Source organism: Sebastes umbrosus, chromosome 2 (assembly GCF_015220745.1).
Source record: "Sebastes umbrosus isolate fSebUmb1 chromosome 2, fSebUmb1.pri, whole genome shotgun sequence".
Lineage (NCBI taxonomy): Eukaryota > Metazoa > Chordata > Actinopteri > Perciformes > Sebastidae > Sebastes > Sebastes umbrosus.
This window is the reverse complement of record NC_051270.1, coordinates 30341752-30630109: the sequence shown is the minus strand read 5'-3', so window position 1 is coordinate 30630109 and position 288358 is coordinate 30341752. Positions and strand designations below refer to the sequence as shown.

The following is a 288358-nucleotide window of genomic DNA, read 5'->3' as shown; positions in this document are numbered from 1 at the left end:
AGGCCTCCTGTTCTGTCATGCGTGCAGCCTGTTTCACTGGATGCGAGTAACATGTGGGAGATGTTCTGCTTGGTTGCACACACAAACCTGATGGGCAGAGAGGACGGCGAGGGCTTTGCCTTAGCAGGAGACCACTGCTGCACACTGCTTCCTTATCAGTAAATAGGTCACATTCACTAATTCTCTCCCACTGTGTCTACCTGTAAAGCCCCAGAGCAGAAAGACAGGCCTGGACGGACGGCTCTGTTTGTCTGCAACACACAAAGAAAGAAGATGCTCTGTAATCAAATTCTGAACATTTCTCACTGAAAGCAATGTAAAATAAATAGATCCATGGTTACAAAACTGGATGGAAATGTTGCCATGATCTAAATTATCTGCCATCTTTCCCCATTTTGTGAAGCGTAGATTTGCATCTTCTGCACGAAATGTACCCATTAAGCCTGTCTCTAGGCCACAAACGCTCTGTTCTCTCACAAAAGGGGATTACTGCGAGGTAATATTTGCTGTGTGAGAGAACAGCACACACTCAGAAGCGGTAGGCTTGCTAACAAAGCCTCAGGCCCTCACCCAGAAAAAAAAGCAAAGTGGAGTGAGTTTGTGCTTGTTCACCCTTCAAATTTGAAAGCATACTAATATAAAGAGAGCATGTCATAGTAATTTCCTTCTGCAGAGTTTGACAACGCCATAAGCACCTGGAAATTTGGGTGAGATGTGTACCTATTATCCTAAGATGTCAACAATCCCAGAAACAAAGGGAGAAATATAGAGTAGAGAGATAGAAGACCCAAAGAGAGACAGAGGCTGGCCTTATAATGAAATACTGAATCTCAAAGTATCATCCTGTGCTATTTGCATGTGCACCTGGATGTGTTTGCAAGTAATCGTCTTTCTAGATTTGGATTTTCCCTCCGTCTGTTTGTGCTTTATACATGAAACTTAGCCGTAAATCCACATCCAACACTTCTCTGCTCTCCTCTGCAGTCAGAAAAGGAACACTGAGTTCAGCTGCTCATGCATGACTAAGACCTGTTATGCAATTAAACAAAAACAGCCATTGATTTCACTCTTATCTGCCCCGATGCACAATGTTACACTGGATTCTGATTAGCTAATCAAGTCTATTTATTTTGTCATAGGGATCAATGTTGCACCACATTCTTATTTATCTCAGAAATTCAGTTTATGTAATACTAATATGCGACCGCAAATACGCTTTGAAGGAAATGCCACTCGGATTATGTATTTTATCAACACAATGAGAAAACCTGGATTATCTGCTGGTTGCCTGGTGAGCCCATGGTGGAGACAGGAAGTCATTGTGCCTGTCTAAGACATACATGTGTTACAGTTTAAAGTGTACAGTTTAATCAGATTTAATTACTTTTGGACAAAGCTAGCTGTTTCCCCCCTGTTTCCTGTCTTTATGCTAAGCTATCCTAACCGGCTGCTGGTTGTAGCCTTATATTGAATAGACAGATATAGTAGGCTAAGTGAGTGGTATATTCTCATCTAGCTCTCAGAATGCAACCGGATCTCATGGGAAGGCGTATAAATAGCACAACGTTTTACACGCCGCGGGCTTAACGGTGTGAAACGACATTTTGAGTGTCATTTAACGCCATGACGTTACTGTGAAACAGTCGCGGTTATGTTTAAGCAACAAAACTCCAGTAACGGCCACAGTTTAGAAAACTACATAGGTTTAGGGAAAACGTCATGGTTACGCTTAAAATAATACGTTAACTAGGTAAAATATGTAAGTAAACAACGTAACATAGGTGCGGAAAACATGTCACAAATGTCAAAATATCTCAACAACACTTTGGGACACGAACACCGGTCTCCTGGTTGGAAGTCTTGTGTTCCACCTCCCCTACCATGATAAAACATCACTTTTTGACGCCCTGGGAATACAAGTGATGTAAACAATATATGCCATATTGTTTTATGTTTATGAAAGAATTAACAAAACTTGCATGGAATAAACATAAAGCAACACAAGTAAATATAAGTTGCCCGTCTACTGTCTTTATTGTTACATCATGTCGGGCCAGAGGGTAGATCGAAAACTAACAATGACCGTTTATCACCAAAAGTCAAGAAAAACTGAGAAAAATATAACAGTATCAGTTTAACCAAACTACATTTATTTGCAATTATTGTGCAAGTTATACAAAACACACCATATATACATTGAAAATAATTAAAATATATAAATCGGAATTATATGGGTACATCGTAGAATACTTTGTATTCGACGTCACTAGCTCTCAGCATAGTACATTCACGCATATGCATTTGCATTGCAGTCAGTACAGATTACATGGCATGCACATGACATGCCAAAAGCAACAAAAGGCGTTATGATTAAAAATGTACAAATTATTGTGTCATTCATACGTCATTTGGTGACACCGGGCTGCAGAATGAGTAAACTCTGCCCTTAAAGATAGGCTTGGTAAAGATCTTAGAAACCTTTTTTGTTATATTAGTTGAAATTCTCATTACATCCCGCCAGCAATCAATAAATCAAATACTCAAAAAAAAGGAAAAATACGGTGTCTGTGGCTTGTATTGTAATAACCTGTCTACCTACCTACCCACCTGTCTACCTGTGTGCTCTCTGCCCGTGCACTCATTGTGCATCACTTCCACAAGCTGCTAACTTGACAGCTGTGAGTACTAACAATAGCCATGTTCGGCGTTCATGTTCATTATGATGTGTTTATGTTCGTAATGATAATAGTGGGGGAGTGGCTTTGGAGGGACGCCTGAAACGACGGACTGACGGTGTTGCTGACTTGGCGACTTTCTCTCTAAATTTAGAGACTTTCGGATCCAGTGCTGCTAGCTTCTCTCACTGGAAAGAGTTGGCAACACTGAGATCAGTTTTTTGGTTGAATCATTTTTAAAAATCTAATGTACTCTTGCTAGTTTCTCAAGATCACCCGCCCTTCTTTAATAAACAAATATTCCTAGGAGAAAGGATTGTCTTGTCTTTTTTCTTTGTGAAACTACCTCAGCTGAGCACTACTGCAGGTGTGCATAAAAACGTTTATGTAGCTGTGATCAAAAAGACAAATCCTTGATCTAAATGCAGAGAAGAAGAAGAGGCAAAATATTCACAATCATTCAGATGAGATCTTTCATTACATTCCTGAGTGTCTGAGTGGGGATTTAACAGAGGCGTAAAAAATCAGTCCTGGCTTGTCGCCTTGACCTGTCTGTGGCATTGGATTTATCTGAAAGCACATAGTCATCCATCCATTAACAACTATAATTAGAACATGCATGTCCACACGCACACACACACACACACACACTCGTAGCAAACCCAGTGTATTGATCAGTTACTGGAGCATTTAGGCTGTGACATCACAAGAGGTGTGTTCATGTAGATCGAAAGAGAAATGGTTCAGCAGGATAAACGGGGTGAGCAGAGGTAGGAGCTCCTCTGACATCTTATGTAACGATCACAGTGCGATACAATCCCTCTAGCCCAAATTCTGATGCGCTCTTAATGGGATTTTTGGGTGAACTCTGCACCGCCCAAATCTCCCTATCTAATCCTTCCTGATAAGAGTTATGCAGGCTGCAAAGAAGTGTTCATCAGATGCAAATGAGAACCCTAATCCTGTTTTATTATGCAATATATTCCTCAGTAGTGCAGAGGAGCAGAGATGGACTGAACTGCAGTGACCCATCCACCCAAAAAACTCTGCTCCAACTTATCATCCCACACAAGGGTGTACTGTGGAGCATGTAGTGCAGCTGGGAAAACACATAGGCACACACACACACACACACACACACACACACACACAAGTCTCCAGATTACCCAATGAACACACACCTCAGTTGGTCCGAGAGCTGTAGCGTTCCGTGGTACAGGATTACATGTTATTGGGAAACAAACCTGAGTCCCCTGATAGAGAGCGGATGCAGTGCAGCCGACCTGCAACAACAGCGATGTGTTTTTCCACTTCCCTTCCTATCAGCCTCTGCCATAGTAGCACAGGTTAATGATTGATACTTTGCACAGGCCAATCGATAGACTGTCACAGACCTGCTTGTCGTGTGACTGGAAAAATCCCATTTCAAAGAGGTTTTATATGGAGAGGAAGTCATATTGAGTTGACTTTCAAAACCTGGCATGTGTTTTGAAGCATTCGTCTCAGATAAGGATGCTCGGCATTTTTTGCAGCAGGTGGCCAGTTATATCAGCTGGGAGATGTGTAGATAGCCAATCCAGGCAGAGCATTGTGAATCCCTTTTATCCAGTGATTTGCATGCAGGGGTGGGCAGTGACAGCTTGGCTAGGTCAGGCCAAGATTGGCCAGACGGGCTCCCCATTAGACCCGCCACTCTGCCTGCCCATAGGACTGAACATTGTGTGCCTTTTGCCTGCTCTAGTGCTGCATCGATCCAGACACACACAGCACGAAGCAGGGAGGCCAAGGAGGCATAGGGGCAGTGAGAGCAGCTGCAGCGCGACTCACTAGACTGCAGCCACATTTAAAAGACAGGCCTGAAACCCATGCTGGTAGGCTTAATGCTGTTGGCTGGCTGCGTTCTACTCGAGCCCATTATTGCTACACGTCAGTGCACCATCCACTGTGTAGTTTAGCTGAAGGGAAACTGAAGAGGGATGTAGGCCAACACGCTGAGCAATCTGTGTGAGTTTCAGGTTCAGCTGTGATCAGCCTGTGATTAATGGCGAGTGCTGCTGTGACACACACTCTGAGAGAAGAGGCCAATCAATTCTATACGTACCGCTGCACCGGTGTGACCCGATGTGAGATGAGAGGCTTGATACTGCGGCTGTCGGGGACTGGAGAGAGCTGCTAAAAGTCAGCGAATGGAAATCTCACTCTGTTGAAGATAAGTCTGGAAGGAGAGATAAGAGGAATGTTATGTAATTGTGAAAATGAAGTCACAGATGTTCAAGATGGGAACATTATCACGACCTCCACTCGAATATATACACACAAATGCACTTGATTTCATAAAAAAACACCAGTGTTTACATGCATACATACAGTATGTCACAACACACATGTAGATAATTAACACGTGACCCACAACGTGCACAAAACAGAGACAAAAGTATGTTCAGACAGCAGAGTGCTGATAATGATGACACAGGATGTCCTTGATCTTATTTGAAACCCAAATATTATGAGTAATAAGACCTTGCAGACAGTAAGAAGAGAGTGAGAGGACAGAGGTGCAGTAGTAATATAACCACACATCTAGATAGCAGATATTATACACAGTATTTTAAATAGCAGCTCTCATATCTATCAATGTTTGTCCACCTCTGTCTCTCTATGGTGTAATGCTTTGGACAGTCTGTTCTCTGTGTAATTATCAGACTTTTATGGACTCTTTCAGACATTGAACACTGAACTTCTCCAGGATTTCCGTCACAACTGTGGAAGAAATCAGCTTCCAACTTTGACCTTGTGTTTTAATCTTTATGGTTTTATTGCCATAAAAAGAAAAAAAAAGTTTCCACTCAAGTTTGTCAATAAACTTTTAGGAAGTGACTTAGGACTGTAAGATTTTATTTTTTTAAATGAACTTCGGCTCAGGATTTTAGGTTGTTTGCAGGATTTATTTCAATCCTTTACAAACTTCTGCTCGAGAGAATGGAAGATGCTCTTTTTTCTTGGTACTACCTGAAAACCATGAGATGGGACAGACAGTTCCCTCTGAGTTAATGGGTACGAGGAAGCACATTTCAGTCAAAGACCAGAGAGTCTTAGAAATGAAGCAATCATACATGAGTAGGAGAACACATAGCGACTATCTATAAAGAAAAAGAAAAGTTTTCCACTCATCAAACTTTTGAGAAGGGACTTTCCTAGGACTGTAAGATATATATATATATATATATTAAAGGGACTGTTTGTAACTTTTTAAGCGTATAAGTGTACCGGGTCGGGATCCCATGCGCGCTCACGTGTGGCCGGAGTCTCTGCTCCTCTGCCTGCCTTCACTCACACACCACGCGCGTTCTCGCTGTCTCGCTCCACCTCTAGATGAGCATGCGCGCACACTACACACTGCAGGAGAGTTAGTTTAGCTCTGAGAATATCTAGTGAATGTACAGTGGACGTTTGTGCAGAAATAAATTCTGCAGCTCCTCCAGACCAACAGAGGTTTTCCGTGTCTTGTGAAGTGACGGGGCTCCGCAGCGAGAAACATTATCGTCTCCGACTGGGTGCCGGTGTCTCCCTGCGGGCACAGTCGGGAGGCGATAACGTTTCTCTTCCTGCTTCAGCCCCGGCACCGACCCGCTTTTGCTGAAGCAGGAAAAGCCGACACTAGGATCAGCAGTGATTCATGGAGAGGCCTTCGTCTGGTCAGCTAACATTACTGCCAAGCAGCTGAAATATAGAGTGATATTGTGGTTTTAGCTGACGTGTGTCGCCTCACTGTTTTAGGCTCGTTCATGTCTATGTAGAGCGAGCAAGCGTGAGCCTGATGCTGACTTTCGTTGACTTAACGGCCACAGGTGTCGCTGTTAACAAGCATTTCTGAAAGTTACAAATAGTCCCTTTAATTGAACCTCGGCTCAGGATTTTAGGTTGTTTAAAGGATTTATTTTAATTAGGGCTGTCAATGTTAATGCGATAATAATGCGTTAATGCAAATTAGTTTTATCTTTCGGAGGTTGTAGCGGGCTCAGTTTTAAAACTAGAGTGAAGATACTGGTCTCATACGAAAACCTAGAAAACGTCATACCTTAGCGCAAAGGAGGTTAAATAACGCTCCATACTTGCGCTCAATTTTGGTGAGAAAAAACTGTCATGGCCATTTTCAAAGGGGTCCCTTGACCTCTGACCTCCAGATATGTGAATGAAAATGGGTTCTATGGGTACCCACGAGTCTCCCCTTTACAGACATGCCCATTTTATGATAATCACATGCAGTTTGGGGCAAGTCATAGTCAAGTCAGCACAATGACACACTGACAGCTGTTGTTGCCTGTTGGGCTGCAGTTTGCCATGTTATGATTTGATCATATTTGTTATGTTAAATGCAGTACCTGTGAGGGTTTCTGGACAATATTTGTCATTGTTTTGTGTTGTTAATTGATTTCCAATAATAAATATATACATACATTAGCATAAAGCAGCATATTTGCCCACTCCATGTTGATAAGAGTATTAAATATTTGACAAATCTCCCTTTAAGGTAAATTTTGAACGGATAAAAAAGTTGGTAACATATAAAGAATAGTGAGTCAGAAGCACAACACAGATTATACCTCCAGTTGTCTTAATGTGTGCCGACAAGCTTCTCTGGACTAATTAAGGCTAGATCTAAATTTATACCAGATTAATTCTATCAAAGCCATCCAGAAACACCCCGTCAAGATCTAGGAAACGAGGACAGTTACGTTGATAACATGTTTGTTTTCTGAACCTGTTGAGTCATTTTAAACACACAAGCACCTTCGGGTGAAAGGTTTCTGTATTAGTCCTGTTAGGAAACCTCCAGATTCCACAGCGTCTGATCCTCTTATATCACCACCAAACTCCCAGTTTTATCTCTGACCCCATACAAGCAAATTCAATCACATCAAACACACAAAACACAACAATGTCCCTGCCACATCATTTCTCTGCAGAATATCCCGAGAACAGATAGTGTTTTTTTATCGTTTGTCTGAGGGCGAGGAGCAAGCAAAACAGGTTACATCACATCATAGAGAGGATGGCTCATACACCCAACACACACCCACACACACATGTATACAAGCAGAGCCCTGTAGGTCTGACGATGCTCCATTCACAGATGGTGAGAGGACTGCAAAGCAAAGGCAGATGGTCCTCTCCTCTCCTCTCCTCTCCTCTCCTCTCCTCAAGTGTTTAGTGCAGGAATGCTGGTAAAGGTCAAAGATTCAATATCTGCAGCCATGCTGATAATTGGATTCTTCCTATAATGCAAAGACATTTAATTTTATTACTACTTTTTGAAAACAAGATTACTACAAAGCACCATTCAGCGACATTTAATAATGATGATGATACTTGTTGCTGCTCTAACATCTGTTCTTTGCATTAATAGAGTGCTACAGGACAGGAATGAGTCCTACAACCCGGAAATTAGTTAGTTATTTTAGCACTTCCAGTTCCGTCGTCTGGAAGTCAGTGTGTTTTATGAATGGGTTTTTAGTAGGGCTGTCAGTCGATTCAGATATTTAATCGCAATTAATTGCATGATTGTCCATAGTTTATCGCGATTAATTGCAAATTAACTGCACAGTTTTTATCAGTACAAAATGTACCTTAAAGGGAGATTCGTCAAGTATTTAATACTCTTATCACTATGGGAGTGGACAAATTTGCTTGCTTTATTCAAATGTATGTATATATTTATGATTTGAAATCAATTAACAACACAAAACAATGACAAATATTGTCCAGAAACCCTCACAGGTACTGCATTTAACATAAAGAATATGCTCAAATCCTAACATGGCAAACTCAAGCTGAACAGGCAACAACAGCTGTCAGTGTGTCAGTGTGCTGACTTGACTATGACTTGCCCCCAAACTGCATGTGATTATCATAAAGTGGGCATGTCTGTAAAGGGGAGACTTGTGGGTACCCATAGAACCCATTTACATTCACATATCTTGAGGTCAGAGGTCAAAGGGACCCCTTTGAAAATGGCCATGTCAGTTTTTCCTCGTCAAAATTCTGCACAAGTTTGGAGCGTTATTTAACCTCCTTCGTGACAAGCTAGCTTTAAAACTGAGCCCACTACAACCTAAAAATTGCAAGTTGCTTTTATGTGCTAAATAAATTAGTGGCGTTAAAACAGATTTGTGTTAACAATTATCGCGTTGACTTTGACAGCCCTAGTTTTAAGTTAGCCTGAAATAAGGTCTGTAGTTAACACAAGCTTAACAGATTTTAAGGTTTGTTCTACAATATAAAATATGTCAATAAATATCCCACTTGTGAATTTTGAAGCTTTAAAAAAGTAGCTAAATGAGACTACTAAATGTCATCACGCCGACTCGTCCGCCTTTACAGCCTTGTTGCGTATACTCGCGCTCATGCGACCGTGGTGTAGTTTGTTTATAGCCTAACGTTAACTTTTTACTTCTGCTGATTGCATTCACACTTCAAAAATCTTAAAAGTGGTGTTCATTTGTGGAGATTATCTCATGGAACAAAATGTGTAAGTATCATCATATCATAAGTGTCAGAGTTTATCAGTAATCCAAAACCCAATGGAAAAATCCCATTGGCATTTTGTCGAGGGAACCAGAGCGATGCTAACTTCCTGGTTGGCCTACAAAAATACGTCATCCCTGGAGCACTCTATATGTTCAATTGATAAGCCTGTTATCATTGGAGCTGTTGGCTGTAGCCTACATCATCCTTTAATGAAAAACAAAAAGACTAATCTCAGGCCAGTGGTGGTGGCACTATTGTGCGTTACGTAATAATACCGTCACATCCCACTAACACTCTACCCTCGGAGTAAATCATTCAAACAGCAGAATGAGATCCCATCTGTCCTCACAGGACATAATTGTCATGCAGGAGTGCGTCTAGATTTCTTTTCTTTATACACTAACCTTGCCTTACCTTTGAACAGCGTTGCGTGAACATCCTCGGAGATGACGCAGGAAGACAGAAAAATCTTGGAACAGAAAACAGTGAGATGGCATAGCCAGTTCACTCCGAGTTAATGGGTATGAGGAGGCAGAGAAGTTTAGAAATGAAGCAATAACACATGAGTAGGAGAACGCAGAGCGACTATCTGAACATTTCACCTTTACTTATCACACCGAACCACAAAAAGATGTCATTATGTAAACACTGGTCGCTGCACTGGAGACACAATCACAGTGGAGGCCTCTTTCACAACGCTGTGAAATACCTGAGTTGCGTGGTATCTGACATGAGCAGGGTGTGTGTGGATAACACAGCTCCTCTGAGGGTCAAATGGTCACTGAAATTAAACGTGGGTGCAAGATCTCATGTCTGCTCCTGATCCGTTCTGCACCTTGGCTTCAGGTTTAGTGAGACAGACTGCCTCTTATGTAACAGCAGGGACTGTATGGAAAACAGCAGAAGCAACAGAGATGAGAATTAATCATTCTGACGGCTAGCGTTATAGAGAGCGGGCCATATTGCTTTTCTAAGTCGTGTTATGTAATGCTCTCTGGATGTACTCATTCAGGATAATCAGTGACTAATTAATTAATGGTGTTTATCAACCAAGTCCAGCATAGCCCATACAGGCTACCCTCTGAGTGTTAGTTACATTCACATGACGGCAAGGTTTACTCATCACTAGGTCGGTCAATCAATTAAAATATTTAATCGTGATTAATCGCATGATTGTCCATAGTTAATTGTGAGAAATCACAACTTAATCACACAGTTGTTATCTGTTCAAAATGTACCTTTAAGGGAGATTTGTCAAGTATTTAATACTCTTATCAACATGGGAGTGGACAAATATGCTGCTTTATTCAAATTAATGTGTATATTTATTATTGGAAATCGATAAACAACAATGAAAAATTAGAAATATTGTCCAGAAACCCTCACAGGTACTGCATTTAGCATGAAAAATATGTTCAAATCATAACATGGCAAACTGCAGCCCAACAGACAACAACAGCTGTCAGTGTGTCAGTGTGCTGACTTGACTATGACTTGCCCCAAACTGCATGTGATTATCATAAAGTGGTCATGTCTGTAAAGGGGAGACTCGTGGGTACCCATAGAACCCATTTTCATTCACATATCTGGAGGTCAGAGATCAAGGGACCCCTTTGAAAATGGCCATATCAGTTTTTCCTTGACAAAATTTTGCGCATGTTTGGAGCGTTATTTAACCGCAACAAGCTAGTATGACATGGTTTTCTAGTTTCATATGATGCCAGCCCGCTACAACCTAAAAATCACAAGTTAATGCGTTAAAGAAATGTATCACCTAGTTAACTTTGACAGCCCTACTCTGCAGACATCACAGATCATGAATCAATCTCTTAAGTAGGAGAAGTGATAATAACAGCGCAGTCAGAGGAAAATATAACACCAAACCCACAGCTCTGCCCTCATTTCCTCATATGTACATTCGGATATTTTGATAACAAGCAGCTGGTCCAGACCCTGCAGCAGTCTGGTTTGAATATCAAACACACATTTCCTTCAACAGACCAAACATGCCCGTCTGTCGAGATACCCGCAACCTGCCATATGACGAGCAGAGAAACACGGAAGGAGGGAGTCCTGCCAGCAGGACCAGTCTCGCAGGCAGAGAGTGGCAGACACCATGTGATGTTGTGAGTAAAGAGAGCAGAACAATCTGATTTGTGGGGCAGGAGGAAAATATCGTTCTGCAGAGGAGATCATCGCTGACTCTTCTCTGGCATTTGTAGATTCACAACTTCATAAACCCCCCACTGATACTGACCATTACAGCAAGCAGTAAAACACAGACATTACCCTTCAGGGGATGAACTGCAAACACATAAAAGTGTCTTCTTGTGCAGACATATATTGTAGGCTCTGCTCTTTGCAAAACAATCATATGATGACTGTCAACTGCTTGTGAAAATATTTGACTAACAATACGGTACGTGCTGTAATGTGACAAAACAATCTGCTTGCATGTATTTTTCATTTCATTCAAATGTGTTTTGGAGGCTTTTCCTAATCCAAAGAAATGCAGGACATTCAGGAGTGTGTAATCCTTTGATTTAAACTGACGAAACTGGATTTGCAAAGGTCTCACCCAGAAGCAGGAATATGTTTCAGTACTTGCCACAAAAAGATTAGTTCTGTTTCTGCCCGGACTGGACCAAAACATGAAGAAATTACATTTAGGAGCAGATCTGAAAATGAGAAAAAAGAAAGAGAGAAGAGTAAGAAAGTAGCAGTGAAAGAGAGGTGGTGGCAGTGGACTCTAATGGTGCTGGATCTGACACACACAGACAGGCCAAACCATACACAGAGCAGTCTCCTCCCCTCTCCGGCCTGGCCTATATTAACTCTCCATGGAGCTCCACCTCACAACCACAGGCACATGGAGTAGAACAACACATCGGCAAAGCTCTGACAATACAGGCACATACCCAAACACACACACAGGGAGGTACTGGACTGCGCTCTACACCTGTCTGCCTGTCGAACCGGCAGGGTTGGATTTACAGCATAAACTCTCCTGGATGGACTATTAATTAACTTCTGTGCCATGTTGCTCCGGTCTTCTCAAGAGAATGTCAGCTTCGGTAAGTGGCAAGAAGGTTTCATTTTCCATAAAGGACAAATAGACATGAATGTGTACATTTCTGTATTTGCTTAAGCAAAAAAAAGAGAACAGGTGAAACGTACAGAACATACAGTATGTCTTGTGTTATATTATAGTGAGCTAGAGGATAGTAATGCAGAAATGGGGCTTAGACACACTTGGATGCTGTGTACAGGTGAAAGTGTGTGAGAGTGAGCGTCATACCAGCGGATGAACACAGATAACAGCAACTTCATTCGTCACACAACTGATCCTCAAACAAGACCCTCGGATTGCAACAGTAGTGTTTGTTTTGTTTTAGAGCATTGCAGAAATACGGCACTAACAGTAACTGTAAGTGGCAGTGATAGACGCCACTGTCATCCCAACTAAAGTACATAGTCAAAGGACTTGACTCAACTGTTTGTCCCATGATGTAACAAGGGGAGGCCTGCAGCAGACTCTGTGCTGACCCTGGTGGAGACACGTAATTGTTTGTGATTGCAATACATATAACTAAAGAGGAAGATTATTTTTAAAACTCCTAAACAATCAAAATGTGAGGGAATTATCTCATGACCCCAACAGGTAGGGTGAGACGCAGCTGTACCTTTCTGACTTCCGTTCATTCATCTACCGCAGAGGGCAAAGAGCACTCATATGGGCAATCAAGTGCCAATACCTTATCTACCAATCTGATTTTTAATTATTAATGTAGCCTAATCAGAAACAATGCAACCAGTCAGTCTTGTGAAAAGGGGCCCGAGGCCAGTGAGAGGGAATCATATTAGCGATAATGTGCTCTACTGAAAGGGAATTTTTACACCGTATCTCTTAATGTCTGATTTGTAGAAGATGTAATGTGTTTTGGCTGCATCTGATCTACTGAAGTGCCACAGAGCAATCTGTTCTAACATGACCTCTGACCTTCCATTTTAGCATGATTTAATACATATTCATTGTAAACCTACATTAGAAAATCTTTTTGAAGTAGTTTAATTAACGTATCCTTTCTTCCTTTTGAAAAAAAATCATAATCAGGTTTATTTTGTATACATATATGGAATTTGACTCCAGTTTTTGAGCAGCGCTCTCAATGTACTTACACAGAAAATAAATAACAGAATAAAGAATACAATAAATAAAAAAAAAAATCAAATGTCTATATACAAGTCAAGTGTTATCGGGAGTTATAAACAATACAAATAGTGCAAAGAAATAAATACTGGATGGATACACGTGGACTGAATGATTATGATGTCTATATGAACACTGCGTACGATTTACATTTACAGTGCCACGTATGTACATATTATAATATGTACATAAAGTGACAGATTATATGTACATATTACAGAAAAATGTGCATTAAAGACTTTAAATTATAATCTAAAAATGTGCATTAAAGACTTTAAATTATAATCTAAAAATGTGCATTAAAGACTATAAGAATTATAGTCTATAAGAGCAGCAGTGGATGTCTGGTGTTACAGGGTTATTGACAGTGTGTGCTAAACTCAGACCTTAGACTTATACCTATAGGCTGTCTCAGCAAACCGAAAAATGAAATAAAAGCTCTAAATTGCATAAATGACACCTCCCATTTCTCCTCTCTCTTTAAAATCTATCATATACACATATATTATATTATTATATATAATATTATTATATAAATATATTAAAAGCTAACCAGTGTGAGATATTACAATCATCACTTTTATTATTCTTTGGGATTGATGCCAAAGCATCACCTAAAAAAAAAATAACAGTAGCCAGGTATAGGTGTCTTTTCTCTCAACATTTCTCTCTCTCTCTTTGTCCGACTAATAATAACCGAGACAATAATAAGTGGCTCTCCAAGTCTGTCGCATCCCTCTCAGTCCGCATGCAGCTCCTCCAGGTCTCCATCGCAGAGCCCATCCCGGCCTGTGAGAGGCATCTGCATTCTCGTGCACATGGATTCCCACATGGTCTGCCTGCGGATGCTGATGCTGCGGCTGTGATGCTGCTGCCTGCACGCCCAGCCATCCATCCATATACAGTCAGCCATTCACAGTGAGAGAGAGAGGACTAGACGCTGTATAGGCTATAACCGCAGTCTGAACAGAGAGAATTAGTGCCTTCCTTGATTTGATCTCTTGACTTTGTTTTGCTCGGGATGTGTAAAACCTCATGGAGATCAGATGTGAAGCTGCACCGCTGAGAGAGAAAACACCCTGCGCATCATCTGGTGCCAGATGGACTTTATAAATCCGCAACAAGCCGCAGTGAGTGAATGAACCGTCGATTTATTCTCACTGACTGACACGATTAATGCAATATACTGCGTGCCATAATAATCTGAAAACAACCTTAATACCCATCAAAGGCAAAAATAAATAGGGAAAACAAATCGTGGGAATAACAACCGCATATTTGCAAAGAATAAACAGACAACAACTTCTGTAAAAACGTGGATGGATGAAAAAGACTTGTTTTTTAAAGTTTATCTATCTATATATCTATATATATGTTGATCTAAACTCCATCTAGATAATTGATGAAAAATACTATAATCGGTGAAGAGACTGTTTTCTAAAGTTTATAATCTACCTCCATCTAGATAATGGCAGGCCTGCATAGACCTGCATTTTCTGTTGCGTTTGACGCAATAAAGAAGAATGTGACATTGCCAAATAAACAGCTAATAAAGAAGAAAACATAATCACTGATCTGATTGGGATATGCAACTGTCAGCGCCTCTGCAGCATTTTTGTGCATTTTAATCACCTGTTTTGGGATTTTTTTTCTTGTATAGGCAATAAATTAGGATACGGAATGTTCTTTACCCCCTGTCTCTTATCATAGATCATTTTGTTCATTTCATTTCAAGGAGTTTCTACTGGGAGTATATGTCTATTATTTTTAATTGGGCTATGACAAGATAACTATTTTTTGCAGCTGTGGCTGAACTTTGTTTTCAAGGTGTTTATCCACATAAAGATAATTATATGGCATTCTTGTTTACTGGAAGAATTTCTTTTCGGCATTTTTACTATGCTGTTATCATCTGGAGTTTGAATCCACCGCTGTCACGTGATCTCCAACTTCAGACACATGTTTTGAATGACTCCTGCTGCGTTCAGGTACTACTCGAAGCTCCAACTTAATGATATAGTCAACAATATCTGATATGTTACAGTACAGTATCTGAGACTGTCACGAATATGCATTACTAAAGGGAGCTTTTGTTTTACTTCATTATATATTTTCCATATAATTAAAAAACAACAACACTTCAACCAAGAAAGATGAGACCGAGAACGAAGGGTTTCTGAGGTCATGAAAAAATATGATAAGAAGTACATGTAAAGTTAATGTCAATTAATATTAAACTGAATTGGTTATAAAGCAGTAAATGCTGGTTAACAACAATATGTGATTGTGTTAGTATAGGCCTACTGCATTATACGCTACATGAGCACCAATGAACCCACTGAACCTGAGCAGCTCCAGAATCAGGGTCTGAAATTAACCTTTTTCCTCACCTGCCACTGTGGGAGGTCACTGAACATTTCTACCGGCCACTCAATTTTTTTGTCTGCCACTTCTGAAATCAAGGTAGAACGCTTTAAAATTGTAAACACTGAGTCAGCGGTACCAGATGGTAGAATTATGGAATATATCATGTAACCTTAATGCATGACTATATTTAATTTATGCTTTAGAATTGCTTTTAAAAAAATAATATTTCTTAATATAAGGAAAACCTGTCTGCTATGGTGGCAGGTGACCTGTATTTTCACCTGCCACAGCCAACATTTACCCTGTATTTGGCAGGTGGCAGGTGCTAATTTCATTCCCTTTCCAGAATATTATTCATAGCCAACTGATAATTATAGTTAATGCAACAATTGCACAACAGAGAAATAATTAGTTTAAATAATTAAAAAATAAATTGAGTAACTCGCTTGTAAAGGGCCAAAAAAAACCTTAACATTACAGCAAATTCATCTTATCATCTTGTGAAGGGCTCTCACCGTAGTTGTTATGTTTCCGACAGTCCATGAAAGCCGCTTCGTGTCGTCACGCTGCCTCTCTCCGCTCTGCCCAGCCTCAATGGCGACAGCAGGAGATCCGCAGAGCCAGAGAGCGGAGCAGTCAGACCTCCTTTAGGGTTTGATTTAACACACAACCAAACTAATGCGACGAATACGGACTGTAAGTAGCCTCTTATACATCGATTGTTGCTGTTATTATTCACATTAAATGCCTCTGCAGTGTATATTCGTGGTGTATTTCTCGGTTTAACGGAGGTGGTCTTTGTGCTGCTCTGAGCCGCACCACGTAGTCAGAAGAAGCCTCCGCCAACAACGACTCCTTTGTTCAGGCTACCGGCGGGTTTCTCTCTAACGTTACGTCTAGTATCCACCAAATACGTAGTGTGTTGACATCTTTGTTTTCCTAATACTATGGTTTATGTGTGTGTGTTATCGGGTGGATGTTATGTGATGTATTAAAACCAAGAAGTAGTCGTTATGAGTCCGTTACTGCTTCTTCCGCCGGCCAGTCACAGACCGGTGGAGACAGAAAACAGGCGGTATGAAGACGGAAAACTCCGAATTAAAGCTGTGTTTTTGCTTTAATGTGTGGTGTTTAAGCACCCTGGCTGGTGTTGATCTTAGCTGAGCCTCTGTGTATTATTTTACAGTTTTACTGATACCTAAAAACCGGACTAGCGAGCCTCTAACGGGCCTGGGGGGAGGGTTAGTTTCCATTAATGGCACCACGTTGAGACTGCAGCCGGTCAATGACACCGTTTGTTTGTCTGATGGTTTTGTGACATCCTCAAACACACACTGAGTAAGGGTGAAGTCTGACTACATGTTTTTTTTGCAATTTTAGGTTATTTTGTTGGGATATAATCAAGGTCTAAAATTAAGTTTTTCCCTCACTGTGGCAGATCACTGAACATTTCTACTGGACACAATTGTTTTGTCTGCCACTTCTGAAGTCTACCTAGAATGCTTTAGACTTGTAAACATTGGGGCTGTGTATTGGCAATAACCTGGCGATACGATACGTATCACGATATATTGCGATACTGTTAGTGAGCTCCATATATTGCAATTTTTTAAAATCTAATTTTAGTAAAACTACCATAGTATAAATAACACTGCTATATACAACATACAATCTGAGCATAAAAAAGTTCACTTTTTTATGCAATCAGATTAGTAGGATTTGCATATCTTTGCAAATAAAGTAAAGTATTTCCTGAGTTAATCTTTGCATGTAAACTATTAATTAGAATTCAATGCAGGGGTTTTTGAGAATTAATACAGTATCGCAATACTCAATATTTCCGTCCACCCTTAGTAAAAACAGAGTCAGTTGTAACAGACAGTAGAAATATGGATCATGTAACCTTAATCCCTGACTATTTTTAATTTAGGAATTGCTTTTAAAAACTAATATTTCTTAATATCTGCCATGGTAGCAGGTGACCTGAACGTTTTACCTGCCACAGCCAACATTTACCCTGTGTTTGGCAGGTGGCAGGTGCTAATTTCATTCCCTGGATATAATATTGTGAAACTGGACTCTTCACCCTTCTATTGTGGCACTACATTGAGCTTTTTCTGACCCTTTTTGTTCTTGTTTTTCTCTCTTGTCTTTCAGGTTATACCCAAGTAAAATGGAGGATAGTTTTGATTGCGACTGTGGCGAGCTTGAGCCACCTGATCATTGAGGGTGAAAAATTACTTTGAAGACTTAAAAGGCCAGACTCGTTTCAGTTTTATAGATCAGGTGGATAAAAGACAGATAAATAAATATAAACAAAAAAGAAGAGAAAAAGAATATCATATGAAACTGCTCAGGACCAGTCATACACTGAATGTATCGGCACTGTAAGGATGCAACTACATGCTTTTATAGTTTACTATAGTATCAGTGCTTTTTAATTGGCCTCAAAGTCCATTCCATTGCAGTCTAAAAACACTAATCCATTAAACGTGTTCCGTTAAAGATATCCACACGTCCAAGATTGGGGGAGAAATTCAACTTTTACATTTTCTCTCCTTATTCAAGATGGAACAAAAGTTCAACCTCACATTAGTTCCCCACATCTGACAGTGACGGCTAGACAGGGGGGACTCAGTAGTCGTCTGTATAGGGGTCAGTTAGCTCAGCCGCTGAACCAGTTGGGGAATTGTCAGATAAATTCCTCTGTTGGTGTTGTACTTGAAACAGGCCAGAGACCAAACGTTAGAGATTGCAGAAGCTTGGCGTTAAAGCTGAAAACAGTCGTTATGGCAGAGAAGTTTGAGTCACTGATGAACATCCACGGCTTTGACCTGGGTTCTCGCTACATGGACTTGAAGCCTCTGGGCTACGGAGGGAACGGCCTGGTGTTCTCCGCAGTTGACACAGACTGTGACAAACGTGTAGCCGTGAAGAAAATTATCTTGACGGACCCCCAGAGTGTGAAGCATGCCCTGAGGGAAATCAAGATTATCAGACGCCTCGACCACGACAACATTGTCAAGGTAAGTTGCAAAGGGTGTTTATCTTATTTTCTGGGGCTGGAAAAAATAATTTGTCTGATTTGAAAACTGGTTTTCGGCACTGACCCGTCTTCTTATGTCACCAGGTGTTTGAGACATTGGGCCCCAACGGTCGCACGCTAACAGAGGATGTGGTGTCCCTGACAGAGGTCAACTCGGTCTACATTGTGCAGGAGTACATGGAGACAGACCTGTGTCAGCTGCTGGAGAGGGGCCTTCTGTCTGAGGGCCACGCCAGGCTCTTCATGTACCAGCTCCTCAGGGGCCTCAAATACATCCACTCTGCCAACGTGCTGCACCGCGACCTCAAGCCTGCCAACCTGTTTGTCAACACAGAGGACCTGGTTCTGAAGATCGGGGACTTTGGGCTGGCCCGCATCATGGACCCACACTACTCTCACAAGGTAGGACCAGTCTCTGAGTAGCTCTTTCAGTCAGTCTGGTATTCGTGGAGACAAAATGATTTTTATGGGGTTCCGTGATGAGCGGTTTGTTGAAATGCTACACAGACTAGAGCTTAAAGAAGAGCAGACACAGCAATGTTGGCACACCTTCTGCCCAAAGCTGAGTGCTGTGTTGCTCTAACACGTGATGTTTGCGTTATTGCTCGGTAATGTGGTACCCCCCAGGGTGACGCAGTCTCACAGCAGGAAGTAAACAAGACGGGATGTGGTTCCTTTAGGTAACGCCTCTGTTTCCCTTGTCAGGAGAAGTGAGGCTGTGGAAAACACAACCCTGGGAACTGTATTTTTTTCCCCCAAGTGTATACAGTTAGAAGTGAAAATGGGCTCCATTCCAAGCCTGAATATACAAATGAGTGGGTTCATGATAAAGTGGCTTAACAAAGATGAAGATAATCCTCATTCCCGGGTGAGAAAAAACAGCAAACACTTGAATGTAGCATGCGCAAACGGGCACAGTTCAGCCTTGAGCCTTTGTCAGCTTCTAATGATAATGTTGAAGGCTCGAGGCTGCAGCAGATCTGTTATGGACATGCTGCATTGAAATATATAAATATTTATTTATACCAGAGTGTGTTTTCCCACAGTTCCATTTGCATGAGGTCATTACTTCATTTTCACACCTATGAGTCAAGAAAATTGGGTCTCAGAGAAGGCTTTTGTGTTACATACTTGTCTCTCATCAGATGCCAGCATAATGTAAACTAGGGCATTAAAAGCCAGATGTTGCCACACCAAATCTTTAATGTACACATTTTAATGATCTCTATAAACCTACATTTTGTTTTGTGAGTCATTGTAATGATAGCAATAAAGCAGGTTGCTTTAGTTCTTAGTAAGTGAAGAGTATGGATCACCCTGTCTAATTGTAGCCAGGTGGAAGGCCTGTATTGCCCTTGTGTGTCACTGTCACCTTATAAAGGGATGAGGGAATTCCAGTCCAAGGCCATATGGTGGCGTGATGTGAGAAAATCTAGGTTGGGAGGTCTCTCCCTCCCTCTGTAGCTGCTGGATCTCTTTAGAGCACAGAGATACTCGCACGTGCGTCAGATTAGTCAGTGGTGGGTCTGAAGTGGGCTCACATGATGTGATCCTTCTGCCTGGCACAGCCTCATTCATATCCCTTACACAGCCTGGACTCCTGCCACAGCATACATCACTCTGAGACAGACTTACACACACTTGTTTACCAGAACTGCTCTTTTCCACCACTATGTTTTTGTAGTTTAGTCACAGTTTCAGCTCTGACTTCTATATTTTTATGAGTCATATCTTAGGTTGAGACAATAGCTCTGTCTGCAATAGGAAGGGGAAGGTGAGACATAGTTGCTGGGAAGAAGTGAGAGTTTCTCACACATTTCCGTCACTGTAGCCACCCACCCAACGTTACTGCACTACTCCCCTACAGCAGGGTTTACCATGTGGTCTATTTTCCCTCTATATAAGCAGTTTTTCCTGATGGGAAACATGCAGGCAAGTGGGTATTGAAAAGCTGCTTGTCTGGGGTCAGCTCTCTTGTGTTGGACTATTGTCTGCCGTAGCACTGCAGCAGACTACTGCTGCTGAGCTTTGTCAAGGATACAAATGCTGTAGTCGTGTTGTCAGACTGACGTTAATAGGCTTTTACCCTGCTCTCCTTTCCAAGCAGTGTTGCAGTGTTGCTGTGTTTTGTCTGTCGCTACTATGATAACAGTGGTGTGGTGGGGGGAGGGACAAAGCTGATATCTCGACCAGACACTTTTTCATGGCACCTAAAGTCATCTGATTGAGTGTGTGTCTGGTGTCTCAGACCAAATGAGGCTTGTTTGAAAATGAACCCATCACCCCCACACGACACTATGGTGCCCAGTGGAGTGTGGAGGCGTTAACAAAACAGTTGGTTTCAGTGTTGGCCGGACATTATGGCAGAATCACTGGGGGCAAGTTTGCTTTCACAACCATCCTCTACTTCTAGTAGGCTGGGTGAGGCAGAGCAGCTGGGTGACTGAGTGCATGTTATTTGAATAACGTTGTTTCTAAATAAAGAAGCGCTCTTCGCCAGTGAACCTCGGTTTCTGGCGTAGATTCAGTAACATGTTGTATAGATTTGTACATCAGTGGTGTAGGCAAAAGGCATTTGTTCTACCTTTTCCTCCCACTTTCCTATTTTTTGGACTGCTTGGGTTAATACAAAAACATAGCTCCTCATGGTTCCCTTCAGGCTTTTATTTATCCTGCATGGCTTTGTTGTGTATAAAGCTTGCCAAGAGGACCTGTGTTTCTGTGATATCTTTCCATTGTTTTGGGAAAGCAGGCTCTTTCTGCCTGTGTGAACCTTAAGGCCAGCCCTCGTGGTGGCCCAGGATCAAGAATGACAAGAATTCACGTGCTCTCACACAACGTCTTCAACCCCGATTCCCCTCCTTTTCCCAGCCAACTCTTTGTCTTGTTGTGGGAGCCTTATTTGAAGCTGATCTAAAGCCTGTGGTCTTTTCCAGTTGTAGCCCACCCTTTAAACAAGAGAATACAGCGGATATAACACTCACACATTTAGATTTAGCATTGGTTATGCTTAAGCAAGCTGCTTTGGTTTTACACCAGGCTAACTGAGGCTTTAACTACTCCAGGATAGTGTAACACAGTTAAATGTGTTCCGTAGATAAGTGATTTTACATCTGCTCAGTGGGGCAACACATGTTTTTCAGAGGGGAAATCCAGTCTGGTTTTCACATGTCACATCATCTGAATGTCAAATCATTTGCTTTGAAAGTTAACAAACCAGTTATTAGATCTAAGGCTTGTCTTTCTGAAATGAAGAGTACAAGTGCAAGACAAACTTGTGTGGGACCTAAAGAAAATGTTTTGATGTAGAAAATGGTCTATTTGAGAGAGAGATATTAACAGGGACCTTTTCACTAGGGCTGGGACGATACACCTATGTCCCGATCCGATACTATCATGATACTTGGGTGCAGATTCGATATGTATTGCGATTTTGAAGTATTGCAATTCTACAACTATTGCAATTTTTATATACAAAATACAATTTATTGCTATTCTTTGTTAACATTTTTAACACTAGACCATGGGAAAAAGTTAAATCATACACCTCTAGGGACTTTTACTTTGGAAAATATCTAAATTAATACAGTAAAATGTTTAATTTTCAGCATGCATGTAGTCAGAGATGTCCTGAAGTCAAATATATCAGTCATTGTCAGGCATTATTTATTAAATTTTTTCAGCAACCCAAAAATCAAAGACTAAAAACATTTCCCTCACAAATTAGTGGTATTTTCTTTTTAATTTATAAGGGACTTGTCACATGTTTTATACTTCTGGTGAATATAATCCAATCAATTTTATTTCCATATATGTATTATGTATACAGTTCCCTTTGTTAACACCTTAGTTTGCAAACTGGACGTAGTCACATGTGTACAGTTTACTTAAGCTAACTTAAAGTCCGTCGCTAGCTCTCCCCATCAGCTCCGTTCTCTTTATACATCCATGGTCAGCTCCATCAGGGCCGTTTGAATGCATTTAACATAAATGTCAGTATATGGGTGCTCTACAGTTGTAGAATCGGCCCATTTGACCACGGAGATGAGAGTGATGGCTGGCTTGAGTGCACATTACCGCAATACGATAACATTTCCTGCCCATGAAAGAGTTAGCATGCAGCTTTAGCCATGATGTCTAGTTCTGCTTTTCCTGCAATGTGTGAAACCCAAAGTGTTTCCATACTCTACTGTATTTGTAATGTTTACCACTTTGGATTTAAAATGTGAGGTTGCAGGGCGTATCCACGCGGACCCTCCAACATTTACAGCTGTCGTTTCGGCTCGTTTGTTTTGGTTGACGGATACGGAATGAATATGATGCCACGTTACTCAGACTATAACAAAAGGAGCGGTAACTTCCTTCTACCATCGCATGGACTCAAATGAAGCAAATATATTGATTTTGGCATTAAAAAATCAATTTCAAAATCGTAAAAAAGTGCGATACATAGGTAATTTTTCCCACACCCAATTTTCAGGAATGAGAAGAAAGGGTGGAGTTCACAGTGGTGCTTTCTCCCACACAAGCATCCAGCACAAACCAAAACTGTAAGAACACATATTTGACCTAATTAGTCAGCCAGCAACAGGGCTGCCTGGAGAGTTGAATTATGGCTTAATGAATTTCAGAGACATGGTGTCACTCATTTTCTCGAACTTAAAAATATCCTGCAGTTTCTTGCAAGAATCATGGTGATCAGCCATAGACCAGATTGGACATATTGAAATAAATTGTTTATCCATTAATTAAGTCCATGTGTTGTGAGACTGCAGTGAATCTCCATTTAACCTGCTATTTATAGTGGTTTGCCTGTGAAATAATTCACGTGAGTGTGTGTGGGTGGTGGGTGGGTTAAAACTAAAATACATTCAGTGCCGGCAAGGAAATCTATTGTTTTAGTCTTCAGTCACTAGCTTCTGTGATCATGCAAATGTAGACTGTTCTGGGGATGATCTCACTGGTCCGACCTGTTAAAGGTTGCTGTGACTAACCGCAGCCTGACACACTGAGGGAGCCTTTTATGAGTCACTAAATGTCAGCCTGCTCTGGTCTGATCTAGATCAGGCAGTTAAGTTATTCACCAACTGTTGCCAGAGGTAATGAGATGACTGATGCTTTAATTCCTGTGTCTCTGCCTTTGTGACAAGTGGCTCACTTGGAGATCAGTAAAAGTAGCTGGAATATCCAGCTAATGCACTTTAATGCCCTCAGCTGGTAGGCGAACTCTAATCTGCTCCTCTTAGTTCAGAGTACGTCGGACACAGAATTGTCCTTATGCAATGACCCGACACTCTTTCAAGCTAACCCAATCTAAGTCTGTCGCAATGCTCTGCAAAGCTGGTTGCATGTATTTCTCCCTTGTTACCACATCCATATATGTCAGACCATTTATTGTCTGTTTCTCAGAATGGGTGCTGGACAGCCTTCAAGTTTCAGTCAGTAGGTGTGACCTGCCTTGTAGTTCCCCCTCGAACCTCTTCACAAGCTTCACTGTGAAAGCCTCTGCTAGACTCAGTCACATCTACAGCCTTCACGGTGTGTCATTTATAGGCCTATCAAAACAGGGGTGTGCATCGCAGTGATACACTCCAGGATAGTGTGACGTCAAGCATTTGCGGCTAACTTAGGGCAGAAACAGGAGCCTGGCTCAGTGGTGAGCCGACCATTTTGGTCTCACCACAAACTACCACTGCATGTAGGGGAGAGAGGGCAGCAAGGGTGTTGTTTTACCTCCTCCCATCCCCCAATGTCCCTGTGTGTGTGTGTGTGTGTGTGTGTGTGTGTGTGTGTGTGTGTGTGCGTGCACACAAACAGGTCAGTTTCCTTTGTGTTCCGTGTCCTCCTGTTCCTGTGGGTAGTCAGGCTCTGTGAGAGAGTGGAGTGCAGATTGGTGTCACTGGTGTGTCACTGGCGAGTGGAGAGTGTGGCAGCGGGGGATTATCCTGCTCTCCCAGACTGCTGACAGGGCCTGCACGTGTCTGATCTCCCCCCTTTCATCTGTCTTTTCTCTCTGGGGTCTTTGTGTCCGTGCTGTGTTGTGTACGTGACCAGCGCAGAGCAGGTCTGTCAAGGAAACGGCACGGGGGTTATCAAGTTTAGCACGGCCCAGCAGGCATGGTTTGTTCCGGGACTCGTGTTAGCAGCAGTGTTGTGTGGCAAACATGGAGGCACAGGAAGTCACGTTAATCACATTTTTATCTATTAGTTATTACTCTAACTGTGAAGGAACCAAGCACGAGGGCACAGCAGTTCATTAACTAGGGTAGTTTTTTGGAAAGATATGGTTGAGTCATGATTTCTTGTAAGTTATTTTTCCCTAAGAGTCCCACTAAACATGTCTTGTCCCCTTCTAACGCAGGGCCATCTCTCTGAAGGTCTGGTCACCAAGTGGTACAGGTCTCCTCGCCTGCTGCTGTCTCCTAACAACTACACCAAAGCCATCGACATGTGGGCCGCTGGCTGCATCTTTGCGGAGATGCTCACAGGGAAAACCCTCTTTGCAGGTAAATGTCGACAGAGTTTCTTATGTCCTATGTCACTGTAACACCTCATGTACAAACATACTGGCGAGTTGTCTTTGAAGCAGGTTAGGTGACTCTGATGAGGTAAATATTCATATAGGATATAGGTATGATGAGTCATATGTTCATCCTGCTAGTTAAAGTCAGAACGGACAGGAGATGGGCCCAAAGTCAATCTGCTTTTACTATTCTTATTGCTCTCTTTTGCAAATCCAGCTGGAGCTGGGAGAGACGGACTATTCTTATTTGTTGAAACTGCCTTGAGCTGAACACAAGACAAATAACACCTCTGTTCTCATGATCTGCCACGCTAATTCTCACTCAAAATAGACTCAAAGAAAGTGACTAATGTTTGTCCGCCCGGTGTTTCAGGAGCCCATGAACTGGAGCAGATGCAGCTGATCCTGGAGTCCATCCCCGTACTGCGAGAGGAAGACCGACAGGAGCTCCACAGCGTCATCCCAGTCTTCATCCGCAACGACATGTCCAAGCCTCACACACCACTGGCCAAGCTGCTGCCTGACGTCAGTCCCCAGGGTGAGTACCACTTATTATTCATTCAGAAGTACTCGCAGGCTCATAAAGTACTCTCATGAACACAGACCAACGGTTGGGGTCAGGGTCTCATCTCTCATCATTCAGGTTTCCTACTTGCTAATCTCAATGCCCTCCCTCTCTGCAGCCCTGGATTTCCTGGAGAAGATCCTGACGTTCAACCCCATGGATCGTCTCACTGCGGAGGAGGCCCTGGCCCACCCCTATATGGCTGACTACTCCTTCCCCCTAGACGAGCCTGTCTCTCTGCACCCCTTCCACATTGAGGATGAAGTAGATGATATCCTGCTCATGGACCAGAGCCACAGCCACACCTGGGACAGGTATGCTCGCTCACCTATTCCCTCTCAACCACCTGCTCTCTGTGACCAGGCTCGCAGATGCAAAGTTTTATATTTTCCCTGTTCTGTTCTGACATTTTGAGCTTAGTTTCAGTGGAGAATAATCCGCTTTGCTCTCTGCTGACTAAGCAGTAAGAATATGAACATGCAGATCACCTGACCAGAAAAAGAACAAGATTTTATTAATTAGTTTAATGGTTTGTTTACATAGTTAGATCCTTTTACTGGAGCTTTTTTGAGTCATTTTGTGTGTTTGTGTACTGAAGTCTCCCTCTTTTATTCTCTTGTCAGGTATCATGAGAGCCAGCTGTCAGAGGCTGACTGGCACTTGCACAGCACCCACGACCCAGACGAAGTCCAGGTTGACCCAAGGGCTCTCTCTGATGTGACAGACGAGGAGGAGGTTCAGGTGTGTTTGAATTTCGACAAACATCTGAATACTCCCTTTAAAACAATTAGTTTCTCTTCTGTTTACTTTAAAAAATACATTTTGAATGCTATAGATAAAGAGTTGTATGAAAATGTGCTTCCCAAATGTGAGGTTATATAGTATTGTTCCAAATAGAATACATAACAAAGTGAAAATAGATTTCAGTGTTGCAGACCAAAGCTGTGTAGGGATAACAGGTCTTGCTCCTGACTGATTTAAATTGACTTTTTGATGAGGCTAAATGGTTTGCTGTTGTCCGTTTCCAGGTGGATCCTCGTAAATATGCTGATGGAGATCGGGAGAAGTTCCTGGATGAGCCGTCCTACGACTACTCCACTCTGTTCCAGCCAGAGCGATCCTGGGAGGACGACCACCACGAGAACAAATACTGTGACTTGCAGTGTAGCCACACCTGTAACTACAAGGCCGTGTCGCCCTCCTACCTGGACAACCTCATCTGGAGGGACAGTGAAGTCAACCACTACTATGAACCCAAGCTCATCATCGACCTCTCCAACTGGAAGGAGCAGCAGAGCAAGGAGAAGGCGGACCGCAAGGCCAAGAGCAAGTGTGAGAAGAACGGGCTGGTGAAGGCCCAGATCGCGCTGCAGGAGGCCGAGAAGACCCAGAGTCCAGTGGAGAAGGACAGTGAGCAGGAGAAACACCAGACAGAGAAGCCTCAAAGCCAGCAGAACCAAGGCTTTGACTTTGACTCCTTCATCGCCAGCACCATTAAACTGAGCCTGCAGCCAGAGCCCTGTCAGGAGGCGGCCCTGCTCAACGAGGTGGGCCTCCTGAACGAGCTCAACTCTTCCGTTTCCCAGCTGGAGGCTCCCCGCTCAGGCTCCATGTCCAAGTCCATAAGTCAGGAGAAGGAGGAGAAGTGCCTGGTAAACCTCGCCCAGTTAGGCGGAGGAGGGTTAGGAGTCGTCAGCGGGGACGACACCTGGCCCGCTCACCCCTGGGAGAGCTTCGGCTCCGGGGAGAGAGTAGGGGAGAACGGCTGTTTGATAGATGAAGCATGCTGGGACATTCATAAAGAGGACCAGCTCCAGAAGGAGAGCACTTACACCAGCTACCTGGACCGCCTGTTCAGCCGGAAGGAAGAAGGGGCCGGAGAGACTGTGGCCAGCACGGAGACGGAGCCCTCGGAGGTGAGAGAGCTGGACGAGAGCTTCCTCGGCAGGAACACAGAGATTGTGCTTAATATGCAGCTGGAGTCTCTGGCCCTGCCTGGCTTTGACAGCACCGATGACTTGCCTCTAAAATCCATCCAGGCGTCCCTCACCCCCTGCGCGGTCAAATGCTCCCCACAGATTGCCCACAAAACATACAGCAGCATATTCAAGCATCTTAATTAAAGAGATATGTATATCCTCCCACACAGTGCAAAATCTAGGCAGTTTTGTTTTATGTTTTTTTTAATAATACGGTATATTATTGAACTTGAATCATTTCATACCTTTTTTTATTATGGTTACTTTTAATTATTTTTTTGTTTTGTTTTTTAAGAGTTGAGAGAGAGGTGATTTATTATATTTAAGGAGTTTTGGTCATCACTCTGAGCCTTGATCACCAGGCCTTCATGGGTTAATGTCTACGCCCTCATTGCTAACCTGGCATGTCACTTGCACACTTAAGTACTGTAGAAGAACGGAAAGCAGGAGAGAAGTAACTAGAAGAAAGATGGGTGGTAGGAGAGGAGTTCTGATTTAAGAGACGATGAGGTTTGGCTGTTAGGGTGTGACATAAGGAAGGATGGTAGACGCTAACATTGCCTTTCCTGGGACTGGATACAAAAGAAAAAAGGGGATGGGATGTCCTTTTTTTTATTTTTCGTTTATGACTTTATGACATTTTTCCCTGAAGAAAGCTTCCTTGATAACCCTTTCATACTGTAAATCTGACACATGATGCCAGCAGCAACCATTATCGTAGGCGTTAATGTAAATGTGTTATCTACCTCAAGGTAACAGCCGCGAGAGACACTCGAAGCCGCACTAGTGCTTTACACACATGACCATCCTGGTCGCGTAGATGAAATCTGTCTCACTTAAGCATTTAACATAGTGAGGTGTTTCAGTAATCATTATTTATTTCTAGCAGATGTGCGATATTTATTTTATCAAAATGTGTTATTTCAATGTGATTATTGAAGATTGAGGAGTTGGACAGACTTCCATTTTCATTTCGGCACTATATGGGCGTGTAAGTGTTCTTTTGTTTTATGGTAGGATGCAAATTCATCTGTTGTGTTCTAAAAGAAGTCGAGGCTTTCCATTTTCCATCAATATTGTCCAAATGGATATCATTCTTTTTATTTCATTTCGTTTTTTTTATTTATAGGTGCGTTCTGTCTTTAATGGAAAAACTGCTTTATGGTTTAAAGAAGCGCCTAAAAGTCTTAATTTTTTATCTAAATGTAATGTTTAAAAAAACGCGTGCATGGAGGCAAGAGAAAGGTACATTAAAAGTAAAGTTAATGGTGAGTATAATGTACGTCAGTTTTAATTGTACGTTTTTTGTTAAATTTCTATGTACTTTTTCCAAGGCAAGCATGATGAATTAGGTTAAGGTGTAGCATGTAGAACACTTATGAACTTTTTTTTTTGTAATCATTGGTTCCCCTGTTCTACAAAATATCTCGAAATAAAATTACTGGCAAAGAGTTTAGCTTGTGTCTCTCCTTTTCTTTTTGGTCAGGGATGACTCTTTGACCTCATACACTCAGTTAAGTGGTGTTTTTGTAACTTTTGTATGACCGCACAGCCACAGGAGCCTTGTTGGTGGAGAAGAAGTGCTGACTTCAGTGCTGCCACCTCTTGACTCAATTTTTAATGTCCAAGCAGGCAGACTAAATTACACCGCAAGCGCTGGGGACACAAGCTTTGAATCACCAGCTAAATGTAGCTCTGGCTCAGACCGCCATATTTCAGAGCTGTCGACTGCGTACACAGATTCCCACCTGCTTTTAGGTGTAAAACACTGCAGAGAGGATTACATAACAAATGCAACAGTGACGCATTTCCTTGTAAAGGAAACAGGTGTAGAAACAGTATTACGCCATTGAACATCCCATCACAGGCAGCCTGACTTAATCTATTTCCAAACTACTCTAAAACGTAAACTGCATGAGAGACAGAACTCAACGCGATGACCATCAGATGGTGTCCTGCAGGTTGTGGTGACATCGCCATGGTCACACTGAGAGTCAATTTTGGGATCAAACATACACAATACTTTTTTTGGGGCAGTTTTTGTGTCTTTATTTACTCAAAGCATATATAGCCTCGGAAATATTGAGATAGCTTGATATTTTGGAGTCGAGGTGAATTATTTCTTAAAAATGTGTATCAGGGGTACATTAAATATGTTGATGTTAAGACAACATGATATTTCGGTGAATTGTTTCTGTACCAAAGCGTGAATAGAATTTCATTAAATACTTTGGCATATTTCTTAATAGATAATCTTTTGTCCACATGCGCCAATCATGTTTAAAAACTGGTTTATAATGTGAATAATTCTCTGACCTGACCAGACGCTCTGCTGTCATTTAAACAACTCTAACCTTACAGGAAGAGAGAAGCTGTGGTACAAAGGTTGGAGCTGGTTGTCTCTCTATAATCAGCCACAGCTGGGCTCGGGGTTTTTCACTGCTGCTACTTCCTGCTGGGAAAAATTAGGCCAGCTCTGTGTTGTTTTTCTGCTCTCTTGGTAACTACAATTCTCAGAAGAGAATAAATCCTGCTGGAATACTCCAGTGAAAGGTACCTGACTTGTGCCAAGTGACAGAATAAGAGGAGTGCCTGAAGACTGAATGTAGGTCAAAATCAAAATGTCATGTGCTATTTCCACTGTTTTCATTCCCACACCCTCACATGTCCTCTGTGAACTCGTCTCGTATCTTTCCCGCAGCTTCCTCGTTCTCTCTCGGTTCTCTCTTTTACAGAAAAATGTGTGATGTTTCATATTTAATTGTCGGCATCTTTGCTCAGATGTCAACACTCGCGTCGACATCACACAGGCTTCCTCGTTATCGCCGCCATGAGACAAACTCTTCCATCCTCCCGCTCTGCTGCGACTTCATCCGCACATTCTGCTGCAAGGTACGACTAATTGTATTGTGTATTTCCCCCTATAGTCTTGCACCTACATACCTCACTTTCTCACGTTCCCTCCTTCCTTCTCCTGACTGCCACTCATCCCCTCGCCCTCTGAGGTCTCCCCCAGGTCCCGGGCCTGTCAGGTGTTGTCGGGTTAAAAATAAAATCCAGGAACACCGGGATAAGCAGCTCAACTCGCCACCCATCAGCTGACAGGAGCTTAACGCATTGCCTACTACAGTAATTCAAGGTCACGGTTGCTATTCTCTTTCCTGGAAGGCCAATTAAAACTCAATGATGGGGATTGCAGCAGACCAGGAACTGATTAGGCTTCTACAGCATTTCTTCCTCCAATGGAAAGTATTGAAATAACTTATAGAGGTGATGATCTGCTTGGCAAAGATCTTGCAGTGAGGTTGGATTCACGTGGAGACAAAGCCTCCAATAGTTATCTGCTACAACTCGAGGCTGCTCATTATGGCACCACGGGGTCAGAATGTGTGTCCATATTCAGACCAGTCATGCAGAGCGCTGGATACTAAAGTTAGAACAAAGTGCCTTTATAAATAAACATCACCTCTTGTGCACTTGTACTTTGAAAGATTTATCTACTGCCAAAGTTACAGAACGTCCCGACCATCGACATTAGATCGGTGTATCATTTTATAATACTAAGCTAGGTGCGGTTTGACATCAGATTTACTAAGTTGTTTTTTGGCCTTAGTAGGCAGCTGTTTTCTGCAAAAAAGCTCTAAAAACTACCTGCTGAGCACCAAACAGACACAGGAAGTGACTAGCTGGTGAACATAATGGGGCATTTAACATCTAAAGAGTCAGATAATTCCCTCAGGAGTTGGAGGAGACCAAAACAGAGTTAAAAGACCAGAAACATGACTCCAAATGAAGGTGTAAAAATAAATATTACTCCATAACTGCTGGACATGTACGTAAGCAAATGTTTTGCTAAGAAGTTTGACATATTACTTAAAGAGCAGCTTGCAGGTTAGAGCTACCAGTGATCAATGTGTAGGAAAAACATAAATATACACTACAGCAGGGGTTCTCAAACTTTTTGGGTTCAGGGACCCCTTAGAGAGGAGAACGTTTTCCAAGGACCTTCATAACACAGATTAAGGATAATGCTTACTACCGTTTGTACTCTTAGATGCCACTGGAACTATTTGTATACTAAAACTTTTCAACCTAAATACTTCAGGCCTGTTTCATAGTGATAAACAGAAACACGTTTCATTTTGAATAATAAATCTAGATATTTAAGTATACCAGTCTAAAGCTGACTCTCAGAAAGTGCTTCAACTTAAAAATAATGAACTTATTGCTGAGTGTCACAATCAACGTGCTAACATGTGTAAGAGTAATGGACACAATATGCTTGTTTTATTGGCACAAATGGTCTCCATCTGTAGATATGTACTTTCTAATGATACAGCACAATTTTATAATTTATAGCTAATTATTTCACGGACCCCCTGACAGAGTGAAACTGACCCCTGGGGGGTCCCTGGACCCCATTTTGAGAATCACTGTACCACAGTGACATTATGATAAGATGATGATATGTCAATGTTGTGTTCACACCTTGTCTCTGCTGCCCTCAAATGGCCAAGAAATCAGTTATAACAGGTGGATAAGTTCACAGCCATAGACTGATCAGCAACCAATCTTTCAGGCATGTATTGTTTTATGATGGACTTGAAGCCTGAGTACTTGAAAATCCCCAGGTACTGCAGAACATTATTTTAAAACAGAGCTGAGGAAAACGCAGTTGAAGTTGTATGATCAGTTTGAGAGAAAGGCATTGGTCTTCAGTTAGGCGTACGTACTCTGGAGCTGATACTGTAGCTAACACAGTCATTTGTGTCTTCATTCAAAGAAAATCATTGTAAAAGCTTAAACAGCTGGTAAAGCACATTAATTAAGCAGAGACACAGAATTTAGGTGAGAAATTTCCATAAAAGAAGATTTCTTCTTTTGTGTGCGTACAAATGAAAATCCCAAAATATGGTATCTTTTTTATCGTGTGCAATCAAAATATCATGTTGTGCGTAAAAGTTATCATCTCGTAGTAAGAATAAAAGGTTCTTAATTGTTTAAAATTAATTTGCTTCCCCCCCTTCATCCTTTATTAGAAATATAATTCATGATTGCTATAATCTAATTTTTTTTTAATTCTGAAGCACATTTTGAGTTCTCTGTCAGTTTGCCTGTAACTGTTATTGCTGCATATCTTGGCCAGGACACTCTTTAAAAAAAGATTATATAATGTCAATGAAGCTTTCTCCACAACATAATGTCTAGTATTATAGTTTTATTTTGAATACATGTACTCCCTATTGTTTCCCCTAGAAAGCAGTATTGATACTGAGTGAATTATCCTGGTAAAATAAAGTAAATTGAATTGTTCCCACATGATTAAAAAAATATATCAACTTTGGGGGCATCCCGGGTTCCTCTCTAACCTTATATAAACTGTACTCACATAACTGTGAGGAAAAGGCGTAAGGTCTGCAGGTGTTGGGCTGAGCAGGCCCATTTTCTACATTGTTGGTAGTTTTCCAAGCACCGCTCACGAGAAAGCCTGCATACATTCCCACCTCAATAACAATTCCTTGTATTTTACAAAACAAAGTTGACCTTTTTCAGGGCAAAGACATTTCCACTGTACTGTTTCACTCAAAAATACAGACATTTCAAAATAATAATAAACTTTCAGAGTTACAAGGTGCTTCACAAAAAAAAAAATTAAATAAATGAAATAAAAGAACATCATACACAGAAAATGCAATAAAAACAGGGATTTTAAGAAGGGGTCCAACATGGAGAGATCAGAAGAAAATTTCCAAACACTAAAAACATTTTTAAAAGATATTATACAAAAACCAGTCTGAAGGACTGGGTATCGGTGCTCGATACCGTATCGATTGAAATAATCCAATACTAAGTAGTATCGAAACTACAAAATGATGAATTTTATGGTTTTGCTTGCAGCCAATAACCACAACTCTTGGATTTAATGCAACGTGTGATTCGGCCATTACTACAGCAGTCAGGATTGACTCCACACAGCTCTCAACATGGAGATGTCTGAGCCGGCTGCCAGCAGCTAATGTTGCTAACAACGCAAACAGTGCTAACTATTGTTTTTTCGACATACTATAGTATGACTTTTTTAAAAAAATACTATACCATGACTTTTTTTTTTTTTAAATGTCGACATACTATAATATGACTTTTTTTTGACATACTATACTATGTCTTGTACATTTTTTTCAATATACAATTTTATGACTTTTATATTTTTTTGACATACTATACTGCGTCTTTTATTTTTTCGACATACTTTACCATGACTTTTTATATTTTTTCAACATACCAAATTATGACTTTATATTTTTTGACATACTCAACTATGACTTTTTTTCAACATACTATTCTATGACTTTTTAAAATTATTTCAACAAACTATACTATGACTTTTTATTTTTTCGACATAAGATACTATCACCTTTTTTTGACATACTATACCCGTGACTTTTAAACATTTTTTTTGACATACTATACTGTACATTTTTTTTTTTAGACATACTATATTATGACTTTTTTAATTTTTTCGACAAACTATTCTATGACTTTTTTTTAAAATACTATACTATGTCTTTTTTAAAAAAAAATTTCGACATATTAAACTATGACTTTTAATATTTTTTCAATATACTATATTATGACTTTTTTTTTTCGACAAACTATACTGTGACTTTTTTGTTTTTTTGACATACTATACGATGACTTTTTTGATACATTATACAATTACTTTTATTTTTTCAACATATTATACTATGACTTTTTTTGACATACTATACTGACTTTGTTTTGACATATTATACCATGGCATTTTTTATGACACTTTTTATGGCATGCTACACTACAACTTTTGTTTGACATTCATGATTATATACTATAATTTGACAATTTGTTATGACAATTATTATGACATAGTATAACATTATTTTTTGTTCTACCTCGTGTAGGGGTATCTGAAAAACTAAAGCACTTTTGAGGATGTATGCCTCCACTAATAACTGTGATGCTATTTTATACTTCTACTCCACATACTTCACATACTTCTACATTTCAAAGGAGTATTATTGTGCTTTTTTCTCCTCTACATTTATTTGACAGCTGGTTACCTTTTAATTTTAGATTTTGTTTTTGTAAAATATGATGTGTTGTTATAGATTAAACAGCCTATTTATAAAAATAATAGTTTGACAGTGATAAGCTACAAAATAAACTGATATATTAAATAAATTGCAATGTGTTTTACATTAAGATGTACATGCAAACACCCACCCTCACAAAGCATCGAAAGGAAAAAACACTCAGGTGCTGGAATTGTGTTTTCAGAAGATCATGTGAGTGTTGTTGCACTGCAAAATATCGCCTACATATGTATTACTTGAGACTCCTACATGAAATAAAATCATCACCTTTGTATTTTTCTTATCCATTGTGTGGGTGACATGAACTGGCCACTTCACAGTAAAGCACATCCAGTAACAGCAGATATGTTTTCTGTGGGTAAATGAATAGGTCTTATATTAGAAGGCGCAGAAAAGCTCAAAGGGCGTACTGGAGGAGAGAAGATGGCCTTTGATATTAATGGATTAACATAATTTGAACTTGAAAGTGGATTTGATTTATGCAAGAGAGCTTCCAGAGCTCCAAGGTAATTGTATGATTCTTCCACCCCCGATGACAGAAGGCAGGGTATTGTCACGACGCCCTGGTGCTGCAGTATATACAGTACAGTTGATTCACCGTGGAAAAAACACTTACCAAAGACGGTTAGAAACTGTTATTGCTTCTTCATCTACTTGTTTAGGCCTACTTGTGCAGGACAGAAATATACAGTGTTAGTGTCAGATCATTCTGTACTGAGGCTTAAAATGTAATTTCTCTTATGGGTAAAAATGATTTACCAATGCTATTTGCTTACAATAGATGACACTTTCTTTTGGAGGTTGCAGGTAAAATCCCAGGAGGTGAACAATAAACTAATAATGGCAATTGCAGGATTGTTGTGAAATGAACCTGGGAACTTTGGGGACTTATTAATTTTGTAATTTTGATCATAATCAGGCAAACCAATACTGAGAAAGGCCTGTTTTTGTGTCCTCATGTATTTCACAGCCAAACAGCTTGAAATATTACAATTCTGCTGAAGCCAAAGTAAAGGCTTATAACAGATATTTCTGTTCCCGTATGGGGAATTTTGGATCAAATCTGTAGAAACAAAAATGTGTTTTGTCAAAACACAGAATGTTGGCTGAATAATTTGGCTGAAATTGTCCACACTTTGTCAGTTAAACTGATCTTGATCCTCAATGGAAAGAGCTCTGTGAAACAAGAAGACCACTGTCATTGATTCTAATGCACCTAAAACCCAAGGCCTGTGAAAAGGATGCTGGGACACAGGCAGACACAGCTCTTGGGGTGTAACACATGCGCAGTGTAACTGAACTTACTTACCTACCAACCTTTGTAAATGTAGACTTGATGGCATATCACAATGTGGGGAAAAATAGTATTTACTAATAGATTAACGAGTGTTAAAGCTGTGGTAGCTATAACTTGATTTGCCTGTATAGGAGGTGACCTGGAGATGATGCAGGTTGGTTCAAGACGAGCTGCTCCTGACGGTCACTAAACAGCTCTCCCTTGTGGAGAATCTGCAGCCTGGCAAATATGAACTCATGATGCTGCTTGAGAGATTGTTGTGTTAATCCAAAAGGTGTACCTCTACTTCTTGGGCTGATACATCTGGGTGGGAAAGCAGATGAATTGCATTTGCTTTTATTTCATCACCAGTGTTGACGTGTATATATACAGTATATACATAGTATATATACAGTATATATACAGTATATATACAGTATATACACAGTAAATACATTGTAAAACACAGAAACATAAACGTAAACAGATGAACTTTGAACTTCTACCATGACATTCAAAACAAACAGTTACTGAGGTTTTTTATCAGACGGTTTCTTATCAACTCGAGGATTTTTAGATGTTTGGTCAGAATGCACTGAGCTCCATCTGAATGTGAAATAACTATGAGGTTAATGTGCTCATTCATAGCAGATAAAAAAAAAATAGAGAAGCACAATTTTCTTCAAGATTACACAAATATTTGCTCAGTTTAACTTTGTATGTTATCAAGATTTCTTACTGCTTGCTGTAAAACATTCTTTATAATGTAATTTGTCATTATATATATATATATATATATATATATATATATGTAATGATATATATAATGATATAGAGATCTAGATCTAGATCTAGATCTAGATCTATATCTATCTATCTATCTATCTATCTATCTATCTATCTATCTATCTGAGTAGTAAAGAAAAATAAGAATGCATGTGGGTGCTAGGACAAAAATCAGTCACTTCCACCAAAGAGACCCGGGTACAATCCCTGATACTGCTACCTTTGGTTTGCCCGTGGGAAACCAGTGAGGGGCTCATGCCCTTGTTGCTGCACTAGCGGCTCCTACTGGCTGGTAATGACACCTGCATGGAGTGGGGTGGGATCTGGGGGTCATTACAAGCACCATAGACAGACAGTGGCAATAGCAGTGAGCGCAGTGCTACTGTCACTGGCTGAAAGCTGCTTTACATGTCTTGTAATTCTTACATAAGCTTAAAAATCATGCATCTAAACAATACTCTAGAGTCCCATCTGGTGGAGTGTATGAAAGACTGTTTAGGCCTCAAATAATGAGGATATGAAGCAAACTGATAATATACAGGGTTCCTCTTAGCTTCTAAATGACTTGCTAAATGTCAACCCTGAAGTTATGCACAGGAGGACAAAAACATGTCATGAGAGCTGCACTGCAGTTTAAGTGTGTTTATAGGTTGCCATGACACAGTTGTCCGGCTACAGTGGATCCCTGGAGATTTACCTCAACAGCAGATTCTCATGAGTCACCTGAGAACAGATCAACATGTACAGCATACAGTTTGTCAAACCCCCTCTAGGATGAGAGAAACGCCGCGTTCTGCGTCTTGGTTATCTTCTCCTTTTGTCATCAAACTAAACGGGCTACAGGGAGGAGTTTCAGCCAATTTGTGGCTTATCTCTTGACATATGGTTCCAGAGCAGAGGTCTCTTTTGTGAGAGAGGCCGTCACTATTTTGAGATGGCTTTTTGTTAGACCAAGCAGCAGAGAGGCTGAGATGAAGGCCAAGGCTTTATCAGTGAGGGAGTGCACCTGGATGTCAGAGGAGTGCCACCTAGCGGATGAGCTGCATGGAGACTCCCAGAGGGACAGTTTGTGTTTACCAAACATATTCAGGTCCAAAAAAGTGAAGCCACTCACTAGGATTCAGACCGGACCCACCTACCAGGTCTACCATACAGCAAGAGAGCTCCTGCTGGAAGTGCTGGACAGAGGAGCCGTCCAGAGGCTGATCAGGAGAGCTGCTGGTGTGAAGCCAGGAGCAAACCGTCCGTCATACAGCCAGAGCAGAGAGCAGAGTGCAGATCTCTCTGAGGAGGAGTATGCTGAGGTGTTAACATGGTTCTCTATAGTCCTACAGAGTGGTCTGTCTGTAGGAGAGAACTGCAGCTTTGGCTCTGAGCTGACCCGAAAACTGGATGGATGGCAGGGTGTCCTGAAGAGAAACAGCTTCCAGACAAACCTCCTGTCTCTGACCAGGCTGGAGGACGGAGACAAGTTGGAAGCCCTCTCTGCTTTCTGTAGCCACTTAATCAGGCGCTACCAGGCCTTATATACACCTGGTCACAACCTGGCTGTGAAGAAATACACACTTTCCTACCAGCAGGGTCCTTGCTCTCTCCATCTCGCCCTCCTCTGCGACACGAGCTCCGGGTTCATCTGTAACATGTATCTGTACTGTCCAGAGCAACTCCAGAGGCAGAGTAGGAAACCTGTAGTGGAGCAGGTGGTCGGACACCTGCTGAGACCTCTCTGCAGCCACAGACACCTGGTTCAGCTGGACAGCTCTGCGTGGATGGAGGGCAGACTCACAGACATCTTCTCTGGTTTAGGGGTTGATATTCATTTTGTTCCACCTGTTAAAGGATCATCTTCATCTCCACCACTCGTGCCGCATCAGCTCCAACGCACACATGAGGTCTCACTGCCTCAGCTTGTAGCCCACCTGCAGGGCTGGACCGGACCTGCTCTGTTTCCTCTGACAGACCTGAAGGGATCAGTGGTAGATGTGTTTCTCCCAGGCCTCTGGGTGACGCTACACATCATCTGCATCAACACATTTGTGCTCCACACTCTGCAGAGCCAGGGTGGCTCAGGCAGGCAGGTCCACCTAGCAGAGTTCACCAGGACTCTGTCCTCTAAGCTGGCCGCGGACAGCAGCATCACCGTGCCTGTTCTGCCACGACTAAACAGCAGCTCATACCAAGAGACGAGTTTAACAAATCTTTCTAAGCAAAGGTTAGTCTCACTGTTTTGTTATAGTGTTTTCAAAGTCAAGCTAATAATAGCCTTCACAATATAATATTTTTTAAAAAGGCAAGCCAGTGATAACTTTTATTTTCGAAAACATTTGATGTCTAAAAATATTTGTATCGAGGCAAACTGTGGATGGCTCTACTATTTTGAATTCAATTAATTTAATTTCAGTGCAACTTCAGCTGAATTCAATTCAGTATGACTCAAAAGGACATCTACAGCAAATAATGAAATGTGTAATCACATTTTCTCAGGATGGTGCACTATTTGGGTCATTTAATTATGAGACAGTTGTGCAAGAAGAAATGTATGTGCTATTAATCCATCAATACAGATTTTAATAGTGTAGTTAACATATTGTGTATATAGTGCAAGTGAAGAGTACAAAGATACGGTGCTCTGTATGTAAGGTGACAGCACAGTAGCCTTATCAATGTAAACTGGGTCGGCATTTTTAATATTAAGGCTGCAACTTATGATTATTATTCTGGTTATTTTTTCAATTAATTGGTTATTTATTAAGTCAGTTACATTTCAGAAAATATTTCACAAATCCCAAGGTGACATTTTCCAATTTCTTCCATCCAAAATGCAAATATATTCAATTTACAATAATTTAAATGAGAGAATATCCTCACATTTGAAATGCTGGAGCCAACAAATGTTGGGCATTTTTTTCTTGATAGATTACTTTAAGGATTAATGATCAAAATTGTTATCAATTAACTTTACTAAACTAATAAACTAATCTATTCAGCTATAGAGAACATATTTAAGGTTTTAAATGGTGTGACTATTTTGATTTCTGTTCACTGATCTTGCAGGGAGAATGCTATCAGCTGCGGTCAGCTGATGGAAAATGAGAAACGAGGCTGCAGCTCTGCAGTGAGGCTGCAGGGGTGGAACAGACCAGGCGTGTGCGGTTTGGACAACTCCGGCAACTCCTGCTACTTAAATGCTGTTTTACAGTGTCTGTGTTCCACTGTGCCCCTCGTGGAGCACCTCCTTAATCGGGACTCTCGCAAAGAGCTGGGAAGGTAAGACCCCACGCCGTCTCTCTTTCTGACTCACACTTGAATGTTAACAGTTTTCCCAGCGGTTTATCCTCTGTTCAAGCAGGTCTAAGTGCCGGATGGCTGAGATGTTTGTCCGCCTGCTGGAGGAGATGTGGCTGGGAAGGAGCTCCAGCTGTGCCCCTGTGGAGGCCAGGTCTGTGCTGTGCTCCATCCTCCCACAGTTCAACAACTACTCCCAGCAAGACGCCCAGGAATTGCTGCTCTTTCTCCTCAATGCACTCCACGACGACCTCAAAAAGGTGAAACGGTATCTATCACATCTGCTCCATCAGTCAACACTCTCTGCAGTAGATCACTACACCTACAGAAAGAGTAACTGTGTGTGTGTATGTTTACAAGGTTGCAAAGCGCCAGATGCGCTCCTCAAAACGACAGCCGAGACAAGACCAGAATAGAAACTGTGCCACTGCAGCGGGGGAGACCACCACCATTGTATCACATCTGTTTGAGGGCCAGCTGGGCTACATGACCCTCTGCATGCACTGCGACCACCAGACACACAGCACACAGACCTTCACTGTCCTGTCACTACCGGTTCCAACAGACATCATCAAGTGCTCTATTCAGGTACCTTTTAACACATGATACATGTGCTATTTGTGCAACATCATCCAGACTGTCTGCATGTTCAGTTTTAGATATATTGGTGGTCTTGGCCTTGTTGTTCTGTGCTTTCTCACAATACGGTCTCTATGTTGTGCAGGATTGCCTGTCCCTGTTCTTCGAACAGACTATCCTGACCGGTGGAGAGCAGATGCTGTGTTCAGTGTGTGGGCTGAGGAGAGAAACGACAGTCCTCACTTGTTTGGATAAACCTCCCGAAATCCTCATTTTGCACCTGAAACGGTGAGTAGACACATTATCGTTATAGTAAGGGTACACGTTTGATGGATGTTTGATTAGTTATTGTGAACAAATGCATGAGATTTAAAATCCTCATTGATAAAACGGTCTCACCTGCATGATCTTCATAAGAAGATGAACTTTGTCCAGTTGCCATAGAAATGTAGAGCAATTTAAAGGGACTGTTTGTAATATTTACTGTAATAAATCATAAAATGGCCATAATATGTCATCAGAGATTAAGGAAATATGCTCAATTGAAATACTGGCTTCTCAAAAATGCTACAGCCAGTTTGTTCTGCTTTGAAATTTCCATTCTGGCCCATTTCGACACCCCGTTGCCACATATGAAACAAATTGGCATACAAACAGAACAGCCTTCTGCAGCCATGGAAACAAGCAAACAAACTGATCAACAGAGATAACATAATATTAGATTCTACTTGACCTGAAAAGCCTCGGCATATCTCTCTGTAGTCTGTGTGCAGCTGGGTTATCAAGGCAGTATTTGAGTTTGAATTTACATATTGCTCCTTTAAGGACTTTTAGTCCATGTTGGTTTGAAGTTTAGTGTCCAACTTCATTCTTGACCTTGAAAACAGCAGTTGACGACACCGTCTCATTTAATCATCATTCAATGTAGGACTTGCAGTTGAGTCATATGATAATTAAATTAAATCTGTGAACCACAGCGCCTTGTTCAGCTTCATTAAAAACAAGATAGTTTTCTTCCTGCACAAAGTCTGATTGTGCTAAAGAGACTTCGGTTTGACTTATTATCAGTGATAAACTTCTATTTCGCCTTCAAATAGTCTGCATTCGCTCTTTATTTACGCAATCATAAATAACATTGTAAGCTTCAGAAAACCTGAAATCACAATAAGTGTCATGACAGCATTATGCAAGCATGGATATTTATTAGAATAATTGGAGGAGTTTGATGAATTAAAACCATTAATTTAAGCAGCAGTTCAGAAACAGTGGGCAGAAACCATGTTGTTAATGAGAGAGGTCAAAGAACAGCCGTGTGGAATCTATGATAAAGACTATGAATACTAATTTGACAACATTTTAATCATGGATGATTTAAAATTCATACGGTAAACAAACTAACAGAGTGTCTTGAGCGTGTATTCATAATGAGCAACAGACCTTCACAATCAATCGTGTGCATTAACTCAAGAAAAGTCTTGTATTTTTTATGCACTAACATGAGTAATTATGAAGGGCGACTATGTCTAAATACTGGAGAGCTAACATTGTGGGTATTAATAGTTGTAAAAACAATAATATCTTCTTAAATCACTGTGATCTTTATCTTCTCTGCAGGTTTGGTTGTAAGGGGAAGAACCAGGTGAAACTGAGGACTAATGTCGTGTTCTCCATGAGGCTCGATGTCTCCCCGTTTCTATCCAGCTCAGTACAGAAAACCTTATATTCTTCATACCGCCTATATGCTGTTGTGGTAAGTACACATGCACACAGATATATATTAGGAACTCTACTTGCTAAATTACAATTTAGATTACAATTTATTAGGGCTGTCAAAGTTAACGTCATAATAGTGCGTTAACGCAAATTTGTTTTAATGCCACTAATTTTTTTGACGCCTTAAGGCAACTTGCGATTTTTAGGTTGTAGCGGGTTCAGTATTAAAGCTAGAGTGAAGATACTGTCATCGAATGAAACTAAACAACCTAAGGAATCATTTGACATATGACATTCAACCATGTCACACTAGCTTGTTGCGAAGGAGGCTAAATAAAATAACTCAAATTTTGGCGAGGGAAAAACTCTCATGGCCATTTTCAAAGGGGTCCCTTGACCTCTGACCTCAAGATATGTGAATGTAAATGGGTTCTATGGGTACCCACGAGTCTCCCCTTTACAGGCATGCCCACTTTATGATAATCACATGCAGTTTGGGGCAAGTCATAGTCAAGTCAGCACACTGACACACTGACAGCTGTTGTTGCCTGTTGGGCTGCAGTTTGCCATGTTATGATTTGAGCATATTGTTTATGCTAAATGCAGTACCTGTGAGGGTTTCTGGACTATACAGTATTTGTCATTGTTGTGTTGTTAATTGATTCCCAGTAATACACATACATACATTAGCATAAAGCAAACATATTGGCCCACTCCCATGTTGATACGAGTATTAAATACTTGACAAATTTCCCTTTAAAGTACATTAAGAACAGATAAACAATGTGTGATTAACTGTGATTAAATATTTTAATCGATTGACAGCCCTACAATTACTTACAATAATGACTGATTCTTTAAATCTGGAAGGTTTATATTTTTTTACACTGGGCAAATGTAAAGATAACCTAAAATGTAAAAATTGACTAAATCATCAAGGGTTTTTGTTTTTTCATAACATGATAGTTTTGGTTCTGTGATTTTTGGAGTTTATATACAACATCATTCCCTTTCGATTTCACATATTTTCATTCACAGGATGGCAATGATGTGCAGCATCTAAGTCATATGTTCTTTACAACACAATTCGTGGCTCGCTGACTGATGTTGTGCTTTAAAAGGAGAATGCTCTTGATTATATTTTTTTATATGATACACAAAAATGGCAACCGCGTTCAACACTTGCTAAAATGGGAATAAATTAAACCGAGTATAATAATATTAGCATGAAACGATAAATTGTGGACAAAGCAAGATTTGACCTTATCCACAATTTCTGTCTTTTATATAATTTACATGTAAATTAACCCTTTCCTTCTCTAGAACCATACAGGTCATCTGAACATGGGTCACTACACAGCTCTGTGCCACAATGCCCTGACTCGGACCTGGCACTGTTTTGACGACTCAGCGGTCAGGGAGGTACAGGACAGCTTTGTGCAATCTCCAAATGCCTACGTGCTGCTTTACAGCCGCAAGCCCTTTCAAAAGCCAAAGATCCACGGACTCTGAGCGCTCCAACCAGCAAGCCAAATCCATTAGGGGACTGAGTTTCAACTTCCTTTTGTGAGTCTGAAAATGTTATAAATCTGTAAAGTACTCTTTTAGATCTGCTCCCCATCAGTGGCCTGGCATCAGTCAGTTTTCCTTCTGTTCTTCCAACTTCTGTCGCAAAATTCTTTAAAGATCCAGCATTGACTTGTGTATCATTAGTATAGCCTGTTTGTGTGTAATGTTTATACACCATATTGTCTTACAGCCTCAGGAATGAAGGAACTATAAGATTAACCAGAAGGTTTCTTTCAACTGGTTTTTAAAATCGATTTATCCTGAAACACTCATTCAGACACAAACACTAATTTGAAGCAATTTTAATAAATAGTCATGAGTTGTTTGAGGTTAATATAATCGTTATATCTGAAAGAAATAAAATCAACATGTACAAGTAAAAAGAAAACAGATTATGAGCTCATGCTAGGCAATAAAACTTTACTCAGGAAGTCAAATCCTGCCACCTCAGATCTCTGGTCCATTCAGAAGAAACATCAGTATACTTTGTGCTTGCTCTCGTCAGTCGGTCAGTCAGGCAGCAAATGTTTACGCTAACACAGCCTAAGTGAATAAAGATAAATTTCTCATGTCCTCATATTATCCCAGGTCAGTACTGAACACAGAAATATAATTAATCAGCTAAATCTAAATCACAGCCTTCTGGAAACTTTCAAAACCAGCAGCACTGGTATAAGCCGAGAAGGATGCCAAGTTATCCAAGTAATTTGTCCTCTAAATACTTTTTGTGTTTGAATATACTAATGTAAAGAGTTAAGTATGTTTAACAGAGAATAAATTCTACAACAAACTTTTTATAGAAGCAGGTAGGTCACTGCCTGGACCGAGCAAGACAGACAAGCTCTCAGCATCAGTGTCGTTTTAAAGCATTCTGAGTCGAGTATTAATGTCTGCGGTTCAACAATGTGTTCTACATAAACAACTTAAATTTGCATATTGTGTAAGTGCAACAATGTGGCTAATATGAACAAGCAACAATCTCAATTCCCTCCTCTATTTGGGAAGAATGCAAAAGTCAACACTCGCAGTCTCCTCCGTCCCCTTTAAGATCATGTTAAACATCAGAAGGCTATAGAGTTAAACCCCTAAAACACACAGTTTGTCTTTATGATTATGGTGAGTCTATGATGGATGCTACTTTCAAGAAAAAAAATGATAATTTGGTCACTTAACAGATTAACACCTCGCCCTCCAGTATTTACATTTTTGAATGTGCAACATCAGCATTGGTAAGTATGTACATGCCATCTAACTGTTAACCCCGGTGTAGACACAGTACAAGAAAGCTGATCAGTTCTGCGATACGGCCATCCACACGGAGCGCAATAAATGAGAGTGAAGAGCGTCTGAATCAGCTGTGAGCCCTACAACACAACCATCAAGAAGTCAGAGTACAAGGAGCATCTGTTTAGTCACTAGATGATCAGTGGTATGAACAGACGGCATGTTTTAACAGGTATAGGGTCCTCTAGTAGCTGAAGCATTGCACAGTGTGCCTGCACCTTTCTCCGATCTGCCACACACTGGATCTCATTGCGTCATCGCGTGCACATACACGACTACTAGTTAACCCGCAACTATGTGCACCAGGTCCTCAGAGCTGTGATTTTTAAAAAGAAAAAAACAACCTCTAGGCTTCAGCGTCGCTGTTCTGGTGTAGTGTTCTCTCCTCGTGTCCGACGGCTCCATCACAGGGTGGAGTAAAACAGGATGTAGGCTGCGGAGGACTTGACGGAGGTGGTGGTCATGTCGGACACCTCGTGGTCATCGAACTTGAACCAGCGCTGTTTGAGGACGTTCTTACAGTAGGCTGTGTAATGGCCGCCATCTAACCCCCCGTAGTGGTTCTGGTGGTGGAGAAGAAGAAGGTCAAGCTCGTCTAAACAGATGCATAATTATATTTGCTGAAATTAACAATGTTATGTGTATATGTTTTTAAGTACACAGTCAATTTATCTTGCTGTCAAATGGACAAAACATTGGTACACAAGATGTAAATACATAGCAACAGTAATAACACTACATTGCTCTGTAATGTACTCTGTACTATTGTCTGCATCTCGTATCCTCCTCCTGTATTCTTGAGTAAATTTCTTGTTTTTACTTTTTGTTTCACAGCTACAACTGGATGGAATTACTTCAACCACATATGGTTTTCCTCAGGTAAAGTTAAAGTGAACATGTAAAGGATAATGTACAGCGAGCTGGTCATTGTTGTGAAATAAACCCCGACCTGGCAAAGCCCTGAAGGAGTTTATTTCGCAACAATGACCCGCTAGCCGTACATTACCCGCTTATTACACGGCTACTTACTCAAGAAATCAATTTGACAAAAAAAATGGTCTTCCAGTGTCCGACATCAGAACTGCACCCATAGCAACGGTCTGTTATACATAGCAACGGTCTGTTATAAAGAAAGACCCGACCGTAGACTGCCGTGATTGACCAATCTGAATCGATTATTCAACAAAGCCGTGTAATAAACACCTGTATTTATTTGTGATGAAATGACAAGTCATCATCTCCTGATTAGATTACCTGACACATATATACCAAACAATATCCCCAGTCTGTATCTCTCATGTGTGATCACAAAACATTACAACATTACAAAATGAATAAAGTTTTTTTCTCTAAATACATCCTCTGTTTCTTGTCTCCTATATTATAGAATGATTTGGCAAATTCTAGCAAATCTGAAAGTGTCTCATATCAGATGACTCATTTAGGCTAATCAGGATTTAATGCTGTGATGTTTCATCATTAATAGCCTAATAAATACAGGTGTTTTCACTCTGACCAGAGGAAGACCATCTGTGGTTGAAACATATCAGTCATCATGTCCACATGAAATAAAAGCAGTTTGTCTTTTTTTTCCGGTGGTCTCGAAATTTGGTCTCTACTTTCTGTCTCTCTTCATCAGGCCTCTCGCATACATATATGCGCAAATTATTAAAAAAAAACCCATTCAAATACATAATCATGATTTTTAGACAGAATTAATTTCACTTCTACTTACAGAAACTCCATAGAGGCTGTATCTCTTCATGTTCTGTTTGGGTCCAATTACGTACTGAGCCAGGTCCAGTGTCTCTAGAGGGAAGTCTACGGTCGTCTGCAGCTTCTGCTTCCATCTACCCTCGTAGGAGAACCTGCAGAAATTACACCAAATAAAGAAAAACAGTGTCAATGTTTTACTAAAGAAAAAAGCTAGAGGTACTTTGCTCATCAGTAGGCAGTGACAAAGCATTTGGTCTTAGTCTAGTCAGTGGTGGAAGAAGTATTCTGATCTTTTACTTAAGTAAAAGTAGCAATACTACAATGTAGAAGTACTCCGTTATAAGTAAAAGTCCTGCATTCAAACTCTTACGAAAGTAAAAGTATAAAAGTACCAAAAGTAAAAGCACTCCTTATGCAGAATGGCACATTTTAGAATCATATAGCCTATATTATATTACTGGATTATAATTTATTGATGCATCTCTTTAATGTTGCAGCTGGTAAAGGTGAGGCTAATTTTAAGTACTTTAAAAAGCCTATTGCTTGGTAGCTTAATCTATAATAATACACCATAATGTGTTAGTTGATTTCTATTATGTATTAATAATCTAAATCTGCAAAGTAACTAAAGTTATCAAATAAACGTAGTGGAGTAAAAAGTACAATATATCCTTCTGAGATGTAGTGGAGTAGAAGTATAAAGTAACATAAAATACAAATACTCAAATGCAGTACTTGAGTAAATGTACTTAGTTACATTCCACCACTGAGTCTAGTCTACATCATTTTTAATGCAAGCATGACTACAGACCGTTTCAAGTGCACCAGGACAATGGGTGGGACCTTCCAGATCTCCAGTTTCTTGGTGGAATCTCTGTGGGCTTTGCAGTGTCTGCAGAACACCTTGTTGTTGTCGGTCAGCTTCTCTTCCTTGGAGAACAACCTCAGACAATCCTGCCAAGAAGCAGTAAACACATCAGTCAAGTAAGACAAAGAAAAAAAAACTGTTACAGATCATAAAGCTTCATTTTTATTTTCATTGACTTTTTTGAAAAACATAGTAGTAATAAGCCTCGAAGGTGTAGTGAGATAATGGTTTATGCGTTTGTCAAGGAAAATAAACTCTGAAACAACAGTCCAGCCTTAACAGGTGAAAATGGTGTGTAATTATTCACTCATTAATCTTAACTCTGAGACCCACAATAGACTCGTTTCTGTCTTTTTTTAGGGTGTACAGGGGGTCTTTATGGGGACATAGGTCAACAGTATATGTCATATAGAAGTGGGGTACATCATCTGAAAGCTGAGAACATGATAATTAATTTGAGGTGCAGCTCAGCACTGTGTGTCAAGTTGTTCTAGTCATAAATCAGAAATAAAAATGAATTTGTTAATTAAAACGAGTGTGAAACGAGTGAAATACTGTGAACGAGTATAAGGGCTTAGAACATTATGATAGAAATATATAATGGTCATCCCCATGCTTTAATATGTGTCATAAATTGTTGCAGCAATTTTTGGGTTCATACCATTTGTTACACAGATTTGGTGCTAATCTAACTATTGTTTACCACTCGAGAGAATGGTCAAAAAGCCATGCGGTGATTTGGTTTAAAAAACTTTTGACATTTGGAGATTTCTGCAAGAATTGCATTTTTTAGCGATTGGATGGCGAGCACTTCTGTTGCGTAAACTGCTCAGAAACCCCCTTATTGTCAATCTACTAGGAAAGCGATCCATCCTCTGAATGCTCTAGATCTCTAGTTTGTGGCTGTAAAGTTTCATGAGGCTGTGATTATCCTAGAGGTCACCACAGGTCATTTTATACAGTGAGGTCAAATTTAAAAAAATGGTCTCACTACAATGAAATGGCTACTATGGGGACTGACCCTGCTCATTGGTTCCACAAGAGTCTCAGCTTTACAGTGATACCAAATATATGTAATTCCATGACTGTTTAGGGACCCCAGTATGCAGAAATATTCAAACACACCATTTTTAGAATAGGCGAAAATAAAATTTTTACTGCATTCAAAAAACTGCATGTGATTATCATAAAGTGGGCATGTCTGTAAAGGGGAGACTCGTGGGTACCCATAGAACTCATTTTCATTCACATATCTTGATGTCAGAGGTCAAGGGACCCCTTTGAAAATGGCCATGCTAGTTTTTCCTTGCCAAAAGTTAGCCTTACTTTGGAGTGTTATTAAGCCTCTTTCCCGACAAGCTAACGTGACATGGTTGGTACCAATGGATTCCTTAGGTTTTCCAGTTTCATATCTGTACATTCACTTTAGCTCAAAAACTGAACCTGCTACAGCCTCTGAAAGGCAGTAATCGGTCGGGATCGCCCACGAGGGAGAATATGTAAATATTATGTAAATTGTTTTTCACTGCCCTCAACAATGAGTGCTGTAAAGAAAACTGAAGACTGAAAGAACATGTTTTTACTTTGAGTGGCTATATGCCTCTGACAAGCTCAAAGCTTCTCACAAACTGTTAAAAACGGTTTGATACACATGTTTAATGTCTGACTGACCTGCAGGGAGCACTTGCTGGTGGAGGCCAGAGGCAGCGACAGGTACATAAAGGTCTCAAAGGTCCGCGACTTGCGATGGCAGGTCAGACACTGCACAGTGGACTTGAACTGCCCCTGGAACAGTGCTACAATGATGGACTCGTTCAGCAGCTTGTGTTTGCCCCAGGCCAAGTCAGCTGCCGCATGATCATCCAGATGGTCGTTTTCCTCCTCCTTGTACCGCTTCCTGTTGTCCGCCTGACACCAGAGATGGAAAACAAAACAACTTGGTACACAAGAGCAACTGCAGCTTAAGGTGTCAGCAAAATCTGCCTTCATGACTCATGGCAGATATATAATATACTGGTCATGACTACAATATTGCCGTTAACACTGACAAAACAGAACTAAATGAGAACTGCAGACTGAATATCTAAGTGATAGACTTTGTATTCAACACCTATCTAATTTCCTTCAGCTTCATTAGCATGCAGTTCAGCCAGATCACTCTCATTATGATAGGTAGGAAGATATGAGAGGCAGGTTAACACTTGCTAATTAATATCTCATTAATTAGACTTGACTGATTTATCAATTAGCCTGGAGAGACACAGTGGACTGGGACAGGGCCAACCTGATGGCAAGACGGGTCTGAACATCACACAAAAGGGATGTGATGAGATGGAGAGTGTTTCATGAGAAATGCATGTCATCAGCTGTTACAACCTAATTGGCATCTCATCCTTAAAATTTGAAAGAGTGAATAGCTTGATAAGTCAAATGTATTACTTCAACTCAACCCCAGGTGGAGACAGTTGTCACAGTATCTCAAAGCTGCCTGTTCTTCTAAGAACCATCTCTGACAGCTTGTGGTCTTCACTAGAAAAAAACTTATTTTAAAAACAATCAGGTTTTGATGTTTTAGCGAGTCTAAAAATAGAAAAATGTAAATATCACAAGCTATGAAATGATCTTTTTCTGTCTTTTTACCAATTCACCTAGTCCTTTCCCCCATTCAAATGCACATGAAGCCAGTAAAATCAGTCGATACAGGCAATGAGGCATGTCTTGGGTCTACATGCACAGAGGTTCTGACAGAGCATCAGACCGGACAGATGCAGACACGCCACACTCACACTGCTGCAGGAGGACCAAGGACACACAGCTATTTACTTACTCTCTAATTTGCCATCAAAATGAAACCAGGTGAAAAAACAGAAAGAAGGAAAACGATAAAAGACTGCGTTTTAATTGTTAACAAGCAAATGTGCAATAACCATAGATCGTACATAAAGATGGACGACGCGTCTCTACTTCCTCCCAGTGAAGTGAAGCCAAAATATTCCGGTTACTGGAGCTGCCATCTTGAGATTTTGACGTAATTTGGAACCAGAGTCTGCCAGTAGTGATCGGGCGGTGGAGCCGCGGTATCGAGGTCACCTGTCCGAACCAATAGCGAGCCGAGCACGGCCGCAGCTTGTCAGCGAGAGAGACTCACAGCTGCCAATCATGACGTCCCACCCGCTTTTTATAGCATCAAATAACTAATTAAAACCAAACTTATCAGAAAAATGAACACTTGAACATACATCAGCATGATGAGAACTACCTAAAATGACAGAAACCATCTTTGGGAAAAATTAGTTTGATGTGTTCTTTGACTTTTTAGTTTGGCCTATGCCCCATCCGCTAACATGGAGGAGGCGGGCTTTATGACTTATACTGCAGCCAGCCACCAGGGGGCGATCAAGATGTCTTGGCTTCACTTTTGGGGAGCTGTCATGTCGTCCATCGTTATATACAGTCTATGGCAACAACATACAGGGGTAGTAGAAGACAAGCCATAGAAAGCCATGGTTAAAATGAATAAATTACTTATTATTTATTCACTCAGTATTTAATTCAGGGTGAGCACATCTAGATGTAAATGCTTCTCCTAGCACATATGGAACGCTTTTTAAGACTTTATTTATGCCACACTGATGGTTATGTCCTAAATGTTGCATGAAACAAGTGTGTGCGTTACCTTGTTGAGGTCCTCGTGGAGCCCATCCATGAGGAACAGCAGCAGCTCCTGGGAGTCTTGCTGGTCGTAGCTAGCAAACTGGTCATTGATCTTGCCTATGGTGACCTTGAAGTCCCGCGGACTGATGCACTTGTACAGACCGGCCCACAGGGCCTTCATGATCACACCGAACTCCTCCGCCACCTCCCCTTTGTGGCCAAGGATGTTGTACCTGGCAGAGGAAGAAGAGCAGAGACAGAGATGTTAAATACTTGTCTTTACATGATTCTTTATGGTAAGTACTTCCACGTATCTGGGCCCTGACCTGTTGATGTCCTCCAGGTAGTAATTGTTGTTGAAGTACTCAGCCATGGCAGGAGTGTTACACAGACACTGCAAGATGGAGTTCATGTAGCACGTGTTGCCCATGTTACGGAGGCCAGTCAGCGATGCACCCAGACCTCCAAATGTAGGATTCAGGTTGCGAATTTTGGCAGCTGACGGACGCACAATCTCCACTTTAGAATAGACTTTACTGGAAGGTCTGCAGGGCAGAGGAGCACAATGAGAGAATACCAGACTAGTTATTGTAGAGACTAAAGGAAATAAAATGTGTAATATATCCAAAGGGATAAAGTACAGCTAGTTTATGATAATAGATACTAGATGCAGGACATTAATGGAACTAAACTTAATTGGTTTAAAAGCTACTTGCTTAACAGGAAACAGTATGTTATTTGGAGTGAAACTAATTCATCATACAGCCACATACAGTGTGGTTTTCCACAAGGTTCCATATAACGTCCTCTATTATTTCTTATATACAGTGATTTGTATTTGATATCAAAAGAAGTGCTCTTTATTTTATATAATATCTTTCTTACAGATAAAGATGAACATAGGTTGATGACTCGTATGAACAATATTCTAGATCGGATGGATATCTGTTTCAAATGCAATAAATTATCCCAACGTTAAAAAGAGTGCTTATCTGATCTTCAAACCTAAAAATAGAACCTTATTCGATCATCCTCGCCCCATTCTTGTAGCCAATAATGTGCTTGAATATGTTTCCTGTGTAAAATTCTTAGTTGTAATCATCACAGTTGACCATCCCAGAATTGACTGACATAAACCTCTGTGTGCCTTACTTTGTCTCTCTGTTGATGGTGGGTATGAGAGGAGCAGTGGTCGGGGCGGTGGCCTTCTTCTGGACCTCCTCTCTCAGATCCTGGCTGATATCAGGAGAGGAGTAGGAGCGTTTCAGTTTAGACTGTTCCCGCTCTCGTTCATGGCCGGTGTCTGACTCAGCTGAATGCGGTGGCTTCTGTTTGACTGTTGGCGGTGTGGAGGGTGGGGTCTGGGGAACAGAGACCTCAGGAGGGTACAGGTGGACACGGTTGGTTGGAGAATGGTAGTATCGGTAGGTCCCCGTCACCGTGTCAAGGAACTAGCCAAAAATGGAGGGGTGAGCATGAAAAGAAATAGAACATTAGGTGGAAAGGAACAATCACACTTAAGGAAATCATTATTTCTCATAAAATATATGCCTTTTTATTTTTTTTTTTAATTTAACTCAACATATTTCAGATTTAAACATCTGGTACCTTCATCCAACCGTCTGGAAGGCCTGGTACACTCCTACCCATCTCCTCACTCCTTGCTCGGGTCAGGGGCTCCCTCTGTGGGATAAACACACACACACACCAACTTCACTTAAAAGTTCTCCACAAAAATAATTATGAGGGAATTTCATGGTGACAGTAAAAGGAATAATGGGTATTTCTGAAGCACGTCAGGCATTGTTCAAGCATAAAACTCATCGACCAAACATCCTTGTTTTTGTGAAGCAGAAAAGAAGTTTATTTTCTCTATTTAATTCACTATAGAAGTGAGCCAAGTGTGAGTAATAAGAGTGACTATTCTGATCATAGGTTTCACTTCCTCCACGGTTATCGCCTCAGCTGTAGTTGACAACTATAGAATTCTGGTCTTAATCATATCTAACAACCAAAATCTTTACAGATGGAGGTCCCTGAAGTAAAATCTTATCAAATGGGTGTCCGTGACCAAATGTGTATCAATTTAGGGGCCCTTGACACAAAAAAGGTTGAGAACCTAAAGTTGGCATCTGATCCCTGTTGTGTGATTTGGGAATTACTACGCACTTTCCCACAGACACAGTGGTGAAACGAAACATCAAACTTTAATGGTGATCAATACTGAAAGAAAAAGAGCGCCTTTGTAGCTGAGTAGTTACGGCGCAGGCAACATTACTGCAACAGGTTTGATTCTAGTCTTGGGACCTTTGTTGCATGTCATTCCCCTCTCTCTCTGCCCATTTCCAGCCTCTGTCTCTACGCTGTCAAATAAAGGCAAAAATGCCAAAAAAAATTATCTTTAAAAACAAAGACTGAAAGAAAAAAGGACTCACCTTAATTTCACAAACAATATGGTTGGGAGCAGGTGAGTCCAGAGACATACTCTTCGAGGGAGTGTCAGAGTTCTGCTCCTTTCCCCTCCTCTCTTTCTCATTCCACACCTTGTTCTCTTTATCTTCCTCTTCTTCCGCCTTCTGCCTTTCCAGTTTCTTCTTCTCCTGAGGTCCATTCTCCTCATCTTCCTTCTTCCTCTTCTCACTTTGCTCCCTTTCTAGCCTTTCCTTCTGGTCCTTCTCCCGTCTCTCCTCCTCTACACGACGCTCCTGGTTGCGTTTCTCCTGCTCTTGCCTCGCCTTCTCCATCCCTGCCACCGCCTCAGAGTGTATCTGGCTCTGTTCTTCTTTAGACAGAGAAGTGCTGGGGATGAGGGGTGGTTTGACTGAGCGATCAGGGACGAATGGGCCGTTCGGCACGGAGTCCTTCGCTGACCCGTTCTGGCTGGGCTTCGGCTCATCTGACACCCGGACAGAGGGTTTCTTGGCACGGTCAAACTGGGACAGGAGAACAGGAGGATAGAACAAAACATGAGTGATGTTTAGATACACTTGAATGTTTAATAGTTATCAGGGTAGATAACAATACCTGTGGGAAGGCCTTGGCTGTTGCAGGTGACTGATTGGTTGTGCCTGCTGCCGGGCCCTTCTTACTAAGGTCCTGCCCAGAATTTGTGGAGACTGTGACGGTGGAATCAACAACGTCTGGCAGCTTGTCAGTAACCATGGAAGTTTTAGATGTGGGGGGTTCTGCTGGGGCAACCCCGTTCACCAGCACAGGAGCTGAGGGTTCCTGGGGCTCAGGCGTAACCTCAGGCTCTGGTTGAGGTGGGGTAGGAGGCCTTGGTTCCTCTAGGGATGGGTAGCTAAAGTTCACTGTTCAAAACATCAAAGAAAGTTTATTAATTAAGGACAGAATCATTTTCTTAGAAAGATTAGACTAAAGAGTCCAGCTACACTTGATGAGTAATTTATTGAGATGGACACAGGTAAACAACAGGTTAACATGAGTGGGAGAGGACGGACTTTGTTTGCTTGACATATGGGCCAAAGAGAACATGCAGAATATGCGAGAAAAAAAAAGTCCACAAAAATATTGACGTTTTAAAAGTAATTTAAGATTAACTGAAGAAGAAGGGATTTGTGTGCACAGTAGATCAGTGCCGAGTCAAAGTGAAAAAACGTAGACAGCAATATATCAAAGTCTGCGATTCCTTGTATAGAACTGGCAGCTCTCGAGACGAAAAAGATAAATTTGCTCAGTCGTACACGCCTCTCAGCAAATTAATGTTTTTATCTGATCTGCTTTAATTTGTACACTGTGAAACTGAACTAGACTAAAATGAAAATGAACCAAAAGTATCAATTTCACTCTGATTAAGACTAACCAAACAGACTATGGCTCGTGAAATGGCTTGTCAAAGGGCCCTAAGTGACTAATTGGATAACAATTTTTGAAACTGGTCCAGTATTGAACGGCAGACACTAAACGGGCTGCAATGTAATCGTTTGGGGCAACTCCTCACCGTCAATTTACATTCACTAAAAGTGCTTGTTTTTGCCACTGACAGGCTTAGATTGTTATTATAAGACACTGATAACATTATGGAACCCCACAGAGAAATTAAACCTTTTACTTACTTTTGATCAGGTCTGTTTGTTATTGTGTGTCTCGCTCAGGAGAAGTCTAGTTCTGAAAATTTGCACTTCATCCACATTGTCCAAACCAGCTAAATATTCAGCCTTGACATTGAAAATCTTTTAGATAACACTAAGCTATGATTTCTGTACTCCAACACAACAAACTCTGACAACACCGGCACTCCTCTCTCCAGCTCTCACTCACGTTTCTACCGTTGTCTTCCAGCAACAAGTCACATGACACAATAACATAACAGACCGGATCAAGCGTAAGGTAAAGAGAAATGTTTTATTTCTCTGTAGGGTCCTTTCCATAATAATGTCAGACACTTATAATAACAACCTGAGCCTGTCAGTGGCAAAAACAAGCACTTATAATGGACGTAAATTGACTGTGAGGAATTCCCCCGATGTGATTACATTGCAGCCCATTTAGCAGCTGCCAACTGCAGCGCTGTCGCTCAATAGAGACCAAATTCAAAAATTGTTTTCCCCATCAGTTAGGAAGATTCAAATCCAGAAAACACAAGCATAATGTGGGATGCAAGGCTCAGAAATACATTTTGTGGTAAAAATTAAATCTGAGTTTTAAGTTTGACATTTAGATAAAAATCTGTGACAGAACTAAGCCCACTTCATTTGACTAATTTATTAACTTGCTTTTATAATTTCTTAAAATAAAATAACAGCAGCTGCATTAACACAAACAATTAACAATAAATTAAACTACGTGGCCTGATAAATACAAAGAGCCAAAGCTGTAATGTGCATGCCGTGCTGGTAATACTCACACTGAGGGAATGAGCTGATGATATCCTGTCTAGGGGGGCGAACTTTAGCGTTGGTTGTGTACATGGGGTAAAACAACAGCCAGTTCTCGTAGCCTCCCTCCAGCACCAGCGGCTCACTACGCAGGATTGTGATGCTGTCCCACTGTGGAGTGTGCAAACACATTATTGTACCTCACAGGAAAGTTCTGCTGCTGTTATTAGAATCATACATAAGCACGTTCACAAATGCCAACCCACACACACACACATACAGTTACCTTATAGAGGGCATCTTTTAGGCTCTGCAAGGTGGTGCCCAGTGTAAGGTCAGTGACTGAACTGAACCAGTCCAGCAGGACTATATAATCCACAAATCCCCGCTGCTTCCAACGCTCTGTCGACACCTCTGGCAGCTTCGCCTCGATCTGATTCACAGTGATTCTAAAAAGTCATGACACACCAGTTCAGGAGGTCAGGTTTAGGAATTGACTTTTTTCTCTCATTGTTTGGCGGTTAATGACACAAACAGAGGGAACAGAAAAACAAGTTAACAAAAAGGAAATAAGATACTAGATTCATTCATATTATCACTCCAAAACCAGATTACAAATTACACATTCATCGTCAAATACACCGGTGTATCCTTTGCGGAAGGATTTTAGGCACCCACGAAGTAAAAGAGGCATGACACACAGCTGGAATAATCTCAAACCATGGCAGGACTACACATGTATCTGTTCCCTTTGTATTCATAAATTGTAGCCTCGTAATTTAAGATGATCAAACTTTCTGCCCTTTGTGTAGCTCCTTATAAGGCACTGTTCTTATCACATTACTTGACAGTTCACCTTGATATTACTTATGTTTTTATCTTGAATGTAGGCCTTGGCTGCATCAAATTCAACTGCTATAATTGTGACATGATGTTTACAAAGTGCAAACAGCTGCTGACAGCAAATTATTATATCAATAAGGTCATTCTCTTACATTCTAATTTGCTGTATTTCATGTTGTCATATAGACAGGAGTGTGTTGTGTGTATAATATAGCTGTCACTCATATAATAAAACTACTTCACACAATAAAATATATAAAGGCTGTAATGTGTTTGTAAAAGAAAATCTGGCATACATTCATTCTTGTCACATTTTGCCACGTTGTAAATTTAATTAGTAACTATAAATATAGCCTGTTGTCATGAACACTGTTCTGCTCATCTGACAGATCAGATCATAATAAGAAAACGATGGACAGCTGATGCAGCTGTGCCACATGTCATATTTAATTGACGTTGCTTTGAAATGACTGCCTCCTCCGCTCGCATCTCCCATGGGAGGGACTAAGACGGGAAGAGAGGAGTCGAGGATGTACAATCTGGGAAATGGGAAAGGCCTCTGGTCCCCAAACCCCTTTCTCACCCTGGGCTAATGGCCTCTTCAGGCACACTGACACAGGTCTGGCCTGGGACCTGAATGTGAGACTCCTCAAAGTCCCTGTGGCTGCGGGCATCCATGACAATCATTGTAATCGTCTGGTCCTTCATCATGTGGAAAAGCTTCTCAGCTGAGATCCCACCAGCTGGCACCGCAGCTAAAAGATAAAGTCATTAAGTCAACACAAAGAAAAGTTTTATCAGGCTTCTTCTGTCTTATTCTGCTTACCTTTTGAGGTTGCATTCTTCAGTTCATTCTGTTCTGCTTTTACCTGACAGACAGACAGACAGACAGACAGACAGACAGACAGACACAACAATCATCTTGTTAATACGTTAAATATTGATTTGACAGATTTAATTTCTTCTTCTAACTTCAAATGATGAAACATACCATACAACATAACAACAATGCCATACATATATTTTCTAATGAAGAAAGTAGTGTTGCTGTTATTTCTGGTATGGTCGGAACTGTAGATGTAAAACTGTATAATTTCAGTGAGTGTAGATTCAAATAAAACCCCACCATGTTGATTTATATTATGTCTGACTGGGCGAAAAAAAGGTTTGAAGGCTTTAGCTTTGTTTTTCCAAAAGTCACACAAGTATGTGGTAAATCTTTTACTATGCTCAATCAAAAACAACATCCTAAACATCCACGTGCAAAACTTCACTTTTAGAGACACGTAGAGCACTGCTGTCAAAAATATCAGAGTATTGATATATATATATATATCGATACTGAATATTTGAAATGGTTTCAATACTCATTTTTTGCAGTAGGGATACACGGGTACCGGCTGCACTTTCTGCTCTCTCTTCTCTCGGACAGCAAGTTGACACACACACCCTGCTATTTATCTTTTAATAAAAATATTAAATTGTATGCCCTCAATGTTGTGTCAATTTTTCCCTGTGGTATTGAACATGGTATTGAATATCCATATTTTTCAAGGTACTGTATCAAAGTTAGAAATTCCAGTATCATGACAACACTAACACTTGATTCCAGTGAGAATCAAGTGTTAGTGTTGTCATGATGAATATGTTTTAATATGCAGATACCATGACAGCTCATCTCTACCTTTTTACTGTCCTTCTTGTTTGCCGAAGACACTTTTGGAGAGCCTCTACCGCCCTCTTTCTCTGTTATTTCCTCCCTCCTTTTCTTCTCCTCTTGTCTCTCCTTCTCCTCAAGTTTTTTTCGAACCTCAACCTCCTCATACCTGTTTGAAATGTAAAGATTAGCTGAGTAAAATAGAAAAAAAAATTTCCAATGTCATACCTTGCAGCTTATGCATTAATAAGGCATGTACAACACAAGACAACCAAAGCCTCTTACCTGAGTTTAAGGCTTTCAGAGAGCTTCTCAGCTTCTTCAATGGCTTTCTTAAAGCTGTTTGGCCCCAGCATGGTCATGTAATACTCCTTTGTACATTGGAACAGAGAAGAGTTACACAGAAATAACTAACTCGAATTCTTGATACATTTATACAACAACTCTTTACATACAAATACTAGGGATGCACCGATTGCAAAATGATGAGCCGATACCGATGTTTAAAATAGAAATTTGGCTGATACAACACCAATGTTTTGTTGTCATTTATTTTGTTGTTATTTATTCCCCCTTTGGTGCAAGGGAAACAAAGACATCTTCATAATAAAAAATAACTGACCTGTTTTCACTCATAAAGTAATTCAGCCCTTTATTCATATCTTGAATGAGCACAAATTAAATCACACAAATTTCTGAAACAAGCTTTTAAATAACCTTTCACATGAAAAATAAGTGCTTCAAAAGCCCCTTAGCCTGTAAACAACTACCTACTCAACGAGAGGAATTCATTACCTAGCCCAACAAAAACATTTTGGGAAACATAAATTAAATCTGCAGTGGGTAGTAACAGAGCAAATGTGATTAAAAAATGTAATTTTTATATTACAACAAAAAAAAACAACAACCAATTAGAGCCGAGCTGGAGCCTTGCCGTCTCTGAGCAGCTGTCAATAACTCACTAACTCCGATCAAACATTCAAACTAGGCAGCGCTGATTAAATATGAATCAATATTCTGTTACTGTAATGCAGCACAATACATAAATATCGGCTGCTTCCAACGATGAATGCCATTTTATTGGCAGTCAACGAGGCAAAAATCGTCCGATACCAATGTTCGGCCGATAAATCGGTGCATCCCTAAAAAATACACAGGAAAAAGTTACAATTATTAACCATACCGGTTGCTGCTTGAAGTCTGGTCTTTTCTTGATGATGTCATATACTGTTAAATACTTCATGTACATCACATAAGCTCTCTCCTCATCTCTGTCCAGACGATACTCCTCTGCCAACTTGAAGATTTTGCAGGCACTCTGAACATAGCTGCAACACAGCGAATAGAAAACATACATTCATCACTATGATTGCAATATCCTTTTTTTGACTGGGAACCGTTTGTGCATGTTATCCCCATTTCTCTCCGCTCACGTAGAGACAGTTTCTCTGTGTTATGAGTGTGTTTTTTTTCACCGTATCCCATATTGGGTTGATACCGGTAAACATGAAACCTAACGTTACCTTCTGGTGCTCGTCTTATCTGGCTTGATTTCAGCCTTTTTATTGAGTTCACCCAGAGATGTGGACAGATGCAGCTCTTTGACCCCGGTGGAAACTGCAGGCATCTTGGCGGATGTGTTCAGTCAGAGCTCACAACTAGTCAGTGTTGTACACAAGCTCTGATCATCTCTGGAAAAAAAATAAAATAAAGTAAACACACGCTGCCTCTAAAAACATTCAACTAGTCCTGTTCAGAATATATTATTGAATAGCGTTAGCTAAGATATATTGTTTATTTTGTTATTGCACAATTTAAGACTATACAACATAACAAAAAAATAAATGAATAATATACAGTGCAGGAAGAGGCAAAAACCCACTGGGCTTATCTGAAGCCTCCACCTAGAGACAAGATTAATATAAAGAAATAATATGACTACATAATAGTGATAACAAACAATTAAGACAAGATATATAAGTTGCTGTTAGCTTCCAATATTATCAGCGAGATAACAGTTAAACAAATGCAATAACAATAGATCTGTGCAATATTAATACACTGAATGTGAAATACATTTGTCTGTGCAATATATATACACCTCAAGTGCAACTACCTTTGTTTACATTTTATTTATTACATCTACCCTACCTGTTTTACAAGTGCAAATATAAATACCTCTGTTTACCTTATATGTTATACTTCTAGTGTAACACTTCTGTTTATTTTTATCTATTACATCAACTCTACCTTTTTTATTTGCTTTTTAACTGTGTGTTTTATGTTATATGTTTTATCTGCCTCGTTTAGTCTTGTCAAGTATTTGTTTTAAAGCTGACCAGAAGTGGCAAACTGTGAATCTCGTTGTATTTAATACGATGACAATAAAGCTTTCTATTCTCTACTATGGCTAAATGGTAGTTTTAACTTATCATTAGCTGTCATTTAAACATGCCCTCAGTTAAGACCAGGTAAAGATGAAAACACGACATGTGGATGATCATTACTTCCAGCTCTCCCAGGATGTTGCTCTCACTGTCAGCCAACACTAGCTCTCTTGTGGTTGTTGTTGTTGTTGTTGTTGTTGTATGTCAACACTGACGACAACCAGTAATAGCTGTCTGGCTAACGTTAGCAGAGACAATTGGGCAGCTAAACAGACGGTACTCAACGTGAGAGCACAAACAGACCACAGCTTTGATATGAACACCGTGTAGCTCTGTAGGCTCCAGAGTTAGCCAGCTAAGCTAACTAGCCTAGCTACGTCAGTTAGCATGCTAACGTTCCGCTGTGAGATCACGCAGTTCTGTTAGCAGTTAGCAGTTAGCAGTTAGCTCAGCTCCTGACAGCTACTGACAGCTGTAATCACACTCAGCAGTACAGACACGTCTCCTGGTAATAATACCAACACGTATAGTCTGGCTGATTGTTTAATAAGATGCTGTTTATTTAGTAAATACCTCTTTCTGATCCGCTGCTTTCACTTCAGCTACTTTAGTAACAGCTGATTCCTGACTGCTACTTCCGCCTCCTCCTCAGCTTCAGCTTCTTCTTTGGTGTTTATAGGCAAACAACGATTTGGTGCATTACCGCCTCCATCTGGTCTGGAGTTTAGATCATTCTGGCTAATAATTACTATATCCCAAAAACAAAACAAAGAAAGAAAAAAAGAAAAAAAAACAACCTCATATTTTTCCAATCATATTAATTTGTCTAAGATGCTGAAATAATGTTCTATAACACTCATTTAGTGAGTTCTTATGTAGAATATCTATTAAATCAAAGTGTACTGTGTGATATGTTCCCTGATGTTCTGTTTTAGCAGTTACCATATTTGTATTGCTCTATCTGCTTTTATTGTCTTGTGAAGCATTTTGTAACATCTGTTTTGAGAAGTGCTATATAAATAAATGTATTATTATTATTAATCTCTTTGAGGCCTTGACTCAAATGCCTTCTTTCTTCCTCATATCTCTCACAATGCAATATGACATGCTCCACCGTTTCCTCTTGTCCAGAGTAATTACATCTACCTGTGTCATGTTTACCTATTTTAAATAGTGTGCTGTTTAGTCCAGTGTGTCCAAATCTAAGTCTTGATATGATTGTCTCATCTCTCCTGTTCCTTCCTACTACACCTCATTTCTCCCACTTTCCTTTGAACTCTGTAAAACCATCTTCCTTTCTTCTCTTCCTCCCATTGCTTCTTCCACCTTTCCCTCAGTCTCTGTTTAATGATGCTCTTCATTTCTGTTTTGCTGAAGCTAACTGTCAAATCAATGTAGTTATTTTTTTAGCCTCCTTTGCAACCTTACCATTTCATATCCTTTGACCAATATATGTGTGCTGGTATCCATAAAAATATTACTGTAAGCCCCATCATTTGAATGCTGTATAATGTTTGTTGCTGTCTGAATGACTGAACTGTAAACTAACTAGTGATGAACATGAGTCTGAGCAAATTATTGCTCTTAATGGTCTGGTCTCCTCTATCCACTGCACTGCTAACAGTATTAAGAGCATTTTTCCTGTGTAAACTGATAAATCATCACTGACCCTTTTCCCTACTATTCCTCCTCTTCTTCTTCTTCTTCTTCTTCATCTCTCACGTTTTGCGGCAGCTGCTCTCCTTAATGTTGCATTACTGCCACCTTCTGGACATAATGGTGTACTTCACTGGCCACTTTCTCAGCCAGTACTTGACTTTCTCTTGTCCTGTCCTCCTGTCCCACCTTCTCAGCTACTCAAAACTCTCACACCTCCAAAATATTAATATTAATAATATATACCAGTAGACTGAGGAACAGTTTTTCCCCCTGGCCATCAGACTTTTAAATAGATAATTCATACGACACCTTCTCACACAAAAATATATCTTATACTGTATATGTTCTTAATGTATATGTTCTTAATATGCCCTTGTACAAAGTATTTCCTTTTATAATTGTAATATAAATGATTATTTTAATGGAGCTTCCCAGCAAAAAACATTTCACACAACAATAAACATGACAATGATCATCTTGAATCTTGAATCTTGAATAGTTTTTTTTTTTTTCATCTATAATAGCTCCGTTTTTTTTATTATAGCTCAGTGAACTATGCCCTCTGTGCCACATATTTACTGTCGGGGGCAGTGGGGGGATTTGAACCTGTGGGGGAAGTTGAACCACCCCTTGTTTCTAGGCAACCATAGACAAAATTGGTCATGTGACCACACATTTTTGAAGAGTCATCAATTTTTCTGACCCTGTGATGGAGAGAGGCCCATATGACAAGTGGTGAGCATATTTAGGTTAAAAAAAACATCGTTCTTCAAAGTGTTTTTTTTATGTTCAAGTAGTCATGATTCTTGTGTCTGAACAATTACAGACAAGTTTGAAACAATGTCACACATGTTAGTACTTTAGGAAGTTACAATATGAGGCTATACTGTTAGTATGACGTTAGTTCTACACTGCTGGATGATACCAGTTTGTTAAAATGGCGGTAATATGAGCCAAGAGGCCTGGGGGATGTTGAGCCATTTATAATTATATATAATTAGATTATAGCTTCAGCTTGTTCTGTCAAGCTCAATGTAAACTGACACGGTTCAATAAAGGATGAATAAAAAGATGATGATATAGGCTAATCAACTTTTTACATTTGCTAGGATGTGTTTGGTTCAGGTTTTAGGGTGTGTCACCATCTGTCAGAAGAGCTGCTGCCTTTAGGCTCAATGTGGGGGACTTCTTTGATAACATCAGTGATAGACAGGTATGATTGATAGACTAGGCGTACCGATATGGCTCAACATCCTCTCCCGAGGCTCAACTTACCCCTCATCGGGGGCAGGTTGAGCCAAGAGACCACTTTTTGGAAAGTCATATTTTGAAAGCTTTTAGATCCAATTATTCCAAAGGATGCACCACACCCTGAAATACATGTACATGTTTTAGTTGGAGACATTACTGTCATTCACTTTAAAGACGCCTCAAGTAAAAGCCCGCTCAACTCACCCCACTCTCCCCTATGCTATTGTCACATGAATGTTTCAGATTCTTTTCATTGTTCACAAAACCAGTCAGATGTGTTCCTGCAGTGTGTAGGCTAGTGTTCAAATTGTTATGGTTAATCAGTCATATTATTGCACTGCTCTGTACTCTTGCACTACTTGTACTACCCTATCTAAAGTGAACTAAACTGTAGGTCTATATACAGTATGTTTATGTCTGCTTTCTTTTGCTGCTTGTCGATATGTGTATATTTGTGTAAGTATAGTGATGTGCACACTAGATCCTGGCCCACACTGGACTGTTGAGGCTGATACAGGATGAAAACAATATGAAGTAGATCTCCAGTCATCCTAAAGCAATTTTGGAGGCTCTAACTTTCTGTTTCTTTCCTTTCTTCAAAATGTTTCACAATCTGTTGAATGTTCAACAATAAAGATTTTATATTGGATTTAAACTAGGGTTGTCAATCGATTAAAATATTTAATTGCATGATTGACCATAGTTAATCGTGATTTATTCATTTTTTATCTGTTCAAAATGTTCCTTAAAGGGAGATTTGTCAAGTATTTAATACTCTTATCAACATGGGAGTGGACAAATATGCTTGCTTTATGCAAATATATGTATATATGTATTATTGGAAATAATTAACAACACAAAACAATGACAAATATTGTCCAGAAACCCTCACAGGTACTGCGTTTAGCATAAAACAATATGCTCAAATCATAACATGTCAAACTGCAGCCCAACAGGCAACAACAGCTGTCAGTGTGTCAGTGTGCTGACTTGACTATGACTTGCCCCAAACTGCATGTCATTCTCATAAAGTGGGCATGTCTGTAAAGAGGAGACTCGTGGGTACCCATAGAACCCATTTTCATTCACATATCTTGAGGTCAGAGGTCAAGGGACCCCTTGAAAATGGCCATGACAAGTTTTTCCTTTAGAGCGTTATTTGACCTCTTTCGCGACAAGCTAGTATGACCCACCAATGGATTCTTTAGGTTTTCTATTTTCATATGATGACAGTATCTTCACTCTCGCTGTAAAGCCCGCTACAACCTAAAAATCACAAGATGTGTTAATGCGTTAAAGAAATTAGTGGCGTTAAAACAAATTTGCGTTAACACATTATTATCGCATTAACTTTGACAGCCCTAGTTTACATTATCCAGCAGAAGGAGTTTTGCGTTGTTTGACTTAGTATATTATTTGATTTTTTTGAATAGCACTTATAAAAACAGGAAGTTAAAAACGTGCAGCTCAGGATTGAAATAAAATAACATAATAAAGCAGAATGCAATGGTGTCATTTTCACGAATGCATGATTAACACTCACACACATCCACATGCACCGGGAAGCTGCCCAGTACAACCAGTCTGATCTGCTGGCCACTAAGCGGCTCCACTGGAGCAGTTGGGGATTAAAGGCCTTGCTCAAAGGTACCTCAGTAATGAATGAAAGCAGGACAGTGCTTTTTATTTTATTTTTTATAAGGAAGCAAATAAAAGGTATAAAACTAAAGGTGTATTATATTACTGTCACTGTGAAGCAACATTTCTAAACTCAAACGTAGTTCCTGTTTAACTCTTTTCACCTTCATTCACAGACATCATTAGTCAGTGTGGCTCTTTTTTTTTTTGTCAATATTGTTTGACTTTGGGTCTGAAAATCAAGGCCACGGGCTTTTTTGTTGTTGTGATAGGCTGATGTCATGTTGATATTTTAAGCTTATTTGAATAAAAGCAACTGCATCTGATCCATCAGGAAGCACTTTGACTTTGATGTCATGCCAATTGCGCAATTATGGTTAGGCCTGCTTTCATCAGGCACAGAGTCCCAGACGTAAAGGCACACAAGGAGCACAATAGTCACAGTGTGTTCTGCTCCATATCACATAACACTTATGTTTGTATTGTACCACACACACATGCACGCACACCATTACTTTAGTCATTGCTGCTACTGGGCTCAGTGGGATCAAAAGTCTCTGTAGCAGTTATTGCTCACTGTCAAAGAACTTATGGGTTTAAGCTCAACTGAGGCAAGAATAAACTTTCAAATCATGTTTTGTGAAAAACATACGTTAAAACTGTCTGTCAAACTGTCTTGTTTACATTTTGCTGTTTGAATTAAAGTGACCAGATCCCAACAAACCAAATGTGGGACAAAGAGTATGTTTGTGTGAGACAATGTGGGACATGTTACTAATACTGAGAAGTAGTGTTCAATTTTGATATAAAATCTATCTAACTTAAACAATAAACATCTCTATTTCGCCCTTAGCTTGTAATGTCTTTGTTAGACATTACAAGCTAAGCTAAAGCTGTGGCCGTGAAATCAACGAAAGTCAGCGTCGGGCTCGCGCTTGCTCGCTCTAAATATACCTGAACGAGCGTCGCTCAAAACAGTGAGGCGACACACGTCAGCTAAAACCACAATATCACTATATATTTCAGCTGCTTGGCAGTAATGTTAGCTGACCAGACGAAGGTCTCTCCATGAACATGATTTAGATCTGATCCTAGTGTTGGCTTTTCCTGCCTAAGTGCAGGCTGAAGCAGCGGGGCTCTGCAGCGTGTCTCCTGCTCTCTCCTTCCGCAGCCGGAGAGAGCAGAGGAGACACCGGCACCCGGTCGGTAACGAGAAGACAACGTAACTCTCTGAGGAGCTCCGTCACTTCACAAGACATAGGAAAGCTCTGTTGGTCTGGAGGAGCTGCAGCATTTTTTTTATGCACAAACGTCCCCTGTGTATTCACTAGATATTCTCAGAGCTAAACTAACTCTTCTGCAGTGTGTAGTGAGCGCGCGTTCACGTTTTGAGGTGGAGGACGCGCACGCTGTCTGAGTGAAGGAGAGCAGGCAGCGGAGACGAGGCTCCGGCCACACGCGACCGTGCATATGCGAACGCGCATGTGTGCCGACCCGCTACATTTATACGCTTAAAAAGTTACAAATAGTCCCTTTAACATTGTAATTTTAAAAACACAGGTCAAATTAGCAACAGGACATTTTTATTTACCAGTTGTTTAAAGGGACTGTTTGTAAGAATCAGAAATTGGTTGTAACAGCGACACCTGTGGCCGTGAAGTCAACGGAAGTCAGCGTCCTGTTGCTCGCGCTCGCCTGTGTGCACGCGCTACGTAAAGTGTGAGTAGATATACTATCTATTTAATTTTACTATCTATCTAATCTATTAAGATCTGATCAAATACAGACGTAGGCAAAATCGTTGGTACCCTTCCGTTAAAGAAAGAAAAACCAACAATGGTCACTGAAATAACTTGAAACTGACAAAAGTAATAATAAATAAAAATTCACTGAAAATGAACTAATGAAAATCAGATATTGTTTTTGAATTATGGTTCAGCAGAATCATTTAAAAAAACAAACTAATGAAACTGGCCTAGACAAAAATGATGGTAACATTAACTTAATATTTTGTTGCACAACCTTTTGAGGCAATCACTGCAATCAAGTGATTTCTGTAACTCTCAATGAGACTTCTGCACCTGTCGACAGGTATGTTGGCCCACTCCTCGTGAGCAAACTGCTCCAGCTGTCTCAGGTTTGAAGGGTGCCTTCTCCAGACTGCATGTTTCAGCTCCTTCCACAGATGTTCAATAGGATTTAGATCAGGGCTCATAGAAGGCCACTTCAGAGTAGTCCAATGTTTTGTTCTTAGCCATTCTTGGGTGTTTTTAGCTGTGTGTTTTGGGTCATTATCCTGTTTGAGGACCCATGACCTGCAACTGAGACCAAGCTTTCTGACACTGGGCAGCACATTTCGCTCCAGAATGCCTTGATAGTCTTGAGATTTCATTGTACCCTGCACAGATTTAAGACACCCTGTGCCAGATGCAGCAAAGCAGTCCCAGAACATAACCTAGCCTCCTCCATGTTTCACATTAGGTACAGTGTTCTTTTCTTTGGATGCTTCATTTTTGCGTCTGTGAACATAGAGCTGATGTGACTTGCCAAAAAGCTCCAGTTTTGTCTCATCTGTCCAAAGGACATTCTCCCAGAAGCTTTGTGGCTTGTCAATATGCATTTTGGAAAATTCCAGTCTCGCTTTTTTATGATTTGGTGTCATCCTCGGTTGTCTTCCATTAAGTCCACTTTGGCTCAAACAGTGACGGATGGTGCGATCTGACACTGATGTACCTTGACCTTGGAGTTCACCTCTAATCTCTTTGGAAGTTGTTCTGGGCTCTTTGGTTACCATTCGTATTATCCGTCTCTTCAATATGTCATCAATTTTCCTCTTGCGGCCACATCCAGGGAGGTTGGCTACAGTCCCATGGACCTTAAACTTCTGAATAATATGTGCAGCTGTAGTCACAGGAACATCAAGCTGCTTGGAGATGGTCTTATAGCCTTTACCTTTAACATGAAGGTCTATAATGTTCTTTCTGATCTCCTGAGACAACTCTCTCCTTAGCTTTCTGTGGTCCATGTTCAGTGTGGTACACACCATGATACCAAACAGCACAGTGACTACTTTTCACCCTTTAAATAGGCAGACTGACTGATTACAAGTTTGAAAATACCTGTGATGCTATTTACAGGACACATCTTAGTTTAACATGTCCCTATGGTCACATTATTTTACATCTTTTCTAGGGGTACCATCATTTTTTGTCCAGGTCAGTTTCATTAGTTTGTTTTTTAAAATGATTCTGTTGAACCACAATTCAAAACAATGTCTGATTTTCATTAGTTCATTTTCAGTAAATTTTTATTTATTATTACTTTTGTCAGTTTCAAGTTATTTCAGTGACCATTGTGGGTTTTTCTCTCTTTAACGGAAGGGTACCAACAACTTTGCCTACGTCTGTAGGTGTTGGTCCCGGATCTTATTCCCGGCAGGATTTGGTTACAAATTATACCCTAGAGAACCATGAGAGCTCGCATGTGTGAGCACAATAGAGAGTAAATAGCACAGTGTGTGAACAGTCCAGGTGTGACTCCAGCTTTTTCCGGAGTTTAAAGAGCGTTGACCTCACATCATCTCATCTCATTATCTTATAATCTGTTATTGTACGTTCATTCATCGTTCATTTGTTTGTAATGTCACTATTTAACCACTATTTTTTTGTTCATGAAGAGTCATCATCCAATACAAATATTTGCTCTCATAATCTGCATGCGTACAGGCCAGGAGGAAATAGTAGAGCATTGTTTTAGAGGTTTATGGTGTAAATATGGGGCTGCACGGTGGTGTAGTGTTTAGCACCGTCGCCTCACAGCAAGAGGGCCCTTCTGTGTGCAGTTTGCATGTTCTCCCCGTATTAGTGTGGGTTTTCTCCGGTTAAATGAGGCCCAGAGAAGTCATATTATGAATATATAATATTTCACAAAAAAGCAAAGATTAGAGAAAAGTTAAAAAGAAAAGAAAAAAACCCTGAATACAAGTTTGTGTAGCAGAATCTTGATTTTTCTTTCTTTCCTGCCCTCATTAATCATATCACAACTCCTCAGACTTATCTCCTAACCCCTTTGAGGGGGCCTGAACTCCGGGTTGGGAAGTATGTACTGGTCTAAACTACCAAACTGTATATAAAATGTTGCTTACATATTGTAACTGCAGATTCTATGAGTATAGTCATAGCCCTGCAAGAGCTGTCGCTCCTGGGTTCATCCCGGTGCACATGCACAGTCGGGAAAATTTATTTCGTGCTCTTGTGCAACCATAGTTCTGCTCCCAATTTAAACTATAACTTTTTAGCAGGCGTAGGTGGAGCCAGAGGGGCACACAGCTTAGAAGGCTGATGTAGTCTATGCCCCACTGTGACACCAAAGTCCACAAGCAGATAACATACACCAGTTCACAAACCGTAAATGCCATGTGTCATAAGGAAGGAAGGCACTGGCCGTGCCATGGTTAACACCATGTCAGCCCTATGTAGAGAAGAAGGGGCCAAGTGATGTTGCACTTCCTACACACAGCACTGCTGCTGCAGAAGAATGGGATGTCGACTATGTACTATAATGGTCCCCCATACAGCCCTCTAATCCATGATGATTGGATTAAAGGCACAACGTTTGACCCGTGCATAAAAGCACTGGATCAGGCAACGCTTCATCTGCAGTCCAGCACATTTAAAACTGAATGAGTCAGGGAGGACTCATCTCACAGTTGGAAACGAAGAAAGGGCACGGAGAAGCCCAAGATGCCGCTGTGCAGATGTCTGCTACTATCATCCCTCTTAGGAGGGCCATGGATGACGATAAAGCTCTTGTGGAGTGCGCCCGGATGCCTTGCGGAGGCTCCACTCCCACTGCACTGTAGACTTGTGTGATGGCTTTACACAGCCAGTGAGATAACAGACTTACATTTTCAATTATGATCAGATATGAAACGCAAAATGTATATTTCTCAAACCAAACTTTTCAGTTACAGTTACACTTTGTTACTAAAATTTCATCAATAATATTTAAGATTACACCTTTAACAAATAAGTTAGTTTAATTTTCCATTTGTAAAATCTTGTTCTCTTTTTTTATCATCAAAAACAAAAAAACAACAAAAAAATGCATACATTTTCACAATGTAGTATAAGACATTTCTACTTCTTTCAAATGTACTTTTCCTTGTTGCATGCATTTTGCAGTCTGAATCATATATTAAAGATCTAGAGTAATTAGATCTTGATCAATCATCAAAATATGATTGCACAGTTCTTAACCTTGATTTTTCTTTAGCCTTCAAATATGAAGATAATATGTTTGATTTAGATGAGACCTGTTCTGACCTGTGCTCTGTGCACTCTCTCCAGGACCAACACAGGGTCAAATGTGAAACAGATCTTTAGTTTCAGGAAGGCCTGTTCAGCCTGAGTAGTCCACTGAAACTTGACATTAGCAGAGGTTATTACACGGCTGTGTTGAATACTCGATTCTGATTGGTCAATCACGGCGTTCTGCAGTCTTTAATTTCTGTATTACAGACCGTTGCTATGTATAACAGACCGTTGTTACGGGCGCTGATGTCGGACTCTGGCGGACCGTTTTTGTATCAAAATATTGATTTCTTAAGTAAGTAGCCGTGTAATTATCGGGATAATGTAGAGCTAGCGGATCATTGTTGTGAAGAAACTCCTTCAGGGCGCTGAGAGACCACTGCGCCTCGGGGTGCAGCATCGCCCTGTCGGGGATTCTTTCACAACAGTGGCTGGCTCGCCGTACATTATACCTTACTTAGAGCACTACCAAATGACAGCCACTGTACTGAAGTTCTTAATGAAAAGTCTGTATAAACTAGCAAACCCCCAAAAACACCTCTCTGCGGTTGACAGGAATGGGCCACTCTGAGACAGCACTGACCTTAGAAAGGTCCACTAGAACTCTCCCCTCAGAAACCACGAGGAGGCGCCGGAGGACATGCCGGACATTTGAACGTGGGTTTCTTCATACGGGGAGAAGATAAGGATATTGTCCCGACAGACAAACACAAAAGGTTGAGCATGTCTCGGAGGATGTCGTAAACCAGAGCCTGAAAAACAGCTGGGGAATTTGTGAATCCAAGGGGCATCAGGAGATACTTGATGGTTATGTCGTTCAGACCACGGCAATCAATGCAGGTGCGGAGAGTCTTGTCTTTCTTCCCCACAAAGAAGAATCCGGCTCTGTCAGGGGAAGACGAAGGGCGAATTAAGCCAGCAGTTAGTGAAGAGTCCACGTACTCCTTTATAGCCAGTATCTCAGGAGCGGACAGGGAATAGAGCCGACCTCTGGGTTGCGAGACGCCTGTAAACAGGTCAATGGCACAGTCATAATCAAGGCGAGGGGGCAACAAGGTAGCTCTAACCTTATTAAAAGCCTCTTTAAGGTAAGGATAGAAGGTTAGAGAGGTTAGGCAAATCTAAGTCTGGGGACCCAGAGACTGCAGGAGCAGGGGATACTGCAGCTCGAGGGATCGGAGCCAGAGGAGAGTTAGAACGGAAACAAATTTTTAAGCATTGACAACTTGTGACAAGGTAGGAGCTGGCGAGGGCAAGGAAGTGGGTAGCGGGGCTGGATAAACGGTTGGAAGAGGAGGAATGGGAGGCTGAGTCTAAGATTGCATCTTCTGCAAATTATAGACCAGAAAACAAATCTGACCACTGAAGGAAGTCATGACGGACTCCTGTCGCTCCGCCATCCCCCCTCATCTCCTGGCAAAGCAGGGTAAGTTGCTCCTCCTGATGATAAATCCTCCTCCTCTGGCTTGGAGTGCAGCCCGCACAGAGTCTGGGTCTGTTGAGTCTATGGTGGCCAGTTCGTACTATCAGACTGGAGCCAACAGACAAAGGACTCAATAGCAGACTCGGGACACAAGGCATTTCCTTTACATAAGGCAGAATTCGGTACACGGTGTTCGGTCCAAAAAACAGGCAAGTGTATCAAAAATGCTAGGCATGCAAGTCCAAAAATGCAGAAACAAGGTTTAAACACTAGAGGTATACACTGGGAAACTAGAATGCTGGAACGCTAACCACCGGCAACAGACAAGGAGAGCAAGGACTAAGGGGAGGGGAGGAAGGGTAATAAGGGACAAGTGAAACTACTGAGTCAGGTGAAACTAATCGGCGAGGTGGCAGACAATCACACAGGCGGGAAACAAACAACGGCAGGAAGTAAAGATTTCTGAAACGAGATGGGAGATGAGTATACCAAAATAAAACAGGAAATAATAACTGAAAAGTGTAAACAATGAAAACATAACCTAATCAGGAGGCCGGAATGAAACATGGGTGGGAGGAGCCAGATGTTACGCTGCATCATCATCTGCCATGCCATAATTCTGAATACCGCCTCCGTTGAAGCCATTGTGAGGGTCAGAACAGCCGTCATAGCCTTCCCAGCTTGCTCAGGGAAGAGAGCCCCGGGCTTAGTGGCCATGCCGGAAACAGCGAGGACAGCAGCGAGATGTTATTTTGCGCTGCAGCCACCTGAGCGGCACACTTGTATGAGCGGTCAGTGAGGCGAGCATAAACCTGGTCCCGAGGAGGCGGCAGCATGGGCTTACACCTGCTGCGGGGCTCCTGGCCACAGTGGGGATGGAGAAAGTTGCAAGTGCGGGGCTCCGTATCTGTCTTCATCAGCCTCCAGTGTTCCTAACGGGGAGGGGAGAGAAACAGGAAGAGATCCCGCTATGGAAGGAGCTGAGCCACAGATCCGTGCCCATCGCAGTGGTCCTCATCCGGGATATTCGGGAAGTCGCAGATGAAGATGTCCAGCTTATCCGTCGGCAAGGTATCCTGGTCTGGTCTGCCCAGCTGCCGTCCCCGCCACCTTCAACACGAAGCGCCATGTAGGCATCTGCCCGTCGCTGCAGCTCCTCCGCAAGCAAGCGAGCACAGAACTGGCAAGCGCCCTGCGGGTTAAGCGCTAGCCTGGGGTGGACAGCATCAAGGCAGGTTTTGCAGCTGGGATGAAGGTCCAATGGAAGGATGTAGTCGATCAGGCAGTCAGGGATGAACCCGATAGCGACAGCTCTTGGAGTTTGAGGCCTATAGAGGAATCCGGTGAACACATTGTGTGTTCTGCGATCTAGCGGTGCTGCCATTACTGCGGTGGCAAGTCGTAGTGACTCCTCTGTCTGCTAACCATGTTAACTGGCGACATTTCAGCCGAAAGCATCCGTGGTTACTTGTAGGAACTTATGTAAATGGTCCACGTAGTTAATAAACACAGATGAGTATGTATTTAAAATGCATTAAATTCAAATTGTAGGCTTTCACGAGGACACCCACATGTTCGGTTTGTGTATTCAACAGCTGCTGTAACCATGACCAACTACGACGCATTTGGCTTAGAATCACCAGTTAACACGGTTAGCAGACACTTAGTACGGGTTCTGTTTATGATGCTGGCCGATTAAAGATGTTTAATTTGTGGTCATTAGGTTAGTTGCCCTAGTTAGAGCAGCTAACATTACATTTCACAATAAAACTACAGTTAGTTGACCGAGTTAAATTATTCTATGGGAACGCAGCCCCCAGACAGACAAGTGCCTTTAGCTCACTAACTTTAGCTATGCTAGCTAAGCAGTGTTAACTTAGCTGATGTTATTTGTTTCACAATGTTAGGCTAACGTTAGGCAGCTGAGAACTACTCAGGTTTTACCCAAACTCCTAGACATCGTTGTCAAAAGTAACGTTACATAGAGAGTGAAGGTAAAAGTAGAAAAATGTACACTTCTTAGGCCAGCTTGCAGTCAAACGTGTGCATATTGTTAGGACACGCCACCACAGTAATGGCGAATTGGTTACTTCCGGTATTTCCCCGGATTTGTGTATACCTTATAGCAGTGATTTTCAAAGTGATTTTGACTTTACTTTTTGTACCTTCCTGTCGGACCAGCTGCATTTTTGTATATAGTAAGTTTTTTCCGTCCAGAAATGCTGAAGGCTCTGCGTGTGGAGGGGCTGTCTTGGATGACACGTCTCTTCAACATTGCGTGGAAGTCGGTGACAGTGCCTAAGGAGTGGCAGACCGGGTTGGTGGTTTTCTTCTGTTCAAAAAGGGGGACCAGAGAGTGTGTGCCAATTACAGGGGTATCACACTACTCAGCCTCCCTGGTAAGGTCTACTCCAAGGTGCTGGAAAGTAGGGTTCGGCCGATAGTCGAACCTCGGATCGAAGAGGAACAATGCGGATTCCGTCCTGGCCGTGGAACAACGGACCAGCTCTTCACTCTCGCAAGGAACCTGGAGGGGGCCTGGGAGTATGCCTATCCAGTCTACATGTGTTTTGTGGACTTGGAGAAGGCGTATGACCGGGTCCCCCAGGAGATACTGTGGGGGCTGCTACTGGAGTATGGGGTGAGGGGGGCACTTCTCAGGGCCATCCAATCTCTGTACGCCCAAAGCAAGAGCTGTGTTCGGCTTCTCGGCAATAAGTCGGACTCGTTTCCGGTGGGGGTTGGCCTCCGCCAGGGCTGCGCTTTGTCACCAATCCTGTTCGTGATATTCACGGACAGGATATCGAGGCGTAGTCGGGGGGAGGAGGGTTTGCAGTTCGGTGTGCTGAGGATCTCATCGCTGCTTTTTGCAGATGATGTAGTGCTGTTGGCATCATTGGTCTGTGACCTCCAGCACTCACTGGATTGGTTCGCAGCCGATCGTGAAGCGGCTGGGATGAGGATCAGCACCTCTAAATCTGAGGCCATGGTTCTCAGCAGGAAACCGATGGATTGCCTACTCCGGGTAGGGAATGAGTCCTTACCCCAAGTGAAGGAGTTCAAGTACCTCGGGGTCTTGTTTGCGAGTGAGGGGACAATGGAACGTGAGATTGGCCGGAGAATCGTAGCAGCGGGGGCGGTATTGCATTCGCTTTACCGCACCGTTGTGACGAAAGAGAGCTGAGCCGGAAGGCAAAGCTCTCGATCTACCGGTCAATCTTCGTTCCTACTCTCACCTATGGTCATGAGGGCTGGGTCGTGACCGAAAGAACTAGATCGCGGGTACAAGCGGCTGAAATGGGTTTCCTCAGGAGGGTGGCTGGCGTCTCCCTTAGAGATAGGGTGAGAAGCTCAGTCATCCGTGAGGGACTCGGAGTAGAGCCCCTACTGCTTTGCGTTGAAAGGAGCCAGCTGAGGTGGTTCGGGCATCTGGTAAGGATGCCCCCTGGGCGCCTCCCTAGGGAGGTGTTTCAGGCACGACCAGCTGGGAGGAGACCACGGGGAAGACCCAGGACTAGGTGGAGAGTTTATATCTCCACACTGGCCTGGGAACGCCTCGGGATCCCCCAGTCAGAGCTGGTTAATGTGGCCTGGGAAAGGGATGTTTGGGGTCCCCTGCTGGAGCTGTTGCCCCCACGACCCGGCCCCGGATAAGCGGTTGAAGATGGATGGATGGATGGTATGTTTTTTTTATTATTAATCATTGTACTCAGCCTGCTGCCTCCTCATCGTTACCTGCATTTTGGTCCAAGCCTGTTATCCCTGAAATCCTGACAAGATGACACCTTTTGACAGTATTACAGTTTAGCCTCCAGCTTTTCGATAAATGTACTCTTAGCTTGTTCACGTAATGCAGTTCCGCAACCAGTTCTTCCAGTTTTACATTTCAGTTTCCAGGTTTTTCAGCAGTGCCGAGCAATGGATTTCACTTTAATACTTCTGCATTTTCAGAAATGCTATGCAATTTAGCATTCAGTATTCACATGCATTTTTTGTAATGCATTTTCCTGTATTGTCCTATTATGCTACATACAGTATTGTGTCACTGAGATGTGAATAAATTAATAATTACATCCAGAGGGTAAATATTCAGTGCAAATGTTTGTTTTGAATCCAATGATGGAAAGAATGTGTGAAGGACATTTGTTCGGTGGTTCAAATGCGTCACCAGTTTAGGGCGTGTTCTTTACAACAGGGTCTATATAATTTTTTTGATCTCTCCTACAGAATACACAAAGCATCACTGCAGCCACCTGTTCTACACATCAAATTAACCCAAAGAGCTCTCATCTGAGACAATGCAGGCTGAGGAATACAATCGCAGAGGTAATGATAGTTTACATTTTACTATATTGACTAATTTTGTCTGTTATATTTCACTGAAAATAATGATTAGTAAACAATAGACAAAGGTGCATTATGAATTTCAATAGGAATATCATTCCAGCTTGTCTGTTTACTGCTAACTAGGAAAGGAGCTGGTGGACTACATCACACAGTACCTGGGCTCCATTAGGGAGAGGAGGGTGATTCCAGATGTAAAGCCAGGTTACATGAAGGAGCTTATCCCTGACACTGCACCCACGGAGCCGGAGGACTGGGAGAGTATCTTCAACGACATCGAGAAAGTCATCATGCCAGGAGTAAGTTCCTAATGTCATCCATTATCATATCAGTATTTTAAAACTATGGCAAGGAAGCAAATATTTTCTCATCTTTTTTTCCGCAGGTGGTTCACTGGCAGAGCCCTCACATGCATGCCTACTATCCCAGTCTGACCTCATGGCCCTCTATGCTCGGGGACATGCTGGCCGACGCCATCAACTGTGTTGGATTCACCTGGGTAAGGGGACAACCTACATATTTTTTCTTCCACTAAAAAAAGCAACAAAAAAAACATCAATAAAGTAATATCATCCTAATAATTGATATTGTCCGTGCTGGTTTTGATCAGGCCTCCAGCCCAGCATGTACAGAATTGGAAATGAATGTGATGGACTGGTTGTGTAAAGCCCTGGGGCTCCCCTCCTTCTTCTTACATCACCATCCTGACAGCAGAGGTGGAGGCATACTGCAGGTTTGCAACAACCTTGATCTGTTTATTTTAAAACCTTTAGCGCAATAGTCTCTTTATTATCCTTTTTTTCCCCACCTGACTCTCCCGTCAGAGTACAGTCAGTGAGAGTACACTGGTTGCTCTGCTGGCTGCCAGGAAAGACAAAATGTTGCAGCTGCGGCCTGAGCTCGACCAGGACGTGGACGACTCGGTCCTAAATTCAAGACTGGTGGCCTACGCTTCAGATCAGGTCAGTGACACCACGTCTTCTACAATAACTTATTAATACAAATAGAAAAATAAACTGAGAATTTGATTTGCAATTGCATTTATAGGCTCATTCCTCGGTTGAGAAGGCAGGTCTGATCTCTCTGGTGAAGATCAGGTTTCTGCCCACTGATGAGCAGCTGTCTCTGAGAGGAGACACTTTGAAACAAGCCATACAAGAAGACAGGAGGAGAGGACTTGTCCCTTTCATGGTAACACTGACGTTCTTTATTTTTCATTGTTTTCATTGTTTTTTATTTTATGCTTGTTTTTTGTATGTGGGGTTGGTATGTTTGTGAGTCTGTCTATAGATGTTACCTTTTTGTTTGTGATGAAAATAAAAATAAAAACACTGAAGGATGGTGGGTATAATCATGGTGGTGTTTAGGTGGAGAATTTACAAATCATACCAGTGTTTTAGCTGACATCACGTACTGTACAGCAGTGTTGTATAGTACTCGGAATTGGTCTTGGTCTCGAGATCGGTGTTAAGACCACATTTCTACTTGCTCTTATCTCGGTCTCAGACAAGAGGACTCAAGACCACAACTGCGGGGATATCACTAAATTGCCTGTGCATTGTCTGATTTATTTGTTAACATCATTACTGTGATTGCTCATAGAAAACAAAGGAAAATTTCCTCACATAAAATTCACCTATGCAATGCTGTTTAATTATTTTAAGACATTGTTCATGGTGCATGATACATACAGTATATATACAGTATTTATGATAATAAGAGGTGAATGAAGAGGAATCTTCATTTACTTTCTATGGGTACTTTTATTTAAACGATCTGAATACTTCTTCTACCACTGTAAATAGCTTGACATGAAATAGAAACAATGCCACCTAGAAGGTAATATTAGAATTTAATTGTACAATACCGTACAATTTGTAGGGCTAATGAACATGAACAAACATTGGAACATTTTTTTTTTTAAATAAATATATAACAAAATACTGACATTACATCTTATATGTAATTTTGTTTCTCTCCTGTTCAGCTTTGTGCAACTTTGGGGACTACAGGAGTGTGTGCCTTTGACAATCTGTCTGAACTGGGACCAGTTTGTACGTTTTCAAATTTACTCCTAATAATGTCTGTTTAAACACTGTATGTAAAGTCAAAACATTGTGTTGAGATGTTGAATTACAGTACTTGTATTTAAATCTTTTTCTTTTCCAGGTGCAGAGGAAGGACTGTGGCTCCATGTTGATGCTGCGTACGCTGGCTCAGCCTACTTCTGTCCTGAGCTCCGCTGGTCCTTGGAGGGCATTGATTTGGCCGACTCTTTTGTCTTCAATCCCTCCAAGTGGATGATGGTCCATTTTGACTGCACAGCTTTCTGGTGAGTGAGAACACTAAAACCATATCTTACCTACATAGAAATAAACATTATCTATGAAAGTAGGTCTGAAATTAAGGACTCTTGTTGGTTGGTAATATGGTATAACTTTGTTTTCTCAGGGTAAAAGATAAATATAAGCTCCAACAGACGTTCACTGTTGATCCTGTTTACCTCAGACATGAAAACTCTAAGGCAGCCACGGACTTTATGGTATCATACTATCATGACTTCACCTAATTAAAGATTCAATTATCATAGTGAATCATTTCATGCAATGACGCTGCTTTTTTCTGTTGTTCAGCATTGGCAAATTCCCCTCAGCCGACGTTTCCGTTCTCTCAAACTCTGGTTTGTTATGCGCTCCTTTGGACTGAAAAACCTCCAGGCTCATATCAGACATGTAAGTGGCACTCAGTTCTCTTCATGTAAATTGTTTTAGGAATAAATATAATATAATCAGATAAGGGACTTAGAAGTGTATTTACTGTATGAATTCTATGAAAATCCACAGAATTGATTTGTTTTTAAGTTTCAGGATTCACATGTATATTTATTCTGTCTTTTCTAGGGGGTTGAGATGGCAAAGCTCTTGGAGTCTCTCATAAAGAGTGACCCACATTTCGAGGTTCCTGCTGAGAGGCACCTTGGCCTGGTTGTGTTCTGTCTGAAAGTATGTGGCACAAAACTGTACTATGTAGTAAACTTTATCTTTCACTGACTAATCATTGTTGAGATGCACAACCTGCCCAGTCACACCTCATTCAAAGGAGAGTTACTGAATTACTAGTTTTATCAAGAAGGTGAACGGTTGAGCAATAAAAAAAGCTGAAACTTTGACGTGATGTCGCTGAAAAGGCTTCAGTTCAGTTTGGAAGCTTTGAGTATTTTGACCCTGCAACGTTTATGAATATGTTTTGTTATTGTAGGGAGGAAATGCTTTGACCCAGGAGCTGCTGAGGAGACTGACCCAGTCGGGTACCATGTACCTCATCCCTGCAGACATTCACACCAAGCGCATCATCCGATTCACGGTGACCTCGCAGTTCACTACCGCAGAGGACATCCTTAAGGACTGGAGCATCATCTCCAAAATGGCTTCCACTCTTCTGGCTGAGACACAGGCTCTGAATGATGCAGACACACCAAAATCAGGGAAAGATGAGGTGATAGAAGAAAACCAAGACGCCGACTCAGACAGCAGGTCTGAGGAGAGAGAGGATGCTGCCTCCACGCTGGACAAGGCTCAAGTGGAGCTGTGGATTGACAAGGCTTGGAATCCATCTAGGAGACAGATGCGCTCTCTTAGCTGCAGCAGCGAGCCACTGCCTTGCATCAGGCCGCTGTTTGGCTACGACTTTGAAACAAGGCCTAGTCTTAAAGATTCTGCAGGCGCCCTCCCCAACACGCCATCAACGGCAGGATCCGGTCCTATGTGTAAGATTACAGAGACGCCTTCAAATCTTCTGGGTAAAAAGGACCTCAAAAAGCTGACAAAGTTCTACAGCGTGCCCAGTTTCTGCAACCAGTGGGTGCAGTGTGGCCGCCACCAGCTGTGCTGCCCTGTGAAGATTTCACAGGCAACTCAGAAACACTTGTCCTCCACCTGTAGAAGAATGAACTGTCTGTGCTCTTCTCCTGTAGCCAACACAGCTCCTTCTCCTTCTCCACTGGAAACTGACACCGAACTGGCACCAAAGCTCCTGTAATGATCCTGAACGCAGTGCACACCGAGGTTATAATAGTGCTGTTGGTTTGATTCGATTTTAGTTTTGACTCTTCAGTTTCATTTTAGTTACGTTTTAGTTCAGAGTGTGTTTGCTAGTTTTAGTTTAGTTTCAGCTTTTAGTTTTTATATATTTAGTTTTACAATAGTTTTAGGTTGTTTTTGTTAGGACTGGGTATAATGTCTCAGAAATAAGTAGCTACATATAATATACATGGTTGGAGAACTGTGTAGGAATGGCCATAATGTTTAATGTTTAATCTTCACACTACTTTAGTGTCTGATGTGAAGCAATAGCGCCATCTCCTGGAAGGTCAAGTCTGTTCCATTTCTGTGGTTCAATGTCACGAGAAGTGACAGAAATTCATGCCGTCTCCTTTTTTTTTTTTTTTTTCGTGTCGTGATATATTAGAGCTAAAAAGACTGAAACTCAAATTAATTTAAGTTCATTTTTATTAGTTTTCATCCAGGCAATATAGGTTCGGTTTAGTTTTTCTTAAAGGATATAGTTTTTTGTTAGTTTCAGTTTACTTACAATATTTTTCATTGCTTATTTTCATTTTAGTTTTAGTTTACTATAATAACTCTGGTGTACAGTAGTTCATACACACACAAATTATGATAATTAAGCAATTTACTACTGTTCCAGCTGTGTTGGAAAATTGATCACTATCTTACCGGGTCAATGATTTGGGATTGCTTTGCTCATTTACAGCTGTGTTTTTAAAATATTTTCATTAAAAAGTGTTTCAAACAAAATGATATTTGAAGTATTTCAGTACACAATATTCCCCACAAGTAGCTCATGAAATGTGCTGTACATAAACGCTCAATGTGCAGGTCATTAATCATTATTTGGCATCCTGTATCACTTAAAACTTAAAAATCAAATGTTCCATTTTGAAATTGACAATCCAATAATAAACACTGAACTCATTCAGAGCCTGATTCTTCCCTCTGCGATGGAGTTGTATATCTCCTGAGTCATGGGTACGTAGCCCTTGGTGTCCTCCAGGAAGAACAAAGTGTCCCTGATGATGGCAGGGTTGTAGCCCTCCTCTGCCAGCTTCACCTTCATTTGCTTAAACGTCCCAGTTACTACCAGTGCGTCCTGCCAGAGAAAGATAAGTGGTTATATCAAATTCCAGATTTTTTTTTTTTTTACGTGTTATCTTATTCAGCAACACTTGTTTACCTGTATGCGAATGAAGCGTGGTCTTGCGTAGCTGGGGAGGAAGTTTTTGACGTGCTGATATGCAGCTTTGCCGTCAAAGTCCATGTCCTCTTTGAGCATCAGTGCTGCCATTCCAATTCTTCCCTCGTGTCCTAATCAGTCAAGGTCAAAGTAAAAAGAGGACTTATTTCAGGACGTGAGTATGAAGAGATCTTTATGTGTTTCATCCCGAGCATGATTCATGGTTACAATGGTTAATGATTAATGGGCATGTGAGAGGTTATCTAGGTCCAAGAGGTCTTATCAAACCTTTAAAAACCTCAAACAAACTCAAACAGATGAAAGGATTTTACTAAATGAGTATGTCATGTATAATCTTAAATCAGTGCTAACAATGTAATATTATTACCTGGCACCTTCACACCATAGACATTAGCCTCCTCAACGCAGTCCACCGTGACCAAATGATCGGCCACCTCTGTGGTTGCCACATTTTCTCCTTTCCACCTGTATTGAATGACAAAACAAAGATAGCCATGCTTTAATTTAGCGTAGGGGGGCAGTTTGTTATTATTTACATACAAACATAGTCAGACAAAACCCTGTTTTCTTTGCTTCTTTGTTTGCACTCACCTGAAAGTGTCTCCGATGCGGTCTTGAAAGTAGATAAATCCCTCGTTGTCTATCTTTAGGAGGTCGCCACTGTTAAAGTAGAGGTCTCCCTTCACAAACACATCTCTCACCTTCTTCTTCTCTGTCTGCTGATTGTTCTTGGCGTAGCCGCTGAAAGGTGTTCTTTTTCCGATCTTTGCCACAAACAGACCGGTCTCTCCTGCGGGTGAAAGCAACAAGCAAAGGATACTGTATGTATTAGTAAGCGCGAGAAGGTCAAGAGAGAGCTACAGTGTATTATTGGAGGAGATTGGCTCACCTCTGGGGACTTCAATACAAAATCCTCTGGCGTCTTTGACTGGCTCCTCTTTCTCTGTGTCGTACCTTATTAGGGCATATGGATATCCCATCTGAAACACAGTTTAAGAATAATAACTAATGGTTAGTCATATAAATAATTTTGTTTTGCACATTTAAATTCATGCAGCATCTGCATATAAACTATTTGATGATGCAATTAGCACATGTTAAATGTTACCCTACAACAAAAAAGCCTTCTGGAACTTCTTTGCATAAGGGACCTCTTACTTTGTGGAGAAAATGCTCTTTGCCAATAGCTCCAACTTTGCCAGTGTAGTTGACAAAGCCAACATTTCCTTCTGTTGCTCCATAGCATTCACAGACACAAATGTCCCCAAATCGCTGCAGGAAATCAGCCCAGACGTCGGCCCTCATGCCGTTCCCAATAGCCAGTCGGACTTTATGATCTCTGTCATTGTCTCTCTAGAGGAGAGTGAAGGAGAGGTGAGACCAGTATAATAAACATCACATGTGTTTACAACAAGCAGAGTGTCTGACAGCTGCAGGCTTTAGCTGCCCATGCAAATGTCATTAAAACTATAATGAATTTATCAATATATTGTTGTATTGTAATAGTGTTATAACCATATTATGTGATATTATACATACTGAGGTTTACCTTTGGTGTGTTGCAGAGGTAGCGCATAATTTCTCCGAGGTACTGAATAACAGTCACATTGTACTTTCTACAGTCATTCCAGAAATTGGAGGCAGAGAATTTACGTCTTAAAGCAATGGTAATGCCTGGAAATGAAGAGGCATAGATTTCAGCAACGGATAATCTCACACCGAGAGCTGTAAACTTTTAGGACTTTGAAATACAAATAGTGGAAATCAGAGCCCTACTGTTACTTGAGGTCATTTACCTGTTAGTTTAACCTTTCGTAAACTCATCAGAGTTGCTTTGCAGTTTTATGATGCCATGAATTACCTTTTTCTATGGCTCCACAAAGCCCCATCAGAAAGGCAGAACTGTGGTAAAGAGGCAGGTACACGTAGATGACATCGTCTGAGCGTACGGTAGCCACAGCCTGGAGAAAAGATGCCATCCATATCCTCTCATGGTTGATTAGTGCTGCCTTGGGAAGCCCTAAAAGAAAACATTAGAAGCAGATGTAGCATATCTTTATTGTCCTCAAGGCCTGCACTATAAAAACACAAACGCAGATTAGAAGTGAAGGTCAGACGAGCCCCTCCGATTACCTGTGGTTCCTGAGGTGTAGATGTACAGCGCAGGACTCTTAAAGTTAACGTTGGCCCTCAGCTGAGGTGACAGAGGCTGGTCTGAGGCCTGCTGAATTTTATCAGAGAGGCTTTCAATGCCCTCCACATCACAGTCCTCGCCGAGGATGAAGACACGGACGCCCTGCTGGGTCAAAGTGGGCAACACCTCCTCTACAGCCCCTCGCAAGTCTGAGAGAGAAAGGCAAAAGAGAGCAAGTGAAGGCTTCATGGAGGTCAATGCAGTGACAGTAAACATGGGAAAACAATCAAAACATATGTGGAGAACCATGAGAAACATTAAGACCAAGCCCAGGCCAATACATCTGCCGATATCAGCTTATTGCAGATATATCGGTATGTATATGTCAGCTGACAAGAAACTGCATTACAGAAATGCCAAACTAGGTTTTAGGTAATTTAAGAAACAGTCTCCATTACATAGTTTGTCCACCAGAGAGAACTGATAAATTGATTTTTTAACTGTAGATGTCTTTTTTTTTTTTTATCTTGGTCACACTTTTTGTAAATATAAGGGTTGTATATCAAGATTGTTTGTTCATGTTAAAAGAAATTTCAGCCTAAAAAATCCAGTATCTTTCAGGCTATACTTCAAACGCCATGCAGAGAACATATTCACGACAGGATACAATGCTAATTCAGTCTTATTTTCCCTGCTCACCAGCACCAGCGACCAGGACCTTGGCGTCACAGCAGGAGAAGCAGTGCAGCAAAGATTTGGATCTGATGTTGTAGTTCAGAAAAGAAGCGCTGCATCCCAGCTTGGTCAGTGCGAGCCAGAGCCACACAAACTGAGGCTCGTTGCCCAGGAAGAGGGCCACTGTGTCCCCCTCCTTCAGGTGGGCATGTGTGGACAGAGCTCTGGCCACTCTGTTGCTTTCTTTGTCGGCTTGGCTGTAAGTGTAGGAGCTTTCCTCGAAAAGTATGAACTTCTTATGTGGCTGCCTCGCCACTTGGTCCAGAAAACGATCCAAAATACTGTAAAAGGGTTTCTGCTTCTTGAATTTACTCAGGCTCAAACCAATTTGAATTGCAGTAATCGTGTAACCTAAATCTTTAAAAAAATAAGGGTTTCTCAAGTAAAGCAATAACGGCAAAATTGCCAAACCTGTAAGAGCGGTATATAGAATATATGCAATCATTATAAATCAGAAGAAAAGTCGGTCCTGCTGCAATAAGAGTCCTGAAAGGTTCAAGTTTCAACAGCACAGAACAGCCTCAGACCTATATACCTCAGTTTACGCCTCTTGAACTTTGACCAAATACCTCCTCTGGGGGAGTAACAAAAGAGTTCATGGGTGGAAATAATTTCTCCAGCTCCTGACAATAGAAATGAAATTCTGTGAATGGCTAATTTTTTATGCTTTTACTGCTCGTCCTTTCTTGCAATCCTATCTTATATTTGTATTATCACCATTGTTGTCAGAACAAGCTTCCCTGCAGGGGATTTGTTCAATAAGAATTATGATTTCATTTTGGATCAATGACTAGTTTGTGAACAACATGAAGCCTGATAAAACATCTGTTCTGTGAGTTTTTGTTGACACACACATCAGTTAATTATCAACATTGTTCACTCCAAATAACACAAGGTTTATTTAAAACTGCATTTTGTGTCAAACATCAGTATGACCTACAGCCTGAAACCATTTATTCCTGACACTGTTCAACCAAGGCAGTAAAAACAAGCTTATTGACCTTTAGACAGTTATCAAATCATATTTTTCTATCTAAAGCAGCAGACGGATCATAAAAGAATAAAAAACACCTTTTCATGATGGTTGAGACAGTGAATATTACTGGAGGTGAAGGGGATTTTAGCCATGTTAATTCTGCACATGTGACCGTCCATATTCTTATGTGTATAAAATAGCGCTCAGAATAATGCTCATGGTTTTGGAACAAGATGTTCAACAATCATATATGGGTGTAACTTTTGAGTGTCCACAATAATATGTTCAATGTTTTTGTTAATGTAATGTAGTTTTCTGTCAAACTAATGGTTTTTGAGTATGCTTTTTCAGCAGCTATTTGGTATGGGTGTGAGGCTTGGTTAAAAATGTCCTCAAAGTCTGTTGAAACTCTCTGCATGTCTGGAGTGGAATCCCTACCTGGGGTAAGGACTCCCTTCAGTGCACGCTTTAGTGAGAGAAAAGTGTTACACCACTCACACACACGGTTTGGTGTAGAAGAGAGAGTTCAACTTTTATTAATTCACCGGCAGAACTGGCAAAACCAAACTAGCTGTCGAGCAGCACCGGGCACACGCACTTCACCGAACAAGGGCTCCGTCTAACAACAGAAACTTCTTCTTCTTCGCTGGTAGTCATTTACGACAGAGAGTTTCACCCTGTCCCCTGCTGGCGGGTGTAATTATACATATTTAAACAAAAGACTGAATATCACAGCATATTACTGAATGACATATTAAATAAATGTAACTAGGAATAGATATATAAAAAATGATATATCTCTCAGGTGCTACAATCCTCCCCTGCCAAATGAATGTTGTCCTCAACATTAGCATTCAATTTCAGTGCAACTCTGACTATAGGATGTAATACCAATACAACTACGTCATTAAGACAACACTTTACATTTAACATGTCATATAATGGCAATGGCTTTCACTGAAAGTTAGCAAGACGTAAATGTTCTTCAGTGCATTTGAACAGATTTTACCTTTAGTGTACATTACTATTGTATACCATGTGATCTCATCACACTCTGCTCTTAAATAACACCACAGTGTTTAAACTTAAGAATAGTCTTAACTCTGAGCAGTTGTAATATACAGTACTAAATTGATACTTTGAAACAAAAACATTTCTGTCACTTCGCTATACACTTCACATCATACACACATATACCAAAAACATTCCATATGCATTACTTAAATATGCCATATCTTAATCCAAACTATATAGTTTATGACTAAACTTCTTTTCCGTTGCATATCCCATATGAGTAACGTTTTGAAAATATAAGCAATTTACTAAATGCATCTTTTTTTTCTCTTTTTGTTTAAACCAGGTAAGTGTAAACAACAATTAAATCACAGTAAATAACTTCACATTACTTTCAGACTCTTTTCTTCTGTATACTTTGTTTATCTCAGTCCTCCTTGTCCCATGACATCCATACTGGACAGTAACTACTCAGTTCACAAACAGTCCATGTTACTGTATCTGTTCTTCCAGAATAATCTGCAACAGTCCATAATGAACCCATTAGCAGTCTTTCAGTAATATCCTGCGGGAACAAGAGCAGGATAAACCAGTTGTGTTCCAAACATCTGTGGAGGTAGCCAGGGCACACTGTATTGTCCATATACTGGTACCAGTGCATTTACATACAGCGGGTTAGTGTGAAGCCCCACCACACGACGAGTAGGCTGACCTAATGATTCATAGGTCAATGTCTCTTTCGGTCGTCTTTCCCTCTGTGACCTGCGTGGCTGTGTGTCAGAAGGCTCTGACTCCTGTTCGCTGGGCAGGTCTTCAGACTGAACAGTTTCTGCGACCTCTTGAGTGTCATGTCCAGCTGTGACATCTCTGGTAAAGTCATTGTCCACAAGCATTTGCACTGGAGCATCCATTCTGAACTCCTCCGCTTCAGTGTCAAGTTCAGGCTGAGGTACTGTTTCAGGAGTAATGGGAGGTGCAACATTTTGCTCTGCAGGCTGATGGTGATGGTGCCTCAGTCTATGAGCCCAGTAATATTCCTCCTCATCTGAACTCTCTGAGTCCTCTGATGTCTCATTTGGTGTATTCTCTTTGTGTCGCTTTCTTTGTTGAGTATGAGGATTTTGTCCTCTCACAGTGCTTTGAGCTGGTTCCTGAAGTGGCAAAGCATTACATGGCATTAACATGTTGCGATGGAGGATTCTGCCTCTCCCTGTGCCACGTTCAGATTTTACCTCATAGACTGGGCTGTCTTTCCCCTTTTGAGAGACCACAATGTGTATTTGATCCTCCCAATATGAGCGCAGTTTTCCTGGTCCGCCACGCTCTGACATATTTCTCACAAGGACCCTGTCTCCTGGAGAAAGCACTGAACTTTGTCTCTTTTGGTCATAATACGTTTTTCCTCTTGCTGTAGTCTTTTGGATGGTTTTTGATGCAATGTCATATGCTTCTTTCATCTGCTGCTGCCATTTTTGAGCATATTCCTAGTGTGAATTACATCCTTCCTCATCATTTATTCCAAAGATCAAGTCAATAGGCAAACGGGGATTTCTGCCAAAAAGCAAGTAGAAAGGAGAATATCCAGTTGCTTCACTGGTTGTGCAGTTTTAAGCATGTACGACTTAACTCACATAGTCACTCCAATTCCCCTTTTTCTCCTCATCCAAGGTCCGCAGCATTGACAACAAGGTGCGATTAAGTCTTTCAGCTGGGTTCCCTTGTGGATGATAGGGAGTTGTTTTTGAGTTGGTCATGCCAGAGTATTTTTGCAGGCGTCTGAATAGGTGGTTCTCAAAATTCTTTGCCTTGATCGTGATGTATTTTAGCAGGGAAACCGAATTTGAGGGAAAAATCATTGAAGATCTTTTCTGCTGCTGTTTTGCCTGATTTGTTACGGGTTGGGTAGGCTTGTGCAAACTTAGTGAAGTTGTCAATAATCACTAAAATATACTCATACCCTGCCCTGCTTTTTTCAAGGTGAACATAGTCTATAGAAACCATTTCGAACGGTGCTGTTGCAGGTACATGACACATAGGGGCTCTGCTATGCACGGCAGGTTTTTTCTGGATGTTGCACTTACAAACTTGGGTTATAAAAAACTCAGTCTTTTGTTGACAGAATGAACAGAGGAGTCAGTGTGTTGGCATGTTTCCCATTGTGGCCAAAAGCAATGGTAGAGACGAGTATCAGCCGTTCACTTTAGGTGACATTCAAGCACTGAGTGAGCTCCTCCCAGGAATTCAAGAGGGAGGGGGAGTGTGGCTCACGAGCCTGTACAACAAGACCCGAGGGAAGACTTTAGCTATGGGTGATCTCAGGGCTATTTTGGGTTTCTCGGTTTCGGACTGGGCACTGAAAGAATTAGAAGCAGCGGCCGGAACAGTCCAGGTGTCAGATAGAAGCCCCCTTAACCCCTACGCTACCTCCTACGGTAATGCTATTAGACAAAAGTATCCCATACCAGCGGGCAAGCTCCACAGCTTGGTGTTTAAGATTAAGAACGGGGAGAGTGGACGCACGTTCATAGAAAGAGCAAAGACAGAGTGGGCAGGGGCTACGGGGGTGAACCCAGATAAAGAAACACAGCAGTCTCTGTTCAGAATAGCTCTGTTAAAACATGCTCCGGAAGGAGTTAAGAGAAAGATGCAAGAGAATCCAGATATGGCAGGGGCAAAATCATCAAGATGGGAAACACATTTCTGCCATCATCAGGATGCAGAAACCAAGGAGGAGGAAGAGGAAAATGAGTCATTAAAAGAGATGGTAGCTCAGTTGACTAAATTACAGTTGGCAGATGCACGGACTCGTGCAACAGATAAGAAAAAGGGAGGGAAAGAGAAAGATACCCAGATGGCTCAAATTGTAACACCAGCTCCAGCCCCGCCACAGAATCCTTATCCACTGCAGGGCCCGCCACAGGCTATATATCAACCCCAGTATCATGTTCCTTACCAAGCTGCCCCATATCAGCAGCCCCCTTATCATGAAGGCCGGAATAGAGGCAGAGGGAGAGGAGGAGGAAGCAGGGGGAGGGGGTATGCCCAACCAAGAGGAGGCAGTTGTTACATCTGCGGAAGCCCGGATCACTGGGCACGTGACTGTCTTCAGAAACAACAACAGCAGATGAGAGGGCCTCCACAGTAGTCATATCAGCCAACAATACAGACTCCACCAAACCAACAGCTAGCTCCAATGCAGGCATACAGCGGGTACTCTGCGCAGGGACCTCCACCTGGTCCATATACACCAGGAATGTTCCCATAGGGGTGCCCGACGGAGATGGAGGGACAGGGGCTGGCAGAGCCCTGTCTCCAGTTGACAGTGAACGGAAAACGAAGATGGTTCATGGTGGATACGGGAGCACGTTACTCCACCTTAGCTGAACCTATGTGTTCCCTTTCCTCTCACTATGTTTCCGTTTTGGGATTTTCCGGCACTGAACAAAGACTGCCTTTTACTGTTCCCCTTCCTGTCCGGCTTAGGTGATGGAGCACCCCTTTTTGTATGCACCTGATTGTCCACGTGATCTCCTGGGAAGAGATGTTTTGGCAGCACTGGGGGCTTCTGTACATTGTTCACCAGAAGCTGTGATAGTGAGTTTCCCCGGAGGAGAAGAAATGGTGTGCTCCTCGCCCTCCAGTGCTGATCGCATGTGCATGTTGAGTCCTGATACCTCACCTGATGCCCCACCACCCTGTGCGGACATATATTGGGCCCTGCTAGCCGACAGAAACCCTCTGATTGACTTTTACAACATGTGGCAACCATGGATTAGGGCTCTACACCCTTACCTCCCTGTTCCCGATCCTCCCCACTGCACTCTGAATTATGACAGAAATAATGATCTTACGTATCAAGATGAGTTCCAACAGAACCTGTTAGATACAACCTGGGGGATAGGAGTAAGAGATGTTTATATAGCACCAGCAGGAGTAGCAGCCGCAGTAAAAACTAACCCCAGCACAAGAACAATGGTATCGCATGTCAGAAGAAGCTGTTCCCCATGTGTCCCTAGCCATAGCTCCAAAACATCAGGCAGCAGAACTTACGGCTGTAGTTTGTGCTCTGCGGTTAGCGGAAGGGAAGGCAGTGAATATTTTCACAGACTCTGCGTATGTGTGCAATGCAATTCACAGAGATATGTCTGGCTGGGTGCAAGTGGGTTTTAAGACTAGTCAGAATAAACCTATGGCTCATGAGGAGTTGATGAAAGAGTTGTTGGAAGCAATCCAGTTACCACAGAGGGTAGCTGTGATCAAAGTGAAAGGACACAGTCAGGGCACTGACTTAGAAAGTATAGGAAACGAAGCAGCGGATGCAGCTGCTAAAAAGGCGGCAGGGTATTTACCTACTATGATGGTCATGACCACAACAGATCTCGGTTCTGAGATAACTGATTTCTCCATTATACAAGCTCAGGAATCTGCCACAGCAGCAGAACGAACCATCTGGGAAGATAAGGGAGCTATAGAACAGTTTGATGGTATATGGTATAACGGAGATCAAATAGTTATGCCCCCCTGTTGGATGTCCTCAATACTGACTCAGACTCATGGACTTGACCATAAAAGCCACAAACAGATGTTACGAGATCTCTGCCACTGGTGGATTCCCCGGAAACATGCTACTATAACTGACTTCTTGACTAAGTGTGACGTATGTAGTACATGTAACATCAGACCTACCATCACTCCTAGGGCAGGAAAACATCCTTCTCCCACTGCCCCGGGACAGGAAATCTTTATGGATTTTACAGATATGGGAGTAAGGGCTGGGGGGAAAAGATTCCTCCTAGTAATTGTGGACGCATTTTCACGTTGGGTTGAGGCCTACCCTACGGGAAAAGAGGACGCAAAATCAGTCATTAAATGTCTGGTGAATGAGTACATTCCGAAACATGGGTTTCCTAAATTGATCAGGTCAGATAATGGTTCACATTTCAAAAATAAAGATCTGCAATCTGTTGAAAAGGCTCTGGGACTAAAACACAAATTTGGCACTGTGTACCGCCCACAATCGCAGGGAAAAGTTGAACGGGCTAATCAGACCATCAAGCTAAAGCTGCTAAAAATCGTTTGCACAACTAAGCTTCCTTGGACTGAAGCCCTGCCCATTGCACTGATAGGCATCAGAGCCTCGGTCAATCGGTCAACAGGACTCACACCATTTGAACTTACGTGTGGCCGACCTTTCCCAGGGCCGTCCCAAAACCCCTCTCCCCTTCCTGACCTCGGTTACAGACCATACTATTTGAAGGTTAATGCTCTTGTGTCAGCTCTCTCCTATACAGGTGACAAACCTGTCACTCCTGTCACAGAGGACGTTCCAGGACCTGACCCCGGACCCCCGGAACACCTTTGGTTGAAGGTGTTAAAGAGGAAGTGGTCGGAGCCACGTTGGACAGGCCCACACAAGGTTCTGGCCAGAACTGCAACAGCTGTGCAGCTCGCAGGAAAAGGACTCAACTGGTGGCACCTAACACAGTGCTCCAGCAGCAGGACAGGACCTGAAGCAGAGGAGGCAGCCCCACAAGGAGCCCAGGCTACGTGAAAAGAGGGTCACGTATAATTTTTTATTTTTCATATACTGTATAAACTGTGACTGTGATGAGATACACATAAGGGAAAGAAGGTTACAAGGTCTTGCCTGTATTTACAGTTAAATCAGGCTAACATGGTTGTTTAGGTGGACTCATCTAGGTGGTTTTTGAAAAACATTATATATCACATTGTATTAAAACTTGTTGCTTAGAATAAATGCTAAAATAGATAAAAAGAGGAACCAGGGGTGGGGAGAATCCACCAGAGAGAAATTTCACTTCCTTTCCCAAACCAGTATAAAATAGGATCACCCGGATAAAAGTTTTTCAGTTGCGCGCAGGAAAACAAACTAGAAGCATCATGCAGTACGGCAAACTGCTAGTAGCGTTTGCTGTAGCATTTGTGTTTACCTCTCTTGTCCTCGTTCTTCTGTACAAACTTTCTTCATGTGATTTGTCATGTATTTTAAATGTTTTAGGGAATGTGAGAGAAAATACCATGACCCTTGTGTAGAGTTTGTGTACTCAGATAAATCTGAATAACCTGGGAAAGCACAGACTGTACTAGTTTAGATACATTACTTATCATCCTCGCCTCTGCACTCTGCTAAAACTGGCTAATCACAAGTAACTCTTTAACAATAGACAATGCTTTCACTCAGAAGCAGGGTGGAAGGAGTGGGCTACAAGGGGGGGGAAGGCTAAACCAAGATTATAAAGAATGATGTAGTGAGGTAGCTTCCCTAATGAATATAAACTAGCTGACCAAATAGCTGCAGGTTTTGAAAACATACCTATAATAAGTGCTCTGATCCCTATCACTCCTAACAAAAATGTTGACCGCATTAACTACATCCACTATAATGTTCTCCGTTTGACTAATCTAACCCGTGATGCAATTGCCGGACTAGCTGAACAAATGGCTCCTACGTCACTGATGGTGATCCAAAATAGAATGGCATTAGATATGCTGCTGGCAGAGAAAGGCGGTGTATGCTCAATGTTCCAAGACTCATGTTGTATTTTCATCCCTAACAATACAGCGCCGGACGGGACTGTAACTAAGGCGCTAGAGGGGCTCCGGACGCTGTCTGAATCCATGCACGATGACTCAGGTATCAACAGCCCCATTAACGACTGGTTAGACCGTACCTTTGGGAAATGGAAGTCCATGGTGGTATCTCTATTCTCCTCAATCCTTGCTGTGTGTGCATGCTTAGTATTATGCGGTTGTTGTTGTATTCCATGTATTCGCCACCTCACTGAGCGTGTGATCATTTCTGCTGTGCAACGAAAGCATCCGGATGCACCTCCTTCTTATCAGATGGCCATGTTCCAAGCGGAGAGACAGGGTCTCCTGGAAATGGTGGGGGATAGTGAAGATGTTGATCCTGAAGAGGTTGTGTGATGATGCTTATAATTAATACATCTGTACGTAACATTATCTATGCTTATAATAAATATATCTGTATGTAACATTATCTGTAGGTGAACTTAGTTAAGTTCAAAAGAGGGTCTGTTGGATTTATTATGTACAAAAGTGGGGGCTCTGACTCCTGTTCGCTGGGCAGGTCTTCAGACTGAACAGTTTCTGCGACCTCTTGAGTGTCATGTCCAGCTGTGACATCTCTGGTAAAGTCATTGTCCACAAGCATTTGCACTTGAGCATCCATTCTGAACTCCTCCGCTTCAGTGTCAAGTTCAGGCTGAGGTACTGTTTCAGGAGTAATGGGAGGTGCAACATTTTGCTCTGCAGGCTGATGGTGATGGTGCCTCAGTCTATGAGCCCAGTAATATTCCTCCTCATCTGAACTCTCTGAGTCCTCTGATGTCTCATTTGGTGTATTCTCTTTGTGTCGCTTTCTTTGTTGAGTATGAGGATTTTGTCCTCTCACAGTGCTTTGAGCTGGTTCCTGAAGTGGCAAAGCATTACATGGCATTAACATGTTGCGATGGAGGATTCTGCCTCTCCCTGTGCCACGTTCAGATTTTACCTCATAGACTGGGCTGTCTTTCCCCTTTTGAGAGACCACAATGTGTATTTGATCCTCCCAATATGAGCGCAGTTTTCCTGGTCCGCCACGCTCTGACATATTTCTCACAAGGACCCTGTCTCCTGGAGAAAGCACTGAACTTTGTCTCTTTTGGTCATAATACGTTTTTCCTCTTGCTGTAGTCTTTTGGATGGTTTTTGATGCAATGTCATATGCTTCTTTCATCTGCTGCTGCCATTTTTGAGCATATTCCTAGTGTGAATTACATCCTTCCTCATCATTTATTCCAAAGATCAAGTCAATAGGCAAACGGGGATTTCTGCCAAAAAGCAAGTAGAAAGGAGAATATCCAGTTGCTTCACTGGTTGTGCAGTTTTAAGCATGTACGACTTAACTCACATAGTCACTCCAATTCCCCTTTTTCTCCTCATCCAAGGTCCGCAGCATTGACAACAAGGTGCGATTAAGTCTTTCAGCTGGGTTCCCTTGTGGATGATAGGGAGTTGTTTTTGAGTTGGTCATGCCAGAGTATTTTTGCAGGCGTCTGAATAGGTGGTTCTCAAATTCTTTGCCTTGATCGTGATGTATTTTAGCAGGGAAACCGAATTTGAGGGAAAAATCATTGAAGATCTTTTCTGCTGCTGTTTTGCCTGATTTGTTACGGGTTGGGTAGGCTTGTGCAAACTTAGTGAAGTTGTCAATAATCACTAAAATATACTCATACCCTGCCCTGCTTTTTTCAAGGTGAACATAGTCTATAGAAACCATTTCGAACGGTGCTGTTGCAGGTACATGACACATAGGGGCTCTGCTATGCACGGCAGGTTTTTTCTGGATGTTGCACTTACAAACTTGGGTTATAAAAAACTCAGTCTTTTGTTGGATTTATTATGTACAAAAGTGCTTACTATGATCTACAATAACCTGACTGTCGGATTTGTTATGAATAGAGTGAATTGTGGGGAAAGAGAGGAGAGGGAGGTGCTGTTCTTCTTTTTCAAGGCCAAAGGGAGGAAGGAGTCAGAAGGAGATAACAGAAGAAGAAGACATGCAGCAGAAACATCACGTGCCATAAGCTCATGAATATTAATATTGTGTAAACCATGAATAGGCTGGATCAGGGATAGCTCGGGGTTCAGACTTCACGAACTGACCCATGCACTGTATGTTGTCAGGGACATGTTGATTGGATCCAGATATCTGTAAACTCTTTTATTTTTACTTATGCAACATTAATTGTTCGGAATAAATTGTATTATTATGCTTTAACCCGTCTGTTTGGAAAATCTCTTTGTCACACAAGATTAACCAGCACGTAACTGGGCCTTGACCTCTCGGAGGTAGAAGGCCAGTTCCTTCACTTTTTGCATCCCGGGCCAATAAAACCTCTGCCTGGCAAGGTGTAAGACACGTTCTACCCCCAAGTGTCCCATTTCACAGTGAAGGTACTTGTACACAAGCTCTTTGTATTTTTCTGGAAGCACAATTTGATTACAGGTCGCCGTTTTGCGCTTCAGCAGACCCTCTTGAGAAACATACAGTCTTTTCCATTCACGTAGCAGTTGCTTAGTTTTTGCTGCTTCCATATGCATGATCCTCTTGTCTGGTTTTTCCCCAGACCTTTTCGACTGGAGTACATGGGATATGACAGGATCTTGCAGCTGTGCCTGTAGTAACTCTTGCTGTGTTACTTTTATGTCTGGCTGATTATCTGCAGCTAACTCCTGAACATGTGGGCTGCATGTAATGGCTGAAACCCAGTCCACTTCGTGTTGTTTCTGTGTTGCATTGAATATTACACTTAAAACTTCAGGGGAGCACTGCTCTGTGCACTCGCTCATATAAGAGTCCATACTCACAGGTGTGCGGGACAGGAAATCTGCATCTGTATTTGTTTTTCCTGGACGGTACTTCAGTGTTATGTTGAAGTCGGCAAGCTCACACACCCAGCGATGTCCGGTCGCATTCAGTTTAGCTGTGCTCAAAACATAAGTAACAGGGTTGTTATCACTGTATACTGTTACTGAGGGGGCATAAAACAAATAATCCCTAAACCTGTCTGTAACAGCCCACTTGAGCGCTAAAAACTCAAGTTTCCCTGAATGTAAGTGGTAGTTTTTTTCTGCTGGTGTCAATGTTCGTGAGCCGTACCCAATAACTCTGAGTTTGCCTTCCTGCCTCTGGTACAAGACTCCTCCCAGTCCTTGTTCTGAAGCATCAACATGGAGAATGAAGGGATCTTCAAACCTTGGATAAGCTATTACAGGTGGGTTAGTCAGGACATCAACTAGATAGTTCAAGGCTTTCTGGTGAGTGTCACTCCACACTATTTTCTGATGTGGGGGGAGCTGTCCTGCCCCTGCTGACCGAAAGGTGGGCTTTGACTTAGGACTTGGGGTTACATCTGTTGAGAGTAGTTCATACAGGCATTTTGCATGACGAGAGAAATCCTGCACATAGCTTCTATAGTACCCCAGGAAACCCAGAAGTTTGCGCAACTCTTTAATGTTTGTAGGGGGTTTTGTCTTAAGCGCTTGCACAGCTGCGATTTCTTTACTGTCCATCTTGTAGCCTTCAGCTGAAATCACTCTTCCAACATAGCGTACCTCATTTTTGAATAGGTCACATTTGTCTGGCCTCAGCTTAATTCCCCAAGCTTGCTGTTGTTTGAGGACAGACCTCACATCCTCAACATGCTGTGTGAATGTTTTACTGTAAACCAAGACATCATCCAAGTATGGAATACATATTTTGTCTCTGAGACCTTCCAGGCTCTCTTCCATACTGCGCTGGAAAGCTGAAGGTGTGTTTGTGAGGCCAAATGGAATCCTGTTCCATTCGTACAGCCCCCATGGGGTTGAGAAGGCTGTGAATTTCTTTGAGTCCTCACTGACACTCCCTTGATGATAAGCTTTGCCTTGGTCCAGCACGCTGAACCAAGCATTTCCACCAAGGCCATCAAGTATCTCCTGTATGCGTGGTATGGGGTGCCTGTCCGGGATTGTCTTTTTGTTAAGACTCCTGTAGTCAATACAAAGCCTTAGGCTCCCATCATTTTTTCACACGCAGACCACTGAAGCAGCATATGGGGAGGTGGATTTGCGGATGAAGCCTTTGCTTAACAAGTCCTGGATGTGGTTCTTTACCTCCTCATACAATGGGCGAGGTATGGCATTATATGTTCTGGCTACTGGGATCTCATCAGTTAGCTTAATGTCCATTTTTAAGTTTTTAATGTAACCTACATCATCTTTGTGTCTGGCAAATGCTCCTGATTCCTCCCTGAGCATTTGTTTGACCACCGCTTGTTGTTCACTGGTCAAGTGGTCTACCTTGACAGGTGGATCCAGCAGTTTGTCCTGGGGATCACCTTGAGATGATTCTGTGGTGGAGCATGGTGGAGCCTGAGAATTTTCAACAACTACAGAATTAACCTGGTGTTCTTCTGAGTACACTGCGTAACAGTCTGTTATTCTCTGCATGCTTCCTATCACAGCTTTACTTGGCATTGTGATGTCATGTTGCGTGGTATTTCTCACATAAATGTTCACTTTACGTGAGGAACAGGAAACATTTATCAGTTGACAGGTGATTTTGAGGCCTTCATCCAACGACAAGTTCTCCTCAGGTTCAAAGAGCATTTCAGTTTTCACTTTGAGATTGGTTTTGACAGGACAGGTAATACACTTTATTTCCCCCCTTGGAACTACAACAGATGTGCGTCCTGTGAGGACAGGGTAAGTAACATTCTCATTTGTAGCTCCCTGAATGAGGTTAAGCAATGTTTCTGCCTTTACTGACCCTAGTCTGAGTGAATTTCTGAGCAAAGCTACTCTTTCACTAGACTGAACCTGGTCCTCTCTGTTTATCAACATCTCCTCAATGGCATTAAATCCTATTATGGGCCTCTGCACTATGTCCCTGCTCACTAGTACTGGAACTAGTATCTCATCAGATCTTGCTGCTTTAGCTTTAGGATCACACAGACTGAAACTAACTGGGACCCATCCCTGAAAGGGGATTTCTGTGCCATTTGCAGCCCTTAAGTCCAGCAGTTCATCATCACTTAGCAGGTCACTGATGGGACGGATTCTTGCATCAGGTAAGTTTTGTGACTTCCATGTCTCACTCATGATGGACACTTGTGCTCCTGTGTCCCACAGGGCTTGAGTTTTGACACTGTTCATTCTGCACCAGACAAGACACTTTTTGCCTACCAGTTGTGCTACTTGCTTGCGTTTTGAACAAGGGTTGTGTGAGTGAGAGGGTTGGTCTCCTTTAAGTTTCACATTTGACTTTAAAGGTGCTGATGGGTGAGGAGAGGGCAGTTTTTTTCTTTTCCCCTTCACTGCGCACAGGGTTACAGGCTCTGTTTGAGGGTTCCGCTTTGGGTGATTTTGGGACTTTAATTCCGAGGTCATGGCACGTCCCTCCATCACAACCTCTGGTAGTTTCCCGACGGCTTCTGTCTTTCCCCTACTCTGCACCCTCTTGCCCAATGTGTCACTGCCGCACTTAAAACAATGATTGCAGTCCTTTTTGTCCTGCTGACATGCTACACATTGTCTCCTTGGCCTCTTAAAAGCATCAGCTGGAGCTTTGGTTTGGCCATCATCAACAGTATTTCTTCCCCGCTGGACGGTTTGCACAAGGGATGCTACTTGACATGTGAGCTCCCTTATTGCTGTGTTGCTCTCCTCCACCTTTGTAAATAGGGGGTTCTCTTTAATCGGTTTGTTAGCTTTAGCTGAGACTGGGGTTGTCAAAGTGTCATTTTCATCCTCACTCCTCTCTACTGTGCTCAGACTTGCTTTATGAGTGGCTTTATTTGTAGCTTTAATCTTTTGGGCTCTCTCATTTTCATAAAACTGGGCGGTCTGCATTTTTTGAAGGAGCAGCTCATCACTACTGTTCCCATCCTGCAGATAAATCCTCATTTCTGCTCTTATGTTATCATTTGACAAGCCTGTCATGATGGACTGAGAACATTGGCTATGAACTAGCTCTTTGTTATATTTCAGGCCAGACTGGGAACGTTCAGATGCAAACAGGATCTTTTGCTGCAGGTCAAGTACTCGGACCAGAAAATCAAGTGCAGTTTCACCAGGTCCCTGTACAGCTTTTGTCAGTTGTTGGTACAGTACTGTTGCATCCTTTTCTGCATAGTGTGTTCCTAATATTTGTCTGAGAGTGGCTAAGGTGAGATCCATTTTCCCCTCTAAATAGCTCCTCAGTTTCAAGCCAGGATTCACAGCACGTATGACAACCTCCATAATTTCCTCTTCTGGAAAGCCCTTCCTTAGACCTCTTTCAATCTGGTGTTCAAGGCTGCTAAAGCTCAAAGTGTCTCTTGATGTTGACTCACCAACATGTCCGTTTATCCTGAAGTCCTTTCTGAATCCATTGGAAGCCAGAAAGCTGTTGCTGATGGAGTCTCTGTCTCTGCTTTGCGTCCCCTCGTCCCGCGCTGTCTCTCGGGCGACCCGCTGCTTCGGCGCCGGTATGAGCGGTGCGCGGTCTCCCTGCCGGCGTCCCGATGCAGGCTGTGCGGAGCGAGCCGCCTCCTCCTCCTCCTCCTCCTCCTCCTCCTCGTCGGCCGCAGGTGAAGAGAAGAGTAGCGCCGCTCCCGCGACGTCGGTCTCCGCCGGGGCCTCTGGCAGAGCTTCCAGTACATCATTCAGTTCCAAAAGCACAGACATGCCTTCATCTTCCCTCTCCAGAAAGTCCTCACGTTCACAAAACTCCACAATGTGCTTCACCATTGCACGGCGGGTTTTGTTCTTAATGTCCTCAGAGTCTTTGCCAGCAATGTTGCAGTACTCACAAACTCTGTGCAGTTCTTTCACAGTCAGTCCAAACAATCTAGTTTCTATTTCTGACAGAAACTCTTCTCGGTGCTCCGACATCTTGTTTAAAGCGCTTTTGACTCGTCAACACTTGGAAAACAATAAAACGAGACGGTTCAACTGTTCTCTGTAGCTAACGTTAGCTCACTTAGTTGACCTGCTGCTCTCACACGTGTCCAACGTCACCGTGTTCTTCCAGAGTTAACAAGTCCTTCGCCGTGAAATAATATCCATACTCATCTCGGTAGGACCTCCAAAGTGTTACACCACTCACACACACGGTTTGGTGTAGAAGAGAGAGTTCAACTTTTATTAATTCACCGGCAGAACTGGCAAAACCAAACTAGCTGTCGAGCAGCACCGGGCACACGCACTTCACCGAACAAGGGCTCCGTCTAACAACAGAAACTTCTTCTTCTTCGCTGGTAGTCATTTACGACAGAGAGTTTCACCCTGCCCCCTGCTGGCGGGTATAATTATACATATTTAAACAAAAGACTGAATATCACAGCATATTACTGAATGACATATTAAATAAATGTAACTAGGAATAGATATATAAAAAATGATATATCTCTCAGGTGCTACAAAAGCAAGCCAGGTTTTTGACCTAGATGAAGCAGCGTCATGGCATGCTGGATGACCCCTTGTGGCATGTTCTTGAAATAACAAGAAAAGAGAACCAAGTCTTGAATTCACATTTGTCTGAGAAAATAGAGAAACAAAATCATACTGAGAGTGACCATAAGGAAATGATTGAGAAATTACAATCTAAAGAGTGAACAAGATACAAAAACTACCGAGCCATCAACCCAGATATATCCGTTCAGCCACTTTACACCAGTAATGCATTATATATTGAAGACCATTTGAAAAAGAACTCACAGCTTCCCTACAAGAGAAAGCAGAATCCATCAAGACAAGCTTATCATGTTCCCATTCAATATGAAAAACTGCTAAACATGAAAAGAAAAAAAAAATAGGCTAATCATTTTTCAGTAAAATTTTAGTTGCGTTAAAGGACCCAGGGCTATGTACATGCAACAACATCACTACTGGTTAGTAACTTGTACAACCTTGTGACAAAAAATCCAAACTAACCCTTATGAATCTGTTTTCCAATACAAAATTACTTCTTTAAAACTTCCAGCACATTCTTACCTTTGAATGAAATTCAGTGTGCACAATGCTTGCTCCTGGTACACCAGATTAAAGTTGTAAAAGCTCAAAAAGAGAACGCTGCCATTCCAGCCGTGAAGGTGGGATGTGGAGGACCGACCACCTGACCCTTGATGCTCAGCACTTCACCTAAACATGAATAAACATAGGCCTATGGTTTATATGTAATTGTTTGTTCTATTGCCTTCCATATAGACATCAACATGTTAAACAGTTGAACTGCATGTCCTTCATAAAAAATCGGTCTTTATAATGCTTTACAACAGATAAAAACAATAAAAAAAACTGGTCCAAAAGACATCAGTCAAAGTGTAGACTCTCTAATGGACATTTCCCCGGAGAATGAGCACACAAACAAGCTTGTCTGGCTCTTAACAAAAGAGGAGTGCCGCCTGGCGTGGCGCTGACGGGCGATAAGTATACGGAACACCGTACCACAGCTCCGCAAGGACATTTTAGAAAATGCTAATTTAATGTCAGTTAAATATCAGTTAAAAATAAAGCAGCATTTTGTGAAATGAAGGTGAATTACTTTACTTTAGCCTATGGGACTAACTAGCGTACCGCTATTTCCGCTACCTCACCGGAAGTTACGCCCATAACTATTTCTACAATAAGACCTCTGAGAATAAGGTGGATATTACTAATACCATTACTGGACACACGCTCAGAAGCCTCGGCATAGCGCGTAACATCACTAGATATTAGCTTCTTCACTTAAACTGGCTCTAGCGTTAGTTAGCTAAAGTCTGCTAAAAACAGACTAACACAGTGACAACTTAGCTTATGCTAAACAATAGTGATGTTACGTGTTTCAAACCGCCTTGTGCAACTTGTGCAGGGCAATTCAAATCGACAGTATTTAACTGTACTATACGCATCATATACAGTCAACACACAACTTGCCTGCAATGTTACAATATGTTGCTGTTCAAAAATGCTGTGAACTACATGTAGTTATTTTTGTCACATGATGCATTGCAATATACAGTTACACTTTGTAGAATAACAGAACAAGAAGTTATGTAAAATTCTGCTGAGGAAATTACAGTAATTTGTTACAGTACAACATCAATGAAGTCATATCATCCTAATAAATGACATTGTCCGTGTTGGTTTTGATCAGGCCTCCAGCCCAGCATGCACAGAATTGGAAATGAATGTGATGGACTGGTTGTGTAAAGCACTGGGGCTCCCCTCCTTCTTCTTGCATCACCATCCTGACAGCATTGGTGGAGGCATACTGCAGGTTTGCAACAACCTTGATCTGTTTATTTTAAAACCTTTAGCGCAATAGTCTCTTTATTATCCTTTTTTTTCCCACCTGACTCTCCCGTCAGAGTACAGTCAGTGAGAGTACACTGGTTGCTCTGCTGGCTGCCAGGAAAGACAAAATCTTGCAGCGCGGCCTGAGCTCGACCAGGACGTGGACGACTCGGTCCTAAATTCAAGACTGGTGGCCTACGCTTCAGATCAGGTCAGTGTCACCACGCCTTCTACAATAACTTATTAATACAAATAAACTGAGAATTTGATTTGCGATTGCATTTATAGGCTCATTCCTCGGTTGAGAAGGCAGGTCTGATCTCTCTGGTGAAGATCAGGTTTCTGCCCACTGATGAGCAGCTGTCTCTGAGAGGAGACACTTTGAAACAAGCCATACAAGAAGACAGGAGGAGAGGACTGGTCCCTTTCATGGTAGGTAGTCAACACTGAAGGATCATGGGGTTGTTTAGGTGGATTATTTACAAATCATAACAGTGTTTTAGCTGACACTGTACAGCAGCGTTGTATAGTACTCGGAATTGGTCTTGGTCTCGAGACCGGTGTGAAGACCACATTTCTACTTGCTCTTATCTCGGTCTCAGACATGTGCATTGTCTGATTTATTTGTTAACATCATTACTGTGATTGCTCGTAGAAAACACAGAAAAATGTCCTCACATAAAATGTACCTACGCAATGCTGTTTAATTATTTTAAGACACTGTTCATGGTGCATGATAATTACACATATATACAGTATATATATGACAATAAGAGGTGAATGAAGAGGAATCATCATTTACTTTCTATGGGTGTTTTTATGTGAATGGATTTTTCTGATAAATTTTAGGAGTGCTGATGGGCTATATGTTTCACATTTTACTGGTCTTGGTCATGACTTAAAATAAAAGCATACTCTATTGTACTATAAGATATTAGAGTGATTTTCTACATAGCCTATCACATGTGTAGTCTTTTCAGATCATGCCAGATTTCCCCTCTAAACTTCTCAGATGATTTCATTTAAATAATTGTTTGAGGCCAAAGAGGGTAAATTATTTAAGGTCACAGGGGACATTTTACAGCAGAACCTCTACTTTTACTTTTGATACATTATGTATATTACTTGTGTGGGGGCCAAGTTTTGTATACATTTTTTAGTACAATAAATAAGCACAGTCTGTATTTTATGTAGGTGAGATAAATAAGTGATTCCATTGAATAAGTTAATTAATAGTAATTAATATGTTAAAAGTTTTAAAGTCATTTAATGATCATTTGATTTAATTCATCTCGATGTAATGTCTTCATGTGTTACTTTGTAAAGGCAACACTATATAAGCTTGTCTTGACCGAGCCACACAGTTTTCTTACCGTAGTACAGATGGCTAATTAGGAGAACTTAGCTTTGAATACTCCTGTAAGAAGATACTACAAAACTGTGGAATAAAGATTTTTGTTTTATCGTTTTTTACGAGGGAATCCTGTGGAAGTTTTTCCTTCTCAAGTAAATGTACACGAGTAAATCCAAGGTGATCGTTGAGCTTCAACCCCCCACACTTGTGTGTTTATTTAAGTAGGATTTTAAATGCTGGTAATGGAGTGTTTTTACATTAATGTATTGGTACTTTTATTTAAACGATCTGAATACTTCTTCTACCACTGTAAATAGCTTGAAATGAAATAGAAACAGTGGGACCAGGCACTCGAGCGTTCGCTGTCCTGGAAGGAACTCTGGGGTACCGACCAGGGCAAGTTGTCCTTCCTCCTGCGGGCTGTGGCCGATCTCCTGCCAACCCCAAACAACCTAAAGATCTGGGGCAAAGAAGAGGACCCATCCTGCAAACAGTGTGGAGCAACCCTCTGTACCCTGAATCACATCTTGACTGGATGTCCTAAAGCTCTGGGTGAAGGCCGTTACAGGTGGAGGCACGATAAGGTCCTTACAGAAATTGCAAAATGGACAGACCTACAGAGGGTTAAAGCCAACACACACCAGGCACCATCACCACCCGGAGTCATCGGTTTCCAAAGAGAAGGAGATAAGGCTACTAAGACAAGAACAACTGCCAAGAACCCGCCATCCATTTTGCATCGAGCTTCTGACTGGGAGATACAAGTGGATCTCAAGAAGAGGCTCGTCTTTCCAGAAGAGGTGGTGGTAACCTCACTCCGACCGGACATGATTCTTTTATCAAGGAGCACAAAAACCATCTTGGTAGCCGAACTCACAGTGCCCTGGGAGGACAGGCTACCCATTTCTCACCAACTGAAAAAGGCCAAGTACCAGGATTTGATTGATGAGGCCCTAGTCAAAGGTTGGTATGCAGCCTTATTCCCCATCGAAGTTGGCTGCCGCGGTTTCCCAGCAACATCAGTGCGCTACTTCTTACAGAAGATTGGTTTAGAACCCAAACAACTGAAGAAAGCCACTGGAGAAATAGCCACGGTAGCCGAGAGTAGCTCAAGGTGGCTCTGGTTGACAAGAGCCCGCAGTTGGAACCCTTCTGCAGGTGAAGGCTAATGTAGTCTCCACTGCCCCACTCTGGTGAAGCGTACAGGCTAAGGGGCGAAACGCTTATGACCCTGAGATACCTGCTGAAGATGCAGAAGGGTTCCCATCAATGTGAATGCTCTGACCACCTTGCCACCAATGAATGTTATTTAGAGGAGGACGTGCAACACCATGTCCTAAGTTGCTCCTGCAGTTTCTGCTTGTAGCAAAGCATCTCTGATGTTTATTTCACCGAAACAATACCACCTAGAAGGTAATATTAGAATTTGATTGTACAATACTGTACAATTTGTAGGGCTAATGAACATGAACAAACATTGGAATATTTAAAAAATATATATATATAACAAAATACTGATATTAATTGTTACATCTTATATACAATTTTGTTTCTCTCCTATTCAGCTGTGTGCAACTTTGGGGTCTACAGGAGTGTGTGCCTTTGACAATCTGTCTAAACTGGGACCAGTTTGTACGTTTTGAAATTTACTCCCAATAATGTCTGTTTAAACACTGTATGTAAAGTCAAAACATTGTGTTGAGATGTTGAATTACAGTACTTGTATTTAAATCTTTTTCTTTTCCAGGTGCAGAGGAAGGACTGTGGCTCCATGTTGATGCTGCGTACGCTGGCTCAGCCTACCTCTGTCCTGAGCTCCGCTGGTCCTTGGAGGGCATTGATTTGGCTGACTCTTTTGTCTTCAATCCCTCCAAGTGGATGATGGTCCATCTTGACTGCACAGCTTTCTGGTGAGTGAGAACACTAAAACCATATCTTACCTACAGTATATAGAAATACACATTACCTATGAAAGTAGGTCTGAAATTAAGGACTCTTGTTGGTTGGTAACATGGTATAACTTTGTTTTCTCAGGGTAAAAGATAAATATAAGCTCCAACAGACATTCACTGTTGATCCTGTTTACCTCAGACATGACAACTCGAAGGCAGTCGTGGACTTTATGGTATCATACTATCATATCTTCACCTAATTAAAGATTCAATTATGATAGTGAATAGGTTCATGCAATGACGCTGCTTTTTTCTGTTGTTCAGCATTGGCAAATTCCTCTCAGCCGACGTTTCCGTTCTCTCAAACTCTGGTTTGTTATGCGCTCCTTTGGACTGAAAAACCTCCAGGCTCATATCAGACATGTAAGTGGCACTCAGTTCTCTTCATGTAAATTGTTTTAGGAATAAATATAATATAATCAGATAAGGGACTTAGAAGTGTATTTACTGTATGAATTCTATGAAAATCCACAGAATTGATTTGTTTTTAAGTTTCAGGATTTACATGTATATTTATTCTGTCTTTTCTAGGGGGTTGAGATGGCAAAGCTCTTGGAGTCTCTCATAAAGAGTGACCCACATTTCGAGATTCCTGCTGAGAGGCACCTTGGCCTGGTTGTGTTCTGTCTGAAAGTATGTGGCACAAAACTGTACTATGTAGTAAACTTTATCTTTCACTGACTAATCATTGTTGAGATGCACAACCTGCCCAGTCACACCTCATTCAAAGGAGAGTTACTGAATAACTAGTTTAATCAAACAGCTGAAGGGTTGAGCAATAAAAAAAGCTGAAACTTTGACGTGATGTCGCTGAAAAGGCTTCAGTTCAGTTTGGAAGCTTTGAGTATTTTGACCCTGCAACGTTTATGAATATGTTTTGTTATTGTAGGGAGGAAATGCTTTGACCCAGGAGCTGCTGAGGAGACTGACCCAGTTGGGTACCATGTACCTCATCCCTGCAGACATTCACACCAAGCGCATCATCCGATTCACGGTGACCTCGCAGTTCACTACCGCAGAGGACATCCTTAAGGACTGGAGCATCATCTCCAAAATGGCTTCCACTCTTCTGGCTGAGACACAGGCTCTGAATGATGCAGACACACCAAAATCAGGGAAAGATGAGGTGATAGAAGAAAACCAAGACGCTGACTCAGACACCAGAGGCCTTTCCCATTTCTGAATTTATACAGCTCGATTCCTCTCCTCGACTCCTCTCCTCGCGTCTTAGTCACTCCTACTGGAGATACGAGCGGTAGAGGCGAGGAAGAGACACGAGGAGAGAGGAAGCGAGGAAATATGTTTTTAGAGACATGAGACGTCCTTCCCTCTGAAGCGTCACATGAAGCAACGTCCGTTTCTGATGACAGCAGCAGCTGATCACAGCTGGATCAGTTGTCAGTCGGCTTTAACAACTGTTTTTGTCTGAACTGTACTAATACTAATAAAGAGACACAGTTATTACTGGCAGAGCAGCAGTGTTTTCTCTCTGTAGCCTGTTACCTGTTTAACAAAAATGCACATGAATAACAGTCTGCAGTCTGTATTTATACTGTGGACTGTCCTGCTTAGAGGCTCAGGAACTGTTTCTACTGGCACAATGCCCTTATATTATTTATTTATTTTTAGCGTCTGTAGTCATTTATATTCTGACACTAGAAATTGTTAATTAGGCTAATTGTTTGAGGGGAAAATTGAAATTATGTAACTCCTATCAAACCAGACGCTCAGGAATAATCAGCCTCACATGTGACTGAATGGAAATGAGGATAAGTGATGTAAAAGGTGTAAAAGACAGACCCTCATTCTCTCTCTGACTTTAACTGTATCCTTAATAAAAGTTAATGTGGGAAATAACAGATTATGAAAAGAAAAATCTTTCTAATAATTGAAGAAAGTTGTTTGACTTCTATTAGTTGTCATGTTTTATAAAGCCCTTTCAGTGGCAGGCTGCTTCAGCCGCGGTGTGTGAAGCAGAGATACTGCAGGTCCTTCTGCTGCTGGAACATTTTACCATCAACATGGTCCGTTTGTTGTTCACACCTACAATTAACACAGATTTGAACTAGATGATGGCTAATCTGTGAAGGATACACTGTATCCTCGCTTATGGCAAGGCCTATGGAAAGGAGGCTGGGTCACGGACAGACATGGGTCTTGGGGTATGGGGTATAACACATGCCCAGTATAACTGAAGCTGCGGTCGTGCGTTGCGATTGGCTCAATTTCGGCGAGTGCAGGCGAGATTTTACTGCGCATGTGTTATACCCGGGAGATATGACTCGTGACCCAGCCTCCTTTCTATAGGCCTTGGCTTATGGCTGCTCCGGCAAACCTCCTGCGCCTCGCTCCAAACCCCCCAGGAAGAGCGCCGGTCGACGTTCCAGACTTTCATAGTGGCCAAACAGCAGTACTGCAACTTCCGTGTCAGTCACGTGATGCCGTTGGGCCCAAAAATACTTTTTCCCATAGACTTACCTTGGGAAAGAGACGTCTGTAACTCAGCCAAATTTTTTTTTTTAGGTGAATCAACTCCACATTACGAACACTTTAATAGCCCTTATTTTAAAAAATAAGTTTTTAAAGTTGAAATAAAGGCACTAATAGCTGAATCCAGAGTTATTTCCCTTCCTCCGTTCATGTGAGTGAGACCCAGACCGAGGCTGGAGCGCAAGCCGCGATGACGGCGTGACGTTTGGACCCCGCGACCGAGTCATGTGACCGAGCGGATGCTACTGCACATGTCCCAGATGCCCAAGATCCGCCAAGATCCGGGTACTTTTCCAGACGGAAGTCGAGCCATTTAGGCTTCATGCGCCAATGAGCAACTCTCATAGGAATGACCGGGGCCCCGCCTCCAACACTGTATCCAGTTATTTTAATACATCCATGCTCGCTCCTCGCTCCTCGAGATGCAGTTTAGGAATTAGGATGTCCTCCAAGATTGAGCACTGAGATCGATTTCCGGGTCACAAGCCGGAGGATCGAGGAGCGAGGAGCGAGGAGACGAGGAGGCAAAAAATCGGGAATTGAGATGCAGCTCAGGTCTGAGTAGAGAGAGGATGCTGCCTCCACACTGGACAAGGTTCAAGTGGAGCTGTGGATTGACAAGGCTTGGAATCCATCTAGGAGACCAATGCGCTCTCGCGGCAGCGAACCTCTGCCGGATGGAAATGATTGAGAAATTACAATCTAAAGAGGGAACAAGACACAAAACCTACCGAGCCATCAACCCAGATATATCCGTCAATCCACTTTACACCAGTAATGCATCATATATTGAAGACCATTTGAGAAAAACCTTTACACGGTTCCGGTTGTCCTCTCACAGACTACGAGTAGAAATGGGGAGGTGGAGGCATATACCACCTGAGCAACATGTGTGTTACTGTAAGACTGGCATACAAAACGAAGGACACATACTTGTGTGCCCTTGCACATAGGATATCCGTGAAAAATATGGAGATGACTTCAATGAATTGAGCTCACTTGAGTACTCTTTGTGAATTGAGCACTTTGTGGACACTGTTAAAAAATAATTCTAGTTATATTACACGTTTGCCTTGCGTTATTTGAGCATCAGCAAGTGTCTTTAGACTGACTGATGGGATTTTGTGGTTTTAATTGTATTACCTTTTAATATTTCTTTATTTTTACTAATGGGTTTATTGTGTATATTACATTTTTTCTTTGTTTTGTATATTGTTTGGACCCAAATGTTTTGTTTTTGTGTCAATAAAATAACTAACTAACTAACTAACTAGTATACTAGTGTAATTAGTGTATATCACAACTACACTGAGGACAGAGACCTTGTGGTCTCTCCACATCTGTTGCATCTGAGATTTGTTTTTGTATTGATATAATAATTATGAGTAAAATCAGAGCAGACATGGACATGGAAACTAGTCCTGGTTTTACAATAAAAATCACTTTAATTTTTAGGAAAGTAATTCATATTTACAGATATTGGCACATAAATCTAAACATCTCTATTAGGTCCTGTTCAACATATTTTAGGTACATCAGATACTACCTGTAAAAGAAAGTCCAATAGCCACTGTCCTAAAGTTTGTTCTCAAAAACATCTCATTAAACTACATCTGTTTATCCATACATACAGCAACGCTTGTCAGCACTATTGTTAGACTGAATAAAGTAAAATCTCCAATTTGTTTTTAATAAAGCCGCTTAAAGGAACAGTGTGTAACATTTCAGGGGATCTATTCGTAGAAATGTAATATAATATTCATAACTACGTTTTCATTAGTGTATAATCACCTGAAACTAAGAATCGTTGTGTTTTGCCAGCTTAGAATGAGCCCTTCATATCTACATAGGGAGCAATCCGGGTCCTCTGCACGGAGTCCGCCATGTTTCTACAGTAGCCGAGAATGAACAAACACTGGCCTTAGAGAGACTTTCACGTATTTAAGTTACCTGAAGGCCACCATAGTTGTCCAAGACACTTGAAACTGCAGTAAAGTGAGTCGCAGAGTGCGAAACCGTGATACCGCCAGCCGCCATCTGACTTCCGTTGCTCCTAAAGTAGTGTTGTTATGGTAACGATGACCGCTGAGCAAGGCGAACGGCGTTACCACGGTTTTTCCCTCTGCAGCTCACGTTACCGCAGGAAGGAGTGAGTGGAGGGATACTCAGTTGGTCGCAATCTGCAACCACACCACTAGATGCCACCAAATCCTACCCACTGTACCTTTAAGTTTCCACATTATTTTTACTAAACAGAAAATAATATGACAATTATTAAAAAAGATTTTTTCAGTCATTGACCTGGAAGTTCATTATTAAAAGTATCAATGCAGCCAGACTGAAAAGCCTGCACAGTTAGTGAACACTGAGAGCCTACTCATAGTTTGATGGTTCCTGATATGATGGAGCTGTAGACCTGAGCCGTCAGCGGTGTGTAACTCTTCTCTGCATCATCAAGGATGTAAAGAGGGTCCGCGATACGTCCTGGATCGAAACTCTCCTCCACTAACTTCACCTTCATCTGCTTGAAAGTCCCCGTCACCTCCACGGCATTCTAGTTGGAAGAAAAGTACAAAATACTCAAAATATCATCATCTGCTTTTGATCACATGCTGCAAACACAGTGGGAAAAATACATTGTCCAATATTGAAATGGTGGCACAGACAATCCATCACAAATTTTATTAAAATTTTTTTACATTTAATGTGTCATTTCTTCCAAAAGTGTGTGTGAAATAAACGTACCTGTATTCTTATAAAGCGAGGTCGAGCATATGAAGGCAGGTAGTTCACCACATGGTGATATATTCTACTTCCATCAAACTGGGCACCTTCCTTCACAGTGACAGCTGCCATCCCTATCCGCCCCTCATGCCCTACGTTGCCAAACAAGCATTTATTTACCAACTCATTACCAAATCAATGTCTTTATTCAATATTTTGCCATTTGGAAGTCATGACATTCTTATCAAACATACTGTGAGGTAAAATGTGCAGAGGAAATGACCGTCACCTGGCACTTGGACTCCATAAACATTGGCTTCTTTGAGACAATCACTGATGGTCAAGATGTCAGACACCTCGTTCGTGGCCACATTCTCACCTTTCCATCTGTGGGCTCAATGAAGTTACAACTTTATATCAATTTACAGGTCTGTGCATGTGAGGAATCAAAAACATATTCATGTCTGAGCAACAAATACAAGTTTGCCTCACTCATTCAAAAGAGTCTGGTGAATAACATGCAGGTTTGTACATTAAGTGTTGCAGGACTGCTAGAAAATTGCATTCAGGGACCAATAGGAAATGTATTATATATACAGTATATTAAAGGAGCAGTGTGTAGGATCTGGAGATATCTAGCGGTGAAGTTGCAGATTGCAACCAACTGAAGCCGTGTGCCAAGCGTGTAGAAGATTTGTTACACACTGGTTCTTGAAGTTGTCTCGTAAAATTCTCCAGTTTCGATAGTTTTGGTAGAAAGCATGTTGTATAAGAATAACGGATTGCGTCTCAAACAGGAAGAGGATATTCATACAAATATAAAGGAAAGAAAATGGCACATTTGGGAGAAAAAAAGGTATAACCCTTATGTTTAATTTTGTATTTAATCATTAGTAAGAACTTTTTTTCTTCTTTCTAAATTTCTACAAAAAGTGGCAGAATTTCTGTTAAAGAGAAAGTTATGATCTCTAAAGAAACTAAAACGCAATGGATATATTCTGTAATACATCATTTAACCATTTTCTTTGAAGTGCTTTTCACCTTTAACAGTAAAAAGTCAGTAAGCCTGTGATGTTTTATCCTCTATTTGTAAAAGTCTTTCATTTGTCGTTGTATAATATCTGTAAAAAACAAACAATGAGCATCAAAATCAAATCATGGTGCAGAGGAGTTTTGTACCTGAATGTGTCGCCTACACGATCCTGAAAGTAAATGAAGTTGTCTTTATCGATCCTCATTAGGTCTCCACTGTTGAAGTAAAGATCTCCTTTCTTGAGAACATTACGTAGTCTTTTCCTCTCAGTTTGTTCTTCATTCTGGGCGTAGCCGACGAAAGGAGCGATGTCTGTGATCTTTGACACCAGCAGTCCGGTCTCACCTTAAAGAAAAAGCCAAGAGACGTGTCTTTTACTGCCATTGTCTATCAATTGACTACTTGAAATCTATATCAAGTTTAAGCAGGAGTTTCTTCACCTTTGGGTGACTCCACACAGAGGCCGTTAGCATCTCGAATCGGTTCATCCAGCTCCGTGTTGTACTTAATCAGAGTGAAGGGAAACAGCTTCTACAGGAGTAAAGACATCAGTGTTACATTATGTGCCCAATACATCTTTATACTAACTAAATACTTTACACATTTTATACAACTTTATATATCTAATATAAGACATATGTGTGAATCCAACAAATTTACATATACGTTTATTTTTACATATACGCAACAATGTTAACAGAAACATAAAAGTTTTTCTGATCTCATTCTTACCTGATGAAAAAAGTTGACTCGTCCAATAGCTCCAATTTTCCCTGCGTAGTTGACAAATCCCACATTTCCCTCTGTGGAGGCGTAAAACTCTCGGATCTGAATGTTCCCAAAGCGATTGAGAAACTCTCTCCATATCTCTGCTCTGACACCGTTGCCAATGGCCAGTTTTACTTTATGGTCCTTGTCATTTTCTCTCTAGATTGTCACATAAAAAAAGAAAAGAAATAGATCACGCATTTTGCAAGTACTACTGAAATACCTGATTTGATAGCTGATTAACTTAAATTGTCAAAGTACTAGAATCGAATGAATGTTATCAATCACAGAAGGGGTGCAAACTCATCCGGGTTGAAAAAGGTGACAAAGATGCGAACGCCCCAGGAAGAATTTTGAATGAATCCTTAAAATGTGGATTTACAGTTGATTTTAACATGAGGACACGGTAAAAATCACAGTCTTCAGAACTTAAAAGCTAAAGTTGGTAACTTTGAGCAAATATGATAAAAAAATATATACAGACGTAGGCAAAGTTGTTGGTAACGTTCCGTTAAAGAGAGAAAAACCCACAATGGTCACTGAAATAACTTGAAACTGACAAAAGTAATAATAAATAAAAATTCACTGAAAATGAACTAATGAAAATCAGATATTGTTTTTGAATTGTGGTTCAACAGAATCATTTTAAAAAACAAACTAATGAAACTGGCCAGGACAAAAATGATGGTACCCCTAGAAAAGATGTAAAATAATGTGACCATAGGGACATGTTAAACTAAGGTGTGTCCTGTAATTAGCATCACAGGTATCTTCAAACTTGTAATCAGTCAGTCTGCCTATTTAAAGGGTGAAAAGTAGTCACTGTGCTGTTTGGTATCATGGTGTGTACCACACTGAACATGGACCACAGAAAGCTAAGGAGAGAGTTGTCTCAGGAGATCAGAAAGAACATTATAGACCTTCATGTTAAAGGTAAAGGCTATAAGACCATCTCCAAGCAGCTTGACGTTCCTGTGACTACAGCTGCACATATTATTCAGAAGTTTAAGGTCCATGGGACTGTAGCCTACCTCCCTGGACGTGGCCGCAAGGGGAAAATTGATGACATATTGAAGAGACGGATAATACGAATGGTAACCAAAGAGCCCAGAACAACTTCCAAAGAGAAGAACTCCAAGGTCAAGGTACATCAGTGTCAGATCGCACCATCCGTCACTGTTTGAGCCAAAGTGGACTTAATGGAAGACAACCGAGGAGGACACCAAATCATAAAAAAGTGAGACTGGAATTTTCCAAAATGCATATTGACAAGCCACAAAGCTTCTGGGAGAATGTCCTTTGGACAGATGACACAAAACTGGAGCTTTTTGGCAAGTCACATCAGCTCTATGTTCACAGACGCAAAAATGAAGCATCCAAAGAAAAGAACACTGTACCTAATGTGAAACATGGAGGAGGCTCGGTTATGTTATGGGGCTGCTTTGTTGCATCTGGCACAGGGTGTCTTGAATCTGTGCAGGGTACAATGAAATCTCAAGACTATCAAGGCATTCTGGAGCGAAATGTGCTGCCCAGTGTCAGAAAGCTTGGTCTCAGTTGCAGGTCATGGGTCCTCAAACAGGATAATGACCCAAAACACATCTAAAAACACCCAAGAATGGCTAAGAACAAAACATTGGACTATTCTGAAGTGGCCTTCTATGAGCCCTGATCTAAATCCTATTGAACATCTGTGGAAGGAGCTGAAACATGCAGTCTGGAGAAGGCACCCTTCAAACCTGAGACAGCTGGAGCAGTTTGCTCACGAGGAGTGGGCCAACATACCTGTCAACAGGTGCAGAAGTCTCATTGAGAGTTACAGAAATCACTTGATTGCAGTGATTGCCTCAAAAGGTTGTGCAACAAAATATTAAGTTAATGTTACCATCATTTTTGTCTAGGCCAGTTTCATTAGTTTGTTTTTTTAAATGATTCTGCTGAACCATAATTCAAAAACAATATCTGATTTTCATTAGTTCATTTTCAGTGAATTTTTATTTATTATTACTTTTGTCAGTTTCAAGTTATTTCAGTGACCATTGTGGGTTTTTCTCTCTTTAACGGAACGTTACCAACAACTTTGCCTACGTCTGTATATATATATATTAAAATGGTCAATATATCCTGACAATAATATATGAGACAGGTAATCTGAAAAAAATCGTGTTCTCGGCTTTGATTGGTAGTTTTTGTTCGGGCGCGGTAGAAACTTGCAAATGCCATTAGAAGCACAAGAGGGAGGCAGAGGAACATAATTACTTTCACAGATTGTCTCATGCACCACTGTCAGCATATAGTGCCCATGTTAAAAAACCTTATGTCATATTTGCTCATAGTTACCAACTGCAGATATCATTTACTGTAGGCTAATAACTGTTTATGGAGATTACAGTACTAAAATAACAACATAATGGCAACCAAGCAGCTGGCAGTATTATACTGTAAAGCTTGTACAGCATACTACTGTAATATTTTGTTACAGTAATAAACTGTTGTTGTAGATTACAGTAGGTAAACGGTATAATAAAAGTTTCATGCTGGCAACAGTAGCTGCCAGTAGTTTACTGTAATTTAACAGGGACATTTGTTACAATAGGAACACACTTTTTTGTGTAAGATTAATGCAATCTTACTGCTACATGTAAAGGCCTGAGCGGCCAGAATCAGACATGGGCTGCAAGCAAAACAGACCCAGACACCCCCCATCCTCCAAAAATTTACAAAACTCATTGGATCTACACAAACCACACAAATGACCTATTTTGGATTCAAAACACAGATTTTGCCAAAAGGTGACAGGTTTGCACCCCTGAAACACACACACATATGTGAAGTCATGTGCTTTATAATCAACAGACATCAGTCATCTAATTAATTAATTAGGATCCTCTCTGATCAAGTGGCTAATTCCTGTCTATATGTGAGAATTTGTAATTTAAATACCAGATCGCAAGAGCAAAAATACTTCAGTGTGACTTAAAAAACTCATCTCTCTAAAAACCAAACAAACACTGTATAATAAATACCATTCACTGTAATACATGTGACACTAACGTCTACTAGTACAGGGTAGTTTAGTTGCCAAGTTACTTGATATGGTCTAAGTTAAGGTCAGAATCTATTCCTAGTGGTGACCAGATACAGACAGACCACCTCCTCTGACTCGAACACGGTCATGCAGTAAATTGAGACTGCACTTCATGTGATGCAATTAGATACTCTGAATGGCCATACATGTAGGCAGAATGTTTACAGTGCTCCTAAATACAGCAGATGCATCTTTAAGAGATCTGGAAAGTATGCAATGCTACTTTCAAAATCCATTTATCACATCAGCAATTCATATTTACATGCATCTATAATGTTTCATGCCGTTCAAACCCCTACAGATAATGACGCAGAAGGCTGGAACCCGATAGTTGAGATTTAACGATTTCTATTTTGGTAAGCCAACTGTGCTGCTCTGCGGGAATGTACTGATTTGGAAAGTTCTCTCTGACCAGATCTGTCTCAAAGGCAGCTTGCTGCAGCAGGTTTGTCTTGGCAGCTGTCCTGATCACAAGGAGTTTTACACTAGTTGAAATAGCAGAGAGGAACACATCGTTCCCACACGTTCGTTGTTGGGAACGATGTGAACGATGCGAATATGCAAAGATATTGTGTGAGCTTGTTTGTGTTACAATCTTTCTAGTAATTGAAAAACTGAATGAAGAGATACAGGTTATGAAATAGGGCTGGACCAATATATCAGTCAGTCAATATATCACAGCGATATTTTTGAATATGAGGCATCAGGTACGACGGTTCGACATCATGACAGCTCCTTCACAACCACAGATGACTAAAACTGCAATGCAATCATATACATTTTTGTTCTCCCTTAAATTGTACAATTACATTCGGTCGAAAAAAAACTTCCTTTGAAGGCATCATCTATTCAAATGTCCCTGCCGCCCTGATTAAGAGGGAGGGGTGACTTTTATCTCGTGCTTGCCCTAAAGCAATGGCACACTTTGCAATTCAGTTGAGAGTTTTGACTGTCACCTGATCAAGACATTGCTGCAGAGGCTTTTTGAGACTGCAGAGAAGACAAAGTGGTGTAAACATGGAATAACTGATACTTAGTAGCATAAAATGATTAAGAAAAGTAAAGGGCGGTATCAGCAGCTTAAAACAGTTACAAAATATTGCCATCAGACTTCAAAATCAGCTTAGTTTTGCAGTACTGAACTCTGCATGGCTGCAGCAACACTGCGTGAAAAATAATAAATAATAATAATAATAATAACAAAAGTAAAAATAATAATAATAATAATAATTATTATTATTATTATTATTATTTATCTATTTATGTAGCTATTGAATTTACCTTTCAACATCATTATTATTTCCATTTATTTATTTCTCTCTCTCTCTCTCTCTCCTCCTCCTACTACTTCTCCTCGGATACCTGCACATTGCTCTGGTCAGTTTTTCATATATATGACACACTTACAGATTTCATACATGTACACAAATACTTACAATACTCCCACTAACGAAAACAAAACAAAATCTATACCAAATTGAAATCATAACGTTGGTTTCATACGTCTTGTGTTAATGTCTATTTCGTATATTCTGTACATTTGTTACACCTTTGTCTGTCTAATTTGTCACCTGTTTGTACTACGTCACACTGACAAAATAAAAAATAAATATAATAATAATAATTTTACCTTCGGTGTGCTACAGAGGTAACGCATCACCTCTCCTATGTACTGCACAACAGTCACACTGTGTTTCCTGCAGTCATCCCAAAACTTAGAGGCAGAGAACTTCCTCTTCAGAATGATCGTTGACCCTTCAAAATAAGACAGCAAAAATGAAAATTTGATTATGAGCTAAAGAGCAAAGAAATGTGATGACAAAAGATTCAGATTAATTTTTATGGCTTTCAATTCTGCTGAACTTTTGAAGACTTTAAATAATAGTTATAAAAGTAAAGATACAGGTAATGCCCATTCAAAAAAAGACAAAATGCTTATTAAGGATATTCAGCTACATTTTAAAAATGATTGACCAATAAATGCCAGGTGTAATAAATCTACAAATACCACTATTGTATTAACTGCAGCATCCTTAGTTATTTCTACACTATATTTTGACTTGAATTAAAGATGAATTACTGTACTTCATGTAAGACTTGGATATTTCCAAAACACTCATGCCAACAATATTGAACTGCATACCATTTAACTGCATGTACTACACAACAGGATGGGGATTGTTCTGCAGCAGTGTTGTAACTCAGGCTGCTTACCCAGACACATAATAGCAGCGTGAACTTTAGCCCATTTAGAAAGCAGCAGTTAGAAAATAGAGGTAATCTGGTTGTGGTCTGTTCAGATTCCTGGTCAACAGCGACAAAAGACTCTTTCATTTAGTTTCCCAAAGGAGCAGGAAAACAAGAAGGAGGAAGAGGAGGAGGAGCAGGGGCATCACTTTTTGTGTAGTGTGTGGATTCAGTTTACAATTTTGCCTCATATTTAGCCTGAGAACCTTATGAAGGTTTTGTAACAGGGTGTAACTGTCGTAAATCTGCATAATAATATTTACTTGCCCTCAACCGCAGAGATCTGAGGTTCAAGTGATACCTCGATACCTTGTCACTGCATGTTGAAAGATTAATCATTCTAAATATATGAATTTTGACATGTCATAGCTTCGTTTTTTTCATAATACAGTAGTAAAATGAATAAACATCATGTGTTAACTATTGTTGTTGTCCTGTGAAAACTATGTATCTCTATGTATGTAACATCCACTTTTCATAAAAAAGAAGAAGAGCTAAGAAAAACAGCTTTGTGACGACACATTTTTCAGCTAATCCAAGGGCTTTTTTAAATGGTTTATTTATCTTAAGAAGCAGAGACACATGGCCTCCAAAAATCTTCTCAATAAACTGGACGTCATCTACCATACTGCCATTCGCTTTGTCACCGGGGCCCCTTTCAACACTCATCACATGTATTCTCTAGTCAACTGGCCATTATTCCATACCAGGAGTCACATCCACTGGTACCAGTTTATTTATGAAACTATCATTGGCAAAATCCCTCCATATCTCTGCTCACTACGTTCTAGCAAATTTATAAGTATGGTCATTCCTAAAGTCGGCACCTCCTTTGGTCGTCACTCATTCCAGTTTGCTGCTCCTAGTGAATGAAACGGGTTGCAAAAAATGCCAGAACTCCACACTCTCATCCCTTTACCCTCCTTTAATAACTCATTACAAGCGATAGTTTCTGATCAATGCACCTGCTTCTGAATATGCCCCTCGAACACAGCACAAACTGTGTATTGTTGTATATATTGTGATGTTTTAATTTTGTTTTAATGTTTAGGGCTGTCAACGTTAACGTGATAATAACGCATTAACGCAAATTCGTTTTAACGCCACCAATATCTTGAACTCATTAACGCAACTTGCGATTTTCAGGTTGTAACAGGCTCAGTTTTAAAGCTAGCTCGCAAAGGAGGCTAAATAATGCTCTAAACTGATGAAAAACTGGCATGTCCATTTTCAAAGGGGTCCCTTGACCTCTGACCTAAAGATATGTGAATGAAAATGGGTTCTATGGGTACCCACGAGTCTCCCCTTTACAGACATGCCCACTTTATGATAATCACATGCAGTTTGAGGCAAGTCATAGTCAAGTCAGCACACTGACACACTGACAGCTGTTGTTGCCTGTTGGGCTGCAGTTTGCCATGTTATGATTTGAGCATATTTTTTATGCTAAATGCAGTACCTGTGAGGGTTTCTGGACAATATCTGTCATTGTTTTGTGTTGTTAATTGATTTCAAATCATAAATATATACATACATTTGAATAAAGCAAGCATATTTGTCCACTCCCATAGTGATAAGAGTATTAAATACTTGACAAATCTCCCTTTAAGGTATGTTTTGAACAGATACAAAATGTGTGATTAATTTGCGATTAATCACGATTAACAATCATGCGATTAATTGCGATTATATATTTTAATCGATTGACAGCCCTACTAATGTTGTTTTATTGCTAGTTGTATTTATGTTCTAATGTCTTGTCGCTTGCCTTCTGTGGCTGCCTCTTGGCCAGGTTGTCATTGTAAATGAGAATTGGTTCTCAATTGATTTATCTGGTTAAAGGGACTATTTGTAACTTCCATAAATGCATGTTAACAGCGACACCTGGCCGTTAAGGCAACGAAAGTCAGCGTCGAGCTCGCGCTTGCTCGCTCTACATAGACATGAACGAGCATCGCTCAACACAGTGAGGCGACAGACGTCAACTAAAACCACAATATCACTCTATACTTCAGCTGCTTGGCAGTAATGTTAGCTGACCAGACGAAGGTCTCTCCATGAATCAATGCTGATCCTAGTGTTGGCTTTTCCTGCTCAGCGCAGGCTTCAGCTGCGGGGCTCCTCAACGAGTTATGTTATCGCCTCCCGACCGCAGCCGGCAGCCGAAGACACCGGCACCCGGTCGGTAACGAGACGATAACGTAACTCGTTGAGGAGCTCCGTCACTTCACAAGACACGGAAAACCTCTGTTGGTCTGGAGGAGCTGCAGCAGTTATTTCTGCACAAACGTCCACTGTACATTCACTAGATATTCTCAGAGCTAAACTAACTCTGTGAGCAGAGTGCGCATATGCGAGCGCGCATGTGTCCCGACCCGGTACATTTATACGCTTAAAAAGTTACAAACAGTCCCTTTAAATAAAGGTAATAGAATAAAATAAAAATAAAACATCTCAAACGGCTCACCTGTCTCAATGGAGCCATTTATTATTATATATAATTAGATTATAGCTTCAGCTTGTTCTGTCAAGCTCAATGTAAACTGACACGGTTCAATAAAGGATGAATAAAAAGATGATGATATAGGCTAATCAACTTTTTACATTTTCTAGGATGTGTTTGGTTCAGGTTTTAGGGTGTGTCACCAACTGTCAAAAGAGCTGCTGCCTTTAGGCTCAATGTGGGGGACTTCTTTGATAACATCAGTGATAGACATGTATGATTGATAGACTAGGCGTACCGATATAGCTCAACATCCTCTCCCGAGGCTCAACTTACCCCTCATCGGGGGCAGGTTGAGCCAACAGACCACTTTTTTTTTTTTGGAAAGTCATATTTTGAAAGCTTTTAGATCCAATTATTCCAAAGGATGCACCACACCATGTACATACATGTACATGTACATGTTGTACACTTTAAAGATGCCTCAAGTAAAAACCCGCTCAACTCACCCCACTCTCCCCTATGCTATCGTCACATGAATGTTTCAGATTATTTTCATTGTTCACAAAACCAGTCAGATGTGTTCCTGCAGTGTGTAGGCTAGTGTTCAAATTGTTATGTTTAATCAGTCATATTATTGCACTGCTCTGTACTCTTGCACTACTTGTACTACCCTATTTAAAGTGAACTAAACTGTAGGTCTATATACAGTATGTTTATGTCTGCTTTCTTTTGCTGCTTGTCGATATGTGTATATTTGTGTAAGTATAGTGATGTGCACACTAGATCCTGGCCCACACTGGACTGTTGAGGCTGATACAGGATGAAGACAAGATGAAGTAGATCTCCAGTCATCCTAAAGCAATTTTTGAGGCTCTAACTTTCTGTTTCTTTCCTTTCTTCAAAATGTTTCACAATCTGTTGCATGTTCAACTATAAAGATTTAAATTGGATTTAAACTAGGGTTGTCAATCGATTAAAATATTTAATCACGATTAATTGCATGATTGTCTATAGTTAATTATGATTTATTGCAAATGAATTGCATTTGCATTTTTTTCTCTGTTCAAAATGTACCTTAAAGGGAGATTTGTCAAGTATTTAATACTCTTATCAACATGGGAGTGGGTACATATGCTTGCTTTATGCAAGCATACATTTATACGCTTTTGTACATTTATACGCTAAAAAAGTTACAAACAGTCACTTTAAATAAAGGTAATAGAATAAAATAAAAATAAGACATCTCAATCGGCTCACCTGTCTCAATGGAGCCGATAAAGCCTATAATGAATCCAGCTGTGTGGTACAGAGGCAGGTTGAGGTAGATGACATCACTAGACGTTACACCGTTTGAAGATAAAACAGCCAGAGCGGTTAAGAGGCGGTTCTGATTAACCACCGCTGCCTTAGGTAGACCTGAAATACAACAAGACACAAACCTTGACAACCAAAGAACTGATATGTGGCTGTGTGAACAGATTATCTAATGAAACTCATAAACAAACCAATACCTGTAGTTCCAGAGGTGTAAATATAAACTGCAGGACTTTTGAATGTGATGTGTGATCTGAGGGATCGAGGGAGCGGGGTGTCTGAGGCCTCGTCCACTTTATCAGAGAAGCTCTCAATCCCAGGTGTGTCACAGTGTTTGGTCATCAGGAGGACTGTGACGCCGTGCTCTATCAGTGAGGGCAGCACGTCCTCCACTGCTTCCTTCAGCTCTAGAAAGGGAGAAAAATGAGAAAGTAATATACCAAGCACCGCCCACCAGCCGGAGCAAACTTTCTCATTTTACAGCTAAACAGTACACTACAAGATGTTTCTGAATACATTTGAGGAGAGAAATCGGCATTAACGTAACAGAATATTGATTCATATTTGATCAGCGCTGCCTAGTTTGACCGTATGATCGGAGTTCGCGAGTGAGTGAGAGATAACTCCATTGAATGAACAGCCAATAGGAACGCTCTCCCTCTGAAATGACTTGTGATTGGCCAAAGTCTCCCGTCACAGGCTAGATGTTTTAAAGCTTGAAAGCAGAGCCATGAGGAGGTGCAGAAGTCTAGTTTTTTCTCAGAACACTTGAATTACACTATGCTGAAAGGTTATTTTTGCCCAGTGATGCCAAAAATATTCTGCCTACTGCAGGTTTAAATCCCTTCTCCTGCACATGACTGTGTTAAATCAATCTGGCTTTACATCTCTGATGAAACATCAACTGTACCAGCCACTTGGCTGAATTAAAAGCAAACTGTACAGCATACCATAACTGAACATGTTTGTGCATGTTCACTTTTAGGAGTTTGTGCCAACAATGGGCAAACAAACTTTAACTTCTTCTTCTTCTTCTAAAACAGCTTAAACCTTTAAGCGTGACTGAGGTCACATTAAAACCAGAAATTATTTAGTTTCACAGCTGTTTAAAAAACTTAACATCCAATCTGAATGCAGGAAGGAAGTCAACAGCTCCTGGTCTTTCTGCCTCAACTTTATGTAAAGTTTTGCTCTTTTGCTGTGTGCACAGATGCATACCTGAGGCTGCTATCAACACTTTGGCCTTACAGCAGTTAAAGCAGTGAAGCAGAGACTTGGTGCGGATGTTGTGGTTGAGAAGAGCCACAGGGGAGCCTAACTTAGCCAAGGCCAGCCAGGTAAACATGAAGACGGGCTCATTCCCCATGAACAGTGCCACGGTGTCTCCAGCTTTATACCCAGTCTGAGACAGAAGCGCGTTGGCTGTTTTGTTGCTCCTCTTATCTGTGTAAGTGAACGAGTAGTTTTCATTCTCAAACACTATGAACAGCTTGTGTGGATGCGCAGCGGTCTGCTCCAAGAAACGGTCCAAAACAAAGAAGAGAGGTCTCCTCCTTCGCCTCGACATAAACTTCACTACAATCCGCAGTAGATCCCCGAAATACTGAATATCCATCCAGAGATAAGGGGACAAAGTCTTGAGTGCGAACGGTATGATGAATAGACTTGCTAGAAGGACTGAAATCATATATATCAGCATCATGTCGTCTCGTTTAAAAGCCACAGGTCCTGTAGAAAAAAGAAAAACAAGGTGTAGCCACAGCTGCAGAATGGGGCATGTTGTGGCATTACGGACTGTGTTCAGTGGGAGGGGCATTTTCTCACAAAGTAGGTTAAGATCATGGAAAATGTAAAATATGTGAATCATTTGGAATACAGAAGATTCAATGGTTTATTGCTCAGCAGCTGCGTGGCACATTTTTTTTATTGCAAAAAAAAAAGGAAAAGAGTGGTCTTCACACTTTGGATGACAGAACTGATCAAGATTTATTAAGAAAACAAAGTTAAAGGGACTGTTTGTAACTTTCAGAAATGCTTGTTAACAGCGACACCTGTGGCCGTTAAGTGGACGAAAGTCAGCGTCGGGCTTGTGCTCGCTCTAAATATACATGAACGAGCATCGCTCAAAACAGTGAGGCGACACACGTCAGCTAAGACAACAATATCACTATATTTCACCTGCTTGGCAGTAATGTTAGCTGACCAGACAAAGGTCTCTCCATGAATCACTGATCCTAGTGTTGGCTTTTCCTGAGCGGGTCGGTGCCGGGGCTGAAGCAGGAAGAGAAACGTTATTGTCTCCCGAATGCGCCCGCAGGGAGACACCGGGACCCGGTCAGCGACAATATCGTTTCTCGTTGCGGAGCCCCGTCACTTCACAAGACACGGAAAACCTCTGTTGGTCTGGAGGAGCTGCAGCAGTTATTTCTGCACAAACGTCCACTGTATATTCACTAGATATTCCCAGAGCTAAACTAACTCTCCTGCAGTGTGGAGTTTGCACGCATGCACGTGTAGAGTTGGAGCGTGACAGCGAGAACACGTGTGGTGTGTGACTGAAGGCAAGCAGGCAGAGGAGCAGAGACTCCGGCCACATGCGAGCGCGCATATGCGAGCGCGCATGGGATCCCGACCCGGTAGATTTATACGTGTAAAAAGTTACAAACAGTCCCTTTAACGGCTGAAAAAATTATTAGCAACTGACAAAAAAAATAATGCATTTTGAGGTTCTCTGATCATTATTAGTCATATAGTGAAATAGGCCTGTATTACTCCTTTATACAGGCTACAGTTTGGTGATTTATTCCAGGTTCCCAACCCAAAGGGTCAGACTCCCTCCAAACCTGTGGAGTTGGGAGATGATAGCAATAACAAACAAGATCTGCTACACATGTCGTCTAACAACTCATAGGCACCTGAAAAGTGACAAGGGACCCCACAGCTTGTTTTGAAACCACTGGTTTCATCTCTACAACAATGCAAAGTATTGCCTAAATTTATCATGTGCTTTTTTTTTTTTTTTTTTATGTAAAATGACTCGTAACTCAAGCTGTCAAATAAATGTAGTGGAGTAAAAAGTACAATATTTGCCTTTGAAGTGTAGTGCAGTAAAGTGGCATAACATGGAAATACTCAAGTGAAGTAAAAGTAACTAAAAATTGTACTTAATTAGGCTACAGTATTTGAGTAAGTACCACCCTTGTGATTGAATGTGGATTGGAAAATTCTGACTACATATGTATACAGCCTTTACATACACACACACACACGCACATGCACACACACACACACACACACACACACACACACACACACACACACACACACACACACACAGAAACCCCCACAATATGACAATAATTAAACCTGCAGTATGCAGAATATTTTTGGAATCATTGGGCAAAAATTCCATAATAACCTTTCAGCATTTTGTAATACAAGTGAGAGAAAACTAGACTTCTGCGTTCCTATTGGCTGTGCTCCAGCTGATGAGTGAAGCTTGGTATTTCCTCAACTGTTTCCAACATGGCTGCCGGGTCACAAACTTTCTTATTTTACAGCTAAACAGCACACCACAAGATGTTTCTGAAAACATTTGAGAAATAGTCATTACAGTAACAGAATACTGATTCATATTTGATCAGCGCTGCCTAGTTTGACTGTTTGATCGGAGTTTGCGAGTGACTGATAGCTGCTCAGTGACGGCAGACTCCAGCTCGGCTCTGATTGGTTGTTTTCCTCCAGCCTGTGAAATCTTGCAGATGCCATTAGGAGCACCAGACGACACAGAGGCACATGATTTTTTTCAGATTACTGTACCTGTCTCATACACTACTGTCAGGATATAGTGAGTGTTTTATAAAAATAACTTTTTAAAATCATATTTGCTCCAATCTTGCCTATTTCAGCTTTAAGCTAATTATTAAGAAGTGATGGCGTACTAAAAATATTTACCATTTGAATGTAAAATGATTTTATATCCAACTGAAGTTTAAATTTCAAGCCTATATCATGGCCTATATAGAGATTTCTTGTTCTAGTTGTATTCAGGCACAGAATTTCACTCTGGTTTGACAAGGCTCAGTGGACGCTTTCAGGAATTCTCAAAAGTTGTCTTTCAGATTACTGGAACAGCTTTTAATCCAATTATGGATGCAGACCGTATTAATTGCTCTCCAAATACTGCAACCACAGTGTCGTTGTCTCCTGAACTAATTACCAAAGTTCACTGACTGTCTTCCAGCTGCTCTGCTTCTCAGTTACTGTTGTCCACACTTATAAGTCTGTGAAAGTTGAGCTTGCAAGGTTTTGGTTGGCTTTAATCATACTTACATTTTCTGTAACGCTGCATATTTCACTGCCAATTATTGGGCCAATATCTGTATATTAATCTGAAACTAGTATTTGGTGGTTATGATTGTACTGTATGTCCCTTTCTAGAGCTAAAGGAAGCAGTGGAGGACATGCTGCCCTCACTGATAGAGCACGACGTCACCGTCCTCCTGATGACCAAACACTGTGACACACCTGGGATTGAGAGCTTCTCTGATAAAGTGGACGAGGACTCAGACCCTCAGATCAAACATCACATTCAAAAGTCCTGCAGTTTATGTGTTATGTTTATTTAAAATCATATCTGCTCCATTTCTACACACTGCAGCTTTAAGAACTGTAATCCAAAGACTAGAAACAGGTTGAAAAAGCTGCCCTGGCTCTGTTTAAAAGTAACAAAATCCACCTATACCAGCACCTCTAAAGCTTACTAAATAACACATTTTATCTTTAAAAAATGAAGTGTGAAAACAATAGGTTGCAGTTTTCTTGGGGGGTTATCTGACTATTTCTTGTCTGGGAGCAGTAACTTTCTGAACTCTCGTCATCACTGTATATCAGCCGTGTATGTATCTGCTTGTATGGATTTTTTTTCTGCCCCCTAGTGACCATGAATTGATTAGTGCAGCTTTAATGATAAAATATTATATCACTAAGCTGTCTTTGTGACCTTTGAACCGGTAAGATGTTAATAAGAGCTGGAGGCATCCTCTGTGCATATCCTGTGAACCCCTGGACACCAGCCAGAGATTTTTTCAGAGGGCGGGACCTCCAGCGGTCAATGAGGTCTTTGGGTTGTGAAACTCTTGTGAGCACAGTCCAGAGAAGCATGTGGCGACACAGCCGGCACAAAGATATCTATTTCTTTGATTGTCCACTTTCTTTTTCACCCTCTGCTGTGCTTTCCAGAGTGTCTTTTTGGTAATGTTCCCAAACAATATTGTTATTATATCACACTGGAGTCAAAAACAGCCAAGTAAGCAAGCAAGCAAGCATGACACTCCCAAATAGCACACAGTAAAACCAGTTATTTAATAGCTTTATTAAATTTGCTTCTTTTTAAATATGTTTTATGTAAAAGGAATTTAAAAAGAAATGGCATTAAAAAAAGATGTTAAAATGTCATTGGGACTATGGTACAATTCATTATGGGACTATGGTACAGTTCATTATGGGACTATGGTACAGTTCATTATGGGACTATGGTACAGTTCATTGCAAAGATAATAAGTTAAATGTGTTTAAAAACAGATACCCTTATATATATTTTTTTAATTTTATTGTGTCTTAAATAGTGATTTGATGCCAATTTCATAGTACTCTACTTGTTACATTGTACTTTACTTGTTACATTGTACTTTACTTGTTACATTGTACTCTACTTGTTACATTGTACTTTACTTGTTACATTGTACTCCACTTGTTACATTGTACTCTACTTGTTACATTGTACTTTACTTGTTACATTGTACTCCACTTGTTACATTGTACTCTACTTGTTACATTGTACTTTACTTGTTACATTGTACTCCACTTGTTACATTGTACTCCACTTGTTACATTGTACTCTACTTGTTACATTGTACTCCACTTGTTACATTGTACTCTACTTGTTACATTGTACTTTACTTGTTACATTGTACTCCACTTGTTACATTGTACTCTACTTGTTACATTGTACTTTACTTGTTACATTGTACTCTACTTGTTACATTGTACTCTACTTGTTACATTGTACTCCACTTGTTACATTGTACTTTACTTGTTACATTGTACTCCACTTGTTACATTGTACTTTACTTGTTACATTGTACTTTACTTGTTACATTGTACTCTACTTGTTACATTGTACTCTACTTGTTACATTGTACTCCACTTGTTACATTGTACTTTACTTGTTACATTGTACTTTACTTGTTACATTGTACTCCACTTGTTACATTGTACTCTACTTGTTACATTGTACTTTACTTGTTACATTGTACTCTACTTGTTACATTGTACTCCACTTGTTACATTGTACTCCACTTGTTACATTGTAGTCTACTTGTTACATTGTACTCCACTTGTTACATTGTAGTGCAACACTCCCGCAGGTCTCTAGGTGGCGCATAGCGCTGAGCGGAAACTATTAAAACATTCAGAGACAGCGTTGCAAAATTAAACCTGCAGGTACAGAATAAATCCTGCAGTTGATCTGAACGCAAGCCAAAGTTTCCTGCCCCGTTGTTTCGACATCCAGGTGGGTTAATAGTCCTCAGAATCACATGCCTGACCCCCAGTAGGCTATAAGGGATCAGAGTGGTGTAGATGATAAGGTGATAAGGTGTGATGGGAACAGATCAGCGGGTAGTTGTCAGTAAAGTGGTCGTGCTAGGCCAGTGGGCCTGTTGCTAACGAGTAAAGTAACAACAAAGTACAATAGAAATGCTAAAGACACGCAAAAAGGTTGTTTGTTTTGTTATGTTAATCGATCTGAAGATACATAAAGTGCAGTAATGCAAAAGTTTGGCCCAGGTAGCCCCATAGGGTCTGAGGCCAGCAACTTTACCTGTTTGGCCTTTATTGTGATCAACACTGGAAATAATAATCAGAGAAGATTTAACATATCATTAGATTTCATTTAAAATATGAAATATATATAAATTAAATCACTAAAAGGCTCAATGTATGTGTTTCCAGCCTTTTTTTGCAATTTTGTGATCAACACAGGAAATAATAATAAGAGAAGATTTAACATATCATTAGATTTCATTTAAAATATGAAATATATATAAATTAAATCACTAAAAGGCTCAATGTATGTGTTTCCAGCCTTTTTTTGCAATTTTGTGATCAACACAGGAAATAATAATAAGAGAAGATTTAACATACCATTAGACTTGTAGACTTAATTTAAAATATAAAATATATATAAATAGAATAGATTAAAAGGCTCAATGTATGTGTTTCCAGCCTTTTTTATGCAATTGCAATCAAAATGTAGCCTAATTCCAGTCATTTAGTTTATTTTGCAATGCCAACATGTCTTTAATTTGTACTGTTCCTTCATTATTCCTTTAGCAGAAATAACAGTTCCCAAGGAGGGAAAAAAAAAATATTCTTCACAATGAAAATAATTCTTGATATATATTTTCAGACGTCGTCCTTGAGAACTTTTAACGCAAGTATAGCCCAGTTGATAAGAATTTGCTGGCGTCAGGGATTGTGTTTCAGAAGTGTTTTTTTTTCTCAAGTCACGTTGCTTCCCAGCACGAGGCCGACCAATAGACTCAGAGACACGTAGACCCGCTGCTATAAAGTTGGCTGAGAGCTGAGGCGTCTTCATTCATGAGCAGACTGAGAGGTGGATCCTGCGCACAGACTACACACTCACTAACACATTGGACAATGCTGCGAGTCAGGTGTCTGAGAGGAGGTAGCAGGGGGGCCGAGGCTGCCCATCTGATCGGAGCCATGGTTGGTATTATATGGTGGTTTCATGTCTTCTCTTATCCTTCCAAAAATTTTAGATTTTTTTTGGTTAAAAAAGCACATGAATAAAGAAAATCTGCACGAGGCTATACATCTGAGCTGCTTCTTTCACTTGAGATCATTGATTTATTGATTTTGTCTGAGTAAGCATTTTATTTAGCTGAAAATACAATTTGGAAAAGAAAAAGAAAAAAACACACAGATTATCTCAAGGAGACCTTAGTCAAAGGATTGATTTGTTTCTCTATCTGCTGAGAGAGCTTTCTGGTGTTTGGTCCCTGAGTGACAGTGAACAGCTGTTAGTCACAGATGCTCTCTCAGACTCAGTGACACTGGAGCTGCTCCTGAGCCAGCAGAGGACTCTCTGTGGAGATAGCGGCTTCTTATTAACACGTGTACTTTAGCACCAAACAAATCTGCCTTACTGGAGCATTTCTCTTTGGTATGCACACTGTGTTATATCAGAATATACTCTTTTAATGTATTTGAATTGGCCTTTTTTGTATGTGAGCTGCCAGACAATTAAGTAATTTATTTGACCTTCTTACTTCACTTAGTATCTGGAACTAAAATGAAATAATAAAACAAATACAGCAATGTCAATTACACACAAACAGTTTTGTTTACAACTAATACGTTATATTATTTTTATGTGAAGAGGTCTATTAACAAAAATAAAATGGCATATTTGTCACAAAACTGAAGGCCATTTTTGTGCTGCAGAACATTAAAATGATCCATTTTCCTCCCCCCTCAGCTTGGCCGGGCGGCGACTGGATGGGTGCAGAGGGCCTTTCAGAGCACTTCCAGTGCAGCTGCTGCACAGCCACAGCATGCAGCTGAACCTATTACTGAAACTGTGCTGCAGGAATGCCCTGTGTGCAGCTACAATGAATGGGACCCTCTTGAGGAGGTCATCGTGGGTCGTGCTGAAAACGCCCGTGTGCCTCCCTTCTCTGTGGAAGTGAAAGTAAGCTATGATGTCAAGATTTGAACCAGGTTACATAATGCTCATGTGTGGGTCACTGACAAAAAAAAGTGCACCAGAGCTGTAAAATGATGCCTAAATTGAATTGCGAGACAATGAGATTAAGTCCAGGTTGTCATATTGTGAACCTCTCAACAGGCTAACACATATGAGAAGCATTGGCCCTTCTACCAGAAGTATGGGGGCCTCTCTTTTCCTGCGGACCACTTGAAAAAAGCTGTTGCTGAGATTGAGGAAATGTGCAATATTCTGCGTCACGAGGGCGTCACTGTAAGGAGGCCAGAACGCATCGACTGGTCCCAGGAATACAAAACTCCAGACTTCGCATCATCAGGTAAATAAATAGACAAAGTAGAGGTATCACTCACTGATCAGCCTTTCATATATGTGCCCATTAATATCAAAAATATGTCTGTAAGTAGTTCACAGATCAGTAATCCATGAAGACACTTACACACTTTACAAGTACTAGTACAATTTGTAGGTACTTTACTTGAGCATTTCCATTTACAGCTACTTTATATTTATACTCCACCACATTTCAGAGGCAAATATTGTACTATTTACTCCACAGCATGTATTTCACAATTATAGTTACTTTGCAGTTTATTAAATATGACACATTTTTAGAGATTTCGTTTTACAACATTAAAGTACTTATTTATGCATCAATAATAATGGTCCAATAATATATTGATATAACACTGACAAGGCCTATTCTGCCTAGCGAGTACTTTTACTTTTGATACTTTGAGTGCATTTTGCTGTTCATACTTATGTACTTCTACTTAAGTAAAAGTTTGCATGCAAAATTGAGTATTTTTACAGTGTAATGCTTTTACTTTTACTTAAGGAAATGATCTCAATACTGAATAACAGCATCGATGCATCATATTGTATTTCAGAGAATATTTTATGTAAGCTTATCGTGCATCTGTTGCAGGCATGTACGCTGCCATGCCCAGAGACATCCTTATGGTTGTGGGGAATGAGATTATTGAGGCTCCTATGGCCTGGAGGGCTCGCTTCTTTGAGTATCGAGCCTACCGGCCTCTGATCAAGGAGTACTTCAGAAACGGCGCTAAATGGACCACTGCCCCTAAACCCACTATGGCCGATGAGCTGTATGATCAGGTGAGGCCTTATCTTGTGAGATTAGGACAGTTTCACACAGTGTGGACTGTGTAGGACTAATGTTTTTTTGAAGGGATTATGTTTTTAACTTCAACATAAAGTTAAATCTGCATTAAAACACCTTGTTTAGGTTCTTCATGTCACCACAGAACTCTTTGCTGTGTGCTGTTTATTACCCTGTACGTGGCAAAAGGCTGCAGGCTACACACGGATTGCTAGAGTTTAAATCATTATTGGTGTCTTTCAGGACTACCCCATCCGCACAGTGGAGGACCGACACAAGCTGGCGGCCGAGGGGAAGTTTGTGACCACAGAGTACGAGCCCTGCTTCGATGCCGCTGACTTCATCCGAGCTGGGAGGGACCTTTTTGTCCAGAGGAGTCAGGTATGAACGCTCTTACACTTCATGTGCCGCTATCTGATATGGACAGTGACCTTTCTTAAAGCAGGTACAAATTCTGAAGTCTATATAGTTTAAACGTCTGTTGCTTACCGACATGCAATGTACAGAATTAAAGATAAGATAAAGCAAAGTTTTGCTACTGCTAATCTCGATGACGTACAGAGGTCTCTGTGTGCGCGTGAACACCAATTTACCATTTATTCACTCAAAAACTAACACGTGGTCATAAAAGTTTAAAAATTTGCATCTTGAGTATACAGCATGGGAACCTCCCTCAAACCTCCTCTACTGTTTTTTGCAGGTTACAAATTACATGGGAATTGAGTGGATGCGGCGCCATCTGGCTCCAGACTACAACATCCACATCATCTCATTCAAGGACCCTAACCCCATGCACATTGATGCCACTTTTAACATCATCGGGCCAGGACTGGTGCTGTCTAACCCTGATCGTCCATGTCGCCAGGTAGTACTATAGAACAGGATGGGCAACTTTTTATTTCTCATAGTGTCCTGTGCTGCCTTCTTGTGGACTTTAACTTGTAGTGCTCCACGTTCACTCCTGCTCTTTGTCCTTTACCTCAGGTCGATATGTTCAAGAAGGCTGGTTGGACTGTTGTGAAACCTCCGACCCCTCTGATTCCTGACGGTGGGTACTAAAACATATCTTCTCTTATATTAGCAAAACATTTTGATTTTTTAACTGAAAAAAGACCCTCCCTCTCCTTTCCTATGTAGACCACCCACTGTGGATGTCCTCCAAATGGCTGTCCATGAACGTCCTGATGTTGGGTGAGAAGCGTGTTATGGTTGACGCCAATGAAGCCACCATTCAAAAAATGTTTGAGAACCTTGGTGAGTTCGTACATTCAAGTTAATCCAGCTCATGTTTGCATCATTTAAGATTCATTTCAACAGATGTTCTGGTCTTCTAATTCATCTGTGAGGAAAATACTCTGTATTTGATGCATGGATGTGTTTTTTTTTGCAGGTATCGAGACCATAAAGGTGAATATTCGCCATGCCAACTCCCTGGGTGGTGGCTTCCACTGCTGGACAACCGATGTCCGCCGCCGTGGTACCCTGGAGTCCTACTTCCACTAGCCTTGCCAGAAATAGGCAGTTTTTATTGAGCTTTAAAGATTAAAGCTTCAGTGTGGAATCTTAATTCCACCATCATTATTGAATCTTTTTTGAAAGTCAATTGTGTATGTACACACTAATCACAGATCTACTGTTGGCAAATTTCTTAAAAAGTATTTGAAAGTTGTGTGTTTGGGTGTCACCTGCTGCAACTCAAAGTCAAAGCAGTGAACAATATGTTGTTCAAACCAAATAATTGGGCTGTCTTATCATGACAGGTGGCACCAAAGTCCTTTTTGGGTAATGGGTCTTTATGTACGAGTTGTTTTGATTTGACATTGCTGTGCATCACAGTGCCTTTGCAAACAGCTTTGTTCAGATATACAGTATATATATATACATATATATACATATGCTCAATAGTAACAAATGAACATAACTTTACTTCAATCAGTAATCTCAATATGAACTGCATTTCTGGCCTGGCTATTGTGAATTTGAATTATTTATGGCTTATACATCTACAAGTCATAACTTTTAGGACAAGGTACAATTTGGTATGTGAAAGTCATCAATCAAGGAGGAGCAAAGCTACCTCCTCATGGAAATGTCAGACACCATACTTCTTTCTTTTTCCAAAGGATTTTTTATTATTTAAAGGGATGTATGAAAGTTGTTAAGTAGGTCATTAAACAATATAAATTTCTTATCGCTAGTATATTATTTTGTAAAGATTTTAATTGATTGAACAGACAAAGTTCTATTTATATTTTTCATACTCTTTATTGGATTTCCCAACAATTAGTGTTTTTATATATTTACTTTAAAAATACGCGGTCCATATCAGATATTGTATACCTTTTGCCTTTTCTCCTATTGCAAATCTGGGCCAGTTTTCTGCTACTAGTCATTCTCACTGAACTGATTGGCTGCTTTTGTGTGCAAAGCAAAAATGTTGTGTTGTGCTAAGATGTTTTGATGTTTTATGATTCCTTTGCTGCATATACATGATGGATATAGGGTGTGTAACTCTTCAAGTCTGCCTTGATATTTATTTTGAAACAATGAATTCAAGGGAAGTAATGGCTCAACAGAGGAATGCAAGAGATTTTTTGTATTATGCAACATTATTAAAATGTAATAAACAAGAGTTGTGTGTCAGTTTTTTTAATTATATTTAACATATTTGTGTTTGTTAAAGGTACAGTGTGTTTGGCAACATCTAGTGGTGTGGTTGCAGATTGCAACCAACTGAGTTCCCCTCCGCTCACTCCTCCCTTTCCAAGATTGCGGTAACATGAGCCGCCGAGTGCAAAACCGTGGGAACACCATTCGCCTCGCTCAGAGTCCATCCTTACCATAATAACACTACTGAGGAGCAACAGATGTCAGACGGCGGTACAACAGGTTTGCGCTCTGCGGCTCACGTTACCGCAGTTTCACAAACGTGTCCCAGAACTACGGTGACCTTCAGGTAACGTAAAAACATGAAAGGCTCTCTCTAGAACCAGTGTTTGGTTAGTCTATTCTGGGCTACTGTAGAAACATGGCGGAGCAACATGGTGGACTCCATGAAGAGGACCCGCTCTCTATGTAGATATGAAGGGCTCATTCTAAGATAACAAAAACACAATGATTCTTAGTTTCAGGTGATTATACACTAATGAATGCATAGTTATGAATATTATATTCCATTTCTGCTAATAGAACCCCCGTAATGTTACACACTGTTCTTTTAATTGACCATTACTGGTGTGAAAAAGTATTGCAGCATTGCATATCCTGACCATTAATTCATATCGCCAGTCGTGCGACAAGTACTGAGATCTTTTACTGAAGTAAAAGTATTAACACTCCAAGTTAAAAATACTTCATTACAAGTAAAAGTCCTGCAGGCAAACGTGCATTTAAGTAGATGTACAGGAGTATTATCAGCATAAATGTACTTCAAGTATCAGAAGGAAAATTACTCATTACACAGAGTTCATAGTATTCATCATATATATTATTGAAATAATACAAATGCATTGACATGTTAGCAGCATTTTAATATCATCAAAGTGGAGTTGTTTTAACTACTTTATTTACTGGTAAGCAGTTTAATCTGCAATGCAGCATATTTTAGAAGCTGGTCATATATTCTTGAAACTTTTAATCTGGAACATAACTTGTAACTAAAGTTATCAAATAAATGTAGTGGAGTAAAAAGTATGATATTTCCCTCTGAAATGTAGTGGAATAGAAGTATAAAGTAGCATAAAATGGAAAAACTTTAGTTAAAGTACATGAAAATCAGCAAATATACTTATACCACGTATTTAGTTGAATAGGTCATTGTCGGTCACACGAAACTGGTGAACTTGGGATCTCATCACCTGGCTGATAAACTGCTCCACATTTACTGTAACACCTTGACATCTGTAAATATTAACCAGGCTGATACTGTATGTCAGTGGGATAAATATTGCATCATATATTATCATGTAAACCAGACTTCTGCAAATGCAAAAAAAATATGGTGACTTTACTGTAATAATACTGTAATTAGCTGTAAAAAAAAAGCTGACTGCTTTATTTATTTATTACTTTTTGCAGCGTCTTGGTAACTATTGCTTTATTTAGTGGATATCTGGGAAATTCAAATCTGTGTGATTCTGTAAAATGAATGGCTGCTTGTAGTCAGAGGTCGCAGTAGTAGTTAATTAACGTGCAAAAATGTCTATTTTTATACTGTATATAGTTCATTCACTCCTTTTTTTCTCACTGAAATGTCAGTCAGGTGAAATGTGTAATAAACAAATGATGAAGTGACCAGTAAAAGACAAATTAACACTTTTAAGATTCACAATATCAAAGCATTGTTATGCCAGTGATGCATATAAATAACCACTCGCTTCAGTAAACACATTTTACTTTATGTCATGTATGCACCTCTGACCAAATTAATTTCATCTTTTGAATAACAGTACCTTATGCAGCTTATAGGAGATTACAGATACAGTGTAGTGCACTTAATGAGTATTACTTTTGACTGTCTTAGTATGTTTGAAATCTGTAAGAGCTGATTATATAAGTGATATCAATAGTGATCTGCTGTCTGATACCAATTAAATTAAAACAACATGCTGAAAAGGTTAATAACAGAAAAACTGCATTGAATTAAATAGCAGTCTGCACTGTGCTGCCATCTAGTGCTGGAAACTACACACAGCACTCTGAAGTTCATTGAACAATTCAAAATAAAGTTTCTGAATGACGAAGATGTTGCTGTGTAATACATTTGAGGGCATAGGGAATTCAGCTGCATCTAATGCAAAACTTAAATATGAATATTTAATGTAACTTTTCAGCATATGAAATGGTTTGCCTCAGTGTGCAAGTCATATAACAGATTACATTTGCACTGATAAGGCAAAAAACATACAAGACAATATCTTAAAGATAGACAGATTTATGATCCAGACTTTGAAAGTTTGCACTTTAAATAATCTGCCTTTCAGCCACCAAAGTCCAAATGCTGATATTACTTCTGCTACTCCAAATTAAATCTAAATACTCTCTGTCTCTCTCTTTCTCCTCCATCGTCATGGTTTTGTTATTTGATTTCTTTACTCAGCACTGCACTTACACAATCTTTTTATTGTCTCACGTAAATCTTGCTGCAGCACTCGTTGCTCCTCACAAAGCTACATACTGTGTCCTGTGAAGTGTGACGAACACTCAAGACCGTCAAAAGACCTTTAAATAAACAGCTCTGATTTGCAGTGGTGGAAAGTAACTAAGTACATTTACTCTCAAGTACAATTTTGAGGTACTTCAGTTCAGTTCAGTTACAGTTTTATTTGTCATAAGCAGGTTAACAGGGTCAACAGTAAAATGAAATATACAATGATAGAACTGGTCAGCTCAGCAATAAAAGCAATATAAGATAAGATAAAGTAATAATAATAATATAGTATAACATTAATAAGATAGAAAGACAATCATAAGATAAAGTGACAATAAGTTGATCACATAAATGATATAAAAAGTGTGTAAAAGTAAGTAAGTGACCATCTCCAACAGTATTGCACAAATGTAATGAGAAAGAGGAATGAGATATGGGTTATATTTTACTTGAGTAGGTAAATATTCTCCTACTTTATATTGTACTTTTTACTCCACTACATTTATTTGATAACTTTTGTTACTTTGCCGATTCAGATTAACAACACAAAATATAATCAACAAATAAAACATGATGTATTATTAAAGGTTAAGATAAGATAAGGGGGGAAATCCAATGATACATTATTCTGTAATGGGACATTCTGCATGATGAATACTTTTGTACTTTTACTTAAGTAAAATTTTGAATGCAGGACATTTACTTGTAACAGAGTATTTCTACACTGCAGTACTGTTAATTTGACCTTAGTAAAACATCCGAGTACTTCTTCCACCCCTGCTGATTTTTGAAAAACTACTTGAGGATTGATCCAATAGTGCAGTTAGGAGTACATCATAAGCAACAGAGTCTGAATTCACATCTTCCTCATTACTCTGATTAACCTTTTTCAGACCCCGCTGTGACAGCATACGACTTCAATGGGACCTAAACAGTTCGCTGCCAGTAGACACATCCTGACTATGTGCAGCTCCTTGACATTCGGCACAAGCATGCTGCCTATTTAACTGCTTCACCTTTGTCACAATGTGTCTGGGATCAGGCACTACATGGTGAATGCTACCAGGCTACAGCTGCGGCCTGTGACGAGGCCTGCTGCTGCCTCCAGCTCTGATAAATCCCATTCAGAATCACCCTCTGGTTTGAAGGTGACTGTGTGTCAGTGACAGGTTCACTAAGTTGCTTGTCCTCACAGCTGTTCAGTCGCACCTCTTTCTCTACTGCTTCTGTGTAGTCTTCTGCAGATGGATTGCTTGTTTGTACAGCTGCCTAATTACGCAATGCTGCAGCTGCCTCAGTGACTGTCTCCAAACAGGAGAATTGATTGGGTACTGGTAATGATTAGGCTTCGATGTCTGCTTGGAAACAGCAGTCATCTTCTCATATTTTCTTGACTATTCAGTGACTTAATAGTCTGAATTATAGGTCTAAAACAGTCAGCCAGAGAGGATTCACATGTTCAGATCTCTAGCTGAAGCTTTAGAGGGTATACATATAGTCAGTGGTGTAGTGGAGGATATACACATGTGCAGATATTCGGGGTATACCCACCTCTTTTTCTGGTAGTTTACATCCAAAAATGGATTATATATATATATATATATATATATATATATATAAATATAAATATATAAATAATTGGAATATATAGGAGAGTATACCCACTTCCCCCTTTGTAACCTACCCATCTACCCAGTAGTACAACCACCTCATCAACGACCACTACACCACTGCATATAGTTTATCAAAAAAGGTTCTTAGTAATATTAAGAAAATGTTGTTGTTTTCACCCATACTGGGACAAATGATTGTACGTGGTGGTAATATAAGACATGAGAAATAGAAGAGAAGCTGTGATCTCACACAGAGAAATTGAAGTGTCACAGCATTAAAAGTACGAGAACAGACTGCTAGATAAGTAACTTTAAAAAAACGATACACCTACTACTGTATAAAGCCAATCATGAAAAAAATTAATAAAGAGGTACACTGTAAACAATTGCTGTTAATTTACAGCAGGATTTCAACAGTCTTAACCTGTTATAGCTAAAAACAGTGCTTTACTGTTAATACAAAAGAAAACCTGTTAAATTACGCTCATAGTCCGTTTTTTAACTCAACTGTAATGCATTCTTAAAAAACAGCACTTTAATGCTGATCAACTGTCTAAAGTATCATCAGTAACAGTTTCATACAGTATTTTTTTAATTCTGTGACCTGATCTGCTCATGTGAGGCTTGTACATTGTACATGATTGTAAAATCAGTGAATTAGCTTTATTGTTCTTCACTCACATGTTGTTCTGGTTTGCATTCTGTGCTTGTAGCCAGCTATAGTAGGACATTTTGGGAAAAGTGTCAACAAGTCTATTATAGCCTTTTTCCTAACAAGTGCCTTTAATTGTATTTAGTGTGACTATTCCTATGTCTGTAACCTGCTAAGTCTATTCATCTAGGCAAAAAAATATGTTTATTAAAATGTATGTAAAAAATAAATAGAGCATTAAAACAAATCAGTAAGATAATGTAAAAGAAAGGTGAAAAACAGCTATATAATGTTTCTTTAAACAGTAAATTAAATGTAAAATACTGGGAAATTAATTAAAAAAAACAGTTCAAACTGTATTTTTCATTAACAGTACAAAGCTGTAAATTTCACCGACAGTATAATAATGTTAATTTTACAGTAACATAAAGGCAACCCTGCTGCCAGCTCTTTACTGTTATTTTACTGGGAAATTATTAACAGTGTATCAAATATTATTTACACCAGAAATAAGCAGCAGAGTACGAGATATCCTGATTCTAACTCTCTGGTATTAGTCAAGCTCCAAAAATACTGCATAATGCAACCAATAATAGCTTTTTGTGAGACCCTTTCTGTCTGGTAAATGAACACATTCAGACCCCATGCCCTCAGTTTGTAATGCTTTCTGTAATGAATTTCTACACTCTGATATACTTCCCTCCAGGACTTCAAAAAGTCAAAGAAGACATTGAGCTGTTTTCACAGGCTGTATTGTACAAACCATGACGAGTAAAATGATCTTTATGTGTAAAATCGGTGGACTCAGCGCCTCTTTGATGTGTTGATTTATATCCAATTATTAGAGTACTTAGATCAGGAAATTATCCACATTTTGTAAGTGGAATTTGTGTCCAATGTTCAAATGTTCAATAAAAGTCCTTGGCTTCTCAGTCTAAATATAAACTCAAGGTAAAGAAGTCAAAACAGTGTGTTAAAGCACTAGAATACAGTATAGCTAACTCACTGTAATTACTGTATATATGCATGTTATTCAATGGGAAACTTTAGTGACAACGTTTTTCTCTGTTAAAACATTTGTATCGTTCCTCTGTTTGTCATCTAAACAACACATTCGTGGATTCTCTGTGTGTCTTTTAAGTGTCCATCTTTTTTTTTGTTTGGATTACGGGAAGTTGGATTAATGTTTGATACGCAAAAGAGTTCATTAAAGTTATTTATGATTCGGGGCTATAAAACACAACATTCACTCAGCCATGTGTCCTCGACCCTGAGCAGAAAGGACGGATGATCCCAAGTTCATCCACGTCAGTGAGGTTTCATACACAACACTTTAATCTAATGCTTTGAACAAGGTGACCCTCAAACTGTCTGTTGGAACCTGAATGACAGTTTGGCACTGGATCATGGCTAAGAACTGCGTGTTGAACAAAGATACTGCAAGCACAACGTGTGCAGACAATACATAGCATGCAGCAGCACGGCCGCAGTGTAGTAAGAAAAACGGTTCTCTGTGTTGTGTCTAGATGTGATGAGAGACAAAGCCACTGAACTGTTTAAAAATCTCATTTGTTCATTAGACACTATAGTGACATGAGATGGAGGAGCTTCTAGTTGCTACTCTACACAATTTACATCATTGTCTGCTGTCATATCCAAAAGTTACAACTGTGTGTCAATATACATATTCTTAGGCACTAAAAACAAATTGCTTGTGTGTAGCATTTGCATTAAATTTGACATAATTTAATAATTATAATAAGTAATCGCTTTCAGAAAAAATGTCAAGCCACTTTGACTTTCTTATGAAACATTATTTTGTCACATTTTGTTTAGTTGACAGTAGAGAGCAACAGAAAACACTTTTTCGATTTAGATAATAAGTAGGCCAACAGAAATATCTTATTTAAATAATTATATTAAACCACTTAAGTTATATAATGACTTGTGTGGAGAGATTCTAAGTTACTATTTTTAATCCAGCCTCTAAAATATATACTATATGTTTTGTTTAGAGAACATTATTAAATTTAAAGCCACTATTTGTAGAATAGGGACATTAGGTCCTTTGGCGCCCCCTAGTGGAAGTATCAGATACTACACTGTAGTACACTTAAATGCACACTACTTGGACAGTTGTAAGGCACTTTCAATAAGTGATGAAGAGTACAATTTTGATTAAAATCTGTTGCACAACAAATATGACCAAACATATTTTTATTTCTGTTGTGGAGTTGAAGGCTAAAGACTACACTCCCGCTCTCACTCAACAACATTGTAACATCTGAAGTAGGGGCGTTGCGATAAACTGGTATTGATGATAACCGTGAAATTTAAAAAATAAGTATTGATATAATGTTAATAATACACATGTGATAATATTTTGTAAAAAATAGCGCCTCTTAAATCATTTAATATGATGCAGACTCTCTCTCCACATTTGCCAAAAAAGTGACGAAACACAATAAACAAAGTTAAAGATGAATTTGACTGATAGCAGTATTATTATTATTTTTCTCAAGTTTTCTCTATTTTTATATTTCTATAGCCTATTTTATCGGGATAATATCGTTATCGTGAATTCTTTTGGCAACGATAATCGTGTAATAAATCTCTGATATCGTGACAGCTCTAATCTGAATCATTTGATATAATGTTTTGAAGCATCCAGTTTTGGAGTATGTGTAAAAATAGTTTGTCCATGACCTTCTTTCTGCATGGCCATGTAGCCTCCTATGAACATTTTGGACAGGAAGAAGATATGATCCCATCATCGCCATGTTCCTAAGTAATGAAATATGTTAAGTTTTGATCATTTTATTAAATAAGCTTTGGGCTCAGTAACATGTGGAGCATCCAACAGGAATAGTAAGGTGCCCTTACATAAATCCTCATTTGGACAAACAGCTTTTTTCTGTTCAAGCATCATCAAATGTGGAATTTTTTAATACAGAACTCAAACTGGATCCTGACCGGTGATCATTTAAAACTCAAACTGTTTTTGAAGAGGGATCAGTCATGAATGATCTGGTACTTCTTCTTTTATGGTGCGTTATTGTGTTAGTTAGTGTCTTCTTGTCTGTATTTTCTTGTTGAGTTCTGAGTTCTGTGTTTTCAATGTACGTACCTATTGCTGAGTTTGTGTTTTGTTCTGTCTCTTGTGTATTTATTGTTGAGTTTTATGTATTTTAAAGGCCCATCTAGGAACGGGCATTGCACATTAGCTTAGGTTAGGGCTGGGCGATATGGAGAAAATCTAATATTTTTGACCAAATACCTATGTTATATTGCAACAGTATTGTAGGGTTGATTAGTTGTGCTTTCACAAAATATTTACAAATGAGTTTTTTGATATATGATCATCATTAATGTGGATATAATGACTAACCCAGCTACAGTCTAATGAGATATTGAAAATGATGAAAATTATATCACCTCACTGTAATGTAGCCTATAAAAACAGGAAAAGTTACTATACGACACCTTAAAATCTAAGACAATATCTAGTCTCATATCACAATATCGATATATAATATTGATAGGCCTATATTGCCCAGCCCTAGCTTAGGCTATACATGCTGTGCTGTGTGGAATTGGTTTATTCTACATATTTGTCCCTATTTAAACAAACATTGAATAAATAAATAAATGTTTTCTCTGACTATGATGGTGAATCTTTTGCCATAAAAACCGTTAGGACTTCAGGAATGTCTGTAGAGCAGTTTTCTTACTGTATTTAACCAGATCTACTGTAAGCCCACCGGGTGCTCCCTAACTAAAGAAGACAACCTTGAACGCTAGAAGAAACACAGTGGTGCACACCAACCGTTTTATTGTGCTGCTCCATTCAAGATTTTACTTTGAGAGCTTCTTGATTTCCTGTTAGAGTGACAGACAGAGAGGTTGGGGTCTCAAACGGTGAATTAGGACGAGAGATTAACTAGGGCTGAACTCCTTTCAGTGAATGGTAATGGAGCACTTAAGCTTTATGATCACAGGCTCCTTCAGCTGCCTAAACATACAGTATATGCCCAGGATACATCAGTTATCTTTTTTACTACAAACCAAATCCATTCACCACTATTGTATTACGGAGTGAGAGGAGTCTCAAAATCCCTCAAAATAATACCTGAAAATAACACGGAAACTATCTGCAATATCTGGAAAAATGTGTCTTTTTTTTCTCCATAATTTGGGTGAACTGACTCTTAAAAGAAAACTGTGTTCTGTCTGCTAATGTGAAAATGTTGCAAGGAAATGCTGATGTATACAGCTTCTGTATATTGTTGCATCCACCTTTTGCTTTACTCCATGCAGAAATGATGATGAAACTACATTAATTTCACCCAACAAATCAGCTAATTCTGATGAAAGTGGATAATCACAGTTTATGGGTAGTTCAACTTCAACTTTTATTATTATTATTATTATTATTATTATTATTAGTTAGAGGGAAATGAAATGAAATAACTTGTGTTATTGGAGGCTGATTAATAATGATATTGAAAGTCTAATATCAGAAATGTAGGCGTTTTTGTTCTGCTCCGAAAAGCTATTTTTATAACGGAAGACATTTCAAATATACTGTACAAGCTTCAGTTAATATCAGGCTAATTTTCACATCACTGCTGTGATCTTTATTTGGGAAAGTATGCACATTTGTGTATTTTAAACTACAGAGCATAAACCCTCAAACTTGACATATTTACTTTAAACCAATTATAATTTGTGCAAAAGCAATTTTATAGGAGTAGTTGGAAATTACACAACTGACACAACAAAAATGAACGTATAGTGAACACAAAACCTGCTATTTGACAGCAAACCAACTACATTATAAGTTGATTTTCCTACAGCGGCCCAACTAAAGAAACAAGCACAAAGTACAATGATGATAACTGATAACCAAACACACATAAATGACAGAAGTGCAAATAAAGCAACAGTAAACATGTCATCCCCTCATAAATAATGCAGCAGAAAGCTTATAAAGAATTGAACATGATCTGTCAGTGGATTTATTTATGTGCTGTCATCTATCATATCTCTAACAGAGATGTATTTAACACTTACATTCTCTGCATTAAACTGGTGTGTTTTTGTTTTATAAAAGCAATACATCATTTGAGGTTATGATTTGTTGTTGGTTGGTTGGTTTGGTTTATTTTTTTCATGCCCTGTCTAAAGCAATTTAACAACACCCTCATATGATTTGTTGCTTAAAGCTCCAAAAAACAATTATTATTGATAGTATCATTGAATTAATAAAGATCGGTAAAGTGGATGGGTTGCTCGTATTTTTCCATATGCAGGTTTTAGCCTGTTGAAGCTCATTGTTCTTAAAGGCAACACACACTGGAGCCATTTGACATGTGTTAAAGGGGAATTCCATTTTACCAAGCTGTTCTTATACACCGTTTGTAGCTATACCTATGAAAAATTTACTATAATTCACATATTCCACAAAATCGATTTGTATGTAATCCACGTAATCGTGAACCAGGAAGTATAAAGAGGCTGTTCATATCCCGCGTGAAACCAGAAGTCAGGTCGTGTCTAGAAGGTAACACGCAAATTGCGAAACTTTTGCGAAATGGTAGAGATTAGGCATTGACCTCGAATGTTAGGATTGGTAGTCGGGCAGCGAGTCTCGTGAGAATTTTTGCAAGTTTTTGCTAGATTTAGAAATATGAGCGTTACCTTCTAGACACAACCCAGAAGTCAACGTTGATGTATTTGTCATGCAACTTCCGTACGGCATTTCTGGAGTTATTTGTCTCATAAGGTCTGGCGGTTAGGATTCCTGGTTTGCACCCCGACGGCCCGGGTTCGACTCCCAGTATGGCAACTGACTTTGGGGCAGCTGTAGCTCAGAGTGGATCATCTTTTAACTACAACGTTGGTGGTTCGATCCTCGGTTCCTTCAGTCTGCATGTCCAAGTGTCCCTGAGCGACACATTGAACCCCAAGTTGCTCCCTGAACAGCCCACCCCACTAATGATATAACCCATCATTTGAGGTCATGCAGAGGTCAAATTTCATGTACCTGTATGTATATGACAAATCAAATAAAGTTTAAGGTTTTTATCCCGAACCACAATCTTTTCCTAAACCTAACTAAGTAGTTTTAAACCTAACCAAGCCCCAATCTTGTTTTCTGTGAAGACGGAAGTTTATTTTGAAAAGATTGGAGTGGAAATTGACACATGCGACACATGTTGCTGGATATTTGTATGAAAATGATGATTTTACACATAAAGGTCAGTTTACTTGTCAATGGTACAGTAGCACTACTTTAAGTCTAAGAAACACTAATGATCAGGTTATCAGGGGTATCTTAACTTGCCCTTGAAGACTACATATTTATATTAGAAAGTCTGTGTTACAATAAAGACAGGTGTGCATAGAGAGAGAGGGTCTAATGAAAGCATGCTATTGGTTGCATTGTGGGAAATACAGTCAAGATATCAAAATTAAATTGTTGGAGTACTCCTTTAAAAGCATCCTTTTATTTTACCTTGACTACTATGTATATTGCACACCTTCTTTCTGTATTGCCCACACAGTGTCTATGTGCTCTGGGCCAAAGGACGCACATCATGTTGCTATGTTGGTGTGTTTCGCACTTCTGCCACACAGACTGTAAGGTAAATCAGCCAGGCCCGCGTCATAGGCCGATAATAGCTTCAAAGAAATGCTGTTGGTGGTATTTTCAAAACAGTGTTGCCATTACATAGTTTGTCCACCAGAGGGCAATGACAAGTTTATTTTTTAACTATAAAATGTTCTGCTCAGTATATATCTTAGTCACAATAACCAAAATAACAGATCTTATCAAAAAAGTTATGTTATCCATTCCTGTTAACAAAAAGGGATGTTGGCCTGTATGTTGTTATCTAATGTTTATACTCTTACATATCAACACATCACCCTTTAAAATCAAGTGTCGGTCAGGCTCTGATCATCACTGTTTGTTACTACAGGACCGCAAAACGCCTGATGTTTGTAGGGAGCGGAATAGATGACTTCTGAGGCAAGTTATTTGTTGTTTTGTTTGATTGAGAAACTGTGAACAAATGAAAATTGGAGTGGAGGAAACTCAAAGTGAATTTTAAAACAGGAAATCTCATTATTCGACAGAGTTCATGTGAATCCCCACAAGCGACAAATGTCTGTGACAGACTCAGGACTCTTTCTAGTCAAAACAAAACTGATAAGGGACACAAATAAATACTGTGCAAGGGGGGATGAGTTCATAGTGGTTTTTAGAATCCACTTGAATTATTTTACTTGACAGTATTTTTTGGTAAACAGTGTGTTAAATTCAGTTAATTAAAATATCTATAAAAGCATAGTGTTCACACTGAAGATCATGGCGTCTACAGTGAATATGGCGTAGCCTAAATGAGGACAACGTGGTGGAAGTTTATAGCTTTTTTTTATTTGTCTTTATGACACAAGACAAGGTGAGCCACAAGCTTTAAAATTGACGTTGTGTTTTATTGTACTGGATTATACTCATATACAGTGATACTATGCTTCTTTTTTATTTAATTTGTTTCCTGGGGAAAAGTACACTTGACAATATAACACACTCCAATAAAGTAAAACTAAACACTACTGCCTCATAATTACTACAGATTTCAGACAATATCTCTCTCACACAATCTCAATAGATATTGAGTATTATGAGATCAATAAAGGAATATTTTTGGGGATTTTATACTGTGTTGTATTAAGGTGTTCACAGTCGTGTGTCACTCTTCTTGTATTATTAGAGTAGTTTGCTATAAGATAAATAAAGTGACAGAAGCTGCACTAACCTGCTAAGAGGCTGTGGGTGAACATGAACACTGACATGAAATGTGACATGAGGAAAATGTGCATTTTAAAATACAATTGCTATAAAGAAGTAAAAATATAGAGATGAAACAAGTAGTCAATAATCAGAATTCATCAGAAACTATTGTGACATTCGATGAATCATTTCATTAATGTTTCAAGCATCACCTAACATTTTCTGATATCAGAAGAATATCAGAGGATTCGCTGTTTTTCTTAATGTTATATGATAGCAAACTAAATACTTTTGGATTTTGGACAGTTGGTTGGACAAAACAAGCAATTCGAAGGCAACACATAATTTTTTCATATTTGCTGAGATTTTATAGACAAAATGAATGATAAATGAATTGATGAAATAATTGTAAGATTAATCAATGATGAAACTAATCATCAGTTGCAACCTCAATAACAATTAGAAGCCACAAGAACCGCTTCTTCCGGACTGCAGCATCAACAAGGCCCGGGACCCCCACTGACCCCGACTCTTATCACATGGACACCTTACACTAATGCAAAACCTCCACATCGGACTCAATGTGTCACATTAAAGCACATCTTCTGGATTATTATCTCTGCACATTGCACATATTCTTTATACTTTATACAGTGAACTTTTGCACATTTGATCCTTTGTTTCAAACACTGTACAGCTCTTTTCATTTAAAAAAAAAAGTGACATATTTTTGATATATTTGTCATATTTTTATTGTATGTTTTTCTATTTTCTATTTATGATTCCTGATTGCCTTTTGTAGTACTTGTTTTACTATGTAAACTATATTTTAATAATTTCTCATCACACATTTTACTAGGCCTAATTCATTTCTGTATGTTTTATATATTTTTTTAAATAATGTGCCACTAAATGTAATTATTTTGGCCCAGCTGAGGTTCCACAGCTTTTGGGATTCGACCAAAAAATGTTTTACTTGGTGTTGAAAAACATTAAACTTCTGCTGTAAAACTGTATTCTTCTGCAGTAGTCTAGATTTAACAGGGAAAACCCCACCAAGAACAGCTTTCACCCGGTTTGCATGTGTGCAATGTACAGAAAATATATATATATATAGTATTTTTTTCTATTTTATAATTTATGTTTCTTGTCTTTTGTAATAGGCCTACTTGGTTTTTTTTTTTTTCATTTTCTCTGTCTATAGGCTATTATTATGCACCAAGATATCAAGGCAAATGCCTTATATGTGAAAAGTAAAACTACTTGACAATAAACCTGATTCTGAATTAACTCCAGTAATTTGGTCACTGATGAACTAAAATTTCATAATAAACATTTTAATAAGTCCCATTACACAGTTTATTAGTTAATTTATATATTTTCTCTGTATGTTTTACATTTTTTTTAAATAATGTGCTATTAAATCTGATTCATTTTGGCCTAGTTGGTATTCCATAGCTTTTGGGATTCGACCAAAAATGTTTTACTGGGTGTTCAAAAACATTAAACTCCTGCTGTAAAACAGTATTCTTCTGCAGCAGTCTAGATGTAACCGTGAAAAACCCAACCAACGAACAGCTCTCACCCGGTTTGCATGTGTGCAATCTGCAGAATATATATATATATATATATATATAGTATTTTTTTCTATTTTATAATTTATGTTTCTTGTCTTTTGTAGTAGGCCTACTTGTTTTTGTTTTTTCATTTTCTCTGTCTATAGGCTATTATTATGCACCAAGATATCAAGGCAAATGCCTTATATGTGAAAAGTAAAACTACTTGACAATAAACCTGATTCTGAATTAACTCCAGTAATTTGGTCACTGATGAACTAACATTTCAAAATAAACATTTTAATAAGTTCTCATTACACAGTTTATTAGTTAATTTATATATTTTCTCTGTATGTTTTACATTTAGTTTTTTAATTTTATATATATATATATATATAGTATTTTTTCTATTTTATAATTTATGTTTCTTGTCTTTTGCAGTAGGCCTACTTGTTTTTGTTTTTTTCCTTTTCTCTATCTATAGGCTATTATTATGCACCAAGATATCAAGGCAAATTCCTTATATACTGTATAGCAATAAACCTGATTCTGAATTAACTCCAATAATTTGGTCACTGATGAACTAACATTTCATAATAAATATTTTAATAATTTCTCATTACACATTGTACTAGGCATAGTTAATTTCAATATTTTTCTGTATGTTTTACATATTGCCATTAAATGTAATTCATATTGGCCCAGCTGAGCTTCCATAGCTTTGGGAATCGACCAAAAAATGTTTTACAGTGTGTTCAAAAACATTAAACTCCTGCTGTAAACTGTATTCTTCTGCAGCAGTCTAGATATAACCGTGAAAACCCCCACCACGAACAGCTTTCTCCCGGTTTGCATGTGTGCAATGTGCAGAAACCGTGGAGCCAGCCTACCTGCAGCCAGCAGCTCCGTGTGTTAGTCTGTATGCGAGCTGAGCTCTTTTTGCTGCGTTCAAAGTTCCCTCGGAAAGCGGAGGACCACCCAGCGGCGCCGAGCACGACGCCGATTAGCTGCGCGGAGCTCATTTGCATTAACGTCAGTAAAGGCTGTAGGTCAATCCTTGCGGGTGCTTTTATTGGATGTGCCGCTGTCAAGCAGTGCTGAAGAATTGGAAGGGCAAACGCCAGAAAAAAGGCAGAGAAAAAGACAAACATAAAATCAGCATTATGTAGCTCGGTGCTGCCTTAAATAAACCTCCGCTCGTTCACCGACAACAATCCGGCCGGTCCACCGGTTTCACATCCGAAACTTGTGGACACGGAGCGGTCCTTTTTTTCTGTTGTTTTTTTTTTTTTTTTTTTTTAAGATTTTTTTTTTCTCTCAAGCGATTGCATTCTCCAGAGCTGGCACCTCCACGTTATTAACTACAATATGACATGTCTACATCTTTTTTCTCCTCCACAATGAGAGCAAACCGTGGAGCCTGCTGGTGACACACGAGCCAAACTGCGCCCGGGTTTGGACCTCTATCAGGCGGATCATCCTCAGCCAGCAGCCGGCCAGCAGCGGATGTCTGAATGGGGATTTGCGAGCACATCCAGAGACATTTCTCCGCTCTTGTTCTAAATTGGTGAATTTTCTGGGCTGATAAATGGAGAGGAGTTGTGTCGGACTACATCATGGCATTATGTTGTACGGAGGGTGTTTGACATCGGAGGAGCGCCTGGCCAGAATAATAACAACACCCTGCAGTGTGAATATTTCAGCCTGTTGATGATGAACCGCTCAGGACTAAAGGAGCAAAGTGTCGTGAGAACCGCTTTATGGCCCGTGTCTTGAGCTGAAGTGGCCAAGCAGATTGTTTAAGAGAGAGACAGTAGAGAGAAAGAGAGAGAGAAAGCATCATCTTTGATGGCTCCAGGGTGGGGGAGGACGACTACACATGAAACCTTGGACACTAAAAATGGATAAAACTATTGCATGAAGCTGGCTGCATGGTGTGCTTTCTTTAAGGCCCAGGCTATACTTGATGAACAGTGAAGTTGAGGCAAAAAAAATGAGAAAATGGTGATGTGGTACGAAGAATAGGAGCCAGAGTGAGGGATAAAAAAAAAATCCATCCATGGGGATCTGAGCAGCCCAGCTGAAGAATAACGGAATCCAAGTTTTCTGGAGGATAAGACAGCTGCTTTGATTAAAGACCTCCAATTAAGTTCATGTGAAAAAAAAGAGAGAGAGAGAGAGGGAGGAAATCAGCTTCCTGGTCAGGGGGGGTGGGGGATACACAGATATATTATTCATGCCTTGTGTTAGAGCAATTGGAGAACTGGCTTTGCTGTGGCCTAGATGATACATAGCCTATATATGTATTTATATATATATATATTAAACCTTAGGATAAAGTGTGGACCTTAAAAACACAAAAAAAAGAAGGCGAATGACACTCTGGGTTGCCTCAAAGTAAAGCACTTGCAGCAAAAAGAAAAAAAGGCTGAAGTGGGCTGAAGCATGGGCTGTGCTTCAAGTATTCATATCTCTGATAGGGTGGTCTACCACAGTGGAAAAGAGTCCGAGGATTCCCACTCACCCCAGCAGACTAATACCACTCAGCATCAAGGAAATCCTGCCTCGGGACTACCCCTAAAACCCCTGAGCTGCAAGGTGAGGGCACCTACATTCATTACATTCACACAGAACAACATGTGTGTGAGTTACATGCTGTTTTAAAGTTGTCTTCTTTTCCATTATAGAAAAGAAATAACATAATAATGATGTTTAGGACACCAAACAACCAGATTTCCAAAACTTATATAATTCAATATTATATAAAAAGCATACAGTAGATATCCCAGGTGACTAAAAAAAAGCTGGAAAAACCATAAAGCCACTATACATTAGACTATTCAGTTCAACAGACACAGCCTACCTGCATTACTTTCATGTTAACTCACTTGAGACTTGACATTAAAACTTTGCTTAATTTAGATGCACACTCAGTTAAAGGTCATGGGGTCACAGGCCTTCATGCTAACTTATTGTTCTCTTTGTAGTTTTTATGTAAGAGTCACGATAAAGCAACATATCGCTTCAGATGTACATGATCTGCATGATTTTACTGATGAAGTAATGCACTTTTATGGAACCAAAATCTCAGCATGAAGCACTGACATCATGGACGTGGTTCAGTTGACATAGTTTGGCCTCTGCTTCACCTTTCTACCAGTTATGCTTTTCAAGAGGATGTCCCCTCATATCGAGGCCTAAACTTTGTGTTTCACGCACAAAATCAAACAAGTTGTTTACAGAAATATTGAACTGGAAGTGTTTGTAAAGTGGTCAGGCTTTTCTGAATGGAAAGTAGGAGCAGGTATTGAAAAGGATCGAGTGACATTATAGCAAAAAAGTTTGATATCGGTGTGTTACATCATCGCAAGAAATAGCAGAGCCATTTGTGTAATGGGCCACAAATAATTACACTAACAGAGGATAACCAAATGTGCTGCGCCTGCTTTTATGCAGGGACCAAATAGGTGTTTCTAATCAAGATGATGATGATTTTTTGTGATTATTTGGCATTTGTGTATTGTGTAAGAGGTCACATAAGAACAACCTATCACTATTATTCAGATTAACAGGCAGATTTGAGTTTGGACGTGAGAAAGATGTCCTTTTTTTGCAGTAAACTAAGAAGTGACGATCCTGGTTTTCAAAAGGCCTCATCCTGTTTGTAGAAAACGGAGTAATTAAGCAATATTGAGTTGAGAAAACAGTTATTCTATCTCTAAATGAAGAATACGCCTCGAGCACTGGCACATTGATAATAAAATCAAAGGAAGCAGGTACTGTATTGTTTACATGTACATCTGCAGGCGCCTGCAAACACAAAACGTCCGTAAGAAAAAGTGTGATCTTGTGAATTTAGTAGTGCGTCTGTGTGTTGGTTGTTGTCATGTGCGCGCTTGTCTGACAGACTGCAGGCTATTTGAGGGCCTCTGTCAAACTGAATTTTGTGGCCAAATGTCACTGCAGGATGCAGTGAGAAGTCAGTGTGACAGATGCCCTCATGTCAAGACGCCCACTGTGCCTTTGATTGAATTAGTCCCCTGATTGAGTTAGACTAATGGTATACAAATCTCCTTCAGCTGGAAATGGTTAATTCCTGTTCTTTAAGGTGTCATCTTTAATGTCCTCTGTGGTCGCCCCCCAGTTGAGGGGCTGGGTTCATTTTTTTCCATAATTTATAGAAAAAGTAAGCTGCTTTCATCAAAAATCATACCCACGTCAGCTTGCCGGGATGCGTTCAAGGCCCAGTGAAACATGCTGTTGCTGCTTGTTGTAGCTCTTTTGATTTCTTCTCCCTATAAGAGATCAATAACGGCCATTGATTGTTCTTGAGTTGTGTGCGTGCATGCACCACCTAGATTTATAAAAACCATTTGCAACACATTGTCATAAAAAAACACAAATTTCTTGCATTTAATTTTGAATATATTTGGGAATAGAATCTTCGAGAGATGTCACCTTTTTATTTGAAATAGTGGAGCTGCACCAGGTCCCCAACCTGAAACGATTAGTTGATTAATCCATTAGTTAATCGACAAACTATTTTGATTCAAGTCATTTTTCAAGCAATAAGGCCCATCGTTCTCTGGTTCGAGTGTCTGTGATCGTAAGCTGAATATTTTTTGATTGTTGGTCGGACGAAACACACAGTTTGAAGACTTGATATTTCACTATTTATAGACCAAGCAACAGGGAAATGATCGGCAGACTAATCAATAATGAAAATAATCATTAGTTGCAGCCTTAGCTGAAAGTATATTAGATCCACATCATCTCATATAGTTTGTGTGTCTAACTATTGTGTGTCTGTGTTGTTTTTAGTCTCTGTGTACATGTTTGTGCCCTGGCCTGTGTTACTGTGATTCTGACGGGAGCACACACATTCATCCCCAATAATCATCCATATCTACACACACACACACATGCGGCAGTAGCTACAGTAGCTACAGTAAAGTGCACAAGTTTGACATATTGCAAAACTCAATTAAGTAAATGTTAAAACTGTGCTGTATCTTTGCTTACATTAATACATGAGAGAGAGAGAGAGAGAGAGAGAGAGAGAGAGAGAGAGAGAGAGAGAGAACATGTGCAGGCGTCTGCAGTGTGAGAAAGATTCAATAGAAGTTTGGGAGTGTGATGTGAGTCTTTGTCAAGGGTACGTTACCATCTGGGCTGCTCTGGCAATGATAAGGCTCAAGTACAAGGTCCTGTGATAGTGGGCATTTTTTTGGTGTGTGTGTGTGTGTGTGTGTATGGCCAAACAGACAGAGAAAGACCTCAGCCAAACACAACACCATTTATCTGGCCTTGACTTTTCCCGTCTGATTGCCCCCACTCAAGGAAATCAAGTAGCCCCCCCTCCCCGAACAGCTAATGTAGAATCAGTTTTACCGTTACCTCTTACTATAAATGGAAAAGGGCAATAAAAGGTGCTAAGCTTATAAGTATCTGGAGAGTAATACCATCTCGCTTGCTGCCTGATTCCAGCCTCTGCATGCATTAACATAAGTGGTGGAATCACTCAGCCATACCTCAGACTTCCCCCATTAAACCCTCCCATCCCCAGAAGTGACAAGGCACACAAGGTTGCTTTTCTAAACTAAAGCCTCGGTTGGGGAAACACTTAACTGTTGCTAACTCGCAGCGCAGAACTTTAAAAAAGAAGCAAACACCTCATGCGCTACGTCTTAACTTTTAAAGGGTGTGTAGTAGAGATATGATACACCGCTGACCTGGGCAGCCTCTCTGCATTTGTCAGTTTTCTCTCCCGCTGTTTTTGTATGTGCTCTCTGGTCAGTAGTGTGTGTGTGTGTGTGTGTGTGTGTGCGTGTGTGTTTGTGTGTGTTTAGTCTAAGTTGAGAGTCATTGGGTAATTTATTCCAGAGGAGGGCAAAGGCTCAGCATGGTGATGAATTAATCCACTGTGCTTTTTCTGCTGGCTGAGAGGAGGGAGACTGATATTGGCTCTTTTTCTTTCTCTCTCTCTATTTCACTTTCTTTCATTTGGCTATCAAACTTTCTGAGCGTCTTCCCCCTGTCTGTTGCTCCCGCTCTATAAAAACATTTGCTCTTAGATATTACTCTTTAAATGTCCAAAGTTAATGCGTTTATCTCCATCTAACTGACAGCTGTTTTTTTTATTATCACAATCACATATATATGATTTAATACACAATAGGAGCAGTCTCTCTGTGCACTCATAGAATTGCAAACGTTCAATGGCCCTGCTGTTGTCTTTGTCTGTACAGCTGCTGATTGGATCAAGTGATGGACTATGCTTATCTATGTCTATCAAGGATGTCATGCGTATATGTACAATGGTCTTTTATAGCTCAGAGCATGGCACAAACCCCTGGCACACTGCCATAGTTAGCGGTTTGATTTCCACTGGGACACAGTTTTGGTGCTGTAAGGCACTGTGAACAAAAACATCCACCCAAACGACACATGTGTATGTTAAAGGAATAGTTTGACATTTCTGCTTATATGCTTATCTTTCCTGCTGAGATAAGAAGATTGATACCACTCCTCTCACGTCTGTACAGATCCAGCAGCCAATTAGCTTAGCTTAGCATAAAGACTGGAAACCGGTCCAGAGTAGCGGCGAAGTGCGGCCTGCGGCGAGCTGCCGTGCAATGTTTATGGAAAGCTGCGGCGACCGCTTCCGAGCTCAGTGAGCTGCGGCCGCCTGATTCCGCGACGATGTGTGGCCAAACTACAAGTTGGGGAAAAGACAAGAAAGTGCTCGCAGCCAATCAGTAAACAGATCCTGTGACTACTGTGACATGTTGACCTATTTTACAAATCATTTCTTCCCGTCCGAAACACATGAATACGCCTACTGACCACAGAAATATGTAATCATTGCGGCAAACCGCACTGTGCCGATGCCTATTGTGAATTTGGCGTTAGAGTTGCTGGTAGGCTGATTTTGTTACCATTTGGACAGAGTCCAGCTAGCCGTCTCCAAGGCCTATGGAAAGGAGGCTGAGTCACGGGCAGACATGGGTCTTGGGGTATGGGGTATGACACATACTCAATTTCGGCGAGTGCAGACCAGATTTTACTGCGCATGTTTTTTACCCCCCAAGATATATGACGCGTGACCCAGCCTCCTTTCCATAGGCTGTAGCCTCATATTTATGGACGGACATGAGAGTGGTGTCTATCTTCTAATCGGACTCTTGGCAAGAAAGTGCATTATGCATATTTCCCAAAACATCCCTAAACTATTCTTTTAAGACTGAAACATTTTTCTTTTTCTGCAGTAATTGTAGGATTTTCCCTACTTTTAAATTCACTGACATCAAAAGAAACATCACAAAATACTTGAATACAGCCTTTTAAATATGACTTTAACTGTTCATTATGTTTTATTTGAACAATTCGTCAGCTGCAGTGTGACCCTGTGTTTCCCTTCCTGTCTGGAGTGTCTGCAGGGGCAGTAAGGGGGGGATTTTTTTTGTTGCCATGTCATTTATCTCCACTGGGCCATGAGCAGAAGGAGTTGAGAGGAAGCGAGATGGGGCCCATGGAGCACCCACAGTCCACTGATTGATGTATTGGCAGCTCTAGAGCTTATGTTTGTATATGGAGATGTCCAAGAGTTCAGGGTGAAACATGACGTTAGTACAGTATTTATATTTTATTTCCTAGAACCAGTCTATTCTTGAGCATTAAGCAGCTCCAGCACTTGATGTAATGACACCAACGTTTCCCACTGCTGACTGCGTGAACGTTGATCCTCTGTAGAAATCAAATTAGGATAATATAATAAATCCCTTTGTCACCTTATAGTGGGTCTCTTCATCTCTGAGCGCTTGCTCTCTTATGAGGTGTCAGTTGGATGCATGTGCTTATGAAACAGAACCTCCCATTGTTTTTGAAATAGTCTTAACAAATAAGGCCGCATTCAAAGCTGCTCCCCCTCCAGGTTAAGACTTTAGTATCATAAGGTCAGCATGTGATAGTTTCATGAGATTATGGAAATGGTATTCTTCCAAAACGAGGCGCTACAAGTGTTTACTCTGTAGCAGCGCTCTCTGTTCTCTTTCAGAAGCTCACAGGAATGTAGATGTGAGTGGGCCCAGGTCCACTGGTGGCCTTTTAAGCTCCTCCTGGACTGGCCTTTGTAAACTGTGAACATCTGTGAGGGTCGTGGTGTCATGCTACCGATGTGTATTTCAAATGTGTCAGTTGAGAGTTGGCGGAGGGTATTAAAGAGTCTTTGTATCTGTTAGTTTTGGCTGTAAATTTCTCACTTGTAACTTTTTATATAACTTTTTCATGTGATACAGCGCCCATCAAAAATCTTCTATAGCTACAAGAAATGGGGAGAGCTCCAATCCCGGCCGAAAACAAATGAATATCTTGAAGTAAAGTCCATCTGAATCAGAAATGATCCGCACAACATACCAGAATTTTTGACGTTGGCTTTCAAATTTGGCCAGAAATTGAATTTCCCGGCATACTGTATAGCCTTCTTTATTTGGACACTCTCCAGAAGTAGACTAAATAATCATAGACTGTATATAAGAAGTAGACGTAGTCACCGTTACGTCACCAATTGGTTTGTGGATTGCTGATCTGAAGCCTCGAGTTCAGTATTTTGGCTGTTTTTTTTCATGTGAAGGCACCCTTCAGATACCACAGAGATGTCATGTGCATCCCCTCTATACTAAGATCTCTCGAGGGCTTAATCCCACCCTTAGAAGTGGTTTTGAAAAGTGCACCATGTACAGAACACACCATCATTGTTCCTCCAAATGAAGAGTTCATCTGAGAGTCATCTCTCTTGCATAGTGTCACAGTGTCAGTGTCCATAGGCAAGTTTTTAATCTCCCCTGGAGGAGAGCCTTATGTGGCGATTGTGGACTGCTGCGACCGTGCAGAACACACCGTGTTAACAATGCTAACAGTCATGTTAACAGCATCTGGTTACTGGAGTACTTTGGCCATTTTCACGCTCCGTCACACCACTGTACTTGCAGCCAGAATAAACTGAAGCAAGGTTGTGTACAGTACAGTATGTCGAGCCTTCCTGGGGCAAGATTTACAAAGCACTAAAAATTGGTAGATTTAGTATGAAATTATAAACCTGATGGGTATTTCACTGCAACGTTTGGCAGCTGATCTGAAACTATTTTAGAATCAAAATGCTCCTGAGGCTTTGACTTAATTTTCACTAAAGAAGCGCTGAGCAGACAAGAGCCTCACTGGATTTAAGTGAACAGGCCTGCAGCTTATTGGCTGTAGTAAACACGCAAGACACTCATTCACCTGCTGAACACCGCATTAAGCCAGCAGTGCTTGTCTCCTTCCTTGTTTTAATGGACACAGCTATGACGCAAAACTCTCTGGAGTGTGCGTCCGGCCTTTTGCTCTGAAGATATACTGTACCCTCAGTTGATATATCCCTTACAATGTTTTACGGGGCAGAGCACAGATGGTGGGCATTGTTCTTGTAGTGTGAGGTGTGTGGTTGCAAGAACACATTTTGGGGTCAAAGCCCAACTCACGTTTTAACAATATAGTCTGGTCAGTCCTACCCTCTTGGTCACTTTTTGATTTTTGCTCCTGTAAAGATTAGGCTTTATATGCAAAAGAAAATATTGTCGAGATAACTGTGCCAGAATTGTGGTACTCAAAACCATTAGGCTGTGACATGCAAATGCATTTTGCAGCTAAGATGCAGACACAGGAAGTGAGCCTGTCTGCATTGCTTAGCTCAATCATCATCAGAAAATTCTCTGCAGAAATTCAAGGAAAACTGTATACATGTATGTATGTATGAATGTACTGTATGTATTAGGGCTGTCAATCGATTCAAATATTTAATCGTGACTAATCGCATGATTGTCCATCGTTAATCGCGAATTATCCCAATTAATCACAGTTTTTTTTATGTGTTCAAAATGTACTTTAAAGGGAGATTTGTCAAGTATTTGATACTCTTATCAACATGGGAGTGGGCTAATATGCTTGATTTATGCAAACGTATGTATATATTTATTATTGGAAACCAATTAACACAAAACAATGACAAATATTGTCCAGAAACCCTCACAGGGAATACATTTAGCATTAAAGGGCCCATATCTTGCTCATTTTCAGGTTCATACTTGTATTATGTGTTTCTACTAGAACATGTTAACATGCTGTAATGTTCAAAAAACACATTGTTTTCCCTCGTACTGTCTGCCTGAATATACCTGTATTCACCCTCTGTCTGAAACGCTCCGTTTTAGTGCATTTCAATGGAATTGCAACGGAATTGTGTTGCTAGGCAACAGTTTGGGTCCATGTTTACTTCCTGTCAGCTGATGTCATTTACATACACAGCAACAGGAAATAAACTGGGACAGATTTAGAATGTTTATGTTTAAAACCGTGTAATGGTCTAAATATTGTATATTTGTGACATCACAAATGGACAGAAATCCTAACAGCTTGTTTCAAACGCACAATTTCTGAATACGGGCTGTGTGTATTTCTACGTATATTGAGCGTTTTGATAGTTTAATAGTATTTATATAGCACTTAAACCTGCTTTATAATATAAAAGACCTGAAAATCTCACTTTTTACAAAATGGGACCTTTAAAATATGCTCAAATTATAACACGGCAACAACAGCTGTCAATGTGTCAGTGTGCTGTCCTGACTATGACTTGCCCCAAACTGCATGTGATTATCATAAAGTGGGCATGTCTGTAAAGGAGAGACTCGTGGGTACCCATAGAAACCATTTTCATTCACATGACTTGAGGTCAGAGGTCAAGGGACCCCTTTGAAAATGGCCATGACAGTTTTTCCTCGCCAAAATGTTCTGTAAATTTGGAGCATTATTTAGCCTCCTTCACGACAAGCTTGTATGACATGGTTGGTATTTTCACTCTAGCTTTAAAAGGAGCCCTTTAAAGAAATTAGTGGCGTTAACATGAATTTGCGTTAACTTAACAGTCCTAGTTATATATACGTATATGTAACATTTGGGCCTTCAATATATCAAAACCACCTTTACCTTACTGAGATCTATAGGTCAAGATTATTATAAAGAACCATCTTTGACATACCTTTTATTATCATTATTCAGGAGGATTTTACCACCCTATACATGGCTTTGACTTTATGAAGTTGACTTGAAGATAGATGATACTACTCTTCTCAAAGTCCAGCCTTTTGTTTTGAAAAGGGTAACACTTATTCCCACTCCTACAGTATTCCACTGTACAAAGTTTCACAACAGTTTATGTTGGATATCTCTTTCTCTTTTTGGACCAGTGGCAGTCATTGCATGGGGTGTGATATGTGAAGTAGCAGCTCTATAATCTAGTTGGCATTTAATAAGACATAGGACAATGGGAAATGTCTCAATGGAAACTAGAGTAAATGCCACATTAAAAAATAATTGACATGCCCAAGAGAAACAACAAAAGACAATTGGACACACTTGACTTCCTAGTAGTGAGTGAATCAATAGTTTAAACATTCCTGCACGCCTGTCAAACGTACATGCGTCATTTATTGTACTTGCACCTGCCTGATTACATTCCTCACAGGCCGTCTGTTTTGACTGTGTGTAACCAGAATAACTGCTTGTAGCTATATGACATGATATTCTGTATTATACATAGTACAAATAATGTATTTATGTATTTGTTTTGCTGATTTGCTCTTTCACATTATTCCTGCTAATGTCTGCATACAGTCAGCATAGTTAAAAATATCAGTTCCCCTTTTCCTATCTTCATTAGGTAGATTTTGCGCCACAATAATTTCTGTACAAAAATAGCTTCCAAACAATCTCTCTGGGCCAAATAATCCATGAACGTGAAGCCTTAAATTAGTTTTTGTTTTTGTTGTATCCACGTTGAGTGTTTTCATATCAGTGCTACATCACATCACTCTCTACTTACTGTCAATCACAGGAAAACTGGAAGCCTCTGCCAGAAAATAATCCCTCGAAGACATGAGTCCTCACATCAACTGTCTTTTTGCATTCATGTCCTCTTATTCAGTATTTAATTAAAAGTTAAGTTTGAGATCATACAGTTTGTATTTTAAAATTTACAAAAAAATACTGGGTAAGGCAAGATCATGTAGGTGCAATACAGATAATTAAGATGAGGTACATTTAAAATACATAAAACCAAGAAGCTTTGCTGTTGAGTTGTCAGTTGATTTGTAAACATCAAAGAAGTTAAATATGGAATTACAATTGTTCTACTTCCGTATTTTCTAATGCTCAGTTTACATCAGCATTGCGTCTGTGTGATTGTACTGTATTTTATAGCAATAAAGGTGCACATTTTAAAATAGGAAAGAAAGAAGAAGAAGTCAGGGTTCGAAGCAGAAAGACGTTGGGAAAGATTTTAATCTTACAAGCAGCTGAATACCTAATTGCGAAATGTAGTAAGTACTGAATACTTCATGTTGAAATTCAAATAGCACTGAATTTACAGCATAGCAAATACAAATATTTTACTTTGAAAACCATCTGTCTGAATCCATGTGGTTTGAATTCTTGATTTTGAGTTTTTGATTTTAACAAAAAATGTTTAGGGTTCACTAATTCAGAAAATTTGAAATCACTTATTCAAAATGTAAAAGAGGGATGTTCAGTGGCATTTAAATAGTATTCAGTACAGATGTTCAGTTGCTTGTAAAATGTAAACTATTCCGACCTCTCTTTGCTTGCATAGTAAGTGCTAGCTATTTTAATAGGAGTAGATTGGGTGCAGTAACAAAGAGAAAGTTCATTTATAATATTTAATGGCATTATTAGACTTATTCTATCCATGGTTGAACCTTTTTGTTTTTTCAATACTATTTTTTTTGTTTAAGCATTTAATTTCCACCCATAATCTGTTTATTTTGATAATGCAGCAGGATATTTTGCAAAGAATATCTGGGCTTTATTTGTATGTGTGCTTACAAACTTCCATGAATGTGTGTTTTGGCATGCAGTCATTCCTCGTTCAGTGTGTGTGTCTGTGTGTGTGTTTAAATCAAGTGTAGTTTGTGTGCCAAACCCCGGCGCTACAGCTCGTGTCACTCACTGATCCCTCATGCAACGGTGACATCAGTGCTCCTGTTTTAGCAGGTGAAGAGGAGGGGGAGTCCGGTGATTATCTAATGCTCTCGCAGCCATCTGAAGAGCTCCGGAGAACCGCTTCTGATATTTTCAAAAAACATGTAAGCTGTTGTGTAGAGGTGGAGTCACGCAGAGTTGCGGATAGAGCTGGGGTTGCCGCCGTGGGCGTATTGCTAATTCTAATCCTCTCTTTAGGCCACAGGGTTGGAGAGGTAATTAAGATTGTACAGTTGGGTATGGCTCTGGCAACAAAGTTATTGTAAGCTAATGTTCTCTTTTTCAGGCCCGACAGACGTCTTATTCAGTTTGTTGCTTGTCTTGTTGTCTTGTTGTCATGTATTTGGCTGGACTGAGAAGGAGGAGTGGCTGACTGCAATGGAAAGGTTCCCGGTAAGATTACAGCACACTGTAGTGTCACTGGACCAGGCAGTGTCCCAGTTAGACTTTCCAAGCTCCTTTAGCTTGTCCTTCTCGCTTTATTGGCCTTTGACCTTACCTGGAAAGAGCTAAGAGAGGAAAGACAATCAGACTACACACCACCTGATCAACAGTTGGTTCACAGTGCAGGAGAAAAAGCTTTAGGTTTTATAGTTGATGAAGCCAGGGACACGGTGAAAGAAAAATATAAAGATTAGTATTGTTTGGTGTGTTTATGTACAGTAAAGTTGGGGTATTATTTGGGAGAGAATAAAAGGGAAAGTGAAACAGCCCGGTACGTAGTCCTACAGTAACAGTGGTGTTGAAGGAGGCTGCTGGGGGCAGAGGAGGAGGTTTTAGTGAGGGGCTGCCCCAGAGCCCTGGATGGCTTAGGATTGTCCAGGTCTTATGAGGATTTCAGGGTAATCTGGATAAGGACAGAAATACCTTGAAGGTGAACATTGGAGAGAAAGTACTCAGCTTCTTGTGGATCTGTCTTTAATTAATTTACTCACACTGGTTGTGGAGGGCAGAGGACATCATGGATATTTTTCCTTTCATCGATTGTTTTCAACTTGGTCTTGAGACTTTGAATTTAATCAAAGGGGTTAAATTTGATATCCGGAACATTATTATAGCAGCAAACAACTATTTGCTAAAAATATAGAGAAGTAATGTCTACCTGAGCAGAGAATGAAGTCGCTCTCCCTCTGTGTGTGTTTTAATTCGAGCTTCTCCGCGCTTTGTTGACATAGCCGGGTCGGCCGCAAGTGCTTGTTAGTGCATGTTCATGCATGTGAGCATGCCCCACTGGCTAGCTCATGGCTGTCGCTCCGCATTGCACTCATATGGCAGTTACAGCTGATAACGCCATCCCGACCGACGGCGTCGTCGCGGAAGCGTAGCACCCACCCTTTGGTTCCCCCTCAGGTAAACACTGTTATCTCTGTTAGCACCGTTAGCTGTGAGCCACGGCTCGTCGTCACCGCGATGTTGAGAACCGTTGAGCGGCAATAGAAATGCTTCCAATCCAATGCAAGCACCTTTAATTGAATAATAATTAAATAACAGAAAGCCTGCGTTACAAATTAGAGGTGTGCGAGTTGAAAGAAGTTGCATTTAGGAGACAGGGAAAGTCTAATGAAAGATGCAATTGCATCATGGGAAATGTAGGATGCCGTGTTTTTGGCACTTGAACAATACTAGGGACCAAAACTAAGATATCTTGGCCTCTGCTGCTTTGATTTTGACCATTCATTTTTTTTTTTTTTTCTGTCTCTTAAAAGTCCCCGAACTTTATGGAAGTGCAATAATAAATGGTTGCATTGCCCCTTTAACCACGTATGCTTACTGCTGCATAGTTTCCAGAGGCTGCCTTTCATCGCCACACAGGCTCAGGAGATCTCGTGATAAGATTCAGAAGTTGGATTTTGCTCATATTGCTGTTGGATCCTCAAAATCAGATGATAAAAGTGGTCGGGGTCAGATTGGACACACTCCGACTACAACGTTCATGCAAGTAATTTGAAAAGATGAAGAGGGAATTTGGGAAAAGTAAGACATATTTAGATAAATACAGCCACGAGAGACGCATAAAAGTTCGAGGACATCTCATTAAAATCTCATCTGTCTTTTGAATTGAAACCACAGAAATCCCAGCCTCAGATTCATCATCATAGTTTGGCATCTAGCTTATATGCAGCGATGCAGCGAACAGTATGTGTTTCTCTCCGTGTTTAATGAGTGCGTCTCTCCCCTGCTCCTGCTCCTGTTCACATATCCCTGTAGGCCAGCGTGTGAGGGCTCCGAGCACAGTCTCTTACCCTCGTCACTTGGCCTGTCGGCAGGAGCTGCTCCACTGCCAGGCCTCAGTTACTCTCCTTGGCACAGTGACGCACAGATCACATACACACTCGCGCCACTATGGACACAGGGTATGCACGCAGGCCCAGGCAGGGAATGCAGCATGTACTCTGATGTCACACACATATACATAATATAAATACACATTTTATTTTAGTGGAAACTATAAGCACACCATACAGACTTTCTCTGTAGGAGCAGAATAACATGTCGTATGCTGTACTCAGGTTTATCTGTGTGTTCATGTGTAGGCTTAAATATCTTAATTTTTCCTTTGTTGAGCTGTACAGACAGAGATTGACAAGGTTTGATGTCGACAGAGTGACTGCACTACAGAAGCAGTTCACATCTGATGGCTTTTTGTGTGATATCTGAGGCGATGCTTGCAAGGTGTGGAACACCAGTGAGAAACAGGGACAGGTCACCAAGGATGAAGTAACCTATCCATTTTCTGCAAACTCTGTATTTTTAAACCACGGACGTCATTCAAGGGCGTTTGGGACTGAATTCCAGGACAAGTTCAGTCTCCTGTGAGTTACACGGTGTCTTCCCTCTGTGTGTGTGTGTGTGTGTGTGTGTGTGTGTGTGTGTGTGTGTGTGTGTGTGTGTGTGTGTGTGTGTGTGTGTGTGTGTGTGGTGTGTGTGTGTGTGTGTGTGTGTGTGTGTGTGTGTGTGTGTGTGTGTGTGTGTGTGTGTGTGTGTGTGTGTGTGTGTGTGTGTGTGTGTGTGTGTGTGTGTGTGTGCATTCCCGTATGCTTGAATTTCCGCACTATCTGGTGAGGTAGGAGCGATGTCACTGCAGACAGAATAAAGGTCAGGGCGTACTCTGGAAGCACTGCACGAAAAACAATGTGTATGTGTGTGCACTTTTATGCGTGACTGATTAGAGATGGCTGTATTTGGGACAGCGTGTGATCGGTAGCTTATAATACTTACTTCGGCTCGCTGTGTTTCTCTCATCATTGTGTATTCTTTCTATGGGTGTGTTCTACAGTAGCTACAAAAAGTGACAGCAGCATGTATATAGCCAGCATATAGCATTGCAAACTAATATTACTCAAATCATTACCTTACCTTGACTTGCCGCTAGTTAACATACCAGAGCTTCTTGAGGTAACACACCAGGAACAAAATTCACTTTCCTCAGTGCAATATTAATTTGGAGAGATGTAAATAATTCTGGAAATCGTATCGCAGCCGTAATGATTGTCTCGTGCACCTCAAAGGAAAAGTGGAACATAAATGTGGAGATTGGGGACATAAAGCCGTTCAGTTTTTTACATTGCAGGCCATATTGTCACCTGATAGGTGCATTTGAGATGTGATGTCATGACAGATTGTATGTTTGGGTTTACATAGCGTGACAGGGTGTCAGTCTTGTGACATGATATGAAGCCGCAGGCTGCAGATTGTTGGTCTGTGTCTCTGTTTAGGCTTGGTGGAGATTTCCTTATGGGCTTTAGATAGCTATAGGTATATAAATTAACAATAGCCTTACTATCTACATAGTGGACTCATGTACCCACTGAGGTCCACATACTGGGACCCCAGTGGGTTCATGTACCTCAGTGTTAAGTTACCTTTAGGGATTTGGGGTCATGGCTTGATGATATTATGTATTATTATTATTGCACATTTTTCTATCTGCTCTTTGTCATGGTGCCCAGGATGTTTTTCCCTGTGAAAGATTCTATTTTTTTGTTAAATTGCTCCGCAGGGTTGTCCTCCTCATCAGCAGCGGTTTATGTGATCTGATCTTTTTATATAAAGCACTTTGCAAACTCTGATTTAAAAAAAAAAAAAAAAAGTGTTAAAGAGGACCTATTTTTAAAGAGGACCTATTATGGTAATTTTAGGTGCATACCTGTATTTTGGGTTTCTACTCTACCCAGTCTGCTCTGATTGGTCTGCTGGCCCACTCTCTTGGGATTGGTCAAAAACCGACCCAAACTCTTCAGACTCCGCTCCAGCTACGCGCCAACTATCTTTGTTTGAGAGCATGCCAGACTAGCCGTTATATGCAAACGTGTTACTTGGTGACATCACTGCGTTACGGAAGAAAAGGCAGGACTTAAAGCGAGGTGTTTCAGGCAGTTCAGAAGCGGTGTTTCTGTGGGGGAGAATAACTCCCTTTACCGTGGACTTGGGGTTTTATAACTTTGCAGAACTTTTACGTGCACAAAAAACTGTATAACACACTAAAGGAAAGAGAAAAAGCACGAAAACATAATAGGTCCTCTTTAACATACATATGTGCCTATAGTTAAATAGGTTAAAAATGAATCAGTAATTTCAAATGAAAAATGAAATGCAGCTCAAAGTGGGGGTGAAAGGAACTACTTGAACAATTGATTGACTGGAAATAAGTCAACAATTTTGGCAATTGATTCATTGTTAAACTCGTTCTTTCAAGGAAAATAGATAAACGTTATGTTCCCTGCCTCTCAAAATATGAGCATTTCGCTGCCACACTTTGGTTTATATAATTGTAAACAAGTTAAACTGTTTGGTCTCTAAACTATAGAGTACGGTCTAAGACCTGCTCTATATATAAAGCGTCTTGAGATAACGTCTGTTATGATTTGATGCTATATAAAAATAAATTGAAATTGAAAATTGAATTGAATTGAATATACTCTGGTAAATTATGATGGCCATTTTCCACTATTTTCTGACATTATATAGACGAAATTATGAATCTATTAATCATAAAGAAAACAGACAAATTGACAACAGCCCTAGCTTAAATCCCATTCCATTCAAAAGTAAGCAGACCACTAAAAACAATTACAGATGTTATTTGTTTTTTTACAGTAAGAAAGATTACAAACATTAAAGGAGAATAAATGAAGATGAATCTATAAAAAATGTATACTCCTTTACTGTAGCCAGTTATTCTGTCCCGTCATGTGCACACAGTCGCAGAATTGTCATTGAAAGTGAAAGGAGGCACGTTGTTCATCTCATGACTTTACATCTGACACACATTGAATAACAAGAAAAAACGCTGGGAGGTATTAGATGAATAAAATAAGATCATTTAGTTGAATGTAATGTTTCACATTAAAAACATAGTATGTTCTTTACAGGATATTGTAGTTTCTGTTCCAGGAGGTTGGTCTTTCCTCTGTAGTGCGTTCCACCAGACAGACAGAGAGAGAGAAAGAGAGAGAGAGAGAGAGAAATACAGAGAAAGCGAGGATGTTCTGGGACAAACCGATCCACAGTGGCCTAGTTTCCCTCAGCCATGCCAGTGACTCAACTAAAGTCTTCTGCCTGGCTGCCTGTGGGCTTGGTCACCATGGATAAGACATGTGGACAGAGCCAGAATACACACGGTTGCAGATATTTCTCTAAACGGATGAACTGCAATTACATTAACACGTTAGATTAATTTATATTTGGATAGGGGGAGGATGTTTTTACCCCTCTTTGTCTACAGTATCAAAGCAATGCAGAATAATGAGTCCAGGTAGAAATAATGGATGATCGGATATTCATATTACACGTTCTATTCAACATTTTGTAATGTCATCTGTGCATTCCTACGCTGTTAAATCATTACAGGAAGACACAGGTGCATGTGCTGTATGTTGGGAAACAAAAGAATATGATGAGGAAGCGATAAAACATGTACATAAACTTGTTAGTGTTTTTGTGTGTGAGCTTCTGCATATAGATGGATGTGTGGTTCTGAGAGCAATGGAAAGCAGTGAGCAGGAAAATAAAGGGAAGATATTGAAGGAAAGGAAGTGCTGCTAACGTGGGAAGTTGTATTAGTGTTTTGACTTCTGCAGTCTGGGCTTAATCACTGACCATGTGTGTGATTCCTACAGCAGCTGTGAACTGATCTAATGGTTTTACTATACGGTGTATATTCATTTATACAAGGGGGTAAATAAATTCCATCGCTGGCTCTGAATGAGAAATACTTTTGATTATTTAAAAAAAATAAGTGGTAATATGAAATCCCTTCTGGGAGATTACTAAAAAATACCGACACATTCAGCTCTGAATTCTAGCACATAATCATCACTTTGCCACTTTATCATCATTTGCTTCACACTGGGCCCAGAACCAAAGGGGGTTTGCAGATTACAAAATAATGGTGCATCTGATTAGTTCAGCCTAAAAAAAAAAACCCCAAAAACTAAATGTTGTAGTTTTTTTTAAGGTTTGTATTGCAGAGGCAGGTATCACCATCCGATATTGCTCACTATTCACTATATGGTCCACTATATTGTGTGTTTGTTATTTTGTTGTGTTGTCCAGACGTCTGGTGAGAAATATTGTACCCTATGTACTGAACTAAAAATATACCACAATGTAATGTAGCCTATACACCGACTGACAGCTACTGTAACTAGCACCATGCTGGATAAAAGGCATGACTTGAATAGTGGCCAAAAGTCTTCATTGATTTTGCTATATAGTCCTCTACATAAGTAGTGAATGATTTCACTGCTTGATGGAGGTCTAGGCTAACCCAGCATGCATTGCAGGCCTTATAGAAGTCACATTTTGTAAAATATACATGTGATATACACATTTACATAAAATCCATGTGGCAGACACTTTTGTCCACAAGGACTTACAATAAGTGAGTCAACAGTTTATAGTTTATTTTACTTTAGCTATCTTTTTCATCTTCAAGGTGTGTCCTGTGCAGTTGGCCTATTGGTTATTGTGACAATACATATATTAAACTTCAACCTTACATAAATGTATAATCCTATATGTGTGTTTGTTTTGGTCCTAAACAGAAATATGTGCATATATCTCTATGCATATCTATTTTGCCATATCAAAATTTCTATAATATAATCGTCACTGTTGTGTGAAAACCATGTGTCTCCAAAATGTCAACTTTTCAAGAGCCAAGAAAAGCAGCCTCGTTTTCAGCTTTGATGAGGATTTCTTTTCCAATAATCAAGTGTTTTTCTGCCTTCGCGCCGGCGAAAACCCGTGTTTTCGGGTTGTCCGTCCGTCCATCCGTCCATCTGTCCATCTGTCTGCGTGCGTCCCATTCTTTTCAACACATCTGAACACATCTTTGCACATATCTCAGGAACGCCAGGTTTGAATTTCTTCAAATTTGGCACAAACGTCCACTTGGACAAAAGGATGACCTGATTGGATTTTGGTTTTCAAAGGTCACTGTAACCTCACAAAACACGTTTTTGGCCATAACTCAAAAATTCATATGCTAATTATGACAATTTCACAAAAAATGTCTAACATGATAAAATGATGACATTTTGGACAGACATAGATGTAAACTACAACTTGACTCGTTGGAGGAGGCATACAACTGCGAGGCGGTGATTCTAGTCTCCATTAATCAAGTGGGGTTTTTTTTTTTTCAACCAATAACAAAACACTTAATCCTTCAGTTTATCTAAAAGATTCAGAATCACCAAATTTGGAGATACATGGGTTTAATTGTACAGTAATAAAGTATAGTATATAAGATTCTTGCATATTTGTTTTTGCCATTTTTGCTTTCAAAAAGTAATCCAAAACATGTGGTGATAATTTAAAGTTAGCTGAAATGGATGTAACTGAATTTGGTGAGGTGTTTGCCCGGCTGGTCATTGATTGGTCACAGTTTTGAAACCCCATTGTTATCGATGGCTTCAGCGCAGATCTATGGGCAGCAAATGTAAGTGGCCACACATGAAAGTGAATTATTCTCTTTGATGTAACACACACAGCATGGGCAGCTAGCACCACTATCTGAGTGGCTCAGCGTGTGGTGAGGCTGATGTGTCACTCAGTGCCATTTAGTCCATCACTTAGCTCAGTGTGTGTGAGAGTCTGTCTGTCTGTCTGTCTGGTACATAGTGTGCGTGGTCCACACCTGTGGCTGGGGCTGCTCCCCTCTAATCAGACCTAATGAAGAACATTGATTCATCTCCATTTGATTCACACTTTTAGACAGGAACACATAGACACGTCCACAAACACACAACTTCTTCTGATGTTGCTGTAGTGTCATCAGCTCTGCATATAATACTCTACTTAACCACATGTGGAGAAGTTTTTAAGGGACAAACTGAAGAAGAATCAGAGAGTGGGAGGTGGAGAGAGAACATGTTAGCCGGAGAGAGCCGTTTCAAAGCGAGGGAGGGATCTGGAGATTGTTAGTGAACAGCCATGCGCGTTTTCCTAAGACGGGGCGGGCATCCCAAGATTCCCTGCATCCTGGTCCCAGCTCTGGGGTGGAGGAAGCTGTTTACTCTTTCTATCTCTCACTGCTGACGTCGGCGCACCGAACAATGTCATCCAATTTCCTGTTTTTCACTTTAGTGGAAAGCCACTCTCCCAGTGTGTATGGTTTAGTGTGTGCGTGTGCGTGTATGTGTGCGTGAGACAGAAAAGCTGGTGGGCTGGAGGGCTGGAGGAGAGGAGGAGGAGGAGGAGGAGGAGGAGGAGATCTATAGGGCCGGATACACTGGGAGCAGGATATAGGGTCAGAGGCAACTTGGCTATGTAAATACATTAGGTGTATTGAATGAGAGTTGCAGGAGACTGCAGACTGTCCTGAGAGACACCTAGCAGCTCTGATGTGGTCACGCTGGGCCTGAACGGTGTGATATCACATGACATCAGACTGTTTGAAGCTGTCAGCTTGGAAACTGTCACCTCACAGCGAGAGAGTGACTTTTTAGAGCGGACCCTCAGAGGGCCCAAACATCTCCAGGTTCACTGCATGGAAAGTGGCTTGTTGTAATTAGGTTTAGGGATTTAGTCGTTCGCCGGATCAGTATCAGCACAAATCCTGACCTTATTAGACGAATCACATTTTGGCAATGATGTGACCGATCCAGCTTATAGGTGCAGTTTTTTTTGTCAATATCATTATGAAATTCAAGATGTCTGCTATCAGCTACATATATTTAATCACTGTGGGCCATTGACTCAGTGTTTAGTAGCACAGCATCCTTATAAATGACTTCCTCACAGATTGGCACGCATGTTTCAAGTTTGGGAAAATGAGAGTACTGACATCGGCTCAGTACTGTTGAAGTATTGGATTTAGGAGAGAAAAGGTTTGATTGTTTCACCCTAAACTAGATTAACTGTACATTTGTTTGGTAATACTGTATACTACACGCCAAGAAAAACAAAGAAATAAAGTATAAATTGTATTTATAGACATGTGAATGTTGTTTTAAGACAAAAAAAATGTGAAGCTACCCTTTAAGATGACACCTGCAATATTATCTAATAAAGAATCTAGTTGAGAGGTTTCATTATGTGGTTTGGCTCAGTCAAGTTACCACAAGCTAATTACTAAGTACAAACTACATATAAACTCAGTTGCCAGTTTATTAGGTACATCTAGGTAAAACGAATGCACAACAGTGCTGCAATAAATCCTCCCTTCATGACGGGTATAATGTTCAGTGTTTGTTGAAACAGTTTTAGAGAGCCGTTAATTTTGTGGTGCTGTTGAATTGTATTTCATTATACTGACAGGTGTTTCTATTATTTTACTCTCTCGATATGGGTTGGACATAATATTAAAAACATATCTGAGTATGATGCAACATAATTTAACAGCACCTCCAAAATGACCAGGAAGTTGAATCAACATCGCTCTAAAAACGGGTCTATACAAAAACTGAACATTATAAACTGTTGAATTAGACTGCGTTACTTTCAGCTAGATGTACCTAATAAACTGGCAACTGAATGTATGCACACAATGCACAGAGGGTGAGAGCTCATTTTTGTCCGTAGGGGTCTGTGAGGGGGAATTTGACCCAGGAAACTAGGATTTTTAGATACTACAGATGCTGTAGGTTCGGACAATATGGTTGAAATAATTTCAATTAATAAGGACGTTTTCTGATTTCTATATATATCTCACGATATGGCAAAAAAATATGTTCTAAGCAATAAACTATTAGCTCCACTGTTATGAATTACTATAGACAAAACTTCAATAATTCACTATGTTGTTTTTTTAATTACATCTTACTCTGAATCATTAACTGGACAAATGATAACATGATAAAAAACAAATGAACCAAATCACGATGCTGTATGATTGTATGAAAGTTAACAGTGATGTCGATTTATCGCACGGCTTAACTAGAAATCTATGCGTCAAGACACACTACAAGGACCAGAATGCATTGCATTCAACTCAGACCTGCACAACTACATCTGCACAGTGCCCCTGCTGCTCAGCAATTAACAAGTGGCTCTGTGCACACAGAGAGAGAGAGAGAGAGAGAGAAAGAGAGAGATCCCAGTGTGACTGGTACAACACGGCGGCATATAGCAAGAGGGCGGGACTAGGATGACGTAGGCATACACACCACGTCGGTACTCCTCGCCCGCCTGGCCTACATGCTCACTCACTTCCCCTGCTTTGTTTGCCTCTGGTTGAGTGCCAGCATGATGTTTGCGGGATGCAAATGCTTGGCTGAGTGATTCATTGCTGTGTGTGTGTGTGTGTGTGTGTGTGTGTGTGTGTGTGTGTGTGTGTGTGTGTGTGTGTGTGTGTGTGTGTGTGTGTGTGTGTGTGTGTGTGTGTGTGTGTGTGTGTGTGTGTGTGTGTGTGTGTGTGTGTGTGTGTGTGTGTGTGTGTGTGTGTGTGTGTGTGTGTGTGTGTGTGTGTGTGTGTGTGTGTATGTGTGTGTGTTGTGTGTGTGTACTGTACAAGAGGAGCATGTTGCCCGAAGAGGCTGGCAGACTGGTTCAGCTCTGTGTGTGTGTGTGTGTGTGTGGCAGGCAGGCTATTCTAGTTACACAACCTCAGCTGCAGTTGCATTGGTTGTGTCAGTGTCAGTTAGAGAGGGAAGTCTCCCTGGATGGAGACAGACCGCTGCTATAGTGAGGCCTCAGCTAGCTGGAGGCTCTGTGGCCAAACTCCATACGTCAAGACCCCGACCTCAACTAGCTCACCGACAAACGGCATCGCAGTGGAAACATCATCTCTATGTGTGGCATGTTTTTTTGTGCGGCCACTATCTGTGACATTTACCCAGCAGTAGTCCATAGAGGAGTTTTGTTTTCGTCTCCACGGGGAAATGAATGGGAGGTTTGAATCTCTAATCAAAATTAATAAAGCTGAGGACTGAGTTATTTGTTCTGACACACGTGGTAAGAGTCATTGAAATCACATCTGACAACAGGAATACTGGGTCTTGTTTGGTCAAAGCCTCTTGGAAAAGCATGTGGCATTTCCATATGTTAGTCCCTATTATATAGCCACACACATGCACACTGTGTCTCCAGTGCACATGAGCGTATCATGCGACCACGTCCTCGTGTCTGTAAAAGATCAGATGATCACAGAGCATCAGCTTGTAGCCATCCTGATGCCATGCTCCTTGTTTGCGGACAGCTACAACAAGCGGCCCAGTGTCATGATGACGTCAATTTGGCTACAACCGAGGGCTAATCAGCTTTTTTTCTTTGTTGTTTCAATGGAGCTTTCAAAAAGGCTTACAATTTAGCAAGAAATGATTTACTGCTGGCCGGCACGCTCTAAAATTCCTCTCTGTATTCCTCCTCACATGTGTAGATTGTTTACGGAGAAGAGGAATTCTAGAGGGATGGCGGTCCGCGAGGGGCTTGGTTGCTATGGTTACTAACCCCTGAGCTGGGTTCCATTTAGCAGGAAGGAAGCTAAATTATTTGCAGACAGAAAAGAGTAAGCTCATGTAAGGAAAGTGTAATGAGTTGAAAAGCTGTCTGTGTGGAATTTAAAATTATATATATTTTTTTTATTATTTTCTGCTGTATAGTTGAATTAAAATCAGGAGATTTAATTACAAGCATTGATTTTTGCTGATTCAGTCAGTGGTGGCAGAAGCATACGGATCGTTTATTTAAGGCACCCATCAAATCAATTAAAGTTGCTTTACCACATATGTATTGCGCTGGTCGTCACCTATACATGAGTATCTGGCCCAACAATGACACTAGGTAGTATTTGTTTTCTTAATGGTATTTTAGAGTTTGTCATTTCCTAGAAAATTATAAAAAATGTTGATGACTCATCCTGCCCTCGGGGGCGTATACTAATTTTGTATCCAATTAAATGCTTTTAATATAGACATGCCTACCATTGGGATGCATCAACTCCATCGTGGGGATGAGCCTGCATCTCTCCTTCCAACCCGTCCTCACTACCAACTCGTCAAATACCGCCGATTGGGCAGCGCCCCTCTTTATCGGAAACCGATGCATGGAGATATCCTTTACCGACAGTATGTGAGGAACCGGGCTTTGAACTAACTCCAATGTAAACCCACCCGCGGCGTTACTCGGCGGTCGGAGCAAGTGACGGGGAAGGAAGAAGGGGTGGTGGATGGGTAAAACAAACACAGGACTTTCAACCAGGAGACCGGTGTTTGTGTCCCATATGTGAAACTAAAAGTAACGTTGACTTATTTTGTCATGTCAGTCTTTAGTCACGTGACTCGTCGGTATCGTCAGTCCCGTGAGTCCCGTGAGTCGTTAATATTGTCAGTCCCATGAGTTAGTCAGTAAAGTTAACGTCAACCACGACCGTTTCCTAACCCTAATAAAGTGGTCGTGTTGCCTAAAGTTTAAAAGTTGTTTATTTTGAAAGGACACTTTGCATGTAATGATCGTATATTGACACGCCGTCCCCGGTCCGTCCAAAAGTAATGTAAGATGGGTACCTCTGTCTGTTCTCTGTCTCCGATGCCGAGGGGCACTGACCAAGTGGCGGTATTTAATGAGTTGGGAGTGAGAATGTGTTGCTCCTTCGGATCTCAGCTCGTTCATGTATGTCCTCATTCCAAAAATTAGTTCTATATGGTCGTCCTCGATTTCATCCGTGTCCAATTCGTCGGTAAAATCCATCGGAGTAGGCGATGGTGGTGGCAAGAAGTCCTCAACAACAGAGAGCAGGCTGTCCTCCATATTGAGCTAGTAGCTACTGTCAATCTGAAATTTGTATGCGTAACTCACATTCAGTGCTATTGGCTACTTTAAACACCAATCAATATTTGCAACAGGTCCCTCCCTAGTTTACTGATTTTACAAGAAACATGTAAACATGCAGAATCAAATAGCACTCTGCTAGCCGTTTCTTGGGAACTTTGAGCAAAAGTAATAATACAACAATGTAAAAATACTCAGTTACAGTCCTGCATTGAAAATCTTACCGAAATGTACTGAAAGTATCAAAAGCAAAAGCACTGTAGAATGTGGTGTTATGTATAGATTATATTATTGTATTATTGTTACTGATGCATTAATGTGAAAGCAGCATTTAACTGTTGTAACAGGTCAAGGAGGTGTTAATTTCAACGACTTTATGTACCGTGCAAAAGCCCCAATCTGATAAATACATTTGTGGTTATAATTGCGTATTCAGATCCTGTACTAAAAGTAGAAGAAGCAATATTGTAATATAGAAATACTCTATTACAAGTAAACGTCCTGCGTTGAAACTGTCACTTAAGTGAAAGTCCAAATGTACTTAAAGTATAAAAGTGAAAGTACTTCTGATGCAGAAACGTGATCCTTTTGAGTGTTATACTATCATCTTTTTTTATGTAATAATTTTACTGTTGTAGTTGGCTGAGGTATAGTTCATTTCAACTCTTTTATTTTGGGTAATTTAATCTATAACAACATTTTATAAAATGATCAAGTTTTGTAGGAGAAATCTTAATTTGTAAAGTAACTAAAGCTGTCAGATAAAATAAGCAGTGGAGTAAAAAGTCTGAAATGAAGTGGAGTAGAAGTATAAAGTAGTATGAAATGTAAATACTCAACTGCCTGAAAACTGAAAAATAAGTAATTTATACATAAGTTAGTACCATGTAGGATAACATACTGAACATTTATTTTGTCTGTGAATTAATAGATATGTGTTCATGATAAACCATATAACATATGAAACAAGATACTTAATTATTAGGTGATTTAACATTGCTTTATGATTATTTCTGTATATTGTTACCTTCATCAAAGCTCATTTAGTTGCAAAGAGCAGAGTTACTTCAATCCTTTGCTACATATTGGGTTTTAAGGTCAGAAACTGGTTGATTTTGCTACTATTATTATTACTATTACACATACAGCAGTGGGGTCTGTGGGACAAAACAATAATGAAGCAAAGCCAATGTCAACAAAACACAAATATGAAATACTGAAACATTTCTGAAATGATTGTTTTCCTAATGCTTGTGTTTTTCTTGTTATCTTTCAGACCACATTAACAGAGGTGCAATTTGGACCAATGAAGTTATTTAAAGACCCACTTCAGGTATCGTAAAACAATGCCAAACATCTGAATGATTGATGCTTAATGTGCTTGAATGCATTAAGGCTTTCCACGGAACAACAGAAGTGCTCCGGTGAAATGTTTATGTCCATATCATTTAAGGGCTTTTAGCTGAGCCGGGAGCTAAACTTGGTGTGACTGTCAATATTTGGTAGCATTTTTCTTGGATTAGCATTTCAAAACGTCACCTACTTTTGTTTGCATGTCGAACTAATCTTGAATTTCTCAAAGATACCACACTACGCTAAGAGATTAAAGAAAAAAAAAAAGTCCCCATGCAAACATTCAAAGAAGAGGAAGAAAAAAACTGTTAATGGACGTATTGTGTGCCATGCAGCCTTGGGTTGTCAAGGCAACAAGGCCAAACATTTATGACCAAGAACATACCATAATGAACAATGCACGTTATGGAAGAACTGCACAGAGGATCCATGGACCAGTTTCGTCACAGCAAACAGGGCATTCTCTGACGTTCAATGGTTCATTATACAGTTTGGTTCTGTGCTTGTTCCTCTGGCATGTGTTGCTGCTTGTTGTGTGAGCCTTCGAAAAAGTTTCTAGGAATTTTAAATGTGTTTTGAGAGCGTACAAAATTTGGTTTCAAGGGCGCATTGCACAGCTGAAAATGAGCTATTTTGATAATTGATTAATCGCTTTATTATTTTTTCAAGCAAAAATGCCAAACATTTGCTGGTTCCAGCTGCCCAGATGTGAGGATTTGCTGCTTTTCTTTGTCCGATATTGTAGTTAACTGAACTCTTGGACTGTTGGTGAGACTAAACAAGACATTTGAAGACGTCACATTGGGCTCTGAGAAATACTGATGGCGTTTTATCACATTTATTTGAGACAATCAATCATGAAAATTGATATTAGTTGCAGTCCTAGTGCATTGCTCCTTCAAGTAAATTGCAAATATTTATTTAAAGGAGACATATCATGAAAAACATTCAACTTTTTCAGTGCTTGTGCTCATACATTTGGGTATCTGGAGTGTCTACCAACCCACGAACTGCGAAATAAGACAACCCAGATTTGGTTCCCCCACTCTGCGGATTATTATTTCTTTTTTTTAAGTAAATCAACTCCCCAGTACGAACACTTGAATAGCCGTTATTTAAATCATTAGGTCCAAAAGTTGTAAAATGCACTAATAGCCGAATCCAGAGTTCCTCCGTTCATGTGAATGAGGCCCAGACCGAGGCTAGATCGAGGGATGGGAGGCGGAGTTGAAGGAAAACGCTACTGCGCCTGCTCTATGGGCCAAATGGATGCGGAAGATCGCCGGATGATCCGGGCAGTCGAGCTATTTTGGCTTCATGCACCACTGAGCAACTTTCATACGAATGAATGGGAGCTCTCCTCCAACGCTGTATCCAGTTCTCTTTATACAGCCATGAATATATCGCCCACAGCTCGAGAACTACCTTTGCAAAGTTGAACCATATTTTTCTTGCAAGCCAATCAGAGCAGACTGGGCTTTTTCTTCATAACGAGACAGGCGCTAAAACGGAGTGTTTCAGACAGGAGGGTGAATATTCAGACAGACAATATGAGAAAAATGATGTGTTTTTTGAAGATTAAAACACGTAAACACATTCTAGTAGAAACCCAAAATACAAGTATGAACCTGAAATTGAGCATGTCCTCTTTAAATAAACAGCTAAACTTAGTATAACAATGATGATATGAAGTCAGTGAGAGCCAAAGAAAAGCAATACATCAGACGTCCTGTAATTTAATGCTCTGCTTTATTGTCTGATGCGCTCCAATGTGACCACGGTAGGAAAACGAGGTAGAGAGATATCCCCTTCCTGTTTTTGTCACTCACAGCTGATCCTGTCATGCCCTCCTCCTCTCTACTCCTCCTCTTTTCTCGCGGCTCACAGGATCTGGCCCGGGCCCTCTCTGTTCTCAACAATGATGTTTTCTAGACAGAGCGATCAGACCTGCCAAAATGCTCACAACCCCCTTCGAACTAGTTTTTTTTTTTTTTTTCCCTCTTTCTGTCTTTGTCTCTCTGCTACTTTCTCTGCCTTTTCCATCTGTTTCTTTGGAGCATAAACAGTGTGTCCTCACTTAAAAGAACATTTGTGCTTGAAGGTACTTTTTTTTTTGGTGTGTTGCGACTGGGTGTGTTAATACAGCGCGAGGCCTATCTGTCTAGTCGGAGCACAGGCAATCTGAAGAGACCTTATCTCAGCCTGTGTTACCCCGGTCCTCCACCTCTGCGGGAATGTTGACTTTTCTACCAACATCCCAATGTGGAATTCTGATCTAATTCCCTGTGCGTACCGAACATAGCTGCAGGACTCAGTGGTGATGTATTTATGACCCGGACACTTATTGCCGCTCGTAGGGGAAAATGTTCTTATGTGGAATATGGTTTGCATTAGCAACACCCCTGACAGGCGTAAGGGCTCTCTCTGCTTCAGGCCTGAAGCTGCATGCGTACTTCAATAAAGCTTCATCAGAATGAAGCAAAAAAGACAAACTGCCAAAACAACCAATCCTCTGTCCCCTCATTGTGTGGAGGACAGTAGCTCTAGTTGTCCCAACAAAGTCAGGTCTTTGTGCCCTAACTCAATTTTGCAGGTGTGATGCAAACTTCAAAACTGCAGAACAAACTTTCCCTTCTTTACGTCCATCCTGCTCCCTGCCAACAGTTGGAGATGACGTCTGTTTGAGAGAGTGACTCATGAATCTACTCTTAGTGCAGCACTGCTCTTGGAGGCGGGCCTAAATCTCTGGTCCAGTATTTACGCAAGTAAGGGGTTATATGAAAGTATGCTGGCAGAGGGAGAGCGTGCTCTCAATGGCTGGTTTGACGGTAGCAGCAGCACTTTCTGCCACAGCCTTGGCAGGCGGGTGGGAGGGGCCGCGGCCAGTCAAGGCTACCTCGACTAATTGTGTCATAGATCATGGCAACGGACAATAAAATCTGTGACGCACCCGAGTACGACCTGAGCCTGATCAATCAGGACCTGTCGGCCGGAGGCCTGAGGTCACAGTCAAGCCCACACTGCAGGCTGATTAGGACGACAGGCGCAAATGAGCATGAATGCACCGATGATGACTTGACAACTCGGAGCTGTTGATACACTGAGGCATCAAAAGCACATTTGACTGTAGCTCTCTCTTCTCTTGTTTCTAATCCTATAGCGCAGGGTGGAGGCAGATCTCCTGTGATTAGTTAATGTCAGTTTTTCTAATCAGATCACCGCCACATCTCAATTAGCCCTGCAGCTCTCTAATGAATTATAATAAATAATATTTCCATCTCATTTTAAATACTGTAGCATCTGTATAATTGTGACAAACCAAACAAAGAGTCTATGTGTGCATACATTTAGATGTTAGATGTACGTAGGGCTGGGCGATATGACCTAAATATTCTGTCAAGATATAGGTCATTTCATATCTCGATAACGATATATATCACAATATGGCAAGTTTCCTGGTAAGAAGAAGATTCATTTTACGCACATCACGGAGCTGCACGGCTATCAGAACACGACTATGTCTAAATCCTACTTGGATCTTCGTCAAGTCAGTCACTTTGACTTGACGAAGATCCAAGTAGGATCAAAACGTGGTCATTAAAAATATTGTGGCATGGAATAATGTGCAGGCGTTATGTTTTTCTAGTACGTCAATAAATATATAGCCTATATGAAATAACCACATGGTAAAGATCATTTTTTTTATAATCCTGTGTGAATTAAATACTTGACAAATGAAAAGTACTTTCTAATTTTATTGAGAACTTGAGTGCAAAATGAAAATAACATTTTCAAGTGAAATTATAGAGAAAAAACAAATTAATTCATTACTAGCCTATATTGCGATAGAAACGACATAGAAAAATATATATAATAGACATTTTTATATCGTTTGATGATATATATCATCATATCGTCCAGGTCTAGATGTACACAATATTTTAAAATGGACAATATTTTTAATAATGATCTTATTGTTTAAGTTGTTTATTAAACAAAAATATGAAAAAGTGGGTTCTATTTTCTCAAATGTGGTGATTTGCCGGTTTTCTCTGTTTTGTATCGGTGTAAATTGACTATCTATGAAAATTGGACTGTTGGACAAAACAAGCAATTAGGAAATGTCACTTTGTGCTCTAGGAAATGTTGATGGGTGTTTTTTTTTACATTTTATTAACTAAATGATTGATCCTTGAATCATGAATGAACACAGTGAATTGATCAAAATGAAAATAATCATTGGTTGCAGCACTCTCTTCACACTGTTCAAGCCATCCTTATCCACTTTTTATTACACCTTATTCTCTTTGAATATTTACTCTCACTATGTATTCTAACTCTTTGCAAAGCCCTCCTTAACAGCACTTTTATATAAGTTACATATTTTTTTGCAGAAGTAGGATGACATTGCAAGAGGTCACTTAAAAATACAAATCCCTCAGTTGGATACCTGTGCTTAGTCATCTCTCTTTTTGCAGGTACTTTTAGTTTTTGCCAAAGAGGACAGTCAGAGTAATGGCTTCTGCTGGGCATGTGAGAAGGCCAACTTCAGGTGCAGCATGGCACGAACACCCGAGTCGGCTCTTGAATGCTTCTTGGAGAAGCATCATGACCTCGTCATCATTGACCACAGACATTCCAGACACTTTGATGCTGAAGCACTATGCCGGTAGGCCACTTCACTACTCTTCATCCATGTATCTGTAACCACTTCATGTTGTATTTCTACAATTAGAGTTTTCTGTCTGGTGTCCCCCCACAGCCCTCTTTACCTACACGTTTTGTTCCACATGTGTACATTCAAACTGATTTTAAGACGTTTTTTTGCTTAAGACTATTTATTATATACAAGTGGATATTTTTTAAATTATTTTTAGTTCGGTATGGTCAAGTTTGCATTCATACTACCACTGGAAAGGTCGAAGCAGAACATTTTCAACCATTTATCCACTACTGTTTCTAACTATTTTATCCATTTAGCTCATGATTTCAAACAATTTCTCCTGTTTAGACTTGTCCGCTCGCTTGGTATCTAGTTTTCACACACTCTCAATCACATCAACTTGTGTTCAGGATTTACAGCTGACTAGTGCTGCAACAATTAATCGATTAGTTGTCAACTATTAAATTACTATTTTGATAATTGATTAATTGGTTTGAGTAATTTTTTAAGAAAACAAAAGCCAAATTTCTCTGATTCCAGCTTCTTGAATGTGAATATTTTCTGGTTTCTTTACTCCTCTATGACAGTAAACTGAATATCTTTGAGTTGTGGACAAAACAAGACGTTTGAGGACGTCATCTTGGGCTTGGGGAAACACCGATCACATTTTCTGACATTTTATAGACCAAACAACTAATTGATTAATCAAGAAAATAATCAACAGATTAATGAAAATAATTGTTAGTCGCTGTTTTGCACCCCTGGTAACTGAAGAAGTGTTGTAGTGGACACAGTTGTATTTAAATTCGAATTCTGTTAGTGACAGTCATCCATGACATAATCCAGACCAGGTGATCCTGATAGGACCAATTACAGCTCTCATGTGTTACAGTACATGTGTGGTTATGACTGTCTGTGCGAGGGTAAATGGCCAGCTCACCAGCTTCCATCGCATGCTACCTCATGGAGTCATGTCGATGAGAAATGAGCGGTGCCTGCCCATACCACCCTCTATCTTTAGCCTCTGCCCAAACCAAAAACACATTTACAAACATTCATTTGCCCTGCCCAGCGTGTATGTTAACCCCATTCATTTTGGCCAATCCATATGTTCAGTGTACACGCACAGGCTCCGATGGGGAACTAAAGGGCCTTTATGACCGCTGGCTGGGGGAAACCACAGGCGGATGAGTGGCCCTGTACACTGCATTCTTTCAGAGGCCTAGGCCTGCTCACAGAGCTCCACCACTGGGCTCAGCCTGCCTGGGAGAATCGGAGCGTGAAAAAGTGAAAAATACATTGATTTGATGCCATGGGCTTTTCCACCAGCCTGCTCACTGGCTAAAAGGCTCCCTCTGTTTACATGCAGGTCAATTAGAGCGGTCAACTCCTCAGAAAACACTGTGATAGTCGCCGTTGTGAAAAGGTACGTACAACTCGCTGACTTCACCCCCCTCTCCCTTTCTGCCCTTTCTTGTCCTTTTCCCTCACTCTTTTTAAGTAGGAGTATTGTCAGAATGAAAACGCCTGACTCAGCGGATGTCTGTAGGCCATATGGAGAAAACCTCAGATGTTCTCTAAAACAAGCATTTGTCATAGTGATGTGTTGGCTGCTAACACGTGTTCTCTTTTAAAGGCCAGACAGAGAGGAAGCCTCTGTGATGCCCCTGATCAACGCCGGCTTTAATAGGGTGAGCGACATTGTGTGTGTGAACGTCTGTGCGTCTGTATTTGTATTATTCTTTCGATATGCTTTTTTTATATCCCTACTGTCAACATTCACTGTAAGGCAGGAATACAGATTGTAAATCCTCTTTGTTTGCTCAGGAGACATGTGCATCGAGTTCTCTGCACCTGAATTATTGTTACTCACGGCATCAGCAGCACTATAACATATCCTGTAATGGATACGTTGACATGAAGATGGTTTCATTTGAGTTGTCTTTGATTGATCTGTGTTGCCCTCTGACCCTATAGAGATATGTGGAGAATGCCAATATGATGGCTTGCTATAATGAGCTGCTACAGTTGGAGCATGGAGAGGTGCGGGCGCAGTTCAAACTGAGGTGAGTCGTGTACTTTGTCCTGTACAGTGTTGTAGTTACCAGAGGTGGGACCAAGTCATTGTTTTGCAAATCACAAGTACAAGTCTTTGCACTCAAGTCCCAAGTCAAGTCCAAGTCCTAAACAAGTCACAATGCACCCTTAACCAAATGTACATGTAATTGGCACCAGCTGCTGCTCAGTAACGTAACGTTAGTTCATCATGGTTTTCTCCTGCAACTTGATTGGATGCTGTCAGATTGGTTCAAACAAAGTGGATCTTTGGGAGTTAAATGTAAGATAATGAAATGCAAGTCCCAATAATATTCACTAAAAATAAAGAGTCCAGAGTTCAACAAAAACGCAACTTTTCGTGGATTCAGCAATAAATGACAAAAGATAAAAAACTCAGTTAATTTTTTCCCCGCACGAGTAAATCATCAAACAAATCATCATTAAAGGATCTCTCAAAACGTAACCCAACATCCCCCGACGCTGTCGGAGTTACCTCCGGTACTGCGCAAGTGATCGTCTTCGTGCACACAATTGGGAAAGGTATGAAGTATTTTCAAGTCAAACGTTTTTTTTTTTAATTTTGTCAAGTCAAGTCTAAATTCATCAAATTTGTCTCTGGAGTCCAAGTCATGTGACTCGAGTCCACACCTCTGGTAGTTACATTTTAGATTAGTTGCATACAGTACTACTCTTATTCAAAGATGTAACGCTGAGAGCAAGACATCAGAGAGATTATCTGCTTTTAACAATTCTCCTTTTTTATGCCAATTTAATGCTTTCATTAAAAAGTATAAATGTATATAAATAGATGCTTGTTGCGTATGTTAACAACGACTCTTCTCCTGTTGTCTCTCCGCCTGTACTAGGGCTGGGAATGCTATTTTCACAGCTCTAGAACAAAGCCAAGAGGCCATAGAGATCACTTCTGAAGATCAAGTAATTCAGGTGGGTTTCGAATACACTTTAATACTTTTAGTTGCTTCAATGTGATGAACAGTTTATCTCTCTTTCTCTCTCTCTCTCTCTCTCTCTCTCTCTCTCTCTCTCTCTCTCTCTCCTCCTTCTCTGCTATTTTAGTGCCTGTTCATGTCTTATGATCCCAGATCTCAGCAGTGATAGTCGCGGTCTCTGTCTTTCTGAATGACTCCTTTTGTTAACGTCAAAGCTCTGTAGCCTGTTGTCACATTCACAGAAAATATATGTTTTTGAGCTCAATGAAATAAGCAACGAATGTGTCAGCTTCTCTGAATTGTTTTGGTCGACAAGGTTCATAGTATGTCATCATCTTAACCGTGTCTGAACTCAATGTGGATCTCAGATGAACACTGAACACTCTTGTTGCTTCTCCTTCGCAGTACGTGAACCCTGCCTATGAGTCCATTATGGGCTACCAACAAGGCGAGCTAATAGGGAAGGAAATAATAGAAGTGCCTAAAAGTGAGAAGAATAAGCCTGATCTCCTTGAAACAATAAATTCCTGCATACGGAAAGGAAAGGTAAGATGCATTCATTAAATCATCTACACTATACACACAATTTTCAGAGTGGTTTACTTGATCTGGAACTTGATTTTATCGGGAAATCACCTTCTTGTTATTGCTGATACTCTCACATACAGTACATGTCGCTTCACAATCAGATCACTGTTGTGAGTGCTGCAGATATCTGCTGCTGCCTTTGTGTCTGTGCATGCATGCGTGCCCGTGCATCCATGTGTGCTGTACGTCTGCACCACTGGCCATCCAGCAGCTCTGTTTCATGTGCATAAGAACAGCGGTTGATGGCTGTGCTGTAATCTTACTACACAGAGAGCGAAGGTCAGTCTCAGACAGGCGAACAGCAGGAAGGGTCTTTTTAAGCTGCCACAGCAGTCTGTAGGTGGGGGGACATGAAACAAGCGCGCCGGACTCCAGGAGCGCTCCCCCTGCCCATTAAAGCAACTTGCTGCTCTCTGAAATACTCTGACCCACCTCACCTCTGCACCACAAACACTGCCATGCTACACCCAGTCCACACCGACCTTTAGGACATTTATTATACTTATTATATGTTGTCATTTTGTTATGATGAATGATTCCTTTGTCTGTACATTTTGTGTCTGTCTGTATGTTTAATTTCCTCTGTCTGTTATGTTCCAGGAGTGGCAGGGGATTTATTATGCCAAAAAGAAGAATGGAGACAGCATTCAGCAAAATGTGAAGATCACACCTGTAATTGGACAGGGAGGGTGAGTGACAGGATGTTGAGGCCTGGCTCATTCAGTCTTGCTAAATGTAAATTACCTTTCCAGTACCTGAATAATTATACTGGATGATGAATGATTGTGTTGTATCCCTTTGTTTTTTCCTGGTGTACTAATTAGCTTTTGTCATTCACAGAAAAATCAGACACTATGTGTCTATCAACTGGCCTTTAAATGATAATAATAAGGTGAGATGTGTTCCCAGTTTTGCTAATTAATAATGAATGAAAGGAGCTTTCTGGCCGGCGTGCATCAATGTGCTTTTCTATTCTGTCCATGCAGAGTGATAAATCCACTGAACGTGTGCAGGCAGAGTCTCAAACAGGTAAGATCCATCCTGAAAATGCCCACTGTAGGCACTCGGTCTTAAAGGGATAGTTTGGGTGTTTTGAAGTGGGGTTGTATGAGGTACTTATCCATAGTAGGTGTATTACTTACAGTAGATAACGGTCGGCGTGTCCCCAGCTTGGAGAAACAGACATGAGTACCGACACAGAAGCAAAGCAATACAGTGCTGTGGACGGGGACAGCAGAAACATTTTAAAATTTAAGTTTAAGTGTACACTATATTTAGAATATCTTGCCGTCAGACAGCCCTTTCCTTCCCCTTTCCAAGGGGAACTGAACTGAAAGAGAAACTTATCTATGCTCTCTCCAACGCCAGCAGGCTCAGATGACAAACACAGTATAGATACGTTTTACCTTCAGTTCAGTTCGCCGTCAGAAAATATTCTCATTTTACCCATCTTCTTATTAGGTGGCTAAAATAAATGTTTCTGTCGTCCCCATCCACTGCACTGTATTGCTTTGCTTCGGTGCCGGTGCTCCTGTCTGTTTCTCCAAGCTGGGGACATGCTGAACGTCATCTACCTCATCATGCCCACTTCAAAACACCCAAACTATCCCTTTAACTCTGTATTTGAATAACATTACAGGTGATTTATTATGCTGAAACCTTTGAGTAGTTCAGGTTCTCTCTGCGGGGCAGTTATCAGCATTAGTGATGGAAGTTCTTTCCATGACGGTGTCGCTTGTGATCTGTCACAAGCTTCGAGGATCTGAAGGGCAACAGTGTGTTTGTCATTAGGAAGCACAACATTAGTTCCAGTTTTACACCGATGATACACTCATTTTGAGTGACTCACCAAATATCTGTTAGATGTTCATGATAAATTGGAGACACATTTGGGAACCTGAGCTTTGTGAACTCTTTGGAAATATGTCAGCAAATGTATTGCACCATGCCAGAAACCCATTGTTCACGACCCAAATTTCCAACTGTAGACTAACAGAGTGTCCAGTCCTGTTTTATCTAGCTGAGAAATACCTCCAAAGAAATGAATTCTGTCTTTTGTTGACCTTGAAAAAGTTATCCACGCTTTTATTTACCTCTAAACTGGACTATTGTTCCTTGCTGTATTGTGGTATCAACTGTAGAGCCAATTCACAGCTGCAACTGATTTCAAAATGCAGCAGCTACGCTCCTGACAGGCCAACAAAACAGGGATATCTCATATCTCTCCTGTGTTGGCGTCTTTCACAAGCTCACTGAAAAGAAGGGACTTTAAAATCTTGCTGTTTGTTTATGAAGCTTTGCATGGTCTTACAGCACAGTATATTTCACAGTAACTCTTATGCAACACCCCCCGCGTCCCCGAGGTCTTCTGATTAGGGGCTCTGAAGGTTGACTATGCCTCTAATGTTATGCTGCAACTATACCAAAAGTGCTTAGTCAGCATGGTCATTTGCCATTTTTAAAAAAAAGAATTATCTTTTTCTTCTCTTCGGCCTTTAAAAGTGACTGGTGTTTTTCATTTCTTTAGTTTCTTAATTTACTTTTACTTTTGTTTGTGTTTTAAGTGTGCTTTATTACATTTATAAAGTGCATTTAGAAATTGCAAAAATTTCCATTTTTCTGTAATTTTTAATTGAAATACACAGAATGTGTCCAAGGTAGAACCGTCTGCCAACTCAGACAAAGAAACAAAGAAAAGTTTCCCGCCCACTTCTGTGACTTTCTCGCGCTTTTTTTACTTTGTCCCCGCAAAACCTTGATAACAGTAAAAATCCCTTTGAATGGAATCAAAGCCAAAAGACTATTTAAAACACATTATTGAACCACATTGTTACACTGGACATGTTCATTCATTACAATGAACACACACAATGTAGTTTATTTTAAGTCAATCCCACATACACTCTCCTGCTACCAAATAAACTCACTATAGCAGAAAATGTGTATTAATCCACACCATGAGAATCCTTTGCTAAAAACTACAGTACCCAGCTGTTTGAGAACATTTCTGAGCCCCTTTTAAAAATGAAACTATTTATTTTTTACCTTTTTTTTTTTTTAGATCTACATCCTCAGTAGGAACTAATAGACTTGAAGCTGAGTGCCATGTGGAAGTCAGAAAGTATTGAGAGATGGACTAACACATTGTTAGTTTTCATCTTTTTATGGGATTTGTTGACAATAAGAAAAATATAGAATAATACCAACCTTATCCTTTAAATGCCTAGGACAGATCTGACAATATAAATATAATAGATTATAATATCTACTATTTTATACCTATGGAGTTGACCTGTGGGGATGGCTTGATAATCCCAATTTTCTGGAGTATTTCCAGTAGCTTCTTTGATACGGAGAATGTTTAATATGTACAATTATTACATTTCACTTTGTTGGGTAAGTTTTTAGACTCACTTTTGCACCTTTTGTTCCCAACTTTGACCAATTATTACAATTTTACTGGATTAAAACTTTAAAACTAAACTTGTGAGTGACCACAGAATCAGTAAGTAGAGTTAAAGTAATCAAAAACAGACTGCTAAATTCTGGTTGCACTGATTCAGACATTGCCTCCTCTTGCCAAGGATATTGTGATGGAGGCCAAAGTCGGCCTTGTCACGAAACTTGAACTGTGTGTGTTTTTTTCATGTAAGGTGTTTTCTTCTCCCCAGACATCCAATCCAGTAAGCACAAAGACCGGAGGAAAGGCTCTCTGGACGTGAGATCCACAACATCTCGGGGGAGCGATGGTGAGAGTGAAGGGAGCTAGATGATGGAAACTCTGGGTGTTACTTGTCAGCCTATGAAACCTTCCCAGTTGTCTGTTTGCATCAAGTGTTGATTGGACATGCACACAAACACACTCATTAGATGGAAAACTTGCAGCTTAACTTGTTGTTGAATTGTAATATGTGGTTGTCTTTTTTTTTCATCCTGCCAGGGAGCTCACAGCGAAGGCACTCCTCAATGGCTCGAATCCACTCCATGACTATAGAAGCTCCCATCACCAAGGTGGGTTCATCTCCCTCCCCATCATCCCTTCTAGCCTCCATCATATAATTAGCGCTTTGTACTGATGTTTTGTGTCTCATGACTGAACTCTTGGGTTATAAAACTGCCACTACCGCCATGAGCACTTCTTGTACAGCTACTAGCATCGAGGCCAGAGGCCATGCAAGCCATGTCAAGAGCAGATAGGCTGATAAATTGTCTAATTTCATGCATAAGACAGGGAAGCATGTTAGACCAGAATGACCTGCTGTTTCAGTGGTTTATGTATTCTGCAGCCTGGATAGTCGGAAACAGAGAAAGTCCCCAGGGATGGGTCATATGACACACTGCAGTTCCACTGCTGTATCATTTGACTGTGTAGTCAGTCCCTTTAGGCGTCATCCTCTCCAGAATAAAGCACTGATAGAGCTGCTGATACACTGTGTATGTGTGTGTGTGTGTGTGTGAGTTAGTTAGAACTTGTGTTCTTGCACATGCTTGCTGACCTCGCCATAGGTGCCCTTTGTTAGAACCTCCTTCAGATTTTTGAAGAAGAAATTCATACATCATACTACTGGGCTTGTTTTTTTAATCATTTTTTTTTATATTCTAGAAATAAGATCTTTTTATTAATGCTAGAGGCAAAGAGATCCCATGCTTAAATTATTGAAACTGCCTCTTTATTTAAAAAAAAGTTTGATATTATGGGATGTAGGCTACTGTTATTTCTTGTTGAGAGTTCAATAAGAAGATCGATACCGCTCTCACATCTGTCCATTAAATCAAAGGCTACAACCAGCAGCTGTTTGGCTTAGCTTAGCACAAAGACGGGAACTGTCTAAAGTTAAAATCATAGACTGTATATAAGAAGTGGACGTAGTCACTGTGACGTGACCCATTGGTTTGTGGACTGACGTTATAAAGCCTTGAGTTCGGCATTTTGGCCATCGCCATCTTGGGTTTTGCAACCAGAAGTGAAACGAGAGGATGGAGCTAAGTACAACCAAACGCTGAAGAAGACATTTTTAGGCGACCAAAAATGTTACAATTAACATTCATAAACTGAAAACACACTGTGAAAGGGTTAAAGTTGTAAAACATAAACACGGACAACTCCCAGACCGGACAACGCCGTGTTAGCGACCTGTCAATCACAAGGTAGCCACGTCCTAAAGCATCCCCTGCTTTATGGTCTGTTTGACTCTAAATGGGACCATAACTTACTAAATGAACATCATGCTGTATTGAAGAAGACTTGAAACTAGCGACTGAGACCATAAACTCAAGCTACTCAACCTTTTATGCTAAGCTACGCTAACCGTCTCCCCACTGTAGCTTCATATTTAATGGACAGATGTGAGTGGTGTTGATCTTCTCATCTAACCCCCGGCAAGAAAGTGAATGAGCAGAATTAAATAGTTATTTAAATCTCTTTATACTGGCTCCCAGTATGTTTCAGGATTGGTTTTAACATCTTACTGGTTCATTTTAGGGCCCTTCATGGTGTATTTGTGACCTTTTAGTTCTTATAAGTGTGTACAGTCACAGGGGACGGAGGCTTTTTACTCAGGGCCCAGAGGCTTTGGTATGACCTGAATAAAGAGGCTGAATCCATATCTATTTGAAACACACCCTGATTTTACTCACTGAATACAGAATTGTCTTTATTTCTTTCATTGTCTTTTATTAAATATTGTATGTTTGCTTTTATCATTGTTGTACGAATAAATATAACCTTCCGTGATCCAGGTAATCAACATCATCAATGCAGCGCAGGAAAGCAGTCCTATGCCCGTGGCCGAGGCCTTGGATCGGGTACTGGAGATCCTGAGAACGACTGAGCTCTATTCCCCACAGTTTGGCACCAAGGATGAAGACCCCCATACGAATGACCTCGTGGGGGGGCTGATGACGGTAAGCAGCCGTCCCCGTAGAGCACGAGGGTCCTTCGAGAAGTCTGAAACACCCAAACAGCTTCCTTCCGCTACGAATGGATTGACTCCCATATGATAACACACGTCAGAGCGTTTGCTGAATTCCAGAGCGATAACACGCATGAATGTCCATTCACCATGAAAGCCCGTGATAATGACACACAGAGAGTCAGGAGTGTCTGTGGACTTTTGTTTTTTGTGAGGATTTCTGTTCATATTTGGGGGAGGGAGAGAGACACAGACAGAGAGATTAACAGACAGCAACGGTGAAGTACAGAAGTAGAAAGAGTGCCAAGTTGGCAGTCTTGGCAACAACCCCAGAGGAAGTGTTAGATTGTCCTTTGTGCTCCTGTAGGCTGGAGAGGAAAGCCCACCCCACCCTCTCCACCCCCCTGCCTCTCTCTCTCTCTCTCTCTCTCTCTCTCTCTCTCTGCACACATGCACACAGTCACACTCACATGAACCTCTTCCTCTCGACTCCGCAGGCCTGGAAACATCCTGTTCTTTGGATCAGATGAATAAGCATGGCTTTACTTATACATGTACACTCTGGATACGCAGAGGCAGAGAGGCATTACACATAGTCCTTCCCTAGAAAGATTTGTTCTGCATAAGTGATAAAGGCTGATGAAACCAGAAAAGCATGAGGCGTGAGTTCAGGTTTAGTTATTTATGTATGGTCATATTGGTTTATGAGGTGTCTGCCTGGTTGCATATGTATTTGTGTGTGTTTGTTACGGCGAGGTCTGAACTCAGAAGACGCGGCGAACATTAAGAGAAGAGCTGTCATCTTTCTGGGGAGAAAGTCTTAAAATAACCAGTGTGTACAGAGGCAGCGCCACCATGAGACAATGCTCAGGTCAAAGATGAGCCAGTGTCCTCTTCCTTTTTCACTTGTGAAGTAAACATTTCACTCTGCGACACACACCCATGTACTTACTAACGCCCATTATACTGTATATATATCTTACACCAGAATGACTGGGTGATATAGGCCTGTCATCTTCATAGCTGACATGTGGCAACACATTTTATGTGAGAGAAGTGAAAGCCTTAATGTCCCCAATGTTTTATTTGAATGTTTTTTTAATCTTTTAACATTTTCATGACATGCAATAGCCTGAGGGTATAGTTTTATACTACATAACATTACATTTTAGTTCATGATTTCATTGTAGCATCTTGTCACAGTTATTCTTTGAGAGACACATTTAAACAATATCTATTTATTTGATAAACTGTAATGCAGTGGTTGTTGCTAACATTAAACAAGAAGAGTCTACAGCACGGGTAGGCAACGTTAGGCACGGTCGCCACAATTGGCACGTGGTAGATTAACCAATGGCACACTAGCAATAAGTGTGATAAGAGTGTTTTTTGGAAATGTTGATGTGCCCTCTCATTGGCATGCCAAATTACCTCTTTCATAGCCATTGGCAGCTGCGCGGCCTGTTATTTCCGATAGTTTGATTCTTTTTTTTTCCCCCACCCGCATTCTGCGAAAGTCCCCCCCTACTCTCTCTCACTCTTCACAAAATTTGTTAAGTTTATTGCTGATGAACAAGATTGGTGGAAGGTCGTTGAGTGAATGATTTAAACTCAGATGTGGATGTTATCATAAGGATGGCAGCTTTCGTGTATAGAGCTGTCATATAGAATTACAATGTCCTGATTATGGGAGCATGCTAACATGTGCCAATTGGCACTAAACACAGAGGCAAATGCCAATCTTGTTAGCTTTGCTGGTATTTGGTCATTAGCCAAAGTATTGGACAATTAATTAGACCTGATATGATGGCACTAGAGGAAGGAGTTAAGGGCTCAACAAAGGTATTTCTATTCACCCTGTGAGGAACATGAATGTACCGGATTTCATTCCATGTTGAGATATTTCACTCAAAACCATAAATGTCAACTTCTTGGTGGCGCTAGAGGAAAAATCAGGTGATCTTTATTGCAAAAACTTGCAAAAATTCTCGCGAGACTAGCTGCCCGACGACCTATCCTAACCTTAACTATTCAAGGTCAATGCTTAGCCTTAACCATTTAAGGTCAATGCCTAACCTTAACCATCTCGCAAGAGTTTCACAATTTGCGGGTTACCTTCTAGACACGACCGGTTTCATCCTCTGAGGACGAGGAATGCCTGCAAGAACTTTCATCCATTTGATAGTTCTTTTATCTGGGAAGTCGATTGGTCAACCGACTGACTGTTTTTAGCCGCACCGCTAGTCTGGCTAAAAATAGCTTGATCAATCTTTCCTTTCCTAATTCTTAACACGTAGTGTATTATCCACAGCCGATAGTCCCAGAAGAGCCGGATCATTATACTTGTAACCACTGAGAAGCAGCGTTTGATTATTCGGGTGATGAAGTGTTACCCCACTGATGAGCCCCATTTGCTGTCCCAGCATGCAGCACTGCCCAGAGGAAGACAAATGTCATAATGGAATAATTTACGGTAGATTATCTGACATGTGTACATAAATTATCACGGTGTCATTTCTGACACAACTATTACAGTTCATAAATATGGTAATGATTTCCTAAACTGCATATTGGTTTCATTAATAAGCTCGGCTTGGCTGCCTCATCCCTCCGCTCCCTCTGTGTGTGCTAGTGGGAGGGGACGCTATGAGGTGTCAACATAACATAGCCTCCAAAACATTGTGTCATAGCCCAGATGAAACGCTCATAGTTAGTATACTTAAAGTGTTAATATGGAAAATCTGTGTCTTTATTTCCTCTTATTTGTGTTACTGTTGTAATGTTCTTGCTTCAGTGAAAACATTGTAAAAATGTAGCAACAAGACATTCAGTCACTTTCACATATGATAAACACAGATATTAATTGTTCCATTTGCTGGGAAAATCATTTGAAAAGAGATTCTAGTCATGGTTCAAGGATTTTTGGCTACTCAGAAATGTTAAAAACAAACAAAAATGACAACTTAGTTGTATGTAAATCTTAATCTGTCCAGATACTCCTGGTGCTCTTGAGGTTTTCAAAAAGGGATAATGTTTCCTTATCTAGTTTTATAGATAGGAATTCCCCCTGACTTGTGGCTTAATCTGGGCATCATTCATCTTGTTTTGTGGGTCAATGAAACATCTTTGATGGTTGATACCCATGTGCAAGTCACAGTAACGTGACTGGTCTCACCCAGCTTGCTTTCGGTGCTCCTAGCAGCTTAATTTAGCACAGATGACTTTTATATCAGATCTGATGTCAGAGTAAATGTCTCATAGCATCCAAACAATTTCACTGTCCAAATTTATTTTGAAGGCCCTTGCAGTTCGTTTGATGCTGGTGCTCCAAACACTGAGCTGCTGTTCAAACAGGATGATTGATGCAGTCATTTTTTTTACACTTACAACCTCCCTGACGCTTTCTTACTTTCTTCTTCTCAGGATGGTTTACGCAGATTGTCAGGAAATGAATACATCTTGGCCACAAACAGTAAGTTTACATAAAGCATGCAGGAGGGACGATGCTGCGTTTTAGATGTTTATTTTTTCCAGCTCTCTTTATCTGAATACTTCCTTTCTTGTGCCTTCCTTTTTCTCACAGAGCCCCACCATATGCCCAGCCACCTGGCATCTCCTCTGTCTTTAAATGACATCCCCCCTCGTATCGCCCAGACCATGGAGAACGAGGACTCCTGGGAATTTGACATCGTCAACTTGGAGGCTGCAACCATGAAACGGTGAGGCAACAACAGAGTTAAGGGCTACCAAAGGAACCTGAGATGAGTTTATGTTAAACTACCATGCTGAATCCTCCCGCAGGCCTTTGACCTACTTGGGCATGAAGATCTTTTCCCGATTTGGGGTCTGCGAGTACCTGAACTGCCCCGAGGCCACTTTGCGCTCCTGGCTACAAGTGATTGAAGCCAACTACCACTCCAGTAACTCCTACCACAACTCTTCTCATGCAGCTGATGTCCTGCACGCAACGGCCTATTTTCTCGGCAAGGAGAGGGTCAAGGTGAATTAAGAAATAATAATAAAGAACAGTGTTTTAAAACTACATGCCAAACTTGCAAAACATACCACAAGCTTTGCTTTTAGAATGTTGCAGCTGGTCCATAGTTTAGGTTTAATATGTGGTTTGTCTATTTGTCTTTTTAGTTTTATGTGATATTGAACTAAATATCTTTGGTTTTGGAACTTTTTTTTTGGACTAAACAAGCAATTTAAAGAGGTCACCTTGGTTTCTAGGATGTTGTGATTGCCATTCCCCAATATGTATTACTATTAATAGATACTTTGTGAATCAAACGGTTAAGCAATTAATTGAAATTATTGACAAATTAATCTATAATGAAAATAATCATTAGTTGCAGCTTTATTACCCATTATTAGCTTTTATCAGGGAAGCTCTTGAAATAAGTCTCAGATCACTTAGCTGTTATTTAATGAAATATATGAATTAAGTTGCAGTGTTAACTCTGTTGTTACAGTTTTTATAGTGGGATCGGTGTGATACCAATCCCATTAATTCCCAATTAATGCATTTTTCCTGCTTTTTCCTCTGTGTTTGGTCAGTATGCTGCACAAATGCTCACTTCTTTACATGCCTTTTTATTTTATCCTTGCAATATGTTGAAGCCACTCTGCCCATGGAGCACTGTTAACAACTGCTATTTCAAAGTAAACGCTACAAACAAAAGACGCCTCCTAAATACTTGAATTTTCTGGATAAGTTTGATTTTGAGAGAAAACAAGATGACAGAATGGTAGTTCATGAGAAGATCTGAAACTACATGGCAGTTACTGATTTTAGCATTAGCGTGAGTTAGAGGCTACCATTCTTTTGTTTACAAGTGTTCACTACTGCTTTGGTTGTGGGCCCAAACACCTACGGTATGTAGATGTTGGGATGTTTTACTATCAGGCGCAGCTCTCGACTCAGTCTTGAGCGTCGTGTGTCCCGTCTGAGCCGACGTTATTCAAGAGAGTCGTGGTTTCGGCCCAAGTGTGTCAGTGGCTCAGTAACCGGTTGAGGCCGTGCACCGGCTAAGCTGATTACCAAACTGTCTATTTCTGATCTCACTGGAGTGATCTTTCATTGGCTTAGCCAGTGAGCTGTGAAGTTACATCACCCAAGGTTAATGAATCCCTGGAAATCTACAGACCGGTTAGCAGGTCTGTTCTGTTGCAAATTAATTTAGAAATGAGGAATTATTTTGAAGATCTCTTTTTCTATACTTATACTTTTTAATCAATTTTATTATCAACTATTTCTGTTAAGTTAATATTTTAAAAGGATTGCTTCAAAATTAGGTTGAAAATTTGATTAGAAAAACTACAATGTTCTATACACATCCAACAGAATGAGGGATTCTCTGTATTTGCTTGATCTAGTGCTTCATTATAGCTGTATAATGCTGTATGTAAATATAGTATATTGACATTTTACTATCAGCCAGATGTGTTTGGTATCTTGGGAAAGCTTGGGATCCCCTGTAGATGCAGCAAAATGAAGTGAACATTAAATATTTTTATCCTAATAATAAATCACGACTGCCTTTCACAATGTAGAGCTACTTCTTGGTTCAACCTGCAGGCTAAACTGGATGCACGTCACAGTTGTGTTGATAGCGGGATGTGACATGTCTAGTGAATGTAGTAGAAGGTTATAGTGTGCCAACTTTTGGCCTATAGTTTATCATTCAGAACTATTGACCAAGGTGGTAATATGATAAAGTTAATTTTAATGCCCCAGAATCTGTTCAATCTGCCCCAACAGCAAAGTTTGGATCCCATCGACGAGGTGGCTGCCCTGATTGCTGCTACTGTGCACGACGTGGACCACCCCGGCCGCACTAACAGCTTCCTGTGCAACGCAGGAAGCGAGCTGGCCATCCTCTACAATGACACCGCTGTGCTAGAGAGCCACCATGCAGCACTGGCCTTCCAGATCACTACAAGAGATGATAAGTGCAACATCTTTAAAAACATCGAAAGGTAGGAGATTCATCACACGAGAAATAGGTCACCCCAAAAAATTGAAGTTGTCATTATCTGTTGATGTCTTGACTGCTCACAAGATCACCAAACACAAAACTAAACTTAGTCATTCTCCTAAACTATTGAAGTTAAGTGGATGTAGAAGTCTGTAGCAACAAGGCTTAAAATACCTGTCAATACAAAGACCTCAAGTAGTCTAATTCAACCGTGAATCAAATAAGTGCATTAACCTCAGTGTCTCCAAAAGAGCTAAACTAACTTAAGATTTTACTCACACAGGCTAGATAATTACTATATTTTTTATTTTGGGCTGAACTATTCCTTTAATTTACCCCAAATGAGATGAATTTGCTGACTTTTGTGCCTAAATTTGATTTAAGCGATTGCACTTGAAACCCAGTTGTATGAACATATTTTGCAAACTCTGCTTTACTAGATAAACAATATACAGAATATTTGTATATGTCAATTCCGAAAAATTCCGAAAATTCAAATTGTATGTATTGTAAAAAAAATGGCTTGTGATGCAGACATCACCTGAAGCATCATAAGGGGATAAGCTAAGTCTGCATCATGTGCCAATGAAAGCAATACTGTGTGTGTGTTGACAGTGGCGGGGTAGTAATGTGATTTGAGTCCCAAAGCAGAATAGCTCACATGTGCTGGTCCCCTCAGAGGGGGAAGGTGAACAAAGCATCCATTCATCGCCACTGTCACTGCAGTCAGAAGGGGAAAACTGTTCACACGGGTTTCCATGCTATTTACCACACTGTCATCTCACTCGCTCTGTTTTCTCTTCTTCTTCTTCTCTCTCTCTCTCTCTCTCTCTCTCTCTCTAGGAACGAATATCGAACATTACGACAGGCCATCATTGATATGGTGCTCGCAACTGAGATGACCAAACACTTTGAACATGTCAACAAATTTGTCAACAGCATCAACAAGCCACTGGCTGCTCTGGAGGAGAATGGGGTGAGATTAAAAACACTTTTAAGTGTTTTTTTTCTATTTAGTACCTGTATAGAAATAGTGGTTCTAATTTTAGCTTCTTTTTTTTTTTTAATAGATCAGCGTTGTGTGTCAGAGCAGGAGATACACACAGGAGCATTCACACACTAGATAAACACAACTATTGTAATCTCATTCTGTTGCAGGATCACACTCAGTCCAACAGCAACAATAGTTTAAGAGCTTGAGAGATGATGATACTGGTTCAGGGGACGTGTGGCCTGTTGTTGCCTGTATGGGCACAGATATCTTTGTGGGGAGAGAATTTTACAACTTGGTACCATCTTTCTCGTCTGTGTGTGGAATGCTCAACAGACATTTAAAAGTCGTCTTGCCCTTTAAAGGCAGAAAAGAGTTGATTCGTCCCTGAATTCTGATACTGAATATAGCCACTTTCAGAACATTTAAGTGTTTGATATAAATTGTAATGGAGTTTAAGTTTAGTTGATTAAAAAAAAGAAGAAGCTATTTGTGTCACATATGCTTTCATTCAGTTGACCTCGAGACTTAAATAAAACAGAGCCCTCATTCATCTCCTCTTAACAAAATAGACCTTCTGTACTTTGCTTAACATAATTGTCATTGAATTGAATCTTGAAACATACAGTGGGCTGCAAATCATGTGACTGAACGAACCATGCTGCGCTCTTTTACATGCAAGTGTTGCAGGAGCCCGTAATGAACACTCGCTGAATACTGGCTCTCCTTCTCCATAAAGAAAACCTTTATCTTGTGCACAGACACAGTCAGTTATTTTTGAAGTTGTTGAGACGCTGAGTGTGTGTGCGCTGTAATGGGCTTTCTTTTTTTCCACTAATAAGTAGAAATTGAGTTGTCTCCGTGCTAATGGTCTGCTTCTGTTTTTTTTGTTTTTTAGGGAAACAATGATGAGGAATCTGCCAAAAGCATTCTGACATCCCCTGAGAATCGCATCCTCGTCAAGCGGATGCTGATTAAGTGTGCAGACATCTCCAATCCATGCAGGCCTCTGGAGCTCTGTATAGAATGGGCCGGGCGCATCTCAGAGGAGTATTTTGCACAGGTAATTAGAAAAAATATAACGTGGTGTTGATGGTATGGGGAGATGGATCCAGCAGGTAGCAGCTGCACTGTGTTATGTTTTTTTTTATAATTCATGTATTTATTGTATGTGATGATCACGTCTGCTGTCGTCTCTGGTGCAGACGGACGAGGAGAAGAGGCAAGGTCTACCGGTGGTCATGCCTGTGTTTGACAGAAACACGTGTAGCATCCCAAAGTCCCAGATTTCCTTCATAGACTACTTCATTACGGACATGTTTGATGCATGGGATGGTAAGACTGCACAGCATGATGCAAACACTAGAGACACATACCACTGTAAATCTGCATAATTAGTTGTATTTGTTGTCAACACGGAGTCTTATTGAGATCCAGTCTTTTTAAGAGAGACTTGTGTACAATAGTGGCATAGACAAACACAATTCAAGCTGTCAAATTAGCAACTGAATTTAAGTATCATTATCCTTTAACAAAAATACTTTTATACCTACATGTGTGCTAAATCTGAGGGATGCACTGATTTCATACACCGGACCAGTATTAATACCGATGCTGACAGGGGAACACTTCATTTCCTGCATTCTGGGGAATTTTATGCACGAATTTCTGCCAAGTTATGGTGGAAATATCTTTATTAATGTAAAGAAAGGGTGACAAATCAAAAATAGAATTAATATATGGTGCTGTAAGGCTCTCAGTCATTCTGTATTGCTTCAAATATTTATTCTCCTGGAGATAAACTTTTCTCATTTATTGTTATCCTGTTATATATTATACTGCATGCAAATAACTGCATGATTTTTGCCCAAAACTGCATGTGATTATCATAAAGTGGGCATGTCTGTAAAGGGGAGAATCGTAGGTACCCATAGAACCCATTTTCACTCACATATCTTGAGGTCAGAGGTCAAGGGACACCTTTGAAAATCGCCATGCATTATTTATCGGCAGATATCCTGAGTTTAGGTAAAAGAGAGAAAAAGTTGGATTTGTGCATTCCTACTAAGTCTTTCACAAAAAATGTATTAGTGAAATAGTGGTGTTGATTTGAAAAACACACCACACCGTCTTTAAAACAAAAGGTTCAACTTCTTTTGTTGTCTCTCCAGCTTTTGCAGACCTCCCCAATCTTATGCAGCACTTGGACAACAATTTCAAGTACTGGAAAGGCCTGGATGAGAGGAAGCTGCACAGCCTGCGACCGCCTCCGGAGTAGGCGCTGCCGTGTTCAGCCCTGGGACTCTGCGGTCCGGGGCAGCCCTCCTCTCTCCTGCTGGGGCGTCTTTCTCCCTGCCAGCCCAGCCAGCCAAAGGGCCTCCTCGCCTTCACTCTCCTGCTTCTGTAGTACGCCGAGCGTCCACATGTCCGTCCATACAGAAACTACAGAAGGACTTCCTGACGGGCAGTTGCAGCAGTAACATTGCTGGCTTTAGAGAACTGTGACAAACAGACACGGACACACAGCATCCTTATGAACTTCTCGTGCCTCAGGCATTCGCAGTGTAGCTGGTCAAGTGACATGACTGAGAGAGGGTCCTTGCAGGCCTCCTGGCAAAGCATCCGTCCCCTAATTACCACGTGGGCCCTCCTGTCTGCCTGTGAAGTTGCTGTTTGAGTAAAAACTGCCTGTTTACTGAAGGAGCGAGCAACACTTGAGGAGTGGCCTGGATATGAAGGTGCCCTCATCCACGTCAGGCCATATAATCACCTTTGACCTCCATCCCTGTGCTCGCAGCAAGGCAGGACTGCTCCTTCTGCCCCTGGAGGCCACACCATGAAAGAACACTCCACTGCTTTTTTTTTTTTTTTTTTGTTGGTAATATTTTCATGTGTCCTTCAGAAACACATCCGAGTTGACACGTAGCTGTCATATCAGACATGCGGGAGGGGATGCTTTCGTTTTGGGTCAGGGAGTGGATCTTTAGGCCACTGCTGAGAGACAAAAACCTCAACATCATGATCATAGGTAACTAATTACAGATGATTTGGTATGTTCATTTTTCCTAGCTGTTCCATATTTTCTATATTCAAATTCATAAATGAATTAGTTGATGAATAAGAACAAAATGAATTTCAAAAAGAGAGAGAAAAGCCAAAGCTGATGAAGACAAATACTACTATAACTCTCAAAAATTCACAATTATTATTCATATGAAGCATTACCATATTAAACATTTTTATTTTCTTATCAAAAGTACAGTACCAGTTTGAATGAACACTTTTGTATTGCACTGTAAACAATATTAGAAATGTCTACGTCTCAGTGATTTGTCCAGGGATGGGATGTTGCATTGTAGAATAAGCTGTTATTGTTGATCATCAGGAGTGTGTGTGCGTGCGTGTGTATGTGTGTGTGTGTTTGTGTGTGTGTGTGTGTGTGTGTGTGTAAGTATGGGTGCGTGTGTGTGTGTGTGTGTGTACGTGTGGCTGCATTTGGGTTGTAGGTGTGGGTGCGTGGGTGTATTCATTGTTGCAACAATCCCTTACTCTTGGTTTAATGCTGTAAACCGCTTGACATTTGACAACAGCAGAAATATGTGAAAACATTTTGGACTTGAAAATTTTTTCTCCCAGAAATTTTTGTATCTGGTTTATCCTACTGAAAAGACTGCCTTATTTTATACAATATTTATACAGTACATCCCACTGTGCAACTGCAACGGACATCTGGAGTTTTTATTATAACATAGTCAGAAGGTTATGTTCAAGTAAATCTCAATATTTTTATAGACAATGAATTTTACACTGGATTTGCAGCATATGAGATCAACCATTATAGCTATCTGAATACCTGTGAATTGGATGGTCACACTTGGCGTGTATACAGAGAACTAAATGGTTAAGAAGGATGTGGATCGCAGAGTTGTCTATCACTGTCTTTAAGCAGCAGTCTCCTAGAGGCCAGCTTGCATTGATTTTTGATCAAACATCATTCTATTTTGGCCACTTGTCCAACATCCTTATGCACAGACCCAGGGAACGGCTTTGTGTTCAAGGCTAGTTTCAGATTAGGATACTAATATATGTTAAAGATTGTTGCTTATTAAGAATATTTCCTCTTTAAACAGTATATAAATGCCATAACAGCTAAGCAAATGATGGTTAATAAGATGTATTGACCACGGTTATCTTTGTTTCTCTCTTATGACAGAATTGTACACTCAATCAGGGGATTTGTTTGTTCCTTCTGATTCACATCTTGGTCTGAAGGCACGGAAAAAAATTTAGAAACTATTCAATGAAAAATAAAATAATGTCAATTATAAGTTTGCAGTCTATTTCCTGCAATGATTCAACGTCTGTCCTCCTTACTTGTGTCATCTTTCTCTGTCTTCTCATTCTTTATTAGACAACAATATGCCTTATAAATGTATCTAATATTTGAGTCTGTCTGTCTAGCTATCTAACTACCTATTTTAATAGAAAGTTTTCAGTTTAAAGGAGGCAGAAGCTGCATCTCAAACTACATGGTAGCGGGCTCAGACATCTACTGTACCTAACATAAAAAGGACAATATAAAACAAAATTAAATTCATTTCTTTTTGCTGAGATGGTACATCGAACGAATCCGCTTTTCTTCTTTCAGAATACCAGATTTCTACCGGGAGAGGAACAAGCAGTAAGAACAGTCTTCTTCATCTCTTCGGGATCACTCCTCATTTATCATTTAAAAAAAGTTATTTTTAAAGAACACAGTAAAGCATAACAGACTGCTTAGTGTAATGAATTGATCAACGGTTGCCTATGAATTCAACTTTTCATTTATAAGAAGAAAAATATGTTATTTCTTCTTTCAAAAGATAGATATTCTCACTTTAAGGTTAAGGGAAAGATCAGGGTTTGGTTTAAATGACAAGTACTTCATTAAGGTCAGAAAATGATTGTTAAAAGAAGACAATGTTGGCTGTTAGTAGGAAATGGGAAATAAACAATGGTCTCCCATGTCTAAATCACTTTGTTGTTATCAATCTACCATAACCTCCTCCCTTCAAGGTTTTGCATTACTAAAGACGTCATTCAACTTCCAAATTCATTCCTGGCAAACGAGTCAATTGACACTGCTGCAACATAGGTTGTTTTAAGCATTTGAACGAACAAATACTTTATACAAATTTTTCATTAATTTATAGTCCGGTTTGATGGGTGTTGTTGTGTATTTTCTGCTCCACGTAACATTATTTGGCAAAGCGGAAAATCAAGAAATTAATGAGTGGGCTGCATTTTTTTCATGCAGCACTAAATATGTTTGAACGTAGTCAGACTGGCTTTCCATTCAACGAAATTGCCCCACATTCAGCTCTGAAAAAAAGGACGTGATGTAACGGTTCTGATGTAGGTAATGAATAGCCTAAATATTGAGCTGAGCGATCAATCACAATCTGTGAGAGTGATGCTACGGTTTATAGTCTGGTAGTGTAATGTACTAATAATACTAAAGATTTTTCTATTTCTAAAGACAGTACATTGGTAGTTTTGGCTGCGGGTCCTATTTTCTAATATTTCGCAATGCCATCGAATGCCTGTCTTGATAAAGCTTGATGGACTGAAAAAAAACAGGGACAAGATTGGATCGTGGCTAGAAGGTAAGACGTAAATTGCAAAACTTTCATGAGATAGTTAAGGTTAGGCATTGACCTTGAATAGTTAAGGTTAGGCATTGACCTTGAATAGTTAAAGGGACTGTTTGTAAGAATCAGACATGCTTGTTAACAGCGACACCTGTGGCCGTTAAGTCAATGAAAATCAGCGTCGGGCTCGCGCTTGCTCGCTCTAAATAGACATGAACGAGCATCTCTCAAACCAGTGAGGCGACACACGTCATCTAAAACCACAATATCACTATATATTTCACCTGCTTGGCAGTAATGTTAGCTGACCAGACAAAGGTCTCTCCATGAATCACTGCTGATCCTAGTGTTGGCTTTTCCTGCTTCAGCCTCCCAACCGCGGCCGGATGGAACAGGGGAAACGCCGGCACCCGGTCGGAGACAATAAAGTAACTCGCGGCGGAGCCCCGTCACTTCACAAGACACGGAAAACCTCTGTTGGTCTGGAGGAGCTGTAGCAGTTATTTCTGCACAAACGTCCACTGTACATTCACTAGATATTCTCAGAGCTACGAAGTCTTCTGCAGTGTGTAGTGTGCGCGCATGCACGTGAGGTGGAGCGAGCTGAGACAAGTAGGCAGAGGAGCAGAGTACAGCAGAGACTCCGGCCCTGGAGACCAAAGCTATGGTCTCCTCTGCGTCCTCCGACAGCGGCCAACACTGTTTTGCAAGACGGGCTTCACTAGATATAACTTTGTGGTTTTGGTGTTCCGTGTAGTTTGTGTTGAAGTCTGAGTCTGAACAGCGTAGCCACACGTGAGTGCGCATATGCGAGTGCGCATGGGACACCGACCCGGATGATTTATACGTGTTAGAAGTTACAAACAGTCCCTTTAAGGCTAGGCATTGACTTTGAATAGTTAAAGGGACTATTTGTAACTTTGTACGCGCATAACTGTAGCGGGTCGTCACACATGCGCGCCCACATATGCGCGTTCGCGTGTGGCCGCTGCCTCTCCAACTCTGCCTGCCTGCCTTCGCTCAGAGAGCGTGCGCGTTCTAAGCTCGCTCCACCTCTAGACGTGAACGCGCGCTCACTACACACTGCAGAAGAGTTAGTTTAGCTCTGAGAATATCTAGTGAATGCACAGGGGACGTTTGTGCAGAAAAAAAATGCTGCAGCTCCTCCAGACCAACAGAGGTTTTCCGTGTCTTGTGAAGTGACGGAGCTCCTTAGCTAGTAACGTTACCCTCTCGTTACCGACCGGGTGCCGGTGTCTCCTCTGCTCTCTCCGGCTGCGGGCGGAGAGAGCAGGGAGACACGCTGCAGAGCGCCGCTGCTTCAGCCTGCACTTAGGCAGGAAAAGCCAACACTAGGATCAGATCTAAATCATGTTCATGGAGAGACCTTCGTCTGGTCAGCTAACATTACTGCCAAGCAGCTGAAATATAGAGTGATATTGTGCTTTTAGCTGACGTGTGTCGCCTCACTGTTTTGAGCGATGCTTGTTCAGGTATATTTAGAGCGAGCAGAAGCGCGAGCTCGACGCTGACTTTCGTTGATTTCACGGCCACAGGTGTCGCTGTTAAGAAGCATTTCTGAAAGTTACAAATAGTCCCTTTAAGGTTAGGCATTGACTTTGAATAGTTAAGGTTAGGCATTGACCTTGAATGGTTAAGGTTAGGCATTGACCTTGAAAGGTTAAGGTTAGACATTGACCTTGAATGGTTAAGGTTAGGCATTGACCTTGAAATGTTAAGGTTAGGCATTGACTTTGAATGGTTAAGGTTAGTATAGGTTGTCGGGCAGCGGGTTTCGTGAGAGATTTTGCACCTTTTTGCAATTTACGTGTTACCTTCTAAACATGACCACAAGATTAAAACAAGTCCCCGAAGTTGTCGTACTATCCAGGACAAAGTTTAATATAATGTAGGCTATTATATAAATATATAAGAATGTTGTCAATAAACCAATCAAACCAAATAGTTGAATAAAGGTGAACTCTGAACTGCGAGTCGGCTGGAGTCGGCACAAAAACAGGAAACTGTAATCCTGTATACTGGTGAGTGGAAGTGTTATGTCACTGTACCTTTAATGGGGGGCCCAGCTGCTCTTTATTGCCCCAGGTAGCTTCATCCGGCCATGACCAGGAACACATGAACATGGGGGCCTAATCATTTTGGATTTTCAAGTTTAAATTTACCAAAAAAAGCCTAATTTCTTTGTATTTATGAAAGAAATGGAATTATATCTGTCAACAATTTCTTCCTCATAAAACAAAAAAGCAATGAAAACAATGAATGCATGCAATATCTTTAAAGTCTTTAAGTGAAATTATTGTCATACTTTTTTTTTTTAATTTTATGTTGGTTTTGTTTCATTTCTGTTGTCCTTTTATGTTTGGCACAGCTCTTTGTTTATGTTTTCGCTATGCTTCTTTTGTATTTAAATGTTTTTAATGTTTTCTGATGTTACTGTGTATACTGTCATTTTGAAACAAAAAAACAAAAACATTTTTGATTTTTTTTTTACACTTTATCATACATTTTAAAGCAATTTTATAATAATCCTGAGCCAAAATAATTTCTAATTATGTACAATTATAATGTGGATAAATTACCTGACTCTGCTATCATACTTCGCCATGGTTACATAACATGACAACAGCTCAACTTCCGGCAAGTCAGATTTTGCGACACGTCGTCGGACTTTGCGACACGTCGTCGGACTTTGCGACAGCTCGTCAGCAGAAGTGGCCGGCGTCAGAGCAGAGCAGAGCAGAGCAGCAGACTGATGGCTCCCGTCGACCAGCAACAACTACACTACACACTGTTCTAATCTTACTGCAGCGTTAGTGGAGTGGTGCTATGTCTTCAGGAATGACTGGACACACACCGTAAGTGTACCTGTAGTTAGTTTATTGTTAGTTAGTTAGCTAACAGCGCACTGCATACCTGCACCTAGCATGCTAAGCTAACGCTAGCTAGCAGACGTTGTTGCGGCCTGCTAACAGGTGTTAGCTTGCGGGGTATCACCTGTGCTGTCTCCTCGAACACTTCATTCCTTCAAGTCGTAAATAGATGTATTGGTAATGTAATCGTCCATAAACAGGATCCTAGCTTGTGAAGGTAGCTAGCTCAGCCTGAACTACAACTAGTATCTAGTAGCTCACTGTGGCTGTTTGTTAGCTTAGCTCACAAACAGTTAACGCATGTTTATTTGGCGCAAAATACACACAGTGTTGTTAGCTTCATTAAAACAGACACATAGTTTATCAATGAAAGACATTTTAAACTCCATTTTAATGTAACTCAGTAGTGTCACACTGTTATTGAATGTTTGCCATCATGTGTATCCTGATGTTCTGGAGGGTTTCACGTGTGTAAGTAGGTTTAAACAAAACAGTTTAAGAACAGAGAAATAAGTGTGCAGGGTGTTAAAACATGCCACCCAGACACCTTCATTTAGTCCTCATCACAGTGACCAACCATCCCTGTTTTTGCTTTGATGAGTCAATCATCTAACTCATTACTACTAAGTTGCCATTTTAATCTTGAAGATGTTTCGCCACTCATCCATTCAACAGATCTTCAAAAATGAAATGGCAAGTCCATTATAGTAATTGTACTTTTATGGAGTTTTTCTTGTTGTTAAAAGGGTGTAGTAAACATGATTTTAAGTACACCTATTTATTTGTCTGTTTGTTGTTTTTCTCTTTTGTTTTCAGGTGCCTAACCAGCCGATGGGACAAGACAACCCTACCTAAACAGAGTGTAGATGTGAGGCAACAGAGGAGTAGTGAAAATGCAGCCCACTCATTATCAGGAGTCGTCAGTACTGCTGGTTCAGAAGGCACAGTTTCCCAGCCGGCACAGACAGGAGAGAAGCCAGCGCCTCAGGGAGGAGTTGAAATGGCTGCGGCCATGGCTGCTAAAATAAATGCCATGTTAATGGCAAAAGGAAAGCTGTTGACTCCTCCACCATTACTTGCAAAGGTGAATAATACTTGAACAGCTGTAGCAAATAACTGTATAATACATCTGGTTTATGGCTTCATTAGAGGGCTTACAGTTTTCCTTGTCATGTCTTTTAGACCCCTCCAAGTGTGCCTGTGTCAAACACTACAGAAGAAATGGTGATCACAGAGGTTGACATAAACGATGTACCGATAAATTGCAGGGACCTTCTTACTAAAGGCAAAACACAGGAGGAGGTAAGTGGAAAGAGGCTATGGTAGTGTTGCATTTGACACGTGACATTAGGTTAAGAAAGGTCTTAAACAGCTTTAAATAAACACATTCTCCGTGAATCCCTCTTATGTCTTAATCAAATTTTCTATTACCTTTTTCAGATCCGACAGTTTAGTGGAGCAGTCGTCTCAACGAAAGGTCATTACATGGCTGAAGCCGAAAAGGGAAAAGCAGGGTATGTACTCCAATGTACCAATCCCAATCTGAGTACTTTAATACTGGGTATCTACTGATACAGTGTCCAACCCAATGCTTATGTTTACATCAATGTTGATTAAATATGTATCTGCTGTAGCGTACTATTTAGCTCGGTACATTTCAATTTAAGACATGATCTTGTTCCTGCCAAAGCAATATTCCATATATTAAAGTTTCACATCACTCTTAGAAGAATGGCTAACTTGATACCAGATGATAGACTAGATAATGTTATATATTTGTTTAAATGAAAAAGAAAAAGAATCGCTGTACTACAAATCTTTGCAGTTATAGTGATAAGCTGTCTTGTTTACTTGCTCATTGTTCACCAAGAACATCTCAACAGATTTACCAGGAGTGCAATGTCCATCTTATAAAAATAAATCAATCACTTGCCATATAAAATTGATTCTTGATTAAACAAATGTTTGGAAGAGTGCAGAAGTTATGCGTTGTCCATGACATTTCTGATTTGCTTTCTTTTAGACAAAGACCTTTGTATTTGCATGTCCAGGGAAAGAACCAAGAGCAGGTCAATAGTAAGTAGCACCTTTTAAAAATCTGCTCAATATGCAGTCTGGCATTATCTTCATCGAGTCTAATTCACAAATGTTGTTATCAGTCTGAAATCTGTTCTTTATGGCTGATGTGGCTAGTGGCTGATTGTTGACTTTTCTGCAACATCAGAGGCTGTGCTGAGAATAAAGGAGATCATCTCTGAGGACCTGTTGAGGGCCTCAGCAGCATCAGGAGGAAAGCTGCCTGTAATGCCTCCACTCACAATCTACCCTCAGCCTCCTCGCCCCGTCAATACTACACCCCAGCCACGGATGTCCAACACCAACTCAGTGCCAGGACATCGGCCTGCAGCTCCTCATTCAGGGGTAGGCAAGACATGACGTCTATATTGAAGTTCACCCCTCTGCAAGTTGTGGTGAAACCTCTTTAGTTCCTTGGGGATTCATTACTAAAATGTTACCATGTCAAATATTTCTGCAATGCGCCTGGTAGGAGGGATTTACACCTCTATCAGCAGATCTTTGTATACAATTCATTATGCAGCTCAGTCTTTTGTGTTGAATATTGTGACTTCTAATTGTGTCAGAGTTAGGATTTTACAAATGGAGGTTAAGAAAGTGAGGCAAATGAAGACCATGTTGCCTTCACTGATACCCACCTCCCAAATTAAGTAGCAGAGAGAACGTCCCTGGTCTAAAGGGAAAAGCCTTGGATTTCTGCACCTGCTTACAAAGCCGTTTTACTTCTAGTCAAACTTAATACAGATGTCAATAAACAACCTAAATATGCAGGGTATAATAATGAATCACATTTTTCCCATATCCTCAGAGTTTTGTTCACACAAAGATTTTTGTGGGTCTGGATCAGTCGTTGCCCTCGTTCAACGTGAATGAAAAGGTCGAGGGTCCGGGAGGTTCGTACCTGAGTCACATCCAGACAGAGACGGGGGCTCGAGTCTTTCTCAGGGGAAAAGGGTCTGGCTACATTGAACAAGCATCAAAACGAGAGTCTTTTGAGCCTCTTTATGTCTACATCAGGTATGTTCATTCCAAATGCTCACCTTTTGGCAAACTTTTCAAGTTTTCTTTTGGGATTAGTTCACCAGAGAAGGAGATCCACAGGCACACAGCGGGGGTTAAAGCACATTATATACAAATATGAGCTCAGGGTCGAACAAGACCCATGTTTATTTTAAAAGGAAACCACAAGAAAGGGATTTGATTTTAGTTATTAACAGAACATCACTTGACCTGCTTGGTGTAAATATGTTATTAGTCTGAATTAATGAAGTCAACTCAAATTTAAATACATGTTGCCAGGTTTCAGTTTTGGTTCATTTGCGACTTAAATAGCTATCTAAGAACCTGCTTGCATATAAATCCTAAAATCTCTTTCTGTTAGTCATGTCTTGAGTCTGTTTCAGCATATTTAACATATGGACCTTTGTGTGTTACAGCCACCCAAATTCAACTGGATTGGAGTCAGCAAAGAAACTCACAGAGAGTCTGCTGGAAACTGTAAGTTCATGATAATAAATAAAGTTGTGAGTTTAACTGAATTACACGAGAGCCTAATGGGAGGTTAAAGAAGGTGAAACTATTAAAGCATATGGTTTTCACTGATACCCACCTCCTAAAGTGAAAGTGGTAGTGTGAACCACCTGATCTCCAGAGATAGGTTTTGAGTGCTCTGCACCTACCCACAATGCAACTCAGCTGTCAAAAAAATAAATCAACACAGCCTTTGTGGATTTGTTATCTAGCTCCTTACAAAGTTTTTGTTTTCGTTCGCTCTCCAGGTGAGAGAGGAAAGTGCCCGTATGGTGACGATGTACACAGCCACCGGCTCAACACAACGTGAGTATTCTTTTATGCCTTGTAACTAATTCCAACAAGGTGACCAATTATCAGGTACTAGCTGACTGCATTCTTCTTGTGGTGATTAATCATCCCATGACGTCTTTAGTGGCTCAACAATAGGTTGAAATAGTACGTCACAGTTGTCAAAACACCGTTATTGATTCATGTAATATATGCTATTAACTCCACGTTCTATACTTTCATTTCAGCATACGCAGCACATGGATTTCCACCTAATAGCAATTACTCTAGCCAGGGGTCCTGGTATAACTACCCAGCAAATGGGTATGCTGGCGGCTATTCAGCGTACTCAGGAGCCAGTGGTTATTGGAGTAATGCAAATGGTCCCCCAAGTCATTCTAACATGTCGACAAACCCTCCATCTTCTCAGGCAATGGTTCAGTATCCGGTGTGTCCTAGGAAACCGCATCCCTATCTCGTCGAGGTAATTTCCAAAGATTGAGGCTGCCACCAATTATTGTTTTCAGCATTCACGTATTAGTTATTTTGTTGATTGATTTAACCTGTAAAATGCTAAAATATATATTTATTTTATGATATGAGGCAGGAAAAGCTGGTAAAATATTTTAAACAATACCATATTTAATTGGCATTATTTAGTCAATCATCTAATAGGTTGGCCAGTTAGTAATTTCAGCACAAGTTTATATCTACACACACACTTCATAAAACTTCATGTTAAATGAGCTCATCATCTATGGAATAATCTATATCATAATGTTGTCAGGATACTTGACACCTTTTTGAGACCTTTTGAGGAGTTTTAGCTTTTTAAATCCTGCTGCTGCATCAGTGTGTCTGTGTTGGTTTTGCTCTACTGAAGGATCCTGGCAGCAGTGAGACAGTGGAGCCCGAAGGATCTTTAAACAGCCCCCCTGACTCAGGAAGTCCCAGACGTCATTTCCAGGAGGGGGTTAAGGAAGAACAGGTTAGCTACTCAATGATTTACCTTCAATGAGTTACTGCTGGCAGTTTAACTGAATCGTCACTGCTAAACTACAAAAATCATAGAAGGACACACAATTATATTCCATGAAATGATGGTTTGAAAAGTATCAAAGTCAGTTTGTTTATCCTACATGCACGCTATCTCTGTAGCTCTCTTGCCCATTTTTTACACTAGTTGAGTAGTGAGTCACACAAATGTTGTTTAAACATTAAATTACCATCCCTAATACAAATGGCCGTCATACAAAGCTCAGCAGTGTTTTTTGACCACAGACATGGGTTTTAACTGCGTCACTGTGTTGGTCTGAAAACGAATACAACACTGGCCATATGGAAATCCCCGACATTAACTATCGACCCGAAAAGCACTTCAGGCTCCGTCAAATTCATATCCGTGTCTGTTATGAGACATTTATATGTGACTTCTCACCCATTCAAATAATTATTAAAAAGGTTTATTTTGAAAATAAAACCTAAAGCCCTAAGCATTTGGAAAGGTTTTCACATGATAAAGAATGTTTCCTATGTATCAAACCATTTTTCTTTACATGTTACATTTTTAAATTGTATTAAATGTTTTGTACTTTTCCGTTTAGCCTCCCAGCAGATCTCCAGAGGCTGCTCACCAAGAGTCTGCACTTCCTGCCCCCAGTGTTGGAGAGGAGAAAGTAGTAGAAAGGTCTGTTAATGGATCTAATTTCCCTTGTATATTATTCTCCATGAACCTTGTGTGGTGTAGATATTGATGTTTTTCTCGCTTCAGGATTCTGATGCCTCCACCGCCACCCTTCTTTGTGGCTCCTGCCCCTGTTGCACGTAAAAGGCCGAGAGACGCAGTGACAGAAGAGCCCGTATGTCTGCCCGGCAACGCCGCGTCAATGGGTATGCATTTCTTTATCTCCAAATATTCTGAGAGCCTGAGTACTCAGGCATGTCTGTTGCATGAAATGGCATCTCCCCCCATGGGGGAACCGGGGGAGAAGTGGAGACCTATGTGACTCTCCACTGGTAGAACCCACTAACATGCCCTTCTTGTATATGTTTTTTGTCTTTCCCCTGTTTTCTCTCTCAACATGTGTTCCTGGACCTGCCTGTAATGGATGTGTGCTCTGCTGCCGTTTCATTTGATATCTTCCCTCCCCTGGCTGCGGATCAAACAAACTCCAAACCCACCGCTAACATGGGGCTCCTCAATGGGTTTCCTTTTTTGGTTTCTCTCCCCCTCTCTCTCATGTCTCCCTCCTTCTCTCTACTTCTCTCGCTCTCTCCATTTGTATTGTGCCCTTACAGGTGTTCAAGAGGAGGTGTACGAGAAGAAGTCTAAAGTGGATGAAGATGCATCAGGCCTGGTGCCCTACGGAGGAGACTCCTCCGATGAAGAGGAGGAGAGGACACGCAGCAGTAAGACAGATTACTCATAACCCCTGCCCCATCCCCACAGTCCAGGATACCCACAGACCCAAAGTCTACTTTCAGTATATCAACACAGTTCACAAACCCCATAAAAGGAAAAATCCACCCTCACATTCTCATACACTGTTTTAGAACTATACCAGTGTTTTACCCCATTTACTACAGAGAAAGAAGACATTATCGCTGCCCACTTTCCAAGCAAAATTTGAAATGTTTCCTTTACATCGAAACAGACATCGTTCCATCTCCATATGGCACTCGGGGACACTTGTTTGAAAATCCTGGTACCACTTTATGTACTGACATCCATTTTAGGACAAAGCTTCATACACTGTCAGATTGACAATCGTTATATAGCATTAATGTAAAGTACAGATGATTAGTAGAAGTAAGCAGGCTGAAGATGCAAAAAACACTGGTATGGTCTTTGAATTATCACCCATTTCTGATGTTTGGTGCTTTCCTGGACTCTTGAGGAAGAAAGGTTTTTATTTTCTTGTCCTTTGCATTGTGTTCTTCTGTTTTAGTTATTTTTTGTTTTAAGTTTTCTCCCAGAATGCCTTTCTGTGACCCCTCACACAATGGGTGTGAACCTGATGATTGGTAGTCAAAGGTGCCCACCTATATAGCAACTGTAAATATCGATAGCCCGGCTAGTTCTTTGTCATTATGTTTGTTGCCACATGACTTAAAATGCAGCACATCTTGTGGCTTCATGCTCATTAGGGAATTTCGAGGTTATAGTTTTAGAAAATACAAATTTTTTTTTCCCTTTTTATTACTGTTTTGATGGAAGCCTTTCTTTTTTACTATTAAGGGTCTGACTCTAAAAACATGCACTTACGAATCTCTTAAATACAGAGATATTTTTCTGTTGACAAATATGATATTAAACAAAATATTCACTTTTAACAGTGGAAGTATTCAGGGTGGATTCTTCCTTTTTTTTAAGATGTGAATGCAATTGTATAATAACTACAAATGGATTTTTATTTCTTAAAACAATTGTTTCATTTTTTTCAAAGCATCTTTTTGTTAATCGAATACAAGCCCCTTATTTCCTTTTTTGAATTTAAATACTTGGTCGGCTGCAGTTACTGATGCTATAAATACATATTGTAAAATTCAGTGAAACTTTTTTCTTATATTGGAAAATGGTGTATGCCTGTTCCCATGGAATACTATAATAAAAACACCTGAAAAACATTATCGTCTTCCCACACTTTTTATACTGCCCAAGAAGGTCGAAAGATGTCTTTTTAATGTGTATGAATTTGGGTGTTCACAATGTTAGCGTTTTTCTTTATTGGGTCTGTAACAAAGAACTTTGGTAAGTAATAAAAACAAAGTTATCTCACTTACTTCCAGCCCTGGGTTTTATTCCATGTTAATACGGACTGTTGGTGTCAGATGAACGCGTACTCAGGAGCTTCTATACCGTTGTGTACAATAAGAAATCCTGGGTTGTCCAGGCCAAAGCAGGGGTGGACATCATTTCGGAGGTGACAGTGGAAGGTGTGTAGGTGTTGTTCCAGATCCACATTAAAAAAGGACAGAGTGCCCCTCTCGTAGTCCAGAGCCACTCCTATCCGCACTGGGTTCACTGTAATCCTCAGGTCAGGACTCAAACCGTTGTGCAGAAACTCATATTTATGTCTAAAAGGGGGGAAAAGGACAACATTATGATTGTGTAAAGCAAAGAAGTTCTAAAGCTGTTGTGATCAACATCCCACTCTGTCAGCCATTAGTAAAGCAGATGCTGTATCATGAGCCAACAGCAGGATTTCAAATAGCTGCGGATTAAAGAAAATGTGATTGTTAAATTGCGCGTAGGCAGGATCAGCAAGAACATACCCACAATGGGGACCACATCCAGGGCTTGTGTGATATGTCGCTCTGAATGACTTGCTAAAATGTGACAGTTCAACTGTCTTGCTTTGTTCCAAAAATAGTTGCCATAGCAACACTTATAAAGTAACAGATATTCGACTGTGGGCTTTTCTACCTTCAATAGGCTTAGCTTTGCACGAAGCGGATGCACAATTTTTTTTGCTTAGGAAAGGAAAATTTCTGGTGGCTAAAAATAAAGTCTTGGCCCAGTTTCCGTGTACTGCAATAGTAGTCCCTCGGAGGATCAGCTTGCTAATTCTGGTATCAAAAATCTGCATCTACTTGGTCTGTGTAGTCCAGTGAACATTGTCCCCAGCTTGTATAACAAATAGGAATAACAAGTAGGCTGTAGTTCATCAAGAGACTGAGCAGAAAACCACGGCTGCTTTGAACCTTGGGTTTGTTTACAAGTCATTATTTAGGTTCCCACAGACCCCACTGCTGTATGTCTAAAATTAATAATATAATTCAAAATCAAGGTCTTTCCTTGAAGTACTTTTTCTTTTCTTCTGACCCTATTAAAAACCCAACATGTAGAAAAGTATTAAGGTGGTAACCCTTCCCTCTGCCACAAACTGACGCTGATGAAGACGACAAAATATATGGAAATGACCATAAAGCGTTATTACTACAGCAAACAAGGAATATTTCACGATTTAGAAGTTAAGGGCTATGCAAAAACAAATATTTATTACTTTTGTTTGCTTAAAAGTCACTTACAAACAAAGAGAGATGTACAGTATCTTATCCTGTGGGATGATGTTACTTATGTTTGGGGTCAGTAAGTTATAAAACTTCAATAACTGAGATCCTAAAAGATTTATTTGGGATTTGGGAGTAGTTCCGTTAAAAAGTGGTGTCGACACCAATCAGACAGAGAGCATATGAAAATCCATTGTTTTACAGCTGGGGTCTCCAGGACCCAAAACGGAAAGTTATTAGTGTCCACAGTTATGCTATTTGAGCAGAGATGGTGCACTGTTACCTGGTTGGAGTGAGAATGTGTCTCATACACCAGGAGGTGTTGTTGGCTCCGAGGTACGTGTTCCTCTCCGTGTCCTCGGATGCAACTCCGATCCTAAATTCCGTCCCATCGTCCACCTCAACTTCCCAGTAGTGCCGGCCTCGCACTGGGATCAGATCCCCCAGGACAGCTACACATCTGTACACACACACAAAGTCTTATTTTACACTATTTTTAAAAGTTCTCATTATCTTTTGTCACACAAGCAGCCATTGTATATACTTTACCTGGTAAAGGTGTTGTTATTATCTAAGCCCATAGCGCTGATTGGCAGCTCCTCGTCTCCATAAAAGATGGTGAAGCCGTCTTCAGAGATGGACAGGCAAGGATGGGCAGTGTCCTCCAGGAGGTGGAATAATGTTCCTGCACAGGTAAACAAGCGTTAGTCATCATATGAATGTGGAAAAAGCGTGATGGAAAGTAAGTACATTTACTGAAGTACAATTTTGAGGCCCTTGTACTTGATGATTTCCATTTGATGCTACTTTACACTTCCACTCCACTATAATTATTTAACAGTTTAGTTATTAGCTACTTTTCAGATTAAGATTTTTTTTTTAATAAAAAAAAAAAGACATCAGAACTTAAAATATGATGCTTTTTTTTTTTTAATTGAACTACCCAACACTATATGAAGAACTAACACATCACTTTGTTAATGCAGTGGTTCCCAACCTGGGAATCAGGATCCACAAAGAGGTTGTTAGATGAATCTAAGCGGTCGCCTAAGGCTATTTTGAGTACTTTTACTTTGGTGCTTTAAGTACATTTTGTTGCTAATACTTGTGTACTTCTACTTAAGTAAAACTTTGAATGCAGGACTTTTACAAAAAGTTTTACCAAAAGTCCCATGAACAGGCTGATCCCTGGTGCTTCTCACCTGTTGTGGAGACAGTAATAACTTCACTCCGGTCGCTGGGCCCGCCGATGTTGACTGCTCTCACAGAGATGAGGTAACGGCGTCCTGTCTGCAGCTGGATCAGACACTGACAGGTGGGCACGGCTACTACAGACCTGGAGGATTAACCAATAGGACAGAAGGCTGATATCACTTCCTGTTTAAATATACTAAATGATGACAACTGTTTTTTGGATTGGTTTTATTTCCATGCCTCTACCAGAGTTGAAAGCCTTGAAATAACATACTTCTGAAATACTAAGTGGATTAATGGGGTGTTTAACTAAGAACTTTGTCATATTTGGACCACAGTCCTGTTTCAGTTAATACAATTTAGGCTCCTCTATGCAAAAAAAAAGACAGACTGTTCAAATAAAAGGTTTGACTAGATGAAAAATGAAAATGACCCCAAATGCGAGGACTGTATTCTAGCTGAGTCTAACAGTGCTGCAGGAGCTGAAGCTAAGAATAGATTTTCTAGGACAGTGTGTCTTGATTCAGCAGCTCTATAACCATGGGACCTCAAAAATCCCAGGCAAGCACTAACACAAGCTTGTTTATGGATGTATTGAAGCAAAAGCCTTATTAAAAGGGCCGGCCGGTGCAGATAAACATCATGGGGCTGCTGCATCTTTGAAGCTCTGCAAATCCAGTGGAGCATTTTTTTTTTTTTTAAACTGAGCTATTTTTAGTTTACCTTTGTGTGCAAACTCTATAAAAAAAACCCATTAAATCTTGAGCTTATTTCTATGTTGAATGCGTCAACTGCTGGTGTAAGTTAATAAGACAGTTCTTACTCAGTAATGCCGCTCTCTGTGCCATTAGTACCCATCTCACTGAGCTCCACAGTGTAGGAGTCCACAGGGTTGGTGTTCCCGGACTCCCAGCGGATCAGAGCAGCCTCTGGGCAGCTAGTACACTCCCTCTGCTTGATCACTGGAGGCGACGGCACTAGAGAGAGAGAGAGAGAGAGAGAGAGAGAGAAATCAACCTTTTAGACTTTGTTCTCTCTAACATCAATCATGTGAGGATGTAGTGATTACAAAATAGAGAACAAAAGTGATTTTAGGAGACATCCTCAGACAACAGCACAGTTATTTCAACTGTCACAAGTTTAATGACTCCTCATGTCGTTGGAGGAGTGCGACATTTATTACCTGTCATGTATAAGGCCTTCTCGCTCGCCGGGCTGATGCCTGTGGTGTTGGTAGCAGTCACCCAGAGTTCATACTGAGCGTTGGGCAGCAGGTCTGTCACAGTGCAGTGGGTCTCCTTCACTTTCACATTGCTCACTGAAAAAAGCCAGCACAGATTTAAAAATGTGTACCACCACCACCACCAGTATCCTTCAGAGAAATCAGAGACATCAACAGATACTATTTCAACAGTAGATGGTGTTATCATGCAATGTGAATGTGCAGTCTCTGTGTTATACCATGTGGTGCACAGGTGCTGTCTGCCGGCGTGTCCTCCAGCACTGGTCTGTAGTAAAGCTCGTAGTACTCCACCGTGTCGTCGGAGAACAAGCTCCAGCACACACGCAGGGACGTCTGGGTGCCAGAGTTGGGCATCTGAGGGTTGATTACCGGGGCAGATGGAGCTGTTTATACATCGGAGAGACATAATCGACACAGTTTTGTTATCAAGTTATACCATCAAAAGCATTAAGACAACGGCACTAGGGCAGTTTTGAATAAAAAGTGATACGAAAGCTTGTTCTAGTTTAAGCTCAACACTGACACCTTTGAGCTTTTATTTATTATTATTCTTACCCGCAAAACAGTGACTTTAAATATTCCTACCTTGCTAAACACAAACAGGACAGTTGACCAGAGATTCAGACATGAAAGTGTAGTGTATAATACACTGATATAAGCTTTGGTATAAGCTCAAAAAGGAGTTTTTCTCCCTCACGTTATGCCTTTATGCCTCTACGGGTTAATTTCTGCTATTTCTTCTTGCTCAAATCTTCACTTCCCATGCAAGTCCCTACATTCACAATTCTGATTTCACCACATCTGACAAATGCTCTTTATGCTCATGTCCCTCAGGTCAAATCAGCCCTTAGATGCTGTTATTTAAATATCATTGTAATCCTATCATTTTGTGTTTCAGGCCTACTAACCTCCCCATCACCACAATTACCTCCACAATGTTCAGAGAGATTCAACTGAGAGTTCCCATCATCCACCTGATGGCTTTACACCACCAGCGGCATCTAGACTCCCATCTTCTATCTTCACGTGGGCCTTTGCTTAATGAATCAATGGGGTCTAATCACCACAGTCTCTTGTAATAAATATTGTTATAGACTTACAAATGTTCTCTCCTTCTTGAACAGTCTTTAAAACACTAAATGGGTGGTAACAGTGCTGTGTGCCTGTTCTCTCACTGAGAATATCACTTGATTATTGACACAGTGGCGGTCACTCTGTGTAAAACAACACAAAGCTAGCTGGTCTAAGGTGTCAAAGAGCACAATGTGTCGAAGACAACTTTTCAGATATTGACAAGAACCTTCACCTCTGTGCTGTAATGACACAGTCATTGATCGATGGGTAGTAGGTAACCTGGGAGAACTATGTGTAAATCAAACCTGGAACAACATTGATGGAGTCCATCATGGTTTTGACATCCGACATGTCAGCGAGTGGTGTGTTGAACTCCAGACGTGTAGTCAACGTGAGGTCAACATCCTCTTTTGCAAACTCCTCGATTCTAGTGTAGAACAAAAAGTAAAAACAAGCTCTAAATAATAAGATTCAACATTTATGGTAAAGCAGCTTGGGTCATGCCGTTCCTTTTCGATCAATCAAAATGTAGTCAGTTTGACAAAAAGATCTTCAAAAGCTTAAGGTCCACTTACTAGCTTTTACTGGAGCATTTTTGTGGTCTTCTGCAGAGACTGAGCAAACTAAATGCGCTGCAAAAAGCTAGTAGGTGGACCTGTAGTACACACTTTTATGTCAAAGTATTTTTTTCAAGGCCAAGAATTTACTTTCATGCTCAAAATGTGAGCATAATATTACTTAATAATAATAATAATAATAATAATATTAGTTTGAAACTAAAGGCAAAAAATCTGGAAACACAGTATTAGCCCAGTGCCATTCATTGTTAGTCTTTTGAAATCACACTGCAGTCACGGCCAGTGCAGGGTCACACTATGAGGCATACTCACTGAGCAGCTTCATAATTACCTTTTAATGGTGGGCATAACTGCCTGTCAATAATGGTAAATTGAACAAAGTAAATAAATGTAGAAATACTAATCAATACTTCATATCCCTGATCACATTGATCAGGGCTATGACAGCTACTGGAACCATTTATTATCATGTGTACAGCTGTAACCTGCATCTAAAACACACAAGAACACAAGCTATAGGACACCTTGAGGAACAGCCTCTTGTCTTGGCTGCGGTAGACCTCCTGGGCCGACTCAATGAGCTCCTTGGAGGCGTCCATCGCCTGACCACAAACCAGCAGCTGCTTGTACAGGCCCTCCAGCTTGCCCTTCTTCTCCTCCTCCAGTCCAGCCGCCCTCTCGTCATATCGCTGAGACAACGTCTGTAGCACATCGTTGTAGTGCTGCTCCAGGTGCTGCTCCTGACGGCCAAAATTCTCCTGTAGAGTACATACATTTATATGATCATAGTTAGAGGTTTACACATGTGTTACGCGTTAAACTGAATATGGAAAGAAAAGAAAAACGAGGAGAGGATGACAGATCAAGGGAGGCAATGAATGAAATGGATGTGTTTGACTCTTGAGTTCAGGCCCTCCAGCTGACACACATGGACTTACAAAACTGGAATCTGACATCTTGAACTTTATTTCTGTCTTTGAGTTTAATAAAACAAAAATAGTAATAAAAGAAGTATTCCCAAAACGCCCACAGAGACATAAAAATAATAAATCAAATGTCAAAACACATTCACTAAACTGAAAGTCTTTTGAGAACGACATTTACCTCCACAGTGAGAAAGATTTCCTCCAGATGACTTGCAAAGTTTTCCATCTCAGCAACCTTCCCTTGCAACTTATCCCTTATGGTGACCATCTCACCCTGAAAACAATTGAAAGTCATACGTCTTTCTCTTTGTAATTCAAACCAGTAACAAACTTTTTTTCAGCCTGTGCTTTCAAGACTTTTCTGCTTATGTGGCTTAGTAGAAAACTTCCATGTGGACAGCTCCATCTTCTGGGAGTAAAGCTACAAAGAAATCTGAAAGTATAGATGTTACACAGTCCTTAAGTGACATGAAATGGCCATTTTGGGGGGAAATAACAGGATTTACAGTTGTCAAGAATAATGGCGTGTGTTTTTCCACTAATTTCTAGGGGTGCTGGTTCTGTATTTATGCTGCCATTTTCACCAAGTCCCTCTAAAAAGTGATTAAATCCCAAGAAACCATTGTGGTTGAACAGTAGTCAAATAAAATAAGAAAAAATGTTTCACTCATTCATCATGGGCCAAATCTGTGTTAGTGTCCTCACCTCAGTTTCTCCCTCTTTGAACACATTGTCATCATCAAGTCCATCTTCTGCCCCAGTGAGAGATGGGAGGCTGTCCTCACAGGGCTCAAAATGAAGGGACTCGTTGGTGTCAACAGAAAACCTCTGGAAGGTGGAAACTCCTTGGGTCGCCCTCCCTCCTCTGTCTGCCATGGTGGCTCTGCTTAACTCCTGGTGCTCAGCTTCCTCTGCAATCACATCCAGTCTGCCTCCTCTGATCTCACACAAGTCCATGAGGACAGGGACTGTGGGAGGACAGAAGGTTTACGATCCATTTATGATTCAAGCTTCTGATAAAAGATCAATTTACTTCAGCCCTTTTCTGTTCTTAACTATATCAATCTGTATATCAACAACATTTCAGAATAGTATTCTAAAACAGTCTGCATCCAATAATAAGTGAACACAATGAACACAAGAGAATATGAGCTCTCAAAACTACACTCTTCATACAAACAACTTGCCTGTGCAGAACTATCTGTTTGTAATTAGATAATCAATAGTGAATGAGCAGCTAACTGCATATTTACCTGGATAATTCAGCAAACCAGTCTGTTCTAAACAGACATTTCAGGCCAAGAGTGGTGTCCGACAAGCCAGCTCTGTAAGCAACCCAACCCCTCACCCTGAAACAGGGACAGAAATAGATGGGACTGGGATTGCTCAAATGTCATAGGCATGCCAAACAAACACCCATACAGGAACTTAGCTATTTATTGAATAAAATATACAATTTAGACTGATTATAGGCCTCAGTTTGGTTAACACTGTAAACTTGTAAAACTTAAAACCAATTTTATGCTATGATTAGGAGATGGAATTCCCCTACCATGTGACTCAAATGTTAAAGTTGAACGCAATACAAGGGACATCATGGTGCCTTCAGGACTCCTCGTAAAATCCAACAGAAACTCTTTTGATCATGCAGAAATATCTAAATTATGACCTCGCCTGCTCTTTCATTGAAATAAGAAGCTGCATGGCATTTGTTTCTCTAACTGTTGCTTTGACGTTAGAAATCAAGCAAGACTTGTTGTGCACGAAAAGGAAGATAACTGGGGAGAAATTGCTGTGCGATCAATAAAAGAATTAGATTTTTTTTTGGCTAAATAATGTGCGCAAAACTACAAGGTTTGCATTGTGTCCTCTATCTCAACATTTATTATCAGCTTATGTGATAAAAAACGGTAGATTTTTAGTGCAACTACCTTTGTTTACATTTTATTTATTACATCTACCCTACCTATTTTACAAGTGCAATTACCTCTGTTTACTTTTCATCTATTTTTATATGTTTTACTTCTAGTGTAACACTTCTGTTTATATTTATTTATTACATCTACCATACCTATTTTACAAGTGCAATTACCTCTGTTTACTTTTCATCTATTTTTATATGTTTTACTTCTAGTGTAACACTTCTGTTTATATTTATTTATTACATCTACTTTACCTGTTTTATTTGTTTTATAACTGTGTGTGTTTTACCTGTTATATGTTTTTATCTGCCTCGTTTAGTCTTGTCAAGTATTTGTTTTAAAGCACTGACCAGAAGTGGCAAACTGTGAATATCGTTGTATTTAATACAAAAACAATAACGGTTTCTATTCTCTATTCTATGTATCACTTAGTGAAACCTCTTCCTTTCGGTATATGGATGAGGAAGAGTTGTGATAAGGGTTGTGTTGGTTTATATCTACTTTTTAACTCCAGATGGATATGTGGGTTGTAAATAAACTTGGGATGCTGTTCATATATTTAATTTGGGATGTAAATAAATCTGGGATAGTTTATATATTATATTATAATATATAATATTATATTATATTATATTATCATTCTATGATATATGAGTTATTAGAGGAGAAGTGAGAAAGGGTTAGGGAAATATAAGTTTTACTTCTACCTACTCCTTTTTGGACACTATTACTCTTGTTTTGTTTGTTATTATTTTGTATCTGTTTTTATTTATTCTTATGTTCGAAATAAAGTCATTCATTCATTCATTCATTCATAACGTTATTTATTACATCTACTTTACCTGTTTTATTTACTTTATAACTGTGTGTGTTTTACCTGTTATATGTTTTATCTGCCTCGTTTAGTCTTGTCAAGTATTTGTTTTAAAGCTGACCAGAAGTGGCAAACTGTGAATCTTGTTGTATTTAATACAATAACAATAAAGCTTTCTATTCTATTCTATTCATCACTTAGTGAAACCGAAAACGTTCAGGGTTCTCTGTAGTTCCCGATATTGTCTGAGGTCCTTGAAGGCGGCTTACGTCACGGCAAATGGCGGACGTTGTAAACAGAGCCAGCAGCTTGTCGCAGGCCGAAGTGAAACAGCTCTTTTTAACATGAATAACATCGAGACGGAGCGAATGGACAGTCTGGAGGGCTGGGTGGCCGTGAAGAGCAACATCTTTGAGGAGGCGGAGGCCTTTAAGCTGGGCTTCATCGTCCAGTGGAACGTCATCGAGTGTAAGTTCGCCGTCACCTGTCACAACCGGACGTTACAGCGGCAGCGACGCAAAGCCGAGGTGACCGTCTCCGAGGTTACAGTCTCCGGGGTTACCGGGGTTACCGGGGAAACTCAGGTGAGCTGGGCTGGACTCTTCTCCGTCAGCGACCTGAAACACGTCCACCAGCAGTTCACCTGCGTGGCGGACATCCTGCTGACGTGCTTCCCGGACCTGTCAGAGTTCGAGGCGGGCAACATCTGGGACCTGCTCTTCCTGACTCGGAGGTCAGGTCACCATGGTGATGATGGTGATGATGATGATGAGAGGGACTTTGACGCGTCGTGTAGGAGACTGGAGAAATACTTCAGCACAGCCATCGACGTCTGCGGGAGAAAGATAGTGCTGGATACGTTGTTCACGCAGGACGAGAGGGATGTGGAGGAGTACTTTGAGAACCTGCAGGAGTTCAAGAGGAAGACCATGCAGAAGGAGATGTCCAGGGCCAAGGGTCAAGTGCGACAGGTGAGAGGGGTTGTGACAGCTCAGCCGATTAGACTGTTATCAGGCTATTTAATAGGCGTTATCAGTCGCTATAAGCCCCATAGATGTGGGTCAGTAGGGGCCTACTATGCCTACTAGTAGGTTTTATCATCCATTCACATGGTAGATCACTGAAAGAAGGTGATCACGACAGCGACCTCGAGCGACCGTAGTAATTATGACAGGAGCAGAAGTGGAAGTCAGGTGCTGTAGTATAGACCGTGTGAAACTCCTTAAGGGCTGGAGGTTGGGGGTGATGGATAGGAAACAAAACACAGGGTTTTTCACCCAGGAGACCGGAGTTTGCATCCCGTGTGAAACCAACCAGAAGGAAGGAGATGGAAGAGACAACTAGCAGGGTGGGAGGGGTCAGCAATCACCTTCTGCGCCCTGTGGCTGATCCGTGTGGCGTAGATGGAGGCCACAGATGGGATGTCACATCCTATGATTTTAGAGGCAGTTCGCAACCACTCTCTCTAACTGTCTCCTCTCCAAGGCGGTTGTGCTGCCGTACCAGACTGGGACAGAGAAGACCAGGACACTTGTTACTGTGGCTCTATAAAATTGTAGCATTGCCTCTCTAGCCACACCAAACTTTCTAAGCTGGCGCAGGAAGTGAAGCAGGAAGTAACGCCTCTAGTGGGCGTTGCTTTTATAGTCATGTTGGAGTGGTGATGATGCTGAGAGGAGTTTCTAATGTTTTGTCAATCCGATATTTCAGACTAAATATTAGAGACACATCTCAGTATAACACAACACAATGTTGACATTTTGTGTACTTTTACATTCATATCAGTGAGGATAGACTTCAACAGTTTAGACTGGCGACTGTTGTATTAGACTCTAATAGTTTTATATGAGTATTTATGACAGATACTGTACTGTCATTTTCAAAGTGGGGTCCTTGAAGGGGTTTCAAGGGGTCCCCAGGTAAAAGAGGAATATAATATATTTTCAGTATAATTCCATCCATAAGTAACACAATGACAGAATCTATGACTATTTTGGTCATGTGTTTAACACACTTTCTGTAATAAAACATCAAAAAGCAAAAAGCAAAACAGATGAGGGGGGCAAAATCTTATCAAGCGGAGGTCTGTTGTCTACTTTGTATTAGTTTAGGGGTCTTTGCCGAGAAACAGTTCAGGAACCAGTGCTGTAGAGCACTGAAAATGCCATGAAACCAAAGATTATGCTAATGTTTTGTTTTGCTCATAGAATATAAATAGACTTATGCTCTGTTTTGGATAGTCCATGTTATCGTGTACGTCTCTGTGAGCAAAACTCATAGAAGAAGTCTTAGAAGCTAACTTTGATGCACTCAGAATACATGTGGGCAAACCAGACTTGTATTTTCAGGAGGAATGTTTGACTTAAATACAACAAAGGGGATTGGGGATTTAGTAAAGCTTGGGGAACCTCTGTCAGCTCTATATTTCCCCTTAATATCTTTTTGAATGTTACCCTGCAGGAGTAGCACCACACAGTGGTGTTACAAGTCTACTATGACACAGCAAACCTTTTGGTGTTTGTGTAATTACAATCAAAGCTGTAGATGTTGCAAGGCAGTCAGTGTAAACAGCATCAGTACATCTCTACAATCTAATGCAATCTGATATAATAGTGATGCAGTAAATGACACCTTTTAGATCACATGATGCTCTGTTGACTCTGTGTCAGAGAGCAGATCTGAGGCTATAGTTTTATGGCGTTATTGTGTTTGATTTGCATTATATCTGTAGCACCCCAGACTGAATGATGGTGATGGTTCACAAAAGCTTTATTATTTGTCATAATGCAACGTTAGCTCCAAGGAGTATGCTTTGACTTCACCGTAAGAGCTATGGAGAAAACCAAACCAAACCAAAATATCACCATTTTCAACTTTACAAAATGACAAGCATATTTAACTTAAAATTAAAGTATTAGTCCCCCTTTAAACAGTTGAAGCATGCCTTGCACATACTGCAGCTAAGTTACTGCATTAACGTTACAGCATCTAGCTTAAACACACACATACACACCTACACACACACACACACACACACACACACACTCTCTAACTAAGCAAAACTACAAAAATACATTATAAAGTCACTTATTATCAACTCTAGTAGGAAACGAAAATTTGACAAACCTTATGCCCTTATCAGTCTGGTGCTAAACAAACAAAAAAATACGACACACTCCTTTTGGAAGACACACCTGTTGTTAGTCTTTTTCCTTATTACAGGTATTACCCTTTCAAAATAAAAGCACCCACTTTCATAATATAACAGGATAAATTAAGCACAACTTTAAGAAAAACCTAGAAAATGAACAAACAGAAAAAGAAGACATTATACAAAGGTAGTTTACAATATCTCATGGCTAAACCTTATATTGTTCCCAAGAGACCAAGGATTCATATTATACAGGCTTGTGTGTCTTCGATTTAGATATGATGAAATTTAATGACATAAAAAGTAACTTTTCTTAACCAATCCCTTATGTCGCTTTCTCTGTGTCCATTCACACCTACATCAATTTACCTCATTCTCCCCAATACCTATATACAGCATTTCATTGCATTCCCTTGATAGGAAATGTTGATATCAGATTTGACTTAACTTCAATGGTGAGTGTCAGAGAAACAACTCCAGGAATCCAGTGGTATTGAACCACTAACCTCTGGCTTCACTGGGCAACCTTCAGCCCACCTGGTATATGAAAGTTGTATTCTTAAAGGACTAATATCAGCTGTTATATTAGTGCGTATGAAAAGTTCTGCAGAGCAAAGACTACCAGGCTGTGGGCTCAAAATAAACCTAACTAATGGTGTTTATGTCTTCTATGTTTACAGCACCTGCAGAGGCATGGCAGCGCAGACCGAATGGTCGCGCTGCTCGACATCTACGAGGAAGAGGACGAGGCCTACCAGGACCTGGTCACCGTGGCTACCACCTTCTTCCAGTATCTGCTCCAGCCCTTCAGGGACATGAGAGAGCTGGCCTGCCTCTACAAGATGGAGATCCTGGTAAATACAGACATTTAGCAGCTGTGGGCTTTTATTTAGCATGTGGTGAATTATTATATACAGAGAGGATGCTGTTTACAATTTGTTCTGGTATCTAATTGAATATATTTAAATGAAGAATTTAAATGTTTCACAAAAAGTAAAAGCAGCTCAAAGCAAAGATCTGCATACAGATTTTTTCAAATTTAATGTAAATGGTGGAGTGATTGACACAATTTGATATTTTTATGTCTCATTTGAGCAAAATGTGAGGTCAGATTTGATATCCTCACTAAACAAACTTTGACTGCAAGCTGAATTTATAATATATGTGGGTTAAGAGGTCTGCATTAAATCACAGAGTGTGAAGTTGTCCACTGTTTTTCTTACCGCGGTTCTCTGCAGAAGTCTTTGGAGTTTGAGGAGTTGGGTCCCAAAAGAATCGCAGCTCTGGAGAAGGAGGCGGAAGAGTGGAGAACGAAAGCAGACGACGCAGTCGCCTCAATTCAGGACATCACTGTCACCTACTTTGCACAGACTTCAAAGGCTCTGGCTGGTATAAGTCACTGTGTTTATTTCTCTTATTTGTGTACGGATGAATTAATTAATGATGCTTTATGTGTCGTTCCTCAGCACACAGGAAATGAAGAGCAGTAGAGTCTCAAGTTGCACTGCAACTGCAGACAAACAGCACATTTATGATATATGTTATCAAATCATTGAAAGGCCACACAAAATACACATTGTCATATTAATCTAAAAGAAAATAGCACTTCAAATAATGACATAAAAAAATAAATAATAAACCACATGATTTTGCTGTGTGTTTAACATGCTCAAATTAAAGGTGCTAGATGTCGCATTCTCCCTCCCCCGTTCCATTGCATTTACTTCACAACAAGTCGTTGCCAGTGACTTACTCTCAATTTCAGTCATTTATCCGTTTTTTCCACACTAACTGACGAGACAGAGATACCACGTGATACCAGCATCGTTTTACTATTTGCTCAAAAGCCTTTTTAGAAGTGGGAAGTAAACGTCAGATATTTTCCAGAGGGATAAACAAAACATTCATTTTGGACGTGCCAGCATTTCTATTATGAGTAATTCACAATCATAATAATTTTCCTCAGAAAAAGCCATACTTGTCTTTTTTTAATATTTGTCTACATAAAATGTTGTCAGTAAGATCTTTCAGTGTTTTAAAGTTTTGAGTATTAGAAAGGATATTGCTTCCGTTACTTGATTTGAATTGGATAAGAATTTCACTTTGTGTTATATTGGCGTCCCCACCTTGATCTGAGGGGAAGACGACATCCAGAAACTAAACATTTGATTCGGATACACTTGTTCGTTTAAGTTTGTTTAAGTTTAAATTCCACAATCTGTATGGCTGGCATATCCAGCTATGTTATGTGCCTGTAAATCCACCATTTATTTAAAGTAACACATGTATGGCTGTCTGCATGCGATGTAGATTACAAAACTCACAACAATATTTTATGACCAAAGAAAGTCTTTGAACACCTCAAACTGATTACATCCAACTTTGTAAAAAAGTATCCATGGGTCATTTTTTCCTGTTAATATATAATGAGCTTTGTGTGATGCGGACATAACGGACCCTTATGTGCCTGTTCAGGTATGTCGAAGCAGATGGAGGAGGATAAGTCTCGTTTTGGAGCTGCTGCCTGGGCGTCTGCAGCCCCACGACTGGAGAAACTGCGCTTCCTTTTGGCCAAAGAAACCCTGCAGCATATGAGAGCTACGGAGATGTGCCTTAACCGCAAGAAAGACGGCATCAGAGAAAGGGTGTGTGTCTTTTTTATTAGCATAAACCACAGCTTTTCTAGCGGTTCTGTCATTAGTCAGCACATTCTATACTGCCGATTTGACTCTGACGCAGTTGTGAGGCTTTCGTTTAGTTTAGTGACCCTTTATCTCCAGTGCCAAGGCCGACGCTGCATTTGTAGTGGTTGTAAGTCTGTAGAGATATGACACAGTGAATCTTTCACTTGGTATTCCAGTCTGATGTGAATATCTGGCTGCTATGGTCCTTTGATCTATTTATAAAGCCTGTGTAAAAACAGAGAATCCCCTCGATGCACCCCCAAAACCTGCATGCATGTATAAGTGAATGTGTCTATTAAACATACTCTAAACGTGCATGCTACTGTATCTACATATCTGTAAGTACAGGATGGGGGGTGGTGTGCTTCTGATGTCAGGATCACAGTATTTTGGGTAAACTGCAGCGAATAACTTGCTTCTGTAGGATGTCGTGCTGCGCGTTTGAGCTTTTTGGGAAAGAACAGAGAGCACCTTCAGCACCTTCACCTTCATCTGGCTGCATTATTCATCCCATTAGGCTTTTTGAAAATCAGGATGCTGGCGGTATCTGCCACTGTGAAATCAACATGAGCCCGTACAGAGACAGCTGTGTGTGAGCATTGAAAATGAGATCAGTAAGCTACACCTACGCAAAATCTTGCCCTGGCGGCAACGAAACTCTGTGGCTCTTTTGAGTGCGCCGACGCGCCTGCAGATGTCACAGCGTGACGCCTTTACATATAGTGTGTGTGTGTGTTTGGGGTGAGCTGTGTATTATCTAAAATCAGTTCACTCTGTACAGCTCTGGTGTCATATCCAGACAGTGTGTGTGTGTGTTTATATTTGACATAATTCAAAGCGTTTAAGGACATACATATGCTTTGAATGTGTCGACTCATTAACTACACATCAGGCATACCTAATGTTACTGTTCTACCTCGCAGGTAGCTGTTAGTTTCAGCGCATTTCATCACAGTCTGAAAACAAGCTTGCAGAGATCAAACCTTGCTAGGTTTAAAATCAAACCCAGAAGGCAAGCAATAAGAAAAGTAGATGTCATGAAAAGGATAATGTGAAGGATATTCTTTCACTAAACAGATTCAGTTTGACAGCTGACTTTAAGTGTAGCTCATTCAAGGTGTCTTTGAACACAGTTTCTTTGAACATATTTTTTTTTTAAATAGTCCCTGCTTGCAACTCTCTCACCGTCTCTCTGTGAGAGGTTAGTGTACCAAGTTTCAAGTCTCTGCTACTGAAACGAATGGAAACCAGCAGCTGAATCAATCAAAATGTATGATATGTTTTAGGGCTGGGCAATATATCGATATTATATCGATATCGTGACATGAGACTAGACATCGTCTTAGATTTTGGATATCGTACTATGGCTTAATGTTATCTTTTCCTGGTTTTAAAGGCTGCATTACAGTAAAACTATGTACTTTTCGGAACTTTCCAGACTGTTCTAACTGTTCTATTATTTGCCTTTTACACTTAGTCATTATGTCCTCATTACTGATGATTATTTATCAAAAATATCATTGTATAAATATTTTATTAAATCACCAATAGTCAACCCTACAATGTTGTTGCAATATGCATAACGAGGTATTTGGTCAAAAATATTGTGATATTTGATTTTCTCCATATCGTCCTGCCGTAGTATGCTTTAGAAGATGGTCAGCAGTAAGTATGCACAGCATATTAGGCTGTAATATGCAAAGCCACAAGTGTGATCCTTTGACTTGTTTCTGTTGTTGTGATGCAGTTTGGCTGCCTGTCTGGCAGAGTCAAGAGCCACAGAACTGATCCCAGGTCAGCGTCTGAGGACGACCAGCAGCAAGACACAGTGGACCAGCTGGAGATGAAATTCTACGAAACCCAACTGGAGCTGTACGACACCAAGTTTGATATCCTGAAGAACGAGGAGCAGCTGCTGGTGGCTCAGATAGACACGCTGCGACGGCAGATTAGAGGTAGACTACACACGACAAGACTACAAGACAACAGTTGATCTGTAGGCTACTTCGTTTTGAGAAATAACGGATCGCTGTGAAAGACAGTGATGTCCTTGTGCAGTCCACTTTAAAACACTCTAGCAACATTTATTTATTTAAGCACTCTGTATTTAATAACACTTCCCTTTTTAAATAAAGCATAATACCAGAAGCTTTAAGTACAAGTAGCGAAGCAGAGAGAAAAGGCTCAAGGTTGCCTCACACTGTGAAACTGTAATTGGAATGTAAAGGTCCTCACACAAATTGCCGTCTGTGCCTGAACACTGTGTTTAAATGAATGCAGTAACACAGTGAATGACTGCAAAGTATTAACACTTGAACAAGGTAATGCTTTGCAGTATAAAAGCCCTGCAATAAATACTAGATAACCTAAAGGGTCAGGTCACCTAAGACACAACAGCTCCTGTTTTCACTGTAAGACAACTATCACTGGAGTACTTTAACACTAAAGAAAACTACTCTCAGGCAAGGTCTGGAGTTATAAGTGTCTTTTTTCTGATTTCTCAGTGGATTTATGGATCTTTATTCACCTTGGACATTATGATAGTGTAAAAATATATGTCTATGATATGTGTGTGTTCATATTTGACTAAGAAGGAGTAAAATTTTGATGCAAATTGCGTCAATCAGCCACTAAGGTGGAGAAAACCTGTGAGGAGGAAAATGTGTTTTCCCTTTCCAGTTTTGATTAGGTGAACTGGCCCTTTTAAAATGGTTGCGTGTGTTTTGATGTCGACTCAGTAAAATGGCACATTTTAGGCTATGTGTTTGTGGTAGTGTTTTTTTGGACTGCATTACGTTGTGTGCTGTCTCTTATATTTAGTCCACACACTTTATGATATAATATTACACTACACTACACTCTCCATACAGCTGAATCAACACCCTGCTGACACAGTGTCAATTTGAGTTAAAGAGGACCTATTATGTTTATTTTCAGATGCATACTTGTATTTGGGGTTTCTACTAGAACATGTTTACATGCTTTAAAGGGACTATTTGTAACTTTCAGAATTGCTTGTTAACAGCGACACCTGTGGCCGTTAAGTCAATGAAAGTCAGCGTCGGGCTCGCGCTTGCTCGCTCTAAATAGACATGAACAAGTATCGCTCAACACAGTGAGGCGACACACGTCAGCTAAAACCACAATATCACTCTATATTTCAGCTGCTTGGCAGTAATGTTAGCTGACCAGACGAAGGTCTCTCCATGAATCAATACTGATCCTAGTGTCGGCTTTTCCTGCCCCAGCGCAGGCTTCAGCAGCGGGGCTCCGCAGCGATTAACGTTGTCGTCTCCGACCGCAGCACAACGTTTCAGTCTGCGGAGCCCCGTCACTTCACAAGACACGGAAAACCTCTGTTGGTCTGGAGGAGCTGCAGCATTTATTTGAACTTTATTAGAGGTGGAGCGAGTAAGCGAGTAAGCGAGTAAGCGAGTACGCGAGAACGCGAGAACGCGAGAACGCGAGAACGTGAGAACGCGCGCGCTGTCTGAGTGAAGGCGAGCAGCAGAGGAGGAGAGGCTCCGGCCACATGCGAGCGCGCATATGCGAGCGCATGTGTCCCGACCCGGTACATTTATACGCTTAAAAAGTTACAAACAGTCCCTTTAATGTTAAAAAGAAAAAAAAAACGCTTTATTTTTCTCATACCGGCTGTGCTGCAGCACCTCTTTTCACCCTCTGTCTGAAACACTCTGTCTGACGGAGTCACACTGTTGTGATTGGTCACCCGAACCAAACTCTTTGGACTCCGCTCCAGCTCTTCTAGCCATTATGCAAATGTCTTACGAGGTGACATCACCACACTACGTAAGAAAAGGCGGGACTTCAAGCAAGGCATTTCAGACATTTCAGCAGTGTTTCTGTGGGAGAGAGTAACTCCCTTTGGTGTGGACTTTAGGCTTTGTAACTTTTACATTCACAAAAAACTATATAACACACTAAAGGAAAGGGAAAAAAGCACAAAAGCATAATAGGTCCCCTTTAAAAATTACACAGTTGCAGGGTTGATGTATTGAATTACATTATGATGTGCAGGGGTTTCTGTTTTTCTGGTCACTCGGTGTCGTGTGCTCAGGGTTTACTTTGGGGAAATATTTTGTGCATGTAAATATTTCCCTAATTGCGCCTCCTGGGACGTGTGATGTTTGCTTCCATATGGTGTCTATGTACAGGCTGCCTGTCTGTGTCTGTGTCTGTTACCTTGGCTGGTTTCAGGTTTATTTTTCCCAACTCAAAAGCATGAAGGTGTCCTCTACCAGTTGCTGCGCAGTAAAGAAAGCAAGAGGACAGAGAAAAATATGAGCAAATCAAAGGAGGCTGCTGAGTTTATGAGGCTTTTCAAAAGAGTTCAAATACTCATCAGTGAGCAAGGACTTTCCCAATGCCCTTGTTGGAATACATGAATTATTTTTTCAGAAATCTTTTTCCTTTCTCACTGACAACTGACACAGCATAATATGCATCGCCTGGTTTCTTGTATGCATGTAAACATATTCACAAAAATGATCTGCACTAGACAGATTGCTCCAAAGAATACAATTTAGATGCAGCTGGTCAGTAATGAAATTTCCCCCTTAATACCTACCATACTGCTGCATCAATACTTTCTCTAAAATGTGTCTATCTCATGCAAAAAGACTTTAAAACCTGTATGAATCATGCTTCTCTTAACCCCTTAGCCTGATAAAGGAAACTAGCTGTACAAGGGAATACATACATAGTACATGTTTACATCCTTGAGACGAGTTTATTTCCAATTTTCTTCATGCCGTCTGTGTTGAATACAGAATGGAAAGCAACAGTGATGATGTAAGAATTACACTTGTATGAGTTGAAAGAGCACCTTCTGAACAGGTAACCGGGGAGTTTTGAGTGATTGGACTGCGTTTGTGTTGCAGAGCTGAAGGAGGAGGTGGTGTACTACGATGTGTGTGAGGATCAGGAGGAGCTGCAGAGCATGGTCCACACAGGTATCCAACACACCGACCCTCCGGCTGTCACTCAGCTCAAAAGACGCCTACAGACCTTGGAGACCAAGAGAGGCAACATCTGTGCCCGGCGAGCTTATCTCCGCAACAAAAAGGTGTGGGCGAGTGTCATTGACGCTCATTCATTTTCAGAAGGACATTCTCTGTCCCATCAAAAAGGATTTTTAGTGTCGCTTTGGTCCTTTTCGAGGGTATTGATCTGTGAATAATAGATTGGATTCCTCACTCTCTATCCCCTTCATGCCCCAAATTGCTGAGTTTCTAAAAAATGTTTTTACTGTACTGTTTTATTTTTAGCTGACAGAGGAATTGAAGCACAGTTGGTGCAGTTGGCATTTTCTCCTGTTACTGGCTGCATCCTCATTCGTCTGATTAAAAAGCATTTTATTGCTCAGAACAAAGTGGAAACAATCCCCTGGTTAGAGGCTCCCACCAATCACCTGCTACAGTAATCTACAGACATGAATATTTAACAATGCGGTAGAAAAGAGGAAGATAGTGAAATTTAAAAAATGCTCTACTAATCAACTGAGGTGTCATTTGCCCCTTGTTATTATGGCATTTTCTGACATGACATATTTGCCCAAGTACTATAGTGTTTGTATGTGTTAATGTGTGTGTGTGTTTAGGATCAGTGCATGGAGGCCAACGAGCAGAAGCAGCTGCCCGCCAAGCAGAGCTCCATACTCTTCAATCAGCATCATCAGGTCCACCTGGTACGTCACCACGGCAACGAGACAACCCACAGACACGCTCCCAACACTGACAGAAGCCGCAAATGAAACCGGATCCAATTCTTTGTCTCTAATACCTCTCGCTGTCTCCCTCTGTTGTCTGCAGAAACGAGAGAAGAGGAAAGAGGAGGAGCAGACGAGGAAGCTGTGGGTGGACCAGGAGCGAGAGAAGACTCTGAGCAGATTACGATCCTTCAGAGAGGTCAGGCGCTCTCATTGTCTCCGCTCCGCCTCCCCCTGCTGCTGCAGCTTCTTCTTCTTCTGTTAATGAAACCCCAGAGGCTCCTGTTTCACACACACTTAATTCAATAGTTCACCTCAAAATCTAAATTCAGTTAATAACTACTCGACCCAGCAGTGCCTTGGTAGGTGAGTGGTTACAGCAAATGCCACGTAACAACCAGTGGTGGAAAGTAACTAAGTACATTTAGGTACTGTACTTAAGTACGATTTTTAAGTGCTTGTACTTTACTTGAATATTTCCATTTCATGCTACTTTACACTTCTACTCCTACATTTTGTAGGAAAATATTGTACTTTTTACTGCACTACATTTGATTGACAGCTGTAGTTACTTTGCAGATTCAGGTTATCAATACAAAATATAAATCATAATGAACAAATAAATGATGATATAATATATGGATTAAGGTACCCAGAAGTATGTAAAGTAGTTAAAATCAGCCCCACCTTTACCAGTTAAGGTGATGTACACATTTAATGCAACACTAGTTAAAATCCAGTAATATGATTCTGAACTGAATCTGTACAATGAGTTTTACTTGTAACAGAGTATTTCTTACACTGTGGTATTGCTACTTTTACTCGAGTAAAAGATCTGAATACTTCTTCCACCACTGATAACCGCAACATCACTGGTATGACATTTGTTGCACGTCACACTCCTCTCTCTCCTCCCCTGTTTCCTGTCTATCTTTTAACTGTCAAACTGTCTATCAAGGGGAAAATGCCAAAAATGCTGACTAACGGCTGTGGTCGTAGTAGTGAGCTATCTTAAATGAGGGAGTACATTTTGTACCTTTGCTTGGGAACAGGACTGTTGTGGTTCGGTGTACAAGCTCTTTGGAGCAGAGACCATTATATTAAAGGACCAGTTTGTAGCAATTAGGGGATCTATTGGCAGAAATGTAATATAATAATAATAACTATGTCTTCTTTAGTGTATAATCACTTGAAAATAAGAATTGTTGTGTTTTCATTACCTTAGAATGAGGCGTTTATATCTACATAGGGAGCGGGTCCTCTCCACGGAATACGCCATGTTGCACCACCATGTTTCTACAGTAGCCCCGAACGGCTTGGGCCGGAGTCGATAACGTTACTCGCTGCCGCCGCTCTCTCTCTTTCTTGTTTCACCACTCACTTCCCATGTACACACACTCTCTACGCACTGGCTCTCTGCTCCAAATGACCTATGCTACTCTTCAAACAATTGGCTCTAGAGAGGGCCATTTATGTTTTTGCGTCGGCCACCGTACGCTTGGTACACAGGAGAAGCTTCAGTTGGTTTCAATCTCCTCACCTCACCTCTAGATACCACCACATCCTACATACCTTTCCTTTAAACACAACATTTCTAGCAATGATCCCTCAAATTGTCAAAGTCTGTCATTCCAGTCGACCGGTCAGTCCACCACTTTGGTCCTGACCGAAATATCCCAAAACTATTTGGTGGACATTCTCGGCCCCCTCAGCATGAATTGTAATGACTTTGGTGACTTTTCATCTAGCGTCATTATTGCTTAAAATTTTCAATTTTAGAGTTTTAAAAGATCGTCCAACTTGAGCAGATTGGGAAGATTTATTTATTATCCGCAGCATAGTTTGAAATCAAGTCACTGTGAGACCTATTTAAAACATCGGATCATTAGACTGTGTGGGTGTCGTCTTGTGTCTTAGCCGTCTTTGTGAACATTAGACAAGATGATGCCCTTATTTCTAACACCATTTCCTCCCTCTTCTACCATCTTTTTCTAGAGGCGACCGGGCCAGTACATCCTGAAGACTCCTCATTCCAGGATGTCTCCTCCAGAAGGGTCGTGTCCCTCCCAGCCGCTGTCTATCATCAGCCTCGGCCCCTCTGAGGGACCCCCTTCCATCCGTCCTGCACCCAGACGCAATAAAACACCCAAGAAACAGCAGCCTAAAGACATCCCTGTCCAGATCTACTCTGCACCGCCACCTCCAACGAGAACCTGCCCTACTGAGCCTCCTCCCCCGCCACCACCACCTCCACCTCCACCTCCACCTCCACCACCACCACCACTGCCCCCTGCCTTTCCTCCTCCACCTTTCCAAGCTTCACCTTCCTCTGAAGACACACCGATGCCTCTCAGTGAGAAAGAGGCCCCTCCTTTTCCAGCCAAGAACATGCTCAAACAAAACCTAGGTGAATTCATACAGTATAATTCAGCTTTTTATGTACCTGTAATGAATAGACATCTACATGTTTTTACCAAATCCTCCTGCTGGATGTAGAAAAAATCATTTTGATGTCCATTTATTTGAAAAAATCTGTTGAATATGTGAATCTGTCAGACTGCAGGGAAGGTTGTGTGTTTGTTCCAGTGTGCATGGAGTGTGTGTGTGTGTGTGTGTGTGTGCGTGTGCGTGCGTGCGTGCATGCGTGCGTGCCTGTACATGGTGTTCTGTCCTAAATTCCCAGCATCCCCCATGAGGCCAGAGGAGGCATTTTACCTCAGTTGTGGTCCTGCTGATGCACACTCTGAGCTCCAGGGAGACTGGAACGTCCAACTTCATATTTTCTGAGCTTCTGTGAAATGCAGGTCATTCAAGAGGAAGCTGTTTTTTAAAAAATGTTTTGAGGAAGCTTTGTATCGTGAAAATGTTTAGATGCTTCATCCGCAGTGAAACTGCAAAATTACCGATAATGCTTTCTTTATTTCTAGTGCAGCTTCTCTCATCATTGTAAAAGTGTCTGTTTTCCTGTATTGTTGTATTACTGTAGGAACAATGGACGAAGTGTTGGCCTCATTGCAACGCGGACTGATTCAGCTTCGAAAGGTCCCCGTCCCCAAGACAGCGTCCACTGCTGGGGACCCGAGGACCGGTCTGATGTCTGCCATCCGACACGGAGTTACGCTGAAGAAGGTGAGATGTTCTACAAGAACAGAGAACATGCCAAAGCCTAGAGCTAGACTCATATATCGGCCAGACTAATATATTGACTGATATTAGCTTATGGCAGATACAGTATATTGTATCTGTATGTCAGCCGATAAGTAAATTTCAGTACCATAGACTGTATATAAGAAGTGGACGTAGTCACTGTGACGTCAGTCAATGCTATGTGGACTGCCACTTTGAAGCCTCGAGATCGGCATTTTGGCCATCGCCATCTTGGTTTTTTGCAACCCGAAGTGACCCCAGAGGGTGGAGCTAAGTACAACCGAACACTAAATAAGACATTTTTTAGGCGACCAAAATGTTAGTATGAACTTTCATGAACTGAAAACACTGTGAAAGGATTAAAGTTTTAGACGAAAACACGGACAACTCCCAGACCGGACAACGCCGTTTTAGCGACCTGTCAATCACAAGGTAGACTCGCCCTAAAGCATCCCCTGCTTTATGGTCTATTTGACTCTAAATGGGACCATAATTTACTAAATGAACATCATGCTGCATTGAAGAAGACTTGAAACTAGCGATTGAGACCATAAACTCATGTTTACAATGTTTACTGAGGTAATAAATCAAGTGAGAAGTAGGCTCATTTTCTCATAGACTTCTATACAAACAGACTTCTTTTTGCAACCAGAGGAGTCGCCCCCTGCTGGCTATTAGAAAGAATGCAAGTTTAAGGCATTTCTGCATTGGCTTCACTTTTCAGACCACGGAGTTGCCCACTGGTCTGTACAGAAATGCCGACTTAGTTGCTTCAGTTTCAGGGTCCTTGTATTGTGAATGCTGCTCAGACTGGAACACCTACATGAACCATAGCCATTGTTAATGTTATTAGTCAAAATATCTGCTGTGTAAAAAGGCAGGAGGTAATATTGAACATGAATGAAAAGTGGTATTAAAGGGACTCTTGTCGTGCTGTAGGTGGTTGCTTCTCGTGCAGAAGTCCAGGGCGGCAGTGACAACGACCTGGAGCGCAGCATCAAAGCCGCCATGATGAGGATGAAGAAGGTGGCATCCGACTCTGATGAGGACGACAGAGGAGACGACGAGACGCACAGTGCAGACTGGGACAGCTGAGAACACACACACACACACACACACATACAGATGAAGCTGTACTCTTACATTTACCCCGCTCTGTTCTCTTCACGGTTGTGAGCTACAGCTTACTTTGCTGCCAAAAAGTCACAGATGAGATTACGCCTCGTCTGACTTAAACATTGCCTTTTTCAAAATAGCCCTGAGATGTTGTAATACATCCAGAACCGCTCAAATCCAACCAACCAGCTAGTGGCAGAATCAGGATTTAGTTTCCTTTAAAGCAGCTGTTTCTTGCAGAAATCCCAAACTGAGCGATTGAGGCTTCAGCGCTCATTAAGGAGAAAAGCCAAGCAGTAGTGCTGTAGTACAATGTGTACATGATTGAATTTCTCCCAACTCGCCCTCTGAAGGCCTTTTGTGAGGCTGTCACACAGCAGGGGAAGCCTGTGCTGCAGGCAGAGACCACTACACAACTCCACTGTCACAAATTAACATTTTCCCACATTATTGAGTCTAAACTTTCTTATTTTGAATGTAATTAAAGGGACTATTTGTAACTTTGTAAGCGTATAAATGTAGCGGGTCGGCACACATGCGCGCTCGCATATGCGCGTTCGCGTGTAGCCGCTGTACCCTCCTCCTCTGCCTGCTCGCCTTCACTCAGACAGCTCAGCTCGCTCCACCTCTAGACGTGAACGCGCGTTCACTACACACTGCAGAAGAGTTAGTTTAGCTCTGAGAATATCTAGTGAATGCACAGGGGACGTTTGTGCAGAAATAACTGCTGCAGCTCCTCCAGACCAACAGAGGTTTCCCGTGTCTTGTGAAGTGACCGCGCTCTGCAGAGAGTTACGTTGTCTTCTCGTTACCGACCGGGTGCCGGTGTCTCCTCTGCTCTCTCCGGCTGCGGGCGGAGAGAGCAGGGAGACACGCTGCAGAGCCCCGCTGCCTCAGCCTGCAATTAGGCAGGAAAAGCCAACACTAGGATCAGATCTAAATCATGTTCATGGAGAGACCTTCGTCTGGTCAGCTAACATTACTGCCAAGCAGCTGAAATATAGAGTGGTATTGTGCTTTTAGCTGACGTGTGTCGCCTCACTGTTTTGAGTGATGCTCGTTCAGGTATATTGAGAGCGAGCAAGCGCGAGCCCGACGCTGACTTTCGTTGATTTCACGGCCACAGGTGTCGCTGTTAAGAAGCATTTCTGAAAGTTACAAATAGTCCCTTTAAATCTGAACAATTGTTTTGTTTTTTTTACTTGATTTTACCCCAATAAGGGCTACACAGCAAACTGTGTTCAGTAGTTTCTGCATTTTATTACTAAACAAAGGAAGAATTGTGTCCTAAAGTGCAGCAGTGTTAATTATTTACAGCTTACATGTCTAAAGTCTATGGCACTGTTTGTATTACAGGCTGTTTGATGCACTGTCCCCCTGTCGCTGTTTTTCTTTTTGTGTCGGAAATGTGTGAATGTGTTTTAATTTAGGTGCAATTTTTACATGATCTGTTATTTCTTCCTCCACGATGCCATAACAAATTAAGTGACAAGTAAAGAACACTAGATTCATTTTTTTTTAAATAACCAAAACTTCCGTTTAATCATGGAATTGCTCTTTAATATACACAGCTCTGTCTCTCGTTGTGGTTGAATGCTCTGAAAAGTTTGCAGACAGATTGTTGTTGATGTTTAGGGGCGAACTTTGTACTTATGACCTTTGAACCTGTGACACTTACCTGAAAAGACAAGGTTCTAATGTATTATGCACAAAAATACAATACTGTATGGCAAGCATTATTAGATGGTTTTGCAGATGAAATGATTCGTCGATGCAAAGATATGAAACTTGTCCCGGTGTGTTGCAGACGAGCTGATGGTGTCTGCGGCTGAAACACACTTGTACTGCTGTGGTTTAATAATAAATGAAGACATGTTAGATCATAAACACAGATTGTTGGCGATTTCTTTCTGTTGGTATGAGATCTTTTCTTGCAGATTGCTCACGGTGTTCCCTGATCTCCACAGGTTAGCTGTAACCCCCCGTTCTTTAAATCACTCATCATCTACAGAGGCGTCTTATCAAACCTGTGCCGGCGAACCTCCCGGTGAGAGTGCTTTGACAGATTTGTCGCCCACTGATGATGATGATGATGATGACTCATATATTGTAATACTCTCTCACATATCTCTCCTGCAGTGACGGCTCAGACATCCCCAGCCAGTTGTGATTGGGTTTATTCAGCTCTGTGTACTTTAGAGAGCGGCTTTAGTTATGGCTGCTCTACAACATCATCTTGTTTGCAGGGCTGCTGCTGCTGCATCCTGCATGTGTGTGTGTGGGTGTAATTTATCAGTATCATCCAGGTGATTCAGGTGGAAGACAGGTCATGCACTTTGGGGAAGACACACACATGGCGGGTGTTTAGACGAAACCCGCCTATCTAGCGTCACCATGAAATTCCGCAGCCTGTTACTATGGCAACAGGAAGTCTCAGTGGTAGTGGCCTGCAGTGCCATCTCTCTCTCTCTCTTTCTCTTTCTCTCTCTCTCTGACACATGCACAGAGAAGCATAGTCTCTTAATGATGTTTCACCCACTCGCCCACTCATCACCAGTCACACAATGAGCCTCGCAGCCGTGAACAGCAGAGACGCTGCTTTTGCTGCATCACTGCTTCTGTATCGATTTGAGTGTGTTTTGTAACTGATAGAAGGCAACAAGTAAGGGTTATTTTAGTTTACTTATTCATGTTTCACTTCTTTTTCATTTAATGAATTCATAATTTAGCTTATGAAAAGTCAGAAAAGTGACAAGACCCAGAGTCCACAGTAAGATTTTTCTTTTGTTTTGTCCAAACAAGAGTCTAACGAGACACACCATCTAGTAAAGGCAAACAAATGCCCAGAAATACAGCCACATCCAATTTACCTGCCCAGAGAATTCACCACTGTTTTTGTTGCTGCTGTTTACATTCCTCCTGATGCAACTTGAAAACATGTACCACAGGGATGCGCTAGTTTTTTTTTGTGTATCATAAAGAGACTAAAACTGCATTTTGTTGTGCAACCGTGTTGTACAATGACAATAAATGAACCCTGAAAGCGGTGCTTTAAGCTAAATGATAAAGTCAGCTTGCTATCATGTTTAGCAGGTATGTTTACCATATTAACTATCTTAGTTTAGCATGTGCTAATCACCTTTATATACTTTACATACTGTTTTACTAACTGTTACATCCGTGCATGTATATATATTACTTCTCTAGAAATACTACATTCCTGTCTACACCTCTGTATATATATTTTTAGTACTTCTCATTATTACATACTACACTCCTGTTTACATTGACATATTACATCTGACAGCTTTCCCATCTGAAATACTGTCAACTAAATTACAAATTTACATTACTATTTTATATTTACTTATGTTTATATTCAAGCTCTATATTTCAACTGCACTTTTTTATGCCAGATTATCATTTTGCTTCTACATGTACTTGTGTGATTTCCCTTTTTATATAGACATATTTTATGAGCGCTGTTGAAGGAACCTGAGACCAAAGCTTTTCATTCTCAACGACTGCTTTGCTGGAACTGACAAATGATAAATAACCTTGAAACTAATTAGCACTAAACACAAAGTACAGCTGATACTAACAGGAGTGTTGCAGATATTTGGTCATATTTGATTTACTAAAAGGACAGGACAGATTTGAAAAGTTTGACGTGCTGCTGGCTCTAGAGGAAAAAGTCAGGGGATCACCAAAGACATTAGGATTCATCTTCTGGGGGGGATTTAATGGCAATCCATCGAGATATTGAAGTCAACCGACATTACCATCCCTAGAGCTAAAAGTGACAAGATCCAGAGCCTACAGTAACATATCTTTTTTGTTTTGTCCAAACAATTAAAAAAATTCCCAAAAGGTATTCACAGATATATTAGTGGTAGTAGGTTAGTTAAAAATGCTGACCGCAATTTCCCAGAGCCCAAAGTGATGTATTCACATTGCTTTTTATGTTGTTCAACTAACACCCTAAAACCCAAAGATATTCAGTTTACTATCATTTGAGACATCTCCACATTGGAGAAGCTGGAAACAGAAAATGTTTGGCATTTTTGGCTTGAAAAGTGACTCAAAATGATTAATTCAATCATCAGAATAGTTGATTCATGGATTAGTTAATTAATCTACATTAAGTGTTTCAACTCTAGTATTCAGTTAACAGTATGAAATGGTGAGAAGCTTCTCAGATTGAAGCTGGAACCAGAAAATGTTCTCAAAATGAATAGTTAGTTGTGAAAATCTGTTGTTTTATATCATTGTAAATTAAAGATCTTTGGATTCTGCTCTGTTGGTCGGACAAAAGAAGTAGTTTCAATACTCCACATTATGTTCAGGGGCATTTTTTTATACATTTGCTTTAAATTTAATAGACAAAAAAATCAAGATGAATTAGTGAGAATATTTCGCTGTAGTCCTACGACACTTAATTTCCCATCAACTAACTTAATTGGTTAATTAACTAATCGTTTCAGCCCTAAATTGGTGCTTATTCTGCATATTGATGAATCTTCCACTCTGATGCACCGGTGCCAACCAGCTGATCTCCGAAAGACTCTCAGAGAGATCAACATCCCTGCTGAGAGAGATGACTGACTCTTGTGTAATTAAACCATTAATTGTTGGAAGGTTGCACTGGTTCTATACTTCTCATTGTCAATCATTCACACTGTTATTCACAAAAAAACAGGATCGAGTGGGATTAAGTTGCCAAGGCAACGTGTCCCCTGATCTACCCCTGCAGTTATTTCCTCAGTGCTGCGGTGACGTTGGGAGTTTGAGGGGTTTTCCATCCCTCAAACAAGCTCATGTCTGTCTGTGTTTGCTTTATTTATCCTGATCTAAAAAAAAAATGATACATGTCACTGACTGATTAAATCCCACTTTTTGGTTTTGGTTACGTGTGTCTATGTTAGGATTACAGCTATATTTAGTGCTATGTAAATCAACATCAGACAAAAAGACGTGCGGTGGCGGAGCTTCTGTACTCGAGCTTCGACGTGATGCAGCTCTGGCGCTGTAGGTTCATTCCACCTCCTTCTCTGAGCTTCTCATCCAGGAAGAAATGCCTCAAGACTTTAATAATGCCAGCAGATTTGTAAGCTTTAACAGTATCTCCGTTTCCTACACAATAGTGATCTGCGGCTAAATGGGGATTAGGGAAACCTCCCCTCTCCTCTCCAAAATGTGGCCCACTACTTGGACTTAAAAAGAAGACACTGAACTCAGCGTTGTAATTAAACTAAATTTTAACAATTGTCAGTTCTATTGTACAATATTGAACAGGAGTCACAAAAGTGCACAAGAGGCATTGGTTCAAAAGGAAGGATCATACTTTGTGTTCCAGGTTGACTTATGAACAGTAGAGTTAAACAGAGAGAAGCAAAATGTCCCTTCATAGATCAAAACAGTGATGAAAAAATATAGACTTATAACATCATAGTATTACCCAGTAAATATGCCACTACAACATATGCCTTTGATTTCAAATGTACCATGTTTCAAGATGAACTTCCCCAAAAAGCAAACAAATCCTCAAGAATTATAAAACCTGTGAATCCTGACAGTTTGGTATATTTTATATATTATCGCACATCTATAGAGACATTAGGTTAAGGTTGATTTACTTGGTATGTTCTAGAAACACTAGTTGCAGAGAGGCACCAAAATAAATAAATATGTAAAACAAAAACCAAGAAGTTTGTAGTGAAAAGGCCCATGCTATCTAAATGTCATCAGTGAAGTACACTTTCACATTATTCACCCATCGAGCAGCACCAAGTCCCCTCACCCGAAAATAACCACCACCATAACAAAAACTAGTGTGTAGAAAGCACATCAACAGCCTCGGAGACGTCATTGCTCTGCATACGGACAACAATACGATTGCACACACAAAGTCCTCTGAACACTGCACTACACTCATGGGAAAACGGGGTTCCTATTATTATTTTTGGATGATTGTGAAGGAAAGCTCCTGAGACAAGAGAGCGTTCCTTCTTTATGCAAATAGAATCAAAAGGAGCGTTTACTCAAAAAGAGAGCTGATGACTTCCTGCTGTGATCCCTCCTCAGACTAGTTTTTGTGCAAACACCTGTTTGTCCTTTGAGTTTATCACCACTTTAACATCCTCAGGATTGGCGCTTTCCATCAGTTATTATTATGGTGATGGTCATCACTTGGCCAGTTCTCCTTGCCAGGTAGATTTAGACTCACCTGGAGGCACTTTGTGTCACGGCCGTTTGTCATGTATGTGCATATAATCTAATGAGTACTTCTAACACACCTGAGATAGACGAGAGGCAACAGCAAGGACAGTCTGTAGAAAGATCTCTAATTCTCCGAGGGGGCCACAAGGATTCACACCAATTATTACTTGAGTGATGCTGAACAGCATTGTGTTATTCATTTTAGCCCTTTTAAGTCCCCTCTTCTACTCTGAGCTCAGACTGCCTTCGAACAAGTGCCTTCAGAAAAAAAAGACAGATGGACAGAATCTAAAAACCCACCACCAGCTTTTTAAAGCCATTTCCCCCCACAGAAACGGATAAGTAAGCTCAAAGTGTGATTTAGTTTCAGAAAATGGAGCCATTTGGTGGAGCGTGCTGGCCTTCCTCCTGCCAGTCTCTCTCTCTCTCCCTCTCTTTCTCACATGGTAGTGTTTATTAGAAGCCAAAGCTGATAGTGTCTGAGTGGACTTCACCTTGGGGGAGTAGGTGCCACATAGTTTCTGCCCTGAAGACATACTGTAGTGAATCCTTCGTACCTGACCTCTGACCCTTCCAGCTCAGTGCCACTCTCCTCAGTTATCAACACCTAGCTTGGAGAGGCCCTGCCTGAACTCGTGCAGCTCGTCTATCTTTCCATCCAGCAGATCCATGAACTTCTTCAGCTCGTCCTTCATGTTGCCCTGCTTTTGCTGACTGTCGTCTATGTCCAGCTGAAGACCCTCTATTCTCCCCTCCAGCTCCTTGTTCTTCACCTCGGCAGTCTGAGGACAGATATTAGGAAAAATATATAAATAGTTACATTACAGCAGATGGTGAATACAGGATAATCAAATGAAATTCTCAAGAGGGGTGTCAGAGCATTTGATGTAGCAGTGCAGGTATGCTCTTTTTTGTCTTTATCTTAGCAGACGCCAAATCAAAGCTTCTTACATCTACTATCAGAAATGAGATAAAAGCAGTTCAACTCAGCATTTCACTCCTTTGAACTGATCTCTGGGAAACGTTTGACAAACTGCAGTAAGAAAAAAAATCCCTATTTACATCATCAGGACTGAAAACCAAGCTTTACATTTAGGAAAGGTACATTTTTGCGTGAGGATGGGAGGGTAAAGCGATCCTTTCAGACTAGCAGGCGACACGAATTGACACATTAATGCCGAAGATACCATTGAAGGGAGGGGTTTAAAATAGGAGTGCTAAATGGGTGTTGCGCCGGCATGACTGTATCCTCCAGTTGCCTCCTGAAACCTGATCCCCACGTGGGGTGTCGTCTTTAAATAGAGAGGAGCTATGACCACAAACATAGAGGTGGAGTAAGTGGATTCATTTTGTTTCGAGCCACAGAAAATAAACACACACATTATCAACAGTTTTACTTCACCCATTAACTTTTATCTGAGTGGACTGCGGCTGTGAGTTTTCATTTTGGGCCTCGTGGATAAACGCAGGAATTTGAGAAATCCCATTGTCTATGCTTTTTCTCAGTTTGGGCGGCTGGTTAGATAAAACTCCTGCTTCAGCCGGTTCTGTTGTCACTGTCATTCATCCAGCTGGCTGTTGCAGAAACAAACCGGGCGGTTGAGCTTTGTGAGGCACAAGAACTTCAGGCATGCCACTGTTGGTTTTATTCTCCTCCCTGCCCCGGCCTGAAAGGCAGCACATGCATGACAGCTTGGATGAAATCCTGAGTCAGTCAGAGCAGGGCGAGATGAGCGTCACTATCAATGCAGCTCATGTCAGACTTGGTGCTAACACGGCGTACAGTCACTCACTAAGCCTGGCACTTCTGGTTTTACAGAAAGTCTGATACTACTCAATGAGAGATCAGACTGGACGAACAGGTGCGCTTTGTTACAAGGAAGACAGGAGGTGATGGGCGTGAATCTGTGTTGTTTCTGGCAACAGCAGCTTCTCACACCCAACAACCCACACATGCATACAGAGATGTTCATTCGTCATTAAAGCTCTCAAACACCTTCAGCTGTTTTTGTAGTCAGTAGAATATATCAAATCTGCGCCGCTAGGAAACTAATAAGCCGTGACAGAGATGTAGTATCTCGGTTTCACAGACGAGGAAGAGGAAACCTTTTCAAAAGAGGCAATAATCCACTCTCACTGTGCTGGGATGGACCTTTATTAATAGATACAGTAACCACAATGTGCGTTAGTGAGACATGTGATTGGAATGTTGTGTCACCAGCCCTCAGGCAGAGTGATGAAGAGGAACTGTCATTCTCAACCTCCGTCTGAAAGCGCTGCTTACGCCTCAGAGCCTGTGTGTTACCTCGCTGTGACACACATCACATACTCACGTGTGCTGTAAACTCAAGCTTATACACTCTGCTGTAAATCACACCTGAGAGACATGTGGGGTTTGTGGGATTCCTGGGTGCTTTGAACGTACCTGCAGTTTTGCGGTGATGCTCTCGCACTCCGCCATGAGCTGAGGGATTATCTCTGCCTGCTTCCTCAGGTTCTCCAGCTCCTGGGACAAATAGACACAGAAACCAGTTCATCAAAAGCCAACAAAACACATATCAGGTTGATTTCTTTCTATAGTTTTCTTAAGAACATTATAGCTCATTTAAAAGAAGCCACATTTTTCAAATGTTAAAAGGAACAGTGTGTAGGATTTGGTGGTATCTAGTGGTGAGGTTGCACATTACAACTTCTCCCATGTGCCAAGCGTGTAGGATTGCTACGGTAGCCGACGCGAAGAGCCAGTTGTTGTAAGAGTAGAGTGTTTAGAGTGTGTGTTTGTGTACGTGAGAAGTGAGTGGTGAAGCAAAAGAGAGAGAGAGCGGCGGCGACGGGAGTGAGTAATGTTATCGACTCCGGCCCAAGCAGGAAAAGTTAACAGTGTTTGGTTTGTCCATTCTGGGCTACTGTAGAAACATGGCAGAGCAACACGGTGGACTCCGTTGACCAGCTCCCTATGTAGATATATAATGGCTCATTCTAAGGTAATGAAAACACAACGACTCTTATTTTCAGATGATTATACACTAAAGAAAACATACTTATTCACATTATATTCCATTTCTGCCAATAGATCCCCCTGCACACTGTTCCTTTAAAAAAATAGTTCAACATATGGGGAAATATGCGTATTTGCTTTCTTGCCGAGAATTAGATGAGAATATAAAACCGCTCACGTATCGGTCTGTTGTGTTTCCAGGCTTTATGCTAAGCTAAGCTAGCTGTCTCCTGGCTTCAGCTCCACATTTACCGTGCAGACATGAGTGGCATCGATCATCTCATGTAACTCTCGGCAAGAAAGCGAATAAGCAAATTTAACAAAATGTCAAACTGTTCCTTCGAATGTTGTGAAGCAGCTCAACAAGACATATGTCCAAATAAAATACCAAACTGACAAAGTTTATATTCAAATCAGAAACTTGATCAATCTGATCAAAAAAAAAGAAAAAAAAAAAGAGTACAAATTGTGCACTTGATGAGGCCAGCTTTTCGATACTTGGTGCTACAGACACATTTCAGGCAGTACCAAACAAAGTTGGCAGCAATACAAAGCAGGTAAGGAACAATGAACAGCAAGGTAAAAGGGTAAAAAAAAGAAAAACAGACTAGAATGAATACTGAAGCCTTGATTCTGTTTTTGTGCTTACATGTTTGTTTTCTTCTCAGTCAAACATCTATTATCTGAAAGTTTCAACCCTTTGCTGCTTTCAGCCACACACTCCACATACAGTGTTTGTAATCACCTGCTGCAGCTTTGTTCTATTAGTTCACGTCTGGCCATCGCTGGGGTCAACACCACGGTGAATGCTTAATAATTCATAGGCACGTTTTTAATTGAAGGAGTTGAGCGTGTGCGTTTCTAGACGGCGGTGAGTCACTCGGCAGACGAGCCTCTGTGGGCCGTCTGCCGTATCAGTGCTCTGCAAACAATGAGCCCCTCGGTCACTGTTGGAGCATTATGGCAGGACTGTGGAAACGCTGAAGCCCCCGAAGGACACGATGCTTTGCTTATAATCTTTTCAAATTCAGCTCCAGCTCTTTGAACTACCTCATTCCTGTTGTTGTGTAACATATACCGCCCTCCAAGGAAAGATTTATATGTTCTATTAATACTCAGGCTGCCAGGTGCTAAACTAGAATATCCCAGACACACCTTGGGGAGTTCAAAAGGGTCTTTACGCAGCAGAGCCATAAACGTCATCATTTTGCAACACTATTAAATTCAAACCAAACAATCAACAGATAATGAATCAACAACATATCTGAGGACTGATTAATCATTTAAGTCATTTATTAAGCAAGAGGATCAAACATTTGCTAGTTCCTGCTTCTGAAATGTGTGGATGTACAGCTCGTCTCTGTTTCAACGTGACTGTAAATGTCTGATTTGTTGATCAGACTTAACAAGCAATATGAAGACTAGAGCTTCAATGGTTAGTCAATCAACAGAAAATGTATCTGCAACTGTTATTGATTCATCGATTAACCCTTTAAGTCATTTTTTCGCACAAAAATGCCACACATTTGCTGCTTCAAGGGAATGTGATAATTTGCTGCTTTTCTTTGTCTTGCAATATAGTAAAGTTGTAGCAACTGGAACAAAACAGGATATTTGATGACATCACATTGAGCTCTAGGAAATTGTGATTTTTTTTTTCTCTTGTTTTATATCCAAAACGTATAATCAAGAAAATATTCTGCAGATGAACTGATAATGACAATAATCGATGAAGATGTCAGCTTGGGCTTTGGGAAATTGTGACACTCTTTTTCCATCTATTTTTTTTTTTTTTTTTTTTAAATTTGATTGACTCAACCATCATATACATTTTAGAGACAGTGTCCAGGTTTATAACCTGCTGGTCTCTGTGTCACTTTTTAGGGATCAAACTAGAAACTATCTAAAAGAACTTGGCCAGATATCCACTATATACTTCAAAAGCTACTGTGAACAGAGAAAAAATAATGAAATACTGTCTTTTGCTGTGAAACAGAAACATATACTGACTTATCAACTCTTTCCTCTTATGGTAACTCAATTTGCTTTGTTCATCAGCTTCACACGTGGCTGATTGTGTTTCACTTTCATGACGTTGATGGGGAGACACAGTCACTATAGAAAAAAGGCGTTGACACTGTCAGTGACTGCCTCAAGTCGGTCCTAATCATTTGTCTGCAGACAGAAACAGCATTCAACCAGCAACGAGCAAAGGTCAAAAGAGTGTGTGGCCGCACGGGGCTCATCCTCATTAGAAATAACAGCACCATTAGGCTCCGCTGAGCTGACAGTCAGCTAGTTTGGATTATAAATGACTGATGCAGTAGACATAAGGCGATGCCGCTGATGGTATTTGTGCCAAAATTCCCTGCTGCTCTGACTACAGACAAAGTCTGTGGATGAATTTACATCCCCCCAGTTCGACTATTTTCACAGTGGAGTTTAATCGTACCAAAACAGGACAGATATCAAGTAAATTGCTGAAAAAAGTGAGCAGCACAGAAAGTAAGATAAAAGGAAATAGTAGCAGTAGAAGAGTCTGGGTTTAGCAACAAGACCGATCCATACAAAACCCAAGATCCCACTACAAAACCTGATTATAGGAGGTATAATCACCTCCTGAGGGAGAGGAGTGGTACTGAGTCAGAACAAGAGGCGAAGAGCTGGTGTACAGTGAAGAGACACACTGAAAAGTGTAACTTCGGGAGATGAAGGGGGGTGTGTTAACATGAAAACTCAGATTTTCTTCTGTGAATTATAAACTTCCAAGGAAAAATACCACTTCTGTTACAAAAAAGCATTGTTTTACAAACTCTTACAGACAACCCTGCTCTCAACAGTGGCTCTGTTGTTTCAAGACATCTCACCTGCTCTTTGTCGTGCAGCTCAGTCTCCAGCTCCTGCACTCGTACAGACAGTTGGGCGTTTTTCTGCTTCTCCTGATTGGCTTCGTTACACTGAGCTTCTAGTTCTGCAATCTGCACACAGAACGAAAACAAAAGAAGTCAAGTTTGTATTGTGAAAAGTGGTGGATGTGGACAACAGGTCTTCAGAACATATTCCCATTTTGTTTACCCATCATATTTGTTAAATTTGTATTTGTGGAATCCTAAATATGTTGTGTACTAATATAGATAATGCCATCTTTAAAACTGACACTAGCAATTAGACAAAAATACTAGCAGCATGTTACAAAATGTATCATTGCAACACCAGCCCAGCTGCAGTAACAGCCCACATTGATTATGAAACTAAAATGATTCTATTTATAGTGGACTCTGGTGCAGGGAACACAGAAACTAATAAAACCCACAGTACTTTGCTCGCTCAGAGAGAAGAAACTGGAGATTTATCAAGATTGGGTGAGGGATTCTCTCATCTCACTATACAGATTTTACAAGTGCTAGATCAACATAACTAGGACAGATAATCTACTCATTTTGTGAGACTTTGTAGTGCAGTTTTGTTCCTTTTATAAAAGAGGCAACAGCGTTACTGCGTCACTTTTCCTGCCAGCAGTATTATTTAACTTCCCTGACTGTGTTACCTTTTCCCTGAGTGTGTCACTCTCTTCCTTGCAGGCACCAAGTTGTTTCTTCCAGCTCTCTACATTAGCGGAGGACTCCTGCAGTGCGTCCACCAGCCTGGCATTATTTTCTCTCAAAGTCTGCAGCTCCGTTTCCCACTTCTTGGCGTTGGTGTTGCTGTCAGACAGGAGAGACAGATCCAGGAGGAGAGTTATTAATGGAGGAAAAATGTAGACAGGTTAGTGCTGAAATGCCTGAAATGCCTGGAGCTTGTGCCCACTGACATGACACATAATGCTACAAAATCCTTCCAGTCATGACTATTTAATTAGATGTGATGTACATCGCACTGTCAAGAGACATTTAGATCATCAAAAAAGAAAGAAGTGGGAAAAGTGTCAAAGGTCTAATGAGCTGCGGCCCTGATTTGTACCAAGTTAGTTATCTTTTCATACCACAGAGTGTGTGTTTCTGTCTTATCAATAAGGTCGGAGAGGTTGTGATGTATATTTAGTATGCATCGCTGTTCCCTTCCTTATGCATGGCTGGTTTGAAGTGTGCTGCTCTCCATCAAATGTGGACAGACTTGCACTGCAGCATTCTGCAGTCCTCGGCTGGTTCACGGCTGTGACACACTTCCACTAAACAAAATCTCAAGGCCATGTAAAGGCACGAAAAAGGGCCAACAAAGACTGGGAGCAATGGTGGACCAAACTGTGTTTTACAACCGCAAGCTGGAGAAGTTTAACGATACATGTGAGCTGAGTTGAAACAGGTGTTTCTCCTTTAACAACGTTTTGTTTAGAAATTGTGTTTTAAACACACAATGATCTGAAATTTCCAAGTTATTTCCTACAATGTTTCCTGGAAAGAACTTTGCAATTTGGTACAAATTATAAGAGACAGTTGCTTGAGTTGAGTTTATTTGTGGAGAACTGAAGTATATATACTGGAAAAACAAAATTCGGAAACTTGTGTTTGGTCGATTATTTCTCTGTTGTTACAATGCTAATTGGCTTTTTATTTTACATCTTTGGACAGCCTGTTTATTTACCTTCGCAATGATGTCCAACTTGTAAGGATCATGCATTTGTGGGATGAGCACCACAGCTGATTATGTGGGTAGCGCCCAAGAAAAATTTGCCAAAATGCTCCGCCAATGGTAAACAGCGTATTCTAATAAGGCTGCCAGGAAATCTGCAATGACTGCCCTTCACCGTCACGCCCATTTGCGCTACAACACAGACAATGGAACCTGAACATGTGGGGGAATGTCATGTTCAGTGATGAGTCCAGGTTCTGTCTGCGGAAGTTGGATGGCAGGGTCAAAGTATGGAGACGACGTGGAGAACGCTATGCTGATTGTTGCACCGATGGAGTAACAGCTTTTGGTGGGGGCAGTGTTGTGCTGTGGGGGGGCCGACACCACGACACTGGCAAAACAAGGCTTGTCATCATGGAAGGCCATCTCAATGCAGTGAGATATCGGGATGAGATTCTGCAGCCAGTGGCGATCCCATATCTCCACAATCTGGGACCTAACTTCATCCTCCAAGATGACAACGCTCGCCCCCACAGAGCCAGGGTTATCACAGACTACCTCCACAATGTGGGAGTAGAGAGAATGGAACAGCCTAGAGTCCAGACCTCAACCCAATTCAACACTTGTAGGATCAGCTTGGGCGTGCTGTACGTGTTAGAGTGACCAACACAACCTCGTTGGCTGACCTGCAACGAATCCTGGTTGAGGAATGGAACGCCATCCTACAGCAACGTGTGACCAGGTTGGTGACCAGCATGAGGAGGAGGTGCCAGGCTGTTGTGGCTGCGTATGGATCTTCCACCGCTACTGAAGCTCCTGACGGTGTATTAAATGAATAAAGTGTAAAATAGCCAATATGTCTTGTTTGTTCCTTGTTACTGATAGAGAGTTCAATCGTCCAATCCACCAAACAACTCAAAACAAGAGTCAATACCAACAGGAGAATACACTGTTTACCATTGACGGAGCATTTTGGCAAATTTTTCTTGGGCGCTACCCACATAATCAGCTGTGCTGCTCATCCCACAAATACATGATCCTTACAAGTTGGACATCATTGCGAAGGTAAATAAACAGGCTTTCCAACGATGTAAAATACAATGCCAATTAGCATTGTAACAACAGAGAAATAATCGACCAAACACAAGTTTCCAAACTTTGTTTTTCCAGTTTATTTGTTAGGTAAAAAACAAGAATAAAGAAGGGAGGAGAGCTTTAGATTTATATAACTGACTTTTCTGCAACAATGTGCCTTCCTCTGAGCTTAGAGGGAAAAGTTTCACATCTTGTGTATATCTTCCGGGGCAACCGGATGTGAAGTGAAGAGGCCTTTGATTTAAAATAATTCATACTATAAAGTTAGCAGGCATCATTTTTATAAGGTAAACTTCAACCAATAAAGTAAGAAAGGCCACGTAATAATAGAGCCATTAGTGACCATTAGACACTAGACAGATAAAAAAAAAGGTAATTGAATCAGACTAGAAATAGAACATGGAAGTTAAATCAGGAGAAAAGTAACTAGATCAAATAGTAAGTAATTCAGTACCGTATTATGAAAATACAAAACAAGGATAAAGATAAAGAGCATATCAGAAATCAACCAAGTAAATATTCTTTCATAAGTTATTTAACATTCAAAACTTAAGTCTCCATATTAGCTGAATTGTGTACTTCCCTGTAGACAAATGCACATTTTACCTGCCGTGTACTGACTGAAAGCCTCTACTGGTTACAGTAATTACTACCAAATGACATTGTCCTATCCAGGAACCTTCTTATATGATTATGTATAATTCCTTTCTAGGAAAATTATTGAGAGCTACTGGAAAATAACGTGTTTTCCACACCACTCCTGCAGATGTTCCATTTAATTCTTATATCCTTGTTTATGTGTGAAGTCTGAAGTGTTGCCAGGGAAGGTCTGCTAATTGGTCTTTTTTTCCTTTTACCTCAGAGCCTTTTATCCCATCTGGATCAAATATGTCAGCGATTTCTGTTGTTGCTACCCAGTACTAATTCTGTCTGAATTTACTCTATGTAGTTTTAGTTGACTCTGACGCCCTTGGGTCATTTTAATCCCATCTGGAACCACATCTGGTGTTTCATGCAATTACTGATTTACACACTCAGCAGCATCTGGATTATAAAGGCCATATAACCAAATGGTGGAGTAGAGCAGCGTCACTCTTTAGATTGGATCAGATGATTTCTGAGCCCCTAGGGGACATGATATCATCTCAGCAGCAATAAAATGAAGAGGGAGCGCAGTTTGGTGCAGAGACAATTAGACGACAAGAAAAAAAATCAGGAGCCGCTGTGAGTTAATATGATGTGATGCCTCTTGAAGTGAGTTTTGCTGTATTGTGAGATTATGTAGCATGCGATTGTGACACATTTAGATGCACTTCACATTAAAGTGGTTCTCCTGAGGTTTCCATGAAAGGAAGCCTTACCTCTGTTCTACTGCGCTCTTGAGACGGTCGTTCTCGGTCTTCAGCACAGCAGCCTCCGGACCGACATGAGAGATTTTCTCATCATCTGTCCCATTAAGGCTGGACGCCTGGTTAATTGAGGGCGTCTCACGTCCAGACTCCTGGTAGGGGAGACAGAGGAAGACGTGTTATGGTTCAGGGCAGATTTTGACTCAGTTTACCTGCAGCTTTCTAAAGATCTGATGAGTTAAAATCCATAAACGTATCTCATAAATCTTGCTCTTTCGGTGAAACACTGTAAACACCCTCGACACGTCAGCTATGACAGCAGAGAGGTGGAGAAAAACTGATGCCAGAATTTATCATGTCATATGGCCCAGCAGCTTTGTGTGCCTCAGAGCTGAGTCTGATTCCTGCCATCTGGAGTCAGAGAGCAGGCCAGACTGCTGGATCGACCTCAATCGATGCTGTTTACTTACCGACAGAATATCAATTTGAGATAATTTGTGTTGAACTGAGAAACTTTTATCATTTTATTACTCTCACTGGCTTCCTTGTCCTCTTCATTGCTGTGGTGCCTGCCAGGTAGTAAGTAGCTTAAGTTGACCTTTGACCTCTCTTATGACAATTCACATTGTTATATGAATGATTTCTGTTAGTCAACACAACCTTCTTAGGCCTCTGCTCATAGAAATAGTGGAAATTAACTATTTGAATACTTGATTATGCCAGAAGCTATTTCTAAACACAGAATCTGTACCCATTGGTGTTTGTGAAGGAAAGTGAGCTAAACTGAAATGTTTTAATAATAATAATAATCATAATAGTAATTATGATTATTGTTATTATTATAAGTTTATCTAGTATAGCATATTTCATAGAACACAATTCACAAATTGATTTACAAGAATAAAAATTAATTAAAACAATAAAAACAGCTGTTAAATACACACATTTACAACACCAGACAGAGCAAGATTACACAAAGGTCAATTTAAATAAGCTGTTTAAAATAGCTTAAATTAATTTTTTTTTTTTAAAGGTGCCAACAGAGACCACAGATCTAATTCCTACAGGAAGAGCATTCGACAGTGTCGGAGCCACCACTTCAAAAGGTCATCTTTAGTTTTCAGTCAAGTTCGACTAGGACAACCAGTAAGCCCTGGTCAGAAGACCTAAGTGACCTACTGGTGATGCAAGGATGGAGCAGGTCAGAGATGTACTCCAGTGCCTGACCATGGAGGGCTCTATATGTGAAAATTAAAACCTTAAAGTGATATAAAAGCGGGAATGTTCATCTCTAGCTCAGGACGTTATAAAACAGACCTAAGTTTAGCAATGTCTCTTGGATTGAAGAAACATATATGGGTCAACAATTTGATATGCTGATCAAAGTACATAGACGGGTCAAATATAACACCTAGATTTCAAATTTCTGTTGCTAATTTTCTCTCTGTAGAGGCCAACAGTGACTGAAGATGAGACAGTAGAGGTGTACCGAACCAGAATTTCAGACATCAGAGAATTATAATTTACCTGGGAGTGATTGCTCAGTGTCTCCGCCTTGTCTTGAGACTTGTCCCTTGCTAGCTTGGCTGCTTCTTTTACCTCCTGGAACTTCTCAGAAAACTGAAAATATGAGAGAGACATGAAAGAGCTCTGATGATTAGTGGCAATACAAGCTGAAATGTCAAACGTTTGGGGAGATCATGGAGCCAATTATCTGGTCACAGTGAGGATTTAAGAATCAGATATACCCTTAAATCCTTTTCTGATTGCTTAATTTCCCCATCTGGTGTTCAGTTAATATCAAATTGTGCACCATCACTCTCCAGTTTTAGGACAAATACATAAATCAATTGTCTCTAAGCTTTACGGATGCTTTTGTGATTTCATGTTTCCTCTCACCTTGGCCAGTTGCTGCTCCGAAGCGAAGCCCAGTCCAAACACAGTGTTGGCCCTGCTGTCCGCCCACTGGCCAAACTTCTGCGATGTCTTGGTGAACGTCATGTTGGGTGTGATGGTGCTGTTGATGATCACCTGTTAGGAAATAACAACTTAGTATTAACTTCCTAGCCCTCATACTGGTAATTAATACAGACGTATAGAGTTCCAGCATGGTTCTCAGGTCCATCTGACTTCCTCAGAAAGATGCCTGCTGCTGGGTTTTGCTCTTTCAGCCAAGACATATTGAAGAAGCAGCTCCAGCAGCTGCATTCACGAGATGAGTAGTCCTATTGATTTAACAAAGGACAATCCCCTATTGTAGCTCCATTCATACAGAGTAAATCTCTAATACCCTGCCGAAGTCTTTCACCATGCATATTTATTATTTTTTTTCTTAGGATGATCCACTTCATCTGATTCATATGCATGTTTGAGAGCCTCTCTACAATGCAAAGCTATTTTGTATACAAAGCGACCTCTGGAAGCACTCAAATATCCTCTCTATAGAAGGAAACACATTTTATACATTAAAAGCAAAGAAATGAAAGAAATTCATGACGCTGGATGGCAAATGGTGAGAGAGTCTCAGTGTTTCACAATGTCCTGTAAATCAAAGAATCCATCCTCAATCCACAAACACTGACACACACAAGAAGCTGAACCATCTACTTATTAATTGTATGCTCCATTAGAGAGTTTAACCAGCAGGTTTCACATGAAACGAGCACAGAGTCAGACTTGTAACTTGTAATCGTTCCAGCCTCATTTACTGGGAAGCTGTTAACACATGCGTGTCTCTCTGTTAAAGACTTTTGGGGTTGACGAGTATCCAAAGTTTTGTGTGAATTGACAGGTGAGGCCATATCACTCAAACATACTTTGCTACAACTTAATGATGACTCAAAGTCAAATGAAAGACAAATTGTTACTGGTTGATTTACAGCTACCAACAAACCTTTAGGCCAAAGACAGCTGCTGCCTCACAATCCCAGCACAAGAAAATGGCGTATATATTTTCATGACATTGTATTACTTGAGCTGTCAACTGAGAAGGAGAGAAACACCATATATTATAGGGATGCAAGAGTATATTGATACACATGAGTATCACAATATTATGTTGTGCGATATTATATCGATCCTCCAAAGCGCTGTATCGATTTTTAATTAACCTCTTAAAAATCCGACGGCCCGCTGGCGGACGCGGTCGCTATTCTGTCTTTTGGAGGTTGCAGCGGGCTAAGGAATCCACTGGTACCAACCATGTCATACTTGCATGTCGTGAAGGAGGCTAAATAATACTTTGAAGTCACGCTAAATTTTGGCGAGGAAAAACTGTCATGGCCATTTTCAAAGGGGTTCCTTGACCTCTGACCTCAAGATATGTGAATGGAAATGGGTTCTATGGGTACCCACGGGTCTCCCCTTTACAGACATGTCCACTTTATGATAATCACATGCAGTTTGGGGCAAAAACCATGCAGTATTTGCATGCAGTAGAAATGTGTCATTTTTGCCTATTCTAAAATGGTGTATTTGAATATTTCTGCATACCGGGGTTCCTCAACAGTCTTGGAATTACATGAATTGGGTATCACTGGAAAGCTGAGACTCTTGTGGATCCGATGTGTCCAGTTGTCCTCATGTGTGATGATGTTACTTCCCAGAGAAGCCATTTAACATCGTGACTTTTTTACTCAGATTTTATACACATGGTGGTGTGTCTTTATACAATGACAGTTTTCTTAAAAATAGATTTTTTTAAAATCGCAATATATCGCAACCTTGTATGTTGATACATATTGTATCGTCAGATTCTTGCCAATACACAGCCCTAATACATTACAACCCACTCAATGTATTATTAGTATGGTCAAGCAGTCCAGGAGGGTGGTGTATGTGGGTGGGGGCAGGTATATACTGTATCTGTACACAACATTTGAATTATTTGTAGCGGTCATTTTGTTCCACAATTGCAAATAAAGATTTGCTCATAAAAACTTAGTAAATAAATAAAAGACTGAGACATAAACAGACACACTAGTATGCAGTGGTGACTGCTGACCCACTGACCTCTAAGTAGTCAAATTACAGTCTCCATATCTGCTACAGTACACGTTCACCTGTTGTTGTAGTTATGCAGTAAATCAGCTGCTAGAAAGCATCTGCTACAGTCTAAAATTGTAACTAGTGCACAAGGCAGCAACAGTAAAAACCAATAGATGCTTAAAACACGATTTCAGCCTGACCAGACTGCACTGATTTGTATGTTTACTGCATCACTGTAGATATAAACATGCCTAATCATATATGAACACTGAACAGCTACATGTAAACACAAGCAGCTTTAATTTACTACTGTGTGTGCATGTACACAAACCCAATCTCACTACCAAGACATAAGAGAACTTAAAAACACATGCAAATTACCCCAACAATTAAGAAACAATAGAAGACAGTTTAATCACAGTGCAGCCCTTGTTTCATAGCAACATGGCTCTGATCACAGGATTGGAGAATACAAATTGCTGACAGACTCGTGTCCTTTTCTACGCCCCCATCGTCTCTCTCTCCATCTTTTCTGTGGCCGATTTGTTAACACACTTTGCACTGCATCATTACTGGACACGGAGACCCCAAAAGCAGAGACTGAGCCAACAGAATGAGGACTTTAGCACGCAATCAATACCCTCTTAGGCATTTCTGTCCCATTCAGAACAATGCTAATGGAGATCACTGCACATATAGACAGAAAAAGACCTTTATCAGTGTCATATACGGTTGCAACCTCTGATTCAGGCTGCATTCCCGCATCCAGGGTTTATAAGGAGAGTGGCAATTTACCCAGGCGCCGGTAATCTAATTTTAAAAGCAACACTCTTTCAGATGCTTTATGAAAACAAAGGTTACCTAATTTCCCCTGAAGAGGAACCTGAGGAAAGCCTGAACAATGTGACTTTTTAACAGAGCTGATAGTGAAGTGTTAAGATAAGATGAAACTTTAATGATCATTGTGAAGGAACTGGGCCGCTGCTGCAGAATGAAGCCAAACAGTGAAAGAATGAGGGAACCAGACGGTAAACCAACCTTTTAAACATGCAAAGAAGAAATATATGAATCAAAATAGATTGTTTCCTTTTGACTGACACAGATAACCCTCAAATTTATCAGATTTATTATGTTGTCAATCAGCCAATTAGAGTCTAAATTTCTTCTCAGTTTCATCTCCTGTGTTTGTTAGAAAACCCATCAGAGCATCCTCTACATATCATGTTCAGAACTTCTACCTGAAGTCGTACCTCTTCAAACTGACAACCGACTTGTCAAATTCAACTTAACATTGAACTGAGGTAGTTAACCGGTCTCTTGTTGGGCTGATGTGCCTGAGCTGTTAGATTTTATGAGAGAAAACTGATGTAACCGACTCTTGATTTAAAAAAATAAAATGGCCATTTAAAAATGAGAGAAATTAGTCAAATGTATTTTTAAATAACTTATAGGTGGAAAGGTACAGTGAGTCACTGAACCTGCCTCTGTCTGCGCTGTGTAACGGGATAACAAGCTGCATGTGCCTGAAACCATACACACACACACACACACACACACGCACACACACACACACACACACACACACACTACAGACCTAAAGCTTGCACCAGTGTCCTGCTCTGAACTCCTACTAGGGCTGGACCATAATCCAATATTAACAATGATTGACTTAATTATTTCAATTTAATTTTAAGAAAAGTTAACAAAATTGTTGATGAAGACTTTGTTTTACACATATGGAGCATGTTGATTGATGTAGAGCTAATCAACTAATCAACTACTTGATTGACAGAAATCTAGAGCCACTTTGATGAGTCATTTTTAAGTCATTTTTCAAGCACAAATACCAAACATCCCCTCGTTCAGGCTTCTTAAGTGTTGGGATACTTTGTCTTTTAGGATCATAAACTGAAGATATTTGGGTTTTGGACTACTGGTTGGACAAAACAAGCCTATTTAATGCATCACCGCGGCTTTCAGGAAATTGTGCCATTTTGGACATTTTTTTTTACTTGTTTTTACATTTTGTTGACCAAATCACTATTTCATTATTTTATGTAATTTTTTGAAATGTTTGCCATATTATGATTCATATTTTTGAAAAGAAAAATATTGCAAAAAAGACTAATAATAATAACAAATCTTTGACCAGGTTATCGATCTTGTATTATGGTTGAACACCGACAGAAACATGAGTAGAAACAGGAGTATCAACAGAAAAAGGCATATACAAATGCTGTGGAAACCCAACTATTGATCTGTAATGTGAGTTAACATACAGGAATACCTGATTGACCCCATCTTCGTGGGCCGTACGTGACTCTATGCCGTTATGTATGAGTGTACGGCTGAGTGAGCAAGCGAGTGAGAGTGTGAGGGTGAGACAGAGGGAGGGAGAGCCGAGTGACGCTGGCAGCTGTGCCGGTGGTGAGTCGGGCTGCGGATCAAGTGGCACAGGAGGCGCAGAGCGATGCTGGGCTGGCCAACGGCCTGAGGGTCAGTTAGAAACTCAGAGACAGCCAGGAGGTTATAGGAGATATCTTCCTTGGCCGATTAGGTGTCTGCAGAGTGCACAGAATCTGCAGAGTCAGTAAGAAAGATGGGAGATGTAGAACATTGGAGTCTTTGGGAGGGAAAGAGCTGTGATCACATGTCACGCACCAAATGACTTCGTCATAGCTGAAAAAAGGACACCCTCTACACAGAATGGTCGCTTTTTTAAGATGACACAAACTTAAATGTCTTGGTTATCTAAAGAGCCAACTTGTGCCTCCATTCCACATATTATAAAAGGTTTTTGTCTAAAAAACCTAAAACCTGATATTCAAAAGCATGTTACTTGAATATTGTGTTAATTTATAATGAAGTAAATGGGGTCAATATTACGGTGCTTGCTCATAACGTCTGAGTACCTCAGTATTTTACTCACTAATTGGTTAACAACTGCAGACTTCAGTGAGTTCCAGGTTAATGTACGGCACAGCCCAGTTTTTGAAGGACATATATCAAAATAATGGTGACAAATGGTCGGCGAGGATGGTCATGATGATGAACAGGCGGAACTGGCAGCGGTGTTAGAAATTAAACGCAGCCAAAGAAAGACGAGATGATGGTCGCCATGTCCTCTCGCCGCCGTGTCCTCTCGTCGAAGCAGACAGCAAAATGGAAAATTGTGATTGCTCATGAAGCAGAGGTGTGATGTAGATGAAGTGAAATGTTGAATATGTTTTGTATGTCTGCCAATTGCTTTAATGACCCGATGCATTTCATCCCACCTTATATTAAGGACTGCAAAAACACGCTGTTCCCTGGTGGCAATGACGCAGGTTTGGTTTCAGAAGGGAGGAGTGGAGGAAACTTAGTTGGAGTCAGGAGTGCACCACCACATTCAGATCTTAAAGTGAGGGCTGTTTTCTGTATTTATGCATAAACGTAAGAAGATCTACCAACTCACTATGACTGAGCCCTCGGGCTTTCCATAATCATAATAGTGGAATCCTAATTTAAAAGTTAGAATATCATAAAATTTAGCTTCATAACTAAGGGCTGGAAACATGCTGCTCCAGGCTGCACATAAGCGAACATGCATGGGTAATGCGAATATGAAGGTATTTAAGAAGTTGTCCTGACAGCAAGTTGGATCAAACTGTTGACATTTGGAGAGTGTGAATGTCGGCTCTTCTGTGATCTATCATCACCCCTAACAACATTCCCTTCATAGATCCACAGAGACCTTCACGCGGGTCTTCGCAACTATAATTCAAGCTTGAGACTTGACATGTGTGAGCAATTTTAGTCACAATAAACACAGCTTTACAGCATACAGAAAATTCAGCTTCTAAGGCTCGAATTATGATTCTACTTTGAGTCTTGACAGTCGGCTGATGCACAGCAGCCTTTTCATTGGAAGAAGTTAATAAATACATGCGTGCTTTAGATGACATTCATGTTTTTTATTGTTGTTCCAGTTTGTTTTTCTGACAAAACATTCAGTGATAAGCAATGTTGTTAACAATACTGAACTCCCTGATGTTGGATATTCACATCAGCTCATAGCAGCTTTGGTGTGAGTGCACTATAATCTTAATGGATGATTGTTTTGGGACTTGTATCAACCCAGTGCATTCTCTCATCATGATGGCTGGAAATACAGTAAAGTACCCAATCTGGCTCGATTTTAATGAGTCATCTAAACTCCAACTTAAAATACTGGAGTCAGAAGCACAAGGCAGACATGTCCCTTTCCACTCAGTGGAAATAATGCTTTTTCTTGGTAGAAACCAACCTTTAGCATTAGGGCTGAGTGATTTTGAAAAAATAAAAGATATGTAATTACATTTATTTTGACTGATATTGTCATTGCGATATGATTTGTGATATTAGAGGGAATTACCATTTTTACACCATTATTCCATTTTCACTGAAAATGTTTTAAAATGATTATGGTATTTCTTAAGTCTGTAGAGTATGATGTCTGACATCTCTGCAGCACCAAAATATTTTATTTAAAATGGTAACTTTACACACAATTCGCCTTAAACAAATATTGCACCTCTTGCGATTTGATAATTGCAGTAGGCCATATTGCGATTTCGAAAAAAAAATATTTTAATTGTGCAGCCTCTATTCACAGATAGAGAAGCTTTATGGTGTACTTGGGGTGCAGCCACAGTGTTCTGAGGGAGCAAGGTGATAAAACATTGAACTTGGCTGTAAGTTGTAATATTGGTGAATATATTAAACTAGTTAAAAACTGACATCTGGCAAACCTAACAGCCATAAACACATTTAACAAGCTCACTTTGAGGAATTTAAATTCTAATTCTTGGCAGAAACATGTCTTTTAGCTCACCAGACCTCGGCACATGAGCCAAAATGTTAATTTTGGACACTGGCTGTGAGGAGTAGTAAGAAATAAAGAAAAAAATAGCTAGTCAAAGAGAGAGTGGGATGTCAGAGGGAAAAAACATGAGGCAAAGAGTACAGAAAATATTCACAAGAGAAGAGCTGAAAGTTTTTTACGTTGGCTCGGAAAGTAATCACTCTTGGAATTATTCATAAAGTACAGCAAGAAGAGCCCTTCACTGAGATGTCATGGTGGTACAACGCTGTATGAGAAGTGCGATTCAGGATAAGCGAGAGTCAAAAGTGCTGATATGCTCCTCTACTTGCCATATCATCATCAGCGAGTCGCCCGGCCATCACGGATGGACGAATAGAAGCTGACGGTCTGTCATAGTTAGTGTGTACAGCAGCACAGACTATTCTTCTGGACAGACCTGTCTCCCTCGCAGCGAGTGTACATAACACTAACTATATCTAACATTTATTTGATATGACTCAACATTTCCTCGCTCTCGGTATCACTTTGACTTACTTAAATTAACTGGAAACTGGATTTAACTTGAAATCAGTAGGAGTCATCTCTCTATTTAAATGTATGTAACATTTTATTTAATAAATGTTCATCTTCATAGCTCACATATATAGCAGCTGCCTGCAGACATTATATGACACATACTGCTCTGTTACTCAAGGTCGCAGGTGAGTATGTGTCATCAACACACACACACACAAGCCAACAACATCAACCCACTTACACTAACACAGTCTTTCACAAACACACACAGCAGGAGTTCATTGTTTTCTGCTATTTTCTTGATTTTTGGATTGTACCTTTTTCTTTATAATCTCATTATTACATGATGCTTTGGCAATATTGTCTTTGTTACACTCATGCCAATAAAGTATATTATTGAACCGAATTGTGTAAAGAGACAAGAGGACAGGGAGGATGACAGGAGTGGGAGAGCAGTGAGAGGACTCCTGGCTTTGAGGATATAGAGGACATAAAAACATATAGTTGCACCTACCGAGAAATAAAGTCGATTTCAGATATCTTTCTTACAAAGAAAACAGATTTTTATATATAACAAGCAAGTAGAATTGTTGGTGCTGTAGCTGCATAAGTGCTGCTTGATGACATAACAGATTAGAGTCTTGCCTCTGGTTTCTAGCTGTGGGAAGAGAGCTATTTTGAAGCTAATATATTTTGACTCAACAATGTTATGCAGGAATAGAGAAACAATGTATTTTAATTTATTTTAAAGATTCATTTAGGAAACAGGAAAATGTGTCCCTAATCTAAAAATCACGGCAGAACTAAAATCTCTTGCCGTTTGCATTTATTAGTCACTGTTAAGAAGTAAGTCCTACGCAATAGCAGAAAATGCTTGCCATGCAAATACTCTGCATTCACATATATCTATGTTGAGTTCCTGTGAGGCCCACCCTTCAGCTGTTGGGTTGGTAATCCTAACACTGAACTCACACCAGGGGTGCACGGTAAAAAGACCAACTATGAGGACACAAACAGATCAAAACAGCTGTCAACCCGTTCGGTCTCTGCAGGTAATCTGTATGATTTAAGATTGTGTGAAAGGTGATTGCCGGACAATGTCTGCAGAGGGATACCGCTATCATAACTCTCCTCCAGCTTTCACACAGAGAGAAGACTCTGATCGCCATGGAAACACATAATCTACTCTTTCAGTTAGCGGAGGAAGAAGGTGTGAATATGGTATACAGGCACACTCTTATGATGTCTATTATCACATGCATTATTTAATCTCAGCATCATTCTCTTGAGATGACAAATGGAAAATGAGCTGAATGGTAACACACATGTATGTCATATAACCAAGCGATTCCTGGTTTTTCAACACACACGGGTGAAAACAGAATTCAAAAGAAAATCAGGTAAAAAATCCGTGCAAAGGGATTTGACCATAAAAAAGAATAGCTGATTCAGTGGGACCATTATTTAAAAGCTTTACGGTCCTTAAAGGATGAGTACCGTTTGTTGATGACAGTAAATTATAGATAATTGAGTTTAATTGCAACTCAACAGGTGTGCAGCTCCTGCCTGCTCTTGGTAATTTGTGAAAGGGGATGTTTGCTGCTGTTCACACTTTGATTTCAACCTACATGTTACTTTTCTGTGCTGAACTATTAACACATTTGTAAGCCTCACATAAACACATATCTATCTTAACAGAGACCAATTTAGCAAGGCAGCAGACTCAATCACATTTAAAGGGATGCCGTGTGAGCCTTGACATGAATATATGTAAGTTGTGTACAAATTCTGATATTACAAATTTGATATTATGTATGGTGAATATGCTCAAGTAACTATTATTATCTATTATTACAAATTTATGTAGTGCTGAAAAGATTAGTAGTTTACTAAAAATGAATCTACAACAATCTTGATCATTGATTAAGCATTAGTTATTTATCAAGAAATAATTATGAGCTGAAACTATTTTCAGTTGTTCAACCATGAAAATGCTGCTTTCCTCTACTTTGTATTTGTAAATCATTATTTTCTGACATTTTATAGAACACACAATTATTGAAGAAATTATCACCAGATTAATCAACAGTGAGTGCATGCAATTAAAAACTAAAAAATGTATTTGTTAACAAGGGAAACTTTGCAGATTTTCAACTGACTTTGTATCGTTGCAATGTGGGTGATATGTGTAAAAGAACGATGTTCGGCCTCTCTCTGTGATACCAGCGCTCAGAGCTCCCCACTCATTTAACGGTGAGGGTTCGCCAGATGATGCAAAACATGGCATTTTGCCAATATCGTTCATTTGAACTGGTGCAGCAAATAATTATTGTTTTCACTGTTGATTAATATGAAGAGTTTGGTCTCATGTAATGCATGATGGTGGAACACAGTACATTGCTCTGACTAACAGTTTCATTATTTTATTGTTGATTTTGCATGTATTTGCCATATCCTGATATATTTTTTAGGGCTGTCAAAGTTAACGCGTGAACGCAAATTTGTTTTAATGACACTAATTTCTTTAACGCATTAACAGAGGTTGTAGCGGGCTCAGTTTTAAATCTAGAGTGAAGATACTGGCATCATATGAAACTAGAAAACCTAAGGAATCTATTTGTACCAACCATGTCATACTAGATTGTCGTGAAGGAGGCTAAATAACACTCCAAACTTACGCTAAATTTTGGTGAGGAAAAACTGGCATGGCCATTTTCAAAGGGTCTCTTGACCTCTGACCTCCAGATATGTGGATGAAAATGGGTTCTATGGGTACCCACGAGTCTCCCCTTTGCAGACATACACACTTTATGATAATCACATGCAGTTTTGGGCAACTCATAGTCAAGTCAGCACACTGACACACTGACAGCTGTTGTTGCCTGTTAGTCTTGAGTTTGCCATATTTTTTATGCTAAATGCAGTACCTGTGAGGGTTTCTGGACAATATTTGTCATTGTTTTGTGTTGTTAATTGATTTCCAATAATAGATTTATACATACATTTGCATAAAGCAGCATATCTGTCCACTCCCATGTTGATACGAGTATTAAATACTTGACAAATCCCCCTTTAAGGTACATTTTGAACAGATAAAAAATGTGCGATTAATTTGAGATTAATCATGATTAACTATGGACAATCCTGCGATTAATCACGATTAAATATTTTAATCGACTGACAGCTATAGTATTTATAGAAGATGGAAAGTATCCTTACTGATAACATGATACTGATATAATTTAATTTCTTCTCCAATGTTCTAATGAGTCAGATGTTTGGAAGGAAAACGGGCAGCCATAGATGACTTTCCTCACATCAGCAGCAGGAGAGCGCAGAAATATTAAACGGTCCACAGTTAAGTTGTTGCTGATCAATGGGAGCTGCAGATGTAACATTAATATGCTTCACAATTCCTTTTGTTCAATTTTGAAGTGCTCTCCCTCAGCCTCAACTGTCTCTCCTGAGAGCAGTTAAACGTTTCCCATCATCTCCCTCTCATATAGTTACACACACACACACACCCTGTATGCACCCACACATACCTTGGATCCATCCACGCTGATGATGCGGTAGCTGTTGCGTGTGCTGTCGTAGAAATACGAGACGGTGACGGCCTGCTTGCTGGCAGGGACCCAGTTCTTCTTGGTGGTTGGGTCGATTTGGAAGACATGGGCCCTGGTGGTGTAGATCGGCTGCTCCCTGGAGAGAGGAAGACGATATGAGGTAAGGACCACTGCAGATAAGGTACACAACATGAAACTACAGGGACAGGGACACTGTGCTGTGTCTCCAGACATGCAGAGGTGATAATATAAAAAAACACTAAATCTTTACAGCAAACCAAAGCCAGCTGCACATCAACACCCCCTCCACTCTCATAGTCGACAGTAACACATACCTAGGTGTTTTGTGAGGCTGTGCACTTGTATGTTTGTGTATGCACTCGTGTCAGTTGTCTGATGGAAGATTTCCCCCGTGCACCAAATACATTCAAGACAATTATCTACTTGTGGTAACACAGTCAAATGAGATAAGACTCACTGTTATCTTGTAAAAAAAAAAAAAAAAAGAAAAAAAAAAGGAAAACAAACAAATATCTTGAGGTAAAGTCTGTCAGAATCTGCCCTACTAGAAATAATTACCTCACATTGCTTCTCTTCTCTTTCGCCTTTAGCAGTCTGTAAAAACATTTGCTCAATTTCTAAAAAATCTTTTTGCACAGCTGATTGCACAACTGCTCTTAACCGCTTTAACAATGATTTTTTTCTTTGTTTGATTCTGATTGTTTTGTGTTTGCCACTCAGGGCTGAGTGCCCGTGGCAACATCATAGGAGGAGTATTTCAACTGAAATTAAACCACGACAATTATAGCCAGCAGATATGAAGTCTTTCCAACACCAACATAGTAATGAGTGATATAAGGATGAGCAAAGCTATTAACACCAATGGTAAAATAATGTTTTTTTAATGATTTCTTTATAGAGGAAACTACAGATGCATTGGGAAAATTGTTAACATGACTTCCACCCATCATGAGAATAATAGGTAAATTAAAACTGCGCTGAACTTCTGAGTCATCTCAGTGAACAAATGTAGCCAGTATTCACATTGTTGTCCTTCCTAGTGGTACTGCTATGTCTGGTCATTTTATCTGATTCAAATGCAGAATTGAATCCAAATCCAAGTCCTTTATACAATCTATTTAGGTTGAACTTACAAACATTTTTAACTTAAAAAAAGCTTAAAATCTGGGTATTTTGCACACAACTTTACCAAACCCTAAATGGAATTAGCTATCAAAGTCCAACTCAACAGTGATCGTGATGAGGAAAAGTTCAAAATCATGTCATCTATCTTTGAGAGGGTGAAGCAATCTGCCTCCCAGCAGTAAGCAGCTCGCTGCCCGTGTGATTCAGAAGAGCATCCACATGGCGATGTAGGAGCAGGATCAGACCGCCTGTTAAACTTGAATGACTGCAGACTGAAAAAATACAGTGGAAATGTTTCTCCTCTTTATGGCATCCACAAATACATATCTTTCTCTCTAGATACTGCGATTATCCTCTCTCTTTCTTTCTGGGACTCAACCCAGCAGGTTTAAATTACCCACTGGAAGTTCTCATTTTAAAAAGGTGAGTGCAGGCGGACGGTTGTGATCTATAAAATTCCGTGAGCGAGGAATAATTAGATGGAGTGGCTGCTGGATGAGAGGGATCAGAGGACACCTCAAGAACTCAATAATGGATGCAGATGAGAATATGGGGGAGACAGATGGGAAGTACTTATCCGGCTAGAAGTCAAAATGTGAAGTGAATGCGTCTTTCAGACAGGGCAAAGTTTACTGGGCACTCATTGCTTCAGACTTATCTTTATAGCATAGCCCTGGTATATCGCCTCTGCATTTCTGTCTCAGTGTTTCTCTTTTGTCTCCTTATCTTGTTATCATTTATTTTATTGGTTTGTCCTGGCATCTTCTGCATGTCCGGTCGTCCTGATATCTTCTTCTTCTTGGAAATGTGTGCTTGAATGTTCTTCCTCATCTTCTTCATGGGTCTAAGTGCACGGACACACCAAAAACTGTCACTGTGAAATTAATCCATTCGTGCAATACGCAAGTCGTTCTGGAAGCTTCATGATGTACTGACTACATGCACTCTTGATGGCTAACTGAACAATAAGTTAAAGCAGCAGCAGGCGAGATTGGAGCATATATGATTCAAAAAGGTTATTTTTATATAAAGGTCACTATATCCTGACAGTTGTGCATGAGACAGGTAATCTGAAAAAATCATGTGCCTTTATGTCCTCTGGTGCTTTTAATGGCATCTGCAAGATTTAACAGACCGGAGGAAAAAAAACAGTCAGAGCTGATCTGGAGTCTGCCGTCCAGAGAGTCTATGAGAGCCGGTTGTCAATCATTCGTGAACTCCGATCAAACGGTCAAACTAGGCAGCGCTAATCAAATATGAATCAATATTCTGTTACTGTAATGACTATTTCTCTCCTCAAAGGTTTTTAGAATCATCTTGTAGTGTACTGTTTAGCTGTAAAATGAGAAAGTTTGTGACCCGGCAGTCATGTTGAGATCAGTTGAGGAAATACCAAGCACCGCCCATCAGCCGGAGCACAGCCATGAAATCTCTCTGAAATGATCTGTGATTGACCAAAGTCTCCCGTCACGGGCTAGATTTTTTAAAGCCTGAAAACAGAGCCATGAGGAGGTGAAGAAGTCTAGTTATCTCTCAGAACACTTGAATTACAATATGCTGAAAGGTTATCATAGAATTTTTGCTCAATGATGCCAAAAAATGTCTGCCTACTGAAGCTTTAAGGTGCCCTGTGGTGTTTTCTTGTAAACAAACCAGTATTTCAAATATAGTACAGTATAGTAAAGTATTTAAAACACATTGTGTGCATCTTTGAGGTCTAAAACAAGTGTTTCCTTGTTGTTTACATCCATGTTTGCTTGCTAGCAGTCTTCATCTGCGTTTCTTGGTTCTTTACCACCATCATCTATTAGCAGGACAATGCCTGCAGGAATGTGCATGGTTATGTGCATGTGAATTTATATAAAAGTAGAAGGTGTAGCACAGCTAATATGGTATCTTCCTTCGTTTTGGACTCTTCCTCTACGTTCCCTGAAAAGTGAGCCCTGTCAAGATGGTTTGCACTACACTGAAGTTAAACTTTATGCAAAAGCACTGTGAGTATTTAAAGCTAGAGTCGGTAATCTTGAGAAACAAGCAAAAGTATGCTAGATTTCAAAAAAATTATCCAATCGAAAAACCCAGCCCAGTGTTGCCAACTCTTTTCCAATGAAAGTAGCTAGCAGCACCAGCTGTTAACTAGCTCCAAAAGTCACTTAATCTAGCGAGAAGGTCACCAAGTCAGCACCTGACAGTCCGTCCTCATCAGGCCTCCCTCCAAAGCCACGCACCCAAAAAGTATCATTATGAACATAAACAGTGCGCGCAGACAGACAGGTAGGTAGATAGACAGGCAGGCAGGCAGGCTGTCCAATCATTTCATTTGGGCCGAATTAAATGACTGGACGGGTTTATACAGTCCTGCTACCGCCACAGATACCTGCTTTTTTTATTTTTTTGTCAGAGAGTTGGATTTATTGATTTCTATTGGGATGTAATGAGAACAAATATTCAAATTAAAAAATTAAAACATTCAACAAATATAACAAAATAATTATTTGAAGAACACTGCCAAGTCCAGCTTTAATTTGCCTTGGTGATAAATCCACACATCGCAGTGATTCTGATGGAATTTACTGATTTTGGTCTGAAATGTTTTATGTGAACAGCTCTTAAGGCTGGTGGTCTTGGTTACAGTGTGCTAGGTAGGCCTGTTTGTCTTCTTAACAAGCTGTTTGGTGTCTTGTACTTTTTTGTTTGTATGCATCATTTTTTTTACATCCAATTGATGATTATTTAGATTTTGGTAGGCACATCCTCTGTAAAGTCCCTTATATGCTTCAGATCAGGGGCTACTGAAAAATATTTGACATGTTAACACATCACTAATCTCCACTGCATGTGGTCTTCCCACTTAGTTACAAACATGGTCCCAGGAGAGAGCTGTGTGTTGTAAACCTTATGAAATCCTGATCCATCCTCTAGTTGCTTTCCCTTCTTGGCCTGCCATTTACTTTAATGATGTGAAGGATTTCAACTAAAGTGGGCACAAGGGTGCTGAACTGGACGGAGTGTCACAGCCACACTTTGCTTGGTGCAGTAAAAAAAATCATTCACGCTCAACATAAACCATTACAAAAATTGAATTTTTTTAGAGCACATGGTGTGATTAGAAAAATAAGCCTAAATCCAAATCATCTGAGAGCATGTTCTTAAAAAGCCACTAAAATTATTCCAAACACACAGCTGCTAAAGCTAGCAGAAACATAAGCACATCTCCTGTATGGCGAGACTAGAGGTTTCATTAACAGGGTACAGATGGTGCTATTGTTGTTGTAATGCCATACACCAACTGGCAAAAACAAGTTGTCAAGAGGACATTCAGGTCAGTATTACTTTAATGCACCTCTACTATGAGGTCCCGGTGAAAATAATGTCAGACAGACGGGCAGGCAGCGATAATTCATGAGCTAATAAAGCTTTTACTTCCATTGGGATTATGGTTCTCACAGAAATGAAAACCTAATAAATTCACTGTCCTTTTTAAGCCTAATCTCAGTTTTCATCTGCTTTGGGAACAACAAAACCCATTATACAGATCACTGTTGTCGCTTAACATACACACGCACACAGACACACACACACGCTGACCTTTGCAGCGGCAGTGTCTGGAGCCAGCTCACACTGGCAGGGGAAAAGAAGTGAAAGGCCACAGCTGAACACATGGATGCACTCAAACAACTGTTGGTGGAATCCAGTGATCTGCTTTTCCCAGATAAAAAGCATTAGGTTGATTGATTTTACTGGATAAAAAAAGAAGACGACATTTGGGACTTTATGACCGCTGAATTTTTTCCCACTGACTGTCGGGTGCTCTGTCCCCATCTGGTGCTTTAAATAATTTACAGGTGTGTGTGTGTGTGTTTCTGTGTGGGGGGAGCAGGTTTAGTAAGTACTGCACTGTCAATGCCTACGTACACCTACACACCCACCTCAGGCTCATCCACACTGATGATGCAGCAATCGTGTTGTGTAAAGAATAAATTAAAAACGAAGGAATGCGCTGACAGCCAGATACCTGAGTGAGTACTATGTCAAACTGTACCTATAATTATGAGCATTTCTTCTTAAATTTAATGAATCTACAGTATATCACAAAAAGTTATGATGACAGCACTTTGGTTTCAATTCTGAAGAGGAAAAAAAGAGGACATATTGTGCTAAATAACTACACACCTCTTTGCAGCAATATTGTGAGTGACACACGACTAAGCCTGCCTGCCCCTTGTTCTCTTAAATCCTTTAAATTGTTAGCTTGATCACTACCTGAGATTTACCCAAACACAGCAGAGTTCAAGTGAAGTTTCCTGAGAGAGGGATAATCCTGCTGCTTAAAAGACGTCATTTTAAGATGATGCAGGATGACACCGTGCCCTGAGAGGAAGTGTGAATAACAGCAGGCGGCTTCTATCTTTGACTAAGAGTTTGGATGGTGATTTTAATGCGAGGGGTTTGGGTCACGTTGCATTTGTGTTCTGCTAGAATTCAAGTAGGTTTTTTTATTCCGGCGAGTGAGAAAACGGCCTCGTCTAGATGCCTGAGTTTAACAATTCACTCCAGGCTTATTCCCCTAACAAACTTACCCCATCAATTACAGTCATCTACCTCTCTGTCCGAATGAAAGGGACACGTCAGCTGGTTTAGCTTATGATGAGGAAATCTGTGAATCTATTGGGAATCTGACGTCAACCACTGAACAGGCTTTGTAGCCTGTTTGACTGTAATCAGCCCTCTCAGCAGCTTCAGATACGTACATTTCAACATTCTTCACGTTCCTACAGAGTGAACATAATGTTACTGTACCAGCTCCAGAAATCACTCAACACACATGAGGCAGCACATATAATTACACAAAATGAGTGTAAGGGTTGAGGCAAACTGATAATTATTTGTTCTTTTTACTTTACGACTTTCGCCTGCGCAGTGAAACTTTAGCAAAATAAGTGTCGTACTTTTTAAACTGGCAGTATTGTTACGGAGGTGTCACGTCTCTCTCTCTGAATGGGTCAGCAGAGCGATAGCATCAACACACAATGTCTGGGTTTTACACCATGTTTGGAGTGTGAAATGGGCTGAGGTGGAATAAACTAACTGTACATCCAGGTACTATTGGGTGCAGACCCACAGGCACAATGCAATGAATGAGCCTGTAATGCTTCAATAGGATCTCTTCATTAGCGAGACAACATCTCTCTGCCAGTGGGACTTCATGAGGTCATTGGCCTGTTCATAAGTATGTTTTCCCCCTTTGAATCCTCCAGAGGCAAAACGCAAACCTGGACAGACATTTTCAGTGAAATGCGCAATCAGTGGCTTGATGAAAACACACTCTGTATAGCTTATTAACAAAGGACACAACTTTGGGAGCATTACAAGTCTTTTTAAGCATGCTGATGTGCATAATGTACGGGCAGTAAACACATTACATCACACCACCAACTCAGGTGCTTAAGTGCCTAACTAACAACGGCCAAGCTGCCTCGATAAGACGGGCACTAAAGCAGGAAAATCATCAGGTTATATCAAATACTTAAGATCATTATATTACAAACAATACGTATAATGGCTGTCCCTGTAACTAAGTGGTCTGACTAATACAAGGAATTTGCATTTCATTCTGTTCATAGAATTTAGGTGACAAATGCTGCATTACTCACTTGTCAGATATCTACAGTACAGTAGAGGTAGGAACACTGAGTTAGAGCACTTATTCTTTCTCACTTTCTCTGCTGGTGCTGACAGTAAACTAAGTTACAATTGGCTTTTCTGTGGCACCAAGTAATAAAAGAACATCTTCTCCCAAATCTCTCAGAGAGGGAAAATGAGAAATATCTGGGTCACAAGGTGCACAGATCTGGTGACTATGTGAAAATGGCAAATTAGAGGAAAAAATATGTGCAGCATTCATTTGTGAACATAGAAAAACAAATGTAATAACTTGGATTCTCATTAGCTGGTGTAATCCTGCTCATACATCAGATGAACAGAGCCATTTTTACCTGCGAGGTCTGCTGGTGAGCAGAGCTGCCTTATTAGTGCGAGCGGCGTTTTGTCTGAGTGAATGAGCAACGTAGGCAGCAGAGGAAAGCTCTGTGGGATCATCACTACAACACCACCTGGGCTTTTATCGCAATAAACACGGAGCTCTACTAATGATGTCTGGAAGGTCAAAGAAGAACAGGTTTTCTCGCAGATACTATAGTGTGCAATAACCTGGACTCTGAGATTCCTGCTGAGTGAGACAAATATATACTACTGTAATAGCAGAAATTAATGCATTTATCAGTTAAAAAGATTACAATGATGGCTCTACATAATGCTGTTATCTTCTTCTCCTGAGGTTTAAAAAAGGAGCATATTGTTTTAACAGCAACTGAATGTTTTTATTGTGAGCATTATTCTTCCATTAAAAGGTTAATTTAAGGCATTTTTACTTTATTAGATGGTGTAGTACAGAGAGCAACAAATGTTGGAGACAGGGATAAAATAAAAACGTTAATAAAGTGAGCACAAGTGATCGCCAGCAGCTGGAATTTTTCATTTTGTTAGACTTCATTCGGGTACTAGAATACAACACTTTGGCTATTTAATGAGTTTTATTACATGTCATTTAGTGCTTAAACAATTACTCAATGAATCAATTAGTTGACTAACAATCAACAACTATTTTGATCACTGATTAGTCACTTAAGCAGTTAATCAAGCAAACATATCAAACATGTTTTCTCTGTTTTATATACCTATACCCATATCTTTGGGTTTTGAATTGTTAATTTGACAAAAACAGGCAATTTCAAAAGGTGTCGCTTTGGGCTCACAGAACTTGCGATGGGATATTTCACAGATTAAACCAGTGCTTTTAGCTTGCAGACTTTTAATATGTTGAGAGTTGTTTTGCAGCTCAACAGAAAAAGTGTTGTTTTTCTTCTCAGATTGTTTTAATTGAAGGATTTTCAGAGCCCTGAAGAGGTGGCGAGTATGCAGTATTTCACAGGAGAAGGCTAAGAAAATAAAGATATTTCTGGTCTACCAAATTATGTTCTTTTTTTCTCTAAAATATTTTATTCCTACCATCATCTTGGGACTTTGGAGGACCCAATCCCCAGGTTAAGAGCCACTGGATTTCAAAAAAGTAATTGCTAGGTTTGTCTGACATTTTTAATCTTACTGTCCGCTTCAAATGATTGTATTTTGTCAGTTTTTAATGCTTAAAGGTGACCTTCATTATTACTACCCATGTTTTGGCATCATACAGCATACTGAACTGTACCTCATGCCAGTAGTACAGCTCATTTAACTGGTGAGAGAGAGAGACAGAGTCCCATACAACAAAGGCAGCAGGCCAGATTCAAACCAGCAACCCCAGCAGTCCTCCTCCACCACACTGAGCCTATAGGACGTAGAGCCCAACTTAATCTGAGAGCTCAGAGAAAGAGGAAGTGAGGAAGTCTCTACAGAAGCACAGCATGGCAGCAGATGGCCTCCTAGGCCTCAACCATCTGGTGAGGAGACGTCCAATCCGCCGTCAGTATGTCCCCTTTCATTTACCCATGATTCTTAAACAGCGAGACCTGCTTTTACTCCCCTAGTACACCTCTACAACCTTCCCCTGCGGCCTTCAACCACAGACAGAGAACACACTCTCTGATTAGGTTTACAGTCCGCTGCCCTGGCCGGGCAGCCAAGAGACCCACTACCACGTCACATGTCACACAGCCTAATCAATGAGTGTTAATCCTTTAGCTGTCACTCTCTGGCCAGCCAGGAGATTATCATCTATCCCTGTGTTAGGGCTGCTCCCAGCGTGGCTTATTTTAAATAGCAATATGCTGAATGCATTGCTGTCTGTGCGACCGCTTATTCGGGCTTTCGGGGCAATCTGAGATGTAGCGCTTAAGCTGCGAAACTGTACTTAAAAATACAATTACCATCACTTTCTTTGCCACTGTTATTATCAGCATTTCCATTTCCTTGAATTACATACATTTGATTTATTGTGCAAACTGCACACATCCAATATCATAATTTGGACAAATACATACAGTATTGTGCTTTACACATCATGTGGAAATGATGTGATCAATAACAAATGTGTCACAGTCAAGGGGGTACTGATGGATCACATGACCAAAGATCAATGGTAGGATGGGGACAAAGGAAGACAGATACTGAGAGTGTTTATATGTGTGTTGTGCGAGTTAATCTTTAATCTTTAACTCCATTTAGGAGCAAAGAGCAAGGACAAAAGGAAATCCTGCAAAAAAAAACCCCACAACAAACAATGTATAGTTCCCACCGCCTTTTATCTATATTGACTTGTCACTTAGGACAGGACACATTGCATCATTACCGTTAAGTGTAATCAGGATCTAATATATTACACAATTAAGCACGCATGTGAACTCAATCTTTATTTTCACTTCTGTTTGAGATAAACTGTTTTCTTTAAACAAATTTAGAGCTGAAATGATTAGAGATGAAACTTTTAACTGATTAGTCGATTGACAGAAAAGTAATCAGCGAATATTTTAGGTCGTTTTAAAACAAATGCAATTCTTCTCAATTTGGAGGATATCTTGTCTTAGTCAATAAGAAATATAGAATAAATCTAAATATATATAATAAATTTGAAGTGCTGGAGCAATTTAATGGCATCACCTTGGGCTTCAGGACACTACGCTGAGCTTTTTGACTTTTTCCTGATATTTAAAAGACTTTAGAGACTGAAAACAAAAACGATTAACCACAGCTTGACCTATAATTAAAATGATTGTTATTGCAGCCATAAAAATGATTGGTTGATTAATTAGTCAATTGACAGAAAAGTAATTGGCGACAATTTATAAATCATGTAAGTCATTTCTTATTAAATGACTAAATGTCAAACATCTGCTGGTTCCAACTTCAAATCCTACCAGTTTATAACCCTGAACAGCACTTGGTTTAGAGAATGGCTGGCCAGATTAAATTTCCCTGGGACCCGCTTGTCTCCGCTTTCATAAAAAGTATTCAGCTGTCAAGTGATACTACTGTCCTACTGCTGGTGGGTACTGACTGAAACCACAGAACCGGACAAAGGACACTTGTTGCCATGTCTCTGTCAGGTGTGACCTCCTGTCTTGGACTGGCTGCCTTGCTGCTGCCCGTCCACTGGGCCAGTTTCATAACACAACACATCTCACTATCAAACCTGCTGGGCAAGAATGCCAAACTCCTGTGAGGGAGTCAAGACTGATGAACTGGTTTCTTACACATAAAAAAAAACATGTCTGCTTAGGTGAAACAAGCTCTGTGGCACTGAGTGGCACTTTTTACTTAATGACTGACCATTAATGCTGCTTATTATTATTATTATTCAGGGACAGATTTGAGTCTGTAACAAATTAAAATTACACTGAGCTGTTATTATTCTGATTTCTAAGTAAAATAAAAAGCCATGCAAACAGGAGTAGGTAGCCTATTCCAGAAAGAAAAATCAGTATGTAGATGTGAATCCCAGCTAGGGATTGCATAACTATGACATTGAGCCACAGAGTCAACATTCACACACACACCACAGCAGACTATGAAGGCAAAATAATGTAGTGTTGTAAACAACTGTGGGAGTGCACCAATACCTGCAGCCCTGTGGACAACACACACACACACACACACATACACACACTTCCAGAAGTACCATCCCTCCTTATTAGTGGGCAGTGTTGCCTCTGCCACCTCCGTATATCATAAAACCATATTCCTACAGACAGATATGGGGGAGCTCAAGTATTCAAAGATCTAGAAAATTAGAAAATAATAAATAATTAGAAATATGGCAACAAGCTGTTTCACTAAATAAATCTGAATATCTCACAGAGAGCGAAAACCATGATGAAGTCTCCCCTTAAATTACCCACATTGCCAAATAATCTGTCTAATGGCTATAATAAAAGAGTAAATTGGGGTCTTCCTCTGCTCCCAACACGCACAAACAAGCTTTGGGCAACAATGATAATTACATGTATTGATTGACAGGTAAACTGGACAGTTGTAGAGGTATTCAGTCGTTTTTCACGGCACACACACACACATAACATTAACACATAACATGACAGTCAGTGCAGGCAGGTGTCATGAGCGTCTCTCTGAAGAGCAGCTCTCTCTGGATTACTCACCCCATCGCCAAGGACTTGAGGAACAACTCCTTTCTGTCTATATAGAGGCTCTATTGAATGCGGGTTGAGAGGAAAAATATGTTTTAAAGCTCAGTCAAAGGTCCGAAGTGTCCGCACAGCTTCGAACAAGTCCTCTTGCTGCTGAGAGACAAGTGAAATATGAGATCACTTCTTCAGTAAACTCGCTTCACCGGGTTGTCAAGCTCTCTCTCTCTCTCTCTCTCTCTCTCTCTAACAGAACCTCGGTTCATTTCACCAAGTTTCTTCTCTTTCCTTGTTTTTTCTCCTCTTCAGATACGCGATAAAATAATCCCCTCTCCGGAAAGGCTTCTTCCTCGCCGTCTTCACTCAATCGGCGCTGATGAATGAAGTTATAAATGTTTGTTATTTGGCTGCTTTGCGGCTCCGCAGCGCAGAGTTTCTTCCTCCCAGCGGGGCTGAGTGTGTTTCATATGAAGAGAAGAGCAGCAGCAGCAGCGACACGGAGCGGAGCGGACTACACCTGCTCACACACACACACTGCACATAAACCTGTGGTATGTGAGGTGTGTGTCTGCGGTAACAGTCAGGAGTTTAGCCCAAACTATGGTCCGAAACCACCAAATCACTATCACGAGAATACATGAATAAAACATGCGGTTAAAAGACGACCAACAACTGTGGTAGGTTGTCTGAATTAAGGTTAACTTACATGTAATTATCTCTCTCTTTATTTGTTTTTACTTTTATATTTATATACATATATATATATATATATATATTTATATATTTATATATATATATACACACACATATATATATATATACATATATATATATACACACACACATATATATATATACACATATATATATATATATATATGTTCTTTCTTCCTTTTAAATATTTTTTTACTTTCTCCTTTTTTTTTCTTTTTCTTTTCTTCACTTGTATTTATCACAATTGTGACTACTGTTATTTTGTTACTGTTATTTTGTTATATGTGTATGTATGTATATATGAATATATATGAATATATATGTTCTTTCTTCCTTTTCTATTATTTTTTTACTTTCTCCTTTTTTTTTCTATTTATTTTTAATTTTCTTCACTTGTATTTATCACAATTGTGACTACTGTTATTTTGTTACTGTTATTTTGTTATATGTGTATGTATGTATATATGTATATATATTAATATATAGGAATATATATGTTCTTTCTTCCTTTTCTATTATTTTTTTTACTTTCTCCTTTTTTATTTTTTATTTTTTTTATTTTTTATTTATTTTTAATTTTCTTCACTTGCATCTATCACAATTGCGACTACTGTTATTTTGTTACTGTTATTTTGTTATATGTTTATGTATGTATATATATTAATATATAGGAATATATATGTTCTTTCTTCCTTTTCTATTATTTTTTTACTTTCTCCTTTTTTATTTTTTTTATTTATTTTTAATTTTCTTCACTTGTATCTATCACAATTGCGACTACTGTTATTTTGTTATCATATATGCTAAGTTTATTCATGCAATTATCTTACATCAATGTGTATTGCTGTCTGTATTGATTTTCTTCTATCATTTGTGGGGGGGAAAAGACTCAATAAATATATTGTTTATAAAAGAAAAAGGTTCACTTACATGTTGTTCAGCAGCTGGCACTTTCTCCTAAACGAAGTAACGGTGAAAAAAGCTGATTTAAATGAGTTATCCTGCGTTACTTATTAGCATCTTCGTCTCAACATATATCTTTATAACTCGGGTTTAAAGTCGACTCGATGGCTGGTATGAAATACCAGACTTTAACCGGTTTAATGTTGGTCCTGTTTCTACCTGGCAGGTTAACAGCTATCAATCAATCACTGGCAGGTGCGCTCCCGGAACCTTTAACATATGTTCACTATGTTCCGGGGGGGGGGGGGGAAGTATTTCAGCGACGTACTGGTGCTGCATTAAAAAACACGTTTCCTGTCGCATCAGTTTGTAGAGAAAGCAAACAACATTCACGTCGCTTAAAGGTGTGCTTTCTTTCTCTTTAGCGCTGAATGGTTTTATTTGAGCTGTGGTGTTGCATGTGTGTTCAGACCGGATCAGGCTGGTTGTTATTGGTCCTCGTGGAGGTCTGGTTTGCAGCAGCATGCGGACTAACACAACACACATCAACATGCTCGCCGTGTTATCAGCTGTGATGTTTATATCATGTTGCTTCTCATCTTGTCATCTGCAGTTATGGCCGAGACCACCGCGGAGGACCAGCAGAGCTACGAGGAGATGTTTGCTGACAGATTCACATCGGATGATAAAGAGTACCAGCAGTATGTGGACCGTCCAGCGGACCCCCCACCCATCATAGAGGACTGGAGGAGCCGGGGAGGAGGAAACCACAGAGGCAGGGACAGGTGATGTACCTTATTCATTCATTTTCATTTCTGAATGTATTTCGAACATGTAGAATAAGAATAAAGAAAAAGAATGATCACACTAGTGGACAGTCAGAAACAAGCAGTATTCACATACAATGAAAAGCAGAAGAAAACTAGATTGTCAACACTTGATGCCTTGATTTACATATCCGAAAAGGAGTGAGAAGAAGTATAAACGTATTTAATCCCACCCCTTTTCCATAAGTCAATTATTAATTATTAACCAGCTTCCTTATTGAGCCATACATAAACACATACACTCACCGGACACTTTATTAGGCACACCTTGCTAGTACCGGGTGGTCTTCTGCTGCTGTAGCCCATCTGCTTCAAGGTTGGACGTGTTGTGCGTTCAGAGATGCTATTCTGCATACCTTGGTTGTAACGAGTGGTTATTTGAGTTACTGTTGCCTTTCTATCATCTTGAACCACTCTGCCCATTCTCCTCTGACCTCTGACCTCAACAAGGCATTTCCTTCCACACAACCGCCGCTCACTGGATATGTTCTCTTGTTGGGACCATTCTCTGTAAACCCTAGAGATGGTTGTGCGTGAAAATCCCAGTAGATAAGCAGTTTTTGAAATACTCAGACCAGCCCGTCTGGCACCAACAACTATGCCACGTTCAAAGTCACTTAAATCCCCTTTCTTCCCCATTCTGATGCTCGGTTTGAACTTCAGCAAGTCGTTTTCACCACGTCTAGATGCCTAAATGCATTGAGTTGCTGCCATTGGATTGGCTGATTAGCTATTTGTGTTAACAAGCAATTGAACAGGTGTGCCTAATAAAGTGTCCGGTGAGTGTATACTCTAATTACATTTTCCTAAATTTGTCTAACTATAATTATTATTATTTATAATTATTCTAACTATAATTATTACCTTTAATCTGTGTCATACAGAAATATAAATTAATTACTGATATAATTATCATTATCAAAATATAAATTTGTTATCAATCCAGAATACCAATTCATTACTTATAATATAACTTAATCACAATACCAATTCATTACTTACATATTTAGCTTATGACCTTGTTATGACAATGTTAATTAAGACTGACAGTCTAATAACTAAATGTGCAGAATCTAGGTGATATAGTGATATGATTGGATAACAGCAACACTTAAAAGCTAAATCAAAGTTAAAGTCATACTCTAGTGATTTAGTATTGTACCATGAAGGTGGGGGACCTGTGAGAGACGAGACATGCTGTTTAGCCACTCTTTAGCCATTTTGCTGTTTGCTTTTTTTTTTCTATTCCAAATAAATCTGACTAACCTGTGGGTTCGTTTACCACCTGTAAGGTTTTCTGACTGCTTGTGCTTTCACAGATATATATATTCACATAATTCATAGCTTTAACAAAAGCTCCACCAGAACCACAGGAGCCAGTATGCAGCTGTTTTCACAGGCTAAGAACACAGGTTTAACTATTATAGCATCACATTAACTTTTAAGAGTTTTAATTTAAATGTAGCCACAAGAAACATTTCTTTATCAATTCGTAGGTCTTTCCTTTCTAAAAATGCCCCCACATTAACGACGGTCACTTATTGATTTTGTCCACTAACCTGATTTCTTAATCATCATGTAAAGGTGAAATCTGGTGTCTTTAAATCTGGGTAAGAGATTAGAGAAACTCTGTGAACACAGCTAGATTTACTCTGCAGATTTCTTGGCCATTTAAATGTTGAGCTGAGTTTCCTACTGTCTTGTTACATGTTGCATGTAATGCAGGCACTAGTACCTGATGCAGAAGGTTGATTGTTCATTTCTATCTGTCTTCATCTAGATACCAGGACCGTCGAGGAGGTCGTGGGTGGGGAGGAGGAGGAGGAGGAGGAGGAGGCCGAGGTTGGGGAAGAGACCGAGATAGGAGAGGAGACCAGGGTTGGGGAGGAGACAGGGGTTGGAGAGGGGATCAGCGTGGGCAGCAAAACTGGCATGACCGAGACAGAGACCGAAGCCGATCAAGAGACAGAGACCGAGACCGAGACAGGCACTCAGGACATGGAAGTGGGAATCAACCAGGCCATCCAAGCTCCAACCAAGGATACAACTCCCATCATCAGAGACCACATTATGACCGCTACTGATCTCTGCTCTAATCTCTCAGGTGTTGTCAGTATTTCTAGTATTCAGTCTTATGACTTGCATTGCAATACCATATGTGGCAATGTGCAACTGTTGATTTTTTTTGTGTGACTCTCATTGTCCCAGTCTCATAAGCAAGGGCTGAGCAATATATCAATATTAATAATTTACCATTGTAATTGTGGAATTTTGTGTGTTATTGTGACACAGTTTTGTCTGAATCAAAAAACAAAGCAAATACGTAGTCAGATTTTCCCCAAAATAACTTCTGAAATTTGACGGCAGAAAATTTACCAATCCTATTTGACTTCCACTTCCCTTTTCCATACCTAAACAGTTATTTTTTTTCCCATATTACTTCATATTGCTCAGCCCTGTAATCACATTACATTTTCTTATTACATTTTTGGTAATGATAATAAGGACTTACTTACAGTTTTCTATGCTACAACTCTCGTTGAAAATGACACTGAAAATAACATGTAATTCTCTTTTAATATTTCAGATATGCAGGCTGTCTTTAACAATATTTGATTGTTACATTATAAGTGGCCGTTGTTTTATGTTCAGATAGTTTTGCAGCTACATCTTTACATGCTTTGGTCTCAGATGGTTAAAATTATACAGTGCAGTATTGTTGCAAACAGTGAATTTCAGAGAAAATCTGTTTGCAGCTTTATTTTTCTTTGTCACATTATGTAAGGATACTGATGAACTGAACTGTTTTCAATAAACATGTATTTTCTTAGTTCGTGGTTTGTATTTTGTGAGGCTATGGGGCTCAACATTTAACAAAATTGAACAGTGTCAGTCCTGGTTGGCACAATAATATTAAGTATCACAGTATTAAGTATTGTAGGGATGCACCAATATAAGACACAGGAGCGATATCGCTGTTAATACAGATTCCCCAGGTAGATTTATTCAATCATGATAGGCGGCTGACTCAGGTTTAAGTGCCACAGCAATCCCAGTCTTCATGTTACAGTCAATGCATCCATATCTTTTTGATTCACCTTTACTTGATGTAATATTTGATCCTCTTCAGGCCACTAAAAATCCTTCAATCGAAACGGAAGGAATAATCACCCTTCGGTTGAATTCCCCACAACTAATGTTGACAGTAAGACCTAACTAATCACAAGTGGTTGCAAGGAGAAATTGATTTGTTTTAAAAGTTTATAAACCAAAAAGGTTCGGAAATACTGACTCAGGTAAATTAGAGTAAGGGTCTCAAACTACCCGCCCAGAGCCCAGATCTGATAGGCTTCAAATCATATTTTGATTAATCATTTTTGTCTTACAAGTGATTGTCTTTAGATGCCCTTGCCAAGTATCCAAGTGGCTCCCATCAAAGAGAATAACCTGACCAGTGTTATCCACAGGGTTCATACGCAGTATGGAATTTACTTTTGTAATTTCCAGGTCTGGATAAGTATGGAAAAAAAAAAAGAGTATTGAAAAATATTTGTGTTTTCCAGACTGTTGCTACTATTCTGTTTTCTAAAATATAACATGCAGAATTTCTAAAAAATCATTTGATCAAGTGGAGTGTTTTTCATGGCATTTGGAGCAGCGAGCTAAGCCAACATGTTTACACTGTGTGAGAGAGAGCGTGCCGGAGCGAGCTTGATGTCGTACATAATACAAGTGTAGGTAGCACCGGTTAGTTTACGTCCTCTTTGGGCAGAGATATTTGACAGTGGAACTTCTTCCAGCTCTCTGCGTAGGAGTGTGGACTGAACGGCCACAATGGGTAAAAGCAAGTTTTCTGAGGGCTGGCTTGATAATCCCAAATATAAAGACCGGTTGGCTAGGGATTATAAAATGGGAAAAGAAAGCTGGATGCAAACTTTGTGTAAAATTGTTTGACATCTCCAACATGAGGGAGGCGGCGATTGTAAGCCATATGCAAGGGCAAAAGCACTGTAGACTCATCACAGCAGATGTCAAATAAGGTCTGAAAAATCTGTATGTATATGTGTGTAGGAAGTTTGGGACCACTGGGAACCACATACCACGGTTGAAATGGCATGATACACGCATTTAAATCAAGTCACTTTTTATATTTACACTATTTATAAAGCACATTTAGACCATCAGCAGCTGTGACAAATCAAATCTGCTCTGATAAAAGCTGTGATGGTCTCACTGCCCCCTCTCTGAATCTTAAACTCTCATTTAAATATATCAAATTTAATTATGCTTGTTTAAAATCTCTCCCTACAGGCTCAGTAATGAAGAACTTACTGAGGCCACATTTCACCATTCTAATGGATGGCACATTAAACCAGATGTCCTGAACAACTGTACTGTGTTTGTGGAATGAAAGCAGCATTCACAGTAAATGGCTCAGTAGAAGCCCAAGTCCAATAGTTCACACTGTGAAAAGCAGCTGAAATATTAATGTGCATCATTAATACATTATTGCTACATGCATCATGCCTAAAGATGTCAGCGCTCTCAGTCCTTTCACAGCACATCTCCATTAAGAGACAAATGGTGACTTTGACACATCGGTCCACTCCACTGATCCACAACACAAGCAGACACACTCTGCATTGTTTTATCGCTGCCTGAATGCCATTCTGGGGTTTCTATTTATGTCTGTGGTGAAGACTGGGTTAACAGTTCATTTGGACTTCAGCAGTGCAATCAGCTGTGATGATAAGGGAGGGAGGTTAGGGAGAAAGTGTGTGGGGGATGTTCTGCAACTGGCACGCAGCGAGGAAGGCTGCCATCACCACTGTAATCAGTTTAGATTAGAGAAACTTCACCCCATTGCTGCGTCTTCACAGAACAGAGACGGAGACAGAGAAACAGATTTATTGGCAAAGAAATATCAAAATGTAACTGTTCTACTTTGGTGACATGGAAAATAAAGTAGATTAGTGTCTAGGAACAAACATGACTTAAATAAAAAAGAAAAGGGTTGGACATCTGTCCATCTGGTCTGGCTCTGTCCAAAGGTAACAAAATAACCATATCGTCACCTCTACAGCTCAATAATTAACATGTTGTATCTTGTTTCGTTAATAAATAATAATAAAAGAAATATAAATAAACTGAAGTGTATAAACAACATGTGGTTTTATGGTGCCAGATTATTTCTTGCCTGGGCACAGTAACTTCCTGGAGCGAATAAACTTATTTCCCAAAATGACAAACTATTCCTTTAAGGGTAAGTTAAAGTCATATTTCTCACAGAGATGTTTTTAGCCATTGGTCTATGGATGGTCCATCCCTTTGGTCCAGAATGAAATATCTCAACAACTGCTGAATGGATTGCCAGACATTCGTTCCCCAGAGGATGAATCCTACTGACTTTGGTGTTCCCCTGACTTTTCCTCTGGCATCACCTTCACATTAGGGGTTTTGAGTGAAAAGTCTTGACAAATATTTGATGTTTTGTCATAAAATGTGGTACAGACATACAAGTCGCCCACAGGATGAATTGTAATCATTTTGGTGATCCCTTAACTTTTCATCTATAGCGCTATTCATCAAGTCAAACTTTTGATTTTTCCATTTTGTTTTATGTCCAAATATCTGCAAAAACTAATACCATTTCCCATCAGCCTCAGCTGTACTCTGTGCTTATTGACAATCCTCAGAATCTGGATCCTGTGTAAAATTCACTGTAACTAATCCAGGGGTCAGTGTGTTAATTAGGTCCTTTGGGTGCCACAAAGCATCAAGTATACTCATCCATTGCACTCATCTTGTTACAGTTTTTCTCGATTGTTTACACACATTTTCTGAAAGCATGCCTCATACTCTCAGAACTCTACACACAAATCAAAAAACACACACACAATGGGCAAAACCCCTCAATTCTCCTGCAAAATGAAACTTTACATTCAAAACAATGTTATTTCTTCTCAAAATGGTATTTTGTTTTCAAATGACACACACAAACCATCATATGAATAGACATTTATAAGAACCAGTTGAACACTGATGTGCTCAATGTAAAACACTATGATGAATGGAAACACTTCTTCTCCATTCATCATGATGACTTAGGCCTTTTTTTTGTTCAGTGTTACACTTACTACAGACAGTACATACATAAGTGTGTTGTAAAATATTTTAGAATATTGTTTTTATACTCAGAACACACAAATACACGGTAACAAATATATTTTATTTTCCCCACAAAAACAATGTACACAGTGAACATCCCAACCAACACAAAGTTGCACATACAGTGGTCTACATACAAAACAACAGAAGAATTTACTGTATGCAGTTACAGTAAAAAAAACGGGAAAAAAAACTATGCTGCATCCTCTCTTCTATTTCGGTCTGGCCACAGCACCTCATCCACATCACAAGCAATGTTTTCCCTGGCCAAGCAGCGGGGGAAATATCGCTTAGCATGTCGAATCCAGCCATGAAAAGCATCAACTGATTGCTAATTGTAACACTGTGTGACAGGT

General features: G+C 40.4%; 14 protein-coding genes, 1 long non-coding RNA gene and 1 other non-coding gene across 23 annotated transcripts; 10 read left to right on the top strand and 6 right to left on the bottom strand.

Moving 5' to 3' along the window:
- The first annotated feature begins 12069 nt into the window (after positions 1–12069).
- mapk6 (mitogen-activated protein kinase 6) lies at positions 12070–29347 on the top strand. 3 transcript variants are annotated; one of them, XM_037794601.1, is made up of 8 exons: positions 12070–12277; positions 17938–18806; positions 18911–19228; positions 25188–25332; positions 25723–25887; positions 26033–26228; positions 26538–26655; positions 26943–29347. In XM_037794601.1, the coding sequence occupies exons 2-8, from the start codon at positions 18570–18572 to the stop codon at positions 28035–28037; spliced, it is 2274 nt and encodes a 757-aa protein (XP_037650529.1). In that variant the 5' UTR covers positions 12070–12277; positions 17938–18569; the 3' UTR covers positions 28038–29347. The 3 variants fall into 3 exon arrangements, with proteins under 3 accessions (XP_037650529.1, XP_037650539.1, XP_037650520.1); XM_037794611.1 differs by lacking the exon at positions 12070–12277 and adding an exon at positions 14460–14543; XM_037794592.1 differs by lacking the exon at positions 12070–12277 and adding an exon at positions 16319–16476.
- A 9449-nt stretch (positions 29348–38796) lies between these two features.
- LOC119475023 (putative ubiquitin carboxyl-terminal hydrolase 50) lies at positions 38797–46614 on the top strand. Its single transcript, XM_037747467.1, has 8 exons — positions 38797–39297; positions 40140–40352; positions 40435–40630; positions 40731–40958; positions 41095–41237; positions 42564–42699; positions 43986–44228; positions 46350–46614. The coding sequence occupies exons 1-7, from the start codon at positions 38855–38857 to the stop codon at positions 44172–44174; spliced, it is 1548 nt and encodes a 515-aa protein (XP_037603395.1). The 5' UTR covers positions 38797–38854; the 3' UTR covers positions 44175–44228; positions 46350–46614.
- Positions 44518–62202, bottom strand: usp8 (ubiquitin specific peptidase 8). 2 transcript variants are annotated; one of them, XM_037747448.1, is made up of 20 exons: positions 62052–62202; positions 60615–60782; positions 60275–60419; positions 59377–59462; positions 59119–59260; positions 58261–58303; positions 58018–58189; positions 56878–57040; positions 56621–56762; positions 54778–55064; positions 54189–54686; positions 53362–53436; positions 52906–53204; positions 52080–52298; positions 51776–51986; positions 50927–50929; positions 49771–50007; positions 48043–48185; positions 47251–47383; positions 44518–46078 (listed from the first exon to the last, which is right to left on the bottom strand). In XM_037747448.1, the coding sequence occupies exons 2-20, from the start codon at positions 60716–60718 to the stop codon at positions 45920–45922; spliced, it is 3261 nt and encodes a 1086-aa protein (XP_037603376.1). In that variant the 5' UTR covers positions 60719–60782; positions 62052–62202; the 3' UTR covers positions 44518–45919. The 2 variants fall into 2 exon arrangements, with proteins under 2 accessions (XP_037603376.1, XP_037603384.1); XM_037747456.1 differs by lacking the exon at positions 50927–50929 and having other exon boundaries at positions 45920–46078.
- Positions 62203–77059: 14857 nt separating this feature from the next.
- Positions 77060–81143, top strand: LOC119478727 (histidine decarboxylase-like). The gene is made up of 12 exons (XM_037753653.1): positions 77060–77087; positions 77232–77404; positions 77491–77604; positions 77716–77838; positions 77930–78067; positions 78153–78296; positions 79093–79159; positions 79275–79437; positions 79557–79647; positions 79739–79837; positions 80006–80107; positions 80364–81143. Exons 1-12 carry the CDS (start codon positions 77060–77062, stop codon positions 81141–81143), a joined length of 2022 nt encoding a protein of 673 aa, XP_037609581.1.
- A 576-nt stretch (positions 81144–81719) lies between these two features.
- On the bottom strand, positions 81720–85789 carry LOC119480727 (very long-chain acyl-CoA synthetase-like). The gene is made up of 10 exons (XM_037757259.1): positions 85210–85789; positions 84510–84719; positions 84238–84396; positions 83926–84050; positions 83535–83729; positions 83266–83356; positions 82968–83166; positions 82744–82841; positions 82356–82486; positions 81720–82271 (listed from the first exon to the last, which is right to left on the bottom strand). Exons 1-10 carry the CDS (start codon positions 85688–85690, stop codon positions 82098–82100), a joined length of 1863 nt encoding a protein of 620 aa, XP_037613187.1. The 5' UTR covers positions 85691–85789; the 3' UTR covers positions 81720–82097.
- A 15440-nt stretch (positions 85790–101229) lies between these two features.
- Positions 101230–108360, top strand: LOC119478717 (histidine decarboxylase-like). Its single transcript, XM_037753641.1, is given in 11 exon segments — positions 101230–101267; positions 102875–103043; positions 103135–103213; positions 103216–103271; positions 103349–103492; positions 105980–106046; positions 106162–106324; positions 106449–106539; positions 106631–106729; positions 106898–106999; positions 107256–108360. Coding segments are annotated over 11 exon segments (1302 nt in total). The 3' UTR covers positions 107550–108360.
- A 1917-nt stretch (positions 108361–110277) lies between these two features.
- zgc:158482 (uncharacterized protein LOC100009650 homolog) lies at positions 110278–124247 on the bottom strand. The gene is made up of 10 exons (XM_037795400.1): positions 123695–124247; positions 122674–122883; positions 122420–122578; positions 118100–118224; positions 113346–113540; positions 113054–113144; positions 112760–112958; positions 111870–111967; positions 111602–111732; positions 110278–111410 (listed from the first exon to the last, which is right to left on the bottom strand). Exons 1-10 carry the CDS (start codon positions 124176–124178, stop codon positions 111234–111236), a joined length of 1869 nt encoding a protein of 622 aa, XP_037651328.1. The 5' UTR covers positions 124179–124247; the 3' UTR covers positions 110278–111233.
- Positions 124248–130115: 5868 nt separating this feature from the next.
- Positions 130116–135040, top strand: gatm (glycine amidinotransferase (L-arginine:glycine amidinotransferase)). The gene is made up of 9 exons (XM_037795423.1): positions 130116–130267; positions 131040–131252; positions 131409–131604; positions 132214–132404; positions 132652–132789; positions 133109–133273; positions 133393–133456; positions 133546–133662; positions 133799–135040. Exons 1-9 carry the CDS (start codon positions 130139–130141, stop codon positions 133909–133911), a joined length of 1326 nt encoding a protein of 441 aa, XP_037651351.1. The 5' UTR covers positions 130116–130138; the 3' UTR covers positions 133912–135040.
- A 15157-nt stretch (positions 135041–150197) lies between these two features.
- On the top strand, positions 150198–202319 carry pde8a (phosphodiesterase 8A). Of its 4 annotated transcripts, none has more exons than XM_037795372.1 (23): positions 162176–162372; positions 162629–162661; positions 176760–176816; positions 181315–181505; positions 182869–182925; positions 183136–183190; positions 183477–183565; positions 184424–184502; positions 184913–185053; positions 185696–185784; positions 185936–185987; positions 186082–186124; positions 188767–188844; positions 189036–189106; positions 190835–190999; positions 194431–194479; positions 194591–194726; positions 194809–195007; positions 196772–196989; positions 197832–197964; positions 198878–199042; positions 199185–199314; positions 200151–202319. In XM_037795372.1, the coding sequence occupies exons 1-23, from the start codon at positions 162313–162315 to the stop codon at positions 200255–200257; spliced, it is 2397 nt and encodes a 798-aa protein (XP_037651300.1). In that variant the 5' UTR covers positions 162176–162312; the 3' UTR covers positions 200258–202319. The 4 variants fall into 4 exon arrangements, with proteins under 4 accessions (XP_037651276.1, XP_037651300.1, XP_037651284.1 ...); XM_037795366.1 differs by having other exon boundaries at positions 162282–162372; positions 162467–162661; XM_037795348.1 differs by lacking the exons at positions 162176–162372; positions 162629–162661 and adding an exon at positions 150198–151774.
- Positions 202320–204167: 1848 nt separating this feature from the next.
- LOC119503585 lies at positions 204168–232571 on the bottom strand. The gene is made up of 3 exons (XR_005210347.1): positions 232423–232571; positions 222333–222335; positions 204168–204212 (listed from the first exon to the last, which is right to left on the bottom strand). It is a non-coding gene; the product is annotated as an uncharacterized LOC119503585 (long non-coding RNA).
- On the top strand, positions 206227–214003 carry LOC119503567 (KH homology domain-containing protein 4-like). Its single transcript, XM_037795411.1, has 14 exons — positions 206227–206485; positions 207317–207584; positions 207683–207802; positions 207941–208014; positions 208524–208576; positions 208725–208921; positions 209385–209593; positions 210013–210073; positions 210355–210412; positions 210625–210860; positions 211260–211364; positions 211981–212063; positions 212148–212266; positions 212675–214003. The coding sequence occupies exons 1-14, from the start codon at positions 206457–206459 to the stop codon at positions 212803–212805; spliced, it is 1743 nt and encodes a 580-aa protein (XP_037651339.1). The 5' UTR covers positions 206227–206456; the 3' UTR covers positions 212806–214003.
- LOC119482844 lies at positions 209160–209291 on the top strand. The gene has a single exon (XR_005205560.1). It is a non-coding gene; the product is annotated as a small nucleolar RNA SNORA47 (small nucleolar RNA).
- LOC119503545 (fibronectin type III and SPRY domain-containing protein 2) lies at positions 214156–221750 on the bottom strand. The gene is made up of 13 exons (XM_037795391.1): positions 221658–221750; positions 221110–221372; positions 220583–220678; positions 220003–220236; positions 219810–219832; positions 219206–219327; positions 218045–218209; positions 217767–217901; positions 217407–217560; positions 216592–216725; positions 215939–216074; positions 215673–215849; positions 214156–214453 (listed from the first exon to the last, which is right to left on the bottom strand). The coding sequence occupies exons 2-13, from the start codon at positions 221359–221361 to the stop codon at positions 214204–214206; spliced, it is 1878 nt and encodes a 625-aa protein (XP_037651319.1). The 5' UTR covers positions 221362–221372; positions 221658–221750; the 3' UTR covers positions 214156–214203.
- On the top strand, positions 223406–239487 carry LOC119503537 (WASP homolog-associated protein with actin, membranes and microtubules). The gene is made up of 11 exons (XM_037795383.1): positions 223406–224111; positions 226972–227145; positions 227530–227680; positions 228767–228936; positions 230723–230930; positions 233877–234061; positions 234596–234682; positions 234807–234902; positions 236699–237110; positions 237690–237832; positions 238790–239487. Exons 1-11 carry the CDS (start codon positions 223485–223487, stop codon positions 238943–238945), a joined length of 2409 nt encoding a protein of 802 aa, XP_037651311.1. The 5' UTR covers positions 223406–223484; the 3' UTR covers positions 238946–239487.
- A 4719-nt stretch (positions 239488–244206) lies between these two features.
- On the bottom strand, positions 244207–281246 carry homer2 (homer scaffold protein 2). Of its 2 annotated transcripts, none has more exons than XM_037795326.1 (9): positions 281035–281246; positions 268088–268244; positions 257096–257227; positions 256724–256816; positions 255209–255348; positions 251731–251887; positions 251051–251161; positions 247611–247691; positions 244207–245967 (listed from the first exon to the last, which is right to left on the bottom strand). In XM_037795326.1, coding segments are annotated over exons 1-9 (1062 nt in total). In that variant the 5' UTR covers positions 281037–281246; the 3' UTR covers positions 244207–245778. The 2 variants fall into 2 exon arrangements, with proteins under 2 accessions (XP_037651254.1, XP_037651245.1); XM_037795317.1 differs by lacking the exon at positions 281035–281246 and adding an exon at positions 279406–279852.
- Positions 281247–281263: 17 nt separating this feature from the next.
- On the top strand, positions 281264–284664 carry LOC119503503 (RNA guanine-N7 methyltransferase activating subunit-like). Its single transcript, XM_037795337.1, has 3 exons — positions 281264–281411; positions 281621–281792; positions 283615–284664. The coding sequence occupies exons 2-3, from the start codon at positions 281623–281625 to the stop codon at positions 283916–283918; spliced, it is 474 nt and encodes a 157-aa protein (XP_037651265.1). The 5' UTR covers positions 281264–281411; positions 281621–281622; the 3' UTR covers positions 283919–284664.
- The last annotated feature ends 3694 nt before the right edge of the window (positions 284665–288358 follow it).

What these genes read in the sequence shown, in the direction of transcription:
- mapk6 (XM_037794601.1), top strand. Translation starts at nt 18,570, where the DNA reads ATGGCAGAGAAGTTTGAGTCACTGATGAACATCCACGGCTTTGACCTG. An exon ending in ACCACGACAACATTGTCAAG is followed by an intron (nt 18,807 to 18,910) that starts GTAAGTTGCAAA and finishes TTATGTCACCAG; the next exon opens with GTGTTTGAGACATTGGGCCC. An exon ending in CAGACGAGGAGGAGGTTCAG is followed by an intron (nt 26,656 to 26,942) that starts GTGTGTTTGAAT and finishes GTCCGTTTCCAG; the next exon opens with GTGGATCCTCGTAAATATGC.
- LOC119475023 (XM_037747467.1), top strand. Translation starts at nt 38,855, where the DNA reads ATGGAGGGCAGACTCACAGACATCTTCTCTGGTTTAGGGGTTGATATT. An exon ending in TCCACGACGACCTCAAAAAG is followed by an intron (nt 40,631 to 40,730) that starts GTGAAACGGTAT and finishes TATGTTTACAAG; the next exon opens with GTTGCAAAGCGCCAGATGCG. An exon ending in CTCATTTTGCACCTGAAACG is followed by an intron (nt 41,238 to 42,563) that starts GTGAGTAGACAC and finishes TCTTCTCTGCAG; the next exon opens with GTTTGGTTGTAAGGGGAAGA.
- usp8 (XM_037747448.1), bottom strand. Translation starts at nt 60,718, where the DNA reads ATGCCTGCAGTTTCCACCGGGGTCAAAGAGCTGCATCTGTCCACATCT. An exon ending in CATCAGCTCATTCCCTCAGT is followed by an intron (nt 55,065 to 56,620) that starts GTGAGTATTACC and finishes TGTTTTGAACAG; the next exon opens with TGAACTTTAGCTACCCATCC. An exon ending in CCAGCAAGTGCTCCCTGCAG is followed by an intron (nt 48,186 to 49,770) that starts GTCAGTCAGACA and finishes GCTTCTTGGCAG; the next exon opens with GATTGTCTGAGGTTGTTCTC.
- LOC119478727 (XM_037753653.1), top strand. Translation starts at nt 77,060, where the DNA reads ATGCAGGCTGAGGAATACAATCGCAGAG. An exon ending in TGAGGAATACAATCGCAGAG is followed by an intron (nt 77,088 to 77,231) that starts GTAATGATAGTT and finishes ACTGCTAACTAG; the next exon opens with GAAAGGAGCTGGTGGACTAC. An exon ending in TTTGACTGCACAGCTTTCTG is followed by an intron (nt 79,438 to 79,556) that starts GTGAGTGAGAAC and finishes TTGTTTTCTCAG; the next exon opens with GGTAAAAGATAAATATAAGC.
- LOC119480727 (XM_037757259.1), bottom strand. Translation starts at nt 85,690, where the DNA reads ATGATTGCATATATTCTATATACCGCTCTTACAGGTTTGGCAATTTTG. An exon ending in GGTCCTGGTCGCTGGTGCTG is followed by an intron (nt 84,720 to 85,209) that starts GTGAGCAGGGAA and finishes TTTCTCTCTCAG; the next exon opens with ACTTGCGAGGGGCTGTAGAG. An exon ending in AAGAGCATTTTCTCCACAAA is followed by an intron (nt 83,357 to 83,534) that starts GTAAGAGGTCCC and finishes ACTGTGTTTCAG; the next exon opens with ATGGGATATCCATATGCCCT.
- zgc:158482 (XM_037795400.1), bottom strand. Translation starts at nt 124,178, where the DNA reads ATGATGCTGATATATATGATTTCAGTCCTTCTAGCAAGTCTATTCATC. An exon ending in TATCGGCTCCATTGAGACAG is followed by an intron (nt 118,225 to 122,419) that starts GTGAGCCGATTG and finishes CTTATTTTGAAG; the next exon opens with GGTCAACGATCATTCTGAAG. An exon ending in CGTGTAGGCGACACATTCAG is followed by an intron (nt 111,968 to 112,759) that starts GTACAAAACTCC and finishes TTGAGCCCACAG; the next exon opens with ATGGAAAGGTGAGAATGTGG.
- gatm (XM_037795423.1), top strand. Translation starts at nt 130,139, where the DNA reads ATGAGCAGACTGAGAGGTGGATCCTGCGCACAGACTACACACTCACTA. An exon ending in CCTTCTCTGTGGAAGTGAAA is followed by an intron (nt 131,253 to 131,408) that starts GTAAGCTATGAT and finishes ACCTCTCAACAG; the next exon opens with GCTAACACATATGAGAAGCA. An exon ending in TTTTTGTCCAGAGGAGTCAG is followed by an intron (nt 132,790 to 133,108) that starts GTATGAACGCTC and finishes TGTTTTTTGCAG; the next exon opens with GTTACAAATTACATGGGAAT.
- pde8a (XM_037795348.1), top strand. Translation starts at nt 151,622, where the DNA reads ATGGGCTGTGCTTCAAGTATTCATATCTCTGATAGGGTGGTCTACCAC. An exon ending in TATTTAAAGACCCACTTCAG is followed by an intron (nt 176,817 to 181,314) that starts GTATCGTAAAAC and finishes CTCTTTTTGCAG; the next exon opens with GTACTTTTAGTTTTTGCCAA. An exon ending in CATGTTTGATGCATGGGATG is followed by an intron (nt 199,315 to 200,150) that starts GTAAGACTGCAC and finishes TTGTCTCTCCAG; the next exon opens with CTTTTGCAGACCTCCCCAAT.
- LOC119503567 (XM_037795411.1), top strand. Translation starts at nt 206,457, where the DNA reads ATGTCTTCAGGAATGACTGGACACACACC. An exon ending in GGAATGACTGGACACACACC is followed by an intron (nt 206,486 to 207,316) that starts GTAAGTGTACCT and finishes TTTTGTTTTCAG; the next exon opens with GTGCCTAACCAGCCGATGGG. An exon ending in CCTCTTTATGTCTACATCAG is followed by an intron (nt 209,594 to 210,012) that starts GTATGTTCATTC and finishes TGTGTGTTACAG; the next exon opens with CCACCCAAATTCAACTGGAT.
- LOC119503545 (XM_037795391.1), bottom strand. Translation starts at nt 221,361, where the DNA reads ATGGACTTGTGTGAGATCAGAGGAGGCAGACTGGATGTGATTGCAGAG. An exon ending in CTCCATCAATGTTGTTCCAG is followed by an intron (nt 218,210 to 219,205) that starts GTTTGATTTACA and finishes ATGTATAAACAG; the next exon opens with CTCCATCTGCCCCGGTAATC. An exon ending in CACATTCTCACTCCAACCAG is followed by an intron (nt 214,454 to 215,672) that starts GTAACAGTGCAC and finishes CCCCCCTTTTAG; the next exon opens with ACATAAATATGAGTTTCTGC.
- LOC119503537 (XM_037795383.1), top strand. Translation starts at nt 223,485, where the DNA reads ATGAATAACATCGAGACGGAGCGAATGGACAGTCTGGAGGGCTGGGTG. An exon ending in CATGCTCAAACAAAACCTAG is followed by an intron (nt 237,111 to 237,689) that starts GTGAATTCATAC and finishes GTATTACTGTAG; the next exon opens with GAACAATGGACGAAGTGTTG. An exon ending in ACGGAGTTACGCTGAAGAAG is followed by an intron (nt 237,833 to 238,789) that starts GTGAGATGTTCT and finishes GTCGTGCTGTAG; the next exon opens with GTGGTTGCTTCTCGTGCAGA.
- homer2 (XM_037795317.1), bottom strand. An exon ending in AAGAGCGCAGTAGAACAGAG is followed by an intron (nt 251,888 to 255,208) that starts GTAAGGCTTCCT and finishes CCTGTCTGACAG; the next exon opens with CAACACCAACGCCAAGAAGT. An exon ending in AGCTGCACGACAAAGAGCAG is followed by an intron (nt 247,692 to 251,050) that starts GTGAGATGTCTT and finishes TATTTGTCCCAG; the next exon opens with GAGCTGGAGAACCTGAGGAA.
- LOC119503503 (XM_037795337.1), top strand. Translation starts at nt 281,623, where the DNA reads ATGGCCGAGACCACCGCGGAGGACCAGCAGAGCTACGAGGAGATGTTT. An exon ending in AACCACAGAGGCAGGGACAG is followed by an intron (nt 281,793 to 283,614) that starts GTGATGTACCTT and finishes GTCTTCATCTAG; the next exon opens with ATACCAGGACCGTCGAGGAG.